A 261,272-nucleotide genomic window follows, 5' to 3' on the forward strand; every position below is an offset into this window, starting at 1 on the left:
CTAATAACAATAGCAACAACAGCTGTACCTGTAAACTTGCCTTGTTTTATCTTTAGCATCTCACCCTGTATTAGGGAGGTTGTCAGCCCCGTTTCTTAGGTGGGAAAATTGGCTCAGGGCTACAAATGACCTTCTCTATGGTCACAGATGTGGGCAGAGGTGGAGCTGCCCGAAAACAGAGCCCATGCCTTAGCCCCCAGGCAGAGCTGAGGTTTGAACTGAAGCCAGCCATCCCCTTCTTGCACAACTCTCCTTGTTTAAAATTCCTACCTTATGCTAGATCTGCCCTCTGGGGCCACAGAGAATACTCGCGTTCCCTTCTTTTCCCCACTGCCTTTCAGAAATTGGAGGATACGCAGGGTCCACGCCAAATCCCCTCTTCCAGGTGAAACAACGGCTGCCCTGTCAGCTCATCCTTGGAGCCCATGTTTTCCAGCCGCCACGACCCAGTTCGGAAAGGTCCCTCTTAGAGGGGCCATCACCCCCTGTGCCGCTGAGCCAGCTCAGACCAGAGTGGGAAATTCACCCCTCACTGCTACAAACACGGGAAGCACTGTGACTCCAAGTAGGTCTGGCTGCACAGTTTGCGGGGGCCCAGTGCAAAATGACAACGCAAAGCCCCTTGATCAGACGTTATTACGCTTTTCAATACAGCCGTGAATGAGACAGCCACCCTTTTTAACGTAAATGAGACGGCTTTTCTTTTTAACGTAAAACTAGCCATCTTAAAGTGTACAATTCAGTGGCACCAAGTACATTCATATTGTCGTGCAACCGTCACCACCAACCCTCTCTAAAACTTTGTCATCTTCCCCAAAGGAAACGCTGTATGCATCAGACTTTAAGAGCATCAACCTGAGCCTGTGTGACTGCATGAAGCTGGCCCTGGTTCTGAGCTCAGGGTGACGTAGCTGAGGGAAGAAGGCATGTCCTCATGAAAGCCAGAGAAAGGATAACATCAGAACTTGATAGGGCCTTTCAGGATGCCAACATCTCATGATAATTAAAATTCATAACAATAAATTCATAACAACCCGTTGAGGTAGGTACTGTTATTCCCATTTTACAGATGAGAAAAGTGAGGTATGGACCATCTGAGTAACTTACCCTAAGAGCTAATGAGAGGGACTTCTCTGGTGGTGCAGTGGATAAGACTCAGTGCTCCCAATGCAGGGGGCCCAGTTTCGATCCCTGGTCAGGGAACTAGATCCCACATGCATGCCGTAACTAAGAGTTCACAGGCCACAACTAAGGAGCCCTGGAGCCGCAACTAAGTAGCCCTCCTGTGGCAACTAAGACCCGGCACAACCAAAAATAAATAAATAAATAATGTAATTTTTTAAAAAGAGCTAATGAGAGGTCTCACAACACTCTTTTGGGGGTAATTACTCATAACACCATGACCTCCGATTATCACAGAGGATTCCTGAGGTTCAAGGGCCAAAAAACAACCATAGTAATGAGAACACAAGTGGAGGCTTCAAATCCCGAACCACGCAGTTGCAGAGCTCCTGCTCTAATTCCCTTTGCAGTCCAGCCTCTATCAAAGACAGAGGTAACATGTCTGTAGTGTGTTGAATAGTGTCCCCACAAAAGATGTCCGAGTCCTAACCCACCTGTGAATGTGACCTTACTTGGAAATAGGGTCTGTATTAGCCAGGGTTTTCCAGAGAAAAACAAAATCAAAAACAGAATCAATCAAATCCTATTGATCTGATTGAGAGAGAGATTATATGACTATATAGATATAGATATAATCTATCTATATATAATCTATATAGAGAGAGATTGTCTATCTATCTATCCATCTAGAGGGATTTTTCTTTATGAGAAATTAGTTCATATGATTATAGAGGCTGAGAAGTCCCACGGCCTGCCATCTGCAAGATGGAGACTCGGGAAAGCGGATGGTGTAGTTCAGTCCAAGCCCAAAGGCCTGAGAACCAGGGGAGTCAATGGTGAAAATCTCAGTCCAAGGGCTGGGGGAGATTAGTGAGGCAGTGAGGCAGGAAAAATGGGGTGAATTCCTCCTTCCTCTGTCTTTGATTCTATTCAAGCCCTGAGGACTGGATGAAGCCCACCTACGCAATTCAAATGCTAATCTCATTCGGAAACGGTGTCACAGATCCACTCAGAAATCATGTTTACTCTGGGCACCCAGTGGCTAGCCAAGTTGACACATAAAATTAAGACATACAGGCTCTTTGCATATGTAATTAAGTCAAGGATCTTGAAATGAGATCAGCTTGGATTTAAGGTGGACTCTGAATCCAATGGCTGGTGTCCTTATAAGAAAACAGGGAGGGAGATTCAGACTCAGAGGGAAAGGCCAATCTCTGCGTCTCTGGTGGACGCAGAGATTGTAGTGGTGTGGCCACAAGCCAAGGAACGCCAAGGGCTGCCAGTGACACCAGAAGCTGGGAGAGAGGCCTGGAAGAGATTCCCCCAGAGGGAACCAACCCTGCCAACACCTGGATTTCAGACCTCTGGCTTCCAGAACTATGAGAGAATAAAATTCTCTTGTTTAAGCCACCCAGTTGGTGGTAATTTGTCACAGAAGCCCCAGGAAACTAATAAAATGCCTTTCTGTGTTTTAAAAAGTGTTTGCATGTCCACAGGACACGTGTAACTGCTGGTTGGATCTCCAGAGTGTGCTTACTTCATATAATCCAGCCCAAAACTAAAGATTTATTTAACTGGTACTGCCAACCTGAAAATAAATCTACAGACATCTTCCTGGACCCCCAAAGACCCAAGGACTGTGGATGAGAAGTGCTGTCCCTGTTCAACGCCTTGTTTACAGACAAGGAGCCAGAGACGGGAGGTGACTTCCTTCCCTTATGGTTAAAGAAGAGTGAGAAAGGTCCAAGGTCACCACAACTGCAAGCCACATATGTAATTTAAATTTTTCTAATAGCTGTGTTAAAAACAATAAAATGAAACAATGAAATTAATTTCAACAATTCTTTGAGTTCCCTGAGGACACTAACAAATCACCAGAAACTTGGTGACTTAACAGAAATTTATTCTCTTACGGTCCTGGAGGCAAGAAATCTGAAACCAAGGTGTCAGCAGGGCTGAGCTCCCCACCACACCCTCAAGGAGAGAATCTGCTCCTTGCGCCTTCCAGCTTCTGGTGTCTGCTGGCATTCCTTGGCTTGTGGCAGCATCACTCCGGTCTCTGTCTTCATGACCATGACCGACCTGCCTTCTCCTCCCCTTCTCTGTGTGTCTATGTCACACCTCCCTCTTTCTCCCACTTATGAGGATACATGTGATTACATTTAGGGTTTACCTAGATAATCCAGGATAATCTCCTCATCTCGAGATCTTTAACTGAATCAGAATTGCAAAGAAAGACACCTTTTCCATTACAGTAACATTTACAGGTTCCAGGGGTTAGGACTTGATATCTCTGGGGGGCATTGTTCAGTCTATGATAATAATGTATTTTACTTAACCCACTAGATCCAAAATATCATCATTTTAACATCATTAATATTTTAAAATTATTAATTAGATATTTAACTTTTTTTCATATTAGGTCTTCAAAATTAGCTATGAATTCTACACTCATGGCACATCTCAGTTTGGAGCTACACATTTCAGGAGCTCAAGGACCGTATCTGGCTTGAGACTGCCATATGGACGGTGCATAAAGGAGATTCACTTTATCTCTACATAAAGTGTTCTAGAACTTGTCTTTCTGGTTTTTTATTTCTTTAAGGCACGTGGTACAAAGGTCACAGATGTGATTAGAATCTCGGGTGAAACTTGAGCCTTTCAGTTCAGACCCGAAGACCTGTGAATCAAGCTGTCGAAGCTGCCTGTGAGGTATGTGCCCAAATCTGGGGATGATTTCAAGCAAGCTGGACTTAAAATTTAACTCTGAAAACCCCAATTTATTACCAAGAGAACAGCAAAAATCCACTTCCTATCTGTGATAATAATGCCAACCCATGGGTTGAGCTTTAGTTTGAAAAGTGCTGATTTTCTGTGACCACTTCATATGTTAAATCCTCTTATCCTACTTTGGAGAAAGTAAAACTGAGGCCTGGAGATGCCAAGTAACCTGCCACCAGGGCTCAGCGGCTGAGGATCAGGAAGGAGCCCAGGTCTGAGCCAGTGCTGGTCACTGTTGAGCACCGCTGCTTCCTCTCTGAGCAACATACTTCCCCTCTCCAAGCCTCGCTTTCCCCATCTCTAAAATGGGCGTGAGAACAGACCTTCCTCTGAGGATTACTGAGGCAATCCAGGTAGCATGTAGCATTGTGACTGGCATTAAATATAAACTGTCACTGCTGCTGGTGGTGTTCATATTGGTTTATTCAACTGAGCCAGTCTAATTCCAGAGTCAGAGCCCAGGGGCCGGGGATGTGTGTGTGAAGGGCTACCTGCTCTCCAGTTGTCAGTCCAGTGGGGGTCGAGACTGGTGTTAAACTAATGACCTTACAACAGGATAAGAACCATGCATAATGATGTGTGTGTACCAGGTGAAGAAGAAAACAGGTGGTCGGGGTTGGGGAGCCTTGGGGGTTTGCTGGATTGCCCAGGAAACTGATTGACTGGTTGGAAGCCAGGGGGTGTACTTGACAAGCCCAGAATGCGGGCCTTCACTGAGCCCCTGCAAGGGGTCCTTCCCACCTCCCCTCCACACACACACACACACACACACACACACACAGATAGAGACATCTCCCCCAGGGAGGCAGTCCCAGGCAATTCCTGAGGTAGGGCCACCATGGCCATAGCTGATTGGACGGCAGAGAGCACCTGACCACCGGCAGCCAATGGGAAGCTAGCCAACAGCCAATGAAATCCGCTGCTGGGGTAGCTCCGCTCAAACAGGTGCTTCCCAGGTGTGAACAGAAGATACCGAGAGAGATGGAAAGGTGGGCATGGTGCAGGAGCCCAGACCACTGAGAGGAATCTGAACTCAGCGCCCGAGGAGTGGGACGCAAGCAGCAGGAACAGATCAAAGAACGTTGACAACCAGGCCCCTCCATGAATCTGCTTCGGGTCCTGTCCAGCCCTGGGATCCTGGGAAACCTGTGTTTCCGTGTCCCGCCTGAGAAGTTCCCCTTGTACCGCAGCATCCTCACCATAAGTCCCTCTATCCCAGAATCCTCAGTGCGGCTCTGCCCTAGCAACGAGAAAACAACCTACCACCAACCCAAGCTAGTTAGCACTGTTCGGCCACCTGCTCTACTGGGCGCCGGTGTCCACGGGAAGCCAAGGCCCCACAGAAGCCCATTTCAGATCCCGCTTGTCCTCTGGGTATAGTAGGGTAAGACGACATTTTCTACGTAAGCCTCTCACTGCTTCCCTGCCCACCACCCGACCCTAACTCCTCCACCGTGAAGGCCTCCCTGCTCTCACCTCGTCCCAAGAGTCAGATCCTCCCTAACACGGAAGAGCACAGAATTGACCCAGGCCAGCCTCTCGTAGCCAGCAGCCCCCTCCTCACTGCATTTTTCCTGCCAGGCCGTTCTCTGGGCAAGATTCTGGCCATGTGGACCCATCAAAGGCCACTAGGGCCACTAGGGTTCAACAGTGTGTCACCGTTAAGCATGTTGGCGGCAGCAGCTGAGAGATGAGACCGACCAGCACTGTGGGAGGGGGTGAGACCCCGGGGATGAACAGACACAATTTGGCTCCGAGACAAGAGTAAGACCTGGCAAAGAGAAAAGGCTCCTCCCTCCCGGACAGGGCAGCTGAGAGACAGAGCTTCAGCTTGGGCTGGGAACACAAGCAGGGCAGTAAACTAAGCGACAAAATAATAATCATTATATAACAAGATTAACAATAATAAGAGCTAACTTTATTTTTATTTATTTTTTTAATTTTAAATTTAATTTTATTTTTTTATACAGCAGGTTCTTATTAGTCATCCATTTTATACACATCAGTGTATACATGTCAATCCCAATCTCCCAATTCAGCACACCACCATCCCCCCCCCACACCCCCGCGCTGCTTTCCCCCCTTGGTGTCCATATGTTCGTTTGTTCCCTACATCTGTGTCTCAATTTCTGCCCTGCAAACCGGTTCATCTGTACCATTTTTCTAGGTTCCACATACATGCGTTAATATACGATATTTGTTTTTCTCTTTCTGACTTACTTCACTCTGTAGGACACTTTCTAGATCCGTCCACGAATAAGAGCTAACTTTAGCTGCCAGATACTGTGCCCAGTATTAGTCCACTGTCTTCCTTGTCCCCATTTTAGAGATGAGGAAGTTGAGGTTCAGAGGAGTGAAGTGATTAGATCAATTTCCATGCTAAACCACAGTGATATATACACATCACTGCATTGGTGTATGTGAAAAAGACTCTTCAAGGAGCCCAGGGGGGAGCAAAGGACTTGGCTGAGAAGGGGCTGATACCCACACGAAGCTGATCTTCCACGGGCCCAGCTGGATCCTCTGACCTTCCCCCCAATCTCCAGTTTCCAATCTGGACTGTGTGTCTCAGAACTGCAGGCAGGTAGCACATGTGCTATTATCGACTGCTCAGCCCAGAGCACTGAGGGGTGGTGTTCCAGAAGCTTCTGAGTTTGGAGCCAGGAAAGGACCAGAAATGTCCCTTGCTGCCTCCACTCCCATTGTCCCCGCAGCCAGGGACCCAGGCTTCTCCGTTTTAACCACCTTGGGAGGCCCTGCCCCTCCTGTCTCATCATGAGCGATGCCCTCCAGCCCTGGGAATGACACAGTTTTGGCGCTAAGGGAAAAAGTGCAGCTTCCTCCTGGCCAGAGGCCATTCTGCACCCAGTTGTCTGTCATTCCCCAGCTGTGTACGGAGCTGGTGAAAATGCTGGCCTGTGACCAGAATGCCAGACCAGCCATCATGGGAACCAGGGACACGTAAAGCGCAAGAACAGTGTTTTTTTTTTTTTTTTTTGGCTGTGCCACGTGGCTTATGAGATACTAGTTCCCCAACCCGAGATCGAACCTGGGCCCTCGGCAGTGAGAGCGTGGAGTCCTAACCACTGGATCCCCGGTGAATTCCCAAGAACAGTCTTTTTTTTTTTTTTAATTTATATTTTTGGCCGTGCCACAAGGCTTGTGGGATCTAAGTTCCCCGAACAGGGATTGAACCCGTGTCCCCTGAATTGGAAGCACGGAGTCTTAACCACTGGGCCGCCAGGGAAGTACCCCCAAAAGCAGTCACTTCTGAAGTTTGCAGAATTAAAGTGGGAGACCAGGGTGCACAGCAGAGGTTCCTTGCTCCCTCATTCATTCATTGATTCGTCCATTCAGCCCCTGAACCCTGAGTGCTTAAGTGTGCCAGGAACTGTGCCGGGTGCAGGGGACACAGGGGTCATGTCAGAGGCGCCCCAACATTGGGAGGGGTTTGGGGCTCTCTCCAAGGCAGACGCTCGACCCAGTGACCTCTCTCCAACCCAGGCCTGGAGTTCCTCTGAGCCAGCCTCAGCCCTTCGTCCTGCCTGTCACCCTGGCCCCAGACCCCTCTGCCTGAGCTCCCAGGCGATGACTTGGGTGACATCACACGGGAGGCCCTGGCCGGCCTGCAATCCCAGGGGCTTCCAGCTCCGGCTTTCTGGCTTTATCCTCCCCCTCCTCAAGCATGACTCAGGCAGGGACAGGACCTGGAATGTGGTAAGGCTCTCCATTTTTACACAATTGTTTTCTTCACTCAAACCACAGGCCTTGTAAGGGAGGCCCCCTCCCCTGCCTCGCAGCCCAGTGACTGTCAGGGTTCAGACATTGGGTAAACAAAGAGCCTCTCCTCTGCTGGGGGTCAAGGCCAGTCCTCAGGAAAGTGCCACAGTGGAGGAAAGCCTCCACTCCAGAGACGCGCTCTGCCCGGCACTGCAGGGACCTCCTCCCTCCCTCCGTCCTCCTCCTCCTCTCTTCTCCCCCTCCCTTCTCCTCCTTTTCCTGTTCCGCAGCCAGCAAAGTGATCTCAAATCCAACCTGTTAGCAGTGGGACATATGATTTTTCCTAAGGGTAGCTGTATTTCTGCAAAAGAAAACCTGAATAGATGAATAGATCATTCACTCATTCATTCTTCATTCATCCATGGAGTGGCAGTAGGACTATTAACACCGTGGGTTTGGGAGTCATCCTGCAGGTGTGTCCAGCTCCACTGCTTGCTACCTTTGCAATCACGGACCAGTGGCATCCCCGTCGTGCCTCCATTCCCTTATCTGGGGTGTGGTGAGGACTCAGGGGATGGTGCAGGAAGGGTGCCCGGGGCAAGGTGATGATTCGTCTTGGTGCTGAGCACAGAAGGAGCTGTCACTTCCCTGAGGGCACTAGGAGCCTTTGGGAAGTCTCAGGCAGGTTGGCGACTGCTCAGGTCCCTGGCTGCTGGGAAGGAGGGGGTGCCAGAGGAGAGGGGACACGTGAGAAGGCAGGTGCTACTGCCCGGATGAGAGGTGACACGGCCTGAGAAAGATATGGCACAAGGACTGGCAGGCCTCAGTGACAGGCTGGCTGTTAGGTGTTAGAGAGAGAACGTCGGCAGAAGTCAGAAGGGTGGTTACCTCTGTGTGCAGGGGGTGTATTGACTGTGATGGGACACAAGGGAATTCCCTGGGTGCTGAGAAATTTCCATGTCTCCATCTGGGTGGCAGTTAAAAATTTTTTTAACTTAGGGATGTCTACATAGGTTAAATTTTTTTTTCTTTTTGAGCTGTCGCTTAAGATTTGTGTATTTTACTTAGGTAAATGGTACCTCAATAAAAAAAATCAAGGGAATCCCTTGGTGGTCCAGTGGTTAGGACTCAGCGCCTTCACTGCTGGGGCCCGGGTTCAATCCCTGGTTGGGGAACTAAGATCCCGCAAGCTGCGTGGCGTGACCAAAAAAAAAAAAAATTTTTTTTTTTAAATAAAAAAACAATAAAATCCCAATGCCCAGGTCTCTGACTTGAATAGCTTGAATAGCTGGGTAGATGGGGATGTCATTTACTGACATGGGAAGCCTGGAAGAAATGCTGACTTGAGAGAAAATATCAAGAACTTGGTTTTGCACTTAAGTTGTTCTCAATGCTTTCCCTGGTATAAACAATGCCAAGATGAATGTCGGTGTCCATTCAGGTAAATTCCTACAAGTGGGATTTCTGGATCCAAGTGTACAAGCATGTCTTTAAGACTTTTGACTCTCATTGTCAATAAGGCTTTATCAATTTGCGTTCCCTCCCACATTCATTCATTCGTTCATTCATTCCATCACTGAGCACCATCTCTGTGCCAGGCCCTGTCCTGGGTACTAGGGACACAGTGGCAAACCAGACAGGGAGATTGCTGCCACCCGCTTCCTGGAGCGCCCAGTCTGGGGTGGGGGGCAATGTAGGAAGAGGGACCCTCTTGTTCAGAGAGGTCTATTCAACCCTAAAGGGGTGAAACACTTGCCCAGAACGCTGGCCCGAAACCAGCTATTTTTAGTGACATTTTTTTCCCTCTGTAGTCAGAGAAAGATATATTAGACAGCCAGAGCGACCAGAGCTCTAGAGGAAAAGCGCTCCAGAGGGGGAAAAGCATTCCAGAAAAGGGCACAGAATGTGCGAAGGTCCTGCACTGAGGAGTGCAGGACAGGGCTGCAGGGCCAGGCAGGAGGTTAGAGCTTCATCCCAAGAGCGATGGGAACCACAGGAGGATTGCTTTTTTAAATAAATTTATTTATTTTATTTATTTACTTTTAGCTACGTTGGGTCTTCGTTGCTGTGTGCGGGCTTTCTCTGGTTGCAGCGAGTGGGGGCTACTCTACGTTGTGGTGTGCGGGCTTCTCGTTGCCGTGGCTTCTCTTGTTGCAGAGCACAGGCTCTAGGCACGCAGGCTTCAGTAGTTGTGGCATGCGGGCTCAGTAGTTGTGGCTCGCGGGCTCTAGAGCACAGGCTCAGCGGTTGTGGCGCACGGGCTTAGTTGCTTCGCGGCATGTGGGATCTTCCCGGACCAGAGATCGAACCCTTGTCCCCTGCATTGACAGGAGGATTCTTAACCACTGCGCCACCAGGGAAGTCCTTGTGTTTATTTTTGATTGTTCGTGTTTCTAATATTCTTCATGCACATGTACTGTTTCTGTAATTTTAAAATATATTAATATATCTAAATAATATATACTTAGATATATAATACATTATATAATATATATTTTAAAATATGTATTTAAATATACACACACATATTACAGATGCTTTTTATTTTATTAAAAAAAAAAACACCTCTCCAGTCCAAAAACTGCTGGGTGGCGGCCCAAGGCTCCCTACCCGCCTCGGTTAGACCCTTCACTCGGTTGCTCAGGGCCTTTCAAAGCCTATGCGAGGTCTGAGGTGGGGGAGAGGTGCCCACCAGAGAAATTAGAAACCCCGCAGGGAGGGGGCCCCGAGCTGTGCGCCCCCCTGGCCGTGAGCTCGGGTTTCGGCCCAGAGACCCGTCTGGCCGGTTGTGCGTGTCCTTTTCTCTCCACTTTGGCGTCCCACCTGCGCTGCCCTTGCGATGTCCCCGACTGGGACCCCCTGGCGCGGCCGGATGCCGCCCATCGCATAGGCGTTGATGTGCGCGCACACCCGGAGCCTCTGGCGGCTGGGGTGCGTTCCCCAACCCGGGGGCCTCCGGCTGCAGCCGAGCCGGCTCAGCGGGAACTCGGAGCACGATTTGGAGCAAGGTGGGCGCCAGCACAGGGCCCGGGATGGGACGGGAGGGAGGCGCGGGGTCAGCAAAGCCAGCCGGAGAGCAGGTGCTTCAGCGTCTAGGCGCTCAGAGTCGGTCAGACGTGGGTTCAAATTCTGACTCCTCCAGGCTCAAGTAGGTGGACGCGGGCGAGGTATGACATCACCTACCACCTCTCCTCTGGGAATGTGGGTAGTAGCCCCTGCCTGGCTGTTCTGAGGACCGGGTGATTGCTGTTGGCATATACTTCCCTCAGGAGCCTGGCCCGTTCAACGTCTCACATGGTTTAGCAATTTCCATTCATTTTGGTTCAATTCAAAGTCTGGCTTCCAATGACAACCAAAGGCAAGGCTTAATCCTTCATTAACTCTTGAATTAGAAACAACAAATGGACCAACAAAAAACCCTGAAGGACATTATTGAGACAATTGGGGCAATTTGAATGTGGAAGAAATGACCGATAGATAGATAACGCCGTGTTGAAATTAAATTGAGTAAGATGTGGTTTATTGTGGTTTTACAGGCATTGTCCTCAACCTTAGGAGACTCTTGATGAAGAGTTTAGGGCTGGAGTTCAATGATGGCTGCAAAGTGCTTTCAGATGGGTCAGGAAAAGAAGAGAAAGAGGAGGCCAATGGGCGAGTGTTCACACTTGCTGGATCCAGGTGAGCAAATGTGGGCTTTCATCGTAGCATTCTTTTTACTTATCTGAAAGTTTAAAACAGTTTTTTTTTCCAAACTGAAATGCTATCAACTTTCTAAGAAAGAGGGTCTTGCTTTCTTGTTGCATTAGGAGAAGTGTTGGGAACTTTCTCCCTCTTCTCTCTCTTCCTCCGTATCGCTCCAAGGGTCCCCGACTAAGGTGTGCTGTTGTGTGTCAAACAGATGTTTTGGGCCAGCCAGGGAGCCTCACCACTCTTCTTAATGCTGTTCCCAGGGAGAAGTGCTACTAGCACACTTTCAGAACCCCTGTCCCCATCCTCGCTGGGCTGGTACATCCTGGACATTAGTCCCGAATCGTGTCAGTTTGGCCATTGCAGCCACACCCCCAAGCAAAGGCCCTTTGACCAGAACAATAAATAACTCCACCTAATTTGGACTTCACCAAACCAACTTCGTTTAGTCTAGAGTCAAGCTTCTCAATATATGGGACAACGGTCACACACAACCTTTAAAAGAATGGCAGAGCCATAGGACATGACAAAAACTGGTTAGATCCCACATGCTGTGGAGCAACTAAGCCCGTGCGCCACAACTCCTGAGCCTGCGCTCTAGAGCTCGCGAGCCACAACTACTGAGCCCGCGTGCCACAGCTACTGAAGCCCGTGCGCCTAAGAGCCTGTGCTCTGCAACAAGAGAAGCCATCGCAACGAAGAGTAGCCCCTGCTCAATGCAACTTAGAGAAAGCCCGTGCGCAGCAACGAAGACCCAATGCACCCAGAACAAAACAAAACAAAACAAAACAAAACTGGTTAGAACCAGCTAGATCCAAGATGGTGGAAGATTTGACTTCCAGTGCCTTGAGCCTTGTTATATACTCATTGTAATACATTAGCATCTGCTAAGTGACACACCCACTAGCGCCATGACAGTTCCAAGGCCAACCATCAAAGATCAAAAGTGGGCGGTGGCCCATCCTGGAAATCTCCGCCCCCTTCCCCCAAATAATTGGAATAATCCTCCCACTCATTAGCCTATGAAATCACCCAGCCCATGAAAACTAACCACGCCATATTTCAGAGCCTCTCGCCTTCTGAGATGGCCCACACTCTGTCTGTGGAGAGTGTTTCTCTCTTAATAAGTCCACTTCTTACCTCTCACTTTGTCTCTCACTGAATTCTTTCTGTGAGGAGACATCAAGAACCTGAGCTTCATCAAGTCCTGAAACCAGGTGTGTGATCTCAATTTAGAGACTGTGGCTTCAAGTCCCTATCTGAGGCGCATGGTTTCATTTTGAGACTCTGAAAATGACAAAATTCCCCTGAAAACACACACATTTTAGACGTCTTGTCAAGGAGCTGACAGAAGCTGTGATGTCCATCCACTGGCCCTAGAATTAAAATTTGAATGGGCTAGACAGAAACAGGAAACGACCTAAATGTCCATCAACTGGCAAATGGAGAGACAAGATGCGACATATCCTTATAATGGAGCACTGCTCGGTAATAAAAATGAGGTAGCTACAGATACATGCTATGACATGGATGAACCTCAAAAGTATGCTCAGGAAGAGAACCCGGACACAAGAGGCCACATATTGTATGGTCTATTTATATGAAATGTCCAGAAAAGGCAAAGCTACGGACAGAAAGAAGATTAGTGGTTTCCTGGGGCAAGGACAGGCGCTGACGTTCAATGTGCACAAGGGTTCATAATGGGACGATGAAATGTTGGAAAACTGATTTATGGTGATGGTTGCCTACCTTGGTAAATGTACTAAAAACCACTCCATTGCATACATGAAAAGGGTGAACAATCCGGTATGCAAATATGCCTCAGTAATGCTGTTTTGGAATGTCACTGGGCTGGAACATACTGACAACGGTTTTGGGGTCTCAGACACACAGGGCCCCATCATTCTTACTTGTGTGATCTTATCCCTGCCTCCATCTCCTTTGCCCTCTAGTCCTTACCACATATTGTTCTGCCCCAGCTGGGCTGTTTATCCTCAGGGGAGGGAGGGGCAGTGTGTGTCTTGCGCACACCGAATCCCAGGGCCTGCTCTAGGAAGCTGCTCTCTAAATATTTGTCTAATGAGTGAAAGAAGGAAGGGATGGTGTCATCCTCTCCTTGGGAAAGTGGCAGGGTTCCTAGAAGCTCCTTTTTTTTTTTAACTTTTAGGGTTTTTTAGTTTTTTTTTTTTAAACAATTCGGTCTTGTTTATTCTTCTTCTTTTTTTTTTTTAATTTTTAGTTTTTGACCACAGCATGCAACATGTGGGATCTTAGTTCCCTGACCAGGGATTGAACCTGCGCCCCCTGCATTGGAAGCAAGGAGTCTTAACCACTGGACCTCCAGGGAAGTCCCTCTAGCTGCTCCTTTTATAGGGTCATCAAATATCTCACCATTATCCTTTCCCATGGCTGGGTACGTGGGAATATCTTTACCCCTCAGGAGAGCATTAAATTCTGTTCATCATGTTGCAGTTTTGTTTTTTTTTTTTTAATTTAATTAATTAATTTATTTATGGCTGTGTTGGGTCCTTGTTTCTGTGCGAGGGCTTTCTCTAGTTGCGGCAAGTGGGGACCACTCTTCATCGCGGTGCGCGGGCCTCTCACTATCACGGCCTCTCTTGCTGCAGAGCACAGGCTCCAGACGCGCAGGTTCAGTAACTGTGGCTCACGGGCCTAGTTGCTCCGCGGCATGTGGGATCTTCCCAGACCAGGGCTCGAACCCGTGTCCCCTGCATGGGCAGGCAGACTCTCAACCACTGCGCCACCAGGAAAGCCCTCATGTTGCAGTTTGAAACCTTGTCCTTGTTCCCTGGAATTGCTTACTTTAGAGTGATTTGGGTGTTAGGGTCTAATGCTTCTACCATTTACCAAAGGCTTACTATGTGCTGGGGGCTTCACGTGTTAATCGCATCCAACCCTTGGCAACAGTCCTTTGGGCCAGGTGTTATTATTTCCCCTAGTTTGCAGATCAGAAAACTGAGGCCCAGAAAGGTTAAGGCAGTCACCCAAGGTTACACAGCTGGTCAGAAGCAGTGTCAGGATGTGAACTCAGGGCCTTCAAAGTCCAGGCACTTGAAACTAAACATACCTCTGGGTCGTTCAATGGAATGGTATCAGTCAGACCCGGGGGTGGGAACCGGAGTTTCCCTGAACCCCTTGTTGACATCTGTTTTAAGGCCTAAGAACTGCATCTTGGGTGATTTTAAGGACTAGAAAATAGATACTTTATCAACACCAGTGAATGGTTTGCTACTTCAAATAGGGGTCCTTTTGTTACTTGGATGCTGTTTTTTTTACCTCTACCCGTCTCTCATGGTCTCAAAGTCTCTGCCTCTGCTTCTCTCGCAAAATTTCTTCCTTGTTTCAAGTTGCTCGGGTGAGCCCGTTTCTCCCTTTCTAATCCTGCGTGCTTGCCCCATCTAGTGGTAAGGCTTGGGAATTACACTATCCTCCTTCTGAGAAGCCGCAGGGTGAGGCAAGGTTTGGGGGAAGGAATGCCTTGAGCCCTTCTGTCCAGGACAAAAATAACAACAATCTTCAGGTTACCAGAGGCCAGGTTCTCCAGATGCGTTCTAGCTACCTCTCTGGAGGCCACCTTAACTCTTTTATTTAATTATAAACTATTTAATCAAAAGAAACAATATAACATCCCAGATTGAATAGATGTTACATTTTGCTGTATTTCCTTTAGCTCTCTTTAATAAAAGTACCTTTAATAAAAGTAGAGCTCTAAGGCTTCCCTCGTGGCGCAGTGGTTGAGAGTCCGCCTGCCGATGCAGGGGACGCGGGTTCGTGCCCCGGTCCGGGAAGATCCCACATGCCGTGGAGCGGCTAGGCCCGTGAGCCATGGCCGCTGAGCCTGCGCGTCTGGAGCCTGCGCTCCGCAACGGGAGAGGCCACAACAGTGAGAGGCCCGCGTACCGCAAAAAAAAAAAGTAGAGCTCTAATCCCATCCCTTTGGCCTTCCTCCCCAAAAGTCATCTCCATGCCAAAACTGAAGTGTATCAATTCCTTGTTATGTTTTGTTTTTTTTTTAACTACACATGTTATGTATCCGCATACAATGTGCATTTTAAAAAATATTTATTTATTTATTTTGGCTGCTCCAGGTCTTAGTTGTGGCACACGGGATCTTAGTTGTGGCATGCATGTGGGATCTAGTTCCCCGACCAGGGATCGAACCCAGGCCCCCTGCACTGGGAGCGAGGAGTCTTACCCACTGGACCACTAGGGAAGTCCCACAATGTGCATTTTAAATATGTGAACAGAAGGAATTCCCCGGCAGTCCAGTGGTTAGGACTCCGTGCTTTCACTGCCAGGGCTCAGGTTCAGGGAACCAAGATCCTGCAAGCTGTGTGACATGGCCAAAAAGAAAACAAAACAAAAAAACAAATAATATGTAAACACATAAATGGTATACTGTACATCTCGTTTGGCTACTTTTTCTTTTTCACTCAATTCTGGTTCATGAGACTTATTGACATGATACACATAGTTCTAGTGAATCCATTTTTATCTTCTGTATAATATTCCATTTTAGGACTAAACAGTGGTTTGTTTATCCATTCCTCTGGTGATGGAAAATTAGCTTTGATTCCAATTTTTAATACTACAAATAGCACCTCAACAAACATCCTTGAATGTGTCTCCTTGTATACATGGGTCCTTCTAGGAGTGGGCTTTGCCATGAATGGGTTACAGGTGGGCAGACGGAAAGGGCCCAAGGCAGCCAGGGCTCTGGGCTCAGTCACCTTGTCCAGTAGCCCCTCCACTAACACCAGTGGGCTGTACCCGTACTTTCATTTTCTTCACGCATCATAATGTGATAAAGGCTTGAAGATGGAATTTCTGGGTCACAGGGCATGTACATCTTCAACTTTGCCAGGTATTGCCAAATTGGTCTTGTCTTCAATGTCACTTTAAGTGACATCAGGGGACCCTTGTTCACCCAAAAGATCTGGGTGATTGCCATTTCCTGGGTATGTAGCTTAGGACTGGAGCGCGTGCAGTCATCTGCTTACGTCACAGATATGTATTGACATCTGCTGTGCCACGAGTAATAACATCCCTGTCTCTGACCCAGGAAGCTCATGTCTTTGATAGCCTCTGTGAAACCGGCAGGCTAACTTGTGAACTTGCAAGCAGGGCAAAACCTGAGACACTTCACCATTCTTCACGAGACGATCCCCTTTCCACCATGTACAAAGCACTATCACAAACCTGAAGGGCTCAAAGAGAAGGGTCCCCTTGGCCTGTTTGGAAGGGTATGATGGTTAATTTTATCCAAGAGCTTGACTGGGTCATGGGGTGTCCATACATTTGGTTAAATGTTTTATCTGGGTGTGTCTTCGAGGGTGTTTCTGGATGAAATCAACATTTTTTTTTTTTTTTGCGGTACTGGGGCCTCTCACTGCTGTGGCCTCTCCCGTTGCGGAGCACAGGCTCCGGATGCACAGGCTCAGCGGCCATGGCTCACAGGCCCAGCCGCTCCGCGGCATGTGGGATCCTCCCGGACCGGGGCACAAACCCGTGCCCCCTGCATCGGCAGGCGGACTCTCAACCACTGCACCACCAGGGAAGCCCTTTTTTACTTTTTTTTATTTAGCCACACTGTGAAGCTTCAGGGGTCTTAGTCCCATGACCAGGGATCAAACTTGGGCCCTGGCAGTGAAAGCGCTGAGTCCTAACCACTGGACCGCCAGGGAATTCCCAAGATCAACATTTAAATTGGTAAACTGAGTAAAGCAGATTGCCCTTCCCAATATGGGTGGGCCTCATGCAATCCATTGAAGGTCTGAATAGAATAAAAGGCTGAGTAGGAAAGAAATCTCTCTGCTTCACTGATTTCAAGGTGTGACACTGGACTTCTCCTGTCCTAGAACTCAGACTCAGACTGGAGCTATACCTTTAGTTCTTCTGACTTTAGATGTCTCAGCCTCCATAATCATGTGAGCCAATTCCTTATAATAAATCTCTCTCTCTCTCTCTCTTTCTCTCTCTCTCTCTCTCTATATATATATATAGTACATCCTATTTGTCCATTTCTCCAGAGAACCCTGACTACTACAAGGGGCTCACAGTTAAGAAAGGAACTTCCCAACACACCGTTTTTTTTCTTAATAGCATTTATTACCATCTGGTGATCACAACAGTGTTTTTTGTTTTTTGTGGTTTTTTTGGCTGTGTTGGGTCTTCCTTGTTGCGTGCGGGCTTTCTCTAGTTGCAGTGAGTGGGGCTACTCTTTGTTGCGGCCCGTGGGCTTCTCATTGTGGTGGCTTTTCTTGTTGCAGAGCACCAGGTTCTAGGCTCACGGGCTTCAGTAGTTGTGGCACGCGGGGCTCAGTAGTTGTGGCACGTGGACTCAGTAGTTGTGGTGCACGTGCTTAGTTGCTCCGCGGCATGTGGGATCTTCCCAGAACCAGGGATCAAACCTGTGTCCCCTGCATTGGCAGGCGGATTCTTAACCACCGTGCCACCGGGGAAGTCCCCACAGCAGAGCAGTGGTTTTGTTTCTTTGCTTATTATCCATCCACCACAGCCCCATGAGAAGAGGTCCCTGGTCTGTCTTGTTCACCCTTACACAGAGCCTGGCATATAAGTGATGCTCAAAGAATCCTGGTTGAGTGATTGAACAAATTTAGTTATTGGAACCAGGGCTGAGCAGGGTTGTTGGGCAGTGAGAATGGCGTAGCAGGCATGGAGACTTTGTGCTTTTTTGTTTGTTTCTGTTATTTTTGTTGTTTTTTGTTTGTTTTGTTTTGGCTGCACCGCGTGGCATGCGGGTTCTTAGTTCCCCGACCAGGGATCGAACCCGTGCCCCTGCAGTGGGAGCACAGTCTTAACCACTGGACCGCCAAGGGAGTCCCTGGAGACTTTGTACTTGGAGGAGGGCGGGAGATAAGATTGCCTACTCTGCAGATTCTGAGCATTTATGATGTCCCTACAAGTAGTCATCGCGGAGTTGCCCACACTAGTGGAGGGAGGGGAGTCGTGGTGCTCAAAAGCCAACACAGGGGAGGTGGATGTGTATTAAGTTCCCTTTGTGGGAGCGGCCCTTTCCTCATCCCATAGTTACAGCAGGGGCAGCCATGTTCATGCCAGGGGAGGCTGCCCCCACTCCAGGCCACAGCTGATTGGCTCAAGGAGCTGATTGGCTCAAGGATTGGCCCAGGCTGGGCCAATCAAATCCCTTCCCTGGGAGTTTGGAATTGGGGCTGAGAGCCAGCAGGGAGAAAAAAAAAGAGTGAGTACTTGGTCTCTGTGGGTGTCTGGACCCAGACACATAAAGCCAGGTGCTGTGTAGAGAAGAATGGAGCAGGTCCACACAGGGGAGGTGATGAGAGAGAAGGAGGGAGAGAGGCAGGCACTCTGGACCTGACTCAGGTCCTTCCTCAAGTGCCTGCGGGCACTTGCACGTGGGCCCTGTGAGACACCCCCCCATCCCCCCAGGCCTGATAACCCAGTTCCTTTTGCTGCTTAATCCAGTTCTGGTGTTTTCTTTTTCAACATTTATTTAAATTTTTTCTTTTTTAATATTTATTTATCTGGCTGTGCCAGGTCTCGGTTGCAGCATGCAGGATCTTTTAGTTGAGGTAGGCGGGAAGTTTTTAGTTGCGGCACATGGGATATAGTTCCCTGACCAGGGATCGAACCCGGGTCCCCTGCATTGGGAGCATGGAGACTTAGCCACCGGACCACCAGGGAAGTCCCTGGTGTTCTCTTTAGCTTGAAACCCACAGTCTCTATGGATGCAATGCGTTAACTGCCTTCTCCAACCTTGGGTGTATGATCCATCTGGGAGGCAGATTTCTTTCCCCTTTGTGTTTTGCCTATGAAGTGGATTGGCAGCCCTGAGCCCACGCCCATCGAGAGGTCAAAGAGGGTGGCTAGGTCCCAGGGGGAAAAGAAGCCAGCTTTGGGTTAAACACGTTCCTCAGAGAAGCCAGTTCAGTCATTCCTGAGCCCAGCTCCTGGCCATCCATTTGTGATTGACTTGGGGACTGGAGGTGATATTTGTTTAAGGAACAACAGTGAGAGACCTGAGTGGTGTGTAAAAGCGCACAGAACAGGAAACCTTTTCAGGAGGTTTTTCAACAGCAAAAGCAACAACACCTTGGGGTGTTTCCCAACAATAATGCATTTACAAAGAATTCTCCATGGGGCAGCTGGTCAGTCTCAGGTGATGTTGGTAGAACTTGGAGGGATTGTAAAAGTGAAATGGAAGAATATTAACACCCCCCCCCGACAGCTCTGATGACATTGGATGGTAATTGCTGAAACCCCTTCCTAGGCGCCACCCCCGGCCAGATGGGCGCCCTGTTGGGCGGCACCAACTCTCTCTTACTCATTGTAAATCCCCAGGTGGACAGATACAGTGCCTGACACAGAGGAAGCCTTGGACTGCTAGAAGATGGATGAGTGCATTTCCAACACAAGTAGAACCGACAAAGGTCATCCAGGAGTTCAAGGAGAGAACTTTCCAGAAGTCTTGCATCCCATACCAACTGCCCCCTTCCTACCTCCTAGGTTCCCAACATGTCCTGAATGTCCGTCTCACTGCACTCACCTCCCACACTGTGACCACATGTCTACTCATTCGTCTTCCCTGAGCCCTCCGCTAAGGTGCCCCTACACTCATCTCGTCAAGTGACCCTCAGGGCAACCTTATAAGGCAGGGACTATCGTTAGGGCCAGTCTACAAATGAGGAACCAGGGCCTAGAGAGCGTGAGTAACCTGCCCAGGGTCATATGCGTGGTCACAGCAGAGGCAGAATTTGAACCCACGCAGTTTGTTTCCTGCCTGTTGGAGGAGAGAGGCAGGTCAGTGGGGGAAGAGCTCAGGTGGGGCCTCTGAAGGGCCCGAGTGCCCATCCTGACTCCACCACTTTCTATTCGTGTGACAAGTTCCCTGGGCACATTATTTAACCTCTCTGGATATTAACCTGTAAAATAAAGATCTGCCACTTCACAGGGTTGCCTTAGAATTAAATGAGATAATGACACTAGTCCACCCAGAACCTGATCCTTAGCAAGCACTTAATAAATAAAACAATACATAATAATGTGATTTTAAAAACATATGCTAGTCTATAAAAAGTGTCCGAATCTGCAGTGATAGAAAGCAAATCTGTGGTCGATGGACAGGGGAGGGGGCGTCAGGGGAGAGGTGAGGATTACAAGATGGCAAGAGGAATCTTCTGGGGGGTGATGGCTATGTTCACTACCCTGATTGTGAGGATACTTTTGTGAGTGTATAAATATGTCGAAACTTAACAAATTGTACACTTTTTTTATCAATTAATTAATTGATGGCTGGGTTGGGTCTTCGTTGCTGCACGCGGGCTTTCTCTAGTTGCGGTGAGCAGGGGCTACTCTTTGTTGCAGTGCGCGGGCTTCTCATTGTAGTGGCTTCTCTTTTTGCGGAGCACGGGCTCTAGGTGCACGGGCTTCAGTAGTTGTGGCACGTGGCCTCAGTAATTGTGGCTCGTGGGCTCAGTAGTTGTGGCACACGGGCTTAGGTGCTCCACGGTATGTGGGATCTTCCCGGACCAGGGCTCGAACCCGTGTGCCCTGCATTGGCAGGCAGATTCTTAACCACTGTGACACCAGGGAAGCCCTGTACACTTTAAATGTGTGCATTTTGTTGTATGTCAAACTTACCTCAATAAAGCTGTTTGAAGGCATATGTAATATTCTATAGCCATTAGGGTTTCATAGAAATAAAGTGTGTATCCCTGTATAAACGATAACAAGAAGAACACCAAATACCATGTGCCCAGCAGAGCCCCTCTGTATAAAATAGACACTGATAAGACTTAGATGAGAACAGGTCTTCGGGCTGACAGTTGGCTTTTTATTTTTATTTATTTATTTTTGACTGTGTTGGGTCTTCATTGTTGTGCACAGGCTTTCTCTAGTTGCAGCGAGCAGGGGCTACTCTTTGTTGCGGTGTGCAGGCTTCTCAGTGCAGTGGCTTCTCTTGTTGCGGAGCACAGGCTCTAGGCGCATGGGCTTCAGTAGTTGCAGCACGTGGGCTCAGTAGTTGTGGTGCATGGGCTTAGTTGCTTCACGGCATATGGGATCTTCCCAGATCAGGGACTGAACCCCTGTCCCCTGCATTGGCAGGCGGATTCTTAACCACTGTGCCACCAGGGAAGTCCGACAGTTGGTTTTTTATATAATCTAGGGGTTTGAACTTCTGTTGTCATTTTTTTCTGGAGGTCACAGAGGTAGTGAGAGCAGGATATGAACCCATGTCTCTGAGTCCTCAGACCAGCAGCTCACCGGTACCCTCTAGTGCTTCGCTCGGTGAGAGTAGGTCTCTCCAGCCTTGAGCAGTTTCCCATTCTATCAGCATGGTCACACCTCTAGTTACAGTCAACTCCGAAACTTCCCTGGAAACAGGTGTGGACCAGGGGGCGCTGTCTCTGGTCCTGAAAATCTCTGCCCACCTCGAACCAAAGGGCAGAGCCCTATCTGCAGCTCCCTTCCAAGACCTTCCTGGTTGGTCTTTCAAGTTATGACGGCCTTAAGGAGTCAAGTTGGTGGTTTTGAATGTTTTTTATTAACAATTTAAACACTGTAGGTGATGTTCCAAGAGAGAAATGATAGAAAGAGTAAAGGGGAAGGGGATAATGTAGGGACAAGAGGATGGGTGGGAGGTGAGGTGACCAGCCTCCCAGAGACAGTGATGCAAGACGGCAGCTACCAGGGGCTTTGGATAATTTTTTTTTTTGCGGTACGCGGGCCTCTCACTGTTGTGGCCTCTCCCATCGCGGACCACAGGCTCCGGACGCGCAGGCTCAGCGGCCATGGCTCACGGGCCCAGCCGCTCCGCGGCATGTGGGATCCTCCCGGTCCGGGGCACGAACCCGTGTCCCCTGCATTGGCAGGCGGACTCTCAACCACTGCGCCACCAGGGAAGCCCGGGCTTTGGACAATTTTTGAAAACAAAATGTGGATATAAATACCCAGAAGCACTCCCTTTTGTAAGATTTATAACAAAAATTAATATGAATGGAGTTAATAGTACTAATGGAGTGGTCACCCAGTAGCTAAATCAGCAGAATTCATGTAGCATCAAACTTGTCCAAAGACAGCTTCCGCTCCTAACGTTGCCTAAAGAAAATATGAAACTCCCTCAGCTGCCGGAAGGACAGTATTACAGCAATTAATAAAAAAGATAAACCACAGGCTCTCCACCACCCGCCTCCCAATCCGATTTCCTCATTTTCCACAGCAGCAAATTTTCTAGGTACGTCTTGCAGATCTCAGAGTACTGGAAGTTCCCATTCAAAGGCAATTTCTCTTAAGATGTGCTAAATGAACTAGTTTTTATCTTAAGATACTCACTGGTACTGGAAATATATAAGTTGTTTTACACTTTTTAAAACTTTCTTAAAAGAGGGGAAATGGGGCACAATGCAGTGTCAGGATCATTATGTAGTTGGGGGGCACTTGCGGGGGCCCATTTATATCCATTCCTGGGGCTCAGATATGTTTGGGTTGTCCAGAGAGCTCTTTGTGAGGGGTTTTGAGGCCCTCTACTCTTGTGGTCATCTTCCCACCCTCCATAAATTCCAGTGGCCAACTTTAAGATAAGTGACCAAATGACAAATCAGGAAATAGTCACATTTTCAAGGAAACAAAATGTTATTTGAGTATGTACAACAGCGCAAACTGGGGGGGTTACCCAGGCCCAACACCCTTGCCCATGGCTGGTTGATACAAGGTCAAGATACCAGACCCAGGTGGGGCCCATCAGCTTCTCTCTCTGAGGGCAGTGCCGGAGCAACAGGGCCCCAGAGCTCCTGCCACCGAGGCCTCCACACCCCACCTCTGGGATCCTCTCTCCCAAGTCGGGGTCGCTCAGCGTTTTTTACATTTCCATGGGCCACCCTGGGTTCTTCTAAGAAGCCCAAGCCAGTCAGTGTCAGTCTATTGTTTGGAAGCAAAGAACCTCATCTGATAAAACAGTTGGTAACAGAGAGGGGGAGACAGGCCGCAGAAGCTCAGGACTTGATTACTGAACCCACATGGCGGATGCTGCAGGAGGCACCTCCTTCCCCGATCTCCATCTTCCAGGAGAGGGGAGCCCCAGAGCCCGCAGTGACAAAACAGAGAAGCAAGTGTCACCCAGACTCCCCTCAGGACCACATGCCCACCGAGGGGAAGAGCTCCAGGACCCTGAGAAGCTGAGGCCAAGACCCCTTCCACCACCAGCACCAGGATAGGGCTGAGTCCTGACAAAACTGGAAAGTCGAAAGCAGTTGCAAATGTCAATATCTTGCCTCCGAGACTCCCAGGCCTTTCTGTGAAGCATCGTCCGGAAAAATCTCCTACAGCAACCAAAGGGCCAGGACCTCTGGAGAGTTGAGTTCAGACATGGAGTCTATGGACGCTAAACCACATCGTGGTTTGATCCCATTTTTCCCGGTCTTTGCTAGAGAAAAAGTGGGATGAGGACAGCTGAGCAGAGGGCACTGGGGGCATCCGGAGGACGTGGCAGCGCTGGAACTCCAGACCCTCAGAAATGGCTCCACAGCTGTGCCTGCCCCACAGAGCAAAGTTCTGCATCTCCCCCGTCCCCCAGCCTGAGGCTGCTCTCCCCATCCTCCCTTCAACCTCAGCACAGCCCTGCTGGATCTCAGTAGGAAAGAGGAGCCACCTCCAGAAGGTACTGTGGGAATCTGCTATTTTAGATAATCAGGCAATCTAGGGGGATGTAAGAGCTATAGATTTTGTGTGTGTGTGTGTGTGTGTGTGGTACGCGGGCCTCTCACTGCTGTGGCCTCTCCCGCTGCGGAGCACAGGCTCCGGACGCGCAGGTTCAGCGGCCATGGTTCACGGGCCCAGCCGCTCTGTGGCACGTGGGATCTTCCCGGACCGGGGCACGAACCCGTGTCCCCTGCATTGGCAGGCAGACTCTCAACCACTGCACCACCAGGGAAGCCCGAGAGCTATAGATTTTGAAGGTTATCTGACCAAGGAGGGCAGGCAGAACTGAGGACGGTGGGGACACACTGGAGACTCTGCACTGGGGGGCCAGCTCGGGAGACCTGGCGGCCGGGGGTCAGGCAGCTTTGTGGGCTGATTAATGCAAACCTGGACCAAACACAGGCTCTGTCACATGACATCAAAGGGCATAAGTAGGGTAGGCGCCCCAGACTGCAGGATGCATACCCTGGGTACCACAGTCTTTCCAAGGAGTCCTAAGCATGAATAATGGCAAGGGAAGCAATTTCTAGATCCTCAACTTCCACTGTACTCTCTCCTAAAATTGATTTGCCTCCGTTTCTCAACCTGCCCTTCCCTCATTGTACAGAAGGAAGAGCCAGCTTTCGGCCACCCCATCTCTGATACCAGACAAGAAATTGAAGCTGCAGGTATCAACGAAGGCTCCTTCAACCAAGGATGCCACCACTGACATACTGATTACTTATCAAAAAAATTAAAACATTCATATTCATGTTATGTTGGCAATTGTGGCTTAATGATTATTACAAGGATGACTCAAGCAAGAAGAAAAATTTCAATATTCAGAGGGTTAGAATCAGAGGAACTTAATTTTTTTTTTTTAATTTTTAGTTGTGTTGGGTCTTTGTTGCTGCGTGCAGGCTTTCTCTAGTTGTGGCGAGCAGGGGGCTACTCTTCATTGCGGTGTGTGGGTTTCTCATTGCGGTGGCTTCTCGTTGCGGAGCACAGGCTCTAGGTGCGCGGGTTTCAGTAGCTGCAGCACGCAGGCTCAGTAGTTGTAGCACGCGGGCCCTAGAGCGCACGGGCTTCAGTAGTTGCAGTGCGCGGGCTCTAGGGCGCCCGGGCTTCAGTAGTTGTGGCTCGCGGGCTTAGTTGCTCTGCGGCATGTGGGATCTTCCCGGACTAGGGATCAAACCCGTGTCCCCTGCATTGGCAGGTGGATTCTTAACCACTGTGCCACCAGTGAAGTCCCGGAACTTAACATTTTAAAAAAGGTTTTAGTTGTGGTAAAGTACACATAAAACTTGCCATCTTAACCGTGTTTAAATGTACAGTTCAGTAGTGTTAAGTACATTCGCATCGTTGTACCTCCAACATCCAAAACTCTTTTCAGCTTGCAAAATTGAAACTCTACACCCAGTAAACATGAACTCCCCACGGCCCCTCCCCCAGCCCCTGGCAACCAGCATTCTGCTGTCCGTCTCTGTGAATTCGCCTACTCTAGGGACCTCATATGAGTGGAGCCATACAGTATTTGTCTTATGGCTTATGTCACTCGGCATAATGTTCAGAGAAACCCTCATACACTTGAAAATTTCAGTGTGTATTTCTACTTTTGTTGCAGACACATATGATAGGTAATCAGTAAAAGCGTGTTTTAACACTTAATAATTGTTTTCATGGATACAGAATAATTTGCCCATTTCACATCCACTGCGTTCAACCATCTGAGCATTTCTGCCCATCAAGTGCAGTTTGTACACTTCCACAAACCAACTTCAGTTTAGAGGAAGTAGAGTTTACGTGGCTATGGTTTTTACAGTATCGCCGAAGGTCAGATAGTAGCACATACAAAACCGCCTTTTTTTAACAAAAGAAACCTTTTATTTGAGAATGGTTTTAGATTTATAGAAAATTTGCAAAGATAGTACAGACAGTTTCCATATAGCCCACACTCAATTTTTCATGTTATTAACGTCTTGGCGTAAAGGGCTCAATTCCCTCACACCTAATCACCTCCCAGAGGCCCCACCTCCTAACACCATCACATCAGGAGTTAGGCTTCAGCATATGAATTTGGGGAGTGAGAACATACAGTCCATAGCAGCATCGCTGGCCCCCAGATCAAAGTCCATCCTCCTGGAGAACGTTCTATACTTGAACATAAAATGCATATTTATGGAGTGCCTGCTGTGTATGTGGTACAGTTCTAGGAATTAGAGATACTGAACACAGTAGACAAGGCCCCAGTCCTCCTGAAGCTCTCAGGCCGGCAGGAGAGATGGACAATAGACAGGGAAACCAACAGGGTGACAACAGAGTAGGTGACCGGGTGGGAGGAAGAAGGGCTACTTTAGATAGGTTGGGTGGGCTTCAAGCTGAGGTCTGAACATTCTTAGCAAGCGTTCAGGCAGAGATGGAAGCGATCTAAATGTCCACTGACAGATGAACGGATAAAGAAGATGTGGTATACACACACACACACACACACACACACACACACACACACACACAATGGAATACTACTCAGCCATAAAAAAGAATGGAATAATGCCATTTGCAGCAACATGGATGGAACCAGAGATTATCATACTAAGTGAAGTAAGTCAAACAGAGAAAGACAAATGCCATATGACATCACGTATGTGTGGAATCTAAAAAAAAGGTTACAAAATGAACTTATTTACAAAATAGATTCACAGACATAGAAAACAAACTTATGGTTACCAAAGGGGAAAGAAGGGGGAGGGAGGGGTACATTAGGAGTTTGGGATTAACATATACACACTACTATATATAAAATAAACAACGAGGACCTACTGTGTGGCACAGGGAACTGTATTCAGTATCTTGTAATAACCTATAATGGAAAAGAATCTGAAAATTTATATGTGTAACTGAATCACTTTGCTGTACACCTAAAAGCTAATGCAACATTGTAAATCAACTACACTTCAATTAAAAGGAAAAGGAGTCGAGGCAGGAGAATAGGATGGGAAAAGGTCCAAGAGGAAGGTAGGAGCACAGCACATAGGGCTTTGAGGTCAGAGTGAAAAGGGTAGATTTTTTCCTAAGGACTTTAGGAGCCATTGACAGGTTCAAAGCAAGACCAACGCGATCCAGTCTGCTGTGAAAAGACCACCTGTCTCTGTTGTGGGGAGAACGGATCAGGGAGGACCAGGGTGGATGCAGAGGACTCCCTGGGGGCTGCTGTGGTCATCCATGTGATAGGTGATGGTGGCTTGGATTAGGGGGTGGCCAAGGAGAGGAAGACAGCTGAAGAGTTCTTGAGTGTGTTTTGGAGATGGGGCCGGCAGCCTGTTGATGGGTCAGAAGTGGAGGCTGAGGGAAAAAGGAATACAGGACAAGCAGCTGGTGGAGGACGCTTCCACTTCCTGAGATAGGGACCTTGGGGGAGGAACACATTTGGAGCAAACAGTCCAGACTTCGGCTTTGACCGTGTAGGTGCTGAGACGTCTGGTCAACAGCCAAGTGGAGATGTCCAATGTGGAGCCAGATGCAGGGGCTGGAGAGAGAAAGTCATCCGGGGCCCTCTCACTCAGGGAGAGAGGACAGAGAGCGAGGGGGTCTAGAACGGAGACTTGGGGTCGATCAGGATTGCGGAGGGCGTGACAGGGAAGACGTGGCAACCAAAGAGGCTAACACTGGAGAGGTAGGAGGCCGTCTAGCCAGGGGACTGAGCTCCAGGTCAATACACGAGTCCTTCCCCGGCAGCTGAGAATCCAGAAGGGAGGCGTCAACTCCTTACAGTAAATTCAGAGTGTGGACACGAAGGCTGAAGAACAAATGCTTGCTGGGCAGGCTCTGCTTTGGGGTAAGGGGGCTCACACTTTTTAAAAAAAGTTTTGCTCAAATAAATAAAAATTTTTGCTCACACATCCCTTTGCACGTTTTTAGATTAACATATATTAACATAGAAACTTCTCATTATAAGTTTAAGTGGTTGCAAAAGACGCAATTTCCTGTCTATTGTAAGCATGGACATTTTAGGGTAACATTGTTACGCTGTTCTTCTAGGTCTGCACAATGGAATCTGAACGCCATAGCAGCCTTACCTGCCATCATCCATTTATAAAATGCATGAACAAGTCAATGTTTACAATCAGTTTTCGGTACTTCAACTCACACTTCTCCCATCAGATGTCACCCTAATGAAGTGTACTTTCTGCCTAAAAGTCGCTTATCAATCATTCTACCTTATTTCTCTGCAACAAAGGTATGTATATAATACAAATTAAAACTTCATATAAAAGTTTTTTCTGGTGACCACAAAGCTCTAAGTGTTCAAATATTTCTTTTGGATTGCTGTGTATTAGTACACGGTCAATCAAACCAACATAAATGGGTTACAATTTTTTTCATAAATAATTATTAAACCAAGAATTAAGATTTTATGGAAAATCTATTAATGAGATGGATGGGGTTCTCTCCCTTTTCTTTTTCCATTTACTTCGTGTATCCACTGGGGAAAATTACTGAGTGATTTTTCTTCTTTCCAGGGGGCCAGAGGTAAGACAGGGGAGGTGAGAAAGGAACCTGCAGGAAGCTGGGCCACTGGGGTCTTGCTCAGGGAGGAAAGAGGAAAGAGGCTATGTTTCCACTGTAGAGCACAGGGAACCATATTCAATATCTGGTAATAACCTATAATGAAAAGAATCTGAAAAACGGAATCACTTTGCTGTACACCTGAAACTAACAAAACCTTGTAAGTCAACTATACTTTAATTAAAAAGAAAGAAAGAAAGAGAAAGAAAGGAAGGAAGAAAGAAAGAAAGAAAGAAAGAAAGAAAGAGAAAAAGAAAGGAAGAAAGGAAGAAAGGAAGAAAGAAAGAAAGAAAGAGAAAGAAAGAAAAGAAAGAGGCTGAGTTTCTAGGATTGGCACCCTTACAGTGATCTATCCCACATGTCCTTGTGAAGTCTTCACCTACCTCCAGGTGTTCACATATCCCAGGGTGAAGGTGGCCGGCTTAAGACAGGGTAAGGCTCACCACAAGGGCTGCCACCCTACCTCCAGAAAGTTGGGGCTCAAAGCACCTCTCCAGGGACGCCTGACAAGCTTTCTCCACCAGGGCTGGTGTGAGCAGGTAGCCTGGCTGCCAGGCCCTCGTTATCTGTTGAACCTAATCGGGTTTCCTGCTGGCTCTGGGACAGAGGCCGCCTCGGGCATGCAGTTGGTCAAGTCCAGCGCGTCCCCTGGGGTGCAGCTGTGAGGGATGGAGGAGCACCTCTGTGGCCTCCAGGGGATTTGCAACACGGGCTGGGGCGGGTGTGCGGAGAGCTGGAGGTTGAGACCATCAAAGTTACAGAAACTGGTTCATTCCTTTTGTTCCTAGCGGAGTGGTTCTGGACATGTGACCTCACTTCTCTGGGTCTCGGTTTCCCTGTCTGTAAAGTGGGGATCACAACAGTCTCTTCCTCTTGAAGCTGTTGGGCATACCAATGGGCTGATGCATATAGAGTCCTTACCGCTGCAGACAGTAAGAGGTCAGGAAGACCTCTTACTGTGACTGTCACCGCTTTTTTTTTTTTTTTATTGCTGTACGCGGGCCTCTCACTGCTGTGGCCTCTCCCATTGTGGAGCTCAGGCTCCGGACGCGCAGGCTCAGCGGCCACGGCTCACAGGCCCAGCCGCTCTGCGGCACGTGGGATCTTCCCGGACCGGGGCACGAACCCGTGTCCCCTGCATCGGCAGGCGGACTCTCAACCACTGTGCCACCAGGGAAGCCCAACGTGGACCATTTTTAAAGTCTTTAATGAATTTGTTACAACATTGCTTCTGTTTTGCGTTTTGGTTTTTTGGCTGCAAGGCATGTGGGATCTTAGCTCCCCGACCAGGGATCAAACCCGCACTCCCTGCATTGGAAGGCAAAGTTTTTAACCACTGGACCACCAGGGAAGTACCAGGAGAGACTGTTTAGACCACTAGTGTTTGAAAGGAAACGTTTGTGTCTTTAAGGATTGTACATGGTGCTGGAAGGAATCGATGGCATTTGGATCTGGAATTACAAAAGCTCAGTAACTGGTATTTATGACTCTAAAGATAACACAGGGCTTCCCTGGCGGCGCAGTGGTTGAGAGCCCGCCTGCCGATACAGGGGACATGGGTTCCTGCCCCGGTCCGGGAAGATCCCACGTGCCGCGGAGCGGCTGGGCCCGTGAGCCATGGGGGCTGAGCCTGCGAGTCCGGAGCCTGTGCTCCGCAGCCGGAGAGGCCACAACAGTGAGAGGCCCACATACCGCAGAAAAAAAAAAAAAAGATAACACAAAATACAACGTCCTGCAATAAATGAGAAGGGTGGCACTGAACAATGGAAGTTCATCAGAGTCCTCACCATCCCCCATGCCCACCCTCCTCCTGTTCCTTCCCCAACAGGACCCTCGCCTCCCCAGCCACAGCGGCGCATCCCCCCACAACCCATTCTCAGATTCCTTTCCCTCCCTCCTGCTGCCCCTGCTCCAGTTCAGGCCACTGTCTTCTCTCCTGAAATACTGCCCAGCCTTGGACCCAGTCTCCCTGCCACAGTGCTGGCCTCTCCAACCCCAATACAGGGCCAGAGTGGTCTGAACCATCACTGCCCAAAGCCCCCCTGGGGCTCCCTTCTGGTCCCAGGATAAAGCATGGCGCAAAAGGCCTTGATGATTTGGCCCCTGGCTGCCATTCCAGTCTCTCCTGTCTTCACGATCCAGCTGCCTGAGCACCTGGGGCTCCCTGTGTGCCCAGCTCCCACTTACCACCAGCCACAGCGCGTACTACCCCCTGCCTAGAGCGTTCACGCAGACCACCTTCACCTCTCCCCTCCTCACTTGCCCCAATCCCCTTGGGTAATCTTTACCCATTCTTCAGGTCAAAACTGAGACATGGAGGAGGAGAGCCTTCCCCGACCCGCCCATTGGGTGAGGTGCCCCCCTCTGTGCATCTCACATCACAGCACTGACCGTGCTGGTTATAAACCGTCCGTTTGCCCATTTGCCTCCCTCACTAGACTGACAACTCTGTGAGGGCAGAGACGGTGCCTGTCCTATGCCCTGCTTTATTTATTTATTTATTTTAAAAATGTTTTTGGCTGTGCTGTGGCATGCAGGATCTTAGCTCCCTGACCAGGGACGGAACCCGTGCCCCTGCAGTGCAAGCGAGGAGTCCTAACCCTGGACCGCCAGGGAATTCCCCTGTGCCCTGCTTTAGCCTCAGCATGCGGCACTGGATCGGACACTGCCAGTGTTTGTTAAACATTTGTTGATACACCGGCTGATGAGTGAACTCAACCAACTTTGGCAAAGCCTGGGCCAGCGTTACCTGGACAAACCCAGCAGCCATCGTGATCTTTGATCTGACCGTGTCATTCCCCGTGTGAAACCTTCTGTGGCTCCCTATTGCCCCCCAGGCAGAGGCCTTCCCCTCCCAGTCTCTGCCTAGCTCTCCATCCTCGTTCTCACCAGCCTCCACCATGTGAAATACTTTCAATTCCCCAAACTACACATCCTGCATACCCTGTTCTCTGCATAGAACACCCTACTACTCAATTTCTGCTTGTCTAACTCCCTTAATTCTCAGTTCAGACTGACAGCGTTACCTGCTCCATGGCCTCGGTGCTTCTCTGACCGCTCACTATTGGCCCTTGCCCACTGACTGCCTCCCCCAGAGCCTAGAAGCTCGAGGCGGGGGCGGGCAACCCCATCTCCTTCCCTGCTGTCTCCCAGCATCCAGCAAGGGGCCTGCCTTGTAGCATGCTCAGTGAAAGAATGTGCTTCTGGGTTTGACCACTTCTGCCTTGGTGTAGCCCCAGTGTTCAGCCTGGGGCCAGGCGCCCAGGGCACCCTGCAACTGTTTCAGGAAGGCAGGCAGGGTGGGGAGACTTGAGAAACGCTCACGATAGCTCCCGGGGAAGTGAAGGGAGGGATGACAAAGCAAAGTGTGAAGGATCTGAGAAGCTCTTAAGAAAAAGAAACCGTCAAAGGTAGCCGTGCGTTTCACCTGAAGCTGAGCGTCACTGCCCCTTTGCGTGGCTCTCACAAAGATGGTGGCGCAGAGCCACGCCCCTCGCCAACAAGGCCTTCCCACGGTGGGGGGTGGGGGGCTGCGGGCGGAGGTGACGCATGGATCGGAAGTCCGTCCTCAAGCTCGGCCGCCCGGGCGGCCCTAGCAGCGTCTGTGGCTGGCCGCGAGCTGGGCGATGCATCCGGCTGGGCTGTTCTGGGTCGCCGCGGCGCTGCGGCTGCTGCTGGCGGCACACGTGGCGGCGGCGTTCGAGCCTATCAGCTTGGGCATCGCCGTCGGGGCCGCGTCGGCCCTCACCGGCTACCTGTCGTACAGGGACCTGTACTGCCGCTTCGCCGAGTGCTGCCGAGAGCAGCCGCTCAACGCGTCGGGTATGGCGGGTCTGCCCCGGAGGGGCTCGAGGGGCGCGGGGTCAGCCCCCGGCACCCCGCGCTTACCCTGAGGTGGGGTGGGAAGGAGGAGGGGTGGGGTCTCGGCCCGGACTCCAGCCTCGGAAGCCGTGTCTTCGGAGACAGATTCTCCGGATCGTGGGGCTCTGCCCAAGTTCCTTTCTAAAAGCTTGGATTCCTTGGGATGACAGTAAGAAGAAACCGAAAGCAGCAGCCCTTCGGCGCCATGTCGCCCCTGTTAAGTAGTTTTCAGATGTGCAGCGTCTGCCCAGAAAGCCCACATTTGGCCCTCGGTTTTCTTACAAGCCGGAAGGGGTGGCTGGGGAAATAGCAAGCATCTGAGTGAAGAGAGGGCCAATCCTTGGATGAACGAACACATTTAGTTTCCTTTTCTAGTCCATTTCCTTGGAAGTGGCGTCGTGTGACTGCAGCCCGTGTGGTTCTGCCTCAGCGCTAACCCTGGGGTTTGGCAGAGACCCTGCTGGACCGCTTGCTAACCTGTGCCTCTCGCTTTGGCCAGCTGGGGAGAGCGCTGCTTTTCTGGTGCACGTTTAATGTGTATTTTTCTCTCTTGTTCCCGGGCTGGCTTCTGCAGCCCTCAAGCTGAATTTGGAGGAGAAGCTCTTTGGGCAGCATCTGGCCACTGAGGTGATTCTCAAGGCGCTGACTGGCTTCAAGAACAACAAGAATCCCAAGAAACCACTGACTCTTTCCTTACACGGCTGGGCCGGCACGGGCAAGAATCTTGTCAGCCAAATTGCGGCTGAAAACCTTCACCCAAAAGGTCTCAAGAGCAACTTTGTCCACCTGTTTGTGTCGACCCTGCACTTCCCTCACGAGCAGCACATAAAACTGTACCAGGCAAGGAATTCTGTTATCCCATCCCCTGGCCTCTCGGACCCGTCAGGGCGACCTGCTCCCTGACTCCGGCCTCTGCTTCTTTCCTTTGCACTCCAGTAGCCCCAGGCCCCTGCACACTTCCCCCACCCTGGCAACCCTTTGCCATTTGCAGAACTCTCCTGCAACTTTTTTTTCTCGCTGATTCCAAAATAATACAGCTGGGTAGGTGATGTTATTTCCATTAAAAGATGGAGGCAAGAGCGGCAAGGCGACTCGCTCCTTAGAATTTTCGTGCAAATCAGAAACTGGGACCCAAATCTCCTGACCCGCAGTCCGCAGGGTAGCTGTGTTGCGCAGTGAGTATGTTCAGTATCCCCATCACAGCCCTTGGTTAAGCGGAGCAGGTCACACGATTTGCTTGGACACGACTTCATTTAAGGCTTTCTGTGATGCAGCTTCAGCTTGGCCCACATTCTTGGCGTTGCTACGTTAAGTGGTCCTGTAAGGCTCCCATTTAAATGGACGTCCTTGTGAAAGTTCGCGTTCCTACTGTTAGGTGAGGACTGAAATAAGGAACAGAAACTGAACAAGGAAGTGAAAGTGGATATTTGCCCCATAAACTGTAAGACAGGGAAGACTACCAAAAAGAGAGAATGATTTTCTTATTTACCAAATTCTGTCATAAATCCCTAGAAATACAGGAACAAACGCTTTTCGTGAAATGTCATCTAGGTCAGCACCTTTGTTCACTGCACCAGTAAAAGGCACTGGTCTCGGGATGCTGTGCCGGTCTTAGCCTAGTTTCTTATTCCTCAGTATGTCTGGTAAAATTAACGTGAGATTCCCAGCCACAGGGAGATGAAAATTACGGGTTGGTTAACAGTGAAATGATCAATATTCACGTATCTTAGACCCCGATACCGTTAAAAAGTCACATTTGGCACGTCATTTGAGTTAGGAAAACACTTATTTGCATTCTAGCACCTATCTCTCTGCCAGTTTCCACTTCTTATAGATGAAGTTTTGGAAAAGCTCTCAGACAGTGAGTGGAGGCTAGGGTGCGATTTTTCTTTGTTAAACCCCAGAGAGCTCTGATTTTTCACCTTCCTGAGTATGAGGAACAGTGGAGCGCTTCTGCTCCCCTGGACATAGCTTTTGAGTCCCTGCATCCTATTTCTTCTCTTATGGTTGGTCTAGGACCAGTTACAGAGGTGGATTCGGGGTAACGTGAGTGCATGTGCGAGCTCCGTGTTCATATTTGACGAGATGGATAAACTGCACCCGGGGGTCATTGATGCAATCAAGCCATTCCTAGATTACTACGAGCAGATTGATGGTGTGTCTTACCGGAAGGCCATCTTCATCTTCCTCAGGTCAGTGGGAGGTGTTTCTCCGAGGGCACACAGCCCTTCATTCTGCCAGGGCTAGAAGGAGGTCCCGGCAACCTCAGCAGGTCCCAGGGACAAAAGTGCCAGCCTGGCAAAAGTGACTTACGGACTGCTTTTACTTTGGGGTTGCTAGTGTCAGCACGGCACAGGGCAGGGGAGGGGGGAAACGAATGAAGGAAATAGTAGATAACAGGTAATTTCATTACTTGCACATGTTGCCTCTGAGGGTTATAAAAAGTTGTAGCGGGCTTCCCTCGTGGCGCAGTGGTTAAGAACCCGCCTGCCAATGCAGGAGACACGGGTTCGAGCCCTGGTCCGGGAAGATCCCACATGCCACGGAGCAACTAAGCCCGTGCGCCACAGCTACTGAGCCTGTGCCCTAGCGCCTTCGAGCCACAGCTTCTGAAGCCCACGCGCCTAGAGCCCATGCTCCGCAACAAGAGAAGCCACCGCAATGAGAAGCCCACGCACAGCAACAAAAACCCAACGCAACCAAAAATAAATATATATTAAAAAAAAAAAAAGCTGTAGCATGACACAACAAGTTCTGAAAAAGATTTTCAGTTCCTGAGGGCAGGTGCTATTTTTTTTTGTCTAGTAGCACTTAGTAAATATTCCTTGGTTGAGAATAAACCTTAGAGAAATATCACAATCTGATTCCATATTAGAAAACTCATAGTGTTTTCTGATGATGTGTGACATTTGTAAGAAATCATTACAACCCTTTAATACATATAGACTGGCTTATATAGTTGACTTTTTTTTTTTTTTGCGGTACGCGGGCCTCTCACTGTTGTGGTCTCTCCCGTTGCGGAGCACAGGCTCTGGACGCGCAGGCTCCGCGGTCATGGCTCAGGGGCCCAGCCGCTCCGCGGCATGTGGGATCTTCCCGGACCGGGGCACGAACCCACATCCCCTGCGTTGGCAGGCGGACTCTCAACCACTGCACCACCAGGGAAGCCCTATATTTGACTTTGAAACAAGCTGTATAGGGACCTCCCTGGCGGTCCAGTGGTTAAGACTTCGCCTTCCACTGCACGGGGTGCGGGTTCGATCCCTGATTGGAGAGCTAAGATCCCACATGCCTCGCGGCCAACAAACCAAAACATAAGAAAACAGAAGCAGTATTGTAACAAATTCAATAAAGACTTTAAAAATGGTCCACATTTAAAAAAAAAAAAGCTGCATAGAAACAAAAAAAAAAGAATAAACTTAGAGCAGGTACGTTTCCTGATTAGAGAGAGAAGTCTTTATTTTTAATTAATTTTTATTGGAGTATAGTTGATTTACAATGTTGTGTTTCTGCTGTACAGCAAAGTGAATCAGTTTTACGTATACATATATCTCCTCTTTTTTAGATTCTTTTCCCATATAGGTCATTACAGAGTATTGAGTGGAGTTCCCTGTGCCATACAGTATGTTCTTATTAGTTATCTATTTTATGTATAGTCGTGTGTATATGTCATAGACAGAGAAGTCTTAACGTGTGACTTTAATCTTCGTTTCTTTGGCAAACTCAGCAATGCAGGCGGGGACCTCATAACTAAGACGGCCCTTGACTTCTGGCGGGCAGGGAGAAGGAGGGAAGGCATCCAGCTGAAGGACCTGGAGCCCGCGCTGTCTGTCGGAGTCTTCAATAACAAACACAGTGAGTGCCCCTGGCGAGGAGCCCTCACCCTGCCCGCAGTCACCGTGTCTCTCTCTAAGCCTTTCGCGAACCCACAGAATCCGCTCGCCTCCGCGCCTTGGTTGAAGTAGGGACTTTTTCGGAGGGCATTCTATTCTACAAGCTAGTTAGCAGGGGTAGCCAACCGATCCTTACATGAGGCTTGACCAAAAGAGAATCTTGAGGGCCACAGACGTGAAGAATGTGCTGGGCCCTGTTAGAGCAGCGAGGTTGGCCGGGTGACAGGGACAGTAACGGGCGAGAGACCCAGCTGTGCCTTGTTTCCCAGGTGGCCTGTGGCACAGCGGACTGATAGACAGAAACCTCATCGACTACTTCATCCCCTTCCTGCCCCTGGAGTATAGCCATGTGAAGATGTGCGTGCGGGCAGAAATGAAGGCCCGCGGCTCTGCCATCGACGAAGATGTCGTCACCAGAGTGGCAGAGGAAATGACGTTTTTCCCTAAAGACGAGAAAATCTACTCAGACAAAGGCTGCAAGACTGTGCAGTCACGGCTGGATTTTCACTGAATGCTTATCCAGATGGGGTGAGACGCGGCTGGGAGCCCAGGGAACTCGGGGCCTGGCCTTTCCAAGCACTTTGAAGACCTCTTCAGGGTTTGCACATTTGCACCTGTGGACTTGCGGGATCTGGAAGGTTCTAAGGGTTGGTTTTTGAAATGCTCATCTGTTAAGGGTACTTGTCATTTTGCAACAGCACAGCAACCCAGCTGTTCATTGTGGTTGAAGATGAACTTTTGAAGTCCCTCCCCTCCCCTGCCACTACCACTTAACTGACCTTGACAGAATAACAGGAGTGCCTTGAAAACAGCTGTGTGAGTGAGACCAAGGACTCTTTCCGACCCAACGGTACCCACACCTCAGAAGCTGAACTGAAGGAGTTCGAGGGCCCCGCTGCAGTCCGGGGAGCACTGGGTCTTCACCTGCCAGAAACATGCTTCTGCTCTAGTTCTTTTTCTTTACAGAGCGCGTTCACCGGCTTGAAGTATTTTCAGGTAAAATCGGTGGCACCCTCAGGCACAGTGTCGTGTGGGAGGACCTGGGCCCACAGGCCGAGCACGCAGCTGGGGGAACTGCCTGTGTGTGGCATGGGGGCTCCACGCCAGGGCCCTGCAGCCAGGCGGGACGGGCAGGACCTCTCGTGTGTCCGTGGCTTTGCTGCTGACAGCCCTGGTCATGGAATTCCTTCTCCCAACTCTCACTTGGTACTTATCGCAGCCTTCCTTGTATCACCTCTACTCCTTACCTTCAGCCCCGGCTAGATGTCCCGATCAGAACGCAACTGTTGGCTTTGAGTCCTCGGTTCCCACGGTGAGATGTTTGTCTGTTACAGTTTACACGTGGGTCAGTCTCTCACTGGACTGCACAGAACCATTTGAAATCCGTAGGACAGAGTCATTCTCCATGGATGACGCGTGCCGACTGAATGGTCAGCTTGCAGGTTCTCGTTGCCGAAGTGGAAGTATTGGACACCGGAAGTGCTCGAGTTTTCAAGGATATGTATATTTTTTATAATGTTCTTATTTCTGAATCTTAGATAATAGAAATATGGGACATGGCTCATTTTAAAACACGGGAAGGAATAATTGCCTATTCCTTTATCAGATACTCGTAAGGTTGCGCCTGATCCTGGTGTCATCTGAGAATGATACCCTGTATGGCAGTGTCAGGCTGGGCTGCCCTGGCCACTGGGAAATACGACTTCCACTCCAGCCAGTGTGAATCGTTTTATCTTGTAGTTGCAATGCAGCTGCAGACATGTAATGAGAACATGCAGCTTTTTTCTATATAAGACATGGCAGAATGAATGTTCCTCCCATATGGCAATGCCTTATAGAGGATCACACTTAGTCTTTAAAAAATGCCAAGGTGGGGCTTCCCTGGTGGCACGGTGGTTGAGAGTCCGCCTGCCGACGCAGGGGACACGGGTTCGTGCCCTGGTCCGGGAGGATCCCACATGCCGCGGAGCGGCTGGGCCCGTGAGCCACGGCCGCTGAGACTGCGCGTCCGGAGCCTGTGCTCCGCAGCGGGAGAGGCCACAATGGTGAGAGGCCCGCGTACCACCAAAAAAAAAAAAAAAAAAAAAAAAGCCAAGGTGAGGCTTAAAATTTTTAGTACATGTTCTCAAGTTGGAGCTAAGTTATGTTTCTTTTGTCACCTTTTGGGTGTCTGGTCAGGAGGAGATAAGATTTTTTGTTATGATGCAATAAACTCAACACATGTTGGTTACCTTTGGACTGCTGTTACTGATTTGTAACTTGAAAAGGCCACAGTTGCTCATGGCCCAGTCTCCCGACCCCACGTAAGATGTAGACGAACTTAAATTGACCTACTGAATGGCAAATAATAAAGCCTAAATTTTATCACATGAGATGCCACTTGCAGAATTTTTTTCTGGTTTATTTGGTAGCTCTGAAAAGTTTGAGCTTAGAATAAAGGCTCTTCGATAACTCAGGTGTCTTTAGGCTCACCGTACCTGGGACACGCTGGTTGGCATTCTTTACCTCATAAAGAATCAGTATTTACCTAGGAACTTCCCTGGTGGTCCAGTGGTGGAGAATCTGCCTTCTAGTGCAGGGGACGTGGGTTTGATCCTTAGTTGGGGAACTAAGATCCCACGTGCCGCAGGACAACTAAGCCCACGTGCCACAATCAAAGAGAAGCCCGCACGCTGGAACTAAAGACCCGATGCAGCCAAAAATAAATAAAATAAATTAAAAAAAAAAAAAAGTATTAGACCTTAAAAAAAAATTTAACTTAAAGGCTGTTATCCCCAAACAAATACAAAGTTAAATTGGATTAGATGATGGGTTCTACTCCATCGAATTTTCATGGATGAAAATATCATCAGAAAGAGCTGGTCGTCTTCCTAACAAATATATTCTTCTAAAATTAACATAGGAAGGAAACCGAGGCACTCAAACGTGACTCACGGCTGCCATTCTGAACCTGAGCAAGGCCGAGCTCAGACCAGGAAACCTACTTGCCTGGTCTTGCCTGCCCTGAAGCGGTAAATAATGAAACCCTTGTTATGTTAACCAGATTTCAGCTTAATCCCTTAACCTGGGCTCTTATTTTTGACAGTGATTTCTCTTCCCAGGACTGAGGATGGAGCCCTTTCTAGAAAGCTGAGACCCTCTTCTCCATCACGTCACCCACTCCTATAATTTCCCAGTTGGAGGTGTTCATCCCGTGAGGCTGCCCTTCTCCGTCTGGGTCTCAGGCTAATGTCTCTTCTGCTTCACCCCATGCTGCCTCATCTCAAAGACTGAACTTTCCAAGGGGCGTCAGGGGACCCCTGTGTTCCCTAATTAGGGACTCCCATTTTCAGATGAATGGTTAGCCCTAATCCCGGGCCGTGACAACAGGCCGGCTTCAGGTCAACATCAAGCACCTTCCTACGTTCAGTGCTGCCTTAGGGGGCCTGGGCGGGCGGGTAGCCATGAGGCAGAGGGGTCCAACCCGTCTTCTGTGCCTGCTAACAACTGCCCCTGCAAGCACTGTGCAGACGCTCATATCCCACAGCAGCCCTCGTAGGCACATAGGTGTGTTGCACAAAACAAGGCGTGTTTACGTTCCGACACTGCTCTGTACTCCTGCCCGGCTTCTCAGCGGGAGGTATGTCTGTAGACGTGAATGAACTCCACAGCTGAGTGTCGGGAGCTCCAGGGCCCCCCTTGACGGAGTGTGACCCCACGGGCAGCTGAGCAAGGAGCCGGAGCTGCCAAGGTCCTCGGAGCCCATGTCACACTCCCCTCCATTCCAGCCTGGACTGCAGTTAGGTCTAAATTCACAGCTTAGGGACTGCCCTGGTGGCGCAGTGGTTGAGACTCCGCCTGCCAACGCAGGGGACACGGGTTTGAGCCCTGGTCCGGGAAGATCCCACATGCTACGGAGCAACTAAGCCCATACGCCACAGCTACTGAGCCTGTGCTCTAGAGCCTGCGAGCCACAACTACTGAGCCTGCGTGCCACAACTACTGAAGCCTGCACGCCTAGAGTCTGTGTCCCACAACAAGAAAAGCCACCGCAATGAGAAGCCCACGCACTGCAATGAAGACCCAATGCAGCCAAAAGTATAAAATTAAAAAAAATTTTTAATTAAAAACAAAAGCAAGTCACATGAATGTTTAAAAATAAATAAATGAATAAATAAATAAATATTAAAAAAAAAAAAAAAAGAATCTGCCTACCAACACAGGGGACGCAGGCTCGAGCCCTGGTCCGGGAAGATCCCACATGTTGCAAAGCAACTAAGCCCGTGTGCCACAACTACTGAGCCTGCGCTCTAGAGCCTGCGAGCCACAACTTCGGAGCCCGAGTGCCACAACTACTGAAGCCCACGTGCCTAGAGCCCGTGCTTCACAACAAAGAGAACCCACCACAATGAGAAGCCTGCACACCGCAACGACGAGTAGCCCCCGCTCGCTGCAACTAGAGAAAGCCTGCACACAGCAACGAAGACCCAATGTGGCCAGAAAAAATTTTTTTTAAATTAAAAAAAAATGTATTCACAAATCATACACAATTTTATTGTAAAGTGGTAGCTGTTTGCATTAATAAATAAAAACACTGTTCTCAGCATCCTGGGGGGCAGCTGAGCTTTCCTCGAGGTTTGGGGAGTTCTGAAGAAACAATGACAATTAGTAATCAGTGAGGAAGGCTTTAAGAAAATATGGCAAAACCTGGTACAGAGCGTGTGGCTCATTTAGGAATGGAAAGCAGAGAAGGGCCTTTGCAAAGCTGACTGACCGGCCAGTGACAAGCTGCAGATGCTTTTCTTTCGAGGAAATTCTGTTTCTAACAAATTGTTCACGACGTTACTAAGATCATTCCCACAGTTCACAATGCTACTGTGATGAAAATTCTTGGGGAGGACATTTAGGCCTTGTCTGTGATGGGCCTGAGTGTGTCCCCTTACACACCTGTCCTTCTATAAACACTTACTGCCCTTGCGATGGTCATCCTGGGACAGATCGGCTCGCTGCTAGAGCCTCCGTCCCCAGTACAGTGACACCATCCTACAGAAGACAGGCCGAGGACTCAGGCTTTTTAGAAGTAAAGACATCACAGTGTATGTTGTAATGACAGGAACTTAAAAACACACACAAAGCCAACAACTTAAGAGTCTGAAAAGTTTCTTCATAATGTTAAAAACCATTTTAAATAAAATTATCACATTTTCAGTAAAACGGATTCATCCTTCCTTGAAACAGAAACACCTGAAATTAAAACATGATTTTTTTACAAAACCATGAGGCCTGGCACAGGTGGGCTGGGGGCTGGCTGCTCCCGCTTCTGCAGGCTCTGGGGCTGTTTCCACCTGTGATGCGTCACCGACGGCCCGCAGGCCCTGCCCGATGAAAATAACGCCCAGGAAAATGCCTGTCCTGTCACACCAGAATAATTCATTTTACTCCTCTTCCGGGACCAGAGCGGGGATGCGGGAAGCGACATCTCTGGTGCCATCAGTCATCGTAGTAATAATCTAACTTGGTGAACACAGTTTTGCAGCCTTTGTCAGAGAAAACTCTCTCCTCTTTGGGGAAAAATGTCATCTCCTCGGCCACTCTGCTTACAATGTCCTCGTCAACTTTGTAGCCTCGGGACTGCATTTCGACTCGGATGCACATTTTTAGGTGTTTATATTCCAGGGGGAGGAAGGGAACAAAATAATCAATGAGATTTCGGTCAATTAAGCTGCTGTGCCAGAAGCCACCTGGGGAAAAGAAAAAGGTGCTGTTCATCCATTGTCCGCCCACCTGTCCACCTGTCCACACACATCTGCTGGGTGTCAGCCATGAGTGGAGCCCCGCACCTGCCCTCGTGGGGCTCACGGCCTAACGAGCAGACTAGCCAGTGAGCTCACCCAGGGCAACCGCGAGGGGTGACGCTCCTGTGAGAGCCAAGGGCAGGGTGATGCCGCAGTGGGCAGGGAGGCCTCTCGAGATGTGACCGCTAAGATCTCAGGCGGGTACCCTTCCTATGCATTTATTAAAATTTTTAGATATGAAAAAAAATAAAGGATCTGAAGTGGGAAAGGGGCTCACCACCCACTCCGGAACAAGCAAGCAGGCAGGCCGAGTAGGAAAGGGAGCAGGTTCACAGAAAGTGAAAGGTGAGAAGAAGAGTCCCCAGGGAAGGACCAGCACTCCGGAATCTTGGAAAGTTGCGACTGGCTGGGGTTCCGGCGGCTGGGATTGGCAACAGGGTAGAGACCCACTGCGGCTGCCGGCATGTCCCAACCCTCCAGAGCGTCTGCGGGACCAAAAGCTAGAATCCTCAGTAATGTGTGAAGACAGTGCTCTGTGACGGCCACAGGGCTCGCACTTTCCCTGGATGAGGCCTGCCTCTGCCCAGTCTCGGGTCCTCTGAGATTCCCGGCCTCTTGACCCTCCCACTTCCCCTTCGGAGATGACGCAGCACCCATTGGACCACACTCGGCGTTTCTTCATGAGGACGGTTTCCCTTCCGCCTTGCCGCTTCACCTCTGTGCCTTAACCCTGGTCTGCCTCTGACACCAAGTCCATCCTGTATTTTTCCCCCACACCACCAAGCGGTTCTCTGAGCCCACCTGCTTTCAGCTCAATTCTGACACTCTCTACCTGGAGACTCCGTCAGATCCCACAGGTTAAGGACGCAGCCCCACAAGACCGTCCCCTCCTTCAGCCACCAACCAGAAGTTCGGGTTGTCACCCGTGCTTCTGAGGTTCCAATGACCCCCTCCTTGGGTTCAATTAATTTGCTAGAGCAGCTCACAGAAACTCAGAGAAACATTTTCTTACTAGCTTACCGGTTGATTATAAAAGGATATAACTCAGAAACAGCCAACTGGAAGAGATGCACAGGGCAAAGTATGTGGGAAGGGGCGTGACCCATCCATGACCTCTGAGCACATCACTCGCCCCAGCTCTCCACGTGCTCACCAACCTGGAAGCTCTCCAAACCCTGTCCTTTAGGGGTTTTCTGGAAAATGCTTTACATAGGCACAGTTGATTAAATCACTGGCCATTGGCGACTGATTCAACCTTCAGCCCCTCTTCCCTCCTGGGAGGGCTTCAAGGGCTGGAGACTGAAAGTTCCAACCCTCCAATCAAGGGTTGGTTCCCCTGGAAGCCACCCCCCAACCCTGGTATTTTCCAAAAGTCACCTCATTAACACAAATTCTGATGTGGTTGAAAGGGGTTTGTTAGGAACAGCAAAGACACCATTATGGCTCTCATCACTGTGAAACTCCAAGGGTGTTAGGAGCTCTGTGCCAGAAAACGCGGATGAAGACCGAATATACTTTTCTTACCGTCAATCACATCTGGGGTTCATTCTTTTCTTGCCCAACGGTGCTTTGCACACAGCTGGTGCTCAATAAACATCTGACTGCCTGGAGGTGGTGGCGTCTGCGGCTGTGGGAAAGCCGCACACGGAGCGCCAAGCCGCAGCGGAGCAGCGGCGAGCCGGACAGCCCTGGCCGGCTCGTTTCCGGCAGGCCTGCCCTGTGCCGGGTGCGCCGGAGGCCCGAGGCAGGGGAGGGAGCAGACGTGGACTGGCCACCCAGTAAACAGACGATCCCGGGTAGTGCCGGGGCCTGTGAGCTCTGAGCTGGGGCCATCAGGCAAGGAGAGCAGAAAGCTCATCGGCCAGGGAGTCAGGACGACAAGGACACGCCACACAGAGGCCCTGAAGGGTGCTCAGGTGGACCGAGTGACTTTACAAACCACCGACCGACCAGCGACCGACCACTCCGCCGTCTGCATCCTCAGCCTGACCCCCCGCCCCGGAACTGCGCTGGAACTCAGCCGCCTGCTCTGCATCTCTGCCTTCAGACGAGTCATCCTTTGCCGGACGCGCCCCTCTTCATCTCCCACCCTCTCTGCAAACCTCCTCCTCCTGCAGGCCGTCCCCTAAACGGCAGTGCCATCCTGCCAAGTGCTCCGGCCAGATTCTCGATTCGTCTCTCTCATTCCCACACACAGTCCCTTAGGAAATCTTATTGTTTCCATCTTCAAAATACATCCCAGTCAGACCCTGTCCCACCTCCCCCACGGCTGCCACGCTGGGCTGAGCCGCCAGCATCTCCCCCCCAGGTTGTTGCAGCCACTCCTTGCTGGCCTCCCCGTCCCTGCTGCCTTCAGTCTGTTCTCCACCCGGCAGCCAGGTGGTCCTGTTAAAACTAGGTCCAGTCAGGGAACTGTCTGCTCAAAACCCTCCAGGGGCTCCGTCTTCCACTTGGAGCCAAGCCCAAGGCCCTCCTGTGGTTCCCCAGGCCTTCCACAATCTGCACCCCACCCCAAGCTCCACCTCTCATCTGACTTCCTGTCCCCTGCGTTCATCCTGGCCCAGGCACACTCCTGCCTCAGGGCTCTCATGTGTGCTGTTCCCTCCCATGGAATGCTTTTCCCTCCCATGTCCACATGGCTCCCTCACTCCTCAGGTCAGCCCAGATGTCACCCTCACAGTAAGCCTTCCCTGACCACTGTATTTAAAACTGCAGGGACTTCCGTGGTGGCGCAGTGGTTAAGAATCCGCCTGCCAGTGCAGGGGACACAGGTTCGACCCCTGGTCTGGGAAGATCCCACGTGCCGCAGAGCCACTAAGCCCATGCGCTACAACTACTGAGCCTGTGCTCTAGAGCCCGCGAGCCGCAACTACTGAAGCCCACACGCCACAACTTACTGAAGCCCATGCGCCTAGAGCCTCTGCTCTGCAACAAGAGAAGCCACCGCAGTGAGAAGCCCGTGCACCACAACGAAGAGTAGCCCCCGCTCACCGCAACTAGAGAAAGCCTGCGCATAGCAACGAGGACCCAACGCAGCCAAAGATTAATTAATTTAAAACATTTAAAAATAAATAAAACTGCAGCTCACCCCCGTCCCACACCCCCCAACCCCTATTTATTGGTTTACTTTTTCCCTATTGTGGGAAAAGGGGAAGATAAATCTCTACCTCTACGTAGACGTGGGTCCCAGCATCTGACACGTTTCCTCACTTGTTATCATTAGGATAGAGAGTAAGGATTTCTGTTTTGGCTCACTGCTGTGTCCCCAGTTCTTGGACCAGTGCCTGACACCTAGTAGGCGCTCAACAAATACGTTGAGTGAAAGAATGAAAGAGTTCAGCCACCTGCCTAAGGCCGGAGTCAGGACGTGGCTGTGCCAGGCCTGCCCAGATCCGAAGCTCATCCTCTGGAACCCTCTGGAACCTGCAGCGTGGGTTCTAGGCCAGAGCCACTTGCTGTGGTATTCCGGGGCTGAGACTTCTACTGCATGTGTTCATACTTCTGGCATGCCAAGAACCTACTCGACATACTACAAAATATTTTGTCTTTCACCGTTAACATTCCACTTGCATGAATTGACATAAAATACCCCATTACTGTTCATGTAACTCTGAAGTGCTATGAATTTCTCGGCGAGTCTGTTTCAGAGGAGACCTTCTGATTTACAATTTCAGGAACGAACCTGAGCAAATGGTAGCAATCGACCCACAGGGCTCACGGATCTGACCCAGTGAGTGAGCCTCCAACATGCTGTCTTTCCACATCCAAGGGTTCAAGGCCAAAAGGGAATGTGTCAGGTCACTGGCAAAGCAATGAGCTTGGTAGTAAAAGCTCACGCTCTGGAATAGAGACACCTAATAGGCTGTGTGTCCTTGGGCAAGGGGCTCCCTCTCTCTGAGCCTCAGTTTCCTCATCTATAAAATGAGGACAATAATAGTTTTTACCCCAGGAGGATATTATGGAGATTAAAGGAAACAGGCAGGTAGAGAGTTTCACACAGTGCACAGTACAGAACAGGGGCCCAACCACTGCCTGGCTGTCACTCTCGGGCACAGACCCTCAGGGTTCTAGGTTAATGTGCAGAAAGAAAGGGACCTAACGGGCCCATCTCCTCCATCAGAGGCTCCCCAGCAGCCTTCCTTGTTCCACCACCCGCTTTTACAAGGGAAAATGATTTGGCTGAAAAAACCAGGAAACGAATTTTCAAGATCTTGATGATCAACAATGTCCCTATTTCTTTAAAACAGCATCTCCCAAACTTGTGTATGTGTAAAAGTCACTTGGAGTTTGTTAACACAGATTCCCTCAGGAAGTTGGGCTCAGTAGGCCTGGGGAAAGGACTGAGAATTGGTATTTCTAACCAGCCCCCAGGTGATGGTGAGGTCATCAATTTAAAACTTAGGGGCGCGGGATCATGAAGTAGGGGGATGTTGTGCTGGGAATGGATGGCCTCGCTTACTGTTGTTTTTTTTTTTTTTTGGCCACACTGCACTGCATGTGGGGTCTTAGTTCCCCAACCAGGGATCGAACCCACGGCCTCTGCATTGGAAGTACGGAGTCTTAACCACTGGACCACCAGGGAAGTCCCCCCACTTACTGTTCTTGTTATTGAAGGCCGACACAGACAAGGCATGCTCCATGTCTCTGAGCTTGATTTCTTCCCTCTGCTTTCCACTTCTCCAGAAATCTAAAGCCACGTCTGTGATCCTTTCTGCTCCAGCATTGCTGCAAAAGAATTCTAGTGAATAAGGACTGGTGTTTTTTCCCCGAAGCCCCCAGGCTGAGGCTCAGAGCTCTTCAAACCATGTCCCAGCCCCGACTTTACCTGAGAAATATGAAGACGGCTTTCTGATAGGAGACCCCATCCAAGTTGTCATAATAGTCTAGGTAAGGCTTGATGGCATCTATGAGGCCAGCATGCATCTTGTCCATCTCATCAAATATGAAGATGGACCTCGCACAGGCACTCACGTTGCCGCGAATCCACGACTGTAACTGATCCTGAGTGACAAGGGGGAAGAGCCGATACAGATGCTCAGAAGCGCGAGTGACACCACCAGAGTGAGCATTATTAACGCTACAAATGCCTCTACAAAGGCTGCATTTACGGACTGCTTACTGTGTGCTCCCCACTGTGCTGAGAACTTTATATAAGCTCTTTTGTTTCTCACCATAACGCCACATAGTGGGCATTATCACACCCATTGTACAGATGAGGAAACTGAAGCACAGAGAGCATAGTCAACTGAGATTACAAAATTAGTATGAGACAGAGCTAAGATCTGAATCCCACCCTGCCTGATTCCAAGGCCCCACACTCTGACTGTAATTCTTGTCCTGCAACGTGTCACGTCGATGCTGTGTCACTGAGTTGCTGGGCCTCTGTCATCAAAATGGCAATGTTAATACGTATCCTGTGTACACCAGCCTTCTTGGAAGAAGGCCGAGACCAAGTAACCTCTTTTCTCATTCAGTCCTTAGATCAGCCTGGAGAAGGGGCTCTAACTTTCCAATGGGGGAAGTGAGGAGAACTCCAGAGCACACACACTTGGGGATGACTGCGGTGAGGTAACACTCTTGAGTTTCTGGAACAATGCCTGGAGGTTGCTGAAATAAATTTGCTTAAGTGGAACATTCCCTAAGAACTTATTTAGGTACTTCTTATATTAAACAATCAAGATAAGAAGGAGAAAGGACTCTTTACATCAGAAATTTGAACTATGGTTCTATATAGTTCTTTCCTGGATGTAAGGAGAAAGAATTAGCTATCTGTTTCTGAGGAAAAATCTGTAAGTTACAATGACTTGACTTCTTATGATTTAACATTTTGCTTGGCTACTCGGACCACGGTTACAATGTCCCATGGGTACATATTTAACTTAAGCAGTAACTCTGCTCTGCAGGTATGGACTAACCTCTATTTACAGAATGAGAACCTTAGGGGAGCTAAAGTGACTTGCCCAAGTCCACAAAGCGAACCACCTTTTTTTTTTCTTGCGGTACACAGGCCTCTCACTGTTGTGGCCTCTCCCATTGTGGAGCACAGGCTCTGGACACGCAGGCTCAGCGGCCATGGCTCACGGGCCCAGCCGCTCTGCGGCATGTGGGATCCTCCCAGACCGGGGCACGAACCCATGTCCTCCGTATCGGCAGGCGGACTCCCAACCACTGCACCACCAGGGAAGCCCCGCGAACCACCTTTTAAACAAGGATTTCTTCATGTCTGGCAGGCTCCAGCAACCAAGGTCTTCCCATTCTGCTTCTCCCATTTACAGACAACAACAGAGAACATGTATCGAGCACTCACTACAGGTAAGATGCTGTTCTAAGCACTGTTCATACAGTGTTTTATTGTGACCTTCCAAAACCCATCAAAGTAGTTGCTACTGTGTTCCCTATTTCACAGATGAGGAAACTGAGGTGTAGAGAGGTTAAGTGACTTGCTCAAAGTCACACAGCTATTAAACAGTGAAGACAGAATGCTAACTAGGATGACTAACTCATCTCTATTTGCCTGGAACTTTCTCAGTTGTAGCACTGAAAGTCCCACATCCCAGAAACTCTGGACAGTCGGTGACCCTGATGCTCTCCCAAGCCAAAGGGAAAAATGTGTTCGCACAAGTGAGGATTAAAAAAGGCAATAGTTAACATTGATTTGAACGCTTATGTGCCAGGCATCACGTTACATACTTGACACACAGAGCTCAAGAAATCCTCACAACTGCCATTTGACAGATGAAGAACCTGAGTCTCAGGGAGGTCTTGTGACGTTCCCACAATTACACAGCTGTAAGGAGCCTTAGGGCTCAAATCCAGGTGTGCCTGCCAACAAAGCCAGACTGTTAAATAGGGAGTTAAACCGTAAAAGCAAACGTAGGCCTCCCTAGAAACATTTCCTCTTTTATAAAACATGTCGGATTTGACGATCTTTAAACTGGATTTGATTATGTCCATCTCTCAAATCCTATGACCCCACTTGCTATCCCACTGAGCCTGTTTTCAGAAACCACCATGAGCTTTGATGGTATAATTGCTTCCTGCATCTCCAACCCTCTGTTAAGTTCCACACTTTTCAAAGGGGAACTGATGCATTTTCAGGGCTCACTCATTTCAACACGGAATTTCCAAATCCCGTTCCCCAACAAAGAAACCCCAAACCCAGCATCATCAGGAAGGATCCCGAAATTTGGCCCTTGCCTTATACAGGGTGATGTTGGAGATGTGAGGGAAGTGCAGTGTGGCCACAAACAGGTGGACGTAGTCACTGTTCAGACCACCCTCGTAAATATTCTCTGCGATGATCTTGCTGACAAAATTTTTGCCGGTGCCCGTCCACCCGTGTAGGGAAAGGGTTAGAGGTTTCTTGGGCTTCGGGTTGCTTATGAAGCCAGACACAGCATTTAAGATGACTTTCTTTGCAAGATGCTGTCCAAAGAGCTTGCTGTCCAGATCCTTCTGCAGCGCTGGGAAAAACAAAGCCAGTCAGGCGGGGTGGAGGGGGACACACGTGGCAAAATGCAGCCCAGTTTACAGGCTCATGTGAAAGCCAGCAAAGCCCGCTAAGCTCTTCAAGCGTCTAGTGAGACGCGGATGTACGTAAGCACTTGGCCCAGGTGACCGGCGGGTCCAGCAGGCCCTCTGTCTGCTAGTCCTGCCCGGTTCCCGAGCCCTCCTTCCTGAAGAGACCCTTGGCTCCAGTGCCTCCGACACCAGCGTGAGCCCCTCATCCCCGCTCGGTCCCTCCCACCCCACGCCCGGCAGGAAAAGGGCGGCGGTTCGGCCCCCACTGCTCCGCGCCGGAAGAGTCCCCACCAGCCTTCCCGTCTCCGGCGAGGAAGGAGGAAAAACTCTCTGGAGTTAGTTTCCAATCGTCCACACTCCCAGTTTCTGAGCGCAGGTGCCCAAACAGCAGCTGGCCTCCGCAGCTCTCCGACCAAAGTCCGGTCTGCCTGTGGCCGTGGCCCAGGAGCCAGGCCCCATCCCGCACTCCGGTTCCGGGTCCAGCCCCCGCCGGCCTCAGCGCTGCCCGGGCTTCCGGGCCTCCTGGACCCCAGCCTCTGACCCCCGCCCCAGCCCCAGCCCCCAGCCCCCAGCCCCTTCCCCATCCTACCGTCCCGGCTGAGGCTCTGCTTCTGGCTGCAGCACTCGGCGAACAGGCAGTAGAGACGCGGGTAGGACATGTAGCCGGTGAGGACGCCGGCCAGGGCCAGTCCCAGGCTGATGGGCTCCACCGCCCGCACCGCCAACGGCGCCAGCAGCACCAGGCCCAGTGCGGCCCGGCCCAGCTTCATGCCCGGACCCGCGCCGTCCCGCGCGCTCTCACGCCTACCGCAGACCGGCGCTACCGCCAGACTGCACTTCCGGTCCCTCCCGCCGGGGTCGCCATCTTTGTAGCGGGCGGACCTCCTCCGACGCCGGCGGCCGCCATCTTTGTGAGGGGCACGGCCCTTGCCTGCTTTGGGCGCTGGGGCCGCTGGAGGGGCCAATTTTGTTTTTAATAAAACTTTTTTGGGAACAGTTTTACATTTATAGAAAAGTTGACAGGACAGTACAGAGAGGTTCCATATTACCACACCTCCGCCCGCACAGTTTCCCCTATTATTAACATCTTACATTAGTATGTTACATTTGTTAAAATTAATGAACTTATATTGCTAGATTGTAACTAACTAAAGTTTCTTCATATTTCCTTAGGTTTTACCTAACGTCCTATTTGTGATCCGGGATCCCATCCAAGATACCACAATATATTTAGTTGTCATGTCTCTTTAGCTCCCCTTGGCTGTGGCTGTTTCTCAAACTTTCCTGGGTTTTGATGACCTTGAGAGTTTGGGGGGAGTACTGGCCAAATCTTCTGTAGGATCCCCAACTACCGGAATTTGTCTGATGCTTTCCTTATGATTAGACTGGAGTTACGGGTTTTGGGGAGGAATATACTTTACAGAGATAAAGTGCTATTTTTATAACCTCATATCAAAGGAACATACAGTCAACATGATTTATGACTGTTGATGCTGACCTTCATCACCTGGATAAGGTAGTGCTGGTCGGGTCTCTCCCAGGTAACGATACTTCCACTCATTCATTCATAATTTTGAGGATCGCCTATGGACTCGATCCTGGGGATTCAAGAAGAAAACGAGGCACACGTGATTCCTGCCTTCAGTGACCTTGCATTCATTCGAGTGAAGGGGAAAAAAAGCGAGAAGAAAATCTAGTTTACAGATGAGAAAACAGGCTCCGAGGCAAACGGATTTGTCCAACGATTTAAGGAAGCTGTGAGCAGGGCTCAGATCTGACTCCAAAGCCACACTTCTCTAATCACACAATACCTGCTTTAAATCAGCCCAGGAGTCAACCGACCTGTTCTTTCCTCGTCACAACCTGGGTGACTACCTCAGGAAAAATGGCACAGGTGGGCCATACCTGACAGCTCAGAGACTGGAGCCTGTCCACCTCTCTTAAACTAAATGAGAAAACCCCTCTCAGTGACTGAATTTTGCTTTTGAGCTTCCCAACCCCCAGACTCTGAACACATTACCTAGCGTTGGTACAAGAAGACGCAATACCAACAATAAGGCTGGGTCCATTTCATATTTAATACTTAAGTGCTAAAAGTGATAGAACTTGCTTTTTCTTTCATAATGAAAAGAAACAGATAACTTTGTAAAAGTCAGAAAATACCAGTGTTCCTTTGACCTCAAGCTAGATTTTTCTGCTGTCAGCTGGATCCACTGTAAAGAGTGACGGATGCGTTTCTGAACCCCACTCCAAATACTTGAAAACAGGAGACATGATTGCATATATAGTAATAATAAAACCACAATCTAAAGGGTATTATCTCACCCTGAAACACACAACTGTTTCCTCCTGACCCAGGGCAAATATTAGGAGAAAGTCAACGTATTTACAAACGAGATTTAATAATGCTCTCAAGAATAGAGTTTGTCCCCAAATAGGAAAACTACACATTGTTTCAAAAGGTTACAAATTCAGTGCCTGAAAAATCCAGCAGGTAAGCAGCAGGACGGATAGAGTCTGTTTTGGGAACTGTCTGCTAGCCAATGAGCAGGCTTCTGTCCAGGAAGCCTTTTATCAGGGGGAATAAAGGGAGTGAACGACACTGTTAATACCCCACTTTGCACCTCTCCCCTTTAGCCTCCCTCAGTACCGCCTGTTCATCTTCTTGAACTTCTCGTAGTGGTAGTCATCTGTGGCCTTCTCGTTGGCAGGACGCTTGCGGTTGGGAGGGGACCCTGAGAAGGAAAAGAGGAAAAGCTGTTTGCCATGCTGGAAGCCAACAACAGGCATAGCTCCACGTAGGCAAGGACGACCATGCCTGTCTCACTCCCTACAGGAGCCCCAGTGCCTACTCTAGTGAACAGGAACATAGTAGGGCCTCAGTAAGTACCTGTTTTGGGGTGAATAGCAATAAACATGGTGGAGTCAGGGGCCAACCAAAATATGCTGACTTCAGTGTCAGACCAGGTGGGCAGCAGTAGCTACGCTTCATTGAGAGCTTGACAACGTACCAGGCATGGCACTAAATCTGTTTAGACAAGACTTCCTTCCACCCACCCAGCAATCCTAGCAGGGGCATGTTACCATCTCTGCTCAGAGAGGTTAGCTGATTTGCTCAAGGTCACTCAGGAAGTGAAGGTAGGCTGAGGTGAACCCTTTGGTGTCTCCAAAGTCCCTGCTTCCTAGGTATTAATAATAGGAAGCCCTTTGGGAATCAAAGACCACACAGCTAAGGTGTTACAGAAAATAATTTCTCCAGTAGGAAGGAAGAAACAGAGCAACAGGCTGGATTTTCAGAAGCCTCAGCAAATTTAGCACTTCCTTAGAATCCTCCATTGTTGATGAGAAAGATGACACCGCCTGGTGCTGGTGAGCACGTGGGAAAGGGGCACTGCTGGATGTTGCTGGCGGGAGAACGAATTAGGATCATCTGGTGAGTTCTCACAAGGCAGCTTAAGGACATGACATAGGCAAGAATGATCATCATTAAATAGGGAAAACTGGGAAACAACCTAAGTGTCCCGCCAGAGGGAAATGGTTAGACTATAGGACATCTAACTATACAGCAGAACGTGATATGGCCATTGAAGGGGAAAATGTATTTACTGTCACGGAGAGACAGGCAGAGCTCACTAAAAAGCTGTGAGATCCTATTAAGTATGTATACAGAGTATGTGTATTTTTTAAAAGTGCGCAAGGTTATACACAGTCAGCCCTTGATATCCCTGGGCTCCGCATCCATGGATACGGAGGGCTGACTGTGGGACTTGAGCATCCACAGATTATGGTGTCTGCAGCGGGTCCAGGAACCAGTCCCCCACGGATACTGAGGGATAACAATATATAAAAATGTTAACAGGGGCCGTCTTTGGGTGGTGAAATTATGATTAACTTTTAATTTACTTTTGCTTATTGAAATTTTCTAATTTTTTGAGTCTCTGTTATATTTGACAGCCCAGTGAATCCTTAGAGCAACCCCAAGTGGTAAGTTTTATTACTATCTCCATCTTAGAGGTAAAGAAACTGAGGCTTGGAAAGGGGAAGGCACATGACCATGGCACAGAAAATGGACTAGAACCCAGAGGCCCTGACCCCAAAGCCCAAGCGCCGCCCCTGCCGAGTCCCTCCCCGCCTCCACGGGCCCTGGGCAACGGTCACGCCAGGCAGCCCGAGGCCTCTGCCGTACTCACGCTCAGGCTCCGGCTTCTCTGTGTCACCCACTCTCAACGGTCGGGCTTTGGGCTCTTCTTTGTTTCTCCGTATGGGAGCATTGAGCTCCTCGTGATAAACTGGACCAAAAGAGACCAGGGGACGGGTCAGACAGACTTCGGGAACCCAGGGACCTCGACCCAATGGCGTGGGCTGGAGCTGCTTCCCCGGAGACGCGACACTTACATCGGTTGTGCTGTACGTAATTCACAGCCATGTTGGTGGGCACAAAGGATGTCTCACTGTCCTTCTTCTTGTTCTGCTGCTCTGCCAGCAGACGGGCCTTGGCATCCTCCGTGGAAATGATATTTTTTATTTTAGCACTATGGGGAGAAAGGAGCCACACCACAGTGAGATCATCACACCTCTGGGCCTCAGGGGGAACTGACTAAAGCGGCTGGCAGCACCCCCCCCCGCCCCACTGCATAAGGACGTCATCTTTCTTGGGGCACAGCTCTCTACAATTTACCAACTCCCCTGCGGCCAGACTGTCACGGAGCTCTCCCAGCATCGGAGATGCAGGAGTTCCTCTCTTCTGATCAAGAGGAAATTGAGCTGGAGGTCAGGTGAACTGACTAAGGCTCAAAGCTAGTAAGGCCAAAAAGGAAGCGAGAACCCAGAAGTCTCCCAACTTTCTACCACACCCGAAGACGATTACGACCACTGTATTTCCTCCATAAAAATCCCCTTTTGGAGCAGATGCTTTGTAGTAAAAATGAAAGAAGGATCACGGGGTGGGTGAGCCTTTATCATTGCTCCTGCTAGAATAAAGCAGCAGAATACACGGACCGGAAGAGAAGAGCTGAAGTGCTGTGAACTAAGGCTAAATAAAAACATTCTTGTTTGTTTTCAGCAGTCAGGAGTCCCTTGCCTCTTTAACTACTTCTGACCAACCCTTCAGAGAAACTCCTGGCGACAACCACGTCAGCCTGCCACAGAAGACAGTTTGTATCTGTGGGTTTCCAAGGAGACAGGTTAAGAAACAGTCCCTTAACTTTTAACTGGAAAGCAGAGAGCTCGTCTTTTCTGCCTAGGGGCGGGAGAGAGGCACGACCGTGGGTCTGAAACGCACTCGATGCCGAGGTCCACCTCCGGGATGCCGCTCAGCATCTGGTTGGACAGCATCTCCTCAGTCTTCTTTGCTGAGGAAACCCGGATGTTTTCCGGCAGTTCGTAAAGGCAGTCCTCTGCATTCTTTGGCTTAACTTTCTGTTCCTCGTGTTCCACGATCCCTTTCCGCTTCTTCAGCTCCGTCTCAATGTACTTCATCCTGGAATGAGATACCCAAAGGCCTCAAAAAGGGGCAGGAAAGCTCACAACTGGTGTCTTTTAAGTGAGTGGTCCCCAACACTGGCTCACGGAGCCGTGATGGTTGATGATGAAGTTGCCATCGTTCCATGGAGAAGGAGAAAAATAAAAATAACTTGAGTTTTTAAGTCAAGCTAAAAATTTTCAACTTAAAGCACCAACATATATTATGAGATTCTGTCCTACCACACCATGTGTAAGGTTCTTTGAAGACAAAAAGATAATGGTAGATGGTAGTTTGTTTAACAGCCTTGTTGGCAGAATGAAAAATAGGCAAGTCCATTGTTTATCCCTGCAATTTTGGGAGGATGGAACACTACTAGTCAAGGAATCTAAAATTCCAAGAACCACACTTTTGAAGAATTTTTGAGTTTTTCAAAGTTCTCAAGCCTCAGGCGGTGGGGAAAGGGGAGGCGGGGGCGCGAGAGGGGCCAATTTGCTGCCTTTGGATAAGTCTAGAAATGTCATCTGTGACAAAATATCTTGGACTCTGTCTGGCTGGAGCCCTCCCCCAATCTCTTACTGATGAACAGACTGACACCTACATGTCAGCATCCTCGTCCCTTCGGTTGGTTTCTGCAGAAAATGACGTCCCCAGATGGAGGTCTTCCTCTTCACTGATCCTAAAAAAAGAGAACAGTGAAGCAGAGCCTTAGAGTCACAGCTAAGTGAGGCTGAGTGTGATGTTACATGAATAAAACAAGTATGCAACGAAATGTACAACATCCTGTTTATGGTCAAGAAATATATACATATATATGATACGTAAACAGAAGGAACTCTAGGAATATATGCAAGCACCCTGACGGCCTCTGGAGATATCTCGGGGGAATGAGTAGATTCGTTTATATTTCACTTTTGTATTGTGTGTATTATATTTGTAATTGTTTCTATGTTTTCCTCAAAAAAGAAAAACAACTTCCACATGGGTTTGAAAGACAATATATAGCGGCTTCCCAGGTGGTGCAGTGGTTGGGAGTCCGCCTGCCAGTGCAGGGGACATGGGTTCGAGGCCTGGTCCAGGAGGGTCCCACATACCGCAGAGCAACTAAGCCCGTGCGCCACAGCTGCTGAGCCTGCGCTCTAGAGCCCGTGCGCCACAACTACTGAAGCCCACGCGCCTGGAGCCTGTGCTCCGCAACGGGAGAGGCCACTGCAATGAGAAGCTTGCGCACCGCAACGAGGAGCGGCCCCCGCTCGCTGCAACTACAGAAAGCCCACGCGCAGCAGCGAAGGCCCAACGCAACCAAGGATTAAAAAAAAAAAAAAGTTAATATACAAGGCACCTTTACAAGAGGTGCCTACCCGCATCACTCTAAGTTAACTTTTGAAGAGTTTTTGTTTTCTTTGTTTTTAAACAACATACCGTTTACAAAGCACAAAGGGTACTCCGAGATGTCTCATTAAAGCTGCGGCAGGACCCAGCTCCCTGGGGGAACACAGACCCAGGCAGGGGCTGCCGGTGAATTTGCCTCTCAGCCAGTTTCGCACTTACTTATCTTTGCCCCTTTCCTTTAGTTTCTTCATGTCCACCATCCCACCTGTCTTCATCTGAAAGGGATCATCCTGCAGAGAGCAAACACAGCCGAGAAGAAGCATTTATATAACTTGCAGTGGAATTTTTTTTGTCTTCTTTTGAGAAAACACAATCATCCACTGAAGAGCAGCCACATCTTCCCACTGCCCAGGGAGGACCCCACAACTCACCACTAGAGTGGTCTCTTCTTGTACCTTCTCTCCCACCAGCAGGGCTACAGCACTGAGAAAAGCCAAAAAGTGGGGGAGAGAGAGAGAGAAAGGGCACAATTCAGAGATAAGGAGAAACATTTAGGAAGTCTTTAGGTTGCAACATTAGGGCAAGGGTGAGATTTGCGGGGTGAACACTGAAGCTGGCTGGAAAAGCCTACAAGAATAACAGGGTCCAAGAAACACTCTAGATGCTGGAGGTGGGGGTAGTGGTGACGTCAGTGGAACATTTTCCTGCAAAGTCATTTAGCATTATCTTGGCTTAGAAATCTCATTTCTAAGATTATGCCTTCAGGGAAAATGAAGCTAAAGACAAATGCAGAAAAATACTATTGCAGCCTTATTTGATGGTGAAATTTAAAAAAATGATCTACAGGTCCCAAAATAAGGGGTAAGTTAAATTATGATATGTACATCTGATAGAATATTATGCAGATATCAAAAAGGTTTTTGGAAAAATTACCCACAATGTGGTTGAATGCCCACAATATCATAAGTTGAAAGTACAGTAGTCCCCCTTTATCTGTGGTTTCACTTTCCACAGTGTCAGTTATCTGTGGTCCAAAAATATTAAATGGAAATTTCCAGAAATAAAAAATTCGTAAGTTTTAAATTACCAGCTGTTCTGAATGGTGTGATGAATCTCTGCCATCCTGCCCCGTCCCACAGAGGAGGTGAATCATCCCTTTGCCCTGAGTGTCCACACCGTATACACTACCCACCCATCAGTATAGGAAAAAATAATCTACATAAGGTTCAGTACTACCTAGTCTTCAGGTATCCACTGGGGGTCTCAGAACATAGCCCCCGTGGATAAGAGGGGACTACCGAAGAACAACAGAATAAAAGTAAAGCTGCTCATTGTCCTTACAGAAAAGAGAGAAAACAGACAGGAAAAGAACATTAAATGTTAACACTGATCACCTCTATATGGGAGAATTATGGTACTGTTTATTTTCATGATTATACTTTTCTAAATTTTCCCAAACTCTTAACAATCAGTGTGCATTTCACAGTTAATCACAGTGTGAATTTGACAATAAAAACACTGATCAATGACCTGTTTCTGTACCTCTGGAGCAAACTTCAAGATCACATGGCTCGGGGCATGTCCTGGTTAAACATCTGCAAAAAACGCTTGGACCCCTCCCCAGGCAGTACAAGGTGCAAAGTGTGTCAAGAGAAGGGGCTATGTCTGAGGAGACATTTGTGACAGCGACCGGGTGGGGATGGGGGAGTCGGGGTAGGTGGTGTCTCGGTCATGCCCTCCTCCTCCGGGTCCTCTCCCCCACGCAGTACCCACCTCACCCCGTTGGGCCTCTTCCTCAAGTTCTGCACCTCTCGGGTCTCTTCCAGTTTTAATCTAAAAAAAAAAAACAAAAACAAAAGGCAATGCACAGGCTGAGAGACCCTCCACGGAACTCAGAGTCAAAAGGCAGCTTCGAGGGACACCCCTGCCTCGCTGCCTGCCCGCAGCGGTCCAGAGGGTGACTCTGCGTCTGGACCCACCAACGGGAGTCAGAACCGCTGCGCATGCCAGGGGCACCTCTCCCAACCATGAGACCTTGGGGCGGCGGTCTCATCCCTACGGGCCTCAATTTCTTCACAGAAGGGGATAACAACCCGGCTCATAATTAGCAATGTTGTCAACAAGATACCTGGCCGGTGGTGAGTCCCCCTAGGCTGCCTCTCTCTTCCTGCCCCGTGGAAGCCCGCCCCAAACGCACCGAACTTCCTCTGAGTCCTGCTCATCTTCCTCCGACTCCGAGTCGGCCCGGCGCCGGCGGAAAGTCTTCCCGGTGACCGGCATAGTCGCGCCAGCCCCGCGGTCTAGCCGCCGAGCCCCTGCGCTGAGATCTAGGATACTTCCGGCGCTCAGCAGTGAGATCAGAGCGCCGGCCCCTACCCGGCCCGGCCCGGCCCGGCTCGGTCCGGCCCCAAGCCCTCAGGCCCCGCCCTCGGCCCACACCGTTCATCTGACCACGCCCCTACCCCTGGCGTCGGCCTCTCCCGATTGGGCAGCCGAGGGGGAGGAGGCGGGGCGCGGCCGGCCGGGCCTCCTGACCCTGCGCTGCGCGGAGCCGCGGAAGGCGCGCTTGACTGACAGGCGGAGGTGGCGCGGTTGCTACGGCAGGTGAGTTCCGGGCAGCAGCCAGCTGCTTCAGGGGGCCGGGTCTCTCCGAGAAGGGGCGAGCCCAGTCCAGCTACGGGCCGGCGGGGCCTGGCCCTGCCTGGTACGCAGAACGCCGCGGCCAGGTGAGCTGAGCCTGGGACCACCCCCACACCCTGGCCGCCACCGCCCTGTCCCCTCCTCCAGCCGGCGCCCAGGGGATCCTCTCGGGCCCCAGCAGCCCACTTCGAGCCCCCAGGGGCTCGTTGCTTCTCCGGAACAGGAGCCGCTATCTCTTTTATTTCTGCCTGGGCCTGACCCAGCGTTTAAAGCACGTGTGTGGCGTCTGGGAGCGCTGACTTGTATTTCCCCGGGGTCTGGGCCCTGACGGGCACTTTTTTCTTTAGGGACAAAAGATCACCACTTCTTAGCGACGATGAATTAAAGTCCCAGTCCCGACCGCCCCGCTAATGATCACTTCCAGCCACTTCTCCCCGAGGAGAGTCGCGTCTGGTGTTTTGAACCCACCCGGGAGGGTTTGAGGGTAGAGGGTGCTTGCTGGCCGCTTCCCGGGACCTTCGGGGGCCTTGTTTTCGTCCTTTGTCACGAGGACTGTCTCTCCGGCCTCCGCCCCTTCTACCCGAGGATGCTGTGAGGATTAAGTTTGTTTGAAAAAACAGGCATCAACAAACGCTTAGGATATACCTAAATGCATAAATAACGGCTTACGGGACGTCTAGAAAGCCCTTATTAGTTTTTCTTTTCTCAATATACTGTCTGTCCTTTCCTTTACAAGAACTACCTCTTATTAAGCGCTTCTTATGTGGCAGGCACTGCAGCATTATTTCATTGAACTCACCCAGCAATCCTAGGACGTAGATTCAGTTACTGTTTTTCATTTTGCAAACGAAGACACCAAGGCTCAGAGAGGCAGTATGTGCCTCAGGTGGCACAGCTGGAAGGCGGAGCAGGAATCAGTCACAGGCCTACCTCTGCTACACCTTGTTCACTTAAGAGTTCAGTGAATGTTTACTGCAGGTTCCCTGTTCCGGAAGACCGTTCCGAAGCAGGGCAGCATTTCTGGAATGCCTTACTTTTCTCTGGAACAGTCTCCTTGGAGGTTGTTTTGTTCTCTTCCTTGGACTGAGACAAATAGTAGACTCAGGACTTGTTGGAACAGCCTTTTGGCTTTGATAAAAAGCCATAGTTTAAAAGCCTCCAAGTCTTGCCCTCTGCAGCCTGGTTCAGCCAAACCCAGATGCACATGGAATCACTGGGCACCTTGTCCGTGGTGGCTGAAGGAGAGGCTCCTTGGGAATTGCTGCAGGAACCCAGGGAGTCGACGTCTGCAGCTCTCACGCTCTCAGAGTTGGCTCCAATTTTGCCCTCGCAGCAGCGCTCCCACCGGGGGTACCGGACAGCACTAAGGAGAGGGCCACAAGGCCAAGGACATTTCTGGATCCCCCTCATCTGACATCCCAGGGAGGACCATCTGGTACAGATGCACTGTCCCCGCTGGCCAAGACCAGAGTGCCCACTGATAACCTCCTGGGCTGTGGCAGATCTAATTGAGACTTGTTTAGCAAAAGTAATGCTGAAAAGTGGCAGCTGTGAATCTGGCAGCGTGTGGCTGGGCTGAGGGGCTGCAGATCCTCTGAGTTTTGCTGGGCCTTTTTGGGGATGGGATGAAACTGCTTCTCAGAGGGAGCCTGTGGGAAATCTGGGTTCTCTTCAGTTCAGAGATAGACCATGTCTTCGTTTGGTTTGAGAGCTTGGTTCCTGAGGAAATGTGCAGGTTTGGCTTGAGTTTGGGTTAGCGTGCCGGCTCCTTTGTGGAGCCAGGTGAAACGTGGGCTTGTGTCAGTGAGCATTCATGTCTTTGGGATCCAGCAAAATGATTGCAGTTCACAGCCTGGCCATAGCACGTATTCAGTGAATGTTTGTTAGACGGGTTTACTTATTCAGCAGCTATTTACTGAGCTTTCAGTATATGGAGCAGGCACTGTTTTAGGTGCTTGAAGAATATCAGGGAGCAAAGGAGACTAAAGACCCCTGAACTAGTGGACTTTATCTTCTGATAACATGATAAGTATGTAAGTATGTTAGAAGGTGATGCCATGGAAATAGAAAAAAATAGATCAAGACAAGGGAATCAGGGGTGGGAGGGAGGGTTGACTTGCTAATTTCAGTTGGTGTTCTGGTTTGAGGTTTGGTGGGTAACATGACAAAGCAGCGGACTGAATTCTAGGCCCTGGGTTCAAGTCCCAGTTCTGCCAGCTTGCTGTGTGAGTCTGGCCAGGAAACTTCCCTTCTCTGAGCCAGTTTCCCCACCAGAGTCCCTGCTGTGACGTTTACTGGCTGTGTGACCTTGGCATGAACCTCTCTGATCCTTTCCTGCTTGGTGGTTTTAGGGGTCCTAGTCTGAGTTTCTGCTTAGACCTACTCCAGGGTTTGCAGCTTCCCAGTGACCGTGGCCAGTCACTGCCTCCCGCCTGTTAAGCCCCAGGGGCTGCCAACCCCATTAACAGACTCTTTTGGACCCCGGAACAAAGTGCAACACCAGGTTTCGGGCCATGAAGAGATGTTATCCTAAACTTAAGGAATTTAAGTTGAGCAGAAAAATGCTGTGTGAAGAATGACTCAGAAGAGGTACTTGTGAGGGAGGCCAGGGGAAGCTACTCTGGGGGTGTGGGGGTGTGGGTTCAAGGATGTAAAGGTCATCCCCACTCCAGTCTGGCCAGGGCTATTTGGGAGCTGGTCGAGCCGACAGTTCAGAGCACTGACTTTGGGGCAGGCCGTCCTGGGTTTGAATCCTGGCTCAACTGCTCAGTAGCTGTGTGGCCCCCTGCCAGTCACTTTGCCTCTCTGAGCCTCCGTCTTTCCTCCTTTGGTGATGGAGGTGGAGATGGATTTAGTTCTCAATGTTGCCCGACCTCCAGAGTGGTTGTGAGGATTTAGTGAGGTCTAGTAGTACCCGTTCCAGTACACCGGGCCACTCCGGGCGGCGGCAGGCAGGGCTTGGCAGGGAAGGAGGTTTGAGGGTCCTGCTTTGAGAGTCGGAAAGATGGTTGACTCAGTGAATTAAGACTGGTTAAAGGAAGGGATGTATCTGGGATTTGGGGAAGATGGGGTTGCTTGGAAGTAGAATGGAGAGAAGGCACGAGGGAGGGAAGAGATATGTGTTCTGTGGGGCGGAGGGCAGCATGGAGGGGTGCGGGCACAGGTGTGTGGGGTGTGGGGTGGCCAGTGTGGTGGGGATCAGGGCAGGTGGGGTCCTTGTGTTGGGGGCGGGCTTGGTAGCATCACCTTCCCATCCTGAGGAACAGGGCTCTTAGGTGGCAGGAGGATGTAGCCAGAACCCCTAGGAAAGTGATGAGTAATGGTCACCTGAGGCCTGGTCGCAGCAGCTCTGCCAGGCCCAGATGTGCTGCCTCACTGCCTGCGCTCCTGCACGGGGTTGAGGTGGGTTACTTTCCCCGTCACTCCGAGCAGGCCCCGGGGAGGGGGAACGTGCCTGCCCTTATTCAGGATGAAGCATCTTGGAAGTCTCATCCGGGGCCTGCAACAGGTGGGCTCAGTGCCAGACCTACCGGCCTGCCTCCTTTCTTCCTGCTTTCTCGTCCCCGAGAGAGGAGGTGGGTCTGGTGGGTCAGGAGGGAGAGGTGCCCCGGGGTCGCTGTAGTGGAGGTGCAACCCCTCTGGCTGGCATCTCGGGCGCAGGCTGTGAGGCGGTGATTTCCAACAGCACAGCAGAGCCGCGGCTCTCAAGAGGGCCCATTCCCGCATCCAGGCCTCTCAGCAGCACAGGTATCTTTCCCTTTCAGTTTTTATTAAACACCTGCCGTGTGCACTCCATTTATTTGCACAGAGGGAAGGGTGGGAAGGGCTGTGAAGGCGGACCCCACCTGGCTCACTTCCCACTGCACCGCTTCCTTGCTCTGTGGTCTCAGGCAAGTGGCTTCCCATCTCGGAGCCTCCGTTCTTCCTCCATAAGATGAGAAACAGCGGTCCTTACCCAAGAGTGTGTAGTGAAGTGCCGGGCATCGTGCCTAGCTCAGAGTAGGCACTCGAGCTTCTGCTGTTGAGTTAGGGTTACCTTTTCCGAAAGACCCCTCCCTGCTCCCACCTTAAGTGAATTAAAGGGACTCTTTCAAAAGTGTCTGTTTTGAAAAACATCAAACTTATAGAAAAGCGAAAAGAATAATAAAATGAAATCCCATTTATACCCTTCACCTGTATTCACCGATTATTAATATGTTTGCCCTGTTTTACTGTCTGTATATTTATACACTCATTATCACCAGAATCATTATTGCCGATCTATTTAGGAGTAAGTTGCAGATATCATGACCCTTTGCCCCTAAATATTTCAGGAGGAATTATCTAAGAACAAGGACACTGTAATACATAACCAGAAAATGTTTTTCATCTTCAGAAGCTTTAACATTGATATAATACTATATCAGTTTCCCAGGGCTGCCAAAGTCCACAGACTGGATGGCTTAAACAACAGAAATTTATTTTCTCACAGTTCTGGAGGCTGGAGGTCCAAGATAAAGATGTCAGCAGATTCGGTTTCTTCTGAGGCCTCTCCTTGACTTGTAGACAGTGACCTCCTTGCTGTGTCCTCACATGGTCTTTTCTCTGGGTGCATCCTTGGTGCCTCCAACACCAGTCAGGTTGGATTAAGGCCCACCCTAAAGACCTCATAGAACTTAATTACCTCTTTAAAAACCTTATCTCCCAATAAGATTACATTCTGAGGTACTGGAGGTTAGGACTTCAACATATGAATTGGTGGGGGGGACTCAACTGGGTCCATAACAAATACTGTTATCTAATATGTAGTCCATATTCAAATGTGTCAGTTGTTCCACTAATGTCCTTTCCCCCGTTGATCCAGGATCCAATTTTGTCAAGTCTTTTTAATGCCTTTTCTCTGGAACAGTTTCTCAGCCTGTGTTGAGGAAGGGAATTGATTTGCCTAGAAGCAGAGGTGCTGGCTGCCTTGGGACAGGAGCCCTATTTAAGGATTTGCACCATTCCCTTGGGTCTCTTTTCAGGGCTTTACTTTGGTGTCAAAAGCACTAGGAGGTGAGCTTGGATCTTTAAAAGTGTCACCGAGAGCCAGAACTGCGTTAGTCACCTGCTGTGTGTCATACTTGGTGGACATTATACATTTCTTGGCTGGGCTGCTTGGCCTGCACTGTCCTGGGCATTGGAGCCCTGAGTGAAAAGCTGATGCAGGACATGCGACTTATGTTCCTACCAATCTCAGTTTCCAGATCTATAAAACATGGCCAGTAACACAATTTATAGTACTAAGCATTTTTTGAACTTTGTTGCTGTGCAGATAGATACAAACTCTGAGCCTCCCTGCAAGTCCAAGTGATCAGAAGTCATTAAATCCTTCCCGTGGGGTTTCCCTGGTGGCGCAGTGGTTGGGGGTTCGCCTGCCAATGCGGGGGACACGGGTTCGTGCCCCGGTCCAGGAGGATCCCACATGCCGCAGGGCGGCTGGGCCCGTGAGCCATGGCCGCTGAGCCTGCGCGTCCGGAGCCTGTGCGTCTGGAGCCTGTGCTCTGCAACGGGAGAGGCCACAACAGTGAGATGCCCTCATAGTGCAAAAAAAAAAAAAAATCCCATGCATTGCCCCACTTCATCCTCTCAGTTACCCTAGTTGCTGTCTTTGTCCCCATTTTCCTGGTTGAGGAAACTGAGGGTTGGGTGATTTAGCTAAAGATACACAGCTTGCAAGTGACAAGAGCAAGGAGTCGAACTCAGGGCTAGCCGTCTCCATAATTGCCTTGTGTGATTACAGACAACTCCGGGGATGATGGGTGTGGAGCAACTGACATGTAGTAAGAGCGCAGTGGAAGGTGGCTCCCGTTAGTAATTATAGCATCCTTTGTGGCTGCACACAGGTGCCGTGGTGTTCAAACAGGGAACTCTGTGCCCCATGAGGGCAGGGCCCGGGCCTGGCTTCTTTCCCATCACCCTAAGGAGGTCAGTGTTGGTTGGGGACCAAGATAAAACAAAATGAAAAATTTTAGACGGCTGGGATCCGTAAAGTATGAGCCTTGCAGACTCGTGCACTTCAGATGTTTCAGGTCCTGCGTGGACTATTAAGCACCCAAAGTTTTTGGTACTACCACGTGACATTTCCCTGTATGTAAACTGATTTTTTAAAACTTGAAGTATAGTTGATTTACAATGTTGTGTTAGTTTCAGGTGTATAGCACAGTGATTCAATTATACATACATACATATATAGGTGTGCATAGGTATATATATGTGTGTATGTAGGTATATATAGGTGTATATATATATATAGGTGTGTTTATATATATATATATATATATGTATTTTTTCAGATTCTTTTCCTTTATAGGTTACTACAAAATATTGAGTATAGTTCCCTGTGCTATACAGTAGGTCCTTGTTGGTTATCTATTTTATATAGTAGGGTGTGTATGTTAATCCCAGACTCCTAATTTCCCCTTTGGTAACCACAAGTTTGTTTTCTATGTTTGTGGGTCTATTTGTACAAAATGATTTTTAACCATTAACTTTTTAACTAATGTTAGTAAACCTTAAACTTTCTATGTCGCTCATACACTGTTGGGAGGCAGATAAATTTGTATAATCTTTCTGGAGGAAAATTTGTCAATATATATCTAGTGCCTTCAAAACAAACATTTTGACCCAGTAATTTTTCCTGTGGTCAAAGATGTAGTCAAAGATTTATATTCTAAAATATTCCTCACTGCCATATATCTAATAACAAAACACATACACACACACACACACAGATATCCTAAGTGTCCAACAATAGGAGAATGGTTAAGTAAGGTATTGTAGAGCTTAAACTGTATGTGGTGTAATGTTATTCAGCCATTAGAAATGAAGTTGTTAAAAAGAAGTCTAGTGAAGTGGGAAATGTTTATAATATAAACCAAAAAAATCTGTATACAAACTATATCTGTCATAGTCTGGTTTAGTTTTAAAATTTATATATTCATACATATGAATAAGACTTACCAAAGCAGTAACCAAATTTTTTTCTGTGTAGAAGGATTACAGGTGATTTTTATTTCAGTTTATGTTTGTCTGTGTTTTCCAGCTTCTATGGAGGTGAATATTAATTTCATTAAAACCAAACAAAAACGCCATTTTCTCTTTGCAGGATAGGTAGGAGAAGAAAATTTTTAACCCAGCACAGAAGTTAATGAGGCAAAAACAAAGGTGTTAAGAGCAAATCTTCTTCAGAACGAGTCACAAGGTGAAGAGTTGTACTTTTCAAGCCATCCAGGTAGCGGCTGAGGCAGTTCTTGGGGCTTCCGGGACCACTCAGGTGCTGCTGCCCCTCTCTGAAATGGCCCTCAAGTGTCCTGTTCACACTCTGTGGGCCTGGAGAGCTCCAAGGTATGAGGTTCTCCTCCCCAGGGTGCTCTCAGGAGTCTGCAGAGAAGCACGGACAGACGCAAGAGGGGCAACCCCACATACCGAAGAGGCTGGACACGTGCTCCTCTTATTTTCGAAACTTTTTTTTTTTTTTTTTGCAGTACGCAGGCCTCTCACTGTTGTGGCCTCTCCCGTTGCGGAGCACAGGCTCCGGACGCGCAGGCTCAGCAGCCATGGCTCACGGACCCAGCCGCTCCGCGGCATGTGGGATCTTCCCCGACCAGGGCACGAACCCGCGTCCCCTGCATCAGCAGGCAGACTCTCAACCACTGCGCCACCAGGGAAGCCCTTATTTTTGAAACTTTAAAAATTATACTTAAAAGTAACCAATTAGGGTCTATGTTACAAAAGCAACACAAATTTGTTGCAGAAAATGCAGACAAGCAAAAAAGGAGGAAAAGAAATCACTTGACTCTGTCCTCCCAGAGATGAGGAGGGCACCCTTTCTGTAGGTGCAAAAACAAAATTATTTTACCAAAATGGAATTTTACTATAACAGCGTTTTATAACTTTTTGACTTTTTTTCCTTTTCTATTATGGTTTATTACAGGATATTGAATATCGTTTCTGTGCTATACAGTAGGACCTTATTTATCCATTCTATGTATAATAGTTTACATCTGTATAGCTTTTTGACTTCCGATTCATTCAGCAAATATTTACTGAGAAGTTACTATGTTCCAGGTGCTGTTTTAGGTATTTGGGATACAACAGTGCATAAAACAGATCCCTGCCCTTAGGGGACTCACATTCTTGAGGAAAGATAGGAATTAGACAAACAAAAAATCCCGGCAGTCTAGTGGTTAGGACTCTGCGCTTCCACTGCAGGGGACCCAGGTTCGATCCCTGTTTGGGAACTAAGATCCTGCCTGCTGTACAGCATGGCCAAAAAAAAAAAAAAAGGATAAATGACCAAAATGATTATAGAGCATGCCAAGTATGGGCCAGGATGGAGAGAGGGCCTTTCTCGAAAGAGAGTAATGGGGTAGGGTGGGACTGCCTTCATCAGGGTGGCCAGGGGACCTGGTCAGGGGACAGTGAAACCGAGAACTGAAGGATGAGAGAGGGAGAGCTACATTGAGCAGCACGGCAGGGCACCAGTGGGGACCAGTGTCTTTCCTGGTCATTGAGCAGTTTACGTCATTATACCCCGTCCCAGCTTTTTCAGATTTGTTTTAATGGTGTCATACTATATGTATTCTTATGCAACTTATTTAAAAGTTATTGTATTTTATTGTAGTTTTAAAACGTCAGTAGAATACATATAACATGAAATGTACCATCTTAATCATCTTTTAGTGTACAGCTCGCTGGCATTAAGTATATTTACAATGTTAGGCAACCATCACCACCGTCCATCTCCAGAACTTTTCCGTCTCCCCAAGCGGAAACTCTGCACCCACAAGTCAACTCCCCATTCCCCCTACCCCTGACAGCCATCATGCTACTGTCTGTCTCTATGGATCTGACTCCTCTAGGGACCTCATATAGGTAGAATCGTACAGTATTTGTCCTTTAGTGTCCGGCTTATCTCATTTCGCATAATGTCGTCTAAAACATTCCAAGACCATAGAAAGTTCCCTCTTGCCTCTTTGCAGTGTAGCCTTACCTTCTGCCCCAGGCAGCTACTGATCCAGTTTCTATCACTGCAGATTAGTTTCGTCTGTTTTGAAGTTTCATAAAAGTAGAATCATATAATGTGTACTTTTTTGTTTCTTTGACTTCTTTTCCTCAGCTTAATGTTTCTGGAATTGATTCATGTTGCTGTGGGTATCAGTAGGTCTTTCTAATGCCATGTATTATTCTATATGAAAATACCAAGAGTTTGCTTCAGTCCCCTGTTTGTTGGACATTTAGGGTCTTTCCAGTTTTGGGCTATGATGTATAAAGCTATTATGAGTGTCTGTGTACAAGTCTTTGTGTAGATGCATGTTTTCATTTCTCCTGGGACGATATCTAAGAGAGGAATTGCAGGATCCTATGATAAGTATAAGCTTACCTTTGTAGGAAACTGCTAAACTATTTCCAAAGGTTTTTATACCACTTAACACTCCTATCAGAATATATGAGAATTCCTTTACAAATTCAGCAACAGCTGGTAACGTATGTTATTAGTTTTAGATATTCTTGGGTGTGTGAGATGTTATCTCATGGTTTTAACTTGCATGTCTCTGATGGCAGGTGATGTTGAGCGTGTTTTCATGGGCTCGTTGGCCGTTCTTACTTGGTGAAGTATCTGTTCAATCATTTGTCCGTTTAACAAAATTAGACCATTTACCCTTTTGGGAGTTGTAAGAGTTCTTTATATATTTTGGGTATTTGTCAGATACAGGTTTCGTGAACATTTTCTCCCAGCCTGTAGCTTGTCTTTTCATTTTCTTAACAGCATCTTTTGAAAAGAAAAAGTTTTAATTTTGAAAAAGTCCAGTTCATCAATGTTTCCTTTTATGATTAATGCCTTTTGTGCCCTGAGACCTTCGCCAGCTTCAAAGTTGCCAAGATTTTCTCTGTTTTTTCCTCTAGAAGTTTCAGAGTTGTAATTTGTTTGTTTAAAGTCTGAGATCTGGAGAATTGGTGGGCTGTTCCATGCCCAGGCTGGTCCTGGAGGGGCTGTTGGTCAACGGGAGGGTCAGGGTGAGGTCCGGGGCTGCGGTCGTGGCTCAGCAGACGGACCTTGAGGGCTCCGTGGGGTTTGCAGATCTCCCACGTCAAGTATACAGCAATCAGTGAAGACAGTGGTTGAATTCACACTTAGGGTTCTACAATAACCAACTCGTTATTCCTCACAGATTTGTATTCTCCAGAGCATCCAGGTCCTTCCATAGAATAAAAAAGACCGTATAGATGGAACAATCCAAAGTTTTCTTCAAAGAACACAATAGTTGATGCCCTGGGGTTTGGAGATGCAGTTGGTCATAGACAGCCTGTTACTGACTGCATTGATAGCACATGCGAGGACCACCTAAGTGCAGAATCTCGAGTGAACAGACGTTAGACGCTGGACAACAAGATGCAGAGTTGTTTACACTTCGTTGCTCCTTCAAGACATGGATACCATGGATATCCATAGTACCACTGGATATCGAGTTTATGAAGTGTTTGCATGAAAAAGTGAGTATTATCCCACTTATTGCCAAAGCTCACACCAGAGAAGTGCCAACAGTTTAGAAAACAGATGATGAAAGAAACCCAAAACTATAAAATTAAAATACGTGAATTTCCAGAAACAGATGATGATGAAAAATAAAAACTTGTTAAAAACATGGAGGACCGTTTCCCTCTTGCTGTGGAAGGTAGCAATACTGTCATCAAGGTTAATGGCAAAAGGGTCAGAGGAAGGCGGTATGCTTGGGGTATTGCTGAAGTTAAAAGTGGTGAACATTGGGATTTGACAATTCTAAGAGATATGTTGCTAAGAACACACATGCAGGACTTGAAAGATGTTATTGGTAACGTGCGCTATGAGAACTACAGAAGCAGAAAACCTGCAGCTGTGACTTACGATGCAGTTGACAACAACAAGAACAAAAGGCAGCTTCCTAAGAGCCCCCTGGCACAAATGGAAGAAGAAAGAAGGGCGCGTGTAGCTAAGATGATGTTGGAGATGGAGCAGGTGTTGGAGATGAAGGCCAAAGAAAAAGTTCGAAAGCTGAAGGACTCTGAAGCTGAGCTCCAGCGGCGCCATGAGCAAATGAAAAAGAATTTGGAAGCACTGCACAAAGAATTGGAGGAAAAATGTCATCAATTTGAAGATGAGAAATCAAACTGGAAAAGCTCAATAGTGTACTTTCGAACAACCAAACTCTTTGAGAACCATGGAAAAAAAATGAGAAGAAAGGGAAGGTCTTTTAAACCCTCTACTGACCACCAATTACATAAAGTCTGTGATTCATTTCTAAATAATTTTTGTATACGGTATGTAGGGTAGGGGTTAAAGTTCATTTTTTTTTACCATATGGATATCATCGTTCCAGTACCATTTGTTGAAAAGACCATCTTTTGCCCATTGAATTATATCAGTACCTTGGGATTTCCCTGGTGGTCCAGTGGGTAAGACTCCACGCTCCCAATGCAGGGGGAGCAGGTTCTATCCCTGGTCAGGGAACTACATCCCTCATGCCACAACTAAGAGTCAGTATGCCGCAGCTAAGAAGTCCGCACACCACAACTAAGAGTCTGCATGCCGCGGCTAGGAAGTCTGCACGCCACAGCTAAGACTTGGCACAGCCAAAATTAAAAATAATAATAATAATGAATTATATCAGTACCTTTGTTGGAAATCAATTGACAACAAATGTGTGGGTCTAGACTTTCTACTCTGTTCCCTTGAGCTGTATGTCTGTGTTTGAGCCCATGCCACACTGACTTGATTACTGTAGCTTTATAGAAAGTCTTAAGTCAAGTATAAGTCTTCCAACTTTGTTCTTTTCAAAAATTGTTTTGGCTATTTTAGGTCTTTTGCTTTTCCCTATAAATTTTATTTTATTTTTTTTAATGAAAAAAATTTATTATTTATTTAGACTGTGTTGGGTCTTCATTGCTGTGCACGGGCTTTCTCTTGTTGTGGTGAGCAGGGGCTACTCTTCATTGCAACGTGTGGGCTTCTCATTGCGGTGGCTTCTCCTGTGGAGCACAGGCTCTAGGCGTGTGGGCTTCAGTAGTTGCGGCACGCGGACCCTAGGGTGCGGGGGCTTCAGTAGTGGTGGCACACGGGCTCTAGGGCACACGGGCTTCAGTAGTTGTGGCACACGGGCTCAGTAGCTGTGGCTTGCGGGCTCTAGAGCGCAGGCTCAGTAGTTGGGGCGCACGGGCTTAGTTGCTTCGTGGCATGTGGGATCTTCCTGGACTAGGGATTGAACCTGTGTCCCCCGCATTGGCAGGAGGATTCTTAACCACTGCACCACCAAGGAAGTCCCCTTATAAATTTTAGAATCAGCTCGGCAATTTCTACAAACAAGGCTGCTGGGATTTTGATTGAGATTACATTGAATCTGTAGATCAATTTGGGGAGAACGGACATCTTAACCGTATTAAGTGTGCTAGTCCGTGGACGTGGTGTATCTCTCCATTTATTTAGATCTCATTTAATTTCATGGATAGGAAGATTTAACATTCATCATCATTTTCAATGGCAACGTAGTACAACAGTGTACGGTTGTGGTACCCTCTAACCAGTTCCCTGTTGTTGTTCACTTGGATTATGTCCAGTTTCCCCCCATTATAAACAGCGCTACAGTGGATGTCTTTGTCATTCTGTCTTTGCACACACCCTTGATGATTTACTTAGAGAAAATCTGGAGCCAAGTCAACCCTCTTGACTGTTCTTTGCTCTCTGCCTTACTTAAACTGGTGGGCATTCGTGTGCGGTGGAATGTGGAATGCCAGTGATCGGGCTTGCTTTTGGTGAGGCCCAGTGCACAGTGACTTAGAACAGGGGTTGGCTAACTGTGACAGCAGGCTGGGATTGTTTTGTCAGGCCCTCGAGTTAAGATTTTTTTTTTTTTTGCGGTACGCGGGCCTCTCACTGTTGTGGCCTCTCCCGTTGCGGAGCACAGGCTCCGGACGCGCAGGCTCAGTGGCCATGGCTCACAGGCCCAGCCGCTCGGCGGCATGTGGGATCTTCCTGGACCGGGGCATGAACCCGTGTCCCCTGCATCGGCAGACAGACTCTCAACCACTGCGCCACCAGGAAGCCCAAGAATCTTTTTTTTAATTAATTTATTTTTGGCTGCATTGGGTCTTAGTTGCTGCACGTAGGCATTCTCTAGTTGTGGTGAGCGGGGTCCACTCTTTGTTGCGATGTGCAGGCTTCTCAATGCCGTGGCTTCTCTTGTTGCAGAGCATGGGCTCCAGGCGTGTGGGCTTAAGTAGTTGTGGCACGTGGGCTCAGTAGTTGTGGCTTGCGGGCTCTAGAGTGTAATCTCAGTAGTTGTGGCGCACGGGCTTAGTTGCTCCGTGGCATGTGGGATCTTCCCGGACCAGGGCTCGAACCCATGCCCCCTGCACTGGCAGAAGGATTCTTTTTTGCAGTACGCGGGCCTCTCACTGTTGTGGCCTCTCCCGTTGTGGAACACAGGCTCCAGACGTGCAGGCTCAGCGGCCATGGCTCACAGGCGCAGCCGCTCCACAGCATGTGGGATCTTCCCGGACCGGGGCACGAACCCGTGTCCCCTGCATCGGCAGGCGGACTCTCAACCACCACGCCACCAGGGAAGTCCCGAGCTAAGAAGTTTTTTACAATATATTTTTAATGGATTATAAAACAAAACAGAAACAAAGAAGAATATGTGATGAAGATCACTGTGGGCAGCAAAGCCTAAATACTTACTACCTGGGCCCTTACAGAAAAATGTTGCTGACCCCTGACTTAGAGCAAGGCTCTGCACTGGACAGACCAGATCAGGTCTCCGCCCACCACGTACTAGCCCAGGATCGACCGTGGCCTAGTTCTAGCTCATTAGCTCCAGTTCTGTTTCTTCATCTGTAAACTGGGCAGTGAGAGTGCACAGAGGGTTGTCAGCCACAGGGCTTTATTTTCTGTCTGAAGTTGCAGGAACGTAAGTAGTCTGATTGCACGTGTGAGTCAAGAGGGCGCCTGTCACTGTCATCCTTGTCTGGAGCGGTGTTCACGGCACTGGGCGTCAAGCTCATAACCTGGCTCAGCCATCCAGCTGGAGAGATGGGGCACATGCCAAAGATGCTCAAAAAACTCACATACTGCAGCTTAAAATAATGTGAAGCTGCCACTAACCCAGCGCACTTGGCCTCAGTGGAAACGAAAAACTAAAAATCTGGGTTCAAGGGAGGAGGACTGGAATTTAGAACCCTGAACCCCATCATTGGCATGTGACCGTTTTAAATGATAGCTTCTAACTGCCTCTCCCTCTGTGAACTGCCCACACCTAGGAAACTGTGGCCCACCAAGGAAGGAGGAGCATTGGTGACATGCGGACGAACCTGATTGTGTCTATCGCCTAGGGTCGGGGTTTCTGAGTGGGAGGCTCAAAGGATGATCTGAGGGTCTCAGTGGCACTCCTGGAAGGGGCGGATCCTTCTGTCCATGGGGAGCAATAGTTGGAGAGGCCCCGTGGCCCTCTCCTGCAGATCCCTCTCTCGGGAATCACGAAGGTAACGCCCAGCAGTGACTAGTGAAGGGTCCAACACCCCCCAGGAGGGGCTGGCCCTGTTAGCCAGCTCCACCCAAGCCTTCTTCAACTGTCCCCTCAGTGGTGTGTTTTTATTGTCCCTGTGGATGGACTGGGGAGTGTGTCCAGCCTGTGGATACCCCAAATGTCCAGAAATTCACTTTCCTCTCCCAGGAGGAATTCTGGGCTGTTTTTAGCCCCTGGTTGGTGCTAAGAGTGATTTTGAGGTAACGGAGCTAAATGACGTGTGCTGGTTTGTCCCTCTAGGTTCCCTGCCAGAGGCCTGCACTCACCGCGGCCCACTGCAGCCCAGCAGTGTCGGCCGTCACCGGAGAATGCGGATGCTGGCAGCTTCCTGGGGCTGTCGCTTTGCACAAAGGTAGGCCCACAGCCTGCTCCACTCAGGTGTAGCCCTTATGCACAGATCAAGGAGGAAGTCTGGAGTTTTCTTTTTAGGTGAAATAATGGAATTGTGGTTATGTTTGTTTGTTTTTACTTTTTCTTTTTTTCAAGTCTCATAGAAAAACATACACGGATGAAATGACGTGCTATCTGGGATTTGGTGCAAAAAAAGAGGAAGTGGGAGGTTGAGATGAAGCAAGGTTGGCCATGGATTAATTGTGAAGCCAGGTGATGGGTACATGGGGGTGTGTTACACACTTCCGTCTGCATCTGCATATGTTTACATTTTCCGTAAGTTCCAAAGAGAGAGCCTTAGGAGTCTGACCAGCTTGGGTTTCGCCCTTAGCCCTGGTGCTCCTGTTTGCAAGACCTGAGACCAGAAGTGTCCCGTTTCCTGATCTACAAAATGGGGCAAAACACAGCTGCCTCAAAGATTGCCGGGGGAAGTTTTCAATGAAAGAATACACGGAAAGCACTTAGTCTGGGTCCTGGCCCCTAATCAGTCCCAGTCACTCCTGTTCTGGCTGGGAGTCTGGGCCAGTTCACCTCCCGCTGACCATTTGGAGTGAGGAGGGAGCTTACAGGAGGGTGCCTGGGCGTGTCCACCTCCCCCTGGTGGATGCACAGCCTCTGCCTTTGATTAAAGCACTTTTGGCTCCACCTACATCTTTGATTGGTTGGACCTTTCTTGGTAATAGTTTGGAGCTAGAATCAAAAGCCAGGTTCCTGGGTACAATTTCTGCTAAAATATTGGGTTGTGGAAGCACTTACTTAGTTATTTCTTTTTAAACATTTTCTTTTGAAATAATTATAGATTCACAGTAAGTTGCCAGGAATGTGCTGGGAGGTTCCATGTACCTTTCACCAGTGTCCCCCAGTGGTCACACATCTCTGGTGTATCTGTAACACAGTGTCATGACCAGCAAAGTGACTGGTACAACCCAGAGAGCTTACTCAGATTTCACCAGTTTTACCTGCACCCATTTGTGTGCGTGTGTGTGTGTGTGTTCAGTTCTGAGCAGTTTTACACACACGTAGAGCCATGTAACTACCACCACAGTCAAAATACAGAACTACCTATCACCACCAAGGAGTTCCCTCAAAGGAAGCATTTGTTTTTCAAAACAGAAATAGCTTTTTTCCTTCTGATTTAAAAAAAGAGAGAAATTATACACAGAAGAGTGTCAGGAAGGAAGTTTGCCACAGTATCATCAGCAATTTTACTTTATACTTTGTACTTTTTTTAAAAACATCATCTGAGTTTTGTTTTTATAATAAGCATGTATCATTGTAAAAAAACAACAAAGCTGTTGTGAAATCTGTCACCCAGATACCCCACCACGTGGTTCTTTAGTGAACATCTCTCAGGCCTCTTCCTGGGTTGGTTTGCCCGCCCTTCTCTCTGATTTGCTCCTTCTCAGGAAACATTTTCTGGAGGAGCTGCTGCTCTGATTGCCTCCTCTAGTATCGTGACGTTGAAGGATTCTTCTCTAAGTGGAGTTTCTCGTAGGAAGTGAGATAAGTGGCCTGTGGGGCACCTGGCTTCTCAGAAGCTCTTGAGAAGAGTGGTCGTGCTTGCTTAGAGAAGACGGAGGTCAACATCTGCTTCTTGCCTTTCCACTTGGTTTTGAGATCTAGCCTCTCCACCCAGCCCTCTGCTGCCCCCTTGGGTAGAGTAGTCTCCCGGTCATGGGTCTGGTCTCTTTTAATAAAAGTACCACGGTTTTAGATTCCTTGACATGCAGCTTCCCCAGCGTAGGCAGGACCCTTGCATCTTCCCTGTTGACACTTTTTGTGTGTGTGTGTGTGGTACGCGGGCCTCTCACCGTTGTGGCCTCTCCCGTTGCGGAGCACAAGCTCCGGACGCGCAGGCTCAGCGGCCATGGCTCACGGGCCCAGCCGCTCCACGGCACGTGGGATCTTCCCGGACCGGGGCACGAACCCGCGTCCCCTGCATCGGCAGACGGACTCTCAACCACTGCGCCACCAGGGAAGCCCCGGAAGACACTTTTAATCATCACAGCCAGCGCTTGAATCCAAATCATCATCCCAGCACCTGCTTTCCTGTGCCAGCCCCGCGCCAGCCCCGCGCCAGCCCCTCGCCAGCCCCGCGCCAGCCCCGCGCCAGCCCCGCGCCAGCCCCTCGCCAGCCCCGCGCCAGCCCCTCGCCAGCCCCGCGTCAGCCCCTCGCCAGCCCCGCGCCAGCCCAGCGCCAGCCCCGTGCCAGCCCCGCGCCAGGCGTTTGACGTATATTATCTTCATGAGTCCTCTGAGCAACCCATCAGAGTGGGTGTTATCTCCCTCCCCAGTTCTCAGGCAAGGAGGGTGAGGCTCAGAGAAGTTCAGCAGCTTCCCTGGGTCACCAGCTGGTATACGGCAGAGCTGGGACTACAGACCAAAGTGTGCACTTCACCACAAGCCTCCCCTGCCTCTGGCCAGCAGCGGCTGCCATTAACCCAGGATTCCTTGTGTTTTCTTGTAGGTAAGCCCAGGCCAGCATGGGGGACTCCAGGGACCTTTGCCCTCATCTTGACTCTATAGGGGAGGTGACCAAAGAGGACTTGCTGCTCAAATCCAAGGTAAAGGGTCAGACCTTACGGGGCTGAGGCCCACAGCCAGGGCCACCACATTCCTGGGGTACAAACATTTCTGAAGCAGCGGAAGAACTGGCCCATGACAGTCTCTGTCTGGCCTTTTCTGTAAATGGAAAAGCTGGCGACTGTTTAGGAGGCCTTCCGGGGACCGTGTCCTAACAGCCATTAGTTACCATGTAGACCAGTCCATGTGGGAACACTGATGCTCTGCCCATTAGTGGTTGGAGCAGGTGCAAGGCAGGGGGTGAGTCAGACTCTGAGAGTCCACGGGCATTTTTGCGCATGTGACCTGTGAAGGGCTCAGGGAGCCTCAAAGAGAGAAGGTGGGCCACTTTGAATAGGGAAGATGTGTTGTCTGTTTGTTAGGTTAAATTTTTTTAAATAGGTAACATGTGAAACAATGTAAGAAGAAAAGTGTCAAGAAGTACCCCCCCTCACCTGCCCTGTGCCCATCTTCTCCATTCCACCCTCATGTAACCAGGGACATTAGTTGCTTTTGTATCTTTTCAGAGTTTCTTTATGGGAATACTTCTTTTTCATTTTCCCCTTTATTACATAAAAGGTAGTGTACCGTAGCTATTTTTGTAACGTACCTTATTCACAGGGCAGTATATCTTGGAGCTCTTTGGCCTCGGCACATAGATCTCATGGTTTATCTTGAAGTTGCAACACATTCGTTGTGTGGACTCCGTAGCTGATCCTCTGTGGGTGGACATCTGGGCCCTTTGCGGCCTTCTGCCAATACAGTGTCGTTGTGTTCAGGGGAAGAGCCATGTGTAGGGGTCATTCCCAGAAGTGGGGGTGGGTCAGATTCCTAGACATATTTCCTTGCCTTCTTTCCAGACACCTAATGCTGGTCGTTCAGCCTCCCTGCACCAGCAGGTTCTGGGTGGCTTTTGGCCTGAGCTGGTTTAGTCTGGGCCCGCGTGAGGGCGAGATTCTTCAAAGTACCCATGGCTTCTTTCGAAGTAGTTTCACTGGCTGTTACTGAACCAAGTTTGTTTGCCCAGCATGCATCAGGCCAAACACTGAGACACCGAGGTTTGCAGCAGAGAAAGGATTTTTTTCACAAGGCAGCCAAGCGAGGACATGAGAGAACAAGTCTCAGGTCCACCTCCCCAAAGGCGAGGGGCTTGGGGTATTTATGGGTTAAAGAAGCAGGGTGGTCTTAGGCGTGGGGAAAGGTGAGGTAATCGGTGTTCTGCGCAGGTGTTATCTGAGTTACATCCTTCTTCCTGGGATGTGTGTTCAAAAATGGAGGCGCCTAGCATGATCTGAGGGTGGGGTTTTGGGCCCTCTGAGGTCAAAAGGTCATTCATCGGACACCTCTGTAGGCCCAGTTCTAGGGTCAGTGGTCCCAACCAGTCTAAGCCAGCTCAAACTGGACAAGAGCTGACACCAAGTTTCTGAAAAGCAGCTTAAGCCCCTATTCGTATAGTGACCCATACATCAGAGCTGTTAGAGCTGTTATCTATAGGGGTTGTTAAGGAGTCTTGTGATATATAGGCTACACGAAGCTTGGAGGGTATGCAATTTGAGAAAAATAATTAAGACAAGCTTGCTCAGTGAAGGCAGGCTCAAAGCAGAGGGGCTTTTTAAGGAGCTGTTTCCTTAGCTGCTATTCCTGTAAGACAAGTTCAATTTCTGTTAATCACCAATTTCTGTTAACCCTAAGGGGCACGGTTTCAGTGTGGTCAGGAGGAGGGGCAGAGCGAGGCTCTGGTGCATTTGCACGGTCTAATGCTGGGTCTCTTCCTGAGTCTGCACAAAGGAATAAGTGAGACAAACTGAGAGGATTTCTCAGGGAATCTGAGAGCAGGGAGGAGATAAGCGAGGTGGGAAGAAGGAGGCAGAACGTGGAAAGACTGGGCTGGGACGTGGCAGCCTTTTGGAAATCTACAAAGTGAAATCAATATTGTTTTAAAATACGCAGAAGGGGCTCCCCTGGTGGCGCAGTGGTTAAGAATCCACCCGCCAATGCAGGGGACACGGGTTCGAGCCCTGGTCCGGGAAGATCCCACGTGCCGCAGAGCAACTAAGCCCATGTGCCACAACTACTGACCCTGTGCTCTAGAGCCCGCGAGCCACAACTAGTGAAGCCTGCATGCCCAACGCAGCCGTAAATAAATAAATAATAAACAAACAAATAAATAAAATTTATAAAATAAAATACCCAGGAGGGGCAAGGATTGAACAGGTAGCTCAAAACGGAGGAAATGCAAATGGCCGAGAAACTCTTGAAAAAACATGCCTGACTTCCCTGATGGTTAAGGATTTTGCCAGAGAAAGCAGCATGACACCATTTTCAGATGGGCAAAGCAGAAGCTGCTCTCACTCAGAGCTGACAAAGGGAGGGAAGTAGACCAGGCGTGGTAGTGGGGTTAGGCATTACTGTGACTTTAGGGGTGCAATGCCACCTCTGGGAGTTTATCTAGTAGAAGTGTAGGAACAGTTACAAATACAGCAGTATTTATTGAGCATTATTTGTAAAAGGAAAATACTGGTGGCAGTCTGCATATTCATCAAGAAGGGAATGGGGCTTCCCTGGTGGCGCAGCGGTTGGGAGTCCGCCTGCCGATGCAGGGGACACGGGTTCGTGCCCCGGTCCGGGAAGATCCCACATGCCACGGAGCGGCTGCGCCCGTGAGCCATGGCCGCTGAGCCTGCGCGTCCAGAGCCTGTTGCTCCGCAACGGGAGAGGCCACGACAGTGACAGGCCCGCGTACCGCAAAAAAAAAAAAAAAAAAAAAGAAGGGAATGAGCGAACAGATTGTGGTGTCTGTGCTGTGCCCACAGTGTGTGCCACCATGCACTTACTGCAAAGAATGAGACGTGGTCTCTGTGTACAGACTAGAAGGATGACCACAAATAGGTGACAAAAGCCTGTTACCGAAAAATGTGTATAGAGTATGATCTTATTTTTACTAGAAATCACCCCCCATCTATGCATATATGTTTATATAAGAAGATATGGAGGGATATACTTCAAATTATTGCAGCATATATGTATTGGATATAATAATCTACACATATACAGAATATATGTATTGCATATAATCTACACATTATATACAGAATATATGTATTGCATATAATATACTACTCATTATATACAGTGTATGTGTATCATTTAAATTGTTAAACATACAATACTTTTATCATTCAAATGACTGAAATGAAAAAAAAAAAAACTTGGGAAGATGGGAGTGAACTGTGAAATCAGAAAATCACAAAAGAGATGACAGATTTGGAAAGGTCAAGAGCTGTGACTTTGAGTCCACTAAGCAGGCTGATCTCTAGCCAGCCGTAGCATCCTTAGCAAGAGACCCTAAATCACAGATTGCAAATCTCTGCCCTGTTGTATGGGATGAGCTGTGTCACCTCCACCCTAGTGAGAGTCCCACATTCAGGCTCTTTACAAACAGCCAAAATCTGGGCTTAGTGAGACGAAGAAGTTCCCCTGGAGGCCTGGGGGTCGACGTGGTCACCCTGGGAGGAAACTGGGAAGTTTGATGACCGCGGCTCCTCAGCTTCCCCTTCTGACTCTGCTCTGTAGGGTCATGACCTCTCTGAGCCTCAGTTTCTCATCTTATGAAGGGGATGTTGATGGGACCTGCTGCACAGACTGTGGTGGGGATTACATGAGCAAGGTGTAAAAAACTTAGCTGGTTGCTTGGACTGTTGTGATCCGTCACCAGAGGTCAGCTCTCACTCTGATTAAGTACTCTGTAACTGCTACCAGCGCTTAGAATTCATCTCACAACTGGCAGAGACACGTTGAGTATTGTGGAGGCTCAGTTGGGAATTGCTGTTCTAGACAGGCACAGACAAAATTACTTAGGACAGTTTAAATTATAACAAAGAGACCCTGAGATATGGTGGCTTAAATGAGATAGAAGTTTACTTTTCTCTCACTGAACAGTCCAGATGTAGGTAGCACTGATAGAGTGGCTCTGCCATTCTCAACACATGGCTTTCATCTCCAGGTCCAAAGTGGTTGCTTCACTTCCTGCCATCACATCTGCATTCCAGCCAATGGAAAAAGGAGAAAGAGCAAGGGTTATGCAAAACTCAGAAGTGGCACATGTCGCTTTTCGCTGTCATACTATTGACTAGAACGGAGCCCCATGATCACAGCGGGGGCTGGGACACATAGTCTGCAGCTGGCTGGCCATGTGCTCAGCCTAAATCCATGGATTCTTTTATTAAAGCAGGGAGGAGAGAGATTGGTAGACAAGAAGCAGGCTTTGTCATCCAGACCACCAGAAACCTGGGTGTTTTCTGTGGTCAACAAATATATTATCTCCTGATTTGTACCATGCTCTCTGTGAAGTCGCAGGGGTAGGTAAAACAGACCATCCTTCTTTCATGGAGCCCATAGCCTGGGTGGGGAGAAAGGCTTAAATAAATAAATGCAACGAAGGAAGAGTAGAAGGTGTGTCGAGGGAGCATGGCATGGCGTCAGTTTATTTAGCGTTTAAATGATTGTGTTGAAAATGTTTTTACAGGCACATGATAAAACAAAATTCAAACATTAAAATTTAAAGTCCCCCTGTGGGCCAGCGAGGGCCTTTCTGAGGCAAAGCCTCTAAGCTGAGACCTTCAGGTGCGTCCGTCAGTGCACATCCAACAGGCGGCTCACACCCTTCTCTTCCTCTCTCTCCGCACCTCACACAGGGCACCTGTCAGTCATGCGGTGTTTCCGGACCCAACCTCTGGGCCTGTCTCCAGGTAAAGTATCCTTGCAGATGTCTGGGGTGGGGAGCTGGGTCCAGACGCTGGGGTGGGAACATCCGTCCCCCATGGGCACGGCTGGGAACCTTGGGCAGGGACACAGGGCATGGATGTCTTGGGTGTGGTTCCCAAGCCCAAGCCAAGAGGGCCCCAGAGTCTGCGAGCCCCTGGCCTGGCTGTGCTGGCAGCCATTAAAGATGCCAAGAGGAGAAAGCAAGTTGGAGAAGACTCTGGATTGAATGATCCCATCAGCATTAAAGGCAAAGTTCTGTCCTTGCGCGCGCACGTGTGCGTGAGAGAGAGAGAGAGAGAGGGAGAGAGGGAGAGAGGGAGAGAGGGAGAGAGGGAGGGAGAGAGAGATGCTGTAGCATCTTGGCTCTGCGCCTTGGCCCAGGCCTTTGTTTCCCCATCTATAAAGTAGAGGCCACAACACTGATAACTGCCCCCTCCTTGCAGACCCACCTTACGTTAGAGTTTGAAGAGATGATGCCTGTGATGGTCTTAACAGGGTGTGTGGCCGGTAGACAGTGTCCAGGAAAATCTGATCACGATTATTACTGCTTATCAAAAAGAGTAACAGTAGATGTATCAACACGTGACAGTTTTCTCTCGGGGGTAGAATTATGGGTAATTCATTTTTCTTTGTAACTTTGTAGTGTTTTCCAATTTTTCTACAAGTATGTATTGCATTTTATAGTCATACTGAAAATGGCTGTTACTTAAAATTTCTTTGAAAACAAATACAAGGAGAAACAAAAAAGCCCACAGGGGTGAAAATACCATAGTTCAAGTCTGTCTTTTCAGAAGACTTAGGACCCCCCACGGGGCTTTGGCCGCCTCCTTTGGGGCCTGTTGCTCAGTGTAAAATACGCTGCAAGACACCGTCTGGGCCCCCAGGGGACAGCAAGAAGTGCGAGGCGTGGTCTTACCTCCAGGGAGCCCACAGGCCCCCCACAGAGATAGAGACGGACCTGATGCAGAAATTGGCACATCCTTTATGACGCAGCCCAAAGGTCGTTTCTTTGAAAGGTCCTCACCAGCCTGTGCAGTGTTGACCACAGCTGGAAATGACACCAAAGCACTCCTACGGAGAAGCAGGCTGATCGCTGGGGTGGAGGCCCGCAGAGGAGAGACACTTGAGCTGGGCCTTGGGTGCTGGGTGGATTTGGAAGAGGAGAGCGCAAGGCCAGAGGCAGGTCACCGGGGACACTGAGGGGCATGGGGTCCGCACCAGGCCCCATCTGCCTCTGCCCGATTCAGTGTTCCCCATTAGAAAGTGGCCGTGAGGCCCAGTCTCCCCACCCAAAGTGTGAGTCCCGATAACTGGCCCCTCAGGAGGTGGGGTTTCGGTGAAAAAGGGACAAGTGGAGGGGGAGAGGGTCTGGGCGCCAAGCAGCCGGGCCTCAGCTTTGCCCAGATCTGGCTGCGACCCTGCCTGCCTTCTTGCAGGAGAGCAGCAGCTCACGGCACACTGCCCGTCTCGCTCAGAGGCGGGGGCGGCTGTGTGGTGGCCATCCCTGCCCAGCGCGGACCTTGGCTGTGCAAACCTGTGTTCCTGCAGGGTGGCAGGGCCTTGGTGCCTGTGGATCCTGCTGGGTGGAGACGGGCACTGGCTCGCTGTGCTGGCAGCGTCCTCTTAGCCGCCCCATCCTTCCGCTCTCCTTTCCTCTCCACCCCCCTCCCCAGGTCGCCTGCTCCTACGTTGGCTGCGGAGAATCCTTTGCTGACCACAGCACCATCCATGCGCAGGTGAGCGTGGTGGCCGGGAGCATGGGCGCTGCGGTCCGACAGCCCAGAGTTCAAATCCCAGCTTCGGCTGCCCCCAGCGCCATCTGCCGCTCTGGGCTTCAGTGGTTATATGTGTAAAATGGGAAGAATCACGGCGAAGAAGCAAGAGAGAATGCTGCTGCAGCCCCTGGCACTCCTGGCCTGTGGGGCGAGCGGATCCTGAGCTTCTAGGCCTCTGACCCGATGGGGCTTTTTCCTGAGGCCGGAGAGCTCACGCAGCCCTGAGGCAGGCCTGGGGCACCCATTAGGCCACTGTATCCTTCTGATTTTGCATCTTACCCTCTAGGCCAAAAAGCACAACCTGACAGTGAACCTGACCACGTTCCGGGTGTGGTGCTACGCCTGTGAGAAGGAGGTGTTCCTGGAGCCTCGGCTGGCGGCCCAGCCGCCAGGCCCCTCACCCAAGTTCTCAGAGCAGGTGAGCGGGTGCGGGCGCCAGCCGAGGAGACGCCCAGGAGGGCAGGGCGGTGGGTCCCCCACGGCGTCCGTTCCTGCTCAGCGTTGCCAGCTGGCTTTGAGGAGCTCATGTCAGCGAACGCCCGCTGAGCCCCAGCCCTGTGTCAGGGCCCAGCAACACGGAGGTGCCTGGAACGAGGGCGGCCCTCCCGCAGGGAGTTTGTAGGCCTCGGGTGAGTCCAGGGCCGTGGGGTGGGGCACACCCTCCCTGGCCTGTGGAAAGCCCCTGGTGATGGTCCTGCAGCCACCTCTCTGGGGGAAACGCCCGGAAATCTCCCGCCCCCCAACCAGGCAAGGCACACGCAGGGCGCCGAGCAGCCCTTAAAGGAGGCAGGCAGGTGAGCCCAGCCCAGAGCTGGCCTCGGGGAGCAGTCAGAGAGCCGGCCCTGGAGCCCCGGGAGGCCAGGCGCGTGTGCGTGCGTGTGTGCACATGCGTGTGTAGACCAGGCGTGTCTGCATGTGTGTGTGTGTGTGTGTGTAGGACAGGCGTGTCTCTGTGTGTGTGTGTAGGCCAGGCATGTCTGCATGTGTGTGTGTGTGTGTGTGTGTGTGTGTGTGTAGGACAGGCGTGTCTCTGTGTGTGTGTGTAGGCCAGGCATGTCTGCATGTGTGTGTGTGTGTGTGTGTGTGTAGGCCAGGCGTGTCTCTGTGCATGCATGTGTGTGTGTGTGTAGGCCAGGCGTGTTTGTGTGTGTGTGTGTGTAGGCCAGGCGTGTGTGTGTGTGTGTGTGTGTAGGCCAGGCATGTCTGTGTGTGTGTGTGTAGACCAGGCGTGTCTGCGTGTGTGTGTGTGTTTAGGCCAGGCATGTCTGCATGCATGTGTGTGTGTGTGTGTGTGTGTGTGTGTGTGTGTGTGTGTAGGCCAGGCATGTCTCTGTGCATGCATGTGTGTGTAGGCTAGGCGTGTCTGCATGCGTGTGTGTATAGGCCAGGCGTGTCTCTGTGTGTGCATGCATGCATGTGTGTGTGTGGAGGCCAGGCATGCGCGTGTGTGTGTGTGTGTGTGTGTGTGTGTGGAGGCCAGGCATGTTTGCTTGCGTGTGTGTGTGTGTGTGTGTGTGTGCAGTGCTGTCTTCTCCACGTTGGACAGCGACCATCACATAATGGGTGCTTGATAAGTGTATATAGAATACGTTTGTGGACATGGTAGATATTTATGATTTTTTACAAAAAAGGCTCTGAAGAAGTATATACAAATCCTGTTTCGAGGGTGTATGTGTATTAACAGTTAAAACGCTACATAGATAAGATAGACTATCAACAGTGGTTGTCTCAGGAAAGTTGGATTGCCTGTTGTTTTTTCTGTTCCTGTTTTTTCCCAAATTTATTATAAATAAATTAAATTATTACTACTCATTATTGTAAGTAAAATACAAGTCACGGAGTTCCCAGGGCAAGGCCACCAATGCCCTCTCTTTCCACGGTGTCCTCTGCTCAGATGGGCTGGCTCAGTGCAGGCTGGGGGCCTGGGCTTCTCCCCCTACCCTGAACGCCAGTGGGGGAGGCACACGGGCCCCTGACCCCAACCCCTCTCCCTCCTCACCCCCCTAGTTTTCCTCACTCTGGTTCTCGAACACAGGACTCTGCACTGCCCTCCCACCCTCTGAAAGCTGTCCCCATTGCTGTGGCTGACGAAGGAGAGTCCGAGTCGGAGGACGATGACCTCAAGCCGCGAGGTAACGGCGCCACGCGCTGCGCTGCCTGGGCAGCGGGGGGTGGCCTGTGGGGCACGAGGGCTTCCCTGGGGCGCCATCCGCCGCCCTCAGCCCTGTACAGCCACGTACCCCTGGGCGGGCCGGCCCCTCTGCTCCCAGGCCACTGCCCCTGCTCGGTGCTGACGGTGGGCTGGGCTGGGCGGACGGCGGAGGGGTCCGTAGGTTCCGTACACTGCGGTAACCAGAGCTGCTGGGAGTGGGACCACGTCAGCGGACTCAGCGGGTTTCCGGGGTGGGTCCTGGGGACTCAGAACCATCCTCTGTGGGTTCCTGCCGTGTTGAGATGCTCACCTTCCCCTTCCTCTGTGTGCGCTGGTCTCCCAGGCCTCACGGGCATGAAGAACCTTGGCAACTCCTGCTACATGAACGCGGCCCTGCAGGCCCTGTCCAATTGGTAGGTTGCACCTCATCTGGGAGTTGGGGCCCCCAAGCCGCGTTCTGTGTTGCCCACAGAAGCCTGTATGTGGATACACATCAAAATGCCCCAAAGCACACGTGCCCTGTGACCCGGCAATCCCTCCTGTTGGAATTTATCCTGAGGAGGTACCCTGAGATATTGAGAAAGCTGTCTGTGCAATGAGGTTCATCATTCTGCCGTTTACTGGAAACAACTTAAAGGTCGATAAAATCATAAATGTATTGTAGGGCAGCCTTACAGTGAGTTCAGGAAAAAATGGTGCAGGACAATATTTATTAAAAAGAGGAGGAGTTCAGGATATGATAAGTAGGAAAAAGGAGGTTATAAGCCTTTGTTTGGTGCAATCCCATTTTGGAGGGAAAATATTATTTTCCATCTAGGATAGTGTCCACTCCCTGAGGCTGGGATATCTCCTATTCCTGGCACTCAGGGTCTCCCACCTAGTAGGGGTTCAATATGTGTGTGTGTGTGTGAACGTGTGAGAGAGAAGGAGGGAGGGATGGGGGATACGCATACACAGAAAAGTCTAGAAGGACATGCCCCCAGATCTACAGAGTAGCTATCCTCACGTAGTAGGATTAAGGTCAGTTATTATTGTTTGCTTAGTATTTTTAAGTTTTTCTACAGTAAATGAGTATTTCTTATGTAATAAGATAACAAAAACAAAGAAAACGGGAGAGGGGGAGATGCTTTTGGGCTCAGGAAGGTTTCCAAGAAGGGGCTGACGGGAGGACAGGCAGTGGTTCCTCTCGTTCACACAGCAGTCTTTAAAGAAAGACCCTATTTCCAAACACAATCACATTCTAAGGTACAGGGGTTAGGACTTCAGTGTATGAATTTTTTTTTTGTTTTTAAATTTTTATTTATTTATTTTTGGCTGCTTTGGGGTCTTCGTGGCTGCATGCGGGCTTTCTCTAGTTGCAGTGAGCGGGGGCCGCTCTTGGTTGTGGTGCGCGGGCTCCTCATTGCGGTGGCCTCTCGTTATGGAGCACGGGCTCTAGGCGCGTGGGCTTCAGGAGTTGTGGCACGTGGGCTCTAGAGCACAGGCTTGGTAGTTGTGGCACAGCATGTGGGCTCTTCCCTCACCAGGGCTCGAACCCATCTCCCCTGCATTGGCAGGCGGATTCTCAACCACTGCGCCATCAGGAAGCCCTCAGTGTATGAATTTGGGGGGATACAATTCAGCCCATAATAGGTGGTATCCTTCAATGCCTTCTGCAGGCATTTCTGGCTCCAGGGGGCCACAGTACCTCCCACATAAGATGCTTTTGCTTCTCCACCCGGCTCTTTGTAAACAATGCCACGCTCCCCTTCTTTTCTCTTCTGACCTGGCTCCCTGCCCCGTCCCCCAGCCCCCCACTGACCCAGTTCTTCTTGGAGTGTGGAGGCCTGGTGCGTACAGACAAGAAGCCAGCCCTGTGCAAAAGTTACCAGAAGCTGGTCTCTGAAGTCTGGCACAGGAAACGGTGAGTTGACCAAGTCCCTAACCTGGGGCACGGGTGTGGGGATGGGTTTTCTGTCGGCCCCTTGAGAGAGCACTTCCTGTGCCTTCAGCCTCTCACCATCACTTGCTGTGTTTTACCCTGTGCAATGCTTACATCAGCCCTTCGAGCTGTAGGTCATAGCCAACTCTGTTTCACAAATTGGGGAACTGAGGTTCAAAAGATTTAAGGATCTCGCTCAAGATAGCACGTCTTGTGAAAGGTGGAGCTAGAATTCGAGCCTGGTGCTGATTGAAGATGGCAGCATTTTGCAGCGTGTGTGCTGAGGTCCAGAGTTGTGTGGTGACCACTCCTAGGTCTCAGCCACATCTGTGCATGTAGGAAGGGATTTCAGAAGTGGCTGGCACTGACGTTCAGGGGCTTTAGCTCAGTGAAAAAGAACTTTAAAGACCAGAAGCCTGGGTTAGATCTGTTTCTCCAGGAAAAGTTAAAATTGGGACTAATTTAAAGTGAGTGCTGGGAATTCCCTGGCAGTCCAGTGGTTAGGACTTTCACTGCTGTGATCTGGGTTCAATCCCTGGTCAGGGAACTAAGATCCTGCAAGCTGCGCGGTGCGGCCAAAAAACCCCAAAACAAAACAAAACAACAACAACAAAAACTGTGAGTGCATAGAAACATATTAAGTGTAAAAGCAGATTATTAAACAGCGTGATGCAATATAATTCCAATTTTAAGAAGCCACATTTAAGTGATTACCTGCATGTAATTTTGTATATGCATCTGTATTTTCGTGGAAAAATCTGGAAACCTTAATGGTAGTTATCGCTGGGTGGGGCTGTTAGTGTTGATGATTCTTTGTTATGCTTTTCTGAGATTTTCTGTTTTTCAATCATGAGCATGTATTTTTTTTTAAAGCAGCTGTCATTTTTATTTATTTATATTTATTTATTTAGCCACGCCACGCCGCGTGCGGGATCTTAGTTCCCCGACCAGGGTTTAGACCCACGCGCCCTGCAGTGGAAGCGCACAGTCTTAACCACTGGACCACCAGGGAAGTCCCCATGTATTACTTTTGAAATTAGAAAACCACAATAAATATTTTATAATGAGAACAGTTTTAGGGTAGCTTGTCATGGGCTGGTGGGACACGATGCCATCCCAGGCAGGAGCGTTTTGCCTCACTGAACCATGACTTGACGTTTTCCTTCTTGACTTTAGAGATGTGCAAACCTGCTGGGGCTGCTGGCCGGGTTAGCACCTCCCAAAGTTGTAGTAAACGCATCACTGAGTCTGATCTGGCTGTACTGACTGCCCGGCTGCCCTCATGGGCTTGAGCAGCTCAGAGCAGGCCACCTGTACTGACGGGTCTGGTCTTCCTACAGCCCCAGCTACGTGGTTCCCACCAGCCTGTCCCATGGGATCAAGTTGGTCAACCCGATGTTCCGAGGCTATGCCCAGCAGGTAGGCCGTCCGAGCTGCCCGGGGGACACACCCAGGGCTGTAACTTACCAGGCCTGGCTTTGAAGCCAAGACCAGTGTGGAGCTCGGCAGCAGCAGCTCTGCTTTGCCAGGCAGGGCTCCTGGATCAGACCTGCTGCCTGAGCCCTTCACCTGTGTGGGGACGTGGGGGCCTCCCGGCAACCTGGTGTTCTCCCCACTCAACAGCTGGGGAGACTGAGGCTCAGTGACCAAGCCCTCACCCACTTACCACGTACCAGTTACACAGCTGGTACGTGGCAGAGGGGAGAGTTGACCTCAGGCAGCCTTACCTCCAGGCGTGTGCACCTCAGCACTCCCTCACATCGGCGTGTGGTTTCTTGTTCCCCAAGTCGCAGGCAGAATTTCACTTTTATTAAAGTAAACATTTTGATGACAAGTCTTTGTAAATCTAGAGAATCCCTCTGAAACCAGTGATATCTTTCTATGGTGTAAAATCATGGGCCCAAACTGAAGCAGAATGCAGCCACACACCTCCCCCTGCCCCAGGCTGACCGCTCAAGTGGTCCAAGTCCTGCCCCAGAGTGGGGTTTCGCTGCTGGCCTGAGCCTGTTTGCACTGCCGATGCTGCTGCCTGCGTGGGGGGCCCAGGAACAGAGCAGCGGTCACCAACGGATGCCCTTGGCCCCCCTCCTTCGGCCCCCACTCTCCCCAGGGTGAGGGCTGCTGGGCCTTTCTCTGCTCACACCCTCAGTTGCTTGAACACTTGGCCTCTGCCTGAGAAGCCCAGCGTTGCCTCCACACCGCCCTTTCTGGGGGGTGATAATACCCACGGTGATCAGAATCCACCGTGCACCGTTTATTAAGTGGTCAGTACCTGCCACATAAGGTCAGCCCTGTTTCTACTCACAGAACTCTCATGAAGTGGGCCCCGTCATCACCTTCACGTTATAGGTAAGGAGCTGAGGCTCAGAGAGGTTCCACGAGTGGCTCAGGTCACACAGTGCACAGCGGCAGGGACGGGATTTAGGCTTACCTGAGCCGTCCCTCACCGCAGCGCTGCCTTCCCTGTACAAGGACCCCTGCTGGCCCTCGGGCTCTCGGTGAGGACACCGGGGAGCAGGGCTGCTCGGCTGCTGCCCAACATGCACTCGACTCCAAAGCATCCCTTTCTGTGGATCTTGGACGTAGCACAGGGGACGTTTTTGAGTCTGAAACATACAGGTAGCTGTAGGCCTCTCTTAATGGCCAGAGGATGCTGTCATGCTTCCACATGGCTTGAGATTTTAGCAATGAACACAGGGTACTTTTGTTAAAAGGAAGAAGCAGAAAGAAAAGTAGATGACGTATTGAGGGTCTGTCTCTTAAAAGAACCTTTCAGTGTCCCTGACACACAGGACACACGTCTCCTACCCCCTCCCTGATGCTCGATGTAATCCAAGCAGAGCCCTCTCCTCCCTCTGCTAGAATTGAGAAAACGAGGCCCTTCTCTCCATATCGGTGCCCTGAGGCTGTGGGTGCTTGGCTGGGTCTGGCCACTGTGTGATCCCCGCCTCATTGGGCAGGAGTTGGGCTCGGGAGCTGCTTCTGACATCCAGGGCAGGTACTGTGAGGGACAGGACTGGACTTTGAACCCCGTGGCCCCACACAGCACCAAGTGTCCCCAGCTGTCAGAGGCCGGCCACCGTCATCTTCTGACCTTTTAAAGCGCCTCCTGTGTGCACTGCTCATGGCTGGGCCAGTGGGCAGGCTGTGCCGGAGGCCTCGCTGCCCTGGCTTCCTCTGGGTTATGACGTAGTCACAGTGTAGTCAGAATAACAACGTCACTGCTGGGATTTGAGACCCGGCCAACCCGAAGAGGCACCTTAGTCCGAGTCGTGCCCAGGCCTGCGGGAAGCCTGTTCTTCTGCACCAGTCACAATGGCAGGGGAAGGCGTGGGCACGGGGGCTGGCGAAGGACTGGAAGGGCAGAGAGAACCAGAGGCAGGTCAAGGATGCAGGCAGCCTGGCCTGCTGGGTGGCATCGCTCCCTCCCTGTGGAACTCAGCTGAGCGCTCGCCTGCAGACACACTCACAGTGTCACCTTTGTCCTACTCGGGCTCCCTGCCCACCATCACTGTCCCCTCCTTTAGGGAGCAAGGCGACTTTAATGGCTGAACGCGATATGTCCACTCTCTCCCATGCTGAGTTGGGAGCAGGGCCCCAGGTGATGGAGAGCAGGAGCTGGGAGTCAGGTGGACCTGGCTCACCACCTCTGCTCTGCCGCTTCACAGCGCGAGACCTGGGAGGGGTCGGCCAGCCTCTCGAGGCTCAACGTCCTCCTCAGTAGGAGGGGGCTTAGGACAGCCGTGTTGAGGAGGCCACTGTGAAGGGTGCCCGTATGGGCCCCCCAGCATCCGTGTCGACGCCGCCCCTGGTTCCAGGACACCCAAGAGTTCCTGCGCTGCCTGATGGACCAGCTGCACGAGGAGCTCAAGGAGCCTGTGGTGGCCGCGGCGGCAGCGCTGACCGAGGCTCGGGACTCAGACTCGAGCGACACGGATGAGAAGCGGGAGGGCGACCGGAGCCCATCAGAGGACGAGTTCCTGTCCTGCGACTCCAGCAGCGACCGCGGTGAGGGCGACGGGCAGGGGCGCGGCGGGGGCGGCCCCCAGGCTGAGACGGAGCTGCTGGTCGCGGACGAGGCGGGCCGCGCCATCTCCGAGAAGGAGCGCATGAAGGACCGCAAGTTCTCGTGGGGCCAGCAGCGCACCAACTCGGAGCAGGTGGACGAGGACGCCGACGTGGACACCGCCATGGCCGCCCTGAACCAGCAGCCCACGGACACGCAGCCGCCGTCACCGCGGTCCACCAGCCCCTGCCGGACACCAGGTACCAGCCAAGCCCCTCGGGGCATCGCGGCCCCGTTTGTCCAGCTCCTGCTGGGGGGGCAGAGCACCCACAGCCTGCTCAGCTCCGCCCCACCCTGGGGGGCTCTCCCACGAGACCCGACTTAACGGTGAGAAATCGGGTAAATGATGTGTCCAGACTCACTTGGACTCAGAGCCCGCCTGAGCCCTCCGCTGGGAACGGGAAGGGTGTGGACAGCGCGTTCTGCGTGGGGCTGGAGGGTTGGGGTGGGCCCAGGACAGAGGAGGTGTGGTGGGTTCAGGCCTCAGTCCCCTTAGGAGGCGCTGGCAGGTCTTCCTGACCAGGCCCGGGGCTGGCTCGGCTGCCCTGCTCCAGCACGGTCCCCCCTTTGCCCCCAGAGCCGGACAACGAGGCCCACATGCGCAGCGCCTCTCGCCCCTGCAGCCCTGTCCACCTCCACGAGGGCCACGCCAAGCTGGCCAGCAGCCCTCCTCGTGCGAGCCCCGTGAGGATGGGGCCGTCCTACGTGCTCAAGAAAGGTTCGGGGGAGCGGGCGGGCAGGGAAGGTGGGCAGGGCATCCCCGCATGGAGCTCGGGGCTGGGGTGGAAGCCGCACCTCTGGCTGCCGTTTTTGGGTTTGGAGCGCTCTTTACCTGGGGCTGGGCTGCCGAACTCCTCACGCAGTGTCTCTGAACCCTCTAACACGGCTGGGACACGAGTGGGGCCCCATCCCACAGACGATGAGTGAGGCACCGCAAGGTGAAGAGACAGCCAGTCACATGACTCATACAGATTTGACTCCAAGTCCTAGCACCCACCCCTTGCCCCAGACAGGCCAGTGGGGGCTGGGCCTAGCCCTGTGCTGTGCCCCCAGCCCAGGTACCGAGCTCCGGCAGCCGGCGGCGGAAGGAGCAGCGCTACCGCAGCGTCATCTCAGACATCTTCGACGGCTCCATCCTCAGCCTCGTGCAGTGTCTCACCTGTGACCGGGTGGGCGCCCTGGGGGAGGGGAGGGACGCACCGGGGTCCTCACGCAGCTTGGGGGTTGGGCGCTGGTTCTCTGCCTGGTGCCCCCTGACTTTCTCTGGGGGTGGGCCCCGGTTGTGGGCCTCCCGTGTCCTGGGCTCGGGAGCAGGCTCTCTGCCCCACACCTGCCCCCTGGTGGCTGGGGTTTGGGGTGCAAACTCTGGTTGGTCTGGGCAGGGCGGAACCCTGGGAAGTGGAGACCCAGGCTGACCTTCGACCCCACAGGTGTCCACCACGGTGGAGACATTCCAGGACCTGTCGCTGCCCATTCCTGGCAAGGAGGACCTGGCCAAGCTCCACTCGGCCATCTACCAGAATGTGCCAGCCAAGCCGGGTTCCTGTGGGGACAGCTCCACCGCCCAGGGCTGGCTGGCCTTTATCGTGGAGTATATCCGACGGTACGCCACCTTCCCGCCTGCTGGAGACACAAGACCACCCAGGCCTGGCCTTTCTGGAACTCGCAGGCCGACAGGCGACAGACCTTTAACAGCAAAGTACAAGCTTTTGCAGTGTAGTTCGGAAGGGAGCTTGAGGCTGAAGGGGGCTCGGGGGTTTGCCAAGTGGGGTGGGAGTGCTCCTCAGCCGTCCTGGGGTGGCCTGGTTCGGGTGGGCCTCTGGATCGGAAGGCAGGTGACGATGGAGAGTGTGACCAAGGGGCAGCCGGAAAGGGGGGCGGCGGCTGGAGTGCAGGCCTGGCCCTGTAGGGAGCGCCGTGGTGGCCTTCCGGAGTCCCCACTGTGTGCCCCAAGGCCGGCTTTACCTGCCTGATGTCAGGAACCTGTACTCTGCCCAGAAGACAGGCCAGCGTGATTGGGGCCCCTTCACAGATAAGGAAGGCGAGACTCGGGGGGAAGTGATGTCGCCCTCCCAAGGACACGGAGCTGCTGGCTGGCGGTCCCAGGCTTCCGGCTCCAGACTTCCGCCCATTCCACCCACCGGGGCCAAGCTGCCCGTCTGGGCCCAAACGGACCCCAGCCCAAAGGCCCCCACGTCTTACTCTCGCCGAGGCCCCGGCAGCACCCCCGCCAACCCCTTTCTGTCTCTGTAGGTTCGTGGTATCCTGTACCCCCAGCTGGTTTTGGGGTCCAGTGGTCACCCTGGAAGACTGCCTCGCCGCCTTCTTCGCCGCTGATGAGCTGAAGGGTGAGTGGACGCGGCTGGCTGGGTCAGCACCCCGTGCAGGGATTCTGGGACGCACTGTCAGAGTCCCACCCCCGCCTGCCAGGCTGGGCCTGGGACCGCACACTCCCGCAGCCCCGCCGCCTGTAGCTCTTAGGGGTTCACCTGTTTTCCTTCCTTTACCTGCTCGGTGGACGAAAAGGAGAACAGTCTTTAATTTTCCTTGATTATTGATGAGCTTGAACTTTTTTTTTTTAAGTGTATTGGCTGTACTTCTTATTTTAAAATTTCCCATTCCTGTCCCTTTCCTGTTTTTCTGTTCAGTGATTGGCATCGCACTAACCTTTGGGAAAACTCTTTTTGTTTGATTTTTAATTGTGGTAAGATATACATAACATAAAATGAACCATCATAGCCGTTTTTAAGTGTTCAGTTCAGTTGTATTAACTATATTCATACTGTTGTGCAGCCAATCTCCAGAACGTTCTCATCTTGCAGAACTGAAACTATCCCTTAAATAGCAACTCCCTATTCCCCCTTCCACCCACCCCCGGGCACCCACCATCCTACTTTCTGTCTCTATGAATTTGACTATTCTAGGTTCCTCATCTAAGTCAAATCATATGGTGATTGTCCTTTTGTGACTAGTCTACATCTATTAGCGTAATGTCCTCAGGGCTCATCCATGTTGTAGCAAGTGAAGGATTTCCTTACTTTTTTTTTTTTTTTTAATAAATTTATTTATTTTTGGCTGCATTGGGGCTTGGTTGCTACGCATGGCCTTTCTCTAGTTGCGGCGAGCGGGGGCTACTCTTCGTCACGGTGCGCGGGCTTCTCATTGTGGTGGCTTCTCTTGTGGTGGAGCATGGGCTTTAGGCACGCGGGCTTCAGTAGTTGTGGCGCGCGGGCTCAGTAGTTGTGGCGCACAGGCTTAGTTGCTCCGCGGCATGTGGAAACTTCCCGGACCAGCAATCGAACCTGTGTCCCCTGCCTTGGCAGGTGGATTCCCAACCACTGCACCACCAGGGGAAGTCCCTCCTTTTTTAAGGCTGAATAATATTCCATTGTGTAAATGGGCCACATTTTGTTTATTCATCATCTGTCAATGGACACTTGGGCTGCTCCCACCTTTTGGCTCTTGTGAATAATGCTGTGATGAACCATGGATGCACAGATATCTCTTCAAGATAGTGATTTCATTTCCTTTGGTTATATACCCAGAAGTGGCATTGCTGGATTATATGATCGATCTATTTTTAATTTTTTGAGGAACCGCCATACCGTTTTCCTTGATAGTTGTACCAATTTACATTCCCACTAATAGTGCACAAGGGTTCCCTTTTCTCTACATCCTTGCCAACACTTGTACTCTCTTGTCTTTTAAAAAAATCTCTTTCTGGGAATTCCCTGGCGGTCCAGTGTTAGGACTCCGCACTTTCACTGCCAAGGGCCCGGCTTCAGTGCCTGGTAGGGGAACTAAGATCCCACAAGCCACGTGGCACAGCCAAAAATAAATAAACAAACAAATAAATAATTTTTTAAAAATCTCTTTCTTTTTGACAATAGCTATTCTGACAGGTGTGAGGTGGTGTCTCATTGTGGTTTTGATTTGCTTTTCCCTGATGATTAGTGATATGGAGCATCTTTTCATGTACCTGTTGGCCATCTGTACATCTTCTCTGGAGAAATGCCTATTTAGATTCTCGGCCCATTTTTAAATTGTACTATTTGTGTTTTGCTATTGGCTTGTATGAATTCTTTATATATTTTGGATGTTAACCCCTAATCTGATATATGGTTTCTAAACTATTTCCTATGTAGGTTGCCTCTTCATTTTGTTGATTGTTTCTTTTGCTGTGCAGAAGCTTTTTAGTTTGATGTAGTCCCACTTGTTTACTTTTGCTTTTGTTGCTTGTGCTTTTGGTGTCATATCCAAAGAATCATTGCCAAGACCAATGTCAAGGAGTTTTCCCCTATGTTTTCTTCTAAGTGTTATGGTGTCAGGTCTTACATTTAAGTCTTTAACTGATTTCAAGTCGATATTTGTGAGTGAGGTGAGATAGGGGTAAAATTTCATTCTTTTGCATGTGAACATCCAGTTTTCCCAACACTGTTTATTGAAAAGATTATCTTTTCCCTATTGAGGATTCTTGGCTCCCTTGCCAAATATTAGTGGACCATATATGCATGGGTTTATCTCTGGCCTCTCAATTCTGTTCATTGTTCTGTGTGTCTGTTTTTATGCCAGTACCATACTGTTTTGTTTTGTTTTTAATTTGGTCACACCGCATGCAGAATCTTAGTTCCCCAACCAGGAATCAAACCTGTGTCCCCTGCAGTGGGAGGGCAGAGTCTTAACCACTGGACCGCCAGGGAAGTCCCAGTACCGTACTCTTCTGATAACTGTAGTTTTGTAGGAGAGTTTGAAATCAGGAAATGTGATGCCTCCAGCTTTGTTCTTCTTTCTCAAGATTGTTTTGGTTATTTGGGATCTTTTGTAGTTACATATGAATTTCAGGATTTTTTTTTCTATATCTATGAAAACATCATTGGATTGCTTTGAATCTATAGATGACTTTGGGTAAGATGGACATTTTAACAATATTTCTTCTGCTCCATGACCACAGGCTATCTCTTTATTTGTGTCATTGTGATAACAACTCAGTCTTCCTCCTGTGTGTCTCTCCTCTACTCTCACACTACTACCACACAGCACTTTGGACACCAGGTGTCTGGTGGTTTTCCCACGCCAAGCAATTATGCAACACCAGCCAGGGATCCTACAGTTTCACTTGATTCCGACACTATCTACCTGGAGATAGCATCAGATCCCACAGGTTAAGGACTCAGTCCTACAAGACCTCCCCCTCCCCAACTTCAGACGCCAGTGCAGGTTGTCACCTGGGCTTCTGACTGGCTGGCTATAGACGGGAGGTTCCAGCGGCCCCCTCCTTGGCTTCAATTAGAGCAGCTAGAGTGGCTCGGCTCGCAGAACACAGAGAAACATTTTGTTACTAGGTGACTGGTTTACGATAAAAGGATATAACTCAGGAAGAGCCAGATGGAAGGGGCGCATCGGGCAAGGCATGTGGGAAGGGGCCTGGAGCTTTCATTTGCTCTGGGCATGACCCTTTCCCCAAACTTCCCCATGTTCACCAGCCCAGAAGCTTTCCAACGCCCATACTGTTGGTATTTAATGGAGGCTTCTTCATGTAGGTATGATCAATTATTAGCTCCATCTCTAGGCCCTCTCCCCTCTCTGAAGAATGCCAGGTGGTGCTGAAACTTCCAAACTTCCAGTTATGGCTTGGTCTTCCGGGTGGCCAGCCCCAATCCAGAAGCCCACCCAGAGTCACCTCGTCAGAACAAAAGACCCTGCCATCACTCAGGAAATTGCAAGGGATTTAGGAGCTCTGTATTAGAAACCCTGGTCAAAGACCAAATATTAGAACAAAAGATGCTCCCAGTGCTCTTATCACTTGGGAAATTACAAGGACTTTAAGAGCTCTGTGCCAGGAACCTCGGGGAGAGCCCACTATGTATATTTTCTATTATCTCACATCCACCTTCAATTCCTTTCATCAACGTCTCCTAGTTTTCAGTGTACAAATCTTTCACTTCCTTGGTTAAGTTTACTCCTATATGTTTTATTGTTTCCGATGCTTTTGTTAATGGGATTGTTTATTTCTCATTCAGACATTTTATCATTAGTGTATAGAAATGCAGCTGATTTTCGTATGTTGATTTTGTGTCTTGCAACTTTACCAAATTAGTTTGTCAGTTCTAACAGTTTTTGTGGCGTCTTAAGGTTTTTTATGTAAAAGATCGTGTCATCTACAGAGACAGTTTTACTTCCTCTTTTCCTATTTGGATGCCTTTTCTTTTTCTTGCCTTTCTCTGACTTCTAGTACTATGTTCAATAGAAGTGGTGAGATTGGGCATCTTTCCCTCGTTCCTGATTTTAGAGGAAAAGCTTTTATCTTTTCACTGTTGAGTGTGATATTAGCTATGGGTTTATCATATATGGCCTTGATGATGTTGAGTGCATTCCTTCTGCACCCAATTTGTTGAGACCTTTTATCATGAAAGGGTAATTGAAATTTGTCAGATGCTTTTTCTGTATCTATTGAGAGGATCATATGATTTTTATCCTTCATTCTATTAATGTAGTGTATCATGTTCATTGATTTGCGTATGATAAACCATCCTTACAACCCAGAGATAAATTCCACTTGATCATGGTGTATGATCCTTTTAATATGCTGTTGAAGTCAGTTTGCTAGTATTTTTTTTTTTTTTTTTTTTTGCGGTACGCGGGCCTCTCACTGCTGTGGCCTCTCCCGCTGCAGAGCACAGGCTCCAGACACGCAGGCTCAGCGGCCATGGCTAACGGGCCCAGCCGCTCCGTGGCATGTGGGATCTTCCCGGACCGGGGCACGAACCCGTGTCCCCTGCATCGGCAGGTGGACTCTCAACCACTGCGCCACCAGGGAAGCCCAGTTTGCTAGTATTTGTTGAGAATTTTCCCGTCTATATTCATCAGGGATATTGGCCTGTAGTTTCCTTTTCTTGTAGTGTCCTTATCTGGCTTTGCCATCAGTATAAAATGAGTTTGGGAGTCCTCCTTCCTCTTCAATTCTTTGGAAGAGTTTGAGAAGAATTGTTAATTCTTCTTTAAATGTTTGGGAGAATTCACTGGTGAAACCATCTGGTCCTGGGCTTCTCTTTGTTAGGAGGTTTTTTTTTATTACTGCTTCAATCTCCTTAGTCATTGGTGTTTTCAGATTTTCCATATCTTCATAATTCAGTCTGGGTAGGTTGTATGTTTCTAAGTATTTATCCATTTCTTCTAGGTTATCCAATTTGTTGTGTTGGTGTATAGTTGGTCATGGGAGTCTCCTTTGATCCTTTATACTTCTGTAGTGTCTGTTGTATGTCTCTTCTTTCACTTATAATTTTGTTTGAGTCCTCTTTTTTTCTTGGTTAATCTAGCTAAAGATTTGTTAATTTTTTTTCTCTTTTCAAAAAAACAACTCTTAGTTTCATTGATTTTTTTTTCCTGTGGTCTTTCTAGTCTCTGTTTTATTTCTGCTCTAATCTTTATTATCTCCTTCCTTCTGTTAACTTTGGATTTAGTTTGTTCTTCTTCTGATTCCTCGAGGTGTAAAATCAGATCGTTTGAGAGCTTTCTTTTTTCTAGATGTGGGCGTTTATTGCTATAAAATTCCCTCTTAGAACTGCTTTTGCTGTGTCCCATAGGTGCTAGTGTGTTGTATTTTCAGTTTTGTCTCAAGATACTTTCTGATTTCCTTTTGATTCCTTCTTTGACCCATCAGTTGTTCGGGAATGTGTTGTTTAATTTCCACATATTTGTGAATTTTTTAGGTTTCCTCGTGTTCCTGGTTTCTAGTTTCATACCACTGTGTTTGGAAAAGATATGAGATACGATTTCAGTCTTCTTAAATTTGTTAAGGTTTGCTTGGTGGGCCAACATACCATCTGTTCTGGAGAACGTGTATTTTGGTGCTGTTGGATGGAATGTTCTGTTTATGTCTGTTGGGTTCATTGGGGCCACAGTGTTATTCAGGTCTGCTGTTCCCTTGTTAATTTTCTGTCTGGATGATCTATCCAGTATTGAGGCTGGACTATTGAAGTTTCCCACTATTACTGTACTGCTGTTCGTTTCTCCCTTCAGTCGTGCTTTAATTATTCAGGTGCTCCAATGTCGGCTGCCTGTATATTCACAATGGTTACATCCTCTTGATGAACTGATCCCTTTATCACTGTAGGGGACCCTCTTTGTCTCTTGTAACTGATCTTGGCTGACAGTGTACTTTATCTGATGTAAGTACAGCCACTCCTGCTCTCTTTTGGCCACCACTGCATGGAATATATTTTTCCATCCCTTCACTTTCAGCCTCTGTGTGTCCTTGAAGCTAAAGTGAGTCTCTTGTAGTCAGCACGTTGTGATTTTACTTCTAAAGCGTAAGTCACCATGTGCCGTTCCCCCCCATTTTCCATTCCTGCTAACCTACGTCTCTGTATTTTACTGCCCTAGGTGACAACATGTATAGCTGTGAACGGTGTAAAAAGTAAGTGTGTGTGTTCTAGAGGCTTCTCCCCGACTTCCTGTTTCCATCTGTGGTCCATCTGTGTTCCATGTACTTCCCCCGGGCTCCCCCAGATAGCTTGACCTCACAGAGTGAGCTGGGTGGGAGGGGTGCTCCCCAGCCTGCCGGCCCCCTCCCTGGGACGCTCACGTCCCCCACTCTCTGCTCCCAGGCTGCGCAACGGCGTGAAGTACTGTAAGGTCCTGCGGTTGCCAGAGGTGAGTGGGCAGCCTCCCGCCACTCTGCCTGCGGGCCTTCTCCACCCCGGGCGGTGCCATGCAGGGCAGAGGCCGACCCCTCCTGGACTCAGGAGGCCCATGGAGACTGCTGCTCTGGCTGGGCGACCCCCCGGAGGGTCTGGCCGGTGGGGAGGCTCGTTGCTCGGTGTGTAGCTTGGAGCCCGGCTCCTTCATCCCTCAGCACGTCTCGTGCGGGCGGGAGGCAGGTGTGGGGCGACGAGGGCACCGTCTGGAGTAAGGCATAGGCGGGGCTGTTGGGAATGCCTTTCCGAGGAAGTGGCATCTGAGTGGGGCCTGAGGACATAGGCGGGGGTCGGCCTGGTGGAAGGAGAGTGGGGAAAGAACAGGTGGGCAAAACCCCAAAGCAGAAGCGGGCTTGGCCGAGGGTTGTGGCTGTAACGAGAGGAGCATGGCCCGACGCGGGTGCCAGGCCGGGCTGAGCAGGTCTGGGGAGCCTTGGTGGAGAAGCCTTCTACAAGTCGGCGCCCACAGAACTGGTGGCCAGAGTTCTTTGGGTGGTCAGCTCGATGGGCCAGTGACAGCTTCCTGTGCAGACCAGCCCGGTGCTCGGGGACAGCCCACCCTGGCCGCCAGTCCTGTTAGTGCAGCTCGGCTCTGCTGTCACATCTGCCTTTATCCCTGAAAGCTGGCCTGGCCCGGCTCCCACGCGTGTTCTTCAGAGTCAAGGGCGGGGCCATCAGTTCGCCTGGGTCTCTGGAAGGCTCTAGCCACTACGTTTCTTGTTTTCCCCTGGGTGACAGGGCCTGAGCGGGTCGAACAGCGGACTAGTGGGTGTCCCAGAGCCCTGCTCCGAGGCCCCCGTCGGGTTACCAGTGGTCCCAGGGCCCCGGCCAGCCCCGGAGTGACCGGCGCCTCCCCTCCTTCCCCCAGATCCTCTGCATTCACCTGAAGCGCTTTCGACACGAGGTCATGTACTCGTTCAAAATCAGCAGCCACGTCTCCTTCCCCCTGGAGGGACTTGACCTGCGCCCCTTCCTCGCCAAGGAGTGCACGTCCCAGATCACCACCTATGACCTCCTCTCGGTCATCTGCCACCACGGCACGGCAGGCAGTGAGTCCAGCCACCTGGCCCCACCCCGGCCCCACCCCGGCCCTAGGGTGTTTGTCACCCCTGCCTCTCCCGCCGCAGGTGGCCACTACATCGCCTACTGCCAGAACGTGATCAACGGGCAGTGGTATGAGTTCGACGACCAGTACGTCACCGAGGTTCACGAGACAGTGGTGCAGAACGCCGAGGCCTACGTGCTCTTCTACAGGTGGGGCCCGGGCAGCGCATGGGCCCCAGCACTTCAGCCGGTGCATGTCGGGGTGGTGGCGCCTGCGAGGGCTTTAGGCCAGGGAGGAGTAAGGATTTGGGTTTTTAAGAAAGAGCCCGCTGGCTGCTGGTGGGAAAGCTGGAAACCCAAGTAGTTGAGTTGGGTTTTCTCCGGTGGTCCCGGTGGGAGGTGATGGCGGCCGCAACTCCGGCAGGGGCGGTGGAGGGATGCTGCGGGGTCCGGGAGGCGGGGCTTTCCTTCATGGGGCGTGGCTGCGGCTCCTGATCTGCCCCACCCCGCCGCCACCCCAGGAAGAGCAGCGAGGAGGCCGTGCGGCAGCGGCAGCAGGTGGTGTCCCTGGCCGCCATGCGGGAGCCCAGCCTGCTGCGGTTCTACGTGTCCCGGGAATGGCTCAACAAGTTCAACACCTTCGCCGAGCCGGGGCCCATCACCAACCATACCTTCCTCTGCTCCCACGGAGGTGAGGTTGCCTTCTCTGCGATGGGCCGCGGGGCGGGTGGGCCGAGCCCCGCTCTCCATCCTGTGCCTTCCTCCGCAGGCATCCCGCCCAACAAATACCACTACATCGACGACCTGGTGGTGATCCTGCCCCAGAACGTCTGGGAGCACCTCTACAACAGGTACCCGCGGCCGCGGCCGGCCTCTGCCGTCCAGGCCGGGCACTCAGCTGGGCGGGAGGCGGGGGCAGGCGGGGGCATGCCTCCGTGACCCCACGCCGCGCTCACTCAGACAGCAGGACAACACGCCACCAGTTGTGGGGCGCCCCTGGCAGCCTTGTCTGCATCGAAAAAGATCCCCGCCTTTGGGGGCATCCAGCCGGGCCCTCCCAGTCACAGGGGACGGAAAACTGGTCAAGCCAAAGTGTGGTATTGGCTCCTCTCGCAGACAGTCGTGGGGCTGCAGGCCGCCAGGCAGCCGGGCCGGTGTCTCCCCAGCCCCGTGCCTGGCTCAGGGGGCTGGGGGCGTGTGCTGCCTCGGGCCTTCCAGGTTCAAATCCGTCAAGACCCAGAGCGTGTGACTCTGTCGTTGACGGGAGAGCCCCTGGCCGGGCTCGGGTCACTCTGGATCCGGGAGGCCGGCTGTGCCGCGGCCGAGGGGGTGGTCAGACGGGCGGGGAAGGAGAGGCCGGGGAGACTCTCTGGACTGGCTTTGCTTCACCCACTCACAGCTCAGGCACGGCCCGTGCCCTGCGGTTGGTGGATGGGTCAGAACCCCACAGGGAGCGGCATCCCAGGTCCTGTGGGGGGATCGCCCCCGCCCCCCAGCAGAAGGATGTGCAGCCTCCCTTTGATGTCGTCCTTAGGGTCAGGCCAGGCGGGCTTTGGCTCCCATGGCTCCTGCCCAGTGGCCAGGAGAGGAAGCGAAAGCACTCAGCTGTCCTTCGGCCATTAGGCACGTATGTGTGAGGCACCTGCTCTGCGGCGGGCGCTCTCCTGGGTGCTGTGGGCTCTCAGGTGCGCAGGTAGCCGTGCCAGTCGAGTGGGGAAGACGAGACAAGTAAACAGGCCGCGCACAGGGCGCCCAGGGGCCCAGTGGCCGGGCCAGGGCGGCATCAGGAAGCCTCGCTCTCCAGCAGGTTCTCTGCTGCCTTCCCCATGGGGCTCTCCCCTCAGGGTTCATGACTCCCTCTCTCTCTGCACCTCCCGCCCTGGTGCAGGTTTGGGGGCGGCCCTGCCGTGAACCATCTGTACGTGTGCTCCATCTGCCAGGTGGAGATCGAGGCGCTGGCCAAGCGCAGGCGGATTGAGATCGACACCTTCATCAAGGTGCCTGGGGAAGGGGGTGGGGCGCGGGAGAGCCGGGCCCCTGAGTCGGGGGAGCTGAGTGCAGTCAGGCTCTGTTTGGAAGACCTGTTCTGTGGGAGACCAGGGTGGCCAGAGGCCTGGCCTGACATTGAAGATTTTCACCGGCGGAAGGGGGATGGGTTTAGCGAGTTCAGGTCCCTCTGCCGGGAGGCTGCCAAGCAGCTGGTGAAGGAGTGAGGGGCCGGACGGTTCTCTATTGTGCGGGTTGTGGGATGTTTAGCAGCATCCCTGACCTCTACCCACTCGATGCCCGTGACAACAAAAAGTACCTCCAGACACGGGTGGGTGCCCCCTGGGGGCAGAGTCCCCCCGCCGCCACCCTTTGGGAACCACTGGGCTCTACAAACTGACACGGAAAGGTGCATTCAGTGAAAAAAGCAAGGTGCAAGGTAGGACCCAGCGTGATCCCATTTTAAGGAAGGGGACTTCTGCAGGGGACACGGGGGTGTATGAGGACTGAGGCCCCTCGTGCTGCTCAAAGCGGGGGGACTCGGGGACCCTCCATCGTTCAGTAGTCCAGGGTTGGACTGTTAGATACCCTGCTTTGTGGTCATTATATATGAGACATCAGACCGCTGAAGGAGTGAGCAGGGGACACGTTCTATTAAGTGGTGGGGGAACAGCATCTACCGTCTGATCTCAAGTGGCTTTTTGCAAAGTTATTAACAAGAGATTCACCCAAATGCTAGCGGCAGTCATCTGAGTGGTGGGATCGTGGGAGACGTTTCTTTTCTTTGAACTTGTCTGGGCATTCGAAACTTTCTCCGAGTGTCTAGTGTTTGGTAAGAGTCCGGGGTGGGGACTGACCGGTGGGGTGTTGGATATCCACACCGACCTTCCCCTCGGCCCCGCCCCACCCAGCTGAACAAGGCGTTCCAGGCCGAGGAGTCGCCCAGTGTCATCTACTGCATCAGTATGCAGTGGTTCCGGGAGTGGGAGGCCTTCGTCAAGGGCAAGGACAACGGTGAGTGAGTCAGAGGGCACGTGCCCGCTGCTCCCCACGCCGGGAGGGGCCTGGGGCTGCTGACCTTCTGGGACTGTCCCGGGAGGCGGAGGGCGCCTGCCCAGAGGGCACGTGCCTGAAGGGGTAACACCAAAAACCTGCCGGGCAGGCACAGATCTTGGGTGCCCCCCTGCCCCGCCCCTCCCCACTGAGTGCTGGGATCGCCGTCCTCACCCTGGCCAGGCCTTCTCACTGCAGCAGGACAGAAGCCATCTGGCTCTGCCCCTTCCCTCCCTTACCCTCTGTGTGCAGGTGCCCGGGGGTGGCTGCTCTTCCCTCCTGCCAGGCCCTTTCCCTTGGGGACTCTGTTGGCCTAAATAATAGATTTTAGTTGACAGATGGCTTCGGACTCTTAGGAAAGGACTTGGACGCCATGTCCTCTGATCGCTCGATTTACAGAGGTGGAAACAGGCCCCAGCAGAGGGCCGCTCCCAGAGTCCCTCACGGTCCCCGGCAGGGAACAGCTGAGCCTGAGCCGTGGCCTGCACGCGGCCACCCTCACCGCCCCCGAGTCCCACACTCGGCTCCCAGGCCAGGCTTCAGAGCCTGGCGGGGTCAGCAGAGCCCGGAGCTTCCCGGAGCTTCCGCGCCCCGGACATCTGCCCTTTGCAGCATGAGCGCCAGGACGCGGGAAGGGGGAGGGGCCTCCCGAGTGGCTGCGCTCGGTCAAGAACCCGCCTCCAGAGTCGCAGCCCCACCTTGGGCCCTGGCTCTGCCTCCTGCCAGCACTGAGCTGGGCGGTCACGTCGCCTGCCTCACCTCACCCAGTTGTCGAGGGTTGAGCTAGTGGGCTGCATGGGAAGGGCCGCCATCAGATTAGGACAATGTCCACCCGGCACTGGACATCTACCCTACCCCCCCGCCCCCCCCCACTCCATGCTAAGGTCTGAAACTAGGGTGCGAGTCCTCAAAACTCCCTCTGCTGGGTCCAGGGATGCCACAGTCCCTTCTGGCTCTCACACTTGTGGAGATGAGCATTTGGTGCCCTAAGCACCTCGGCCCGTAAGAGCTTCACGCTGACCCCTTGGGCCCGGGACAGCCTCTCCGGGATCACAGGTGTCGGTGGCGTACTTTGAGAATGGCTCGTATCTGTTGAGGGGTGGAAGGCTGTGGCGGAGGAGGGGACTGGGCTTTCTTCCCGTTGCTGCAGAGGACCAGAGGCACTGAGCCTGAGCCCTGTCTGTTCCAGAGCCCCCCGGGCCCATTGACAACAGCAGGATCGCACAAGTCAAAGGAAGCGGCCACATCCAACTGAAGCAGGGTGAGAGTCTCACCAGCCCCAGCCCGGCTCCCCTCTGCCCCTCCTGGCTTGCAGGTCTCACCAGGCACCCCCTTGCCACCTGTCTGAGTCGGGCTGTGACATCTGTCCGTGTCCAGGTCCAAGACTCGAGCGGATGGGCCAAGGTGCCTGGCCTCTGTGTGGTTCCCACGGCCCCTCTGCCCCTACCCACGCCCTCTCGCCACTCCGCCACCTCACCTGCCTGCCCTTTTGCGTGAACCCCACCCCCTGGGAAATGAGGGGCTGCAGCCATCGTAGTGCCCTCTCGGGTCCTCAGAGAATGGACATTCCCCTGGAAAATCCCAAGATTCCCATTTACAGCTGTGCACGGAAGCCCATGGTTGCCCTCCGTCCCCATTGGGGCCTGGCCCTCCCAGACCCCCCACTGCCAAGACGGTGGCTTCAGCGAGGGGGCGAGGGCGAGCCCAGCCTGACTGGTAGCCTCTCGGGCCCTGCAGGAGCTGACTACGGGCAGATCTCAGAGGAGACCTGGGTGTACCTGAATAACCTGTATGGCGGCGGCCCCGAGATCGCCCTCCGCCAGAATGTGGCCCAGCTCCAGGACCCGGAGAGCTTGCACGGGGAGCAGAAAATCGAAGCCGAGACCCGGGCCGTGTGACTCAGTGGGCCAGTCTGTAAGTCCTCTCCTCCCTCCACGGAGACCCTCTCGTGTCCCTCACGTGTTGGAAGAGTGCCCTGAGGCTGCTTGGAAGGACCTTCACGAGGCCCCCGCCGGCTGATGACCCGGGTGTCCCCACAGGCCCCCGCCTTTGCCCTCCTCCTTGCGGAGGGGGCGTCTGTACCCGGAAGAGAGGCCGGCGGCTCTGGAAACCCAGATGTGTTAAGAGGCAGAAAAGTTGTTTTGGTTCACAGTGAGTAATGCTGCAACTAGGAAATATATCCACTTCAGGCTTGTTAAACGACCAAGGCTCTGCGACGTTAACTTGGGTCTTTGTCTCGGCAGTGCCCTCGTGTCACTGCTGTCGTTGTGTCCCCAAACCTGCCCTCTCGCTAGCTCGGGCCCAGCTTTTGTCCCTGGACCCTCAGTCGGGCCATGGCCTTGGCACAGAGGGTCGGGGAGCGGCTGCCGCTCCGCAGGCGTTTCCCACTGGCTGCTGGTCCAGCGCCTGAGTCACGGGTGGACGGTCAGAGCCGCGAGCAGCTACCGAGCCCTCGGCAGTAAGGGCGCTGCCGCTGGTCCCTGGGCCAGGTCCTCCTGAGGCCCCGCTCCGCCCCCGCACCTCCCGGTCGTCACGGGAGTCTCCTGAATGCTGGGCGGCCCTCGATGTTTTTCATGCGGACTAATGACGCCCGACACGTTTGCGATTGGGACCCGAGGGCGGGGTTGGCTTTCTGTCAGTGGGGCTCATTTCTGGAGGCAGCTGGTCCCCCCGCACCCTGTGTTGCTCAGCTGCCCTGTGGATTGGCTGTCATTAGCCCCTGCCAGGGACCCAGATGATGAAACAGAAACACCTCGCGTTGCTATGTTTGCTGCTGCTGCAGCTTCCCCGGGGGCCTGACATCTCTCCCCGACACCGAGCTGCACGGGGCCCCTGGGCCGGCTCGTACGCGCGGGTCCCGGAAGTGCGCCTTCTGGGTGCTGAGCGAGGCCACTGCTGGGGGGCTGGGACCTCCGAGCACAGCGAGGTGGCGCTGAAGCCCCTGGACGAAACGGCCGTGGCCAGTGCTCAGCCCGTCAGGGCCAAAGCGCATGGCGGGTGGGAAAGGGGTCCCGGGACCAAGCCCCCGAGATCCCGTGGCCCTCAGCCTCCATAGAAGCGGATGTGAGTGGAACTTGCAGCAGGCGGTCTGGCGGAGCCCCTGAAGCTCTCACGTGTCACTCACTTCTGTGATCTCGTTTCACCCGGATCTGTTTCCTTCTCCACCGAGGCAGCATAAGATCAAAGAACAAGCCACTGCTGGAATTTCTGGACATTTGCCACAGCCCTTTGGAAGTTGCTGCTGCCGCCCGCGGCGACCCCCCTGCAGAGCCCGGCGGTTGCATGTTGCACTGTTTGTGACGTAGACTCCGCTGTGCAGGTTGTAATCTCGCCCCACGTCTGCGCCGTCTAGTTTGTGCTCAGAATGTCATAATAAACATGTAACGTTCCCCACAGCCCGTGCTCTCGTCTCTGCACCTGCCGCGGTCAGAGGGAAGCTGGCTGCCGTGGGGGAGGGTCATGGGGGAGGGCGGTGGAGCCACGGTGATTAATGTTTGACCTTTCTAAGAGAAAAGGATTCTTATTCTAAGCTTTTGCTTTTCCGTTTTGTAACATACAAAAAGAATCTGCCAGGAAAACTTAACATGCGTTAGATTTTTAAAACTGTAGATAGAAACCATATTGCTAACGCTCAGATGAGCGGGCGCCCTTTTGGCTTTCAGAGTGATCGAGATCCTTACAAGTGTGCGGGCCCTGCAGTTGAAGGTGATTGGCTTCCTTTACAGACCCCTTATTCTAGAAGGGCTTTTTACTCGAATAAAACAATGCAACTTAGCAAACCAGTTCATGGCCTTAGAGAAACACGTTTGCATGAATTCTTGCAAACTGCTTCTTACATTTTTGGAATGAAAAGTGAGAATTTATTTTTAAAAGATGTGCTTTTTATATAAGTATATAAATTTTATTTATTTATCTTTGGCTGCATTGTGTCTTCGTTGCTGCACACGGACTTTCTCTAGTTGTGGCGAGTGGGGGCTACTCTTCATTGCAGTGCACAGGCTTCTCATTGCAGTGGCTTCTCTTGTTGCAGAGCACGGGCTCTAGGAGCGAGGGCTCAGTAGTTGTGGCTTGCTGGCTCTAGAGCGCAGGCTCAGTAGTTGTGGCACACGGGCTTGGTTGTTCCGCGGCATGTGGGATCTTCCCGGACCAGGGCTCGAACCTGTGTCCCCTGCACTGGCAGGCAGATTCTTTTCTTTTGTTTTTTTTATAAATTTATTTATGTATTTTTGGCTGTGTTGGGTCTTCGTTTCTGTGCGAGGGCTTTCTCTAGTTGTGGCAAGCGGGGGCCACTCTTCATCGCGATGTGCGGGCCTCTCACTGTCGCGGCCTCTCTTGCTGCGGAGCACAGGTTCCAGACGCGCAGGCTCAGTAGTTGTGGCGCACGGGCTTAGTTGCTCCGCGGCATGTGGGATCCTCCCAGACCAGGGCTCGAACCCGTGTCCCCTGCATTGGCAGGCAGATTCCCAACCACTGCGCCACCAGGGGAGCCCCAAAAGATGTGCTATTAAAAAAACCTGATAAAACAGCTTTTTGAGCCTATATGTTTAAAAAACAAAACGAGAGTGTGTACTGTAACTCCTTTGAATCCTTGTGCAGCTTTCTTCACATGGAGCTTGTCTACTCCGTGCCTACGTTTCCCAGCGATTCACTCTACTGTGAGATGGAACACGTTTGGCTCAGAAACCCCTTATTTCTCCCATTTCCTGTTTTGTCAAGATTTTGTTGTTGTCGTTCAGCTTGAATTATAACGCCATCGTTTGAATATACGGAATTCAGAAAAACTCCTTGACGTGTTCTAGCCTTAAAGGTCCTGCATACATTTTAAACACATCTTAACTATTAGCTAGGTTGCTGTACTGGAGACCATTTAGTGCTTTGCTTTTAGGGAAACAGATGTTGAGTCTCACATTTTTATAAGGTAACAGTATAATTAAAAGGTGTAAATGTCTTCATCTCTTAGGCTTGCTTTCTCCTAAGGTTGCCCAAGCAGTGGTTGGATTTTATTCGCATTACTACAGAAATAATACTGAAGTTGGATAAGACCTCTCTATGTTCATGTCTTTCTTGGGGCTAGCAGCCCTGATGCAGTATAAACCACTTGTGTTTAAGAGTAAAAACAGTATATACAGTTTTCACTGAACTTAAACATGAAAATCATGTCACCCTATTGTAATCTGCTGGTGCCTTTTTAGAATGTAGCTTAATCATGACAGACCTTGATGTTTATTTCTTATTTAAACCCTCCTCTTTACACTTAAGCATTTTTAGAAGGGTCAGATTTCTTGTTTAGCTTATATGGAACTATGTAGAGTACAACCCAGTGATATCAGACAAGAATTAATATTTTACTCTATTTCAAATGCTTATAAAGCTTTTATTGAGTTAGATTTTGCTGATGCAAAGTTTACAGCCTTCTGGTACTGAAAACTAGATACACAAAACAATGTTACAGACGATGAAGATAAAGAGTATGTTTTCTTTTCAGGGCTTTGAAAAAAAATCACTTAAACTCTTACTACTGAATAGAGTAAGCCTAGAATCCTGTTTATATTCCAGGGAAAAGAAAGTCTGCATTTGTTTCATGGCTTAAAGCATCTGGTTTATACATATTACATTGCAGTAGTGATATTGAAAAATTGTCTCTTGCCTAACGTTTTTACTGTCCTATGAACAGGACTTAAGTTTTAAAATACTGCTTGAAGATGGCTGTGCTAACTAATGTCAATGCAGGAGCAATATTTTTACCTGTTTCTAGATGACAGTGTTACTAAAATTTCTAAAATGAAGGCATTTGTTTAGTCTCGGTTACTTAAGAAAAATATAAATTGTAAAAAGGACTCAGGTAAATCATGAACTCAGGGGAACTTTCAGATCGTCATTGTTCAGAAGCCAAATAAATAAAATGGACCAAAAAAAAAATTAATGTGACAAATGACCAGACACCCCGGGGGCTCTGCATGGTTTCCCGAGAGCCAGCGCATCCAGAGGCTTCAGGAGGAAGTGGAGGCCGAGCTGCTTTAAACACCCATCGGCCTGTGTCTTTCCTTTCCTGGAACCAGCCCTGGCCCCAGAGAAGGGGGGCCAGATGTGCTCGGGGGATGAGGCCAGCACAGCCCACAGGCTGCTCCCCTCCTGGCATCACACCACGGACTTGGTGCCTCCCGGCTGCTCAGAGCAGCCTCAGAGCAGGTGTTCCCCTCCCTGGACCCTACGAGGGCTGCACTGGGGGTACCCTTTCCCTTTCCTCCCCAGACGGCTGATGTCGGCACCTCCGCCACAGCATCGTGGTTGCTGGTGTCTGGCATCGGGAGCGCCCTCACATTTAGTGATGCTATAGTGGTTTATAGTCTCTGTGGTTTTGGTTGGTTCTGTTTATGCTTTGGGGGTTTGGAGGGGAGAGGAGAACTTGAGATTTTATGTATGACTTTAAACATTCGCTTGTGAAATCCCATCAGACATGCATGTGCAGAAACAGGTTCAACACAGAGTGATAAAACAGGTGACAGATACCCGCCCCCAGGTAGGACTGCTAGCAGTTCTACTGAAGCCCCTTCGGGGCCTCCTGATCACTGACCCCCCCGCCCACCCCAGAGGAAGCTCCTTCCCTTCACTTTTCTTTATAGTTTCACCACATACGTGTGTGTCTGAGCATCATTTCAGCTTTGCTCACATTCGAATGTTGGATTCCATGGTACAAATTTTGTGATTGGCTTTTCCTGTTAAACATGGAAGACGGGAATGGGAGAGTTTTGTCTGGAGGGTTGTTTGATCCGGAGGTTTGGAGACATTCATTTGTTGTATGTACTGCAGGAAGGTGAGAGAGAGAGGTAGGCACCAGTTGGCCTTAAGATGTTTCCTCTGTACTTTCCCTTGAAATACCAGGCTTTTCAGTGGCTCGGCCGAGATGCTGGCATGTGAAGACAGGACAGGAGCGTGTGGTGGTCCACCTCCACGCACAGACGAGCAGAGACAGGCAGTGCTGGGCGGCAGGGGAGGCCGTCTCTGTGTCCTCTCTCCCACGTGCCGTCCCGTGGCCGGGCTTCTCCTGCAGGCTGGCCCGGGCCTCGCTCCAGCGACACCTTTTAGAGTCACAAGCCAGCCGGCAGACTGGGGAGTTTGTAGGCCAACTGCCACCTGTGTCTGCAGGCCTTTCCACCTGTCTCTGCTTCTGCTGACAAAGCTGCATCAGAAGGTACATTCCCTGGTGGTCCAGTGGATAAGACTCCGCGCTTCCAAGGCAGGGGGCACGGGTTCAGTCCCTGGTGGGGGAACTAGGATCCCACGTGCTGCGTGGTGCAGCGGGGAGAAAACAAAACAAAACAAAAAACATTTGCAAGGTGCAGCCACCCCAGAAGTATGGCTTCCTACCTTTGTTCTAGTTGGAATTACGTGCAAACGTAAATTATCCTGCGAGTCCTTCACGACCTGAGTTTGAGCCCCAGAGAGCCTCTGGGGAAGCAAATGGTGTTTTGGAATCATACCTCCCTCTGGCTCTCTTCCCTATGACACCTTTACCTACAGCAGAGAGAGGCCCCGTTGGTCGTAGCAAAGGCACAGGGTGCAGAAGCAACTGATGGCCTTGGGAAGAGCTGTGAGAAAGCGCCGTCCTCATTTTGGACAAAGTGTGTCCTGGAAGGCTGCCCTCGGGACGTGCGGGGATGCAGCCTCCAGGCGTTGCTTGGACCTGACACCAGCGAGCAGCCCAGCTGAGGGCTGTTTGGAGAGCCCCAACTGCGGGCAGGGCTCTTGGCCTGGCGTGTGGGAGGATGTGCACCCCGTGAGGGGCACGAGGCTCCCGGGGCAGAATGCCGCAGCACCCAAGGGAATCCTCCCCGCCCCAGCTGCTTCCGGGGGCCAACAGAGGAAAATGAGGAAATCCCCGTTTCCTCCCGCGGCTTCTGGTCCCTTAGCTCTGAGGACAGAGCCACGTTGGGGGCCGTTCTCAGTTTATGCTGTACCTTCTGTGGCCCAGCGGCGTCTCCAGCTAATGGGAGGTCATTTAAGTAAATGGCACTCACTGTACCGTCTGGACAGAGAGAGCGTTTAAGTCAGGGCCTAATGCACGCAGCTCCGGAGAAACGGCCCCTGGCACTCTGAAAGAGGCTGCGAAGTGCCATTTGCAGCGTTTGCGCGTTAATCTCCGGTCTCAGAGGGCGCTGGCAACAAGGCTTATGCCTCCCCTTCTCAGAAAAGGCCGGCAGAGGCCAGGGAAGAGGAAGAGAGGCGCCCTCCAGGCCAGGTGGGCCCTCACTCAGACCCGCACCATCCATCTCTTGCTGTCCCGTGGATCGCACAATTCCAGAGATCTCTTTAGCTTTAGTTAAAAAAGTGACGGCATACTCGAATCCCCCTGCCTCTGCCCACTTCCATTTCCTACCTGGTCACCCTGCTGGGGACCCTCGTCCTTCCCTCCTCGCCCGCCAGCTTCTCTCCCACTAGGGGGCGCCGGCGCCTGTGCGCGGCGGCGGCGGCGGCGGCGGGGTGGGGGGGCGTGGCCTGGGCGTGGCCGGCAGGTGGGGAGCGGGGAGAGGCGGGGAGAGGCGGGGCCGAGCAGGGCGGATGCTGAGATTCCCAGACCCACCGGAGGAGCCAGACCGACGGGTCTGAGTCAGGGGTTTCTGCGCTTGCAGAGGCTGCCTTCGGGAGCACACCGGGAAACCAACTAACTGCCCGCAGCACGTACTGCGCTGCCGCCGCTGGTTTCCGTGTGCGATGGGGTGAGGCGTCACCTCCCCAAACGCTTGAACCAAGTAGGTGCGTAAAGACGGGCCAAGCTGGGAGGCGGTTCAGTGTTTCAGACCCGCGAGCGCAGTGTAAGGTCACAGAGCTGCCAGCCGTGAACTCTGTCGCCGAATCAGAATAACACAGGCTCCATCACGGAGCCGGGACGGAGCTCGGAATCGGAGCTGACAGCTAAGAACGGCTGTGGAGGTGGCGTCCACCAAGTGTTTTCCCCACTACCGGGGAAACTGAGGCCCAGGGAGGTGGGGACACGCGTCCCATTCAGACCCGGCTCCCAGCCCCTCACGATGGTGGGGTCCTGCAGGGGAGAAGGTTCTACGTGAGACAGAGGGAGACATTCTGTCTCTCGCCGACTGTTAGAGACTAGTCCCCAAATATGATAAAAGCCCAGAAAGAACATGCTGGAGACATTCTTCCCAGATTAACCTTTTGCTGACAACCTGGACGAGGGGGCCTCAGTAGGACAGTCGTAGAGCCACCTAGTTCCCTTGACCATCCCGTCTCTTGCTGAGAACCCCGACTTGATTGTTCGGAGGCCTTGGCTCCGGACACCATCCTCCCCAGGACCGACGGCAGCAGACTTGGCTGAGAACTTGGCGGCGAAGCTCTTGCTTGAAAGGCCAGTCACACGCGTCTGTGGGAGGAGGCCGCGGCCGCAGCGAGGCCTGGCCTCGTACGGGTGGCCTCACCTCCCACCCCTCAGCAAGCGAGTGGCACTTGGCATTAGGCCGCCCTGCTCACTTAATATTTCACTCCCTCAACAACTGTCTTCCTAAATCGGCTCTAAAGAGCCTTAGGAAACAAAGAGGTGTGGGCACGAACCAGTCTTCCCCCCAAAGCCCGGGGTGAGATTTTCAACGCAGGGTATGGAAAGGGCCTCCCTCCGGCGGCATGTGCAGCCGCTTGGTGCAGGCACGAGGCCCTCACCCTTAAACGCTGCACACTGTCCGCGGCGTCACAGAGACCAGTGATTATTCCAGCCAAGCTGCCAAGGAGAGGGTGGCCTTCAGCACTCGTGACGCCAGACCGCCAATGAAACGCAAACCCGCTGCGACTTCCCGGCCCCTCAGTCCCCACAGTAGGGTCCCCGAAACCCCAGAGTAGCTGCCAGCTGAATTTGCATAAAATGGGCTGGACCTAAGGAGCCTCCCCAAATCCCTGCACTGAACCAACGGGATCCCACATCACTGAGGCCTCTGAGGGCTTCCCCCAGTGGGCGGGGCTGGAATTTGGAGCTCCCTGGGTCTCAGGCCCCTCCCCAAGCAGATGGCACCGGGACTGGTGTTGGGTTGACACCAGTAAATCAGTGACATGTAGCTCGGAGCCCAGCCTCCAGCCCAGGGGACTCTGACTGCTTCTGTGACCGGGGTCTCCTCTTTGCGCAACAAACAGCCCCGCGATACCGTGCCAGAAGTTACACTTTTATTTAACATTTAGAGGATTAACATATAGTTACAAGGTCAATATAAGCCTTCCAGTGGAAGCACTTTATTTGGTTTAATTCCATCTCCAGAGACAAATGGGCAATTCCATAACCTTTACAATGGCAACGGGCCATTTACAACACTGAAATGCCTCCAGAGTTTAGAATTAGTGCAACACACACAGATAAACCAAGAAGTTTAAAGGTGCTCGACACCAGGTTAAAATAAAATTTTGGATCACTTTTTAAAGTTTTTTTGATATAAGCACAGGAGGCAGAGCCATTAGGAAGTATGAAATCGACATTTCTGCAAAAATACTTAGCATCAACATAACTTTTTCATGTTCAGTAAACTTTTCCCCAGTAATTACAGATGTTACCAAAAGGCATTAGAGGCCTCTGCGCTACTGCTGGAGAGACAGGCTGCTGGCACCCAAAAGCTTCAGGAAGATCGTGATATAAACCCAAAGGGCAATCCCATTACAGCTTTCCATGCCTTTATATTCTTTCCTATCCTGCAAAGGAAAAATTGGGTAAACGACAGGTTCCTCTCTTTCATTTTAAGTTATTTTCAGGGTAGCTTCTTTAAAAATGAGTTATTCTTACAGCACAGTGATATCCTAGCATTGGTGGAGAAGTGACGGGCAGTGGATACGAGGGAAGGCTGAGAAAGAAGCACATGGGAAATTCCACGTTTCTACTCTACGTGAACTGCTCTATAGTAATATATAGATGATTTCACAGTAGGACTCCCAGAGTAAGTGATATACCTCAACTATCCTATAATAACTTGCTTCCTTTACTAAGCCCAGCTGGGACAGCTTTGCCCTTTCCCCATAGCCACACAGACTGTCAGAGAAGCAAACACCAAGGTTAACATTGAAAAGCACTCATTTATCCATTCTTTTTTGGACACAGGTGGTACAGAGGAAAAAAAAGGCACAGGGGATACAAGAGAATACCAGCATATTCTATTTTGGGTTTAACAGACATTAAAAGAACAAATTACTGCACTTTATGCCTTTTCCCCTAGGTTGTAAGAAATTAATCTATCCTGACCCCTAATATGAAAGATGCAATGCACATGCATTCCCAAGGCTCTAAAGTCAGATTTTTAAAAACTGTGTAGCATCCTTGTAGAGTGAAGAGTGGGCAGCTGGACTTGGTGAGATTCAGAAGTTGCTGGAGACACCCGGTCACCCTGCCACTGGGACTACTGTCCATAGGAACCACGCACCTGCTGGTTTGCAGGGACACGGGTGAGGCCCTGACTCTTCTCGCCCTTTGGCATCCTGGCTTCACCGTCATCTGCCAAGACAGTCCTCCCATGAGACTGAGGAGTGTGTGACAGTGGGGCCGCCCCTTGGGTGTTAACGGAGCGGCCCCCAGATGCCCGCAGCTGCAGAGGCTCCCTCTGGGGAAGAAAGAGCGAGGGGGTGGCTCACGCTTGCTCAAACCTGAAGCCACTTCCTCTTCCCCTGCTTTTTGTCCTTGGTATTTGCTCCCTCTTGGTTTCTTGTCACCAAGGGTTGCCTGAGCCACTCTCAGAGGCTGGTGTGTGGTCAACCCTGGTTTGCCGAGAGGAACCGTTTTCCTACCACTGAACAAAGGTCCAACCCTCAGGACCTGTCCTTTCTGTCCTTGTCCCTTCGGCTCCTGTAAGAGTTCCTTGTCTTGATTCATAAGGGTTGAGAAGCAGTGAGGATGCTCAAGGTGACCTCCTGGTTACCAAAAGCCAAACAAAAGAGGAAAGATGCCTGGTGGCATCATGCCTTGGGCTTCTGACGGCATCCTCGCTCACAGAAACTCACAGCTAATGATTTCTCTGGGCTTTTTCTGCACCGAATAAGTAGAGAAGCTATGCTGCTCTAAGGCATGAGTGACCACACGGTACATGACCTCATGTCTTCCTCAAAGACCCATAAGAGGAAGGAAATTTAGCTCAAAAAACAAACTTGATTAATTCCACTTGGCCTGGAGAGCAGGTGGGAAAATGTGGCAGCTGTAGCCACGGGATCACTTGATGAAGCACAGGGTCTTTGGTGACGAAAGCGCTAGAATCCTAAGATGTGGAGCTCGGACTTCACGGAAAGGGGAGCGTCTTCCCGTGGCAATGAGCTAACGCAGAGGTGAGACCCTCGTTCACGGTCTGCAGTTCTCATTAATAGGCGGCCAACGGGGAGAAGGTGGGCTGGGGCCTTCCTTGACCCCATGAAAGGTGGACACAGGCAGGACAGCAGGGCTGGCCCAAGAGCTGGAATTTGACTTTCGCTGTGGACTTTTCCAGGCCACTGAAGACAGGGCCCCAAACAAAAACGTGTGTACGTGAGTGTGCGTGTACATGCCCCAGTGCCCGCCACGGACACTCTGAGGCCGTGAAACGTTTCAAGGGCCAATTGTTTAGTATGAGGTGAGGACGCACAGTCAGGAAAGGACCACCGAATACCCAATGGACTGGGGAAAAGATGAGTATTTTCTAACGTAAAGGACACAGGGACACATGAGTGACATTCGGGCGCCCAGTCCACCTGGTGCAGGCCTGACCCTCCTGGTTCAGATGCGGTTCGTCTCCCCGGGAGACCAGTGGCAAAGTTTTCACGAAAGGCACAGTGTGAATTGTGGACAGGCCGGGATGCGCCAGGTGGACTGAGGGCCGAGGCCCGGGAAGGAGGGACCACGCGTCAAGCCGCCTTCTGTGGCCCCGAGTTGGACGGGGACCAAGACAGGGACAGACCTCCCCGCAAGAGGCAGCCAGGCTGGGCCAGGGGAGGAACCAGGCTACGAGGAACATGCTGGAAAAAGAAAAGAAAGAAAAAGGCAAGCCGCTGCACGTGGGGATGGATGTAGCTTCAGGCTTAGGTTCCGAGGGCCACACACCAGCAGAGCCCCAAGGCGCTGGCGGGCACCCAGGCCTGTGGAGACAAGCAGACCGAAGGGTTTCTCCTGGGAAGGCTCTCCCGAGGCTCTGGCTCCCGGAACCATCTTTAGGAATCTACAACACAAAAGACAGAGAAAGGAAAAGGCTGTTAGAGTGGCGGGCAGCAGGTCAGGGGCGGGCGCTCTGCAGCTCTGTGCAAACTGCATCGCCCTGGGGAGGGGGGAGGGGAGGGAGCACATTTAGGGCAACGGGTTACCACAGGGCGAGTCTGAGATAAGGAACCTTCACGGTTTTATCTGCAATCAGAGCAGCTAGTCTTTCCTTCAGGGGTAAGAGAAGCCGCCCAGGAGATGATGCACCCATGCACCCGCACTCATCTTTCTCATAAATTGAGTTCTGAGACGGAGAAAGAAACCAGCTTCCCAGAGTGATGCCGGGAGCCCAAAGGCCTGGTTCTCTCTCCGACTGACACTCTCAGTTCCTTGGCAGTAAAAGGCAACATCTTGGGTGAACAGGAAAACCTGTCACTCAGCGTTTACTCAGCAGTAAACCGTGAAAGTTCTTCATCTTGAGGGGACAGAAGAGAAACAGGAGACAGACTCCTCAAGCCCGGAGGTGAACACAGGGTGAGAAACAGAGAAGGTGTCATCATATAAAAGGGGGAAAGGGCAGGAATTTTTTTTTTTTTTTGAAAAGCATTTGGCTAGAAAATTCCCCATTATTGAAGACGAAAGAGTTAAATACTCGGATTACACAGAATAATTTTCTCGGAGAGGGGAAAAATCATTTAAAATACACAACACTGAGAAAAATATAACGTTTATTAGAGAGGCAGATACGAGGGTACAACTAAAAGGAGCCAGACAGATTCTTTTCTTGTAAGATAAGGAGAGAGAGAAACAGTCATGTTGGCCATATTCAAACAGAACTTACTCAGAACCCAAGTGTCTACAATAAACTCAAGTGTGGATCAGCTGGCAGGGGACCTAGCTACCACTGTAACCGTCCTTCCGGCTCCCCCAGCGGTTACAAAAACAAAAAGGTCATTAGGCATCAGAATCACCAATAAAACAAACACAAAGAAGAGTAAAACATTAAAACAACGAATTCAAGTAATCGTTTTAGTTTTTCTATTGCAGTATATACAAATCTATTGGGGCAGGGGGCGGTTATGGTTATATTTCACAGAGAGCAATTTAAAAAAACAAAAACAAAACCATAAAAGAGGACAGTCACAATTCAGTTGACCAGTTGGAACTTACTCTAGTCTAACTATTTTGGCAATTATTAAATAGTCACATGGTAGACACCACACACACACAAAAGTGCTCTGGCATTACTGACAATAAGAAACTCCTTTTGAGTTACGGGCATCGGAAAGCAGCAGCCCCGCCCACCTGGGACGGGCTTAAGGAGAGGGCAGTGTTTATGGAGCAGGCGGAACGGATTTATAAACAAGGCAGGGAAGGAAGGCTTCGACATACATTATTAACCTCTAAGTGTACCTCTAAACAAAAGGAGAAAACTTTATACACAAGCTGAGACTTTGCTACTTTCATTTTAACAGATAACTGTTGGAAGAACACAAAGTATAGTTCGGGTGGAAATGGAAATTTGTGATTCTCTGGGAATCAAGACTTCTGCTAATCCTCTGCACATTGACTAGATGGACCTGAAACTACAAGATATCTTTCACCGTTGAGTCGCTAGTACATAGCTGGTAAAGCTACTGAGGCATACAGCCTAAAATAATGATCATCATTTATGAGCCCAAATCGCCCCTCCCACCCCCGAAAGCCAGCTGAGCTCTTTCCTGAATCAGATTTGCACAACTCTAAAGAGGAGGAGGGGAAGACAAAAGAAACACCACCAACCAACGTGGTGGAATGCCGGCCGTACTTTTCAAGTCAGGCTTTTAAAAGACTCATGTTATCCTGCCTCATTTTAAGACGTTTTCAGTGCTTGGTTTGCTGTCTCCAATAATTCACAGTCTGGAAATGAGTTCATCGCAGGATAGAAAGGTTAGGTTTTAATATCTTAGGGATTCACTTGGTTACCTGCCCAAAGCTGTGACCACCTACTGCCCATCAAATCCCCACGGTCAGCTGGTTTTCTTGCTGCAGTAGTTAAAAGGAAGAACTGAAATGACTCTCCTGAGAGGTCTGGGGTCAGGGTCAGTGGCTTTATCAATATTACGGCAGCAAAGGTATAATAAAGCAAAAGAAATCTGAATTACAAAATTATATTTAAAATAAAATCAGGCTGGCCAGGGTCGGTTTCCCGCTTTTGATATTGGACCACAGTTGTGTCAGATGCAACCACTGGGGGAAGCTGGATGTAGGGGAATCTCTCTGCTTTATCTTTGCAACTTCCTGAGAATCTATAATTATTTCAAAATAAATAATGTTTTAAAAATCAGACAGTCACAGCTTCCCTGGTGGCGCAGTGGTTGGGAGTCCGCCTGCCGATGCAGCGGACGCGGGTTCGTGCCGCGGTCCGGGAAGATCCCACACGCCACGGAGCGGCTGGGCCCGTGAGCCAAGGCCACTGAACCTGCGCGTCCGGAGCCTGTGCTCCGCAACGGGAGAGGCCACAGCAGTGAGAGGCCCGCGTACCTCAAAAAAACAAAACAAAACAAAAATCAGACAGTCATTAAGTAAAGGTTACTAAATTCCATCTTGGCGGCCGTCGGGAAATGTAAGAGAGCTCTCTGCTAGACTCTGCAGCAGTCGCCCATAGCTCCTGCCAGCTCCTAGACCCCTGATATGCTGCTGTCAGTCTTAAAATCAGCTTTAAGTTGATCTGACGTTCGAAAAGGAGCCCACAGTGTAGAAGCAAGGAGCTAATATCCTGTTTGAGTAGGAAGGACATGAATAAATAATTTTCAAAGCCAAATAAAAAGAGAATCTCAACCCCATACCTTTATTTTAGTTGGTTCTCTGTGATCTCAGGGAAGATTCTAGAAATGAGCACAGCCATTGGGCATGTCACCAATTTCACTACCTATCCTGCCAATTTAAAAATGCAAATCCCCATGTGACCCAGATTCTTTGAAGATGGTGAACCATAAAACGAGCTAGAAATTCTAAAACAGTTTTCAGTAAATTCACACTTTGGGTCTTAAAGATGCCAATGATTAAAAAACAAACCAAAAAACCCTTGAAAAGTGACGTGCTGGGGTCTGTGTGTAGAAGCAGTTGCTTACAAGGGTCTATTCACAGCCCCACCTGGGCAAGTATGAACGGAATACAGCTCCACCTCCCACAAAACCTCCAACAGAACAGAATGAAGTGAGCTGTTTTTATGTAAGTTTATCTAAACAGCACCAGCACATCTGATCAGCTCTTTCAACTGGCAGAAGGAAGGAAGATCAGTAGTCATATGTAAAAATCAACTGGTTGATCGACCAAAGTTTTCCATATTTCAATTGGTTGCTTAGGATCATGTAGACATAACCTGAAAACACGGTGATCTAACAATTATCTTAAACATGTTTAAGGAAATATACACACTTTTGGTACCAATCTTATTCTTTACTTATTCTATACTTCCTTGATGACTTCCTTCGAAGTGAATGACTGTAAAATTGAACAAACTAGCGTAGTTCGGTTTATGAAGTTACAAAATGTAACATTCTAAGGTAGCTCAATTTCTGGCAGGTACTACATATAAATAAGAGAACTGAAGTCTTCTGCACCCCTAGGACGTGCATGGACATTTAGATTCAGAAATACGGATTAGAAGCTAGAAGGCAACTTTTTGGTTATCTACCGATGCTGCCCAAGAAGAAATGTTTATCAGATTTCAAAGGACACAGTTGTACATTGGCAGCTGGCAGCTTTCCAAGTAAAATGTCATTAGCAAGTGAAACTTGATTATCGTCAAAACCAGCCCAGGAAATTCAGGTGTAAGATGCCTGAAAGTCCACCTCGTCCCTAAAAGAAACTGCGACGCTCCCCATCCAGTCTTTTGAAGAACTGCCTGTAACAGTCATAGTTGTGGGGAGAAACAACTCCAATGTTTTAAAGTTTTTTGTGTTTTTGGTTTTTTTTTAAGTTGTATTAAATATAAGTCTTAGCACCTTTGGCATTTTTGTCCAAATAGACTTCGACGTATGAAGTGGGGACATAACCCTCTTCGTCTTCACTTCTCCGGATGCGGGTCCACCCGTCACCTTTGTCTTCCTCTATAACGTACAGTGTTTCTCCTTCAACTACTGAAATGGTTCCTTCGTTCTGACCTGAAAAAGCGATATCAGAGTACTTTAGGTTTCTTGTCAAATCCGGGTTGAGAGCACAGCTTTGCAACGACGAAGCAAGTGTAGGGAAAGATGGACGCACTGACCCTTCTGCTCTCCTCCCACACAGAAGCTTCCAGGTCCTCACCTTGCGTCTCTCTAGGACCCTCTTCTAACTCCTCCTGGGAGCCCTCTCGTTCCTCCCTCCCAGAACAGGAGGTAATTTCCGCAGAGGAAATCTTGGGACTGCTTCTCTACTCTTCCCTGAAGGTACTCCTATGGCGTCAATTACATCTCTTTACACAGCACCCCGACTTTTCTTTTTCCTGTTCTGGTTCTCGTCTGAGGCAAGGTTCCACTTCGCCTTCTGCCTGAAGCCCGTTTCCACCTTGATGGTACCCGGGCACCTGGAACGCGATAGGGGTGAACCCGGACTCACTGTTTTTCCTCCCACTTTCCCATTTCAGTGGACATCTCCATCATCCCAGGAATGCAACTTCAGGGATCATCTGTGATTTCCTCCCCTCTTTGTATACTGGCTGCAGCATCTCTGCGTCCATTCCTTAATCAAGGCCCCGAACACCATTTGCTAAGATAATTTCAAAAGACTAGCCGCCATCGCCCAAGCAGTGTCCTGAAAGGCAGACTGTTTAGGGGGCTGTTAATAGCGGTACTGTGGGCGCGGGGTGGGGAGAGGGATGGTGTGGCCGTGAAGTAAAACCGGGAACATTTAACCTGGTACTTCCCTTTCTTATTTTGCCATAATGAATATTTAGTTTATTAAAGACTCTAAAAGTCCTAGAGTAAAGGGAATTCCCTGGTGGTCCAGTGGTTAGGACTCCGTACTTCCACTGCAGGGGGCCCAGGTTCAATCCCTAGTCAGAGAACTAAGATCCTGCAAGCTGTGAGGTGTGGCCAAAAGAAAAAAAAAAAAAAAAAGTCCTACAGTAAAGAAATTCATTTGTCCCAGGGCTTCTGAAAATGATCTGAGCTCTGACTGCTTCTTTCACATCGTCCTTATCAGCAGCCTGCGAGATGCCGTTTCAAGGCTCACAGTTTGGGAAACACCAGGCTAGTCTTTCTAACCAACTTCCCTGTCTTCTAACCGACCCGACACATAGAGTAAATGTCTCAAGGTACAGCTCTGCTCGTGTCAGCAACCTGCTCAAATACTTTCAGTAGCTTCTCGACGTTTGCCAAATAAAATCCAGATGTTTCTGTTACCCATACCGCCCCACTGGCACCGCCTACCCCCTCATCTTACCACCTAAGACATCTGAGCGCCAGCCATACGAACCCCATACCTTCCTCGCTCCACGCTTGGCAGTGCCCGTGCCTCTGACACACTTCAGCACGGACAGTCCTCCAAACCCCCTTAAGGAGGTGATCTCATCCTCGCGTGAATCCCCCGTCACTCTGTACCCCTCCTCTGGTGAATATTGCAGGCGGCCCTCTCTCTACGTGTGTCTGCCTTATTTCCTCCAAAGGTGGATGCCAGAACATACCATCTGCCTGCCACCCTTTCAGGGGTCTTTACAAGACAGAAGTTCTATAAGTATTGAATGAATGGATGAAATAATCATTATTCCACACTGTCTGCTTCAGTTAAGCTCACTGAAAGTTGCTCGAACGTACAGCCATCGACCAGATCATAATCACAAACACAAATACCACGAGCAGAGCGAAAGAGCGATGAGGGAAAGCTCTGGACGACTTCAAAAGAAAGCCTGATCACAGAAAGAGAAGAGTGACTCAGACAGTTCATGAGAAGTGGGGGGAATTAGGTGAGACGCGGTGTTACCTTCGAACGTGTAGAGAGCTTTACACGTCCCTATGGCGGGGAGGGATTCCTCATCATCAAACTCATCATCGAAATCCGTGGCCAGCACCTTGACCTCACTCTCCTGACTCCGCTCCTCTGTGTAACTGCCATCCGGGCTGCTCAAGAAAGCAAAACACACAGCAACTATAGCCACTGACCCCAGCGAGGGCTTGAATTCAGCCCCCCGCGAGAGCAAACTGCTTGCAACCCGCCCCCGTCCCCATCCCCCGATTGCTGTAACTAGGACCATCTTCAATCACCCCACGGGCTCGGGCACCATCCACGGGGACTTAGACACCTGCACCGTGGGAAATATCACAGGCCAATCATCCCAGACGCTTGGGATCTAACAAGTACCTTGTGCTCGTCTCCGATTCCAGAATTGACCAAAAAATACAAAGTCAAAAGAAAGCAGGCGCCGTACAGATACTGTACCTCTCCCGATCCTGTGCACAGCTGTTGACGGCTGGGGGGTTCTGCACATCGTACATGCCGCTCTGCCGACGGGCCTGTTCGCTGCGTGCTGGGAGTCTGCCTTCAACCTCGGCCAGCCAGGCCTGCAAACAGAAGGCACGAAAGCATGGTCTGAGCTCAGCTGAGGGCCTGACCGTGCAGGCTTCAGGCCCCAAATCGGGGCTGCTCGCTGGTCATTGAAGCAGACTGGAGAAGGACCCCGTGGGGGCAGAGTCTCCAGTTTGTGTGCCTTGACTGTATAAATGTACTCAAAGGCAAAGTTGGAGAAGTACAGGCAAACATATTTGGCCACTGCTCATAATGTGGCAGAAAGACACTGGCCTCCGTTATACTCCTGGGCTTTTTCAGCAGCTGTGTGATTTTGGTTAAGTCATTTCTAGTTCCTTCTGGTTCCAGAAATTCTGTGACCATGAGGTCACACTGGGAAACATGAGGGTTCCTGCCACACTTAAGCCATGACTCAGTTTGAAAGCCACACTTCCCATTTTTGTTAAGGAGTGTAACTTTTTTTTTTTAAATAGTGAAGAAAACTCATACATAGGAAATCAAAGTAGATCAGAGTATCTTCAGCAACATTGGAAATCGTGTAAAAGAGGCAAAGAATCAAAATGATCCGAAAAGGACATTTCTAGGTTCTAAAACCTCAAATGCTAATACCTTATTGACAGATTCTAGAAAGAATGAAAAAAGCCATATTTGACCTTTTATTGCTAGAAATAATCTATTCTAGTTGGAACACTCAGTTACTAATTTATTTTTCCAGGCTTTGTAGTCTTTACATTTCGAGGGGAAAAAGAAGCCTTCTGACCACAGCTTTTTTTTTTTTTTTGCGGTACGTGGGCCTCTCACTGTTGTGGCCTCTCTCGTTGCGGAGCACAGGCTCCGGACGCGCAGGCTCAGCGGCCATGGCTCACGGGCCCAGCCACTCCATGGCATGTGGGATCTTCCCAGACCGGGGCACGAACCCGTGTCCCCTGCATCAGCAGGCGGACTCTCAACCACTGCACCACCAGGGAAGCCCTGCCCACAGCTTTTGAGTGCCCTACTCCCTCCGTAAAAGATTTATTATTTGTGTTTCTTTCTCATTTCTTATGTGTGTTTCCTATTGTTTTTCACATATATCATCTTTTAATAATGGATCCTTTGAAAGAACAGTAACATATTTCAATGGTTTCCCCCCTCAGAATTAAACCCTTGTATTTATGATCAATTGATTTGCGACAAAGGGGCCAAGACAATTCAAGGAGGAAAAGGCCTTTTCAACAAATGGTGCTGGGACAACATAAAAAAGAATGAAGGTGGACCTCTACCTTTAACCATATACAAAAATTAACTCAAAACGAACCGTAGACCTAAATGTAAAAGCTAAAACTTAGAAGAAAACATAAGCATAAATGTTTGTGATCTTGGATTAGGCACTGGTAACTTAGCTATGACACCAAAAGCACAAGTGACAGAAGAAAAAAAAAAATTGATTCCATCAAAATTAAGACTTTTGGGGACTTCCCTGGCAGTCCAGTGTTTAGGACTCGGTGCTTTAACTGCCGTGGCCCGGGTTCAATCCCTGGTCGGGGAACCAAGATCCTGCAAGCCGTGTGGCATGGCCAAAAAAACAAAAACATAAATAAAACTTTTGTGTTTCAAAGGACACCTTGAAGAGAGTAAAATAACAATCCACCGAATGGGAGAAAATATTTGTAAATCCTAGATCTGACAAGGAATTTGCATCCAGAGTATATTTTGAAAACTTTTACACCGATACCAAAGCCAGGCAAGGACATTACAAGAAAATTACAAATATCAATGGCTTTTTAAAAATTGTCTTTTGGATTCACTGAGATGATGGACGACCGTATATTCCCAATTATACCCACTGTCAACAGGAGATGAAGTAGAACAACTTAAGTGAAACACTTAGATGAAAAAAAAACAACGAACACTGTATACAAATATAACCTTAAATAGTGTCCCTTTTAAGGGACACCAATAAAATAGGATATGCTGAAAAGCTGAACACCCAGTGGATGACAGTGTCTTTTTCCTTTTATCGTAACTCGTGAGACACCTGATTTTTCCAGCTGCATCTCTCGCGGGGAAAGAAACAATGGCGATTTACAACCATGTGCGTCTCGTGACCCCCTACACCCACTTCTATTTCTTTTTTTTCCAACAAAGCTTTTCCACAACAGCTTCTTCCTACCTCAAATTTCTGGGCCTCCAGTCGCAGCTTTTCTATATTTTGGCTGACTTCTGCTAATTTGTGATCCAAACTGGCGGGGTCTCCCATTTGCGGATTCTTTAGGTAGACATCTTTCATTTTTGTGATGGCATCTCTGAAAAGAAGGGGCAGAACGTGGTAAAGGTTAATGCTGTCGTCAGCCAGTCATATTCTCCCACCACCATGAAAACTACGGCAATGAGGGCGTGGCGAGACTGCACCGCGGTGTGGATTGGAGGGGGATACTAGGTCAGCCTCCCTTCTAAAACGTCTCTATAAGGATTCTGCTACCAAGGTCTGTATGATCCAGAGACCCATATTTAAATTCCAGTTGCCTTTTCTGAACGAAATCTCCCTCGTCTTTAGCGATTGAGAAACGTAAGTTAATCCTGCACATCACTTTGCCCTACATAGCAAGAGACAAAACCCCAGTATTTCCGTGTACATGTTTTGCATGCAAACCCTGGGTCTCGTGGGCTGCAATGTTTACCTCATGAAGAAGCGCAGGTCATTGCTTTGGGAATTCTAAAGATTAAGTTAAACAGTTCGATTTCAACGATTTCAACTATTAAGAAACGGAACCCACAGTCGGGATCCGTGACAGGTGGGCAACAGAGCCTTAAAGCTATACACTGCATGATCCCACACCCCTCCTGCAATCCTGTCTGGAAGGCCGCCCATAGCAGCCCTCTGAAGGTTGTTTCTAGGACCAGAGAGCTCTGCTAACTGGAACCCTGGCTTCAAGGCACTTCAGGAGCATTCGAGTTAAATTTAGAGCAAATGGCTCCCTGCCGAGGGTGAGGGGCTAACTTTAATGAGCTTCAGCAAAAGAAACTCTACACCAATCACCCAGCATAAGACCAACAACACAAACTGTATTTTGAGTCACGGGAAATAGTTTAATCAAAAATACAGAAATAAGTGGAAGAGAATTTCCACAAGTCCTCACCACCCCTCCACCTGCCCCCCTGCCTCTGAGCCCGTATTGCCCCTTGGTGGGCACAATGAACCCTCTGTTCTTCCCTAAGACCAGGTCTCCACGGGAGCCCTCCACCCACTTGCCCTCCCAGCCCACTTACCTCGCTCTACTTTCTTTTATTTCCACTGCATGTATCTCTTCCCAACATTATATGACTTGTTATTATGCTTGTTTATTGTCTGTCTCTCCCACCTAGAACAGCAGCTCTCCGAGGAGCTCTCTGGGCTCAAGCCCTTTATGACCATGATAAACCCCCAGTGACCGGACCACGCCTGGTGCACTATAGATCTCACTAAGTATTTGTTACATGAGTAAACGTCCCTACAACAAACAAACTGCAAGGTCATCCACACGTACACAAGTCTTCTCTCGACTTCATGGCCTATACCTCCGGTACCCTATTTCTCAGCAAAACTTCTCAAAAGAGTTGTTTAAAATCACTATCTCGCATTCCTCTCATCCAGGTCTCTCCTAATGAATCTCTGCAGGTTTTTCAATTTTGTTAATCATTTCAAGGAAGCAGCTTTTGGCTCTGTTCATCCTCTCTGTTGAATGTGTGATTCTATGTCATTAATTGATAGTTTCCTTTATCGTTCCCTTTCTTCTATTTTCTTTGGTTCAATTTGCTACTCTTTCTAACTTCTTAAGAGGGGTGCTTAGCTCATTGATTTGCAGCCTTCTTTGTTTCTAATATGTATTGGAAGCTTTAAATTTCCTTTTATAAGCATGGCTTTAGTGACATCCCCAAAACGGAGATGGAGAATGTACGTTAAGGTTAAGGCTCAGTTCTATTTCATATATTTTCTAGTATCTATGATGACTTCTTCCTTAATCTATGTGTTACTTAGAGCCACATTTCTTTCTTTTTTTTTTTTTAAGCAGTAAAAACAGATTTTCTTTTAAAAAAACAAAAAACAATTGCAATCGGGGAAAAGACACCTCAGTTTAGAGCTGGGCTCAATTCCTAATATAGTAAAGACAGCTGGGGATTTTTAGCCAATAAGCAGAATGAGGGACTCGGTGGATGGAAAATCAAAGGTGAATGGAATGATTCCTGCTAAACCAACTTAACAGGATCCTTCCTGACTTCATGCCAGAGTGATAAGAAGGGTGGGAGCCTTTCTAACTTGACTGAGCAGGCTTCTTGCCGTAACTGAGCCCTGCGGAGAGCCACATTTTATTTTATTTTTTAAGGGGGTATAGTTGTTTTACAATGTTGTTAGTTGAGAGCCACATATCTTTCTTTCTTTTTTTTTTTTTTTTGGTATGCGGGCCTCTCACTGTTGTGGCCTCTCCGGCTGTGGAGCACAGGCTCCGGACACGCAGGCTCAGCGGCCATGGCTCACGGGCCCAGCCGCTCCGCGGCATGTGGGATCTTCCCGGACTGGGGCACGAACCCGTGTCCCCTGCATTGGCAGGCAGACTCTCAACCACTGCGCCACCAGGGAAGCCCCACATTTCTTAATTTCTAAATTTTTGTTACTGATATCCAGCTTAATTGCAACCTTCAGAGAACGTACTTTGAATGATGTCTATCCTTTGATGTTTGTTGAGATTCATTTTATAAAACCAGGATATGCCCAATTTTTGGAAATGTTCTATGTGTGCTTGCAAAGAATGTGTAGCATGCAGCTATTGGATATCTATCTGTGTATTAGGTCAATTTTGTTAATTATTTTGTTCAAATCCTCTATCCTGACTCTCTGCTAATCTATTCTATCAATTACCGAGAAAAGTGCGTGAAGAATCTCCCACTATAATGATGTATTCGTATTTCTTGTACTTATGTCGGAAGGTTAATAGCATAACCTTTTCTATATTTTGAGGTGATGCTAGTATGGTTCTACAGATTTAAAATTGTATCTCTTCTTGGTAAATTGAGCCATTTGTTATTTGAATCGTTTATTTTATGAAGTTGATCCTTTTGAGCTGAATAGTTTGGGGTGTTTTTTGGCCTGAAAGTCAGTCTTCTCACACCAGTTTTCCTTCTGGTCGGTACCTGCATGGTCTGTCGTTTTCCATTCTTTTTTAAAAATAATTAATTAATTAAATTTTGGCTGCATTGGGTCTTCGTCATTGCGCGCACGCTTCTCATTGCAGTGGCTTCTCTTGTTGCGGAGCACGGACTATAGGCATGCGGGCTTCAGTAGTTGTGGCACGTGGGCTCAGTAGTTGCGGCTCACGGGCTTAGTTGCTCTGTGGCATGTGGGACCTTCCCAGACCAGGGCTCGAACCCCTGACCCCTGCATTGGCAGGCGGATTCTTTTTTTCTTTTTTTAAAATTAATTAATTAATTTATTTATTTTTGGCTGTGTTGGGTCTTCGTTTCTGTGCGAGGGCTTTCTCTAGTTGCTGCGAGCAGGGGCCACTCTTCATCACGGTGCGTGGGCCTCTCAATGTCGCAGCCTCTCTTGTCGCGGAGCACAAGCTCCAGACACGCATGCTCAGTAGCTGTGGCTCACAGGCCTAGTTGCTCCGTGGCATGTGGGATCTTCCCAGACCAGGGCTCGAACCCGTGTCCCCTGCATTGGCAGGCAGATTCTCAACCACTGCACCACCAGGGAAGCCCTGGCAGGCGGATTCTTAACCACTGTGCCACCAGGGAAGCCCCATCTTTTTCCAGTCTTTGCTTTCAACCTTTCTGCACTTTATGAGTTGGACGTGTCTTTTGTAACTAGCATACGTGTGGGTTTTAGTTTTTTGTCCAGTCTGAAAATCTCTTAGTTGGAACATGTAGTCTGTTCACATTTACCATACTGATTCATTTTATTTTACAAACACGATATGCCAGGCAGTGTCCTCAGCACTTGACATACCCTGACACACTTAATCCTCATAGACAGGCATATTAACTCCCTTTTCAAGGTGAGGAAACCGAGGTGCTAAGAGGTTAAGAATCTTGTCCAAAGTTTGCAAAAGAAACAGGTGGAACCAGATTGGAATCCGGGGTGTCTAGTGTGCTTGGTATTTTAAATCTTCCACTCTATTTTGTGCTTTTGATTTGTCCTGCCTATTCTATATATTAATATTTTTTCTCTCCTTTCTTGCCTTTTTGGATTATTAAAAATAACAAAACCGAAAACAAACAAAAATCCAGGCTTTTCCAGATCGTGCCACCTCTGCTCAAAACCTTTTATTTTCTGATCCTCCTGCACAGAATGTAAGTTGCATGGGAACAGATGTTTTTGATGTTTTGTTCATCGCTTTATCCTCATTGCTATAGCTAGAATATTTCCTTGTACACAGTGAATGCTCGACAAACAGAGGTGAAGTGAATGGTTGAACGTGATTTGCCTTATTACCAGCAAGCGCTGCTCTGGGGTTTCAAACGTTAACCAAGTTCCGCGGCCACAACCCAAGTGACAGAGAAACTTTTCTGCATGATATCAAACAATTACAGAGAGTCTGTCAATAACCTATAAAATGTCATTTCAGATATTTGAGTCATAACTTGTTACTCCTGTACAAAATATAAGTGCTCACTTAGTAAACAGCAGGAGGTTTATAATACCTTTATAAACCCTTTTATATTTGGTCCCAGATGTTATAAAAACATACAAAGACTTTTATTTATAAAAAGTACAAAAAATTTTTATTTCATAAAGTATATTTTTAATATAAAACTAGAACAAAGTTCATCATATGTGTTCCTCTTTTTAACATACTGCAACAATGTTTATAAAACGATCTATTTTTCAGGAGTTGCTCTCCCAGAGATTAAAAAAAAAAATCAAAACCCACTTTTCTTTTGCATGTACTTAAACTGACTGCCTTACCAAGTTTGTTTATTTTTTGCACAACCAAGTTTTAACCCCAGCTTCGATATAACTAAATTTACGTAGGACTACAATTTGGCCTACTTACGGAGCACAAAACCTCACGTTATCTTTTAAGTTCAAATCGCCATTAATGATGATTCACTTAATTCCGTCAGTGAGAATATAGAAGGTGAGAGAATAAAAAGTGGCTTTTCTTTTCCTTTTTCTTTTTTTAACTGGAGTACCGTTGATTTCCAATGTTGTGTTAGTTTCAGGTGTACAGCAAAGTGATTCAGTTATACATACACATATCTTTTTCTTTCCAGATTCTTTTCCCTTATAGGTTATTATAAAATATTGAGTATAGTTCCCTAAAGTGGCTTTTCAATCAGGATTATTAGCAAGTATCCCCTAAATGATGTGAAGGTATTATTCGTTATAAATGTGGGAAGGAAGTGCAAATGGGAAGAGATATTGAATCTTTTCCTAATTTTTTCTTTTCTTTTTTTGCATATGTACCAACCTACCATCCCTAGGATCAAACTTATAGAACAGCTCAGGAACCAGGGGACTCTCACAGTGGGAGCCTGGGCAGATGGGCAGGTGCTTGTCAAGAACAAGCAAATATTTACACCTCTAATGGCTGGTGGTGTGTATAAGACATACTGTGACTTGTTTTCTAGATACCATCAACACACTCTATAAAAAGACAAGAAGACATGAGAATCTATAGGAAGGCTGATTTTTACTTACCCTCAAATAGAAAGACAAGTACATTTTGTATCCAAAGCTCCGACGTGGGGCAAGGGATAGGGTGGGGGTCATGCCACTTTGCTCTTCCTCATTTGTACAAAAACTTCACCTCTACACTCATGATAGAGAGAAAACAGGAGTTCCCTGGTGGCCTAGTGGTTAGGATTCCGGGCTTTCACTGCCACAACCCAGGTTCAATCCCTGGTCGGGGAACTAAGATCCTACAAGCCACGTGGTATGGCCAAACTAAACAAAAAGAAACAAACAAAAACCACCAGAAAATCTTTTTGAAGCCAGTTGGAGCCTGAGATGTCTTGTCATTGTCTGAAGATTCTTCAATCACTACATGTGCCTCTCTATCCAGAAAGCTAGAGAGGCACCATTTGTCCCCATTGGAATGGCAGGTTTTTGCAGCAATCGTTGCATATGGATTATATAGATTGAAGAGCAGGGGAAATACTAAAATGTCTGTTTATTTGATCCACATGCGCGTGGCAGCCCAAGGCTTTGTTATGGGAGCAATGACTCTTGGTGTGGGCTATTCCACGTACCGAGAATTCTGGGCAAAACCTAAACCTTGGAACAGGAGATGCTGTCTTGGTCTTGTTGGCGGTGCTTGCTTTAGTTAGACATCTCATATTGAGATTGTATGTTTATGTTGAAAATAAACTGGGTCAGACAATAACATGGTAATTTGAACACTGGCGTCCTTTCTTGCAGGTTTGGTTTGCCTGGTGACCAAGCTACCGTGACTAGTTCACTAGCTAGGTCATTCAGGGGTGTCAAATTAGCACAGAAGAAACATGTCACTTTTAAATGCACTTGGTAGTGGTACAACGTCCACCTTATTTTTTTTTTTTAAGATTTATTTATCATTAATTTATTTTATTTATTTTTGACTGTGTCAGGTCTTAGTTGCGGCATGGGGGATCTTCGTTGTGACGCGCGGGCTTCTCTCTAGTTGTGGCGCGTGGGTTTTCTCTTCTCTAGTTGTGGAGTGCGGGTTTTCTCTTCGCTAGTTGTGGTACACAGTCTCCAGGGTGCGTGGGCTCTGTAGTTTGTGGCACGCAGGCTCTCTCACTGAGGCGTGCAAGCTCAGTAGTTGTGGCGCGTAGGCTTAGTTGCCCCGCGGCATGTGGGATCTTAGTTCCCCGACCAGGGATCGAACCCACGGTCCCCTGCATTGTCAGGCGGATTCTTTACCACTGGACCACCAGGGAAGCCCCCAATGTCCACCTTCTTAAACTCTTCTGATGAAATTAGTTCTAAAGAGGACAACACGCCAATCAATCCTGAAATGCTCCCAGTTAGTTGCTGCAGAATATCATATGCTTTTGGTGTACTGTAGGACTCTGATTTACCCCAGTTAATTTAACTCTGACTGCCTTGTGGACTGAGTACTGTTTTGAGGGCTGGTTGGCTTTTGAGGAACGCTTTCAGGAACAGAATACAACATTATAAACCTCCTGGCAATTATATGTATGTTTTTAAACCAAACCTAAAAAGCTGATAACAGAGCTGCTTAGAAGTAGTATTTATTTCAGAATCATAGTTGTAAATATGAAAATAACTTAAGGGACTTCCCTGGTGGTGCAGTGGTTAAGAATCTACCTGCCAATGCAGGGGACATGGGTTCGATCCCCGATCTGGGAAGATCCCACATGCCGCAGAGCAACTAAGCCCGCGTGCCTAGAGCCCGTGCTCCACAACAAAGAGAAGCTACCACAATGAGAAGCCCGCGCACAGCAACGAAGAGTAGCCCCTGCTCGCCACAACTAGAGAAAAACCACACGCAGCAATGAAGACCCAACGCAGCCATAAAGAAATTAATTAATTTAAACAAAAGAAAATAATTGTAGATCCCCGTTTAGCACTTTTGTAATTGCAGAGCTATATTTTGCTGCTGTTATATTAGAATATTTTTTTTATTAGAGTAAAATTGCCAAACACATGGCTGAAATAATCACTTGGATTAAAATCTGATGCAGGGCCTCCCATCTTTCCAAACCGAACTCAAATGTCTTAATAAGTCATATTGATCCACTCTACCTTTGATCCATCTCCTTTTGAATTTCTTTATTTAATTCATCGACTTTCTGTTGTAGCTTTTTCCTTCTCTGTTCAGGTGGGAGGTTGCTGAAATCTTCTGGAGTCGCACCCTGCAGATGCAAAAAGAAATAGAAACCTCACGGCACTCCTTGACAAAAAGACATGGAGGGAAGCCTGCGGGAAAGAGTCCCCAGACAACAGGGCAATGCAGACGTCTGCATGTGTTTTCATGAACTAAATTAAGCTCTTTCCCACGACACCCAGCTGAGATGCAAAAATCAGTGCATGCAAACTGCAAAAGGCCCGCAAACCGTTTTCATGCCGGCCCAGACACCTCTGACAAGGCAGGGAGCACCGAGACAGGAAGATATACTTTTGACTCCAGAGAGGATCAATGAAAAACAAATTTGGAGACTGATTCTGCACTTTAGTGTCAGTGTCGGTGGCAACACTGAAGCTTTAGGTTTGTTTCTTCACATAAAACAGTGATAAGTGCCCCCGCCAACTGTTTCATTTCGATGGCACTGCTTCCCCCCACCCCACCCAGTCTGAGTATTCCTTCCCGTCTCTTCACACGGGCTGAGGCCGAAAGTTTCCATCCCCGTGAAGTGACAGATGGGACGTCTAGTTCCTCAGAGAATTTGGGTAAAAGGGACATTAAAAAAAAAAATCCCCCCCCCTCCCTCCCATGCACTCTTCTTGCCTCTGCTGCCTCTAAAAATCTGGTCGGTTCTTTTCCATCATCTTGAGGGTCATCTCAGAGAATTCATAGAGAACACCGCCCCCAGCCCCAAATTCAAACCCAACTTCCCAGAGCGTATGAAGTCAGCCTCAGCTGTTTCTAATTCATCAGAAGAAGTGTACCTTGATATCCTGATTCCCTTTCAAAAAAATTGCTCTCTCTCCTCTGTGCATGTGACTTAAGTAGAAAATATCAACCGTGAGTTTCTAGACTCCTACCTACGCTTACACGTCAGAAGCTGTACCTAAGTTGTGGCCATCAAGTGCTTTTCCTTAAATGAGGCTATTTTCATAAAGAAAGAGAAATTTATCAATAGCCAGGGATAAGCCAGGGAATTTAGAAAAGGGATTTTGCTTTAGAACCAATTAAACAAAGGCAAGACGGGCTTGCCTGGGAGTGGGTGGAAAAGAAGGGACCCGGATAATGTAATTGCAAAATTAGCTTGAGTTTGCCAAGCCGCTTACACGGGGGCTTGTGACTGAAGTTCCTAGGCTGCTTATGAGAAAACGCCGGGCTGCTGGGCCGGAAGTTAGTGATTCAGCAAATAGTTCACCACTAAGGCCACCAAAGACCTTTCAGCTAATAGTCTCAAAGACGTGTGTGTGCGTGTGTGTGTGTGTGTGTGTGTGTGAGTGAGTGAAAAGCAAAACAGAAGCGATTATTCCCTAATGCCAAACCAAGGAAGTTCAACTTGCTTCTAAAACTAAGATGAAGCCAAGTAATCTTCAATATAAAAATAAAGCAGACTTGTTTTCCCTTTTCCATATACTATTGTGCTATAACACTTGAAACCTTAATTAAGTTATTTAATTTTCTCAACTCAATCACTGAGCCTGAAAGCTCAGTACTTTGTTCTCATGCTGAATTGACTTAAAACAGATCAGCATGTTTTCTAGAACAGAGATTTTGGTTTTGTTTTCATTTTTGTTTTAATGCTAGAATGCGACAAAACACAGCGTGAGATACACTGCTGCAGAGGTCAGCAAACCTAGTAAGCAGTCAGTGTTCATTCATACATATTTATTGAGCCTCGCTATGTGCTATGAGACCCAAAAGAACTTTCTCAGTGATGGAAATGTTCTCACATCTGCACCGTCCAATATAGTAGCCACATATGGCTGTTGAGCCCTTGAAGTGTGCCCAGTACAACTGTGGAACTGAATTTTAAAACTTTAGTTACTTTTCATTTAAATTAAGTTAAATTTAATTAAGTTACCTGTGGTGAGTGGATACCACATTGTACAACATAGGTCTAGACTGTGAACAGGTATAAGGTTTGCACTGGATAAACAGGTGCAAAAAAAACTGTAGTATACAACACTCTAACTTATGACTTATAAATAGATGGCCCAAACAACAACAACAAACGCAACCCTGATTATCTACAAAAACGAAAGCAATTAAATAATAAATGATCCCCTTCACTTGATCAGGAGTTAGTCTAACTGACCAGTTAGGTCCCTTTCAATAGATATTCTATACTTCTGTGTTGTTATTCAAAAACTCATCCCAGTAACTATGCCTCAAACAAACTTCATGTTACCATTGGAGATTCAGGTCAACAGCTTCTTCTAGATCCAAAGAAACTCAAGGTTTCTGGAAAGTACCTTCAAAGGTTCATTTTGTCCTATTCACCTTTTGAAGCTTGAATTCTTTCGAACAGTACTCTCACCTATGATTCATTTTGCCACAAAGGAATTTTTATTTCTACCTTCGAGGCAGAATAGATTTTCTGAACTCTTTGGAGGGGCCCCTAGGATACTGGCAGTACCAGGGTTTGGAAAAGGGGCCAAAATACATATATTTTCAATGGCTGTGGCTCTAAGAGGATCTCGTTTTACCCGCTACTGGAATCAAACACTTGCTCCTGGGCAATGGCACGAGCTGCTTCTTGAGTTTTATTATTTTTACACCCGAGCCATCTGTGTGTAACTTCTCTATTAGCTTCAAAGTAAGGGCATCGAGCAGCAGTTCAATACAAGGTTGGTAAAATGATTTATCTCAAACAGAAAGACTGCCCGATAATGTTATCTTTAGCTGCTAGCACGTGAGCAAAAGAACAAATAAAGGGCAAAAAAGAAACCCTGGCATCTGAGAGGCTCCCAGTTAATGGATCCAATTTCTCCCAAATTCATACTGCTGCTAATGACTGATGTTCATTTAAGATCTTTCCTTCTTGTAGAACTCTTCTCGGGATTTTATTTTGCCGTCTAAGAAATGTTTAATTTAATAAAATATTCCTTTTCCTGAGGGCTGGAACAGTCGCCAAATACTGAGTCAGGTCGAAAAATTATGTATATATATGTTTATGTATGTACTGAAACACATATAAAAGTATGTATAAGGATAACCATAAAATATTGTCATACTTTCTCAACAGCAGCGCATAAAATGCTGGTCTTATCCCTGGTTGAAGTGTCACAGTTCATCACTGTCCGTAATTTTAGGATATTCTCAGCTGTGGTGTTGGAGACTATTACGTAACTTACACATATTTGAAGTACAGTAATGGGTTATGTGGTTAAGAGTTTCTTTTAATAGATTTAATGATTAGTTTGACTATTTACTAGGGCTATGGAATTAAAAGTAGAAACAACACCGAACACTAAAGAAATCGTTTTAGAAAGGCTTAGGAGGCTCTTTTCATTGTCCATAAAATCGTCTTTGATTTCTTAAATCAGCTATGCACAAGGCACCAATGTATTCATGTAGCAACTTAAAGATTTCGTGACCTCCAATTCTCGAAGGTGCCTGAGACCTGAGTTGGAGCCTGGCATCATTCCTGCATGTCTCCCTCAGGTCCCCAGCATTTGTCATCTGCTTCTGTGGCTCCCGGGGAGGAGCAATTTTCAACGATTATATTTGCTTTTATTCCGAATGATCCAATACATAAACTCCCTCATATCTAATATTCATGTTTATGTTCATATTTAAATAAAGTTTATCAACACCTGTCATCCTCTTAAGACTCCAGTGGTAAAGAAAACCAAATCATGAGTTAAGCGTTAATTTTCTTAGCAACTTGAAAAGATTACAGTCACCTCTGTTAGACTCTGGACCTTTGTATTCCAGAGGTCTAATAAAGAAACACCAACAAAAGCACACACAAGAGAAACACAAATCAACAGTTGACTCTGAAGATTTGTTGTACAATGGCACAGCACCCACAAAACATACACCAAAAAACCTGATTAGATTCAGGACATGCATGGAGGAATTGTGCTTACCAGCTTGAGAGAAAGCTTCGTGTAAAAATTGAAGGGGTAACAGGGAAAAAAAAAGAAAGCGAGAGAGAGAGAGAGAGAGAGAGAGAGAGAGAGAGAGAGAGAAAAACAACAACACATGAGAAGAAGAGGAACTTGGTCCATTACACTGAATTAACATAACACATCAATTCACCTAGCGCTTTGTGAAAATGATTTGTAGCGGTTCTGTGCCAAAGTTCCCAAGAGGGGTTGATCGACCAAAACCTTTCTTTAGCTGCCACGTTGCCACAGCAAAGTATAAAGATAGAAAAGGAGAGTTTCCATTTACATTGGATTGGTCACATCAGCCTGAGTATAAACCAATATAAGTTTGCAGTCGGTGAAATAGCATGATTATAAAAGATGGAAATAATCACATAGCCTTTTGTTCACCAAATTTCCCATGGAAAGTTTCACACAGACTAAAAGCGCTGGGAAAGCAATTAGTTCCACAACATCCCAGTAATATTTTTATCTTAAGGAGATCTAATAAATACGAACAGTGGCATTTCCTAAAGGTATTAAGGCAAAGTCTCAAACTGGTAAATGGGAACAAAGGACTGGAAGATGCTCTAAGAACCAACCTCCAGGGAGCCTTTCAGCGCCTGGCTGGAGGTGGAAGAATGACGCTCTCTCCCACCTGTGGACTGCATGCACCTTTTGCTCTGCAGAAGGTGTCTTCTGGGGCTTTCTATCGAACTCAGAGCCCTACCCACAGGGGTTCTATAGAGCATCTGGGGAGTTAACAGAAGCTGCTGCTCTTACAAGTTACCTTTAGGAAATAGATAGCCAACTGTCTCAACTACTGAGGTGTACTTGCTCCTTGCTATGGATTTCCTGTTAATTATCAGGACACAGCAGCTGCAATTCTGCTAGGCCCGGAGACTGGCAAAACTGTACGAATTACTGGATCCAAAGCCAGATTAAAAGGCATCTCAAAATTAGGAAAAGAAACATTGGTTCTTCAGAAACAGGTGAAACATGCTTTTTGGCTATAGAGCAGTATTTTGAGAGCTCGGTGCACACTTACTTAGCTGTTATGAACCCTAAAGTTTAGGCAATTGGTAGTAGGATCCAAAAATATGTCAGAGACAAAGTACCAAAGAAAGTGTCCTTTGATTTTAAATTGGGAGGGGAGTTAAAAATTCCTTAACTAGATTTTTAAAATCTTATTCTTCAGATTAACTCAAAGTTGATACTTCTTTGTGGACAAGCATTAAGCTTTTAAAGAAATTGTCCCTATGGGGAAAAGGACTTTTAGGGAAAGAAGTAGCAAGACAGAACTCCGGGGGAAACAGGTACAGTCATATTCATGACCGCTCTCACGTAGGCAACCTACATGAATGCCTTGAGCCCCTCCTGTAAACTTTAGCACAGATCTGTTCATCACAATTTGAGTTCTTTACAGACAACACTTAATGGTGCACAGCAGAAAACTTTGCAAATATCTTCCCTGCGAAGCATACGACCATATACAAATGTTTCTCAGACGTTACTGTGTAAATGTCGCTAATTTGAACTCGGCACTCTGCTTTCTATTTGCTACTTCCATTGCTTAAAGTAATATATTCTTTCTTAAGCATTCCAAAAACAGAATTCTAACATCAAAACTAAGCATAGGAATATAACCACTTCATAATAAAAGCAAGTCATTAGGATTGAGAACAAATCCCAATAGAGATAGGCAATATCGAATTCTCAGACAAATTCACTTTTCTGAAGTGAACAGTGATGGATAATCTACAAGAAGTGCCATCATAGTATATGGTATCCTTTTTAACAATTATAAACTGGTGTTTGGTCTTAAGCTGTAAGCCAGCCAGTTAGATCATTTCAAATTAGAAACTGAATCATCTGCCAAGAGAATACTTTTAAAGGTTGCATTAAGTGCATTGCAAGACACCTGAAGAACTAAAAAGCTGTCAGTTTTCCAGGCAACAATTACGGAGCCTGGGGAGCCACGAGTGTCAATAACACATGAGGGGACACAGAGCTGGCGGATCCATGTGTTATTGGGCCGTCACAGGTACTAACCTCAAGTACAAAGAAAGGGGACAGTGAACACGAATATATAAGTATCTGGTTTAAGGCCCACGGAAAGTCATTTCACTGCTCTATGACCTTGCTCAGGCTTCGCTGATTTTTTTGGTTGTCCCTTACGGGTCCACGGATCCATCTGTTTCAGACGTGGGTGTGGGTAAGCGTGCTACACGCTGCCGTCTGCGAGAGTGTCATTCTCCCGTGACCAGCTGCCTTTTAGGGGTGAAATTCTGCCGTAAAATCATACCCAGTGACAACAGCTCAGACGGCAATCCCAATCAATGAAAAGGGGAAAAACACAAGATCAGCTCACTGACATTTTTAGGAAGTTTGATAGTTTGGTTCCTTTTTCCACGTAACTTTTCCGGAAGAAGAAGCCTGTGTGGTTGGATCGATACAGTGAGGCTTTTCCCAGTGTCCGGGTCAGAGAGCATCTGGGTCCCCAGTCTTGGTGCTGTCACAGGGGTTAGTGCCTGTGCCGTGACCGTATGACCTAGTCGTCACAGGTTAACTTACAACATAATCCCTAGCTTCAAAAGCATACGTGGGTTTCCCTATCGTCCTCTTCATGAGTTCTTTGTGAAAACAGAGAGACTGAGTCTGCCAATAATCAGCAAGAGAACAAGGTAAAATAAATAAAATGAAAGTAACCAGAAGATAGTTACATCTGACAAACAATTGGTAGGGATTTTCAAAATCTTTTGATCAACGATGATGGTATTTTTCCGTACAATTAACTCTAAAACGTGGGGAAAATATGTCCATATTGTAGATTTAGAAGCCCCTTGCTCACACCAGAAAAAGAAATGTTAAGACAATAAAGTTACTTTGTAGACTGCAAATTGAGAACACACAATCTAGCTTCATTTTTCTTTGACTTCAGTAAAGGTGAAATAACGGTTAATAATGGTGGCATGCCAATCTTTAAAGATGTTCAATGAGACATTTGCTTACAAATGTGAATGATTTACAACAAAAAAGATTTATCCTACTTAGCTCTTCAGAAACGAAATTATTTATGCGAAGAAACGTTTGCATAGGATTTATGCATTCTGATAATAGAAACAAATGATTAAAATCTGGATCTGAAACAGATGTTATTCTCCTAGAATCCTTTTCCTATCTTTGGTGCAACAGTTTTAAAGTTAAAAAGTAGAATAAATGAGATAGCAAGGACTGCAGCATTTGAGTCACGGATCCTGTACCTTCAGTTTTGAAATTGCTTTAAAATCAAATTTATTTCCCCAAACTTCAGATTTTTTTAAACTTCCTGATTTACTTCTATGATGTATTTCCTTTCCTTTTTTTTTTTTCTGCACTGCTACTTCCTGAAGAAAAGTACATCAAATCTGATCCTAAAAACAGATCAATGAAAAATGAGGGAAGCAAAAATATGTTTCTATTTATTTACTGACGCTTCTAGTGTGTGTGTGTGTGTGTGTGTGTGTGTGTGTGTGTGTGTTTATTCTTGAAAACACACTCACCGTTTAGGAAATTTTTTTAAAAAAATAGAAGTTTGCTGAGCACAGATTTGAGGTGTTAGAAATAAAATTTATTTTTGCTAATTATTTTTTTTAAATGGGATAGGGTTCCCTTAATTAATCAGAATAACCTGTTTCTCAGTTCACTGTTTTTGTTTTCAAGTGTTAATTTTTTCCTAGCCATCTTTTCTTACACTTATTGATTACTGACGTTCTTGGTCTCTTCCTAAACATTTAGAGAACACCATGAAACATGATTCAGAAACCATTTGCAACCAACAGACTGTGATGTTGAGAGAAGAGTGGAATAGATACATACACAAATGGTAAACGATCACGAATACTCAACATCCTTCATTATGAGATTCCAAAAGACAATGCAGAGATATTTTTATAAATATAATAAATGAGTGCTGTGTGAAGGTTTTGGAAGCAGCAGAGATGGGGTAACTGATTTACCGTTAATGTAAAATTTTATAGTCTATAGTCTAGTATAGCGACACATAGTCATATGTTGAAAATTCTTCCATGAACAAGGAGCAGAGATGGATGGAGAAATCTAAAAGCCAGCATAATGGAGACCTAATTATAGAACTCAATACCATTCATGATCCACTTTTGAAGCTATATTCTGCCTTCCAACAAGGCCTCTCTTGAAATCTTTAGGAAATTAAATTCGAATTCTTAACCTGGATATGCTGGGTAACCTTAAAACAGGATAATTCCACCAACTGCATTCTTTGCATAAAACTTTGAGATTCCATTATTAAAGGAACTCTGCATATAAAGAAATGAGGTTTTTGTCCCTTATTTTAAAAGCTAACAATGTAGCTATCTACTCTATTTACAACTTTTTTACACAGAGGAAGGGAAAAGTAAAAATTATATTTGTACAAGAACACATCCCACTACAACTATATTTCAGCTCCCACAGGACAGGACAAAAGAAAACCTTACTGGATATGTTAATGCACTTAATGTTTGTTTACTCATTATTCATTATAAAGAATATCTGGGGATGGCTTAGACTAGACTGACCATTTAGGTTTATTCAGGAGGCTAGGAATGACCTTGTTCCAATCTTTTTCTAAAAAACCGAACTGGTATCTACTTTGGATCGCTGATCAATTCCATAAAACCCTGTGACTTAAGCACATGCTTTCTTAGTTAGGATGGCAAACCTGAGTCTAAATAACAACCACTTATGAGTCAATCATGGTATAAGAGATTCTCCCTGAGTATGGACTCATAGAATCTCAGATCATAAGCAGGCTCCCTGGCTTTAAATCCTGGCTCTGTATCTCCCTAACTTCATCTTTGTATGCACCAGTTTTCTTATCAGTAAAATAAAGAACTCTTAGTACCTAGGTTCATAGGGTGGTTGAAAAAAGTAAATGAGCGCATAGAACAGAGTCTGGCAAACGACAAGCACTCAGTAAATGTGAGAGGCTAGTACTTCCCCCTTTAAGATAAATACTGCATTAGGCCTTTTTGCAGTCAGTCTGCTATCAGATATTTAATCAACACCTTGTACATCACCAAAATAGCTAAAGAAACCGCTGTAACCCAGACCATTTCGCCTCAAACCCTGAGGCATAGCTCAGAGAAAAGGACCCTCACTACACATTGTTTCAGTAATTATTAAGCAAATATTTTCTGACTATACAGTGATTTCCAACGCCTCAAATGTTGCTAGCTTTAGAAACGAAATCTAAGTTTCCTTTTTTGGTAAAATCAAGGTAAAATATTAATGGCTTAGATGTTTCAAAAGGGAAACGGAGAAAGATCCATCCAAACTGTGCTACAGACAAAAAGAACTCTGGGGTGGCTGGCTCCCCACCCCTCCCCCACCCATCCTGCTTCCTTCCTTCTTTCCTCTCTCTGGCGCTTCTTCTTTCCGGCTATAATGAATCATAGGTTCTTATTGTTTTACTTACGTTATGGGAAAACACAATGGAGTCATTCACAAACAAAATAAGTTATGCAGAACAAAACATGCAACCAAAGCGCACAAGAGAGACAGGATTCCAGAGCAGAACTTACCCCACGCTTTAGACTCCTGAAGCAGTGGATTTTGGGTTTGGAGGTCATGAACTCGTTGAAGCGATGGGAGAGGGGTTCCTTTTGCTGCTTGGGAGACTGGGGGCCGTTGGGAACAGCAGAGGGTGAGGCAGAGGCAGGGGGAGGTGGGGGAGGCTGATGGGGGGATGTTAAAAGGGACATAAGCTACGTGTAAGAGACGGAGCAGTGACAGAGTAAAAAATCAGAAACAAGAAGATAAGACACAAAACAAAAATAAGCATCAAATAATATTTGAAAACCCAAAGCAAGTCAAACACAAACAATTAAATATTTAGGCCATGGTCCAAAAGAAAATATGTAAGGATATGTTAAATGGGAATATGATGAAAGTGGGAGTTTTAGTAAGTAAAGCAACAGAAGAATAGCAAGAAATGTCTGACAAGAAGCTCATGCAGACTTTCACATGCAAACTACCGTTCTAATTAGTTACTCTAAACCAGTGTAAGCCAGAAGGGTAAATATTTCTAAACCACCTAAACTAACACAGCTTGATGGGAGAAAATGAAAGTCCTTAAATGCTAAGATTGTGAAAACAGCAAAGACAGTCTTGAAATATTAAATTATTCTAAGGTTACAGGAGTCACGTCGCCTTGATCATACTTTATGCCTATGTTAATGCTGTCATGCACTTACGTATCACACTATAAAAAGAAAATGAAAAATGTTCATGGATACATATGTTAACATGAGTTGGAAACCAAGTTATTAACCCATGGAAACAATTTCAGTTAGATATGCTGATACATGGTTATAGAAATGTTGTACAATTTCCCTTCTCCCAGCCCAGGTAACCAGCAATCTAGGAGACTTAGGAGTGAAAGGCATGATGCAAAAGCCAGAGGTCAGTAATCTGTTAGTGTGGGTGACACGGTGCAGGTGATAACGCGTCTGAAATAAGACACATGGCCATGGCCAAGGTACCATCACCAAAGAGAGATACTGTCTTAAAATAAAATAGCACACTAGCTTTTTTTTTTTGCATTCTGAAACAAGCTTAAAATCTTTGTTCCTTTAAGACTAAAAGATAAAGTGAACGTCTCCACACTTTGTAACACTCATTTCACACTGGGTCTAGCCATCACTACCTTATTTTTTTTGATGAACGGCCATAACTTTCCTTTGGATTTGCCACCAAATTTGAGCTCTGATTTGCCTTCTCCTCTGGAATTCGAAAGGCTGTTATCTGACACAGTGCGCTTCATCGGCTGAGTGTAATCCTCAAATTCAATGTCTCCAGGCGGCTCAAAACCGGACTTATAAGCTTCTATGGCCAGCTGTGAATCCTGAAATTACACCCATCACACACAAATACGTTCAAATGCATGCAAATACCTTATACACAATGAACTATGATGACCTCATACAGGTGATATTCTAAATAAGTTATATTGATTAATAATAGATTTTCTAGTAATATTTTTATCATTAGAAAGAATAATTTGTAAAGCTACATGTCTAGCTGAGATTTGAAGATACTTTTAATAATTAACCATTTTTCTCCATCTACAGAAACAAATATTAATTAAGAATGACTTTGCTAAAAGCAGAAAAATTGGGCCATTTATTATGCGATTCCCTTGAAAAATACAGTAGTACAAAAACTGGTTCTCATCAGAAGGTCTTAAAGCAATTTGGCATACACAAAGTCAAAGCAAAGAGTAGATAATCTCTCTGATTTCTTTGGTTAATTGTGGTTCAAAGATATGAATTTATTGAATAATTTTTCGTTATGTATATATTTGTTCACAGTCTCTCCTCTACTAGAATGTAAGCTCCCTTCTGTTTTTCCTCCACTGTGTCCCTAGGACGTAGCTGGTGTCCGGTGATAATGGTGCAATAAATGTTTGCTGAATAAATCAGTGAACTGATTGCCTACTCTGTGGTGTGCACCCTGCTAGGAACTTTGAGTTCAGAATCTTCTTGGGGTCAGGTGGTGAAGACCAATGTGTAAGGAAATGGCAACTATCGTGCCAAAGATAGATAGATAGATGTATAGTTAAACTGTTACAAAAGCACATGTGATTTGTAATAACTTTCTAACTCAATGATCATCTGATTTAAAAAATCTACTAGATGGGACTTCCCTTGTGGTGCAGTGGCTAAGAATCTGCCTGCCAAGGCAGGGGACATGGGTTCGAGCCTTGGTCCGGGAAGATCCCACATGCCGTGAAACAACTAAGCCCGTGCACCACAACTACTGAGCCTGCGCTCTAGAGCCTGCGAGCCACAACTACTGAGCCCACGTGCCTAGAGCCCGTGTTCTGCAACAAGAAAAGCCGCCGTGATGAGAAGCCCACGCACTGCAATAAAGAGTAGCCCCCGCTTGCCGCAACTAGAGAAAGCCCACGTGCAGCAACAAAGACCCAATGCAGCCAAAAATAAATACAAAATAAATAAATAAATAAATCTTAAAGAAAAAAAAACTACTAGAGAAGACAATTTGGAAAAATCTCAACTTCCTACAGTGAGCCCACATTTTAATTTGCCGTAGCTATTTCAGTTGACACCGATTTTGTAGGTGTGCCATAGGCGTCGATTGTCTTGCAATAGCCAATCACCCTTCCTTCTTAGTAACAAGAACCCTGATTTTAAGTCAGGCACATGGCCACCCAGCAAAAAGGCTTCACTCCCCAGTCTTCTGTACAGCAGGAGGTGGCCCCTAAGTTTTGACCTCTGAGATCTCTTGAGATGTAGGCAGAAGTACAGGGAGCAATTTTAGGAAGCCTCTTTAAAGAGATGGCATGGGCCCTTCTCTATATAACATTTTCTGGAATTTGGATGTGATGGTTGGAGCTACAGAAGCCATATTGAGTTTGAAAGTCATATCATCAAGAGCTGTGAACTAGGAGAAGCCTGGGTCGCTGAGAAGTTGCAGACCATCTGCCCATACCATGGTTGGACTCTTACCTCTAGACATTTTTACATGGAAGGGAAAACAAACCACCTTAAGACACTATTGCCATTGTCATATGAACCTAAACCTATACTAGCAGATTCAGCTGTTCAGTCCTAAGTGTGCCAGTGACTATACTAATCCAAAACACAGAAGGCTGAATTAAAAAACTCTAAAGTGGTGCTGCTACTGTTGAAAAGTATTTGTGACCACTGAAAGCAACTACTTTCAGGTGATTAAATATGGTCACTGTGGAAAGGGGCAGGGAAATAATGGGACCGCAAACTCTTAGTTATAAATTAAGTCCAAACTACAGTACTTACATTTTTCGGATCAATTGACTCGGCTGCCTTTACTATTCCATCCAAGCACTTCCCGATGATTGGAATCACCTGCCGATCCAGCTCTGCATACGTCTTCACTGATTCTCCAATTCTCACTATCCTCCTCTCCTCCATCTCTTGTATTTTCTGAAACATTAGAATTTGCATAAAATTAATTTGGTCCACTGTTTTCTGGGTTTTTAAAAAATTAATTAATTAATTAAATTTTGGCTGCGTTGGGTCCTTGTTGCTGCGCGCGGGCTTTCTCTAGTTGTGGCGAGTGGGGGCTACTCTTCGTTGTGATGCACGGGCTTCTCATTGCAGTGGCTTCTCTGCTTGCGGAGCATAGGCTGTAGGTGCACGGGCTCAGTAGTTGTGGCTCGTGGGCTCTAGAGTGCAGGCTCAGTAGTTGTGGCACTTGGGCTTAGTTGCTCTGCGACATGTGGGATCTTCCCAGAGCAGGGCTTGAACCCGTGTCCCCTGCATTGGCAGGCAGATTCTTAACCACTACACCACCAAGGAAGCCCCAATTTGGTCCACTGTTACTTAAGGAAGTTGTTTTTTGGCAGCACTGTTACCTCTAAAAAATTCTCTAGGCGGGAAATAGGCCTATAAAAAGGTTAGAGTTACAGCAACCGTAAACTTCTTGTGCCTCTACCTTAGCCAGCTGGACGCCTATTTTATGAATTGCTGGGCTGCCTAAATGTACACTTTACCCAATTCCATTCCAATTTCAGTAAGAACCCGAAACTCAAGTAGTTTTACTATTAACATCATTTGGTATTAGATTTTAAACATCTCCTCCATCTTTGAGGCACTGCTTTGTCCTTTACCAAAAGTATGGTATTTGGTTAACTGCCTTGACCCAACACAGACTTACATTAACTAGTATACCTGCCTTCTACAAGCTGGAGGTTCTTGTCTGCCATGTAGACACTGTGACACAAATATTTATTATTTTTTCTACAGTTGGACTTTAATTTGTAAAAAATTCCCAGAGTGGGATGTATGTATCTTTTCTCATACGATTTTTGACAACCTAAAGTAGCCAAAAGAAAAAAAATCCAAAGGAAAGAACTGTCATCTATTCAAATCCTACACCTGTCTCAATGCTGCTTAGATTCCTAAAGGTTAAGTTGGAATTTTTGTAACCAGAATGGTCCTTTTAGCAAAAAGAGTGTTCATCTGAGAATCACAGTTCTAAGACTGACCAAGAATGGCTGCAGGGGCAAGCCAAGGAAGTTTGCAAAGGCTACCGATTAATCTTGAGATTCATGTTATATTTCATCTTAATGTCAGTCAGTGCTTGATCTGAATGTTTTAAAAAATGACTTGAATTAGAGGAAACTTAGAATTATATAAATACTTAGAATATAAGCCCAGAAATCATGATTCCAAGGCTACGTTTTTCTAAGCAAAGCAAATCTGAGCGATCTGAACTCCTTACCTGAAAGATATTGGGAATGTGAGTATGGTAATATTCATGCTGCTCGTGGTTGAATTTCTGAAGAATTGATGAGTAATCTGCTTTGCTGTCCTCTGCCATTTGGTGACGCATTTGAGCTTGTTGTCGTGCCTTAGGGCAAAAAATGAGAATACCCCCATGTTTACACATAATAAGTAAAAGCCTAGGATTGCAAACTGGAGGAACTGGGGGATCAAATTTACCTCCCATTTGTTGTATTTAGCAGGTGCTGTTTTAAAAAAAAAAAGTTTAAACAATCCAATCCAAAAATGGGCAGAAGACCTGAAAAAACATTACTCCAAAGAAGACACATAGATGGCCAACAGGCACATCAAAAGATGCTCGACATCACTAATTATTACAGAAATGCAAGTCAGAACAACAGTGAAATATCACCTCGCATCTGTCAAAATGGCTATCAGGAAAAAGTCTACAAATAACAAATGTTGGTTAGGATGTAGAGAAAAGTGAACCCTTGTACACTATTGGTGCAGCCCCTACGGAAAACAATATAGAGGTTCCTCAAAAAACTAAAAATAAAACTACCATATGATCCAGCAATTCCACTCTTGGGTATATATCCAGAAAAAAAATGAAAACATTAATTCGAAAAGATACATGCACCCCAATGTTCATAGCAGCACTATTTACAATAGCCAAGACATGGAAACAACCCAGGTGTCTATCAACAGATGACTGGATTAGGAAGATGTGACATACACACACACATGCACACACACACACACACACATATATACACACACAATGGAATATTACTAAGATATAAAGAAGAATGAAATACTGACATTTGTGGCAACATGGATGACCCTAGAAAATATTATGCTTAGTGAAATAAGTCAGACGGAGAAAGACAAATACTGTATGAGATCACTTACACGTGGAATCTAAAAAAAATAGTACAAATGAATATCAGACTCACAGCTGGAAAACAAACTTGTGGTTACCAAAGGGGAAAGGGACAAATCAGGGGTATGGGATTAACGATACAAGCTACTATATTTATAATAGATAAGCAACAAGGATATACTGTGTAGCACAGGGAATTATGGCCATTATCTTGTAATAACCTATAGTGGAGTATAGTCTGCAAAAATACTGAATCACTATGCTGTACACCTGAAACTAACATAATATTATAAATCAACTGCAATTCAATTTTTAAAAAAAAAAGGAGAAAGAAATTATTTAGAATTTGAATTTACTTTAGGCAAGGGTATACACCCTAATTTTTCACAAACATCAACATTCTCTATTGTCTTAACTTGCCATTACTTTCTAGTTTGACACATATGCCAACATTCTTTATTGTCTGCACTTGGCCCAATTCGCACATTTATGTTACCTAGATTTAGGTTCCCTTATGGGAACCGCTGATCATATTTTTTATATCCTGAGGAGGGGACAGGCGATCTATAAATTTTTTAATCCAATTCTCAACGGAGTTCATGAATTAAAAAGGCATATCGGGGGCTTCCCTGGTGGTGCAGTGGTTGAGAATCCACCTGCCAATGCAGGGGACACGAGTGTGATCCCTGGTCCAGGAAGATTCCACATATCGCGGAGCAACTAAGCCCATGAGCCACAACTACTGAAGCCCGCGCGCCTAGAGCCCGTGCTCTGCAACAAGAGAAGCCCGCGCACCGCAACGAAGAGTAGCCCCCGCTCGCCGCAACTAGAGAAAGCCTGTGCACAGCAGTGAAGACCCAAAGCAGCTAAAAATAAATAAATAAATATTTTTTAAAAGGTACATGATCCGGGCTTCCCTGGTGGCGCAGTGGTTGAGAGTCCGCCTGCCGATGCAGGGGACGCGGGTTCGTGCCCCGGTCTGGGAGGATCCCACATGCCGCGGAGCGGCTGGGCCCGTGAGCCATGGCCGCTGAGCCTGCGCGTCCGGAGCCTGTGCTCCGCAACGGGAGAGGCCACGACAGTGAGAGGCCCGCGTAACGCATAAAAAAAAAAAAAAAAAAAAAAAAAAAAAAGGTACATGATCCACTGATCTAAAGGGACCTTTCTAAAACTCTCCACTCTGTTTATTATCAGAATATACTTTAAAGAAGCAGTAAGTACGGTGCTCTCTTTGTGCTTTTTATGTGTGTGTGTGTGTGTGTGTGTGTGTGTGTGTGTGTGTGCGCGCGCGCGCGTGCTATTTTGTGTTTTACTGAATTGCTTTTCTCCTAAATAATAATAGAATTCATACATTTGTCTCTCTCTTATTCATTTTTTGGCTAATTACACACAGGCAAGAAAGGGGCTCTTAGTGACAAGTTGCAGAATCGATTTGAAAGTTCAAACAAGAATGTCTGTAACGTCGAAAGTCCTCCACAAATAGCAGAGATTGTTATGCTGGTAAGAGCTCCTCAGATTCCTCCAGCACCTTGGAGGCGCCTTGATAAATACAATCTCATGAATCTCTAAGACAATCTGAGGTCCGTGCAGGGCAACAACTACCCCCTGCCAGATGAAGAGATGGCTTGGCCTGTATACTGGGCAAACTTACTGCACTGAACCAAGAACACAACAGGAAAAGGGCCTTGTTCCAACATACCCAAGGCAACTTTTGTTTGTTGTTTTGTCTTGTTTTACTGAACCTAACTGCTTAAAAAAAGAAAAAGAAAAAACAAAGAACCGTTCAAATGCCAACACGAAGAAGAAAGGCTGGAGTCGTTTGTCCCACTCTCTGTCTGATCACTGGTACCAGATCGGTTTCTTCGCACCTCCATGTCCTTCGTTGGTTTCCTGCCTCTGTGACTTGAAGGCTTAACCTGATTTCACTTCCTTGATGTGCTTCGCTCATCTGTGTATCCGTGAAAGCCCGAGTTGGTCATTCAGAGCTCTTCCTTTATTTTCTTCTCTGTTCATACGTAAACACTTCCCAAATGCAGGGAACAATATTAATATTTCCAAACTGATTTCCTTATTACCTGAGGCTTCTTAGTTTCTTAAGACCTTTAGGTACCTCAAGACCAATTGACCAACTTCTCACCTCCCCTCAGTTAGTTCAGCTGCCGCATTCTTCCTCTTTGTCAGCGGACTGTTAACTCCCTTCCTGACCATGCGCTTTGGCTTCCGCTTTACTGTGTTCACTAGCAAATACATAAGCTAGTCCCCAGCTACCCCGCAAAATCCATGCCTTTCCAACACACAGTAACCCTCCTCCACTTGAATAGTAGCCTCCCCACCTACGTGCACTCCATCTGTTCCCCTGATGCAACCAACTCAAAAATCCTTTTAACTCTTTCAATTACCTAGAATTTTATCATTTCTCATTCTATTATGACGATGGGGGGGAAAAAAAAACATACAAGGAAATTCCCAGGTGACCTCCCACTTCTAAAAAATTCTCTCTCTCATTTACAAAGCTTCCTCAGAAAACAAGTCTCAGAAAAATCCCAGGGGAGGGAGGTTCCGTCATCTCTTTTCTAAGGAGAGTAGCAAGATGGACAGTCTCCTTATTTATTTTGCAGAAATGATTCTAATTTGGTGAAAACTTAAAATAGCTTAGTTCTGAAACAGAGATCAGAATGTCATCATTAAATATGCACTTATGTGTGTATACACACACACACACACACACACACAGCCCACATAAGCAGATTAATGTTTCCTGACAATCAAGCCATCATAACGACCATGGAATATTTTACTCATGAGAACTGGAGGTGAGCCTGCCAGAGGTACCCCAGCACCATCTGATTGGAAGTGGTCGTCATCCTCTAACCTCTGAACTCCCCAGAATCTCTAATCATGTTTTTGCTTTGGCTATATAATTGCTCTTATTAATATAAATTCATAATAGTTTAATATTAATTAGACTATTAATATTAATTCATAATAATTATTAATTCATAATAGTTTCACAGTGCCCTGCACAATGCATTCCTGAAATGTAACTAGGTGACCAGTAAACTATGGAAGAAACTGAGATAAGGAAGAACATGGATAAAATCCAGCCTGGAAAGTGAGCTGAGTAGAAGAAAACAAACAGACTCCAGAGGGAATGGGTCTACCTTTTGTAAAGGAAGCATGATCTCTCTGGGAGTTTTCTTGAAAGGAAAAGTTTGGACCTGAGGTTGCAAAAGCCTCTGTACCTCTGCAGATTCTCTCTGACTCACTAAAAGGATAAAGCAACGTTTAAAAGCAGCAAAATATTGTCGCACATCAGATTCTGCAAGGCCACCGCAGGAAGACGGGACTATCTTACTCTCAATCCCAGCATCCAGCTGCTTTGAATTAATACCCACTGTTGAATCCAGGCCCAGGAATGTGCCATTGTTCTGACCAAGATTTACTATGGAAATCTATTTTTGTTTCGTAAGCTGCTGTGTTTATTTTGCGATGGAACTTCAAGAGTCTCTCTCTAAAACTAGCGCTGAGTCAGTTTACTCGTTGCTACAAATATGTTTTTAAAAATATCTTTAAAAATGTTTTCAAAAACTTATTTGGAGTAACCGCTAAGTAACTAGATATTTTCGAGAGTGTATCTCCTGATGACTAAGGCTACATGAAGATTAGAAACATCACTTCTCCTCCCTTTTTAAGTCCATCTGAAAATAGCAACTATTATCTTAAAGAGGTATAGTATTTCTATTCTCAGCCAGACCATTAGCTATTTCTTTTCATTCATGTTCTCACTCTAAGAATAAAAGATACTGCATCTTATAGCAATATTACTGTAGGGCAGAGAGAAGGTCAGAGGATTTTTTTTTTTTTAATGACTCAGAGTTACAGAATTTAGAGATAACATTCTAAAAAAGTCCAGAATGACCACAACTGCCTGAGGCTGTAATCCACAGACATCTTTAAATAAGAACTACACCAGTTTCACTGTCAATCAGAAAGACTGAATTTAAATTTTAGAATTTCTTTGACAAATCCTTGGGAATCTCCCCAAATAAATCCAAATAGGCCTAAGTATGTATTGCTTAAGCGCTACTTCACTGCTTGGTAATTCTTAACACCTCTAACTCAACATCCTATGGAAATAAACTTGTGCTGCCCAAAAGGCCAGAGTTACAGTTTCTAAATAAAGAAAACAAGATTTTAGAAACTGAGCTGCAGCCCAATGCTTCTAAATCCTCACAGGTTTAAAGACAAAAATACTAAAATCCATTTAGTTAGTTAAATTTAGATGATTAGCATGGCCAAAATGTGTAGCTATTTCCTGTTCAATTCGCTATTACTTTTTCCTTAATATTTCAAATATTAAGAAGAAAACACCGCTGGCTGAGTCTCAATTGTCATAAACAGAGAAAATGAGCTATACTAAGGAATGTGTTTACTTTCACACAGGGAATGGGGTTATACTTACTAGGTTATACCCTCACATCTTTTATCAGGGTTGCTTATAGCTTTTGACCTTTTAACAAAATGAGCAAATATGGACTGGTTCTATTTATATATTTATTGTTAAATACATAATGAGATGTATTATTATTATTATTATTTTTTTATTGCTGTACGCGGGCCTCTCACTGCTATGGCCTCTCCCATTGTGGAGCTTAGGCTCCGGACACGCAGGCTCAGCGGCCATGGCTCACGGGCCCAGCCGCTCCACGGCATGTGGGATCCTCCCGGACTGGGGCACGAACCCGGGTCCCTTGCATCGGCAGACGGACTCTAAACCACTGCGCCACCTGGGAAGCCCGAGATGTATTAATTTTTGAACGTGACCTCAGGCTTCTCAGGACTGTATACACTGCTGTTCCTTAAATAATAAACTATTTATTGCAGCAGCATTCCTAGCTTTTGGAAAGTCAAATTTTTCCTTGATTAGAAGTATGTGAATATAACAACTTAGAAAGGCCCCACTTGATTACCAAAAATTGGGGGAGCACAATGAAAAATGTTTCATCACTGGTAGTTCCAACAGCAGTAAATGTTCTCTGGAGCAGCTGGACTTTCAATATTTTATTTCATCATTATCATAAGAAGAGATCAATTGTATTTTAGGCCAGAGGGGAAAGGAGGGCTAAATTGAGATTTTATTCTGAATTTACTATTCTGAACCACAGCTAGGCTGTCCATATTTATTATCCAATAGCCCGTGACCTGCAACAGCTCCACTTAGGGGGCAGATGGCCTGACCACCAGCCCCGAAACCCAGCCAAAAGGGCACAGAGCCTGGGCTGGAGACACAGCAAGAATCCAGCAGGGCACCTGGCTCTCGATTCACCCCTCTGCAACTACCTGAGCTGCAGACTTAATATGGTGCATAAAATCAAACTTACGAATTTAATAACCTGGGTTATCTGGCCTCTCTCCATCTTAGTTCTTTTTTCACCCAATTACAAAAATATGCTTGCTGTAAATAATTCAAATTTACAGAATTGTACGGTTAAAAAGTAAAAGTCCCTGCACATTCCACCCTCTGGTAAACACTGGTAATAGTGACAACCTAGTGTCCTTCCCTGGTGGAATGGGATCTGAGATAACACTGAGAGGAGGTAGAGCAGCCTTGGGAAATTCACCGGAAAGTTCCAAGAACACAGCTGCAAGGACATCATTAAATGACACCACCACATTACAATGATCCCCAATCAACAGCTGGCAAAGATGGTGAGTCTCAGAGTCACCAGTAGCTCCAACGATTGGAGCACCTTTCCTTTTGGACGTGGCCAGGTTAAAGAGAAGAAATGCACACATTTTCACAGCATACAAGAGAGGTAGGGGCCACTGGATATTGTGACCTATTCTCTAGGTGTGTCATCCTCCCCCCACCCCCCATGCAGCAGCACACAGCATGTGGGATCTTAGTTCCCCGACCAGGGATCAAACCCACACCCCCTGCAGTAGAAGCATGAAATCTTAACCACTGGACCACCAGGGAAGTCCCTCTAGGTTTGTTTGTTTTTTTTTTAAAATAAAGGGTGTACTTTTTTTTTTTTTTAAGTAATTTATTTATTTATTTATTTATGGCTGCGTTGGGTCTTCGTTGCTGTGCGCAGGCTTTCTCCAGTTGCGGCGAGCGGGGGCTACTCTTCGTTGCTGCGCACAGGTTTCTCATTGTGGTGGCTTCTCTTGTTGCGGATCACGGGCTCTAGGTGCGCAGCCTCAGTAGTTGTGGTGCGCGGGTTAAGTTGCTCTGCGGCATGTGGGATCTTCCTGGACCAGGGATTGAACCCGTGTCCCTACATTGGCAGGTGGATTCTTAACCACTGCGCCACCAAGTCCTCCTCTACGTTTTTTTTTTTTTTTTTTTTTGCGGTACGCGGGCCTCTCACTGTTGTGGCCTCTCCCGTTGCGGAGCACAGGCTCCGGACGCGCAGGCTCAGCGGCCATGGCTCACAGGCCCAGCCGCCCCGCGGCATGTGGGATCTTCCCAGACCGGGGCACGAACCCGCGTCCCCTGCATCGGCAGGCGGACTCTCAACCACTGCGCCACCAGGGAAGCCCCTCCTCTACGTATTTTTGAGACCAGAAAAACAGCAATCTATTGAGAATCCCTGAATTTCTAACTGGTAAACTGAATTTCTCTATGATTTGTCAATGATTAGGAGTAAAACTGATTTCACCCTAGTCTTTGACCCAGCAATTCTACTTCTGGGAATTTATCCTAATGAAATAATTTTCAGTGTTCACAAAAGATATCCACACAATATTGTTTATAATAGCTAATAATTTGAGACAGTGTCCAGTAATGTGATTGGTTAATTATATGTCATACCCTTGATGGACTATTGTGTAGCCTGGAAGAAAAAGAATGTGAAAGAGTATTTAATAAGGGAAAGTGAAAGCTATATATAATTTAATTTTTTTCAAGTTTCTAAAACAGTATTTACAGTATAATCTCATTATTATAAAAATAAAACATTAATAATGATCACTTCTGAAAAGAGTGATGAAGTTAGTTTATTTTGCCAAAAAGCTTAGTGAAAGAGACAAATTCTAATGTAGAATTCCAGAAACAACAGTGAAAGATTGAAGAGGTATGGCTTGCCTTTGAGGTACACACACACACACCCACATACACAGCTCTGAAAGATATAGTAGGAGGGATATTAACAAAGGAAGAGATGGAAAAGCGCTCTGTCTGGAGTAATGTTGTTGTATGATAAATGGCATTGTTTCAATTTCCCAGCAAACTGTTGCATCTAGAATACATTTTCAAGTTCAAGACTAAAATGCGTCTAAAAATTCCTATTCAGACAGAGCACCGTGAGTTGTTGTTGGAGACTTCCAGGCCGGGACTTGCCAAAACAATGAGTCTGTCTTTGATAAATTATAAGGGCAGCTAAAATACAGAACACAGAAAAACTTCAAAATAAGTTAACCAAAGAAATATGCTTGAAATATTCCAGCAATTTCCTGATTTCTTTTTTTTTTTGAAACAGGCTTACAACTTCTAGCCCCAGCATTGTAGGTTACTTTAGTGCTGAAATAGAAGGAGAGAATATGGAAAGATAGCAAATGCGACCAGCATCTCAATCCCTCAGGGGCCATTCACTTGCTAAACAGTTTTAAGAAAAGGCCTTCTGTTTCCCTATACCCCAGTTGCCTTATTTAAAAAGTAGAATTAGAAGGTGAGTGACAATTTCTGCTGAAACAGAAGCCACTGCTGATATGGCTGCTCTTAATGCTGGCATACCTCCAAGTTAAGCTGGTGAAAACGAACTTGGTATGAGCTCAGAGATCTTGGTAAAATATAAATCATGGTCTCCAAGACTTGCCCCCTCCTCCTCCCTGGCTTCTAACACATTATTCTTGGCGAGGGTCTTGAGTTTTTAGTTATAGTAGGTTGAGATTGATGATCTCTTTCTCTTCCCTTTCTCCCCTGAATAAGTAACGTCACCCCAAAATATGACATGCACAAGGTTAATACCACAAGGTTCTATATATGCACAGTTGAAGAGAACAGCCTGGATTCTGGAAAGTTGATGCCTGTATGATCACCATTCTCTACGGCTGTGGCATTATTGTGAAGAGCAAAAATACTGAAAGCACTCTGGAATGCAGTTCTACAAAACATATATATTCCTTAGAAGAGTAAAAAAAATTAATCATGTTATATACCCCAGAGAAAGAAATGAAATACCATGAAATCTGAGGTATATATATGTACACACACACACACACACACACACACACACACACACACACACACACTGGAATATTACTCAGCCGTTAAAAATAATGAAATAATGCCGTTTGCAGCAACATGGATGGACCTAGATATTATCACATTAAATGAAGTAAGTCAGAGAAAGACAAATACCATATGATATCACTTATATGTGGAATCTAAAAAAAAATAAGACATGTGAACTTATCTACAAAATAGAAATAGACTCACAAAACAAACTTATGGTTACAAAAGGGGAAAGGGGAGGGGGATAAATTAGGAATTTGGGGTTAACAGATACACACTACTATATATAAAATAAACAAGTACCTACTAGATAGCACAGGGAACTATATTCAATATCTTGTAATAACCTATAATGGAAAAGAATCTGAAAAAGTATATATATATATATTTATAGCTGAATCACTTTGCTGTACACATGAAACATTATTTAAAAAACTACACTTCAGTTTAAAAAAAAAAGAGAAATCTGAGGTGTTTGGTGAGCAGCTGTTCATCCTTAGTACCAAGTCACAATAGATGTTTAATCAGGAATGTTTAATACTAAAAATCTTACAGACGTTATTTTCAGTAATATATTCTTAATAGGTCAAGATTAAAGATTACAGGCCCTTCCTGAATTTTGACCACAGTACTACTTTTCTCTGCATTCTTTAAGCTGGGCAACACCTAGCAAAACTTCTAGTGGTCAAAGAAGACAGCAAAGAAGTTTGATTAGGTATCAGGCTATGGGATGAAGTGGGGTAAGAGTGTCCTCTGAGAAACAAAACCTTAAGCCTGTGTATACCATAAAGGTGTTGCAAGAAATCTCCACCACAAGAAATTAACATAAAAATCGGCCCCAGGTTGTCTGGCCAAAATAAATACAAAACCCTAATGGTGGTGGGGATACACCCACAATCCTGCTTTTAAGGGATTCCCAGAGGAAAAACCCATCCCTGTTGAAGGTATGCTCATACAAAAAATAATAATATTAACAATCATAAATGCACAAGGAAATAAACTATTGTGAGAGCTGACACAGTAGAGAGAAAAACTATCACCATAAAAACTTGAGCTAGGGACTTCCCTGGTGGTCCAGTGGTTAAGAATCTGCCTGCCAATGCAGGCGACGTGGGTTCAAGCCCTGGTCTGGGAAGATCCCACATGCTGCAGAGCAACTAAGCCCGTGCACCACAACTACTGAAGGCCGCGTGCCTAGAGCCCGCGAGCCACAACTAATGAAGCCCGCGTGCCTAGAGCCCATGCTCCCCAACAAGAGAAACCACTGCAATGAGAAGCACGCACACCGCAATGAGGAGTAGCCCCCCTCGCCACAACTAGAGAAAGCCCGTGTGCAACAAAGAAAATCCAATGCAGCCATAAACAAACAAACAAATTAATTAATTTTTTTTAAACCTGAGCTAAAAGAAAAATTTAAAGAACATATAAAACAAGAACATTTAAAAGGGTTAAAGAAATAAAAGAAGCAACAGAAATCACAAGAAAATGAAAGACATTGTAAAGATGAAGTATATCTGAGAAAGAAGCAAATGGAACTTCCAGAAATAAAAAATGCACTCATTGAAATTTAAAAACTTAATAAATCAGTTAAATAATAGAATAACTGAAGAGGACTCATGAAGTAGCTGAGAAAGTTACACAAAGTGTAATATATAGAGATAAAGAAATGAAATGAAGGAAAGAGAAGTTAAGAAGCATGGGGAATAGAATGAGAAGTTTCATACATATCTGAGCCCCAGAACCAACAATTCAAGAGAATTTAAGAAAGGCATATTTGAAGAGTTAACACCTGAGAGTTTTCCTACATTTATGAAAGGAACAAATCCCCAGTGAACCCCAAGCAGAGTAAATAAGAAACAAAAAGTCTGTACTTGGAAATATCACAGTGATGCCACGGAACACCAAAGGCGATGATAAGGTCTTAAGAGCTAGGGAGGACAGTCAAATACTCACAAAAGGAACACAGTTAAGTAGTTAGCCAACTTCCCAAAGGAACAATCAATGATAAAAGACAATGGAATGAGGTTTTCAAAATGTTTAGAGAAAATCATTGTCAGCTTAGAATTCTATACCTAACTAAACCATCACATTCGAGTGAGGACAAAATAAAAACATTTCAGACAAATAAAGAACTTACTACTCACAAACCCTTATGGAAGAAAATAAAAACAACCTATCATTCAGAAAGGAGGGAATTTAACCCAGAAAGGAGGAATATGCAAGAAGTAACAACACTTGGCCTGCCTTAGTACATGTCTCTGGCTGTGTGGATAGATGGTGAAGACATGGCTGCCCCCTTGAGATGGTCCCTGGGTCCACCTCTCCTTATTGGGCCCCTAGTATATACTGAGGCTTCATGTCAATTGCTATTTATCACCTTATCCCAACCCATTACCACCAGCCTAGTTCTGCAGGCAAGAGGAGTGGCTAACAATTAAGAGCTCGTTTAATATAAACCAGGAGTGAAATCATATGGTACACTGGCAAGGACACTGAATTCACAAAGAATTCATAGAAATGTGCTTCAGTCTTAGCTCTCCCACATCCAGCATGGCCATTTTAGGTTAATGGTAATTAAAAAAATTTTTTTTAATTTTATTTTTATGGCTGTGTCAAGTCTTATTTGTGGCACGTGGGATTTTCTTTCAGGTGTGCAAGCTCTTCGTTGTGGCATGCAGGCTTCTCTCTAGTTGTGAAGTGCAGGCTTTTCTCTAGTTGTGGTGTGTGGGTTTTCTCTTCTCTAGTTGTGGCACACAGGCTCCAGAGAGCGTGGGCTCCGCAGTTTGGGGCACGCGGGCTCTCTAGTTGCGGTGCGCGAGCTCAGTAGTTGCGGTGCACGGGCTTAGTTGCCCCGCGGCACGTGGGACCTTAGTTCCCGGACCAGGGGTGGAACCCGCATCCCCTGCAGTGGAAAGTGGATTCTTTACCACTGAACCACCAGGGAAGTGCCAGGTTAATGGAAATTTAACACTGTATAGCCTTACCTTTTTTTTATCTATAAAGGGATAAAAGAATTATGGCAAGGACTGAAACCCTCTTCGAAAAAAATAAAACACGTTCCCAGTGTAAGTTTTCTGAGAAGTAGGTTCAATACCATTTCATGCGGATCACATTCATTCTCCCATTTCACTCTTAATATCCTTCACAATCCGTTCTCATGTCACCTCTCTGGGAGATCCTACTCAGCTCCCCGTTCTGTCAACATCAGCAGCACGCTTCCCGCAATGCCTGGGACGAAGTTCTCTCCATCTCAGATGCTCCCTCTCTGCTCTATCCATTCAATTTCTACCCATCCATCATACTCAAGTCCTGATTCTTCCTTCAGCCCTATCCCAACAACCTGTAATCCACATGGAGCTTTTTCAGCTGCAGAATCTATGAGCAACTCTTAAGCTCCTAGTATTTGCTGGTCATAAGACCAGGTGATTTCACATATGATGTACCTAATTAATCATTTTTAAACTACTGCTGCTCTGAATATCTTCACCCCGCAGCTTAGCATGTTATACACATTATCTGATACTGCAATTGACTCAAGTTTTCCTTGTCTCTCTGTCTCTTTGTTATCTGCTAACCAAGGCCCTCGAGAAAGGTATTCATTATAATCTTACTGATGCTCTGAACTATTTGCTCAATAAATACTCTAATAGAATGTCTAGGATGTTTAAAATATACCTAATCGGGGACTTCCCTGGCGGTCCAGTGGTTAAGACTCTGGGCTTCCACTGCAGGGGGCACGCGATCCTAGCCCCCGCACCTAGAGCCCGTGCTCCGCAACAAGAGAAGCCACCGCAATGAGAAGCCCGTGCACTGCAACAAAGAGTAGCCCCTGCTCGCTGCAACTAGAGAAAGCCCACGCGTAGCAACGAAGACCCACTGCAGCCAAAAACTAAAACGAATTAATTTAAAAAATATATTAAGAACCAGCTCCTGGCCAAGATAGACCATTTACTATCAGTAAAAATTAAAATATTTTATTAAATGAGTTGCCGTACAAAAGCCTTTAGAACAATGAGGGGCACAAAGGAAATGCCAAGTATTGAAGCCACACCCACACACACAAACACACACACTCAAATAAGTAAATATCATTTAGTTTATTTTATATTCAAGTTCATATATTCATATAATATGAATATTTGTATTCATGTTTTATTCAGTTCACTTTTATTTTCAGATCTAGGGTATGGGAATGACCTATCATCTTATTTCATTCTGTTGCTATCTTGAACATTCACTTAGAGGCTTATTGTAGGAGTACTAAAGCAAAGCTAAGATAGATTCTCGCGTTAGCATTTTCATGTAAGTAACATAATGCGTACCGGAAATAGTTCACTGAAGAGGCTTTTAAAGTATTTGGTCTTTATATACATTCACTTTGGGGAGCACCCCACCCCCCAACATTTCTGATGCTCTGAGATTTTGACATTCCTGTTACTTTTTTTTGTGGTACGCGGGCCTCTCACCGTTGCGGCCTCTACCGCTGCAGAGCACAGGCTCTGGACGCGCAGGCTCAGCAGCCATGGCTCATGGGCCCAGCCGCTCCGCGGCATGTGGGATCCTCCCGGACCGGGGCACGAACCTGCGTCCCCTGCATCGGCAGACGGACTCTCAACCACTGCCCCACCAGGGAAGCCCCCTTGTTACTTTTTAAATGTTTGTTTACCCAAACTCCATTTGCTGTGTAAAAACCACTTATTTCCAAAGCAAAGAAGCGAAAATTAAGGTCAACAACATAGAGGCTGTAGTAATTGCTAGCAAATGAACTAAAACTGGGAGCTGAATGCAACGTTAAGAATACGTGTATGTGAAACATCTAACCAGAGTAAATAATTTTATGTTTCAACATTCCTATCACAAATTCATTGTTTAAATATCGAGTGGCACAGCCTTAAAAAAAAAAAATCCTACTAATATTCAAAGTTGTGTCCTGTTTCCAAATATAAATACATTTATTCCACATTTGATAATTGGGAAAAATTTCCATTAAGTTCCATTTCCCATACGAAGCATCAAAAAAGAAGAAAACATATCCCTATTACTCAGGACAAACATTAAGCATCAAAACAACTGAAACCACTCACGACGTTCATTTAATACAGGCACGCTGAGGAGCAAAATAAACAGAACATAAAGTCTACAGATATGACTGCTTACAGGACAGATATAAACAAGAGGATAACAAAGATGACTTTTCTAGAATCTTTGACTTAAACACCGATCCACTTTTAAACAGTAGTCGCAGCAACGATATCCGTTATTCTATACATTTTTCTCTTGTTGCAAACAAAAGCAATTTTACACTAAAAGATCAAGCTGCCGTTGAGAAATTTACTTCCTGCATTCATACAAACCACTTCCTCTTTTGAAAAAAAAAATTGTTTTCTAAATTGTTACAGCGAACAATTCCTTCAGATAACCAGTCAGACATTTGATATGAATCAAATTTGGGGAAAGCCCCAAAGATATTAACATGTTTAATAAAGATGTCAACCTCGTGGTTACAGCAAGGGCAGAGAAAAAAACTTAATAGTACAATTCCTTATACGTACAATAACTAAAGTAGTCATCTTGCTAGAGAATGTTTCCCCAAATGGTAAAAAAATTTAACACTCTGCTACTCAGCTGGCTTCAGTTAGAACAGAACCAACTTTGTCCTGCCTGTGCTTCACAGAGCAGGCATCCCTGATTCCAACTGAGGACAACCTCCTAAACTAGTAAATTTCATTTGTTTTATCAAGATAATTATCAAACTGATAATCGTTCAAAGTAAATTCCTTCATTCTTACTTAACACTGACATAGATCCTTTACTAAAATTGTATTTTTCTCTTTAAAAGATTCTATTATGTAATATATGACACATAAAAAGAGTGCATGCATATTTTATTGCCATTAGAAACGTGAAGTTTCATCACATACTTCTTAGAATTCTACCTTAATTCATAAATGACTCAGAATGTCCTATTCTACTTCACGATAGGGGCATCTATGTAGAATTTAAAAGCTAATAATGCTCAAAGCCAAATATGTTTGGAAGCCGTAATATCACACAAAAATGGAATGCAAACTCCCTAAGAAATGGATACACAGTTCTAAGGGCTCATGGTCAGCATTTTAAATTAATTTAACTTTTAAAACATTTCCTTAAATCGGGTTGTACAGTAAAACTCATGATTAGGCCAAATAGGGCAACTTCTCACAGTGTACAGAGAATTCTTCTGGTCAGTCAACACTCAGAACGGCACTGAATTTGAATTAAGAATCCAAGTTAACCGTTTGATGGCAAACAACTGCCCAGAAAATGAAGACGTTAGCAGTCAAAGAATCACACAAGTTAAATGAAACTAGACGTGTAAGAAAAGGAGAAATGAATGCCAGAGTTTAAAAACCATAACTTGAGCTCACTAACAATTTCTGCGGCTACTTGTAACCATGAACTGCAGTTTCCGTTAAACAATACCCTATTTTGCATTTAGAAATTATGTAAGAGCCAACAGTCACGAGGCAAGGGCGAATTCGAGAAAGGGAATTATTCATTGCCTGACATGGATGAACTCAGTTTAATGCATGCATTTAGAAAACACTGTTCTCTCTGTTCGGAAATATTAGTTCACATTCCATTCATTTTGATAACCTTTTCCTTTTTCATCCCAGCACCGCACTAGCCAGCTGCACCATTATCAGAAAAAGCAGAGATTAGGCGCTGCCTCTCACCCATTTGTCTAGCATGTTATTATTCCAAAGCACAGCGACAGATCAAACCCCACTTTAAAGTGTTTGTCACCAAAATGGCATTCAAGAAGTATGTAGGGAGCACGTGGGAAAATTCACCATACAGTCACTAAGTATTAGGAAGAAAATGAAAGGCAAATTCCTTAAAGTCAAGGATTGTGTGATTCCACGACGGTATCTATGCCACCACCACACCTCACTGGCACACAGGCAACAAATAATGGGTGAGGGAATGAATGGATGGGAACACTTCACAACTCAGGAATTCTGTCAACAAGTTAGATGCTTTTGAAAAATGACAATAAGGCCATGAAATCATGATTCTATTAGAATTCCCTTAAATTAAAAAATATATATCTAAGGTAACTCATTTGGGGGCCCATGTTTAAATAGAAAAAGACAAATTTGGAATTCAGTTGGATGAAAAGCTATACCAAGCAGCAGCAAACTGCAAGAAAAACATTACTAGAAACATTTTAATAAAATAAATTAATGGTTACTTAGCATTCTGATTCTCCACAAGTAATCTCCAAACTCTATAAAGCTTGAAATACTGACTCCATTAAAAAGTAGTCTCTGGCTCACCTCTTTACACACTATACTCTACCCCCGGCCCCCCAAATCGAGAATACGTCAAGAGTTTAAATGGTCCTTTGGCACCACGTCCAATCTGATGGCACTGGTCTTCTGAGAGATGGGGCCACGGAGAGCTGGGTTCTCTGTATTTCTAAGCCTGATCCTTAAAAATGTGTAACTTGGAAATGATAATATCCTGGTTGTCTAGGCTTTTTCCATCACACAACAATATTTTAATAGCAATGATGAAAATTTTTAAATAAAAGATGACCCACATATCGATTAAAGGCATAGAGAAGGCTTTATTGGGGGTAAGTAAAGATAACTGTATTAGTATATACATACATACATATGTATATATGTACACACTCACACACACACACACACACACACACACATATATACATACACACTCATATACGAAGTGTATAAAGAGCACCTGTATACCAGAAAGAAGAAAATCTATTTTTAAAATGAGCTAAAGGACTTTCCTGGAGGTCCAGCAGTTAAGACTCCACATTCCCAATGCAAGGGGCCCGGGTTCGATACCTGGGCAGGGAACTAGATCCCGCATGCCACAACTAAAGATCCCCCGTGCCACAACTAAAAATCACACATACCGCAACTAAGACCTGGCACAGCCAAATAAATAAATTTTAATGTTGACCTTGAATGCAGTTAAATCACTGCACTTTATTTTTTCTTTTTTTAAAATGTTTTATTATTTTATTCTTATTTATTTATTTTTGGCTGCATTGCTGTACACGGGCTTTCTTCTATTTGCCACGAGCGGGAGCTGCTATTCGATGTGGTGCGCGGGCTTCTCATTGCGGCGTCTTCTCGGCTAAAATAAAAGGACTGAGAATACCAACCGTCCATGAGGGCGAGGAGCAGCTGCTGCTGTGTGTCGGTTGGTACAGCCACTTTGTCAAAGCTCTGACAGTGCACTGCGCCAAATTCGCACCTGTGACCCAGGGTTCCACCTCACCTCAGGTACACGCCCATGGCGGAGAGACCATGGCCACCAACTGACATGTATAAAAATGTTCACAGGAGTTTTATTCTTTTTTAGGAGCTTTATTCTTAATTTAGTCTCAATATGGAAACAGTCCAAACATCTACCAACCTGAGAATGGCTAAATTGTGGTACATCCACACAATGGGCACCACACGGCAACACAAACCACCCCCGCATGACAAAAATATGAATCTCACAGACATCATATTGAGTTAGAGAAGTCAAACAGAAGAATACGTATTATATAATTTGTATGAAGTACAGAAATAGGCTAAACGAATATATGTCAGAATAACAGTTATTATTATTATTACAATAAATTTGGGGTGGGGGGAGGGTTCCAGGGAGCCTGCTGGGGTCCTAGAAATGTCCCTTATCTGGGGTGGTGGCACACGATTTCATATATATGTAAAAACTCATTGAGCTGTCCACGTAACATGTGGCCACGTTACGGTATGTAAATTACACCTCAATAAAAACCTATTTTAAAAGGTCTATAAGGACACGTACCAATGGCGAGAGTGACCACCTCTGAGGAGGGTCTGGGAGGTGGAGGGCTGGACAGCAGAGAATACTTCCACCTTATCCTCAGTGCTTTAATTTTTTTTACAAGAGACTCCTATATTTGAGTAAGACATTATATGGTTTGATTTTTCCATGCTCCCTTGCAGTCCTTCGACTGCTCAATATTACAAGACAGATAGTAAGGACTATCTTTTCCATCTCCTTAAAAAGGAGGAAGAAAGTCTGGTTTACCTTCAACTTGAGCGTATGGGTCACGAGCCATGAGATGACCTATTCCAACCTCTATTGGTTCTTTGACATAGCCAGCTTCACTAATTTCAAGTCACTACAACTCATTCCAAGTCTTCAAATCCAAAGCTTTCTGACAGTGGCATAAAAACCATTCCATTGAACTTATTTTCTTTCTCCATCGTTCTTCTAAGGCACATGGCATCCTCACAACATCCAAATATGTTCACTGGCCCAGAGGTAAAACTGTCAGTTTTTTTTCTTATGCCTACTTTCAACGTATAAATTTACATTTTGTTAAACTGGGTGCCTCAAGGCTAACAAATACCCTCTTGTAAGCAAATGACTAAACATCTGGCCACACACTGATGCTGAACACAAAGCAAAAACGTGGACTCGAGCAGATTTAGGCAATTTGAACACACAGAGCCAATCCCTCTGCGGAACATTTAACCTCCCAAAAGGAGAAGAAGAAAATCAGGCTCCTACCCAGATCCTACGCAGCTTAGAAGATGCATGCACATATAGTTCCCATGAGCTGTGTCATCAAACACAAGCGTAGTTTAGGGAAGTCCATCCTACTCATGGTGGGAGCAGCTACAATGTCTTTATAAACACAGGCATGGCATTCCAAGTGTCGTGGGGCTGACTGCTGGAAAAAGGAGGAGGAGTGATCTTGAATACAATTGGATAATTTAATCATGGGCAGAAAATGGAGGAAAAGACATTTATATTAGATCTGAAGGCTATTAGAAGTCAAAATGGGAAATTACATTAAGTATCCATAAGAACTGAAACACTGCATCCTTTCAGCTTGTTACTGACAAGAGGCTTCACTGCTGATAATGCAAAAACTGATATAACAATCAAATCACAGTTTGTTTTGGGGAAATTACAAATTTGGGGAAATTGCTTCAAGTGATACTCATAAGCAAAATAACTTAAGAATAACTTAGAATTCCAATGTTTAGACATTGCTCTATGAGCTTCAACATTTGTGATGCTAAAATCCAGTAATTTATCACATCTTTAGGGAGGAGATAAATAGTACTTCCATAAAAATAACAAAATGACTACGTATAAGAAATAATAATACATCCTTGGAAATATTAAAATAGTTGAGGAGAGCAGTTCAATTTGGTAGTACCTTCCAAAAGTCCTAAAGCTGCAACTGGACCCAGCAACTGCACATTTGTTAAGTTAACTACCTTGGATCTGACCTGAGGGAGGAAAATTAAAAAGTCATCCTGGAAGTTTTTCAATCACAAAGGACTAGAACTCACACAGCGTGTGTGGATCCCCAACCCCAAGTTGGAAATTCAGACTGATGCAGTCCTGGCCTGGTAGTGACCCCAGGTAATGCCAGCTCCCTGGAGAACCCACTTTAAATGTAGGCCAGAGATGAAATTCCAAGAAACGCACATTTATGATCACACACACTCTGTTTTGAATCTCACATGTTTTTCTGCTGTGACATACTTTCTTCTGTGACTGAAATATAAGGCAATGATGTTGGTATAACATAGAAGCCTTGCCAGTCTATATGCAATTTTTCACAGTAAATTAATGTTTGGAAGCAATCACAGGTAAGCCTTAGCGACGTCATGCAGATTTTAAGAAAAAGGCTAAGTACGCCTGAAACTAATATAATATTGTACATCAATTATACTTCAATTAAAAAAAAAAAGAAAGAAAAAAGGCTAAAAATCTACAGAATTGCAACTAGTGGCTGCTTCAGTGGCTTCAAGAACTGCTACAATACTCATTCTGTTGAACTACCTGGTAAAGCTACGTATGCACAATCTGGAAAGATATTTCCACCTGTGGCAGAACAACAAATAAGTGCAGGAAGTATTTATCCAGGATCAGATTTTTCATTTTGCTGAAAGTGAATGCTTCCAAGGACCTACGTGTCTTAAGGCCCGAATACTCAGAAGGACCTACATCTTAAAGGACAAGGGCTGTGATACTCAATTCAAATGCTAGTTGTTTTACTAGGATTGTTGTTTTGTTGGTTCTCTGGTTACAAAGTTCTGTAAGTACTGAGTGATCTATTTCTAAGCCTATTTTCCCCTAAGTCCTGTTCATTATTTTTAGCACCTTTTTTTTTTTGCAGAACATAAAGTTTTTCAGCAACACATTTATGGCATTATAGAAGAAAGGACAAAAATATAGGAGGAAACAAGTCAGCAGACACAACAAACTGAAGAAACAGGCCCACATAAATTGTAGATACTGAAATTAATCAAATAGAGAATATAAAGTCAGTGTGTTTAGTATGTTTAAAGAAGTAAAATATGGTACAAGGGTGTGACAAAGCAACAAGAAAATAACTCTATAGATTTTAAAGAGAACTATAAAGAACTTCTAGAAATGAAAATGTAACAACTGAAATTAGAAACTCAATGGACATGTTAAACCACAGATCAGACACAGCTTAAGAGAGAATTACTGAAATGAAAGTTATATCTAAAGGAATTACATGGAACACAGCAGAGAAAGAGAGAGACAAACAGATGAAAAATACAAATATAGCTTAATAGGCATGGAGGATAGAGTAGATATTTTAACTAATGCCTTATAATCAGAGTTCCAATGGAAACAATAGAATGAGGAATAGGCAAGCATCAGAAAATTCCAATCTGGAGGCAATAAGCCCAATGAATCAAAAGAAAGATAAAGAAAGTCACCCCTATTTTAAAGACAAAAAGACAAGAAAATAGATCTTTATAGTTATTAAAAAGAAGAGACATTATCTTCAAAGGATTAACAATTATACTGGCTTCTCACACACTGTGACTTCTCAACTACAAACGGGAGTCAAAAGATGGCAGCGTCAGACCCTCCAGGTGCAATACAATCACCCTAGGGCTGTACACATGGAGAAATCATGCTTCAAGAATGAAAGTGAAAAAAAGACAGTTCCAATCAAACAAAAACTGAGATTTTACTGTAATAAATCTCTGCTAAGGGAACTTCTAAAGGTGTCCTTTGGGAAGAAGGAATAAGACCCCAGGTACAAAAAGAAATGGTGAACAAAGTATAGGGGCTTCCCTGGTGGCACAGTGGTTGAGAGTCCGCCTGCTGATGCAGGGGACACGGGTTCGCGCCCCGGTCCGGGAAGATCCCACATGCCACGGAGCGGCTGGGCCTGTGAGCCATGGCCGCTGAGCCTGCACGTCCGGAACCTGTGCTCTGCAACGGGAGAGGCCACAACATTGAGAGGCCCGCGTATCGCAAAAAAAAAAAAAAAAAGAAAATAGAAAGTATACTTACAGAACTATAAAAAAATAAATAAATAATGCAGTTGAACCAAAAATATTCACAAATACATTGCAATGTTAAGAGGGAGCTGGTTTTAGTTAAAGTTGTTTGGGTGGACATTAGTAAAGACCCTAATTTACTTTATAGTTAGGCTGAACATATATGTTAAAATGTCTAGGACTTCTCTGGTGGCGCAGTGGTTAAGAATCCGCCTGCCAATGCAGGAGACACGGGTTCGAGCCCTGCTCCAGGAAGATCCCACATGCCGTGGAGCAACTAAGCCCGTGCGCCACAACTACTGAGCCTGCGTTCTAGAGCCCATGAGACACAACTACTGAGCCCACTTGCCACAGCTACTGAAACCCGCGTGCCTAGAGCCCGCACACTGCAACAAAGAGTAGCCCCCACTTGCCACAGCTAGAGAAAGCCCACGCACAGCAACAAAGACCCAATGCAGACAAAAAAAAACAGTCTAGGTTTACCAAATAAAGCACAGAAATAGAATACATAATGTCCAAAGCAGTAGAGGAGAAAACGGAATGAGGAAAACAAAACACAATTTTCAAAAATCCAAGAAGGCAAGAAACAGAGAGTATCAGGGAAAGGGGGAAGGAAACAGAAAAAGTGAAACAGATAGAAATAAAATGAGATGGTAAATATCCATCCAAACTCTCCAGGTGAAAGGTAAAGGCCATCAGACTGTATTAAAAAGAAATCCAGCTATATGCCATTTACAAAAGACACATCTAAATATGGGAACAAAGAAACATGTAGACTAAAACTATGGGAAAGACTTGCCAGGCAAATGCTGACGCAAAGAAAAGGCTGGTTTATGTTGGGTAAAATAGACTTCAAGGCATAAAGCATGACTGTGGAAATCAGTGAAAAATTAAATCACATTGAAGACATTACAATTCTAAACTTTATTCTTTAATAAAACAGCTTTACAATGGAAGAGCAAAATGGACAGAAAATGACAAATCTCCCATCGTTATCATCGCAATAGTTAATGTAATGATCACTGGCCACTGCCATAGATGGCTTCGAGTATCTTGTACATATTATGTCAACCAACACTCGCATCAATCGTTTCCTTCTGTGTTCCCATTTTACAGACAAGGAAAGTGAGGCACAAAGGAGTGACATGTCTCTATCAAAATACATTACAACAAGCAGACAAAAAATCCTTAATGATGGGAAGATGTGGGTAATCAGCAAGTTTGCTCTAATGAAAAAATGTAGAACTCTGCAACCAAGAAATGGAAAATACACATTCTTTTCAATTACTTAGAGAACACTTATAAAAACTGACCCTGTACTAGGCTATAAGACAAGTCTCAACAAACGTAGAAGTCTCAGACTCAGACTTTCTATAACCACAATGCAATTAAATTAGAAATCATTAACAAAAAGATAAGTTTAAAAACGTCATACAATTGGAAATTTAAAAATATGCTTCCAAATAAATTACTGGAGAGACTAAATAGTAAAAGAAATGAAAAATATCAGGAAATGAACAATAATACTACTGCATACCAAAATCCGTGGGTTGCAAATAAAACAGTAATTAAATGGGAACTCTGTTCATTAAATGCTTATATTAGAAAAGAAGAAAAGTTGAAATGAGGAAAGCATCTGAAGAAAGAAATTTTTAAAAGGGCAATAAAATAAATCCAAAGATATTGATGGAAGAGGAAGAGGAGGAAGAAGAAAAAGAAAATAAATAAAATAGAAAGTAAAAAGAAGTTCCATAAAGATAACTTTTGGTTTTTGTAAAATACTAATAAAAAATGATTTTAAAAAACAGACCCTCGAGACTTCCCCGGCGGTTCAATGGTTAAGACTCTGCGCTTCCACTGAAGGGACCACGGTTTGATACCTGGTCGGGGAACTAAGATCCCACATGTTGCACGGCATGGCCAAAAACAAACAAACAAATAAATAAAAGATGAAGACCATTAATGTCCTTTAAAAAAAAAACAAACAGACCCTCGGACTTCCCTGGTGGCACAGTGTTCGGGAGTCTGCCTGCTGGTGCAGGGGACACGGGTTCGAGCCCTGGGCGGGGAAGATCCCACATGCCATGGAGCGACTAGGCCCGTGCACCACAGCTGCTGAGCCTGTGCTCTGGAGCCCGTGAGCCACAGCTACTGAGCCTGTGCTCTGGAGCCCGTGAGCCACAGCTACTGAGCCCATGTGCTGCAACTACTGAAGCCCGTGTGCCTAGAGCCTGTGCTCTGCAACAAAGAGAAGCCACCGCACCACAGAGGAGTATCCCTCACTCACCACAGCTAGAGAAGGACCGTGCGCAGCAGCAAATACCCAACACAGCCAAAAATAAATAAGTAAATAAAAATTAAAATATATATACATTATTAAAACAAAACAAAACAAAACAGACCCTTCCCAGTACTTCGCTGGTGGTTCAGTGGTTAAGAATCGCCTTCCAATTCAGGGGACGTGGGTTCGATCCCTGGTCGGGGAATTAAGATCCCACATGCCGTGGGGCAACTAATCCTGCACGCCACAACTACTGAGCCTGTGCACTCTGGAGCCCACGTGCCACAACTAGAGAGAAGCCCACGCCGCATTGAAAGATCCCGTATGCCACAACGATGATGACAGATGCCACATTTAAGACCAAATGCAGCCAAGTAAATCAATCAATAAATAAGAATTGATTAAAAAAAAAGGCCCTCCCCAAAAAGTATAAATAAATAATATTAGGAATAAATAAGGGGGACACACAATATATGCAGCAAAAAATTAAGGTGAGAGAATATTATGGGCAACTTTTGGCCACTAAATTTGAAAACCTGGGATGAGATGGATATATTTCTAGAAAAATATAACATACCAGGATCAACCAAAGAAAAAGACAATAAAGGAATTGGATCAGTAGTTAGAAACTCTCCCACAATAAAGGATTACAAAATATTTAAGGAACAGTTAATTTCATCTCACATATATTATCCAGAGAATAAAGAGCAACACTCCACAACTAAAAAGATGTAAAGCAGGGCTTCCCCGGTGGCGCAGTGGTTGAGAGTCCGTCTGCCGATGCAGGGGACGTGGGTTCGTGCCCTGGTCCGGGAAGATCCCACATGCCGTGGAGCGGCTGGGGCCGGCAGCCGTGAGCTGTGGCCGCTGAGCCTGCACGTCCGGAGCCTGTGCTCCGCAACGGGAGAGGCCACAACAGTGAGAGGCCCGCGTACCGCAAAAAAAAAAAAAAAAAAAAAAAAAGTAAAGCAAACTAGAACAGCCAAGAAAGAAAAATTACAGATCAATTTCAATGACTATAGATGCAAAATCTTAAAATGTTAACAAAATAAATTCAGCTCTGTATAAAAAAAAATACATCATAACCTAGTTATATTCGAGGAATGCTAATTTGGTTCAATACAAGAAAATTTAATAATGTAATCTACCCGTTAATGGATTAAAGGAAGCAGAAAAGGTATTTGATGATGTTCAATATTAAGTCAAGCTTTAAAAAAAAACTTGCTGGGGCTTCCCTGGTGGCGCAGTGGTTGAGAGTCCGCCTGCCGATGCAGGGGACGCGGGTTCGTGCCCTGGTCTGGGAAGATCCCACATGCCGCGGAGCGGCTGGGCCCGTGAGCCATGGCCGCTGAGCCTGCGCGTCCGGAGCCTGTGCTCCACAACAGGAGAGGCCACAACAGTGAGAGGCCCGCGTACCGCAAAAAAAAAAAACAAAAAAAACAAAAAAAACAAAAAAAAAACTTGTTGGCAAAATAGAAAAAGAAGGGAAATCCCTTAGCCCAATAAAGGGTATATTATAATCATGCTTAATGGGGAAACATTTGAAGCACCCTGTTTATAATCTAGAACGAGATAAGGAAGTCCACAATAACTGCTACTGCCAGCATAATAGAGGTCGTAACCAGCAGAGCAAGATAAGAGAAATAAATAAAAGACATAAAGATTGAAACAGAAGATATAAGACTGTCATTATTTGCTGCTGTTATGACTGTCTCTACGGAAAACCCCAAAAGAGAAATCAAAAGAGAGTTTAGCAAGCATCTGGCTCTAAAATTAATATATAAAAGTTATGTGTTCTATAGTCCACATGAATTAAGTGAAAAACATAATATCAAATGAAAAACAGTCAAGTCACAAGAAAAGAAATGAAAGTATGATTTTCTTTCTTTTTTTGGATTTTTTTTTTTTTTTTTGTGGTATGCGGGCCTCTCACTGTTGTGGCCCCTCCCCGTTGCGGAGCACAGGCTCCGGATGTGCAGGCTCAGCGGCCATGACTCACGGGCCTAGCCGCTCTGCGGCATGTGGGATCTTCCCGGACCGGGGCACGAACCCGTGTCCCCTGCATCGGCAGGCGGACTCTCAACCACTGCGCCACCAGGGAAGCCCTGATTTTCTTTCTATAAAGGTGAAAAGCGCGCAAAATTATGAAATAAACTCTTTGGAGATACAGACACCTACGGTAAAGCTATGAAGAAGCGAGGAGATGATTAACACCAAATTAAGGATAAAGTTTACCTCTAGAGCGAAGAGAAGGATGAAGTTAGGAAGGGAGACTTGAAAGGCAACAATAAGATTTTTATTTCTTAAGATAGGTTGTGGATTAGCAGCTGTTCCCTTTGTTACTATTCTTTACACTGTACATGTGTAGTATACATAATCTTTTTTAAAGAAAAGGCTCTGAGGGAATTCTCTGGTGGTCTAGTGGTTAGGACTCTGTGCTTCCACTTCAGGGGACACGGGTTCGATCCCTGGTCAGGGAACTAAGATCTTGCAAGCCATGCGGCGCGGCCAAAAAAAAAAAAAGTAAAGTACCTTTGTTTAGAGACCAGGAAGGAATGGTGGAGGCTCTGAAAGGTATTTTATTAACCATAGTTGGATGTTTTAATTTTTTTCTCCCACTTCATTTGATTGTATTTTCAGGTATTTCTACAATGAGCAAGGATAGATAGCTTTTTTTCTAAGACAAGGTCATAATAGTAATGGCTTTTAAAAAGTCTTTCAATAAATAAAAATCACTCCAATTTTACATTTAGGGTAATAAAATATTTGCTACAGAATGCATACCTTTGTGCCAGGCATGTTTCTGGGACACATATACTGATTTTACCTCCTTTAACCCCAAATGTTTCTTTGATAAACTTTGGGTCAATCTATTTTAATGGAATAACATATTAAATACTTCAGGGAATTAATATTTTATGAGAACTTATAACAAATTTATGGTAATTTATGGGTAACTTTACCAGCAAATTAATATATCTTTTGGTAAAGTAAATGTCTCCACTCAAGATCAAATATAGACATTAAGAATGTGTTTTCTAATATATTAGATAATTTTAGAGGAAGGCATGCTAATATATACCTAGGCTTTAAGCAAGGAATCTGGCAGAATTGGGCAATGAATAACTAATTCACACTATTTTCTGAGCAAATTCAACTCCAAATAATCTGGCAAAAGTGAAAGAAATCTGCAAAAAAGCAGGGTTTTACCCCACTTAAAGCATGAGTCTGTGAATGCCAAAGTAGCCCTGGGCAGTCACGAATGAATACTGTTATTTAATAGCCCAGTTTTGTTTACACTAACATTGATGACTTTTATAAAAAGAAACTTTAACTTCCAGGGAAGAAACACAGAGGGAACCACAGGAAGACACAGTACGAGCTTTATAATAATATTCCTAATTGCCAGTACAAGTCCATTTCGGGAAAAGCTTTTGGGAGGACTTTCCAATGCAAGCCTTCAAGTACAACCTGTTATCAACCTGAATGAGTCCGTTAGAACACAGGCCACTCGTGTGAATCTCTTTACCTTTTTAACAGAAGCACTGTAGGCAGCCGAGCTCTTCCAGATGGCACTGGACAGTCTGCTCCAGCTTTTAAGAGGTTGACTTTTTCTTTGAAAAGCCATTAAGAGAGAACCACGGTCTGCGGAAACCACCCCCTAAGGTATGTTCATGGTCTAAGTCTCCGTGTTATCATCCTGATGACTAAATAAATCAACAAACTGCTCAAATCATAACACCAAAGACTCCCCAAATTTTAGATTCTCCCCCTGCCACCCCACCGCCAACAACCCTCCGTTGACACAAAACGAAAATGATCCCAAGTAAAGTGGCCTTTTGTGGTTGCAGCAGAAAGGAGAACTTGGGGACCAGCAGTCTGGGAGGATACGTGATGAACGTTAAAAAGGGAAATGAAAGAAAGACCCTCACTTTCACCTTACCTTTTCAACATCTGCTTTTGTAACATTTATGTCAGCATCCATTTTCTCAAAGTACTGCTGGGCTCGGTCAGCCTCTTTGCAATCCCGCTCAAAACGTCTTTTACTCTAAAAGCAGAGGAAGATGGTTGCAGGGAAAGTAATTTTTAATGAAACCATGAGATTCTTATGAGAAGATGTAATTTGATCGACATCCGCCCCCCCCCCCTCCACCGAAAGCTTTCTTCTCCAAACTGATTTGTTCCGTGTCATCATTTCAGGAAGTTATTTTAAAATCCACATTTATTTCCATCCAAACTGTCTAATCTTTGTTCTTTCCGTATGATTTTTAGAAAAAGACTCTGCTTGAACTCCTTTGGGCTTAACATTTTACTTTCAGTAATGATTTCTAGAAACCAGTTAAATTCAAATTATAAAAATCTCTCGAGACAATAAATAGTGTCTCTGTTTGTTTTGTACTACTGGTTGCTTCAAGCTTAAGTTAAATTCAAACGAGAAAATCTATAAAGACATTTCTTGAGAGGTTGGGTTTTCACTTACTGATTCTAGTTGCTTCCAGCAAGTCTCTATGTGCTGCTGTGCCTTCCGTCCATCATGAAAGTGCTGGAGGGGGGAACACACCCATAATTAGTACCCCCTCTTTCTCATATTAACACTTGAGAAAAGAAAAATTCATCCACTTCAATGATATTTATTTGTTTATTTTTATTTTTATTATTTTTTTTGCGGTACGCGGGCCTCTCATTGCTGTGGCCTCTCCCGCTGCAGAGCACAGGCTCCGGACGCACAGGCTCAGCGGCCATGGCTCACGGGCCCAGCCGCTCCGCGGCATGTGGGATCTTCCCGGACCGGGGCACGGACCCGTGTCCCCTGCATCGGCAGGCGGACTCTCAACCACTGCGCCACCAGGGAAGCCCAACTTCAATGATATTTAAATATTGAATATCTAGCATGTGCATGCCAGAGAAATTGGAGAGTTAAAAAATAAACGGGAAATGAAAACAGTAATAGTCAAGAGTTGAATTTCAAACTTTAGCTATAATAATACTGAATGCTAAGACTTACATACACCACTTGTAAAAATGACAGGAATGCTTTATTAAGACGGCAATCACTTTGATCTTTATTTTTAATTGCTTTGAGATGTAATTCATATACCAAAAGATTCACCCATTGACATTGTTCAATTCAATGGATTTTAGTATAGTCACAAAATAGGCAACCCTCACCAGTCAATTTTAGAACATTTTTATCACCCACCAAAAAGAAACGTCATACCTCTTAGCTGTCACCCGCCATCCTCCCCAGCCCTAGGCAACCACCACACCACTTCCTGTCTGTATAGATTCGCTTATTCTGGAAGTTTCATATGAATGGAATTGTACAATATGATGTCTTTTGTGACTGACATCATGCCTTCATTATTTCATAATGTTCACTTAGCCTAATGTTTTCAAGGTTTATCCACGTGATCACACGCATCAGTACTTTATCCCTTTTTATTGCGGCGTGATATTTCTTTGGGTGACTATACCACATTTTGTTGGTCCATTCACCAGCTAATGGGCATTTGGTTGTTCCCAGTTTGGGGCTCTTATGAATAATGCAGCTGCAAACATTTGTATAAGTTTTGTGTGGATAGATGTTTCCATTACTTAGATTTTCTTAAAGCTTAAAATTCATCTCCCTGCCATCTGCAAAGGCCCTGAGGCAGGTATGAGCTTGGTGTTGACCATCAGGGACACCAGAGGGCCAGACCAAAGTGAGCCTCAAGAATGAGGAGATGGGGTCAGAGAAGAAAGGGGCAGCCTGTGCAGGGTCTCGTAGGGTTTTTGTATGAATGAGCGGGGGATCCGTAAATGCCGTAAAGGAAGGTTCCAGGTGGGAGTCTCTCTCCAACCCTGGAAATGATGGAGATTTGGACCATGGGGTAGCAGTGCAGGTGGTGACAGAGGCTCAGATTCTGGCTGTCCTTTGATCAGGAGAACGACTAGGATTTGCTGGCGAATCAGATCAGAGGTGGGCTGTGAGATACGGAGGGGTCCGAGTGATTCCAAGGTTGTTCAGACTTGCACAGACTACGTGGGCAGAAGCCCTTGCCCTCTGGTTCTGTTAGATTTGCCACGGAGAGGGTTCTGGCATATCAGAGGGCGTGAATTTCTATCTGCAGCTTTCCCTTGCTAGGATGCCAGGGGCTGGCCAGGTCCTTTGACCAAAGGCCACAGCTCCAGTCAGGCAGCACCTCTGCAGCTGATCTCTGAAGTTCCTTCAAGGCTGCCTTGCCCTTTGAGACCCAGGGCCACGGCAGCTGCCCACCAATGATTAGCCTGGGGGTACCGCTCCATCCCTCACTGCTTTTCCTGAGCCCTTTCCACAAGTGGTAAATGCTCCTTTTAATAAATGGCCTTCCCTCAATGACTAGGCTTGAATGTGCTGTCTGTTTTCTGGCCGCCGAGGTAAGCACGGCTGGGAAGGGTGTGCTGTAGAGAAGGCACGGTGAAAGGGGGACAGGCACAGACAGGTCCCCTCGGTACAGCCTCAGAGGCTTCTCTCTCAATCGTCAGCGCCTATGGCTTAGCCGAGTCACAAAAGGTAGCTGACTCCTGGGAGGCCAGGGAGGAGGAGACAAAATCAGATTTTTTTTTTTTTTTAAGAACAGTGCTCCTTTATAAGGGAATGTTTTCTTGTCTCTCTTCTGAGGTCATGTTTCACCATTTTAAGCACCTCTTGACAGCAAGGTTTATCCATCTAGCAATTTTTTGGTCTAGAGGAGCCCCATGGGGCTTCATTTTTCAAGTCTCATAATAGACACAGGGATAGGACCGAAAAGAAATGGAGTCGAAGGTAGGAATAAACAAACAAGAAAGGATTGGGCTTCGGGAGGAGTAAGGTAAGCTGAGAGCAGAGTTAGGGAGCTTTGGAGGAAGTACAGGTTTTCTGAAAGCCACATGTATCGTTTTAAAGAAGGATGGAAGGAAGGAGGGAGGGAGGGCCTGGGGAGGTAGGGGGGCAGGAGGCTCCGGAGGGAGACCAAGGCTCAGCTGTGCCCCTCGGCCCTGAGAGTCTCTCGTCATTGTCCCAAACAGTCCAGAGGACCAGCCCCATTTCCTAAGCAGGTCCCCTGTGTTCTGCAGTTTGCAGAAAAGATACCTCCATTCCCCCAAATCTTACTTCGAGATTCAAAGACAGACACAAAAAGAAAAAGAAAAGCTCGGCACCCAATTCAGAGCTGGGCTCTAAGCTTCCGCTCCAACTCGACAGCAACTCTGAAATGCATGTTTTCACAAAACGAAAGCTCCCTCACAGCCAGGGCCGTCCTGATGGAGAGGAAACGCACACAAAGAACATGGAGAAGTGACGGACACGGCACAGGAAAGGTGGACTGGGCTTTACTAGCAAAGGAATCTTCTCTGAAGACAATAGTGTTCCAAAAAAGGTCATGTTTTTGGAAGCATGAAGGATGATTTTTACTGAAAATCTACTGCATAGTAAACTCTCTTGTCACTTCTTCATTCCAAGGTTCAAAAATAAATATGAATTTATTTTTCAAGCATGGTGTGGACCTTGCTTGACGTTCCTGGTGAGCTTTTTGCCAGGACGGACTCCTGTCACAACACACCCCATGACACCACAATTCAGTGGGACCAAAACAATTACCTGAGAACTACACCTGTGATTGCATTTCATGTAGTTTAAGAAAAAAAATCTAGATGTCACTGATTTTCCTTCCAGTCTTTCTTGCCTAGTATGTGTTCCTCCAAAATGGATTTGCCTACAACACACAAAAACAACCTTGTACTGCCTGATCCCCTAGGAAACTAATGGATGGAACAAAAGCCCTTCTGACAGTTCTGAGCATCCCGTGACCTAAATAGCAGCGGCCCTTTGTAACCAGCTCCATCTTCCCTCCTTTAATCGGAAAAGCTATCGTAACAGTTAAAAAGTTAAACAAACCAACCAGCTTGCCAGATGTGTTTGTTGTTTATTAACAAACAATGGTCAAACATTTCTTCGCTGGGCAGATAGCAAGTGTGGATCTAAAAAGTGTGTCTCCAAGCTCTAAATAAAGAGGAATTGTTCTCTAGAAAAAGATAATAAGCACTTCTTTCGGAGGCACGGAGTGAAGTCATCACAGCTCTTTTCTCCTATCAGAGGAGAGACAGGAAATGCCATCTCTAGAGACCCAGAAAAATGCTTTTTGCTTTCTCCTGTAATAAGATACTTTAGCTTCTCTTCAAACATAATAATAGACCTTTTAAAAATGCCTGATGATATCTGGGGTGACAGCTAAACTTACTTTCATTTCAACTTTTTGGTTGAACCTTAAAAATATACAGGTAAAATCTATACAAATAAAATCAGCCTTGAAAAATTCTTTAGAAATTTCCTGGGGACCAGGGGTAGCTGAGATAAAAAATCACAGGGAACCTAAAATAGGCAAGCATTAACTTAAAGTAAAATGACAATGACAAAGCTTCCAAGGAGATTTTTCTGCACTGCAAGAAATCATATTTAGGCTGAACAGACAAACGGTGAGAATGCTTATTATTCACATGTTACAATTAGGTACAACAGCTGCTCATTTTACTATATAATATATCATTAATTTTTAAAACTACATTTAAAAAAGCAAACTATGGCGTTGATGTTGAGAACAGCCACTTCAGAAAAAAAAAAGTGGAAAAAAAAAAAAGAAGAAACACTCAACTAAGGACAGTCAGCCATCTGGAATTTTAAATAAAACTCAGATTCCACAGATGAAAACAAAGGAACACAAAAACTTGAAAAGGCCAAGAGAAAAGGAGCTTCCAGAAAATATGTCTGTGACAAATATTAGAATTTCCTCAAAACCTACAATGTGGTGAGTTTGAGTACGAGCAGCTTCTAAGCCTGACTCAGGATTAATTAACGTAGCGATAAATCTGTGTGTGTAGATCTTCATGTGGACCGTGTAGGAAAGCTGTGAAGCATCTTCAGACCTCCTCAAGGGAGCATTCTGTCACCTCACTGAAGTCCCAAACCATAAACGTTCCTGACAGGAGTTGCGTTCTGCTTTTCTTCAGTAAGGCCTGTTTCCCCCAAATTCATTTATAATAAAAATATCTTCTCCATGAACTTGTTTAAAGTTCCTAAAACTGCCTGTCTCCCCGTGCCATGTTTTCAGTTATTTAACTTCCCCCCGTAACACTGACCATCCAGGCACTGGGCAACCCCCCCCACCCCCCCCCACCCCCCCCACCCCCCGCCGAGTCCAGGTCCAGGTCCAGCAGCCCCGGCCAAGTTTCCTTCATCCCCTCTCCTGCTGTGCCCTTACCCCTCTTATTCTCATGCTGGCTTTTACTCCCCAGCACTCTCCCCACATCCACACTTTTTTTTTTCTTGGCTTTGCCGTGCAGCTTGTGGGATCTTAGTTCCCCGACCAGGGACAGAACCCCAGGCCTCGGCAGTGAGAGCACTGAGTCCTAACCACTGGACCGCCAGGGAATTCCCCACATCCACACTTTTTACCTAGACTCCAGTCGTCTTTTTTAAACTGTTCTTCAAAAGGATCCCTTCTTTCACATCCCTTAAAATTCTAATTCCTCTGAAGAATCCCGGTTAACTCGGGATGAAAGGATCTTCAGATGATCAGTATTAAGCAGCAAATGACTCAGACTCCTCACTTGACCTCTTGCAAGGGTATGAAACTGTTCTTCCAAACCAAAACAAGGAAAATCGCCCTTAATAAGGATTTTAGGTAGAGTGCGAGGCTGATGGGTGAAACTTTCGGGACAGTAATCCTTCCTTGGGCTGAAAGATCTTAAAATCTAACTCAAATCGTTCAATGGCAGGTGTTAATTCCACACCCACATGTGCAGGGTGTTGCTTTACTTGTGAATAAAACAAAGCCCCTTTCCTAGTGAAATAGTGGACACAGCAGTAAGAGAAAGAGGGTAAGGAACTAAAGAGGAATGGGTGTGGGTGCAGGCAGCATTTAGATAGGGCGGTCTGGGAGGATGCTTGAGCAGAGACTTGAATAAAGCGTAGGAGTGAAATTGCAAAGTTCTCGGAAACACCCTTCCAAGCAGCAGGAACAGCTAATGCAGATGCTTTGAAGTGGGAAAGGGCTTGGTGTATCCAAGGAACAGCTAGAAGCCAGTGCAATTAGACTGAGAGGAAGGATAAGGCAGAAGAAGGCAAGGGCTAGACCGTGGACAGCCTCCCAAGCCACGTGAGCACAATGGAAAGCTACTGGAAATTTTAAGAAGGGACATGGTCTGATTTGCACGATCACAAGGTTGCGCTGGCTGCTGTATGGAGAATGGACTGAATGGGGGCAGGAGGTGCAGGGGGACCAGGCAGGAGGATGGGGACCACCTGCCTAAGGATGAGCTGGTGGTGGAGATGGAGATGGGGGGCTGGATCATGGACCATGGGGCAAGCCTGGAAGCAGAGATGAGTTAAAAATAAAAGGCTTAGGACAGTCCTCCAGATGAGAGATGATGAGAGACTAGATGTGGTGAGAAGTGTTTGGATTCAGAACAATTACTGAAGGGGGAGCCGACAGGACTTGACATTAGACAGAAGATGGGGCATAAGGGAAAAGTAAGTCCTGGGTGCCCCACGTTTTTGGCCAGACCAACTGGGTTAAAAAGGACTGCCATTCACAGATGGCAGGAATTGCAGTTCGGAATGGGGCATGATAAAGGATAAACTTTGGGGAATCCAAAGTTTGTTTTGGACAGGTTGACAGGGCCACCGCATTGCACAACTCTGGGGCATCTTTCACACTATTGCCGGGCTCCAGGGCCTCTGCTGACAGCGGTGTAGACATGGGTGATGGGTGATGCTATATCGGACATTTAAGGGGAGATGACTGGATATAGGAGAGTCAGGTGAGATACACCACAGTAGTCAAGAAATTCTCATACTTTTTAGAAGAAAAAGAAGGTCTCATTCTAACTTACAAGGGGGAAATACAAAACCCAAAGTCACATTTCAAATCCAGGAAATCAAGGACAGAATTTAAGGATCCTGATAATTAAGTATGTTACCCCATAAATGAGAAAATAAAATTTCTTTGGTTCACCAGGCCAATGGTTTTGCAGTGACAGAACCACAGTGGGGACAGGGTGTTAATTAACTGATTGCCGCTATCACATGTTCTTTGAAAACAAAGAGAACAGAACAAAACAAAATACACCTTCTAGACATACATTAAACCAGGGGATATTAGTGGGTGCTGTATAAGCGTGACACGCAGAAGACCAACAACTTTTATAGGGTTTCCCGCTTTTTGATTTATTTAAATAAATGCTGTAACACCAGTAAGGAAGAACAGCTCTTTAGACCCGCTGCTTCTTTTCCAGATCATGAAATCTAAGATCTGCCTTGCTTTCCTGTGTTTTCTTCCTACAGGTTCTGGCTTTATAACAGAGTATCCACAGTTGAATCTCAATAGGACTGAATAAATCAAAAACAGATTTGTAATTAGCTTGGTCATATAGATAAGCTCCTTTTACTTTTTGCTTTCCTTCATGCTAAGTTTTGTCCCTTTGCTATCATCTCTTATAAAAACATGTTCTAGGGAGTGCCCTGGTGGTCCAGTGGTTAGGATTCAGCACTTTCACTGCCGTGGCCCAGGTCAGGAAACTGAGATCCCACAAGCTGCATGGCACAGTGCAGCCAAAAAACAAACAAACCAACAAAGACCAACCAAAAAACCAAAACATGCTCTAAACATATTAGAGTCGGTCTGGGCGCAGAACTGCCTCGTAGGAAATTAAGCCCCTTCGTAAGTTTCATAAATAGGATATAGCCAATACCTAAACTTTTAAATGTGTGGCTTTTATTTTATTTATTTATTTTAAAATTTTATTTATTTATTTATTTATTTATTTGTGGCTGAGTTGGGTCTTTGTTGCTGCGCGTGTGCTTTCTCTAGTTGCAGCAAGGGGGGGCTACTCTTCGTTGCGGTGCGCGGGCTTCTCATTGCAGTGGCTTCTCTTGTTGTGGAGCACGGGCTCTAGGCACACGGGCTTCAGTAGTCGTGGCACGTGGGCTTCAGTAGTTGTGGCTCGCGGGCTCAGTAGCTGTGGCGCACGGGCTTAGTTGCTCCGCGGCACGTGGGATCTTCCCGGACCAGGGCTCTTACTCGTATCCCCTGCATTGGCAGGCAGATTCTTAACCACTGTGTAAACGTGTGGCTTTTAGTATCCACTTTTAAACATTTCCAAAACCTTGGGGGAAATTTTCATATTGTCAATTCTCAGTAATGTGGGGTCTTGCAAGCATTATCTGAGATTTATAAAAATTTTTAGTGAGTCACTGAAGGTATAATTATTTCCTCCAGAACTCTTCAGATAACCATTGCCAAAAAGTGATTCTGCTCCTGGCCAACATTTCGTAATCAAGCGTTCCTTCCACCTGCCAGGAGAAATGTAGTTGGAGGTTCCAGTAAATGTTGGCTGGAACCTCCGCATTCCCCTCCTGGAGCTATAAATCCCCATAAATCCCTCATATGTAGTTAGTGGTGACCACTGCAGATAACCCTACACAGACTCAAAGGTTGGAGCCGAACCTCTCTCTCTAAAATTCTTTAATAACTTGATTCAGAGTGCAAAAATTGCTAGTAAGAGCATATTTATAATAGTTCTTTCAGAGGAATCTATCTGATAGCAGCTCTGAATTACCCACATCTCAGATAAGCCAATTCACACCCACGTTGATCCTTTCAGCAATTTGGGAATCTCATCTTTTCTTCTTTTAAAGACCATCAATCTCACAAATGGCCAAAGTTTAACCAAGAACCATGAATCTGGTCTGCTTTGACCTCATAGTCTCATTTCTGGGAATTTAGCTTGGAGAAATAATCCCCACCCCACACACAAAGAAAACAGCTACAGAAGTAAAGAATTCACGGCAGTATGATTTATATAACCAACTAAATAACTAAATAAATAATCAGAAACCACTAATAGCCTATGATCAAACAATAATTAGTTAAGTGAATTATGTGTTAAAATAATACATAGCCACTAAAATTCTAATTATGAAAACTATATATTTTCATGTAGAAACATATAAAGTGTTTATGATATTGAATGCGGAATAAAGAAAAACAAATTATACCTATACTAGGACTAATACTCTTAAATATTATATGTGTATTATATCCATATATAGAGGATATCAGTACTTCTCTATATAAATAACTATCTATATATCTATAAATGACATCCAGAAGGAAACTTGGAAAAATGATGCTTTTGACTGATAAGGATTGTGAGTTTTTGTTCTTTAATTCAGAGTTTTAGTAACATTCTTTAAAAACTTTGGTAACTAATCAATGAATCACAGCAACTCCCCTTAAAAAGGGAAAGTAAACAAAAGAAACAGACGTTCTTATTGTATGTGGTCAGCTTAAAGAGATGAGGAATCTTGTACTTCCTGTAAGAACGGTCACTGTGTACTTTGACTTATATTCACCCCAAGGACTGGCCACTGAGTCCATTACCTCTAAAGAGAAGGTGAGCATCTTGCCAAAAATACAGTTGCCTTAAGTGGAGCCCATGAGGTGAAGAAATTAAGAGCCCCCCTCCTCTCAGGCTTCCAGGAGTGTTGGTGTTTCCTAATGAGAACTGCTGCTGGCTTGAACACCAGGCTTTGGAAAGAACCTCAACGGCTGTGCTCTTGCAAATGGCAAGTCAGAGCTCTCTTTTAAAGAATTTCCTTTTACAAAACCAACATATTCTCATCAAAACGAGCAAATGGATTTTTGTGTGTCAGGAGCAACACTGGTTATTTATAATATTATGTGAGTGAGCTGCGCTGTAATAGGAGAACATAGCATATGTGGGAACTGCTGCATAAAAATCCTATTTCCTCAAGTCCACAAATAACAAACGCTGGAGAGGGTGTGGAGAAAAGGGAGCCCTCCTACTCTGCTGGTGGGAATGTAAGCTGGTGCAGCCATTATGGAAGACAGTATGGACGTTCCTCAGAAAACTAAAAATAGAACTACCATATGATCCAGCAATTCCACTCCTGGGCATATACCGGGACAAAACTGTAATTCAAAAAGATACACGCACCCCTATGTTCACAGCAGCACTATTCACAATAGCCAAAACATGGAAACAACCTAAATGTCCATCAGCAGATGAATGGATAAAGAAGAGGTGATACATATATACAATGGAATACTACTCAGCCATAAAAAAGAACGAAATAATGCCATCTGCAGCAGCATGGATGGACCTAGAGATTATCGTACTATGTGAAGTAAGTCAGAAAGAGAAAGACAAATACCATATGATATCACTTTTATGTAGAATCTAAAATACGGCACAAGTGAACCTATCTACAAAACAGAAACAGACTCACAGACATAGAGAATGAAGCCAGGGATGGGGGGGCAGGGGTGGTGTGGTGGGGAGGGAGAGGGATGGACTGGGAGTTTGGGGTTTAGTGGATGCAAACTATTACATTTAGAATGGATGAACAACAAGGTCCTACTGTATAGCACAGGGAACTATATCCAATCTCCTGGGATAAACCATAGTGGGAAAGAATTTTTTTTTTTATGTTGACAAAGTCTTTTCACGCTTTTTTTTTTTTTTGGCCTCACCGCGTGGCATGTGGGATCTTAGTTCCCCGACCAGGGGTCAAACCTGTGCCCCCTGCTGCAGAAGCGCAGAGCCTTAACCACTGGACCGCCAGGGAAGTCCCAAAAGCAATGTATATATACGTGTGTGTAACTGAGTCACTTTGTTGTACAGCAGAGACTGGCATAACATTGTAAATCAACTACACTTCAATAAAAAATAAAATAAATTTAAAAAATCATCCTTTCTCCCAAAAACATGAACAGCAAGTACTACCCTACTTTACTTTTAAGACTTCAAGAGTTTTTAAAATTAATTTTTATTGGAGTACAGTTGATTTACAATCTTGTGTTAGCTTCTGCTGTACAGGAAAGTGAATCAGTTATACCTTTAAGACTTTAAGCTTTTGTTTACGATCAAACAGCTGGCCCAGGAGCATGATATGGCCTCAGAGGCAAGGAGAATATCCATCTCTCCCACTATGTTACTGTCTTCTACTTCCTTTCAAATCCATTCAAAAAAGGAAGGAAACCTCATCTTTTGCATGGTGAGCTATTTCTCACCAGGCACTCTTGTTAGAGATTCATCTAACGAAATATCGCAAAATCTATATGAAAAATAATTTTCTACTAGTATTCTGAACTGAACTTGGAAATCCTCTCTATATGCAGTAACGAGATCCAGCAGTAATCCTGTAAATTCTAAATCGTCCCTTTGGGCAGGGAGGATTTCGCCACTGTATCAAATGGCCCAAAATGTATTAGGCTGATGGTTAAGAATGGTACTTAAACAAGACACTATTTCTAGTCAGCCATGAGAAACAGTAACTCGACCTAAAATTTTAAAAGCGGCTTGTTTTCAATGCCGTCAGCCAATTCAACATTTTTTAGACTGGTCCTGTTATGGACAATATTGTTATGACATATGGTCACGAGGAGACCTGTATCTGCTCCTGTTTTCTGTAATAAACCCTGATCAAACCCTTTCTGGAGTAGAAAGGAGATTCTGTATTGAGAAACAGAATGACCTGATGGAAGGTACCAGATATGCAGTGCCTATACATCAATACACAGAATGTGGTGCTGGGCGGTTTGCACCTGGCTTCTTGCGATCCTCCCCTGAACTCGGGAAGGTGGTTTATTATAATCAGCCTCAGTTACAGATGCAGAACTGGCTGCTCAGAGAGTTATATAACCTGCCTAAGGTTTCCTAGCTGGTGGGGCTGCCGGAGTCCTGAGTGGGTTTGTTGACTGCAGAGCCTGGGTCCTTTCCTCTCCTCCCTGACGGCCGGGAGCTGCGGCTCTCTGGACATACTGCTGATTGAGGCTCTCCTCTCCTCTAAAGAAGATCTGAAGTTCACTGTCAGCCCTTCATGGTCCCGCATCGAAGCAGCAACTGGATTTGACCCCAGAAGAGCTGGATTTGGGCTCTCGCTCTGTTGTGGCACTTCTGCTGATAAGTACCATCACCAGAAAGTGGAAGCCATCACATTCTACTGTGGTTTTGACAGTCATCCTTATGAAAATTAGATCACTTACTAAGAAAAGTCAGGGTAGCCAAAGGTGAAAGGTTGCAAGGAGAAACACTGCATAGTATGAGATGATCTCAAGGAGCCCTTTCTACAGCTGACTGCTGATGGAGACCTTCACACCAGTCAGCCCAGCATCCTGGGGTGTAAGATCCAGAAAATAACTCAGTGGGAACCAGAGCATGTGTGTGAATGCACGCTGCCCTGAGACGTGGGCTGCCTGCTAGCAAAATGTAAGATAATGAGCGCAATGTATAAGATAACGGCCCTCCCCCTCCCCCAGGGATGCTGTGAGGATAGAAGTCAGTTATTATAACCTGTAAAAACGAACACTTGAGGGGCTTCTCTGTGGCGCAGTGGTTGAGAGTCCGCCTGCCGATGCAGGGCACGCGGGTTCATGCCCCAGTCCGGGAAGATCCCACATGCCGCGGAGCGGCTGGGCCCGTGAGCCATGGCCGCTGAGCCTGCACGTCCGGAGCCTGTGCTCCGCAACGGGAGAGGCCACAACAGTGAGAGGCCCGCGTACCACACAAAAAAACAAAAAACAAAAACGAACACTTGAGGCCAAACAGTTAAATATCCAATATTATGAGAGTAATTTTAGAAATCAGAGAACATCAACACAATGCCACATCATGCAGTCATTCAAAATAACGGTAGCTATTACCCACATAATAAGCAAAGCAGAAATGTTCATGATGCGTGATATTAAAGCACCACAAATGTACTTACTGATATTCTTTCTAGAATTTTAAAAGGTTTCACAATTTCTTAAATTTTCATCTCAATAGAATTACAAAAGGCTTTAAGACAGCATACTGTTTACAGCTCCTCTCAACAGAACATCTGACTCAGAGAAGTGTACGTGTAATTCCCCTTAAAATAAAAGGAACACTATGCATGGCAAGATATTATTTAACCTGTGTCTGCACCACCTATAATTTACTCATTAAATTCCTATAATTTTTAATTAAAAAAGAAAAAGAATTCAAAGTACAGACATGACAGACTGTAAAAAAGACATGATTACCAGTGAGTAAATAAAACAGAAGGACACAATCATAACACAGCAAAGAAATACAAGGCTCTGCAACTAGTAAGACAAAGTCTAACTGAGAACTAAGCTATGTCGAAGAAGGCTGCTTCTACTTCTCAATTCTTTCTTTCACTCCAAGAGTATTGATCGAGAGCCTGCTTTGTGCCACACTGGGCACCGTTCCAGGGACTGAGAATACAACAGTGGACAAGAAAATTCTTGCCCTAGTGGAGCTTACAGCATGGGGTGAAAGTAAAACAAACAAGTAAATACATAAAATGTTAGGTGCTGGTTAAGTACTAAAGAAAAATAAAGCAGGGGGACGTGGTAGAAATGGGGTGGAGAAGGTGGGGGGACTTTGTAATTTTAAATAAGGTAAACAAGATAGACCTCCACGAGATGATACTCCTGAGAAAGAAGTCAGGAAGTGAGTTCTGCAGATACCTGGGGGAAAAGCTTACCAAGGCGAGAAAGGCCAGTGCAAAGGCCCTGGGGCTGGATCGCACAGGGTAAGAAGGCCACGTGGTTGGAGGGGGAGAATTCAAAAAAAGTAGGAGGAGGCCAAGTTATGTGGGCTTCACATTTCATGATTCACTCCAGAAATACAATTAATGATTGCTACTAAGGTAAATACACAGAGTTTTTGTTTAGGGTGTTGGCTAAAATGTTAAACTGTATGAGTGAAGGAAGGTCAGCAAGAGACACAAGCCACTGACCAAAGTAACAAATAAGAAGAAGGTATAAACTTTGCAAGGTCAAGGGAAAGTCAGGAACCAGGGAAGTAGTCCAGCATCGTGTTCAGATTTACTGTGTTTACTTAATGATTATATTAGGTATTTTGCTTAATTCCAAACCTTAATATTGTTTCACTTCTTCCTTTCCATCATGTAAAAGAAAAGCTCTCCTTTTCTTATAAAAGACCAGTCTCCATGGTCTATAGATACTGTCACTGAATTGGAGCTCTGGTGCAGGGTTTCTCAGCCCCTATGGACATTTTGGACCAGGCAATTCTTTGTCGTGGAGGCTGTTCTTTGTGTTATAGGATGTTTAGCAGCACCTTTGGGTTCTACCCACTAGATGCCAGTAGCAACCCCCCAGCTATAATGCCCCTAACAACCAAAAATGTCTCCAGACATTGACAAATGTTTGCTGGGGCGGGGAGCAAAATTGTGCCTGCATGGTAATCACTGCTTTAATGTGAATAGATAAAAACATCAGCTCAGTGTATTAACTCTTTTTGTAATTCAATGGGTTGATCCTAAGGCATATATCTCTTCCTAACTTCTAAACATACCCAAAGCTATTTGCTACATATTTATAGTTCAGAAAGAACTAAACTCCTCAGATGTTCCAAACACCTTCCTGTCTCAGGGCCTTTGCACAGCTGCTCCCTCTATTGAATGTTTGTCCCATGCAACTCCTACTTGTCCCTCAAGTCCTGTTAAAGCCTTAACTGTCAAGCCCCCCAGGAAGCTTTCCCATGATCCAGAGCATAAGCATGTTAGGTGTTCCCATTTTTTATATGTTCTCACATATGTACTCGTACTTTGTTGAAACTATCACAACTGCAATTAAATAATTATTTTGGTCATTATTATTTAATATCTCCACCATTTCAGCAAGAAACCTATCGATCTTGTTGTCTCATGTATCTCCAGAGCACTAAAAGAATTACTGTGGGCTCAAATTTATATAGAAAAGCATATCACTGGCCAACTTTGGTACTTTATTACTAACAAATTATTATGCACCTCACAGGCGATCAAAGTACAATGATACAGACCACCATGGCTTAATGATAAATCTCTTAGGGCAAAATCTTGACTATGAATATATTTTACTTGAGGGTACATTTTTCCCTTTTGTTAACAACAAAAGCTATGAAAAGACTGTAATGATGACAAGAGGAACAAAAAGGCCCTGTTCATTAGATGACAATGAATGAGCCACGGAACGGAGTGGCTGTAACTGAGGTCATCCTTCTGGCTCTTTTGAACTCCTTATAACATTTATTTTAACACAGTTTATTCCACACAGCATACATCATATTGTGTTGCTTACTCTTGTATATCTGATAGCCGCAAATATATTTAAATTCCTCAAAGGGGTTCGTATTCTGGGATCCACAAATGAGTTTCAGAAAGTCTGAGGGATGCTTGAAATTGGATGTAAGACTAGTAATTTACTCATTAAATTACTATATAATTTACTCATTAAATTACTCCAGTGTTCATAGAAACACTTTCTACGAACAGGGTCAGGAATGTTTATACGTGTCTCAAAGGTGGCAATTTAAGACCCACCATCTCATATGATTCCATTTATTGATAATTTAAAAACTTGTAGGGATATTCCCATCATCTTTGGTCCATCTCATAGGAAGAAAAAACAAATTTTAGTTACCGATTTCCTCTCCTGCTTCAATTCCTGGACGTAGCGTGCTAACTCCATGGTGATCTGGGAGGTCATGTTCTCGGAGATGACTTCATGTTGTCCAGCATAATCGTTCATCTCATTCAGGGTAGAAAGGAAGGCTTTGCATGCTGTATACCTACAGAACAGAATGCACACCACTCCTTTTCAAACGAGGCACATCATCTCTCATGTTGCTTCCCACCAGCGAAACAGTAATTAAAATCAGGTTAATCTGCATACAGCTCCCATAGGGTCTTGACAATTCATTACACATAAGAGGGTTCTCATCAAAATGGTGCAGGATAAATTACAACTGAAACATTTTTCATTGTGTAAAGCCGAATTGCCCTACATAAGGCAATATTTGGCTTTGGTAATAGCCCACATATAACCCAAAATACATATATGTACTATAGGTACTAATATCATGGATATTTAGATCTAAATTATAGATAATACTTTTGGACTTTTCATGTTAAGATGTCTTAATTGCTGTCCGAAACAGACATACTTCTTGGATGAATGAGACGCCTGATATTACAAAACCAAATCAAGATGTAGAGTGCATAATCCACACTTCCTGTATTTGCTTAGATTATATTCTAAGCTTTTCCTAATTACCTTAACTGAAACAATCTGGAATGGGTCTAGGGACTCAGTATAAGTTATTTGAGTAGGTTTTTATTGTCTTTCCCCCAATTTAAAAACTGGCACAGATATGAATGAGGAAGGCAACTTGTTTTTGTAGATATATTATATCTACAAAATATATGTAGATTTCCTTTATAATCATCGCCAATGCCATATAGATATTACCACATAACAATCAATGATAAACACACCTGTATTCTTCTTCCTCCTTCGAGTTCTTTTTAGGTTGGTATTTCTTCGAAAGATTCCTAAAACAAAAAGGCAGACATGTCACCTTACACGGAAAGATAACTGAGAAATCAGGAATGAAAGAAGTCAGTGCTTTTGTTTACAAGTTAAAAAAAGAAAAGTCACAAAACGTCCACAGCTGAAATCCATTTGTTTCCTTCCATCTTTCAGCGTGAAAGACTTGCATAGCTTTGACTCTTTTACCTAAAGGTAGAGCAAATAAGAACAGAAATGGTCGCCAACTGGTCGTTTACCTGGATGTGAAGACCTGACATTATTTAACCGGAGAGGGCAGACCATGTGTTTCTATGCAACCATTATTGCTCTAAATCCAAGGCAAGCATATGGACTGAGTCCAGATGTTTGAATGAAAAATCAAAGTGTCAAGGGCAGGTTTTCAAGGCTGTGTGCCGCTCTCCCAAAACCTAATGAAAACTACTTGTGAATAAGTCTTCTTGAAGGAGGTAGAGACAATATTTGGGGGGATGTTTATGCTAAGACATTTAGCAAGGAGAACTTTTAACCTGCCTAGCAGGCTTGCACTGAACACACTCAGATTAGTCAAAATTGCTCTAATCTATCTTCCTAATCCCATCTCCAGGTCAAGAATCCAGATACTCCCCTCTACATTCTGCATGCTTCAAGTTACACAAAAACTAAGAGGTAATCTTGAAAAAAGAAAACTCACTAACATTTGTCCCACTGATTGATTTCTTTTGGGTCCTGATTTTGGCTTCTGTAGTTAGAAGAACAGCCATAAAGGGACTTCCCTGGTGGTCCAGTGGTTAAGAATCCATCTTGCAATGCAGGGGACACCAGTTCGAACCCTGGTCGGGGAACTAAGATCCCACATGCGGGAGGGCAACTAAGCCCATGCGCCACAACTAGAGAGAAGCCTGCACGATGCAACGAAAGATCCCATGTGCTGCAACTAAGACCTGATGCAGCCAATAAATAAATAAATAAATAAATATTGAAAAAGAAAAAAGGAAGAAGAACAGCCATAGATAAAGAGGATGCGGTACATATATACAATGGAATACTACTCAGCCATTAAAAAGAATGAAATAATGCCATTTGCAGCAACATGGATGGACCTGGAGTAAGGATGGACCTTACTAAGTGAAGTAAGTCAGAAAGAGAAAGACAAATAGCATATGATATCACTTATATGTGGAATCTAAAATATGGCACAAATAAACCTATCTACAAAACAGAAAGAGACTCACAGACATAGAGAACAGACTTGTGGTTGCCAAGGGGGAGAGGGCTGGAGGAGGGATAGACTGAGAGTTTGGGGTTAGTAGATGCAAACTATTACATATAGAATAGATGGACAACAAGGTCCTACTATATAGCACAGGGAACTATATTCAATGTCCTGGGATAAACCATAATCGAAAAGAATATGAAAAAGAATGTGTGTGTGTGTGTGTGTGTGTGTGTGTGTGTCTGTGTCTGTGTGTATATATATATATATATATATATAGAGAGAGAGAGAGAGAGAGAGAGAGAGAGAGAGAGGGAGAGGGAGAGAGCTGACTCACTTTGCTGTACAGCAGAAGTTAACATCAACTATACTTCAATTTTTAAAAAAAAGAGGGCTTCCCTGGTGGCGCAGTGGTTGAGAGTCCGCCTGCCAATGCAGGGGACGCGGGTTCGTGCCCCGGTCTGGGAAGATCCCACATGCCGCAGAGCGGCTGGGCCCGTGAGCCATGGCCGCTGAGCCTGTGCTCTGCAGCGGGAGAGGCCACAACCGTGAGAGGCCCGCGTACAGGAAAAAAAAAAAAAAAAAAAAAAAAAAAGAAGCAGAACAACAGCCCTAGGAGTGGACTAGTGGTCCACAGTGGGACTCCATATGACAGCATCTCAGTATTCACTTCCCTGTTTATTCCATGTTGCTATTCCTCTTTCATAGTAGCTACTTTCATTATTTCACATTCTATTTCTTTCATTTCCCCTGAATCTACAGATATGCCTAGAAAAGTGTGCAATAATAAGTTTACAGTTTTGATCATGGTACGTTTTACAGACAAAGCAAAATGTGAGTTCACCTCTAACAGGTGTTACTAGGTGACATGAGAGGCAGAGGACTTTAGTAAAAAGGACGTTGCTCTGGGAACCCAGAGGCCATGTGACTAGATGGTGTAACCTCAGACAAAGCAATGGGCAAGCCTGTGCTTCCGGTTCCTCATCTGTAAGCCTGAGTCAGGTGGGTGAAATGACCTCTATTGTCCCTTAAAGTTTGGAAATTCCCAGGGAATATATATCACCCAATAGAATAGTGATTGTTACAATTACTTTAAAAAGAAGTCATGGGGTTTCCCTGGTGGCACAGTGGTTGAGAGTCTGCCTGCCGATGCAGGGGACGTGGGTTCGTGCCCCAGTCCAGGAAGATCCCATGTGCCGTGGAGTGGCTGGGCCCGTGAGCCATGGCCGCTGAGCCTGCGCGTCCAGAGCCTGTGCTCCACAACGGGAGAGGCCACAACAGAGAGAGGGCCGCGTACCACAAAAAAAAAAAAAAAAGAAGTCATGGGTATATAACAATTTAAAAACTATAATTAGACAAACTGATGAAAGAAAAATCTACTGACTTGGAGGTTGCTATCACGTGAGTTATGCTTAAACAAACTACGTTGTGTTTTCTCTACTGATACTCTGGATACACAGTAAAGATTATCTAATAGATTTAGATTTGAAAGAATGTGAAAAAGCAGTATTTCCTTGAAGCAGGTGCCTTAGAGAAAAATTAATGCAAAAGAGAGAAATTTTTGTTTTTAATTTAATTTTTTAACATCTTTATTGGAGTATAATTGCTTTACAATGGTGTGTTAGTGTCTGCTTTATAACAAAGTGAATCAGCTATACATAGCTGATTCACTTTGTTAAAAGAGATAAATCTTATATATTGAAAGCATGGTAGAATTCTTTGAGTTGCCTACCACATTTAGTCCTTAAAAAGGTAGATTTAATAAAAACAATAGCTCCGACTTACATGTACCAGGAATAAAAGGGGAGCCACGGAAAGCAGATGACTAATCAACAGGTTATTTTCCAAATATATTTAAAGCAGCATATGTGGGACCTGCAGTATTGAAAAGCCTAGAGGTTGCCTGTGAGATATTTTTAGTGCATGGTTTTAAATACTGACCATTTCTTCTGCTAACTATAAATTACAAATGGAAAATGTCACTTCTAAATTCACATCTTATATAAAAACTCATTCAAAACTGTTATTTTAGAGGTTGATTTAAATCTACATGTTCTTTTTAGCTTTCAGTCATTAGCAGATGTAAAAATAACTTAAACTTTATATCTAGGTGAAGGGACCATAGCTTGAAGAGATCCAGGTGAAACCAGTACTTTTTATAGTTCCGTTTTACCAGTCAAATCCTAACCAGGATTAAAGACCTGTTGTGGGTGATCTCCAGTAAAGACGCTCCAGTACTGAAGAATGATTATCACTTTGACGATGTTAGCATATATAGCATTCAAAATGCTTCTTAAAAGCATCAATGGGGCTTCCCTGGTGGAGCAGTGGTTGAGAGTCCGCCTGCCGATGCAGGGGACGCGGGTTCGTGCCCCGGAGCGGCTGGGCCCGTGGGCCGTGGCCGCTGAGCCTGCGCATCCGGAGCCTGTGCTCCGCAACGGGAGAGGCCACGGCAGTGAGAGGCCCGCGTACGGCAAAAAAAAAACAAAAAAAAACAAAAAAAAACAAAACCCATCAATGAATAATTCACTCTATAGACACCAGCAGAAAACTAAAAGCTTAAGAGGTCTAGAAGGGATAAGGGTATTTCTCTCAGGGACCACTACAAAAAAAAGAGCAACTTGCATTTCCATTCTCTGGAGGTGGGCTTTCTCGCCCTATTTGTATGAGGTTACTTTAAAAATGAGCAAGCAAATAAACACCAAAAGCACCTTTAAATTTATGGCGTCTTTCTGAGAAATTTAAATTGTTTTATACACTTGCTCTTCAGATAGGCTAATTAAAAGGTAAAAGGAAAATATACATCTTTTAATAAAGATACTGGATTTAAATTTGGTTGGTCCTAAGAACTGCGGTGAGGCTTCTAAAAAGGAAAAACTTGGGCCTCATTCCAGACCCTCTGAAATGGAAGGTCCAAGGCGGGACACAGGAATGGTTTTGTGTTGTTGTTTTTTTTTAATCTGTCTTTTATATTTTAAAAGCTCACCACAGACTGCTAAATAAAGATGGCACAATAAAATCTGATCAGAGAATTGTGCTTTTCCAACAAGAGGCGAAATAAAAGCCAGGAAATTTTCAACAGCAGAAAATAAACCAATGAAGAAAGGCACGTCACCTCAGTCTACACACTCTGAGGAGTGGTGACCAGCGTGAGGGACAGAAAATTCTAGAACAGTGTAGAACAGATGCTTGACCCCACCCTCACAGTCACAGGGAGGGAAACAAGTCCACAGAACCCTGAAAACCGATTCAGACAGAAGTAAACTGAGGGGTGAGTAAGCACTCAGGGAACAGTGACAGAAAAGATCTGAGAGGAAGACATGCAGGCTGACCACCCAGATGCCAGGACTTGGCAGGAGCTGGGGCTGGCCACCTGGGTCTCTACTTCCCAGGGCTGCAGGCTGAATGCCTGGGGAAGATTACCACAAAACCTAGGGATTCCCAAGGAATAGGGGTGAACGCCTTTGACCTAATGGAGTGAATGCTAAAACAGAACCTCTAACAAAGTTTCAGAACGGACAACAAAACTCAGAGCCTCAAAGACAAGATGTACAAAAACAAGTGCTTTTGAGACCATGCCCCATGGGGTTAATAAAAACTGGTGACTAACAGAAATTCTTGAGCTTGCCTTCCAGTTTATTAAAAACCCCTTCACGTGTAACCTGCCTTCACCGATCAAGCCGATGCTGTAACTGTTGCTACAAAAGGCTTAGCTGTCCTCCAAGCATCACACAGCCGACACAATAAGATGTTTGCCTGGGTTGTTTTCCAGGAACTTAGAGCTAGCTGTGTCTAGCTCAAGCTCAAGCCAGCTAAGACTGGTCGGGACTACCTAAAACAGGGCCTGCACGGGTGTCTGGTAAATGACATTTTGACACCAGGAGGGCCAAAAACCCCACCCTCAGTTCATGCTAAGCGCCTCCATTTTTGAACATGCATCCCATGAAGAAGCAAGTAACTCAGATACGCCGCACAGAACACTCATTACCTCACCTTTTCCCTACCTGCAATCACCTTTCCCCACGCCTAAGACTACCCTGCTTCTTTATCCCATAAATATCCCAAGTCTCTCACCTTCAGGGAGGTGGATCTGAGACTTGTTCTCCTATCTCCTCGCTTGGCTGCCTTGTGAATAAACCCTTTCCCTCCTGCAAACCTCAGCGTCTCAGTGTTTGGCTTGTTGCATGTTGGCAAACGAACCTGGTTTGGTAACACTTTCCTCCACGCTGACCCTATAAGGGAGCTCAGAGGGAAAGACCAATGGCACCGGAAGCACAGCAGTGATCATTCACATTCTATCAAACAGGGGCACTGGTGTTGCTTGTGTTAATAACAAAAACATGCTTAGGCATCAACCTAAGACGTTGACATGTTTTATCTCATTAAGTCCCCTCAAGAGCCTTATAAGGTGAGAATTATCATCATTATTATTATTCACATATTACAGATGAAAAAGACAAAGCACAGAGAGTAATTTGTCCCAAATCATATTACAATTAAGTGGAAGAACATCCCAGGCATTGGGACTCTTAGAGTCTGTTACTTGTAACCACTTCACTAAACTGCCTGTATTAAATATAAGCAAGGTGAAGGGATGTAGTATGTAATACAGAAGAAAAGGAAGGGACTTCCCCGGTGGCGCAGTGCTTAAGAATCCGCCTGTCAATGCAGGGGACGCAGGTTCGATCCCTGGTCCGAGAAGATCCCACATGCCGTGGAGCAACAAAACCCGTGCGCCACAACTACTGAGCCCGCGCTCTGCAACAAGAGAAGCCACCGCAATGAGAAGCCCACGCACCGCAACGAAGAGTAGCCCGCACTCACTGCAACTAGAGAAAGCCTGCGCACGGCAACGAAGACCCAATGTGGCCAAAAATTTTTAAAAATAAAAATAAAGGGCTTCCCTGGTGGCGCAGTGGTTGAGAGTCCGCCTGCCGATGCAGGGGACACGGGTTCGTGCCCCGGTCCGGGAAGATCCCACATGCCGCGGAGCGGCTGGGCCCGTGAGCCATGGCCGCTGAGCCTGCGCGCCCGGAGCCTGTGCTCCGCGGCAGGAGAGGCCACAACAGTGAGAGGCCCGCGTACCACAAAAAAAAAAAATAAATAAAATAAAAATAAAAAAGAAGAAGAAAAGGAAGGAAGAAAATGACAGAGAAAAATCCGAAATCTGGAAGAAAACATACAAGGAAATGATGCAAATCCTAACTCCTCCAGAATATCTTACACTATAAACAAATTTAATAAAAACACAAAGCCAATAAAGCAAGAATCCCCAGCCTACAGGATAAAACAGAATGGGATGAAACTGGGAGGCTGCAAAGCTAAGGAAATGAACTAGGAACTAAAACACACAACTCCAGAGCTAATAAATAAATTAGGCTGGATATCAAATTTAAGAGAGGAAAGTTTTAAGACAATCATAACGTGGAAAGCAACTCTCATAATCAGAAAAAGAAAAAAGATCTGAAGAACAAGATGCTGTAACGTAAGGAAAATGGATCTCTGAAGCATATGACCCAATAAGTAGAACAGAAAAAAATTCAGATATAATTGAAGAAAGTTCCCCTGAAATAAATTATTGACTTTTCATATGAAAGGGAAATTGACAAAGAGTGATCAACCACAAGGCATTGCTTGGTAAGGTTATCAAACTGCTAAAGTGGAACAAAAAATTCTTCACATACAGAGTCAAAAAAGCAAGTCACCTACAAAGAATAAAAATTTGGCTGGCCCCAGACTTTTCAACCAGAAGACAATGTAGCAACAAAGTTTGGAGAGAAAAGTATGACCAGAGAATAATCAAGTCAAATTGTTGTTAAGTGCAGTCTACCTTCCACATCTGTGGGGTCTACATCCACAGAGTCAACGAACTGTGATCAAAAATATTGGGGGGAAAATTCCAGAAAGTTCCAAAAAGCAACACGTGAATTACTTCATGATGGCAACTGTTTACACAGCATTTACATTGTATTAGGTATTATAAGTAATCAAGAGATGATTTAAAGTATACAGAAGGATGTGTGTAGATTATACACAAATACTATGCCATGTTATATAAGGGACTTGAGCATCTTCAGATTTTGGTATCCGAGGCGGGCGGGGGCAGGGGGTGGTGTTCCTGGAACCAATACTCCACGGATTCTGAGGGATGACTGGATAGTGGCATTCTCAAACAAGAAAGAACTGGAGGATTATGCCACAGGCTCCTATAGGGGGAAAATAACCCTATTTTTCTTGAGGCCAACAAACAAGTAGAGAGGCTGTGGTAGAAGGAATGGTGATGAGCATAAATCTATAATTAAGACAAATTAACTGTGAGACTCATGTTACAGACTAAATTATATAACTCAATTAGGAGAGGAAGTAAAACAGGTAAATACTATTTTCTTTATCTTTCCTAGCAGTGAGTCAATTGAGCCTGTTTAAAATTACAACATGAGTTAAAGCAAAAACAAAAACAAACAAAAAACAGGAATGACACCCTACACATTTTTCATAATCTTTTTGCTAAATCTTATAAGAATTTAATATTTCAAGTTTGCTAAATCCTTCAGTTTCACTTTAATAAAATCTTTTTAATTGTACAAGTAAATTTAAATTTAATACCTTGCACATACAATATGCAACATATTTTATAAAATGACTTTTACACAGTTACCTTTCATTTACAATGAGATCCAATTAAAAAAAAAAAATTGACCAGGACAAGAATGGTTCATCAAGAAGAAAGTACAAACGGCTCAAATGTATAAAAACATACTCAACCTCATTCATGCTAAGAGACAAATTACCTTTCAGACTTGGCAATTTTTACTTATCAAATCGGCAAAGATAAAAAAGATGGGTAACAAGAAGCATTGAGGGTCAAGGTGAGTAGCACCGCCACGAACTCTGAAGTGGTGATGAGGGTCACAGCCTCCGAGAAGGGCAACTTGGCAAATTCTACCAGAACCAAAGTGCTGCTTTTAGGAACTTATTCTCTAGATATGCTTGCCCAAGTGTATCATGCAAGGTTATCCAGCAACTTTTGTTCAGAGTTGCAAACAACTGGAAACAACATATCCACCAATTCAATGCAACACTGTATAGCTGTAAAAAGTAAAAATAAACTCTCGTAATAATTTCCAGGATGCAGAAAGGCAAGGGCAGACTGAACTGCTGGGGAAGCAAGGAAGAAAACACACTTCCTTGCCTGTGTATCCATAATATCTCTCTGGAAGGATACGTAAGAGACAGATAACATTTATTGTCCCTGGGAACAGGGGTAAGAGAAGGGACACTCCACTGTAAACCATTTTGTACCTTTAAAAGTTTTAATCATATGAATTCATTACCTGGTCATAACAAATAATTTAGTTTGTTTTGTTTTTGTTTGTTTTGGCTGCGTTGGGTCTTCGTTGCTAAGGGCAGGCTTTCTGTAATTGCAGTGAACGGGGGCTACTGTTCCTTGCGGTGTGCGGGCTTCTCATTGCGGTGGCTTCTCTTGTTGCAGAGCACAGGCTCTAGGGTGCATGGCCTTCAGCAGTTGTGGTGAGTGGGCTCAGTAGTTGTGGTGCACGGGCTTAGCTGCTCTGAGGCATGTGGGATCTTCCTGGACCAGGGATCGAACTCACGTCCCCTGCATTGGCAGGCATATTTTTAGCCACTGCGCCACTAGGGAAGTCCTTTTTGTTTATTTTTAAAGAAACAGTTGCTAAGGGGCAATCAATAGTTGGTTCTCTTATATAGGTCATGTAAGATGTTTTAAGATTATATTAAGGGGACTTCCCTGGTGGCACAGTGGTTAAGAAGCCACCTGCCAATGTAGGGGACATGGGTTCAAGCCCTGGTCCGGGAAGATCCCACATGCCACGGAGCAGTTAAGCCCGTGCGCCACAACTACTGAGCCTGCGCTCTAGAGCCCGTGAGCCACAACTACTGAAGCCTGCGAACCTAGAGCCCATGCTCCACAAGAGAAGCCACCGCAATGAGAAGCCCATGCACCGCAATGAAGAGTAGCCCCCACTCGCCACAACTAGAGAAAGCCCGCACGCAGCAACGAAGACCCAATGCAGCCATAAATAGAAAATAAAAATTTTTAAAAAGATTATATTAAGAATTTGGGACTTTCCTGGTGGTCCAGTGGTAAAGAATCCGCCTTCCAATGCAGGGAACGTGGGTTCAATCCCTGGTCAGGGAACTAAGATCCCACAGGCCATGGGGCAACTAGGCTCTGGTGCCACAACTACTGAGCTCATGCACCTCAACTAGAGCCCGTGAGCCCAAACTACAGAGCCCACGTGCTCTAGAACCTGCGCCCCACAACTACAGATTACACGTGCCCTGGAGCCTGAGCGCCACAACTAGAGAAGAGAAAACCCACACATCACAACTAGAAGAAGCCCACACACCACAATGAAAGATCCCGCGTGCTTCAATGAAGAGCCTGTGTGCTGCAACTAAGACCCGATGCAGCCAAAAATAAATAATAAATAAATCTTTTTATTAAAAAAAAAAGATTATATTAAGAATTTGACCCTCCCTATGCTGCCTTGAATGCATAATAACTATAGCAGGGGTCAGCAAACTTATATATAAGCACATATATATGTATATGCTTATACATAAAAGCAAATTTATAAAGGGCCAGACAGTAAGTATTTTAGACTTGCAGCCCCATGGTCACGGGGCTGCAAAAGCAGCCATGGACAATACATAAATGAATGGATCCACCTGTATTCCAGTAAAGCTTTGTTTACAAAACCAGGCAGTGATGGGTTTGGCCATGGCCATGGCCAGTAGTTTGTTAACCACTGACCTACAGAAATCAAAGCCCTAATTATCATCTTCCATGTCTAAAATAAGTTAGAGTCTTTTTTCCTCTAATGCAGAAAAGAAATTATTTAATGACAGACAACTCCCCAAAGAGACCATGATGGTTTTTCAATATCATATTGATGTTTTAAGCAAGTCTTTGTTGAATATGCTCCAGTCACACTGGTCTTTCCATTCTTTGAACATGTCCCCACCTCAGGACCTTTGCACTCGCTGATTCCTAGGCCTGGAAGAACTGCTCTCAGATCTTTGCATGCCTGCTTTCTCCTTGTCTGTCAGTTCTCAAGCAATGGATTTCCCTGGCCAGTCAGGCTAAGTAAGCCTTGCCCCCCATCATGCTCTAATGCATCACTGGTTTTACTTATTCGGGGTGATAAATGCTATCTGTAAATGATTTACTGCCTTGCTTATTTGCATGCAGTCTTTTTTCCATAGTGAGAAGGTGAGTCCCTCAGGCTCAGGCACTTCCTGTGTCTCATTCACTAGAGTCCCCCCGCCCCCAACTCTGTTGACACATTATTAGTTGTTCTGTTTGTTTTTAAACCTTCATCAGCTCCCATAGGCCTGTGCAGACACATAATTCTCCCTGAAGCAGTGCTGACCAAATATTGTAGACCTGTTCCCTGTTGATTCACTCTTTCTACAGCTATTTACTAAGCACCTATTTTATGCACTGCTCCATACTACGGGGATTCATTAGTGAACACAACGCAAAGAGCCCTCTGCCCTTGAGAGGCTTATATTCTAGCAGGGAGGGAGCAGAAAACAACGAACAACACAATATGTAAGAAAATTACATAATGTTAGAAAGTTATCAGCGCTTTGGAAAAACTGAAAAGTCCAGCAGGGAGGCAGGGAGGCCCTTACTGAGGAGGTGACATCTGAGCAAAGACTTGAAGGAGGTGAGGGAGTTGGCCACGTGGATCCTGGGGGATGGACCTCTAGGTGACATCTATATGAAAGGCCAATGCAGCATCCCTGGGGTGAGCATGCCTGGCACGTACAAGATACAGCACGGAGGCCAATTCTGTTAGAGCAGAGATACGAAGGGAGAGAGAGAAAGATATAACGTCTGATAGATAGAGAGACCCGTTCATGTAGGGCTTTGTAGGACATCCACTGTAAGGATATTCGATTTACTTCAAGGGAAATGGGGAGACGCTGGTGTTTTGAATGAGGAGTACTGTGATCTGGCTGTCTTGTGGAAAAGACGGACAGTAGGAAATAAGGGAGGAATAAGAAACCAGTTAGAAGACTCATAGTAAGCCAGGTAAGAGGTGATGGGGGCTTGGACCACAGTGCCAGCAGTGGAGGTGCTAAGAAGGGCAGGGATCCTGGATCAATCTGGAAAGCAGAGGTACCAGGACTTCCCGATGGGGGCGGGGGAGTGTGGGAGAAAGATAAAAGCCAAAGATGACTCTGGAGTTTTTGACCCAAGCAAGGAAGGATGCAGCTGCCCTCGAGCCGAGCCGGGGAGTTGCGGGGAGCCGGGCTGCGGAGATGCAGATTTTGTTGGGATTTTTTTGTTTGTTTTTTGGCTGCGTTGGGTCTTCGTTGCTGCATGCAGGCTTTCTCTAGCTGCGGCGAGTGGGGGCTACTCTTCGTTGCCGTGCACGGGCTTCTCATTGTGGTGGCTTCTCTTGTTGTGGAGCACGGGCTCTAGGCGCACAGGCTTCAGTAATTGTAGGACGCAGGCTCAGTAGTTGTGGCACACAGGCTCAACTGCTCCACGGCATGTGGGATCTTCCTGGACCAGGGCTCGAACCCATGTCCCTAGCATTGGCAGGTGGACTCACAACCACTGCGCCACCAGGGAAGCCCTGGAAATGCAGATTTTGAGTGGATATTCTGTTTCAGACATCCAAATGGAGATTCTGAGTAACCTGTTTCTGGAGTTCAGGACAGAGATCAAGCTTGGAGACATCTGTTGCCGTAGAGATCGTACTTAAAGCCATCACCAGGAGAGTATAAATAGAGAAGGGAGGGAAGATGACGGAGGACTGGGCACCAGGGCACATTGGGGTGAAGTGGCAGAAGGAGAGGAGGAACTGCGAAGGGGGTTGAGCAGAGCTTCTGAAGAGCTTCTGGTGAGATAGGAATGAAGCCAAGAGACTGGGGTTTCAGAGGCCAAGCGAGGAAAGTGTTTCGAGGAGGGAGCACCCACCCCTTCAAAGATGCTGAGGGGTCAAGGGTGGTGAGGACTGAGGACAGGCGACTGGGTGGGACAGGATGAAGGTCACTGGTGCCCCGAGGAGCTGTTCTGGTGCACAGGTGCAGGTGAGCTAAATAGGGAGAGGAGGGGAACTGGAGAGACATTGTTGGGAAGGTTTGCTGCAAAGGAAGGCAAAGAAATGGTGGCAGCTGGTGGGGGAAGTGAGCTCAAGAGAAGTTTTGTTTTCTTGTTTGTTTTTTAATGATGGGAGACAGTGGTACATTTTTGTGACCATGGGAATAATCCAGTAGAAAGTAAAGCCTTGATAGCATAGGAGACAGAGGAAAACTAGTGGGGACAGAGCGACAGAGTCGGAGAGATGGGGGAAGATCTAGTGTGCAAGAGGAGGGCTTGGATTCAGCCAGGAGCATCAGAGGGAGGGGGCATCAGGTGTGGGAACAGATGCTGACAGATGGGTTACAGGGCCTGAGAGCCTGAGGGTGTCTTCCTCTATCTGCTTCAATTTTCTCAGTGAAGTAGGAAGCAAGTGGTGAGGATGGGAAGGGAGGTGTTGGGGTTTGTGGAAAGAGAAGCTATGAGAGACGCAGGCAGGCGGGAAAGCAAACCAACAAAGGGCAGGTAGTATAATTACGCATCAGCCTCACGGGCCCGGCCCAGATCTCAGTCCAGAGGCTTAGAAAACACCTCCAGAGGATTAGCAACTGTCTTGAATTGTCTTCAATTACTCATAATCTTTTTTTATCAACTTCTCCCAATAAGCACAAATTTAGATACTTTGCAGGTATGTGATGAAACAAATGTTAACATTTAAATCTCAGGAAAAGGACTTCCTAAGAGATCACCATCATAGCAGTAATACCGCTACTCTATTTCAAGTCATGAAACATGATCCAGAACAGGGTAAAATGGTCGATGGAGAGCTATTAAATGTTACCCCAAACCTATTATTGGGATTTGGAGTCTTTTCCAATAGCCTCCAATTTTGTTACCTAAATCAGCACTTCCCTCATAGAGGGGGATGAGAAAGGGCAGGGAGCCAGGTGCTTCCCAGAGGGAAAAAGAAAGCACCTTCCCTTCATGACATAGAACTGATGGAGAAATTTGCTGAGAACTGACTTAATGACATCCCATGACAAACCTCCAAAGCAAAACAAGACAGTGGATAAGGCACCAGGAAAGAAGAGAATAGGCTAAGAGAAAAAGAATACAACAAATGTAGGGAAATCCATTAGATGAGACCTTACTTCGCCTAAAGCTGTTAGGTAACCCATTTCCACATGAGAGACAACATTTTATGACAGCGCAATGTTTAAATAATCAACACAAAGCAGCTCATTCTCCATTCACACTTTCAGTTTTAAGAGCCTTAAAGTGCTAATGAGGCTGATACACATACAGGGCACCAGAAATTCATCTGGAATAAAATTTATTTATAAAATTAATTTACTTATTAAATTCTTATTAAGTAAATTTAAGAATAATTTATTTATTAAATTATTCTTAAATAAATTTATTTATTATTAAATACATTAAATAAATTATTTCATTGAGCAATCTGTTTTACATTTTATTTACTCAATGGAAACAAAACTTATCATCCATAAAAGTATACCACATGTACTACCACTTAGGTGCTTATTTACAAACAACAACAACAGCCCTCTGAGAAGCCACGTTCTTTCAAAGATACATGACATACACCTTATCCAGATGCTCTTTGGATTAAAATGAAATATTTCTAAACCAAAAGTCATCTAGACATTTCACAATCTGTGCAAACCAGCCAAACAAGAAATCATTAAAGGGACTTCCCTGGTGGTACAGTGGCTAAGAATCCTCCTGCCAATGCAGGGGACACATGTTCAAGCCCTGGTCTGGGAAGATCCCACATGCTGCAGAGCAACTGCGCTCTAGAGCCCGCGTGCCTATAGCCTGTGCTCCTCAACAAGAGAAGACACTACAATGAGAAGCCCACGCACTGCAACGAAGACCCAATGCAGCCAAAAATGAATACATACACAAATAAATAAATAAATTTTAAAAAAAAGAAATCATTAAAGATTTTGCCACTTCAAGTTCAAGCTTAGTTTTACCAGTCACTTTTAAACATTTTACATAAAAACACAACTTTCTTGGATAATTTCATCATTGTTAAATTGTTACAAGAAGGGCCTCCACAGGACCTCTCACGTGCTGCTGGAGGGATCGTGAATCAGACAAACTGTCTGGAAAATTGTTTGACTCCATCTACTAAAGCTAAACATACACAAAGCCTATGACCCAGGAATTCCACTCCTGGGTATATACTTTATATCCCCAAATTGGAAACAAGCAATAGCCTAGTGACAGTAGACTGGACAAACTATGATACATCCATATACCAAAATACTAAACACCAATCAAAAGAAAAGCACCACCACATGCAACAACACAAATGAATCTCATAGACATAATGAGGAACAAAGGAAGCCAAATATAAACAGTGCATAATAAATTATTACATTTGCATAAGGTTCAAAAATAAGCAAGACTAATCCAAGCTGTCAGAGATCAGGAAGGTGGTCAACTATGGGGGGGAGGGGGATGAACCAGAAAGGGCTGGGGCGATGAGGGGCCTCTGAGGCTGGGAATTTCCTGTTTCTTGACCTGGGTGTGGTCACATAGTGGTATTCATTCTGAAATTTTCCGGGGCTATACATTTATGATCTGTGCACTTTTCTGTATATATATTATATTTCAAAAATGTTTTCTGGGGAAAAAAAAATGGTGCTCCAAAATTCAGCAGAATCCTTTTAAGAAACAAAGCCTAGAGGGCAGACAGCAGAAGCAAGAAGAACTACATCCTGCAGCCTGTGGAACAAAAACCACATTCACAGAAAGACAAGATGAAAAGGCAGAGGGCTATGTACCAGATGAAGGAACAAGATAAAACCTCAGAAAAACAACTAAATGAAGTGGAGATAGGCAACCTTCCAGAAAAAGAATTCAGAATAATGATAGTGAAGATGATGCAGGACCTCAGAAAAGGAATGAAGGCAAAGATTGAGAAGATGTAAGAAATGTTTAACAAAGACCTAGAAGAATTGAAGAACAAACAAACAGAGATGAGCAATACAATAACTGAAATGAAAACTACACTAGAAGGAATCAATAGCAGAATAACTGAGGCAGAAGAATGGATAAGTGACCTGGAAGACAGAATGGTGGAATTCACTGCTGTGGAACAGAATAAAGAACCAAGAATGAAAAGAAATGAAGACAGCCTAAGAGACCTCTGGGACAACATTAAACGCAACAACATTCGCATTACAGGGGTCCCAGATGAAGAGAGACAGAAAGGACCAGAGAAAATATTTGAAGAGATTATAGTTGAAATCTTCCCTAACATCGGAAAGGAAATAGCCACCCAAGTCCAGGAAACACAGCGAGTCCCATACAGGATAAACCCAAGGAGAAACACACCAAGACACATAGTAATCAAATTGGAAAAAATTAAAGACAAAGAAAAATTATTGAAAGCAGCAAGGGAAAAATGACAAATAACATACAAGGGAACTCCCATAAGGTTAACAGCTGATTTCTCAGCAGAAACTCTACAAGCCAGAAGGGAGTTGCATGATATACTTCAAGTGATGAAAGGGAAAAACCTACAACCAAGATTACTCTACCCAGCAAGGATCTCATTCAGATTCAATGGAGAAATCAAAAGCTTTACAGACAAGCAAAAGCTAAGAGAATTCAGCACCACCAAACCAGCTCTACAAATGCTAAGGGAACTTCTCTAAGTGGGAAACACAAGAGAAGAAAAGGACCTATAAAAACAAACCCAAAACAATTAAGAAAATGGTCATAGGAACATACATATCGATAATTACCTTAAATGTGAATGGATTAAATGCTCCAGCCAAAAGACACAGGCTTGCTGAATGGATACAAAAACAAGACCCATATATATGCTGTCTACAACAGACCCACTTCAGACCTAGGGACACATACAGACTGAAAGTGAGGGGATGGAAAAAGGTATTCCATGCAAATGGAAATCAAAAGAAAGCTGGAGTAGCAATACTCATATCAGATAAAATAGACTTTAAAATAAAGAATGTTACAAGAGACAAGGAAGGACACTAAATAATGATCAAGGGATCAATCCAAGAAGAAGATATAACAATTATAAATATATATGCACCCAACATAGGAGCACCTCAATACATAAGGCAACTGCTAACAGCTATAAAAGAGGAAATCGACAGAAACACAATAATAGTGGGGGACTTTAACACCTCACTTACACCAATGGACAGATCATCCAAACAGAAAATTAATAAGGAAACAGAAGCTTTAAATGACACAACAGACCAGATAGATTTAATTGATATTTATAGGACATTCCATCCAAAAACAGCAGATTACACTTTCTTCTCAAGTGCACATGGAACATTCTCCAGGATAGATCACATCTTGGGTCACAAATCAAGCCTCGGTAAATTTAAGAAAATTGAAATCATATCAAGCATCTTTTCTGACCACAATGCTATGAGATTAGAAATGAATTGCAGGGAAAAAAACATAAAAAACACAAACACATGGAGGCTAAACAATACGTTACTAAATAACCAAGAGATCATTGAAGAAATCAAAGAGGAAATCAAAAAATACCTAGAGACAAATGACAGTGAAAACACTACGATCCAAAACCCATGGGATGCAGCAAAAGCAGTTCTAAGAGGGAAGTTTATAGCTATACAAGCCTACCTCAAGAAACAAGAAAAATCTCAAATAAACAATCTAACCTTACACCTAAAGGAACTAGAGAAAGAAGAACAAACAAAACCCAAGGTTAGCAGAAGAAAAGAAATCATAAAGATCAGAGCAGAAATAAATGAAATAGAAACAAAGAAAACAACAGCAAAGATCAATAAAACTAAAAACTGGTTCTTTAAGAAGATAAACAAAATTGATAAACCATTAGCCAGACTCATCAAGAAAAAGAGGGAGAGGACTCAAATCAATACAATTAGAAATGAAAAAGGAGAAGTTTACAACAGACACCGCAGAAATACAAAGCATCCTAAGAGACTACTACAAGCAACTCTATGTCAACAAAACGGAAAACCTGGAAGAAATGGACAAATTCTTAGAAATGCACAACCTTCCGAGATTGAACCAGGAAGAAATAGAAAATATAAACAGACCTATCACAAGCACTGAAATTGAGACTGTGATTAAAAATTTTCCAACAAACAAAAGTCCAGGACCAGATGGCTTCACAGGTGAATTCTACCAAACATTTAGAGAAGAGCTAACACCTATCCTTCTCAAGCTCTTCCAAAAAATTGCAGAGGAAGAACACTCCCAAACTCATTCTATGAGGCCACCATCACCCTGATACCAAAACCAGAAAAAGATACTACAAAACAAGAAAATTACAGACCAATATCACTTATGAATATAGATGCAAAAATCCTCAACAAAATACTAGCAAACAGAATCCAACAACACATTAAAAGGATCATACACCATGATCAAGTGGGATTTATCCCAGGGATGCAAGGATTTTTCAATATAGGCAAATCAATCAATGTGATAAACCATATTAACAAATTGAAGGAGAAAAACCATATGATCATCTCAATAGAATGATCATCTCATTCTCAATAGATGAAGAAAAAGCTTCTGACAAAATTCAACACCCATTTATGATAAAAACTCTCAAGACAGTGGTCATAGAGGGAACCTACCTCAACATAATAAAGGCCATATACGACAAACCCACAATAAACATCATTCTCAATGGTGAAAAACTGAAAGCATTTCCTCTAAGATCGGGAATGAGACAAGGATGTCCACTCTTACCACTCTTACTCAACATAGCTTTGGAAGTCCTAGTCATGGCAATCAGAGAAGAAAAAGAAATAAAAGGAATACAAATTGGAAAAGAAGAAGTAAAACTGTCACTGTTTGCAGATGACATGATACTATACATAGAGAATCCTAAAGATGCCACCAGAAAATTACTAGAGCTAATCAATGAATTTGGTAAAGTTGTAGGATACAAAATTAATGCACAGAAATCTCTTGCATTCCTACACACTAATGATGAAAAATCTGCAAGAGAAATTAAGGAAACACTCCCGTTTACCACTGCAACAAAAAGAATAAAATACCTAGGAATAAACCTACCTAGGGAGACAAAAGACCTGTATGCAGAAAACTATAAGACACTGATGAAAGAAATTAAAGATGATACCAACAGATGGAGAGATATACCATGTTCTTAGCTTGGAAGAATCAATATTGTGAAAATGACTATACTACCCAAAGCAATCTACAGATTCAATTCAATCCCTATCAAATTACCAATGGCATTTTTTATGGAACTAGAACAAAAAATCTTAAAATTTGTATGGAGACACAAAAGATTCCAAATAGCCAAAGTAGTCTTGAGGGAAAAAAACAGAGCTGGAGGAATCAGACTCCCTGACTTCAGACTATACTACAAAGCTACATTAATCAAGACAACATGGTACTGGCACAAAAACAGAAACACAGATCAATGGAACAAGATAGAAAGCCCAGAGATAAACCCACACACCTGTGGTCAACTAATCTATGACAAAGGAGGCAAGGATATACAATGGAGACAAGACAGTCTCTTCAATAAGTGGTGCTGGGAAAACTGGACAGCTACATGTAAAAGAATGGAATTAGAACACTCCCTAACACCACACACAAAAATAAACTCAAAATAGATTCGAGACCTAAATGTAAGACCAGACACTATAAAACTCTTAGAGGAAAAGATAGGAGGAACACTCTTTGACATAAATCACAGCAAGATCTTTTTTGATCCACCTCTTAGAATAATGGAAATAGAAACAAAAATAAACAAATGAGACCTAATGAAACTTAAAAGCTTTTGCACAGCAAAGGAAACCATAAACAAGATGGAAAGACAACCCTCAGAATGGGAGAAAATATTTGCAAACGAATCAACGGACAAAGGATTAATCTCCAAAATATATAAACAGCTCATGCAGCTCAATATTAAAAAAACAAACAACCCAATCCAAAAATGGGCAGAAGACCTAAACAGACATTTCTCCAAAGAAGACATAGAGATGGCCAAGAAGCACATGAAAAGCTGCTCAACATCCCTAATTATTAGAGAAATGCAAATCAAAACTACAATGAGGTATCACCTCACACCAGTTAGAATGGGCATCATCAGAAAATCTACAAACAACAAATGCTGGAGAGGGTGTGGAGAAAAGGGAACCCTCTTGCACTGTTGGTGGGAATGTAGATTGGTACAGCCACTATGGAGAATAGTATGGAGGTTCCTTAAAAAACTAAAATTGAATTACCATATGATCCAGCAATCCCACTACTGGGCATATACCCTGAGAAAACCATAATTCAAAAAGACACACGCACCCCAATGTTCATTGCAGCACTATTTACAATAGCCAGGTCATGGAAGCAACCTAAATGCCCATTGACAGACGAATGGATAAAGAAGTTGTGGTACATATATACAATGGACTATTACTCAGCCATAAAAAGGAATGAAATTGAGTCATTTGTTGAGATGTGGATGGATCTAGAGACTGTCATACAGAGTGAAGTAAGTCAGAAAGAGAAAAACAAATATCGTATAATAACGCATGTATGTGGAACCTAGAAAAAACCGGTCTGCAGGGTAGAAGTTGAGACACAGATGTACAGAACAAATGTATGGACACCAAGGGGGGAAAGCCACGGGGGTTGGGGATGGTGGTGTGCTGAATTGGACGACTGGGATTGACATGTATACACTGATGTGTATAAAATTGATGACCAATAAGAACCTACTGTATAAAAAAATAAATAAAATTAAATTTAAAAATTTTAAAGAAAAGAAACAGAGCCTAAAAGCAATAACTTGGCTTTTATGTTTACTGTCCTCTAAAAAATAATTTTCAATATTAAAAAAAACAACTGCTTCTACTGAAATATAAGCTTACATGAAAAGGGAAAATAAATATTTAAAGGATTATACATTTATAGTATAAAATGAGGATATAAATTATCTTTACATCCATTCTGCAGTTAACAAACAACCTTTCTCAATATCAACTTACCTGAGTTGCTTTGCATAGCTGAGTTCAATCTCTGTCCTTTCCTTTACAAATTTGATGTATTTCTCAAGAGTATCAATTCCCCCCTGTGTGTGTTTTTCTAAGTTGTCAAATTGATCCTGTTAATAAAAAACAAAGGGAGAGCTTGTAATCTTTCTCTGTGATTAACGTAACTTCAGTGAACAATTCTCTCAACAATAAATCAGTACGTAGAAAGCAGTTCTAACATTTTCCATGATTGTACTTGGGTGCTTTTTCGCTGAGCAAATTTTAAATCAACATTACCAAATTTGGTTTGAAAACTGCCTGCGATGTTGAACTCTGACCCCTCTGTTCACGTCCCCTATTCCTGTTAGAAACATGGTGTTTGGATGTATTTAATGTCCTAGCGCAAAGCAAAGTGTCTTCTGCAGATACCAAAAACTGAGAGATGAAACACACTCCCGTGTCAACTCAGTCACACTATTAGCACCTTAACTGTTATCTCTGAGTTAGCATTCAGGATAAGCTCACTGAAATTTGGGGCAAGGAAATGGCAGGGAGAAGAGTTACAAAATACTTGCTTTCTTCAAACAAATGACTCATGCGGACTTCATTCCAACATTCAACCATGCATCAAGTCTACACTATTTGCCAGGAATGGTGCTTGGGGCTGGGGAACAAGAAAGAAGAGAATTATAGCCACGATGTACAGGCTGCCTCAAGATTCCTAGTCTGGAAGGGAGCGGGTAGGTATTCCAGCCACCCCTAATGCAAAGGCGGGGAGAGGCCCAGGAATCAGGGGGACCGGTCCTGCTGGAGCTCAAGGTGGGGGTAGGGCACAAGGGAATGAGTGGTGGTGGGTGACAGAACTAGAGGGTCTGGGCCTGATCACCCAGGGCCTTGAATGCCGAGTTAAGGTGTCTAGACTCTCTGGTGGGCACAAGTGAGCCACTGAAGGGTTCGCAAAGGGAGTGGCACACCAGAGACATGTTTAGCATCACCAGGAGCTGGATGTCAGGGGACATCAATATCCAAAGCAGAGAAACTGGGAGCAGAGGAGAGGATTTTATAGACCATGAACAAAGAATCAGCTAGTCTTAGTGACTGGATGGGGAGGCTGGAAGGGATATGCAGGAGAGGAGAGGATTCTAAGGCGACTCCTTGGTTCTGTTTGCTGTGAGTACACAGGCGGAGGGGCAGCAGTTTGGGGTGAAGTGACATGTGGAGTCAGGGACTGACATGTCCAGAAGAGAGTTGGAAACGCAGATGTATTCAGGGCTCAAGGACGGAGGCCAGGGAGCCGGTAGATCTGAAACAATAGCCAAGGATCAGAACCCCAGAGTCGGCTGCAGCTCTGCACTGAATTCATAAAGAGGGCCAAAACCAGGGAGGAGAGCCCAGAAAGACCTACGAAGGTGGGGTGTTAGCACAACATTGGGGAAGAGAGAATTTGCAAAGGTGAAAGTCTGCTCATGAGAGGTAACAGTAATAGAGGATGAGGTTCTAGCCCAGGCTCTGGGACTTCGCAGAGAAAGGCCATGGAATATCTTAAGGTTTTAGTCATCCACCTACAAGATGAAGATAGAATCCCTGCATAATTTGAGAAATCGGTCGTGAGGATCATGTAAGATGGAAAAATGCCAAGTCAAATACAAAAACACAAAGCCACCATGTAACCCTATCCCAGGCGTGTGCAATCTTACAATATACATTCGGCATCGTCCTTCAGCTTATTTTTTAGATCCAGCATCTTCAATTTTAAATCTATCATTGTGCTTTGATTCTATTTTCCATTCAAAGCAGGGCAAACTGTAACATGAGAAAGCGTTCCATATACTTGACTTAGAGCAGGAGGGTGACAGAGTCAGGACACTTTTTTTCTCAAACTTGAGAAACCCTGGGAATTCCCTGGCGGGCCACTGCTTAGGATTCTGCGCTTCCACTGCAGGGGGCATGGGTTCCATCCCTGGTCGGGGAACTAAGATCCCGCAAGCTACACAAGAGAAACCCTCTTCTGAAGAAAAATAATTTCCTCAACCTTACTCCCGCCCAGGCCCACAGAACAGTTTGAGAAACCTCAATTTAAAAAATTCAGGGGCTTCCCTGGTGGCGCAGTGGTTGAGAGTCCGCCTGCCGATGCAGGGGACACGGGTTCGTGCCCCCATCCGGGAAGATCCCACATGCCGCGGAGCGGCTGGGCCCGTGAGCCATGGCCGCTGAGCCTGTGCTCCGCAACAGGAGAGGCCCCAGCAGTGAGAGGCCCGTGTACCGCAAAAAAAAAAAAAAAAAAAAAAAGAAAAGAAATTCAGGCTTTCTTTTACAAGAATATTTTCTAATTGAAAGTAATCACTGTACAATGTTTACCTTTATACCTAATAAGTTCTAATATTATCATAAAAAATCAGAGACCATTTAAGATTTCCATTGATTCTTGGTCCTCAATAACATATTCCACAAACTCTGAGATTTCATTTCAAGAAACGCTGCTCAAGAATGTTATTTATTTATGTTACCTATAAGGTCAAGGGTTGTCAGGCAAATTTATAGTGTAAACAAGACTGTAGATCTCTTTAAACTACTTGAGAGAGCAAATATACAAACAGTTCAAGTAATGATTACAATCATTCCTAGTTAATTAGAGCAAGTCTTTAAAGCTCTCTGCTAATCAGTAACCCTTTGTTAATATAGTTTCATATTGACCTTATTTATTTAAAATTCCTTTTCACACACTTCCCTCCATTTGAGAGCCCTCTCTCTGTATAATTTCCTATCTCCAGAGCCTTACTATTTTTAGCAGTTATAGATGTTTATAGATGTTATAGACATCTATAGATGTTTATAGACGTTTCCTTGAAGACTTACTAAGATAGTCTGCTCTTAGATTTCACCCTTGTCCTGCTAACAACCTAAGTTCATATTTTTCCTTATTATATTACTTTGCAATTCTTTTTAGCCCTAATATGTATAATATAAAGCAACAGCTTTTGAGATCAAAACACTTTTTTAAAAAAATCTACATTTGAATTGAGTCCACCTTAAAAATTACAGGCCTCAAACCAACAATATGTTTCCAATAAAGTTATCTGTATTCAAGAACATTCTGCAAGCTATAATAAAGCACTTACTAAAATAACAGGGTCCAAGTGAGATAGAAGATATTAATAATAAAAAACCTGACTCAGTAACAAATAAACTAGTACTTGCTTGTGAATATAGCATAGTTCTTTTTTATGCTACATTAAAACATCTCCAATGACACCAGACTCTACTGCTGCTGTCACATGGATGGCTACAACATGGACTTTCTTGACAGCAGCTACGAGAAAATTCAAAACAGATGAAAAACTAATCATCAACCCACTTACATTCTTCACTAAAATGTGGAAAACTTAATGGAAAAAAACCTCCAAATCTTAAAAAGACTCTTTTGTAAGCAAATATTTTAAGTGGTGTTTTTAAAAATAGCCTTTGCTACTTTGGGGATGGTACCATTATCAAAAATGTGTCCTATCCATTATCTGTGAATTATACCTCAATTAAAGACAGGGAGGGAGGGAGGAATGGAGAGGGAGAGGAAGAGAGAGAGAAATGCATCCCTTCCTGTTTAATGTCACATGATGACACTTTTGAAGACTCTTTTGCCCTCTTAAAAATCGTTGAGGAGGGCTTCCCTGGTGGCGCAGTGGTTAAGAATTCGCCTGCCAATGCAGGGGACACGGGTTCGAGCCCTGGTCCGGGAAGATCCCACATGCCGTGGAGCAACTAAGCCCGTGTGCCACAACTACTGAGCCTGTGCTCTAGCACCCACGCGCCACAACTCCTGAGCCCACAAGCCACAACTACTGAAGCCCGCGTGCCTAGAGCCCGTGCTCCGCAACAAGAAAAGCCACCACAATGAGAAGCCCGCGCAACACACCAAAGAGTAGCCCTCACTCGCCGCAACTAGAGACTGCGCACAGCAACGAAGACCCAACGCATCCATAAATAAATAAATAAATAAATAAATAAATAAATAAATAAATCTTTTTTAAAGATCGTTGAGGACCCCAAAGAGCTTTTGTTTACATGGTTTATAGCTATCAATATTTACTCTATCAGAAATTAAAAACTAAAAGATTTTTAAAATACCTATCAATTCATTTAAAAAGACAATAATAAATCCATTATATATTAATGTAACTAGCATATTTTTTTAAATTTTTTGTTTATTTTTAGGAACTTTACTTTCCAAAACAAAACAAAAAGAAAATGAGAAGAATGGCACTGTTTTACATTTCTGTAAATCTCTTTAATGTCTGGTTTAATAGAAGACAGCTGGATTCTCATATTCTTTTACATTTAGTCTGTTATGAGTCTTTACTTTGGTGGAAGTACATCAAAAAAATACAACTTCACACAGATATGTAGTTAGAAAATGGAGGAGTATTTCAATGCCTTTTCTAGGTAATTGCAGATGTTCTTATTTGACACCACACCCAAACTTAACAAATAGTAGTTTCTTAGAGGTTAGCTGCAATGTGAAATCTGAAACCATGGCAATGAATTTTTCATACTGGTTACAATAAAATGCACTAGTCTGTCTTGCACTTTGAATGGATCTTTCACCTATGCATGAATGCACTATGCATTGGTCATTTGGAAAATATTATTTCTCTGATATGTGCAGATCTTCCAAGTGTTGACACATTTCCATATAAAATATTTTAAAATTCCATGTTTATTTCACTACCTATCTTATCTGATGAGTCTTTAAATATCTGGAAACTGTCAAGCTCACAGTGCCATGTACACATTTTCCAAAATTCTAATTTCCACTTAAAAGCTGGAATTTTATCGTTGGCAACAAATGTTGTCAGTTGTTTCCTTGAGGTGACAGGCTCACTTCTTTCATTTTTGAGAAAATGTTTGACAAATGCTCAAGTGTTTGTCTGTCGATCGTTCTTTGAAGTAAAAACGGTGTCCTATGATAAAAGCAGCTAGACCAGCTCAAAACAATCACTTAAGTATTTTGGTTTAAGCATACTTCCCGTCTGTCTTGTCACACACACTATTAAAAAGATGTATGATGTATATTCAAAGGTTGAGATTTAATAAAATTAATAATCTTTACTGTTTCATCAAGGACATTTAAAAATAAAACTGATTTTTTTTTTAAACAACTAACGGTGAAGAATTCAGTAACTTCTACTACAGTTTGGAGCCACCACCCTGATTCCTGCTAAGGCACCAGCCATCTTACCCACCACTGCTTTTGCACCATCGGTAAAAATGCCAACACAGTGAAAAAGACAATGTCTTACTATCATTATGAAAATAGTTTTGACCTCAGGGACTCCATGAGAGGGTTTCTGGAACCTCCAGAGGTCCAGGGACCACACTTTAGGAACCGCTGTCATATGACACATACTCTAAAATTTCTACTTGAAAGCTTCATATTGCCAAAGATGAAGAAAGTCAGATAATGTATGACCTAATGGAAAATGTTTAATTTATAAGAGCATACTATATATATACTCAACAAGTAACTCCAAAATTGCCAAAAGGACTGCAAATGGATGTGTCCAAGTAGCTCGTTACAACCTGACAGGTACCTTTCCAGAATCTCCCCCCTCCCTCAGAGCCTCCTCTTGAATTCTCATTGCTCTCTGAATTCCAACCAACCAAAGTCTCCTGCCAGGAGCTTTCAGCTGTAAGGGGCTGAGTAAGCTGAAGAGACAAATGAGTTGCAATTGTATTAATCAGCATACAATTGCTGTATTATTTTTCAGGTGTGGTTTTCTGTCCTAGACTGTGACTAAGCTCCTTTATACACTGAAGATTGAACCGAAATAAGCATGAACGCTGGCATTTGTTTGGCTCATTATATCTTCATCAGTTTCTAAAAAATCATGAAGCTAGGACTTCCCTGGTGGCACAGTGGTTAAGAATCTGCCTGCCAGTGCAGGGGACACTGGTTAGATCCCTGGTCCACGAAGATCCCACATGCCACGGAGCAACTAAGCCCGTGCACCACAACTACTGAGCCCGCGTGCCACAACTACTGAAGCCCACGTGCCTAGAGCCCGCACTCAGCAACAAGAGAAGCCACCGCAAAGAGAAGCCCTTGCACTGCAATGAAGAGTAGCCCCTGCTCACTGCAGCTAGAGAAAGCCCACGCGCAGCAACGAAGACCCAATGAAGCCAAAATAAACTAATAAATAAATTTATTTTTTAAAAAAATCATGAAGCTGAATACAAACAAATTTTGCCTTCCTATATATCTACAATATAAACCCATCAGTCAGGGTTGAGACTAGTCTCTGTAGGTCAGCATACAATGATTATTCTTGCTTATTTAGGAAGACTTCTGAAATCTTATTTTTTTTTTCAAATGATGCAAAAGAACTAACACAGGAACTACATGCACAAAAGCTATTTACTTTAAGATGAGGAGACCAAATCAGCCACAAGGAAGTTTTCTCCAAAGTGTAGGTCAATTTTTAACACAATACTTCCTGTAATCAAAAAGTATTCTAGGGACTTCCCTGGTGGCGCAGTGGTTAATACTCTGTGCTCCAAATGCAGGGGGCTTGGGTTCGATCCCTGGTCAGGGAACTAGATCCCACATGCATGCCAAAACTGAGGAGCCCGCCTGCCACAACTAAGGAGCCCGCCTGCTGCAACTAAGACCCAGCACAACCAAATAAATAAAGTATGCTAAACAGATACATTCAAAATCCCTGGAAAAAGCCAATCTAGTAAGAAGCTAAGTTGCTAAAGTTACCTCTGTGTAAATGGCTCCGACTCAGAGGAAGGGTATACTGAAGGTAGCTCTTCTCCACTTAAATCCGTCCCTCTGCAGCAAGTTACTCAGGGAAGGCAATTATCCCCACCGTATCACTGGGGCACTTCCATCTGTGCTATCAAACCACCATGTTAGGATACTCTAATTCTGTAAAAATCCACTTTCCTAAGGACTTGGGCACTTTATAAAGTGGCAGACCTTAAATGGCTCCATTTCAACAGAATCACTTGGAATGCAATTACCGGTGTTGGCTTCCTCTTCTCTTTGAGGGAAGAGTGTCAGAAGGAATTTGAAAAAGAATAGATACAGGTATATGTATAACTGAATCACTTTGCTGTACACCGGAAACTAACACAACATTGTTAATCAACTATACTTCAATGTAAAATAAAAATTAAAAAATTAGAGTGTCAGAAGGCATAGATTTATCCTCAGTAAATGTAACAAGACCTCCATTTAAAGTGTTTTTAGGGACGTCCCTGGTGGTGCAGTCAGTGGATAAGACTCCACACTCCCAATGCAGGGGCCTCAGGTTCAATCCCTGGTCAGGGAACGAGATCCCATATGCATGCCGCAACTAAGAGTTCGCATGCCACAACTAAGGAGCCCACGTGCTGCAACTAAGACCCGGTGCAACCAAATAAATTTTTAAAAAATGTTTTAAGGGCTTCCCTCGTGGTTGAGAGTCCTCCTGCCGAGGAGGGGAGGATCCCATATTCCTGAGGAGCAGCTGGGCCCATGAGCCATGGCCGCTGAGCCTGCGCGTCCGGAGCCTGTGCTCCGCAACGGGAGAGGCCGCAACAGTGAGAGGCCCACGTACCGCAAAAAAAAAAAAGTTTTAAAAAATCCATTTGAGTCTGAATAGTCAAGTGGCTGCATCTAGAGGAACAAAAAAAGTTTTATACAACTTTATAAACAAGGGACCTCCCTGGTGGTCCAGTGGTTAAGAATCCACCTTCCGATGAAGGGGACACGGTCCGATCCCTGGTCAGGGAACGAAGATCCCACATGCCACAGGGCAACTAAGCCCTCGCACCGCAACTACTGAGCCCGCGCACCACAACTAGCAAGACGCCCGTGCGCCACAGTGAAGATCCCATGTGCTGCAACTAAGACCCAACGCAGCCAAATTAATTAATTTTAAAAAACTTAATAAACAAAAATGTGTCATCCCAAATAGCACCTGCAATTCTATTTCTTGAATGTTTAACAAAGACTTCAGTTCATTTTCATGGACAAAAGAAGACTTGTCCTCATACATTACATTAAAAGCAGAAATACCCCCAAATATAGGTTCGACGTAAAAGTTGTCAAACCTTAAAAGTGATGAAAAACCATTACCCAAAGTGACTTCAATGTTTGACCAAAGTAGATAAAATGTGAAAGGCAGCATTAGAGTGTTTTTCTTTCAAGCAGCCAGAAATCCTTGTGTTTTGGCAATACAAGTAGAGGCAGATTCTGTCAAACCATATACACAATACATCTACTGATTCTGAAACGGGTCCTGTGAATTAGTGTGGTGTGCTCCTTAGGTTGAAAATGCCTACTCAAGCAAGAGCCTGTGACATAATTGACAAAATAGGGGCTCTGATATCATAGGGTCATGGCTGGACAGTCAAGTTAGTATAATGGATTTTAATTTAGGAAGGGAATGCACGCAAAATGAAAGGTTTTCCTGAACTCAGAATCTCTTTAAAAAGCAAGTCTGCAACATGTCATAAAAATAGGTATACAAATTCAGGTATATTTGCTGTAACCAGTCACCATCGAACACTCTTTTCTGTTGTGAAAATGAAAATACTAAAGACTTAGTCCATGTTCATGGTTCTTTCCAGCCATTGCATTGGAAACATGAGAGGTAAGAACATATACAAACACAAGATGAAAATACATGTATGAGTCAAAAAAAAAAAAAAGCTTTCACTGAAGTTTGAGGCAACAGCATATGGATGAAGTTAGCGACGTGAAGAATGTGGAAAGGCGCACAGAACACGAAAAGCTGCATTTTGGAATTTTTCTAACGATAATTATATTGTGTAAAAAGGGCAATAAAGAGGCTGATGTTGGATGTACAACAAATGAGAGGCCCCAGAAAGCAGAAGACTTGGGGCTAATGAATGTGGGGTGCCCTCAGCCAAATGTGATGTGATTTTACATTGCATCCTGAAGTGAAAAGAGAAGGTAACAACTATAACATGGAGAAAAAGCACCAGAATTTTGACTCTACCAGAGTCCAAGCAGATGAGATTTGGAGGGGAAATTGCTATGGAATGTATTCCTTTAAGAAGCCACAATGGGGACTTCCCTGGTGGCGCAGTGGTTAAGAATCTGCCTGTCAATACAGGGGACACGGGTTTGAGCCCCGGTCCAGGAAGATCCCACATGCCGCGGAGCAACTAAGCCCGTGTGTCACAACTACTGAGCCTGCGCTCTTAGAGTCCGTGAGCCACAACTACGGAGCCCGAGTGCCACAACTACTGAAGCCCACGTGCCTAGAGCCCGTGCTCCACAACAAGAGAAGCCACCACAATGAGAAGCCCACACACTGCAACGAAGAGTAGCCCCCGCTTGCTGCAACTAGAGAAAGCCTGCGCACAGCAACGAAGACCCAACGCAGCCAAAAATCGATAAAGTAAAATTAAAAGAAAAAAAAAAAGAAGCCACAATGAGCTTCTGGTCTATTTCAATGTTCTTAGAACATCTTAGTCACTTTCCACCCCCATCTCTGCTCCTTTGGATACAGTAAAAGCAACAAACAAACATCTGTAACTGTCCCAAACAGACTGAGTGAAAGAGACTGCAAAGCCCTCTTTCTGCAAAGAGCGCTTACTTTCTTTCATTAAAACAAACAAACAAACCCACTAACTTAGTAAATGATATTTTTAACAGTATTTTTCCAGATAGGCAGTATCAAATACCTTAAGCAGAGGAGGTGAAGAATTAAGGATGATGGGGTCAGGGGGGAGGGATAAATTAGGGAGTTTTGGATTAACAGATACACACTACTGTATATAAAGTAGATAAACAACAAGGACCTACTGTATAGCACAGGGAACTCTACTCAGTACTCCATAATGATGTATATGGGAAAAGAATCTAAAAACGAGTGATATATGTACACGTACAACTGATTCACTTTGCTGTACACCTGAAACACAACATTGTAAATCAGCTATACTTCAAAGAAAGAAAGAAAGGAAGGAAGGAAGAAAGAAGAAAGAAAAAGGATGATGAAGCTATAAAAACTAGTTTCAGAAAGCTGGGTCTAGCTTGTAAGTAGTGGGCTGAATCAATGCTAATTGAAGATAGAAACTAGTCAGAGAACAAAATCTTGCCCTTTATGAGAAAAAACACTCTGTCTCATTGTGACGGCACACAAGAGGGGCTTTGCTTAGTCAACTCATGACTGTAAGGTGAACACCTGTAACACAAACACCCAGAATCGTTACTGTCTGGCTTCGACCTGGCACGGAATCTCCTCATTCATTTCCTGGTTTCTGTGCATCAGCTTGGAACATTGAAGGTTGTCTACATATGAACTGGTTCCTTTCCCGAGCCTGCTCCATCAGCAGGTGCAAGAGTGGAGTCCCCTTCCCCTCCTCCAGCTGTCCAGCATTCCTCTGAGCCCTGGAGAACTCACTGTACCTTTCAAACAGCCCACACTGTCCTCCATGGGTGATTCTCTCCTCCAGGAAGCATGTTCAAGACCAACGCAAGGGCAGAAGAAAAGAAGGAGAGGAAGAGGAGGAAACCACACTCTAAATACCAGGAAGAACTTTGAAGGCAGTCCAAAGACTAATGAAGAGCAAAGTATATAAGTAAATTTTTAATGAAAAGGAAAAGCAGATTTTAGAAGTCTGACTTATTTCTAAACTCTATAAAAATATGTCCAGGTGTGTGTGGGGCATTGGGCAAAATATTATAGAAATATCACAGGGAAACATTTTTTTAAGCCCTGGCACCTGAAACTTAGTTAACGTCGATGAAAAAGATTATCTAAACACTTAACAATTTACTCACTTCCAATTTTAAGTAAAGAAGGTCAAGCAAATACAGGCTGTCCCTTTCCAAGACAGGGGATACCAAGTCTCAATCCCGCTGCCACAACCCAGTATCTGACCCAAAGAACCCACATGACAGGCTAGATTGGACCCATCAGAAAGTCTCCGGAAATAGGTGCTGGAGGTAAGAGGTGAAAATTGTTCCTGTGAGAAGTTAGAGAAAAAAACGTGAGTCTGCAGAGATGGAGAATAAAGCAGAGATGCCAGACAACATTACTCTGGGCATTCAAAATGGGTGTATGGCGAGCTTTCCACTGGCTGACTCAAGTCCTTTGGGAGACTGGCCTGTTCTTCCAGCCCCTGGTTCTGTAAGATATCCCTTGGAACAGACCCTCTTGGCTGGCAACGAAGCAGTTGCCTGCCTCCCACTCTGTGGGTCGAGCAGCTCTCCTGATACAAGATCACTTTTCCCATCTCCCTTGCAGCTAGGACATGAACATGTGACATCACCCTGGCTAGTGAGGTGTATGGGATATCTACAGGTGGCTTCTGAAAAAGACTATCCTCCCTATTAAACTCCTCCCCTTCTTAACTTGACTTGGTCATAGCTGCCTGTGGTGCTTGGAACTGCACCCTCTCTCCCCGATTTGCCCAGCTGCCTTTTACTGATCCTTCTTGTTTCAGTTTAAACATCACTTCCTCTGAAAGGCTTTCTCTAATCCCACATCTAGATTGAGTCCCATACTTCCAGTCTCCCACTGCCTTTTTATTTTAACCCCCACTACAACTCTAGTGTTTCCACTATAATTCCAGTGCCTATGGTCAGCGCTCAGTAAGAAATGGTTGAATGTTTGCAATTTTGGAAAAGAAACAAGGGGTGTGGGTTAGATTGAAAGTAACAAAAGACATAAAGCAAAGAGGCTTAGATGATAGGACACATACTATCTCACATTACAAAGAGTCCAGAGGCAGGGATGTTCCAGGATTGGTGTTGATGGTCAGTAATTTCATTAAAGAGCCAGATGTTTTTCATCTCTTGTTTCTGCCATTCCCAGCACATCAGTGATGCTTCCTCCTCCTGGTTACAGGAAGTCCCCTTTCTAAATTCTAAAAAATCTGAAATTCCAAACACATCTGGCTCCAAAGGTTTTGGATAATATCAATAGATGTTGAATGTAATTTGGGGAAATCAGTTGCTCAATAAGACAAGATAGGAAAAATAAAAGGTACAAGGATTGGAAAGGAAGAAATATGTCATTCACAGATTATATGATTAACTATGTAGCACAGACAAAAGAATCCAGTGATAATTTTTTAGAATTAAGAGTTTAACATGATTGCTGGATATAAAATCAACGTACAGGACACAATTGCTTTTCTATAAACCAGCAACAAACAGAACATGAAATTTTAGAAACAATTTCATTTACAATAGCATGAAAAGTTGCAAGTAGATAGAAATGAACTTAATAGAAAATGTGTGAGATCGTCATGGAGAAAATGATAAAACTTTCTTAAGAGACATTAAAGAAAACCAGAATAAGTGGAGAGATACAAGCCATGTTCATGGATTGGAAGGCTCTATACTGTAAATGTATCAAATCTCCCCCAAACTATCTATAGATTCAATGCAGTTTCAATTAAAATCTCAACACGTTTTTGGAGAATATAATTCAAAGATTAAAAGGAGTTGAGGGACTTCCCTGGTGGCGCAGTGGTTAAGAATCCTCCTGCCAATGCAGGGGACACGCATTCGAGCCCTGGTCCGGGAAGAGCCCACATGCCACGGAGCAACTAAGCCCGTGTGCCACAACTACTGAGCCTGCGCTCTAGAGCCCACAAGCCACAACTACGGAGCCCGAGTGCCACAACTACTGAAGCCTGCGCGCCTAGAGCCTGTGTTCCACAACAAAGAGAAGCTACTGCAGTGAGAAGCCCGCGCACCGCAACATAGACCCCGCTTGCCCGCAACTAGAGAAAGCCCACATGCAGCAACGAAGACCCAATGCAGCCAAAGGTAAAAAATAAATAAATTTTTAAAAAAGGAGTTGAAAAGGTAAATCAATAGCCAAAAACACTCTTGAAGAACAAGGCAGGGGTGGGTACTAGCCACACCGGATATTGACTTATTATGAAGTTAATTAAGAGGCTGTGTGGTATTGGCCAGGGACAGAAAAATAGGTGAATGCAAAGAACAGAAAGGCCAGGAACAGACCCATGCCAAAAAAGACTTTGTATAGAAAACAGGTAGCCGTATAGAAAAGACAGAGAACCTGATGGCAGGACCTGGGGTCTGGAGCTAGAATGAATTGGTTTGAACTCTGGCTCTTTGACATACCAGCTATGTCACATGGAGCAAGTTACTTAACTTCTCTGTGTTTCTGCTTCTTGTCTAAAAAAGTGGGCATAATAGCAGGATCTATTTGTAGGGTTACTGTAAGGTTTAAATAAGTTATCTCATGCTTAGAACACCGCTTGGTACATGGTAAGCCCTCAGTAAGTGTGAATACTGGCATCATCATCACCACCACCACCATCATCATCATCAAAGGCCAATGGGGAAAAAACAAGCTGTTCAATAAAAGGTGCTGGAAGCGGCGGGGGGTGGGTGGTGGTGGTGGGATGAACTGGGAGATTGGGATTGACATATATACACTGATATATATAAAATGGATAACTAATAAGAACCTGCTGTATAAAAAAATAAATAAAATTCAAAACTTCAAATAAAATAAAAGGTGCTGGGATAATTGTACATCTATTGAAAAAAATGAAATCAAAACTCTATCTCTTACAATACATACACAAACTAATTCCAGGTAGATTAAGGACCTAAATGGAAAGGGCAAGGCTGTAACATTCTCAGGAGACAATATAGGAGAATGCTTTTCTGACCTTGTAGGAAAGGATTTTTAAACAAGATATAAAAAGGCATTCACTGTAAAGAAAAATAGATTGATAAACCTGACTGTATAAAAACTAAAAACTTCTAGGGGACTTCCCTGGTGGCGCAGTGGTTGAGAATCTTCCTGCCAATGCAGGGGACACAGGTTCGAGCCCTGGTCCGGGAAGATCCCACGTGCCGCGGAGCAACTGAGCCCATGCGCCACAACTACTGAGCCTGCACTCTAGAGCCCGCGAGCCACGACTGCTGAAGCCCGCGTGCCTGGAGCCTGTGTTCCGCAACAAAGAGAGGCCACTGCAATGAAAAGCCCGCTCACCGCAGTGAAGACCCAACACAGCCGAAAATAAATAAATAAATAACGACACAAATAAATAAATAAATTTAAAAAAACAAAACTAAACTAAAAACTTCTGTTCATGAAAAAGATACCACGAGGAAAGTGAAACGATACAGGACAAACTGGGAGAAGATATTTGTAACACATGATCAACAAAGGGTTAGTAAGTATCTAGAATATAGAAGGAACTCCTTTAAATCAATTTTCTTTTTTTAACTGAGGTATAACTGACAGATAACATTATATTAGTTTCAGGTGTACAAAATAATTATTTGATATTTATATTGTGAAATGATTGCCACAGTAAGTCTATTTAACATCAGTCACCATACACAGTTACAAAAAAATGTTTTTCTTGTGATGAGAACTAAATCATTTCTCAAAAAGAGGAAATAACCCAATAGGAAAGGGGGCAAAAATCATAATTATTTTAAGAATGAAATGATATTTAGCTTTATAAGTAATCAAGAAAACGCATATTAAAATTATACCCACCTGCCTGGCAAAATTTGAACTCAGAAAACACCAAGCGTTAACAAGGATGTGTTGCTAGGTGAATGCTCATATACCGCTGGGGACCTTGGCACACAGATTGGTTTACTTAGTAAAGGTGAGCATTTGCCCCTGTATGACCCAGCAATTCTTCTGCTGGAGACGTATCTTAAGGTCTAGGACCAAAACAATAAACTCTTGCTCATGTGCACCAAGGGACATGCAAAGGAATGTTTATAGCAGCATAATTCACAGCAGCAAAATACAAACAACCCAACTGTCCATCTGATTCCATTTATATAAAGTCTATATAAAAAGAGACAAAACTAAACAATGTATTGTTCATCGATATATTCATAAGTGATGAAAAACTACAAAGAAAAACAAAATAATATTTTTAATACAAAGTTTTGAATAATACTCAATTAGGGCAGGAGAGTATGAAGGTGGAGATGTGATCAGGCTCATAGGGGGCTTCTGGAGTGGAGTAAGTTCTATTTCTTTCCCTGGGTGAAATGCACATGGATGTTCATCTCACTGCTATTTCTGTACACATCATTCTATCTATACAGTTTCATACATTCATTTGTAATATACCATAATTAATATTTAACTGCTAGTTTACAGTTGGATTGATAGGGAAATCTTCAGTATAAGAGGGACTTAAGATCACTTGAACCTCTGCCAGCTGGAGATCAAAAATAAAGATACATTTATGAAAGAAAAAAATGAAGTCAATAGAAACATTACATAAAGTATTGAACTATTACTTTTTCCCTTGATTGATGTGCTTATTTTGTTCCCATAAAAAATATAAAACGTTCTTCAGAAGATGGGCATCATTTAGTACCCAAGTATGGACTGATTATTGATTGCAAAAAAAGACTTCACGCTTAGAAAGAAAAAACTTTTAAAAAATCCAAGACTATTGAATATTACCATTTGTAAAACAAAGAACAAATGAACAAAAACGAAACCAAAAAACCCATTTTGCTTATTTGGTAAGGAAAGTGCTTTATTATTAATTTCTTTGATTATTCGTGGAATTAACCTTTTTTAGACATGTTCATTAGCATTTGGAATTTCCTCTTATAATGGTTCTCTTCTTAATCCTTATTCACTTCTCTGTTAGAAATTTTGAAATTATCTTATTTTTCTGCATAAGCTCATCATATCTTAGAGTGTCATATTTGGTATAAATGTTGGATTTAAAATGTGATATGTATTTTTGACACAGAGATATATAAATGTACGTTTATCTAGGGGGTTAGAACTGTGACTATTTTCCACTTCTCTGTGCGTTCCAAATTTTCTCCAATGAGCATTTTTCCTGATTATCAATATAGTACAATGCTAATTTAGTTAACAAGTTATTATTTTAAAGACACCCAAGGAAATAACATAAGGAAGTATCTATTCTGGAAGTAACTTTTACCTTCACTTTATTGTATTACCACTTCCTTCCAGGTAGTAATTCATGATAAAATAACATAAATGTTGCCATTTTACTCAAGTCTGATGCTTTTACTAAAAGGAAAAACATCTCTACTGACATATCATATAACATTAAATAGAAATCCAGGGTTCACTTTCAAATGTCTTTTCCTCTAAATTTCTAAATCTACTGCCAAGTGCTGCCACCTTCATACTATTCAGTTTACCGAAGGTGCACCAGGCACTCTTACCTGTAATCCCAACACTAGTTACCTCTTTCACTGAGCACGACCTCATCTGAGCCTGACTCACTACATCTTGCACCATCAGTCAAGACTAACATGGCACATACCACCTGGGGGCCCTTGTTAAATATTTGTGGAATGAATGAATGAGTCAATGGAAACTCCTTCAGCCATCACTGTAATTCTTCCGCTATTTGATTCCTTCAAGCCCATTATCAGAGTCAGTTTAGTTCACATATGTCGTTTATTTTCCCGGATTTCAGGATAATGTGAGCCAGCCTCTGCCAAGAGCTAGGGATACAACTGTGAACAGAAAAGTACCCTGCTCTCATGAAGCTATTAAAAACGTTACTTTTGAAGAGCCCGCAGTAACATGAGATTTTACATATATAGGGTTGCTTTCTTTTTTTTTGCCTTGTTTCTTAAACCTCCAATCATACCATTAGGAGCACTTAAGTCCCTGAGCTCGGGTGCAAAAAAAAAGCTTAAAAAAAAAATTCTAGGACATGGCTGCTTTCCCTAAGCTGTTGCCAAAGAATGTGAGACAGCTAAATGTTTAGATACCTATAATCCTGGCACAAGTGTTTTCTTTTCATTAATTATACACGGATAGTCAGTTTTCTTAATAACTAAAAGCTATTCAAGTTTTAAAAATAAACATGAATAGATAGTTCAAAGAAAACCCGCATGTTTGGCTCTGTTTTTGAGTGGTTGTAAATTATTTCTAGCTGCATCTTATTTCATTCTTTTGAGCTATTTCTGTGTTACAGATTTCTTTTGGGCAAATGCTAATATAACGAATACACTATAGTAATGCTTTAAAAACAAACTAAAATGAGTAAACTAAAAACATACAGCGCTGTTGGTCAGGCTAAGTGTTTCAGTTTTTGTTTTGTTTTGTTTTTTTGAGGTACGCGGGCCTCTCACTGTTGTGGCCTCTCCCGTTGCGGAGCACAGGCTCCGGACGTGCAGGCTCAGCGGCCATGGCTCACGGGCCCAGCTGCTCCACGGCATGTGGGATCTTCCCGGACCGGGGCACGAACCCGTGTCCCCTGCATCGGCAGGCGGACTCTCAACCACTGCGCCACCAGGGAAGCCCAGGCTAAGTGTTTTATTGCAGAACAGGGGGAAGGTTTGTGTACTCTGCGGCATGAGACTCCAGCCTCGGCGCCTCACTGCACTAGCAGTATGAAGTTGCATAATTTCTGTGTTACAGTTTCCTCATCTGTAAGTGAAAATAATAATACCACACTTAAAGCCACTGAACTGTATACTTAAAAGTGTCTAAAATGGCAAATTTTATATTATGTATATTTTACAATAAAAAATAGTTTATGAAAAAGACTATTAAGAGAAGTCAGAAAGATCACATTAGACTAGACAACATAGGGCCACACTGGCCATTCGAAGGAATTTTAGAGTAGGTTGGGGAGTCACTGAAATACTTTGAGAATAGTGAATTTGTTCTGATATTGCTTATTGACTTTCAGTATTCATTTTTCACCCCTTCGAAGTTTCTACTTTACCATAAAGACTAGAAGGCTAAAAACTACATTTCTCAGACTCTCTTGTATGTAGGGATCTGTGTTTAGGTTTCACAAGCGAGATAATGCTCATGAGATCTGAAAAGCGAAAATGAGGCAGTGTGGGAAAAAAGTACCAACCTGGTAAAGTGGTTGGGACATAAAATGAGTGAATATGGAGTAAAGTGCTGAGAATTGGCACCAAGTAATTAAGTAGCTAAATAATAGCTTACTGACAAATTAAACATCATAGCGATATAATAACACAGGTCAAATGGTTAAATTCTGTGCCCTAAAAGACAGGTAAGGGACTTCCCTGGCCATCCAGTGGTTAAGAATCCATGCTTCCATGGCAGGGGGTACGGGATGGATCCCCGGTCAGGGAACTAAGATACCGCATGCCAAGTAGTGTGGCCAAAAAATAAAAAATTAAAATAAAAAATTAAAAGACTAGGTAAAACTATCTTTAACACCAGATTCCATTCCCACTTTCTGCACATGGGTTACTCACAGTGTGACCTAGTAAGGAATCCAACATTGCTAGTGGTTATGACCGTAATCCTGAGTCTAAGAGCAGAAATCCCAGTGTTCCAGGGATTTGGGGAGGACCATAGGAAACCTCTAATTCAGTGGGAAGTGCCCATATTTCAGGAATTCTTCAAAGAATTATGCAAACACAAAGGTGCAGAAGATGTTAACAACTCAAGTTAATCTGCATGGTCATCCATCTACCGATGAATGGATAAAGAAGATATGATACATATATACAATGGAGTACCATTCAGCCATAAAAAAGAACGAAATAATGCCATTTGCAGCAACGTGGATGGACCTAGAGATTATCACACTAACTGAAGTAAGTCAGAAAGAGAAAGACAAATACCATATAATATCACTTATGTGTGGAATCTAAAATATGATGCAACTGAACTTATCTACGAAATAGAAACAGACTCACAGACATAGAGAACAGACTTGTGGTTGCCAAGGGGTAGGGAGGTGGGGGAGGGGTGGATTGGGAGTTTGGGACTAGCAGATGCAAACTACTATATGTAAGATGCATAAACAACAAGATCCTACTGCATAGCACAGGGAACTATATTCAGTATACTGTGATAAACCATAATGGAAAAGAGTATGAAAAAGAATATATGTATGTATATATGTACATATACATGTATGTATATATGTACGTATATATATGTACATACATATATAAAACTGAATCACTTTTCTGTACAGCAGAAATTAACACAACATTGTAAATCAACTATACTTCAATAAAATAATTTTTTTAAAAAATGGAATCTTCGGAAACATCTTATTCTATGAAATCATACATCAATAAAACATCAGGGGACTTCCCTGGTGGTGCAGTGGTTAAGAATCTGCCTGTCAATGCAGGGGACACAGGTTTGATCCGTGGTCTGGGAAGATCCCACATGCCGTGGAGCAACTAAGCCCATGAGCCACAACAACTAAACCCGTGTGCCACAACTACTGAAGCCCATGCTCCTAGAGCCTGTGCTCCCCAACAAGAGAAGTCTCCACAATGAGAAGCCAGCGCACCACAACGAAGAGTAGCCCCCTCTCGCTGCAACTGGAGAGAAAGCCCGCCCGCAGCAACAAAGACCCAACATAGCTGAAAATAAATAAATAAATTTATTATTTTTTTAATTAAAACATTAGCCTCTGGGGGCGGAAAATGTCTTTTTAAAAGAAAGGAACAACATTGTAAAGCAACCATACTCCAATAAAAATTAATTTAAAGAAAAGGAAAGGAAAGAACCAATGCAGATGCTTTTAAGTTTAAAATAAAAATTGACAATTTTTTTCCTTCACAAGAGCTAATAGGTTAATAGGTTATTTAATGATCTTGGTTTACTGCACTGATTTTTTTTTTACTTTTTAATTAATAGACTTTTTTTTCCCCAGCAGTTTCAGGTTTACAGGAAAATTGAGCATAATGTACAGAGTTCCCATATACTGCTCTCCCCATCCCAGTTTCTACTATTATTAACATATTGCATCAGTGTGGTACACTTGCTATGAATCATTAGCCAATATTGACACGTTATTAACTAAAGTCCATAGTTTACATTAGGGTTCACTCTTGGTATTGTACATTTTATGGGTTTCGCCAAATGAATAATGGCACGTATCCACCATTACAGTATCATACAGAATCGTTTCACTGTCCAAAGAACCCCCTATGCTCCACCTATTCATCCCTCCCTCCATCCTAAACCCTGGCAACCTGTGATTTTTTTACTATCTGCATAGTTTTGCCTTTTCCAGAATGTAATACAGTTAGAATCAGACAGTGGGTAGCTTTTTCAGACCGGCTCTTTCACTTAGCAATGTGCATTTAAAGTTTCTCCATGTCTTACAAGGACCTACTGTATAGCACAGGGGACTATACTCAATATTATATAATAACCTATAAGAGAACAGAATCTGAAAAAGGATATATATATATATATATATATATATATATATATATATGGGATATGTATAACTGAATCTCTGTGCTGTACACCTGAAACTTACACAATTTTGTAAATCAACTATATGTCAATTAAAAGATTTTTTTAAAAAAGTTCCTCCATGCCTTTCTGTGACTTGATAGTTCATTTCTCTTTATTGCTGAATAATATTCCATTGTCTGGATGTACCAGTTTGCTTTACCATTCACCTACTGAAAGACATCACAGTTGTTTCTGAGTTCTGGCAATTATGAAAAAAGCTATAAACATCAGTGTGCCCGTCTGACTGATATTTTCCCTTCCAAAAACATTCTTTTTTGTTCTGGAGTTGTTCTCTTTATTTCTTTATTTTAAAAAGCAACATGGATAACAAAAGAATGACAGTATTATTTAAAAAGCCCACTGCACAGAAAAGTCAGGATTTCCTCAAATTAAGAAAACTTTCTCTTGGATGGTTCTCTCAGCACTATTAGGCATTTATAAGAAATTCTAAAAAAAATAATAAATAAAATAAAATAAAAAAGAAATTCTAATGAACAAAAATGGACATGGTGCCTTTAAGAATTATGAATAATTTAAGGTGGGGCAAACTGTAAGAATGCTGTGCAATTTCTTTTTTCAGGCAGTATTTGTAAAGATAGCATAAACTAGCAAGACAATATTTACTTATCCAGGGAAGCCTCTTGAAATTACCTGGACTTAGCTGGCTCCCCAATCATAGTCTCATGATATTATGTACCTTTCTCTTGCGACATTGATCAGAGTATAAATCCACATCTACCTGGGAAGTTATTTAATTAGTAAGCTCTATGAGGGCAGACACCCTCTGGGTGCTCACCCCTGTATTCCCGCAGGACATAACAGAATGAATATCTTGGCAAAAGTACTTTTTTTTGTTGTTGTTGTTGGTACGCGGGCCTCTCACTGTTGTGGCCTCTCCCGTTGCGGAGCACAGGCTCCGGACGCGCAGGCTCAGCGGCCATGGCTCACGGGCCCAGCCGCTCCGCGGCATGTGGGATCTTCCCGGGCTGGGGCACGAACCCGTGTCCCCTGCATCAGCAGGCGGACTCTCAACCACTGCACCACCAGGGAAGCCCCAAAAGTACTATTTTAATAATATCAAAAGAGCCAGTGTTAGTGAGAAATTTCTTAAACTTAAAAAACATATTTCTGGTTTTGAGAAGATTTAAATGGCATCACGTTCATGGCTAATTAAAAATTATTGTAGAAAGAAAAAACAAAAGAATTACTAAGGTTCACTGCAATTTTCACTATCTCAAAATTTTGTTTTTAGACCTGCCATATAGCATATAGAGAATACCTGGATTATTTCAAATGCAGTCAAAAGAGTCCACTTTTATATACAGTTACCGCTTAGTAAAATAAAAATATATGAATAAAGAAATGTGGTCTGCATAAACAATGGAATACTATTCATCAAGAGAAAGAAGGAAACACCACCATTTGTGACACATGGATAGACTTGGAGGGTATTATGCTAAGTGAAAGAAGTCAGACAGAGAAAGACAAATTCTGTATGGTATCACTTATATGTGGAATCTAAAAAAGCCAAACCCAGAGAAACAGAGAGTAGAATGGTGGTTAACAAGCACCAGGGGAGAATATGGAAATGGGAAGATGTTGGTGAAAGGGTACAACCTTCCAGTTAGAAGATGAACAAGTTCTAATGTACAGCATGGTGATTATAGTTAATAATGCTATATTATATACTTAAAAGTCGCTAAGAGAGTAGATCTTAAATGTTCTCACCACAAAAAAAGAGATGGTAATTATGTGACAGGATGGAGGTGTTAGGTAACACTAAGGTGGTAATCACTCTGTAATATATGTGTATCAAATCAACAAGTTGTACATCTTAAACATATACAATATTATATGTCAATTATATTTCAATAAAGCTCAGGTAAAGAAGAATATAACGTAGCTGAATTGTACCAGAAGAATTTCTACTAACTCTGAAAATCTGAAGTACGGACTTTATTTCAAGCAAGTAAGAATCATCTTTTGCTAGCTAGAAATAGTAAAATAATACATTAAAAAAGACAATCAAATCATCCTATTTTTCCCCAGACAAAAGCCAACATACACCAGCCAAGCTGATTTTTTGGATTGAACTGACAATCAGATTGCATTGGTTTCATAAAAAGTCTTTATGAGTTTAATAGTGATTTTGGATGAAAGATACACCCATGGAGTGATTTAAGAAAATATTTTGGAATACCAGTTTTGTAATTTGCTCTGATGTTTACTAAAATCAATGAGTAAAGTTCCAAAAGAGATCATTATGACTGCGCCATCTGGAGCCCAAACTGCCACACAAATTTAAATCTGACAGTAATTAACCGGAAAGAAATAAACAATACCACCCCTGCTTGTTTTGTTGTTTGTTTTGGTTTTCTGAATGATGGCTGGCCAGGAAGGAACCTCAAATTTTTCAAGCGGTCAAATGCACAATGCTGATTTTATCTCTACAAACACTGCACTATTTTAACAGGACCCCACTAGATTAAAAACAAAACAAAAAAGGCTACAGAACTTGAAAGTAACCACTACAAGTCCCTTATAAAGCTGTTCTGATGATTTGCCATTTAGGCCACAGAACTATGTTTTAATCATATTTCTCCATGTGGATACTAAAGGGGAAATTCCCGTTGGCTGTCAAAACCCTAGCATGACAGGGCTTCCCTGGTGGTGCAGTGGCTGAGAGTCCGCCTGCCGATGCAGGGGACACGGGTTCGTGCCCCGGTCCGGGAGGATCCCACATGCCGCGGAGCGGCTGGGCCCGTGAACCATGGCCGCTGAGCCTGCGCGTCTGGAGCCTGTGCTCCGCAACGGGAGAGGCCACGACAGTGAGAGGCCCGCATACCGCAAAAAAAAAAAAAAAAAAAAAAAAAAAACCCTAGCATGACACACATGCCACGAACAGCAGTGATTCTGCCTAGGAGACAATGTCACATGTGCTTATTTTCACATCAGCAATATACATGAACACAGATTTTCTCATTTAATCGGGGGTACTTTAGAAATGCCCTCTAACTTTTCTTGTGTTAGGCATTTTTCCCCCTTTTTGGTTTACTAGGTGTTGTCTATTTGAGACTATTAGTGCAATAATAACTTTAAAACGACTGTTTCTGTAACAAACTACCTCATGTCAACATAAAACCAAAGGGTACTAAGAATTTAGTAACAACACCAAAAATTACCATTAGGAAGAGAGCATTACTATGCTATGCCAACTCAGCAGAGATAGAGTCCAATTCAAACCTTAAGTTTCTTGTACTCTGCTCTGAATGCCTTAACAGATTCAAGGGAGGTTAGCACTCCAGAACTTTGAAAAGCTGCCATTTTCTCAAGTGGCAGGCAGCCTTCAGCCCTTCATTCCCACTGCAGGAACAACAGAGAATATAAAACCCACTGGCCCCTGTAGATCATGGGTGTCAGCATACAGCCAGAGTTAGTTCTAACATCCTCTATTACTGAGATGAATTAAAATCACTGTTAAATAGATACCCATAGATTCCCACCTCTGTTTAAAAAAAAAGACTTCTCCAAAATAATCTCAAATTGCTGGCTACTTTTCCAAAGTGCTTCTGACCTAACATAAAACTGGTCATTCAGAACAGATGGGTTTTTAGGTGTTGAAAAATTATGATAGCAATTTCTAGAAATCTCATACCTATTCAACTTAAGGACAGCTGTCAGGTCTTTTCATACCCACCCCCTCGGCACCTCGCTCGGTGCCTTGCACCATGCATGCTTGTGGAAGTGAGTTATAACACAGGTAAACTGAATGATGTTTACAGTCAATCTAGCTATAGTGGCTTTAGAAAAAGAGAGAACCAAATAGTTATTTTCGGTCCCATGCTGCAATTACAGTAAGGTGTAAAAAAGTCAGCCTTGACAGCTCACTCTCAGTTCTATTCTCTTCTACTTCAGAACACTATCATTAGCCAATTTAACTGAAAGCCACTAAATACTGGTTTGGGTAGATAGCTTAACAACTGATTTGGTGAAAAATTAATTTTGCAGAGAGAACAGTTACCAATTAATTTTTTGAGTTCAGTCTGATGTTGTGGGTGTATTTTTAAATAGCACCTAATATACCCTTAGAACCTTTTTTGCAACAAGAGTTCTTAGTCACTAAGGAGACTTCAAACACGACACAGCAATCCTTTAATTATTTGGAAAAAATTTCTAGAACCCTTCCGAGAAGCCTAAACTCAATTGCTTTATACGGTGTTTACAATGGATTTTAAAGACCAAGGAGCTTCCCAGATGAGCTGTTTGCCATCTTAGAGATAACAAATATGCCCAGTACCAGTCTGTTTTTTTATCTTTTTTTCTTTTAAATTGAGGTGAAATTCACATAACATAAAATTAACAGCACTCGATTGTTGAGTGGATATCAAAACGTTTGATTACACACAGTTAGGGAAAACTCTAATACATGGCTGGTGAGAGCACAATTGTTAGACCCTCTTTGGAGGGTGGTTTGGTGATACTTATCTAAGTTCTTGGTATTTATCCTCCAAATATACTTACACGGATGTAAATTAACACATATAAAACTATTAATCTGTACTATGTTTAATAGGAAAATATATTGAAGACAATTTAGTGACCGTAGCAAATTTCAATATATCCATAGGATAGAATTTTATTTATTAAATAAGAATTAAGTTACATTAAGAAGAATGAGGCATGTATAGCACGGGAAATTATACTCAATATTTTGTAATAACCTATAAGGGAAAAGAATCTGAAAAAATATATATTATATACATATATGTATAGCTACATCACTTTGCTGTACACCTGAAACTAACACAACATTGTAAATCAAGTATACTTGAATTTTTTTAAAAAAAGGGAAAAAGGGGAAAAAAAGAAGAAGAATGAGGCAGCTAAGGAAAACAAAACAAAACAAAACAAAACAAAACACCAAGATACTATAAGCGATAAACGTAAGGTTAAAAAAACGTGCGAATAGTATACTAACATTTGTGTGGGGGGAGGGGCATCTGTTTATAAATGCCTGATAGCTCTCTGGAAGAATTCACAAAAAACTGGTAGCAGTGGTTGCCCCCAGGGAGGAAAAGAGGTATATCGTCTATTCAAATACATAAATAAATTCAAGACGTAAATAAGAAAGAAATCGTGCTTTTGAAATCATGACTTCTCCTCAGTTTGGCTGCTTTAACAGAGTCTTCTCTCATGGCTGAGCTCTCAGAGTTTATTTAAGTGTGGAAATGCGTGAAGTATATTACGGGGACAAAACGACACACAAGTAGGGTTGGCGGGAGGAGGTGAAGGGGCACGAAGCTACCCCGGGCAAGGGTATTCCTGGTGGAGGGCAAAGCTGGGACAAAGCAGTACAGAGCCCTGGGGGAGAAGCAGGCTGGTGCACAGGATGGACTGAAAAGGCAGATGTGGCTGGAAGAGAGTGTCTAGGGGCACCGGGTAGGCAGACAAGGTAAAGGACTGTCTAAATTCAGCTTTTACTCTGAGATGGTAGAGGCATCCTTAGGTTTGGGCTCAGGTCCGCCCTTCACCCACTGCATAGGAGGTAACCCAGGTTCCTACATGTTCTCCCCACAGTACCCCTTGGAGTTGCCTACAGGATCCAAAGGATGGGTCATCTTTTTAAATCTGGGCATTTAGCATTTACTCAGTTTCTCTGAGCTCAACCTTCTATTGACATCAGCAAATCTTACATTCCCCCTAGCTAGTCTCTCTTTTCTCCCTTTCTTTCTTTACTTTCATCCCATATGAGATTGCCTGGTCCCTAGGACGGGCCCACAATTCAAAGATGACCAAGCAAATAGTGTAGAAAATCCTTTAATCTCCCTTTGAGATACCCTAGTCTCTACCACATTGAAAAATCAAGTTAAGTATAATCTTCAGCTTGGCCTACATTTGCAATAATGTAACAGCCAGCCCCACACTCCAAGCATGTGACCTGTGTGGTCTATACCTCAAACAAACACACAGATCTTTTTACAGACTACCGGACATGGGTAACACCTAACTGAGCACTGCTGATAGAGGTAATCCTTTGCCCAATTCTGCAACTGACCCTGAAATCGATTAAAGTTTTTAATCTTCTTCTTCTTCTGCTTCTTTGGTCATAATCAAAGAATGTATAGATCTGCTTGAAATTATCAGAAACATTCTTTATCCCAGCCAACTGTTTCCAATGTCTTTCATCTAACTGAGGGTTTCCTTCTCATCTAACTAGCTTTTCCTTCCACTTTCTCAATTACCAGCACTTCATAATCCAAAAATAATCCAGAAAGTAAAGAAAGAAGTCATCAACCTGCATTTCATTTCCGTCAGGGCCTTGAATATTTTTATCTAGAAATGAAGCATGTGACTAAAGTTTTTCTGGAATGGTCTTATTTATCTACCTTATTTACCTACGGATCTACCAAAGTGACAAAATAAATTAAACATCAAGCCTTTCAGGTTTCTCAGCCAAAGAGCTTTTGTTCAGCAAAACAGTCCCTGATATTTCTGCTTATAGTGTCATACCCAAGACATTCAGTCCACATACAGAGTGCCTCACAACTTAAAGAATGCGCCTAATGATTCTATTTCTGTGTCACTTCTTGAATTGTTGAAACTTTTACAAACCTCCTATGAACATTATTGGCATTGCTTTGGGCTACAGTGTGGGAACTATACATAAAATTTCTAGATAGAGTTTCTAGCCTTGGAAGTAGTTACTCTACCATAATTGACCTTGATGTATTCTCCGTGTATTATGAATCCGTACTCCCGGGACAACCACTTCCAGTGTCAGTTGATCCTGGAACTCGGATTACCCTAGGACACTTGAGTTGAAGAGACTTGAGGTCATGCAGTCTAATTTACACCCAATTCACTGGTCATGTCTACAAAACCCCCAACAAAGAAGTATTCATTCAGTTTCTTCTCAACATGGAACCCAAGACGTGAACCCAAATGTCACCGCAACCAGCAACATACGAAGGTGGATAACAATAGCCAATGCTCATAAAGCTTATTGTGCCGGACATTTAGAGCTCTAAGTATTCATTAACTCATTTAATGTTCTCAATAATCCCGTAAAGCAGGCACTATTATTATCCCCATTTTACAGATGAAGGAACTGAGGTTAGATGACTTGTCCCAAATTACTCAGCTAGGTTCATCAGACTATGAACCAAGCAGTCGGCATCCAAACCCATGCTCTTGAACAATATGGCACTGACTAAACTGTAGAAATCTTCTAAGAATAAAACAAAAGAATTTAAAAATAAGCAGCCACTAGAGACTAGAAGCCCAAGTGTTCCACTCAGAGAGTGAAGACAGGGTGAGTAGCAGAGAGACAACGAGATCCATATGCTTAGCTTTAGTCTGACAGATTCACTGCCTCCAGAATATTGATTCTGTTTCACAACTAAAGCTACAGAAATTATTGTGTTTTCTTTGATATTTCTTAAAAAACACTTCTTTAGTGGATCAGCATGGCTTACATTTCAAAGGAGAGAAGATGAATTTTAGGGGGAAAAAACTAGAAAAACCATTTCTTACAAAAAGGATGGGCAATGAAATGTCCTCTTCTGTGGGTCAATGGCTATGACAATAATGTAGAAATTCTTGAGATTTTGTAAAGAATGACACAGCATCGTCATAGTCAAAGTGTACAATCTTGTGACAAGGAGCTTAGGACAAACTTAGTTTGAGGAGTTTACTTTCTCCTATAAGTCTTCATGTCAGAGCTTCTCACTTTCCTACTCTATCATCTTCAGAGAAAGTAAATATAGATACTTCTTGAATGTTCCCCAACTTTTCAATTTCTTATTTGAAGGGATTTCTTCAGAGAGAAAGTGATTTTATTTTATTTTGAAGAAAAGGACACATGGTAGCCCTATTCTTAAATAAATAAACAAGGATAGTAGTAGTATTATCTAGCCTGACATCCAAAGATATTATTCTAGTTGTTATTGTATAAGAAATCAGCCCCAAAACTTAGCTGGAGAGAACCATTTAATTATAGGTCAGCGATTTGACAGGGACAATTTGTCTCTGCTCCTCCGTGGCTGGGGCCCCAGCTGGAAAGGCTTGAAGGCTGTGGGGACTTGATTGCGAGCGGGTACAATCATCTGGACACCCTTCACTCAGGCTGGCCGCTGATTACATCTGTTCGCGGAAACCTCAATTGGGTTGTCAGCTGGAACCCCTACAGTTGACTTCTCCATATGGATTCTCTATGTGGGCTGCTTGGGCTTCCTAACAATATGGTGCTTGAGTTCTAAGCGGACGCATCCCAAAAGAGCAAGGCAAAAGTGCATGGCATATTTATGATCCTGCTTCAGAAAGGATCACATGGCATCATATGGCACCATTTCACCATATTCTACCCGTCAAGGAAGTCACAAAGATCTGCCTAGGTTCAAGGGGAAGGGATGTAAGCCCTCCCCTTCCCCTCAGTAGGAGGAGTCTCAATGTCACACTAGAAGAGCACATGGAATTGGAGATACTGCTGTGGCCATCCTTGCAAAACAGAATCTGTCACACATATGAAGTAGAGCTCCCCGCAAAATCAGATCAATTTGGTGATCTAGTATTGCCGATTTTAAACCATCTCCGAGAAATGTAAAGAGGAAAAGTAAGCAATATATCAGGTACGACAGAGATCTAAGTCAATGCAGTGTAAACTGAATAATTCTAAACATTTGCTAATCATCTCCAAAGCAGATAGGCAGCTTTCAAAGAAGTAAAATTGAAAATCTTAGACCGTCTGCAAAAACCTATTAAAAGGATGCATGTGTGACATTAATTTCTGATTATTACCCCAAACTCACTACCCATCAGTGGCCATTTATTTTTATTTTTTCATTTACAAGTTGGTACATTAGTGTTATTTCTACACCTATCGAAGCTTCAAGATCTGTAGATTATGCTCATATCACAATTTACAAAACCAATCAACTCTTAACAGTCTATGCCCCTCCTAACCTAAACCAAGTTTCCCACCATGATTCTCAGTAAGGCAAACAGTTCGGCAAACAGGGAGCACAGCCACTGTCCAAAAGGGCAACATATTATGACAGTTTTTCCAAGTGACAGAGTTCTAAGGTTAAATAAGAGTGCTTGCAGGAATATAACTATGGCAAGAGCTTAGAACTTTACCATTACAATTCTAGCTTTTCCCTACTTACATTGGGTAATCAGATCCAAACAGACCCAAACAGCTTGGATCTGTTCCCGGAGCTCCAGATGCATACATTTAACCAGCTACTAGATACAAGATACTTAGATAGCTAATAGGCATCTTGCAAAATGTCCAGCACTAAAATTCTGTTCTTTTCCCCATCAACCCTAATCCTACTGTTTTCAGTCTCTCAAAGCCTTATTTTTCTCCATAGCATTTATCATTATTGGATACATTAGCTATACCCTTATACTTGCCTTTAGATCACATATATTAAGGCAAAAATTTTTTTTCTGTGGTTTACTGCCATTTTCCCTTCGCCTAGAGCAAAGGGAAATATGCCTGGCATATAGCAGGTGGTCAATAATATTGTTGAATGAATTATGACTTATCTGGGTCCCTGAGTAAATCACAAGGAGAGAACCAAGGAATGAAGGGATAAAGGAATAAAGGGTACCTTAGAACGATTATGCTTGTAAGTGGTTGACAGGGTAAGAAAGTAGCTCCAAAATATTGCTAGATTTTAAATTTTTTGTGAAGAATAAAAATGAACAAAAGCTGAGAATGTATGCTTAGGAATCTTAGTGTTAAATCATGCTACCTAAGCCACATCAGAATTACCGAGGAGAGCTTTTAAATTTATAGATGCTCATTCTTGCCAGTTTGGGAAATGTTGGATGGAATCTCAGGGATGCAAGATGGAATAGAGATTAGAATTTAGAAGGTCTAAACATAAGCAAAGGGACCTCCCTGGTGGCGCAGTGGTTAAGAATCCACCTGCAGGGGACACGGGTTTGATCCCTGGTCTGGGAAGATCCCACATGCCAGCAGAGCAACGAAGTCCGTGCACCACAACTACTGAGCCTGCACTCTAGAGCCTGCGAGCCACAACTACAGAGCCCGTGTGCCGCAACTACTGAAGCCTGTGCACCTAGAGCCCATGCTCCACAACAAGAGAAGCCACCACAGTGAGAAGCTCCGCACCGCAAGGAGAGTAGCCCCCACTCGCCTCAACTAGAGAAAGCCTGTTCGCAGCAACGAAGACCCAATGCAGCCAAACTATCTGTCTGTCTGTCTATCTATCTATCTAGCTGTATAACCGAATACCCTGTAGTCTGTCTAAAGAAAGGATAGATTAAAAGGAAAGGGAGGGCTTCCCTGGTGGCGCAGTGGTTGAGGGTCCGCCTGCCAATGCAGGGGACATGGGTTCGTGCTCCGTTCCGGGGAGGATCCCACATGCCGCGGAGCAGCTGGGTCCGTGAGCCACGGCCGCTGAGCCTGCGTGTCCGGAGCCTGTGCTCCGCAACGGGAGAGGCCACAACAGTGAGAGGCCCGCGTACAGCAAAAAAAAAAAAAAAAAAAAAGGAAAGGGAATCACTACATAGCATCTGTAAAAACAGACTCTATTCTATCCTTAATGTAGATCTATCCCTCTAGAAGAGATAGATGCCTCAGGCTTCCATAGCTTGGTGTCACAATCCATTAAATTCCTCCAACTCGATTTTCATTTTATGCTCTCCAAGTAACTGTGTATAGAATTTAGCCTTCAGGGAAAAAATGTGCACTTCAGCAAATATGAATAGCTAGTCTATTCATATTTGTATATTTCATATACTTCTCATTATAAATTTGAAACTTGCATTCTGGTTTGCGCATCAGTCTTGGGAGTTCGGTTAATGTGAGTCACCTCCAAGGCATACTGAAAATACCAACTCTGTTAGCTTAAAAGAGCTGAGGAACAGACACTGGTAGCCCTATCAAGGTTGTACTGAGCAGAAACAAAGAGAGGGCAAGAAAGAAAGAAGTGACTGTAGGTTTTGGTTTTGTATCCAACTGGAGAACAAAAAAACCCGAGGCTGATATACTTACTACTTAACCCACTAGCCAGAGCAGTGAATTGACCTCATCCTGCCAATGCCCTGGCTCACCACTCACGATGTACACTGCCAGGTCTTCTCTCGGCATCCAAGACTCCTTAGCAATTCATTTTCATCAATTCTACCCTTATAAAAATGTGGAGGGGTACTCTCTGCTCTAACTCACAGGATTAATCCAATCAGCCAATTAGCCTAGTCTAGCCCGAAGCTATCTCCCTCCTTTCCAGTCCTCTCCACACGGCAGTAAGGAGACTGACAATCTAGCCCCATAGCAACTGCTTCCAGCAGTTCAAGCGTGGGTGCCTTGTATGCCCTCAAGGTAAAGCCATAGTCACCTGGTTTCAGCTACAGTCTACCTTTCCAGGCTCCTCTTCACGTGCTCAGCTCATTCTGGAGCTCTGTGTCCTGTTACACTTATAAGCCTTTGGACATGGCATCTACTCCCTCCTCCAGAAAGACTGTCTAGACCACCCTCCCAACCTGACCGCCTCCCTTCACCTGTGTAACTTATCAGTCCTTCAGGACACCATAGAGATGTCATTTCTTCCCCAACTGAGTTATACTCCTGTGTACAAGTTTCCATGTAGTTACCCTACCTTAGTCCTTGTCACACTGTACTGCAATTTCCTATCTATGTTTCTGCCCCCCCCCCCAACTAGACTATAAGCTACTTGTAGGCAAGAACCATGTCTGGGCACTTAGTAGACGCTCAAAGAATAAATAGATACTTTGGACAAAAATATGGACATCTCAATCATTCTCATCTCTCTTGTCTGATATAATTTTTATCATTTTGGTCTCTTCTTTTATGTACTAAAGTCACATTACTTGCCACCAACATCACCTATCCCTCTGCCAAAAACGGTAATGGCAATTAAGAATTACATGTATCCTGGGAATTCCCTGCAGTCCAGTGGTTAGGACTCTATGCTTTCACTGCCATGGCTGGGGTTCAGTTCCTGGTCGGGGAACTAATAAGATCCCACAAGCTGAGCAGAGCAGCCAAAAAACAAAACAAAACAAAAAATTACATCTATCCTAAGATGATAGGGAGACTTTTCATGTACACTCTATTATTGTTTGAAAATTGAACAATGCAGATTGCTTTGCTAGTTTTAAAAATAAGTAAATTTTATTTTATTTTTTAAAATTTATTTATTTATTAATTTATTTTGGGCTGCACTGGGTCTTTGCTGCTGTGCCTGGGCTTTTCTCTAGTTGTGGCGAGCTAGGGCTACTCTTCGTTGTGGTGTGTGGGCTTCTCATTACGGTGGCTTCTCTTTGTTGCGGAGCACAGGCTCTAGGCGCATGGGCTCAGTAGTTGTGGCTCACAGGCTCTGGAGCGCAGTCTCAGTAGTTGTGGCACACGGGCTTAGTTGCTCCACGGCATGTGGGATCTTCCCGGACCAGGGCTCGAACCCATGTCTCCTGCATTGGCAGGCGGATTCTTAACCACTGCACCACCAAAGATAAGTAAATTTTAAATTTAAAAATTCAGTCATGCTGGGCTTCCCTGGTGGCTCAGTGGTTCGAGCCCTGGTCCCGTGAGCCACAACTACGGAGCCCGTGTGCCACAACTACTGAAGCCCACGTGCCTAGAGGCCGTGCTCCACAAGAGAAGCCACCGCAATGAGAAGCCCGCGCACCTCAATGAAGAGGAGCCCCCACTCACCACAACTAGAGGAAGCCCACGTGCAGCAATGAAGACCCAACGCAGCCAAAAATAAAATAAATAAAATAAAAATTAAAAAAAAATTCAGTCATGCTGAAAAATACAGTTTACATACATATACACACTCATGAAATACAAATGTCTTTGCCCAAACAACCACTGCCAGGCATTTCCATATATATCTGTCCTAACACAAATATTTTAAAACTTCTTGGTTCTCTTTGCTAAGAAGAAAACAATCTCAAACTAAGCTGATATGTAGAATAATTCATTAGCTGTCTCAAGCAGCAAATATCCAGCTTTTGGGGGGAAATAATGTGACTTCGGTAAATTTTTTTTTTTTTAATGGTATTAATAGCCAAAGAGAACTATCTCCCTCTGAGGGATAACATTTAAATTATCCGTTAAGTAGACCCAAGTATATTGCTAAAAAATTAGTATGGTTAGAGTTTTGCAGTGCATTTTATATGTTTTAAAAAGGAAAAAGAAAAGAGATAAACATGCATAGTCTCCTATAATCCAGATTTCCTTTCCAAAGCACTGATTTCCAGGCACTTTCCTACTATTAAGTTATTTTATTTTATGGTTAACATGAAAACAGAATTTTAAATCAAAGGACAGACTGCACTGTGCAAACTAGAATTGCTCATTTTTCACAAGTCCCAATTCCAGCAGGAGAGCTCTGCAATTTGTTCTCAAGGAACAGGATTTTTTTTTTTCCTTTAACCCTCCCCTAGACTCTCCTAAGTACTTCCCCATCACCTCTCATCCAACAGTCTCAAAGCACTTCACAAACAAGCACTGATCTTTATGCTTTCTGTGGAGCCGAAGGCAAGCATCACCACACCACTTTATAGATTGGGAAAAAGGAGGAGCAGAAATGAAGACTTGCGGGACACTAATAAATGCTGGATGAGGCAAGCCATACGGCCCCGGCTTAGCCCTTCCAGGCTGTCTCATCCACCTGCGTGGGCCCACGCGATTTCTCCCAAGGACTGGTCGGGTATTTTAATGTATTTCAGGAACCCACTCTCAGTTTTGGTTGTGCAAATAGAAGTACAAGGGGAATAGCTTCCTGTAAAGGTGCCAAGTTTTCCTTTGCTATTGATATGAAAGGAAATATTTAGTTTCCTGTTTCTCAAGAACTAAAACTTTGAAGCCCTGCATGGGACAGCCAGAGCACCCCCAAAGAGGTCAATACCTAATTCTCTTTTGTTTCGTCTCAATTTCATTAAAAATATTTTTCACCAAGACATAATTTTGTTAGACCCCCAAATCAGAAAATTGATATTACTCCTACTATTTAATACCTTTACAAATTAATTTATTTAAATTAAAAAGAAAAAAAAACTCCGGACTTAAAGGAATGGGGGGGAATCACTAGACATATATGAAACACCTGCTAGAACAGACGCTTCATTCATAATAGTTTCTGTTGCGTTTACAGCACGGTACTGTGAGTCATTGGTTCTTTTTTTTTTTTTTTTGAGTCATTGGTTCTTAATGATTCTCAGTGTGAGTAAGATGAAATGTTTTAGAAAGCAAAACCTCCATCAGTGATAGGGGAAATATGAGTAATGGGGAAAAGAGGGATTGTGAGCTACTAATACAGAAGACGAATTTTTTTAAAACAACATTTGTTTAGTATTGGGAAAAAAATATTTAAGTTCTAGCACTAGCATTCATTGTTTGGGTGGGTCTGGTCTATAAAATGGAAATAAACTCACAGGGTCCTTGTTAGGTTATGAAAGGATGCATTTAAATACCCTAATCAAGGTGTGTCAAGCACTTAACAAGTTGGTTCTCTTCCGTTTTCATACTTTAAAAGATGGAGGGAGAATTTGGGTTCTATGCATGATTCCTCAGAAAGGGAGGGAGCAGAATAGTATTTATTGCAGTGTGTGGCGGGGGAGACTGAGGGCTCTAAAAAACCATGTGGCGGCAAAAAGATGAAACAAGAACGCCAAAGATATTGATAATATTGAAGTTGGGTGATGAGTACGTAGGGGTTCATCATATTCTAAGTATGTGTGAAAATTCCTATAATAAAAACTACAAACAATAAAAATACATTTTGATGGTATTAACTTAAAAAAAAAGGACGAGAAGGAGAGCTCTAGAGTCCCAGACATGGGATTGAATCTCTGCTTTCTACTCTGTCAACTTGATAAGTTATTTTACCGTTCTGTGCTTCGATTTCCTCTCTTGTAAAAGGGGATAATGAGGATGTGGCCAGTGCAGAGATGTGCCGCTCAGATCCTTCTTCCAGAAAGGACTCCCTGCCCAGCTGGTTAGCGGACAGCCTCCTTTAGGGTACGGTCTGCTTTTTATTTATTTATTTTTGGCTGCAGTGTGTTTTCATTGCTGCGCGCGGGCTTTCTCTAGTTGCGGCGAGCAGGGGCTACTCTTCATTGTGGTGCGTGGGCTTCTCACTGCAGTGGCTTCTCTTGTTGTGGAGCACAGGTTCTAGGGTGCGCGGGCTTCATAGTTGTGTCACGCAGACTCAGTAGTTGTGGTGCACGGGCTCAGTTGCTCCACGGCATGTGGGATCTTCCCAGACCAGGGATCGAACCCATGTCCCCTGCACTGGAGGGCAGATTCTTAATCACTGTGCCACCAGGGAAGTCCTAAGAAATAATTCTTATTAAAAACTTCATGCCGATGATTAGAATGGTGTGTTCAAAGTTTTAAAAAGAAACCACAATATAGCTAATGTGATATTATAGTTTAAATGTGAACAGGTCTTAATAACTTTTGCAGGAAGAAATTGGAAGTTTCATCTATTTTGCTGTTGGCAGTGGTGGTATGAATACAGTACTAGTATTAAACAATTGAAGTTGTTAAGATTTACATAGCCCATCGACAGACGAATGGATAAAGAAGATGTGGTACATATATACAATGGAATATTACTCAGCCATAAAAAGGAATGAAATTGGGTCATTGGCAGAGACATGGATGGACCTAGAGACTGTCATACAGAATGAAGTAAGTCAGAAAGAGAAAAACAAATATTGTATATTAACGCATATATGTGGAATCTAGAAAAATGGTACAGACGAACCGGTTTGCAAGGCAGAAATAGAGACACAGATGTAGAGAACAAATGTATAGACACCAAGGGGGGGAAGGCGGGGGGCTGGTGGTGGGATGAATTGGGAGATTGGGATTGACCTATATACACTAATATGTATAAAATAGATAACTAATAAGAACCTGTTGCATAAAAATAAATTTTAAAAATTCAAATTAAAAAAAGAATTACATAAATTTTTTTTCTTTTTTTTATGGCTGTGTTGGGTCTTCACTGCTGTGCGTGGGTTTCCCATTGCAGTGGCTTCTCTTGTTGTGGAGCATGGGCTCTAGGCACAAGGGTTTCAGTAGTTGTGGCACACAGGCTCTAGAGCACAGGCTCAGTAGTTTTGGCACACAGGCTTAGCTGCTCCACGGCATGTGGGATCTTCCCACACCAGGGCTCAAACCCGTGTCTCCTGCATTGATAAGCAGATTCTTAACCACTGCGCCACCACGGAAGTCCTGAGTTCCATAAATTTAGCATAAACTTTACAGATGAGGCTTATGAGTTAAAAGAATCAATATTAAAAAAAAAGAATCAATATTAAAAACTTTTATATTCCCAACTAACTCTTTAATACAATATACATATTTGGCCCTTTATGACTTTTTAATTTTTTTTACCTAGACACATCACCAGGCTCAAGCTAGTATGACTATGTATTACTAAATCAGGAAACAAATATTGCATTACAAACACTAATTCCAGAAGACTTCACACCCACATTCCAAAATCTAATTAGATTAATTTCCCAGGGCATACGTGTATTCTTGGTAGCTTGCAATTTTTAAGCGTCAAAATAAAGCCTTATTTTTAAATGTGGGTGGTGTTGATGAAACAAGTATGAGTAATACTTGCAGGAAACACAATATTAGCTTTAGCAAGGAAGTGGGTGATATTTGAATAGTCCTTCAAAGAGGCGCTTTCCACGTCACACCAATGTAAAGCAAGGGTTCTAATGTGGTCACATGGTAAGCACAGACAGAACCCCTTACGGTGCTTGAAACACAGTTTTACCTACCAAAAATGCAATGTTCAGGATGATATCTAATGTATAAAGTGAAGGCAACAAGCTGATGGGTAAATTTCCAACCATAGAATCACCTGACCACCCCTGTTTTGTTTAATATCTACTAACCAGAGAGACAAATATCATATCGCTTACATGTGGAATCTAAAAAAATGATACAGATGAACTTATTTACAAAACAGAAATAGACTGGGGATTCCCTGGTGGTCCAGTGGTTAGGACTTGGTGCTTTCAATACTGTGGGCCCGGGTTCAATCCCTGGTCGGGGAATGAAGATCATGCATGTCCCGAGATTCACGGCGCAATAAATAAATAAAGACAAACGAAAACAGACTCACAGACATAGAAGACAAACTTCCGGTTACCAAAAGGTAAGGGGGGGCGGGGAGGGATAAATTAGGAGTTTGGGATTAGCAGATACAAACTACTATATATCAGCAAAAAAGATAAACAAGAAGGACCTACTGTATAGCACAGGGAACTATATTCAATATCTTGTAATAACTTATAATGAAAAAAATGTGAAAAACAATATATATATATGTCTGAATCATTTTGCTGTACACCTGAAACATTATTTTTTGTTTGTTTGTTTTTGGGTTTTTTTTTTTTTTTTGTCGGTTCGCGGGCCTCTCACTGTTGTGGCCTCTCCCGCTGCGGAGCACAGGCTCCGGACGCGCAGGCTCAGCGGCCATGGCTCACGGGCCCAGCCGCTCCGCGGCATGTGGGATCCTCCCAGACTGGGGCACGAACCCGCGTCCCCTGCATCGGCAGGCGGACCCTCAACCACTGCGCCACCAGGGAAGCCCCTGAAACATTATAAATCAGCTACACTTCGATTACAGAAAATAAAGATAAAAAATAAACTAATTAAAAAAAAATCTGCTAACCATAAAAGACTGTGCAAACCCTGTTTTAATAGAGAGGTAGGGATGACAGAATTAAACTTGATTTGGTCTATTTTTTGAGGCAGTTCTGCTCTGCTCACCAAAGTTCCAAGAGTGATGTCTCCCCTGTTGGTCTTGCCATGTTTATCCCAAACAGAAATCTCTAAAGGATTAAAGAAGAAAGAGCAGAAGAAGAGCTATGAACTGTTGTTAGTACTCTACTCCATTTAGTACTGGGCAGTAAGAAGAGGTACTAATTCTCCAAATCCTGCAACTATTAACAGTCCATTAGGGCTTCCCCGGTGGCACACTGGTTAAGAATCCGCCTGCCAATGCAGGGGACACAGGCTCGAGCCCTGGTCCAGGAAGATCCCACATGCTGCGGAGCAACTAAGCCCGTGTGCCACAACTACTGAGCCTGTGCTCTAGAGCCCACGGGACACAACTACTGAAGCCTGAGATCCACAACTAGTGAAGCCTGCACGCCTAGAGCCCGCGCTCCGCAACAAGAGAAGCCACCGCAATAAGAAACCCGCACACCGCAACTGGGCAACGAAGACCCAACACAGCCAAAAATAAACAGATTAATTAATTTTTAAAATTATTTTTAAAAAAGGTCTAGAGGAACTTCCCTGGCGGTCCAGTGGTTACGACTCCTCACTTCCGAACTAAGATCCCACAGGCCGTGCAGTGTGCCCCCCTGCCCCCCAAACAGAGATCTAGACAGTGTATTTGTGAGGAAGCAGTATAAATCTCTGGACCTTCTGCTCAAGTTTGCTGTGAAACTATAACTGCTCTAAAAAATAGTCTATTTTGAAAAAAACGGTGCCTAGAATTATTTTTTAGAAAATGTTTACAACTGCCAAAGTGCAGAAAGGCATTAAAACTACGCTCCCATTACTTTAAAACAGCAAATGTTAAAACAAAATGAAAAAAAGGATTCATTCATTTATTCAATAAATATTTCTTTCTTTCTTTTTTCTTAATATATATTTTTATTTTTGGCTGTGCTGGGTCTTCGTTGCTGCCCGCGGGCTTTCTCTAGCTGCAGTGAGCGGGGGCTACTCTGTGTTGTGGTGCGCGGGCTTCTCATTATGGTGGCTTTTCTTATTGCGGAGCATGGGCTCTAGGCGCATAGGCTTCAGTAGTTGTGGCAGGCGGGCTTCAGTAGTTGTGGCTTGCAGGCTCAGTAGTTGTGGCGCATGGGCTTAGTTGCTCCAGTCCCTCAATTGGTCCAGTCCCTTAGTTGCTCCAGTCCCTCAATAAATATTTCTTGAACTCCCGACTGTGAGGCAGGCATTGTTCCTGGTCCAGTTGGTAGACAACTCTTTCACTGCTGCCTCTTAAAGGTGCACACCACAATCAATGTCATTATATTCAACAAATTGTGGAATGCACATTATATGCCTGACACTGTCCTAAAAACATAGGTTTAAGGAAAAAAATTAAGTACAATCAACACAGGTGGCTTAACACAGTTATATGTTAACCAATATGTATTATTAGGGTCTCTCTGTTTGCTTTCTTGCTGTTATTATTTTGGGCTACTCCATTTCTTATTAGCACCAAAAGAAAGATGGCAGAGAGGACACTAGGAGATAAAGGTAGATTCTATCACTGAGTAAATTTTTAGCCACAAAGAGTAGAACAGTTATAAGGAAAGCTAAAATTTCCAATGGACTTTTTCTTACTTCACATTAATGCAAGCTTACAAAAAGTTGAGCTGACACTTCAGTAACTTCTCACTTCTTTCTAACATGTAGGTACAAAACCAAAAAAAAAAAAAAAATTCAAATGTAAGAAATTCTTGCTTTGCCATTTCTCCAATGACCAGTCACAATTTCAACAAGTCAGTGAAAACTATTCAGCCTATTAACATGACTTTTTAAACAAAGTCTTGAGTAAATGCATTTTGGTTAATTTTGGTACAGAAACAATTTTTCCCTAATCACTTTAAATCAGCCGTTTATACTTTGTTATAACTTCTGATATAAAATAGAAAGCCCCAATTTTAATACAATCTAATCCAATAAAGTTATTACAAATTATGGGTTTTGAGTCCATTTTTATGATTGCCTGATAACTTCCTGACATTTCATGATTTCTCAAAAACGTCCTAGGATTTGCCTATGGAGAGGTTAAAAAAAAAAAGAGAAAAGAGAACGGTTTTACTCTATCTACAAAGCAGGATGTGGCTAAGAACAGGCCTTTAATGTAAAGTGCATGTTAGAAACCTGTCGTTTTGGAAAGCCTGCATGCACATTGGCTGGCATCCTAAAATGTGTGTGAAACTTGATGGCATTTGTGAAGGTCTATGAAAGCTGCAAACACCTATTACAAAGAACTCGTGGCTACCCGAACCAGAGCTCCTTCTCTCTCCATGTGGAAGCATCGTTCTGCCAAGTTAGGCCTGAGTGCCCCATCATTATCTCATTACCTATGTACATGATCCCCACAGCCACCATTCAAGGAAAACCATCAATCACAGCCCTGCCAGGCTGCCCACTGCTGCCCAACACACCACACAACACTGAGTCTCTCACCACCAGAGAACTGGAGGTTTATTTTTCAGAATCCTTCATTATTCTAATTTTTTAAAAAACTCAAATATTAATAAAACAAGGCAACTGGAAACAGACATTTCGTTCCCCTTCTACTTCTTGGAATTTAAACTCAGATTTTGCACTTCTCTTAGCACAAATTATGTGATCATTCTTTTCCCTCTATTAACCTCCAAGCCACTCAAGGGCAAAGGGCAATACTCTACTGGAATGCCTTTTTCTTTTTTTTAACTCTTCGCTGACATATACTTGTATAGAGACAACGGATGAGTCATTCTTCCTCATAAACTTAAAAACAAGTGAAAAAAATTCTCAATTAGTTTACACACCTTCTCCCTTAAAAGTCTTTTCCAATTATTTTCACTGTAGGAAATTTCAAGCATAGACAGTAGAAAGCATAGTATCACAAGTCCTCCTGTACCCATCACCCAGCTTCAACAATGACCAACTCCCAAGCACGTTCCCTTCATCGACGTCCCCATCCACTACCACCCCAAATTCTTTTGAAGCAAATCCAAGATTTCCTTTCATTCATATATATTCCAGTTCCCACTGATTTTCAACAACTCCCTGTCTTTGCCTTCCTTCCCACCCTCTACCTCCAAAAAGAACTGTACAGAATACAGGTGATTGTAGCTATTTAACTGGTTTTCTTCTCTTAGCTACCCGCCCCCTCTGGATCACCTTCTGTAACGTTCACCAACATCACCGTGAAGTGCCCACCATTGTGTTCAGTTCCTTTAACTACAGCCTATTTCACTCAGAAATATATTGTATTCCCCCCACCCCAATAATCCCTTTCTCTAGTTTGAACAAGTGAAAAAAAATCGTGCCAAATTTTCTATTCTCTTGATGAAAAATTACTTCTGATTTGTTCCCCTCATCCCAGAAAAGGTAAAAAGAGCCAAAGGGAGTGGAGAAGGAATAGAAGAAGAAAGAAATTCAACACTTAAAATGGTAGATTCCGCCTAATTGGCCGTGTGTAAATACTTAAAACCATCTGTTACTTTATTTTTAAAATGAGTATTTGTAAACATCAGTCGAAAATTGGAGTCCCTTTTGATAGAGGATGTTTATAAAATGAGTTATCTTCATGTAAGGGAGCTATTGCCTTCAGGATTTTGGTTTTAATACCAGTGGCTGCTTCTGAGCCTAAGAAATGGTTATGTAAAAACAATTAAAGCAAAAAAAAAAAAAAAAAATTAAGGGAGGATGCGCTGTTTCTATAGCTGCTCTAACCTTGTTTTATTTTGACGTGAGATTTCCTCGCCTCAGCTCAGAGAGCAGCCACCACCCCACGCTTTCTCCTCCACGCCCTTTACAAATGGGATTCCGATGGGAGGCACTTTCGAGTTCATCATGGGAAACGTCTCATCTTGAGAATACTTCAGGGCGATAATTGAGATTTCATCTACTCCTCCCTCTGGACTCTGCTCTGCCCATCCCTTGCCTAGTGATTGCCTCAGGAATCCAGAGGAAGGCAGGGAAACAAGCTCCAGTCCACAAGCCTCTGCCTCTCCTCCCCGAGGACGGCCTGTGCACCGCCTTGGCATCCTCCTGTCGCCTTGGTCCGGGGAGAGGAGCTTCCAGACGGCACGCTACTTGTTTATCCATCCGCGCCCCAGGTTAAGAATCCCGGCGGGGCGCTCCCTACCCCAGTTTAGACTCTCTCCTCTGAGCAGTTAAAAAATATAAAATCTACCCCGCGAATGCCTCTTCCTGAAGGTGATAACACCAGATCTCCCTCTAACTCCGACTACTTTCCTCTCCAGGCCAAACGCCGCAGTCCCCACATCAAATCGAGGAACTGAGCTGCCCCTCAAAAAATCACAAGTGCACCCCTAGACCACCACAGGGCAAACGTCCTCGCCACTAGGAGGAAGACACCAGTTCTCGCCCCTGCGCTCCAAAACCCAAGACCCGGGACCGGCCCGGCCTGGGCCGCCCCGCCCCCCGGAGGAGCGCCCGACCCTCCCGCACCTCCACGAAGAGAAAGCAGCCTAAGACCTCAGGTCTGGGCGCCGAACACCGAACGCAGCCCTGAAAATCCCCGGGCCTCCACGCCCCCATTGGGTCGGCCCGCGACGCATCGGTTACTCGCTCCGGGGGATTAAGGCTCTTCCTAACACACACCGCTGGCCTCGGGGCGCCGAGGAGAGGGAGTCCCGCCCGCACCTCCGGCTCAGGCCGCGGGGGGACCCAGATCCGAACCCCCTGATCGGGCCGCCGGGGACCCACCCCAGCGCCCCTCACCTCCGAAGGGCGAATCTGGCTCGCACCTCCTGCTCAAGCCAAGGCCGACGAGAGGCTCCCGGACCAGCGCCTACCCCCAGGCCGCCGGGACCCCGACCAGCGCGCGGTCGCCTCCACCCGGGCAGCCCGGCCCGCGCCCCGCGCCCAGGCGCGCCGGGCACCTTCCCCAGCATCCCGGCGGGCCCAGCCCCTCACTCACCCAGAGCTCGGTGCCCCAGCTCATGGTGCAGGGGGCGGGAAGGGGCGCGCCGCGCGGCAGGCGCGGCTCTCCGGTCCCCCTCTCAAGCGATCCCTTCGCCCCTCGAGATCCCCGCGATCGAGGAAAGCCCGTGCCCGCGCGGTCGCCGCCTCCTCCGGCTCGCCGCTCCTCGCCTTGAGTCTCCTCGGCGGCTCCTCCTCCCCTTCGCTCCTCAGCAAAATGGCCCGAGGAAGCAGCAGCCGCGGTCGCCGCAGCGCCCGCCAGCCCGCCCGCCCCAAAGCCGGAGAGCAAGGGGAGGGGGAGGGGCGGGAGGGGGCGGGACTGCACGCCGGGGGCGGGGTCGGCCTGACAGCTCGCGCACGCGCGCGCCCCGCCCCCGGCCCCGGCCCCACCTCCCCCTAGGCGCCCTCCGCCCCGCCCACGTGGCCCGGGGGTCCGGAAGGACCCGGAGGGAGGAGGGGGGTCCGCCGGGACTTGGAGGCCCGGACCTTCCCCCCCAGCACCCCCCGATTTTTTTTATTACTTATTAGCAACCACACTCTCTGCTCTTAGGACAACCACTCGCCTTTGAACATAGCCGGCCCCTGTTATTACGGGTGCTCTGCAGAGGCCTGAGGTTGCTCCCCTGCGCCGACCGCCGCTTTGAATTTCAGTACCGTACTTTTCCCTGGCAGCCATTCACACCGACAGGAGTTCGCTCGCATGGTGTTTCCCCACCGCTCGGGAACCGTGGAGGCCCGAGGAGCCTTGCAGCCTTGCGCGGTGGGAGTGGGGCCTGGTACGGTGCTGTGTGTGTACTGCACACAGAGGGACGTCGAGGCAAAGGGCGGCCAAACAGCTTAGAGTTTGATTCCTGGGGAAGGAATCCAGGGGCGCACAACCAGTGATTTCTAATCTCTGAAATTTCCAACTTGTTCGGCCAAGAAACTCTCAGACGTGAAATCACGTTGCCGCTTAGTGGGTAAAAGGAAAGTCGCTGGGTCCACAGATAACGCGTTTGGTTCCAGTCCAGCCTCCCGCACTTACTACCTGGGTGGCCTCCGACAATGCCTCCACCTCTAGAAGCTCAGAGCCCTCGCCTGACAAATGGAGTTATTTAATAACGTAGCCATCTTGCCATGTGCTGGCGAGGATCAAGGAAATGAGCACCTGTTACCTGGCCTGTTGTTGGTAAACTGAGCTCATTTTTCAGTAGATACGGACTCCTTTTTCTCTGTATTTGGAGGGTCTACACAAATAACATTCCAGGAATGGAGAATTGCTTGAGTTCCAACTCCTTCCTCTGAATCACTAGGCCTTTTCTCCCCCAACCTTTCTTTCTTCCTCAGCTAATGTTACTGACTTTTCTGAATAACTGTGGACTCCTAAAATGGGCTCCATTTTAGAAATATTTCACAGTGGTGCATCTCTCCAGTCCCACTACACCCAGCCTCAACCAGCTTATCATTCTCCACGAGAGGGTGGAGCAAAGGTGGTGTTTTACTCTTGCAGATAAACCAAGTTCTACTTGCTTTGTTGGACAGAATTACAATAAATTTAAACTGTCAAAACTGTTTTGGTCTGTCTTTCTTCAGTTATAAGTTCCCTCCATCCCCTTGTTTTTAGTGTGTGTATTTAAATATTTTGTTCTCAGTTACCAGGTCTGGGAACTCTTTACCCAAGCCTGCCAGATGTGTAACAATCAGAACTGCCATCCACTTATCTCCCAAGGTAGATTAATAGCCAGAGTGAGTTGGAGGGGTTAGAAATGCAAACAATACTGCACAGTTTAGTTGGCTATTTGGAAATGGCAAGTGAAATGCAGATCATCTGACAAGACCCTGCCTCAGTATTCACCTCAATTTCCCTTCCTGCCAAGGTTTAATATTTTTTCAAGTACACCTGACTCCCTTCTAGAAGACTTCTCAAAACCAGAGTGACCACTTGTGAAAAGATGCTAATCAGGAGGAAAAGCAACCTGCTGCTCTAAAGAAGTGAAAGAAGAGGGACAAAGAGGAAGGGACGGCAGAAAAAAAAAAGAGAGAGACCATATTAAAAGGAAACCTTTTGGGCTTCCCTGGTGGCCCAGTGGTTGAGAGTCCGCCTGCCGATGCAGGGGACACGTGTTCATGCACGGGAGGATCCCACATGCCGCGGAGCGGCTGGGCCCGTGAGCCATGGCCGCTGAGCCTGTGCTCCGCAACGGGAGGGGCCACAGCAGTGAGAGGCCCGCGTACCGCAAAAAAAAAAAAAAAAAAAAAAGAATACATGTAAAATGCTTAGCACGTGAGGGCACAAGTATTGGTTCCCTTTCCTTTCCTCTTGTTTTCTGGAGGATTTTTACTTCCTCTATCAAGTAAAGCAATCCTTTAAAGCACTTCTGATGCAGCAAGACAGACGGCCTGAACTACAATTGATTGGCGGTTGTCTATTGGTGAAGTACTCTTCCTAATGAAATTCTGAAGATTTTTTTTTTTCCGTTAAAATAGCTCCCATCCGTTTCTAGCTTTAAATTCTCCATTTGCTTATCATTCAAACTCTAGTGGAAAAAGCTAAAGTGGGATAAAAGTAGGAACTCTGTGGTGAGTAGAATCTTAAAACTGAAACCAATTTTTGTACCTGATAGTGGAATTCCCCTGAAGTTCTATAAAGATGTGCATAAAATCAGGAAAAACCAGCTGTATGTGGCTGAGCAAATTACACACTGTGCCACCAAACTGAGGAGTAGTGAATTGGAAATTTTTCTGCAGCCTGCAGGATTCAAGATGGATCAGGGCCTAGCTTTTCCAAGATCACTCTCTGCAAGGAGAGGCCGTGGGCTTCCCCCATGCCCCAAGAAATGACATTTCAAGCTGAAGAACGAAAGTGACATTTGACTTCTGAATGTGTTGCCAGACCCCAATTTGACTTTTGGTTCGCTATACTGTGTTTATAGAGGGTTTCAGTCTGAAACGTCATCTCTTTTGATAAGAAAGACAAATGGCAATCATAACTGGAGAATATTAACCCAATAATTACATTAAACATCTCTGGAAATTTCTAAACTGATGCTAAACATTATGAATCACACTAGGTTCAAACTACCGATTCTGCTACTAGTGGCAAACTTCAGTGGATCTTGCAAGGTTAGAGGAAATAGGAAAATAAAATCCACTTGACTAAGAGGGTAAGGCTGAAAGTCAGGTTTAGGAGATAGTATTTCCAGCCCCTCCAGGCCTTTTCAGTCAGTACCTCAAAGTTTAATGCCCCTTTGAGAACGTTGCCAGGGAGAGGCAGGCCTAACTTGTTCTGTTACTCAACAGGTCTGTTCCCAGTTACAGTACCATGATTATGCAAATAATCTGTTCTTGAAACTCTGAAATCATGTGTTTAAATATAAAAATATATAAATAGGGGCTTCCCTGGTGGCGCTCGTGGTTGAGAACCTGCCTGCCAATGCAGGGAACACGGGTTCGAGCCCTGGTCTGGGAGGGTCCCACATGCCGCGGAGCGGCTGGGCCCGTGGGCCACGACTGCTGGGCCTGCGCGTCTGGAGCCTGTGCTCCGCAACGGGAGAGGCCGAGACAGTGAAAGGCCCGCACACCGCGCACTGCGATGAAAGAGTGGACCCCGCTCGCCGCAACTGGAGGGGGCCCTCGCACAGAAACGACGACCCAACACTGCCAAAAATAAATAAATAAATTTTAAAAAAACAAAAACAAACAAAAAAATTAAAAATATATAAATAAATATAAAATTGCCAAGATAGCAGTTTTCACAGAATTTGAGAAGTAACTGTCTAATCAATACTTCACTTAAGTCTTTGTAATTTGTGTTCCCTTTCTTACTTCTCTCAATTCCAAGCTAATGACTGGCACAATATAGTTCTCAAATACCTGAAGAAACTATTCCTCATAAACGTCTGGACAGATGCCATTGGTATGTGACCCTGTGAAGGTCACATAATAATTCCCAAGTGAAAAGGAGCAAGGAATAAGAACCCAGTTTTGAGCCCTCGTAAAACTGTTTTCCAGAGACTAAAGGACAAACGTCTTCTACTTTATAAACTAGCTATTATAATATTAAATAAATATTCTTCCTGATCAATCCGTTTTTAGAAGCCTATTATATTCAAACTTAAAACCAGAGATTCTCAAACATGGTACCTCACTTTAAAAAGTATAATAATACTCCAACACTGTAAATTGCCCTTAAAAATGAAACTGCACTTGAAAATCCCCATTTCTTTTAACAATTAGTTTCATACTGAAGTGAGAATCAGCTAACTGCCTTTGGTATTTCCTCTAGATACCTAAAAGAAAGTATCAACTATTGTACATTTCTTCTATGTTCTTTCATACAGGTGATTGTTAAAATACTTTCTGAAAATTTCTCTTGCATTTCACTTGATAACACACTGGTTACTCAGATTCTGGGATTTTATTTTTTGAAAATTTAAAATTATAAGAATTGAAAAGAATAATAATAAAATTATAAGAATTAGAAAGCCATGTACGGTATAGTGCAAGAAGCGCAGACCCTGTTCTGAAGCAGATGAGGCTCCAGTCCTGGTTCTAAAGATGCTTGCCAAAAATTACCCAACTCATTGTGTGATCTTGAGCAAATCACTTGAGTTCCTTGGATTTGTTTTCACATCTGTTACGTAAGGTGAAAGGATCTGTTGATTATCTAAGGACCCTTCCAGCCTCATATGAAATGAAATTTTTGAAACAATTGCAGGACAGGGATTAAGTGCTGGGCTTTATGGGAGAGGCCTGAGAGTCATTTATAAATGATCAGACCACCCTGAATAAATTAATTTATCTAACCAAGCCTTATCTTTAAAAAAGGAACAAAAATATAGATCTTATAAAGATTTTGGTCTTAAATTATAAAATGTACATATGAAGTACTTAGCAGAATATTTGGCAAACTTAATTGCTCAATAAATAGATTAACTATTATCTCCTTTGTGGATTTCCAAAACAATAAAGTTTCTTCTTCTCAGTTTCCTGTAAGATGGGGTAGTAAGATCAGGTGAGAATTCTGTTCAAAGAAGTAAGGTTGCATATTCACAATAGATGGCTAAGGATATGAGGTTGGAGAAAGAAGTTAAACCACCAAATAGTATTGCCTTTCTAGCTTCTCGGCTACACCTCAGTACCCTGTTTTTGTCCTTGCAGAGGGTGTGACAGAACCTGTACTGGTTTTTGACTCAAGGGAAGAATTCATAGATTCATGACTTTTACTACTATGATTGCACAGCTAAAAGATCTAGGACTCTCCCTCCTCTATTCTGTACTTTCCCAACTGATTCTTTCTAACCTGAGCGCAGCACTTTAGCTCCATTTAAATACATCGTGTTAATTTCAGTTTCTAGGTCCAGTTAAAAACGAAGAATCTGATTCTGTCATAAAACACATTGGTAAAAAAAAAAAAAAAAAACACATTGGTACACTGATAGTCACTCAGTATTGCGATTCCTGGTGGTTTTTATTTTCTCCTCTTTTGCTTAAATGATTGCACACAGAGAGCATGCATTATTTGTGTGGCAAGAAAAACAAAACAAAACAAAAACAACCAAAAAAACCTCAAAAAACTAAAAACTAAATAAACCTAGCTAGTCTGTTGGCAATTTTAATAAGCACGTTCCTCTACAACTCCTTGATAACAAATAGTGAGTTGAAGGCAACGAGCTACTGAATCCTTCCCTTAAAGATCTCCTTACATAAATTAAAAAAATAATAATAATAAAGAAAAAAGGTCTCCCTACAAATTCCAAAGATAAGAGGCAAAGGAAGTTTCCACACAGAATTAAAAGATTCATACTCTAGTGGTCGGATAAACTAGCATGAAGCAATATAACACAGTATTTAGTAGTTTCCACGTAATTCCCAGTTCAACCTGGAACAAATGACTTAATTTCTTAGAGCTTCAGTTTGCTTACCGGTAAAGGGGGATAATGCTTATACCTACCTCCTATCTCATCAGATTGTTCCAAGGATTAAATGCAAAAATGCACACAAAAGGTCTAATGAAGTGCCTAATAAGGGCTCAATAAATTCCTATCACTACAACCACTTCGTCAAAAATTTCAGTGTGAAGAGCCTCAAAAAAAACCAAAGGACTAAAGACAAGCCACGAACTTGGCATTTTCCACCGAGTCAACGCTGCTCGGGAAATCAGTCCCATCAACGGCCAGGCACCCTGGCGGTACCCCCACCCTTTGGAAAGCGGGGTGACTCGGTGGGCCGGGTCGCGCAGGCCCAAGGTCGCTTTCCAAGCTCCGCCGGGCT

The 261,272-nt window shown here is 45.4% G+C and overlaps 5 protein-coding genes and 1 pseudogene across 6 annotated transcripts; 3 read left to right on the forward strand and 3 right to left on the reverse strand.

The window, feature by feature from the left end:
* Nucleotides 1-32,198: 32,198 nt before the first annotated feature.
* TOR1B (torsin family 1 member B) lies at nucleotides 32,199-36,837 on the forward strand. Its single transcript, XM_065879962.1, has 5 exons — nucleotides 32,199-32,394; nucleotides 33,008-33,273; nucleotides 34,450-34,625; nucleotides 36,161-36,288; nucleotides 36,596-36,837. The coding sequence occupies exons 1-5, from the start codon at nucleotides 32,199-32,201 to the stop codon at nucleotides 36,835-36,837; spliced, it is 1,008 nt and encodes a 335-aa protein (XP_065736034.1).
* Nucleotides 36,838-41,448: 4,611 nt separating this feature from the next.
* On the reverse strand, nucleotides 41,449-50,486 carry TOR1A (torsin family 1 member A). The gene is made up of 5 exons (XM_065878645.1): nucleotides 50,211-50,486; nucleotides 49,298-49,563; nucleotides 46,926-47,101; nucleotides 46,698-46,825; nucleotides 41,449-42,046 (listed from the first exon to the last, which is right to left on the reverse strand). The coding sequence occupies exons 1-5, from the start codon at nucleotides 50,389-50,391 to the stop codon at nucleotides 41,796-41,798; spliced, it is 1,002 nt and encodes a 333-aa protein (XP_065734717.1). The 5' UTR covers nucleotides 50,392-50,486; the 3' UTR covers nucleotides 41,449-41,795.
* A 1,195-nt stretch (nucleotides 50,487-51,681) lies between these two features.
* C6H9orf78 (chromosome 6 C9orf78 homolog) lies at nucleotides 51,682-58,737 on the reverse strand. 2 transcript variants are annotated; one of them, XM_065879319.1, is made up of 9 exons: nucleotides 58,612-58,737; nucleotides 58,188-58,247; nucleotides 56,846-56,897; nucleotides 56,634-56,704; nucleotides 55,684-55,761; nucleotides 54,903-55,100; nucleotides 54,017-54,153; nucleotides 53,812-53,910; nucleotides 51,682-52,356 (listed from the first exon to the last, which is right to left on the reverse strand). In XM_065879319.1, the coding sequence occupies exons 1-9, from the start codon at nucleotides 58,692-58,694 to the stop codon at nucleotides 52,265-52,267; spliced, it is 870 nt and encodes a 289-aa protein (XP_065735391.1). In that variant the 5' UTR covers nucleotides 58,695-58,737; the 3' UTR covers nucleotides 51,682-52,264. The 2 variants fall into 2 exon arrangements, with proteins under 2 accessions (XP_065735391.1, XP_065735392.1); XM_065879320.1 differs by lacking the exon at nucleotides 56,846-56,897 and having other exon boundaries at nucleotides 56,634-56,689; nucleotides 58,193-58,247; nucleotides 58,612-58,712.
* A 10,307-nt stretch (nucleotides 58,738-69,044) lies between these two features.
* On the forward strand, nucleotides 69,045-70,310 carry LOC136125146 (septin-7 pseudogene; annotated as a pseudogene).
* Nucleotides 70,311-73,870: 3,560 nt separating this feature from the next.
* USP20 (ubiquitin specific peptidase 20) lies at nucleotides 73,871-105,955 on the forward strand. Its single transcript, XM_065879157.1, has 24 exons — nucleotides 73,871-73,982; nucleotides 76,488-76,584; nucleotides 81,277-81,330; nucleotides 83,020-83,082; nucleotides 83,408-83,539; nucleotides 85,157-85,253; nucleotides 85,617-85,686; nucleotides 87,063-87,176; nucleotides 88,535-88,613; nucleotides 91,013-91,460; nucleotides 91,838-91,978; nucleotides 92,314-92,429; nucleotides 92,691-92,863; nucleotides 93,514-93,608; nucleotides 99,643-99,676; nucleotides 99,867-99,912; nucleotides 100,825-101,005; nucleotides 101,084-101,210; nucleotides 101,522-101,691; nucleotides 101,770-101,851; nucleotides 102,889-102,997; nucleotides 103,898-104,000; nucleotides 105,229-105,300; nucleotides 105,777-105,955. The coding sequence occupies exons 2-24, from the start codon at nucleotides 76,504-76,506 to the stop codon at nucleotides 105,935-105,937; spliced, it is 2,748 nt and encodes a 915-aa protein (XP_065735229.1). The 5' UTR covers nucleotides 73,871-73,982; nucleotides 76,488-76,503; the 3' UTR covers nucleotides 105,938-105,955.
* Nucleotides 105,956-121,143: 15,188 nt separating this feature from the next.
* On the reverse strand, nucleotides 121,144-212,188 carry FNBP1 (formin binding protein 1). Its single transcript, XM_065878510.1, has 14 exons — nucleotides 212,079-212,188; nucleotides 191,722-191,778; nucleotides 190,868-191,015; nucleotides 175,855-175,917; nucleotides 175,318-175,422; nucleotides 147,626-147,754; nucleotides 146,179-146,325; nucleotides 144,048-144,245; nucleotides 142,924-143,106; nucleotides 133,373-133,482; nucleotides 125,816-125,948; nucleotides 123,577-123,698; nucleotides 123,121-123,257; nucleotides 121,144-121,322 (listed from the first exon to the last, which is right to left on the reverse strand). The coding sequence occupies exons 3-14, from the start codon at nucleotides 190,973-190,975 to the stop codon at nucleotides 121,144-121,146; spliced, it is 1,614 nt and encodes a 537-aa protein (XP_065734582.1). The 5' UTR covers nucleotides 190,976-191,015; nucleotides 191,722-191,778; nucleotides 212,079-212,188.
* Nucleotides 212,189-261,272: the final 49,084 nt, after the last annotated feature.

This window comes from Phocoena phocoena, chromosome 6 (assembly GCF_963924675.1).
Source record: "Phocoena phocoena chromosome 6, mPhoPho1.1, whole genome shotgun sequence".
Lineage (NCBI taxonomy): Eukaryota > Metazoa > Chordata > Mammalia > Artiodactyla > Phocoenidae > Phocoena > Phocoena phocoena.

Bases quoted from the DNA above. Each gene is read 5' to 3' on its own strand.
- TOR1B (XM_065879962.1), top strand. From the start codon at position 32,199: ATGCATCCGGCTGGGCTGTTCTGGGTCGCCGCGGCGCTGCGGCTGCTG. The intron at 33,274-34,449 runs GCAAGGAATTCT...TGGTTGGTCTAG, and splicing joins AGCACATAAAACTGTACCAG to GACCAGTTACAGAGGTGGAT. The intron at 34,626-36,160 runs GTCAGTGGGAGG...TGGCAAACTCAG, and splicing joins GCCATCTTCATCTTCCTCAG to CAATGCAGGCGGGGACCTCA.
- TOR1A (XM_065878645.1), bottom strand. From the start codon at position 50,391: ATGAAGCTGGGCCGGGCCGCACTGGGCCTGGTGCTGCTGGCGCCGTTG. The intron at 46,826-46,925 runs GTAAAGTCGGGG...ATTCTTTTGCAG, and splicing joins GCCGTCTTCATATTTCTCAG to CAATGCTGGAGCAGAAAGGA. The intron at 42,047-46,697 runs GTAAGTGGGGGG...TCTTTTCCCCAG, and splicing joins GGCCTTCAATAACAAGAACA to GTGGCTTCTGGCACAGCAGC.
- C6H9orf78 (XM_065879319.1), bottom strand. From the start codon at position 58,694: ATGCCGGTCACCGGGAAGACTTTCCGCCGGCGCCGGGCCGACTCGGAG. The intron at 58,248-58,611 runs GTGCGTTTGGGG...TTTTTTTTTTAG, and splicing joins CAGGACTCAGAGGAAGTTCG to ATTAAAACTGGAAGAGACCC. The intron at 53,911-54,016 runs GTAAGTGTCGCG...CTTTTGGTCCAG, and splicing joins TTACGTACAGCACAACCGAT to TTTATCACGAGGAGCTCAAT.
- USP20 (XM_065879157.1), top strand. From the start codon at position 76,504: ATGGGGGACTCCAGGGACCTTTGCCCTCATCTTGACTCTATAGGGGAG. The intron at 85,687-87,062 runs GTAGGTTGCACC...CCCGTCCCCCAG, and splicing joins CTGCAGGCCCTGTCCAATTG to CCCCCCACTGACCCAGTTCT. The intron at 101,211-101,521 runs GTGGGGCCCGGG...CCGCCACCCCAG, and splicing joins GCCTACGTGCTCTTCTACAG to GAAGAGCAGCGAGGAGGCCG.
- FNBP1 (XM_065878510.1), bottom strand. From the start codon at position 190,975: ATGAACGATTATGCTGGACAACATGAAGTCATCTCCGAGAACATGACC. The intron at 133,483-142,923 runs GTAAGTTCTGCT...TTGCATCTGCAG, and splicing joins TCAGGAGTCTAAAGCGTGGG to GGTGCGACTCCAGAAGATTT. The intron at 121,323-123,120 runs GTAACACCGCGT...TCGCTTTTTCAG, and splicing joins AGCTCTCTACACGTTCGAAG to GTCAGAACGAAGGAACCATT.